This window comes from Aquarana catesbeiana, linkage group LG01 (assembly GCF_042186555.1).
Source record: "Aquarana catesbeiana isolate 2022-GZ linkage group LG01, ASM4218655v1, whole genome shotgun sequence".
Lineage (NCBI taxonomy): Eukaryota > Metazoa > Chordata > Amphibia > Anura > Ranidae > Aquarana > Aquarana catesbeiana.
Genome location: NC_133324.1, coordinates 296,220,757 through 296,509,114, shown reverse-complemented (window position 1 = coordinate 296,509,114; position 288,358 = coordinate 296,220,757). Strand labels below are relative to the sequence as shown.

Here is a 288,358-nt window from a genome sequence, read left to right as displayed (position 1 = left end):
CCTTCTCATGCTGGCTGTGTGTGCGGTGCTCTGAATGGCTGCACGTACAGTTGTAGTACAGAAGGGGAGAGCACACATTTCAGAGATTCTATAGGTCCTGGTGGCACAGGAAAAAAGGGAATAAAGCAGGGCGGTCAAGGGACAATTGAAAAAGAAAGCTTCAAGGAGGAAATGTAAAAAAATAAAATGCATGTGAGATATGTTATTTTTATCTGATTAGGGAAAATAAAATTGACTTTATACCACTTTAAGAAATACACAAAAAAAACATTTACAGCTGACAACACCACTGATGATGTCAGTCGGGCACTCAGAGGACAGGAAGAAAAAGGGAAATGTAAAAGGTTATATTTGGAACCATGCTAAAGTTGTCTGGATGTAGCAGAACAGCAAAGTTGTTTTAGAAATGTGTACTGACTGTTCTATATACAGTGCCTTGAAAAAGAGACATAGTATCTACTGTAATAAGAAAACCTTCCTGCTTACAATTTTTTAGTTTCAGACCACAGTTTCGCTTTAAAGCCCAAGCGTAGCTACAATTAAAAAAAAAACGAAAAATCAGCACAAAGGAGATAAGTTACAGTCAGTATGATGTGTCCTTGTGCTGATTTCACTTCTGTTAGTAGAAATCCTCCTCCATGCATGACCCACCTACACCACTATAACTTTCCAGTGCAGCGAGGTTTAATATAACTAAGGTGCTGCCACACCCCCAACTATGTCCACCTTTTCCACCTAGTTGCTCCAGTCATGGAAGTTTTACTACAATGAATGGAGGACATGGGGATGATTGAAAGGTCCGTCTCTCCTTTATAGACAGAGGCTGCTCTCTAACTAGGCAAATTAGGAAGTTGCTTAAGGCCTCGTGCTCCCAGGGGCCTTGCGGCCGCCTAATTTGCCTACTGTGTGTGTGTGGAAGTGGGTTGCGAATGTCCCTCGGTCAGTGTCCCCAGGGTCATGTTTATGCCCGCAAATAGTTTTCTCCAGCCAGGGGGTGGACTGACCACTTAACCACTTGCCGACCTGCTCCTGTACATATACGTCGGCACTTTAAAGATGGATTTCTCTGTAACGGCAGCAGCTGCTGCCACAACCGAGGTATCCATCTCTTCAGGAGCCGGTCGTGTTTACGATAATGGTGGTCTCTGCGGTGGATTAGCCGCGAGATCACCTTTATCGGCGGCAGGAGAGGTGCCACCCGCCACTCTCCTGCTCCCTCCGCCGCTTATCGGACCCAAATTTTTCTTTTTTTAAAACTGTGAAAAAATAAATAAAATCAAGTAAAATAAATAAGAAAAATTTTTTTTTTAAAGCGCCCCGTCCCGACAAGCTCGCACGCAGAAGCGAACACATACGTGAGTAGCGCCCGCATATGAAAATGGTGGTCAAACCACACATGTGAGATATCGCTGCAATCGTTAGAGCGAGAGCAATAATTCTAGCCCTAAACCTCCTCTGTAACTCAAAACATGCAACCTGTAGAATTTTTTAAACGTCGCCTATGGAGATTTTTAAGGGTAAAAGTTTGACGCCATTCCACTAGCGGGTGCAATTTGACATGTTGGGTATCAATTTACTTGGCGTAACATTATCTTTCACAATATAAAAAAAATAGGGCTAACTTTACTGTTGTCTTATTTTTTATTCAAAAAAGTGAATTTTTTCCAAAAAAAGTGCGCTTGTAAGACGGACGGTCTGAACCTGCCAAAGCTGGTGTCTAGCGATCATCTGGGAGCCTGTCTGCTGCTAAAGGCACAGCATGACAGACAGTCCTGCCCGACGCAGACACATCCCGTGATGTCACTCCCCTGACCAAGGGCGCCCTGAAAATCACTGCTGCCAGCCACCCCACACACACAGCCATGATATGTATATCATCCGGTATATGATGCCACCTACTGACCACCAGTCATTCATCCCACCTACCAGACAGCCACCCTCTGCCAGCTTCCTACCATTCCCCCTGTCATCTTCATCCCACCTGTACTCCTCTGCCAGCTTCCTACCATCCCGCCTGTCATCCTCATCCCACCTGTACCCCTCTGCCAGCTTCCTACCATCCCGCCTGTCATCTTCATCCCACCTGTACCCCTCTGTCAGCTTCCTACCACCCCCTGTCATCTTCATCCCACCTGTACCCCACTGCCAGCTTCCTACCACCCCTCTGTCATCTTAATCCCACCTGTACCCCTCTGCCAGCTTCCTACCACCCCATCCTGGTCAACTTCATCCCACCTGTACCCCTCTGCCAGCTTCCTACCACCCCCCAGTCTTCTTTATCCCACGTTTACCCCTCTGCCAGCTTCCTACCACCCCCCGTCATCTTCATTCCACCTTTACCCCTTTGCCAGCTTTCTACCACCCCATCCCAGTCATCTTCATCCCACCTGTACCCCTCCACCAGCTTCCTACCACTCCCCCCTGTTATCTTCATCCCACCTTTACCCCTCTGCCAGCTTCCTACCACCCCCTGTCATCTTCATCCCACCTGTACCCCTCTGCCAGCTTCCTACCACTGCCCCGTCATCTTCATCCCACCTTAACCCCTCTGCCGGCTTTCTACCACCCCCCCTGTCATCTTCATCCCACCTTTACCCCTCTGCCAGCTTTCTACCACCCCACCCCGTCATCATCATCCCACCTGTACCCATCTGCCAGCTTCCTACTACCCCCCCTGTCATCTTCATCCCACCTTTACCTCTCTGCCAGCTTTCTACCACCCCACCTCATCATCATCCCACCTGTACCCCTCTGCCAGCTTCCTACCACACCACCGCCTGGGTAATGAGCAATAACCCATAGCAACCAATCAGTGAGCAGTAATAACCTGTACATCAAATTTCCCCTTGCACTGTAGGGGGTTCTTCTGCAGACTCTGATGTAAGGGGGAAGTAAGTTATATTAACCTGACCTTGATGTTAAATGAAGAAATATGGTTTTTGACACTTTTGCTATAACTTAAACACATTGCTAATATACCCTATGTTTAATGATATTTGATTGAAGAATAATTGGTTAGAGAAAATTCTAGAAACTGTGAATACATAGTTCATATGATTTAAGGCTCTTAATATATGCAATTGATGCAGTTCATTTCTATCGCTTTAATTTTTTTTCCCATTATGGGCATGAGTGGGGCCTCATGTCTAAGATTTGCCTAAGGCCTCACAAAGCCTAGAGCAGCCTCTGCTCATAGATCATTCTGCAGTACAATATGGCACTCTGGATGATAGCCTGTGACAGCCCCTTAGATGTATTAATCTCTGATACCCCCATAAGATTATGGCGAGGGCATAGATGGGGGAGTTGGGGTTGCATGGACTTGTTTTCAGATGGGGAATCTGCACAAAGGGCACATTCTACTCACTGTAATGCCCCGTACACACGGTCGGATTTTCCGATGGAAAATGTCCGATCGGAGCGTGTTGTCGGAAATTCCGACCGTGTGTGGGCGCCATCGGACATTTTCCATCGGATTTTCCGACACACAAAGTTGGACAGCAGGAGATAAAATTTTCCGACAACAAAATCCGATCGCGTCAATTCCGACCGTGTGTGGCCTGTTCCGACGCACAAAGTGCCACGCATGCTCAGAAGAAATTCCGACACGGGACAGCTCATTCTGGTAAACTTAGCGTTCGCAATGGATACAGCACTTTCGTCACGCTGCAATGTTCAAAATGGTTTAATACAGCGCACTCTCTTCTTCTTTATAATGTGACAAGAATTAAGTAGTTTTGCTGCTCATATTCACACACACTTCTCACAAACTTTTATTTGTGTTTTATTTAGTGGGATTCCCTGAATATATTGTTATTAGTTGTCACATCTGACAGTTTTATATTATTATTTATTTATTTTTTTGGATTTTCAGCCTTTTTTTTTTCTTTAATGTTTGGATTTTTTCCAAGGCTGATCTTTGTTCAATGTTATTTTTATTTTTACTCCAGAATATTTTTGGGTGTGTTTTGTGTGTCAAGTTACCCCAACACCATTGATATCTTTTATTATTTAATCTCAAGGAGATTGTTTGGTGTTGGTGTCCCTTGTTCATTTCACATTGTATATTTGAAATGTACCTGAATCCTCACAAACCAACTGTCATTTTTGAAGTAAAACACATAGGAGAGTATAATTCCAAACAAAAATCCTTTATTAAAGGCTCAGAACCAAACAAAGAGGGAGGCAACACTGGATCAACATGAGAAATTTGCGAAGCCTGGGACCCCCACGGCAGACATCAATTCTTCAACATCAAAATTGGTGGCCTGAGGAGTCCATATCTAAGGGAGGGCAGTCCGGTCCAGATTTCGCAGAGACCTGGAAAGCAGCAGATGACATCTATGTTCCCGGGCTGTGGTACCACAAGAGGCTGCATTTTTTGGCCGACCAGACTGGATCCAGGGCAATCACTGTCTGGTCTTCCTTCCACGCTTCATTCCGGGCTGTGGCTGTGCAGTTGGAGATGTGGCAGGAGGGGGAGTAGGACCTGGAGGAGGAGGAGGACTGGGGGGACCTAGAGGAGGACTGGGGGGACCTGGAGGAGAGGGAGGAGGAGGAGGAGGAACTGCAGGAGGAGGAGGAGGACCAACGCGAAGGTGTGTCTGAGGTGTAATTTGGCCCCTCATACCTTTCTCCAGAGCCTCCGATATGAGGGCCTCACACATGACTTTTTGGCCCTTCTCCATCCTCTGCATTTTATATGCAATGAAGGCAGCAATGTTCTCCTCCATGGTGTGGGGTGCTCCCAGGACCTCTGTAGCCCTCCAAAAGAATCCTATAGCAGCCTCCTCTAGGGCACTCCTCCTACTGCCACTTTCTCTTTTCAGGGGGGGTGGAGGGACCTGCAGGTCAGCCAGCCGGCTCGGCCCGGCCACCTCCTGGCTGAGACTTCCCTGTGTATGAAAAAGGGACATGGTTTTAGTTTTTGCTTCATCAATCACAAATTACAACTCCCAACTAACATCTAGTTAACATCATTGATTGGACAAGCAGAAATATTTAGAGGAATGCTATACCTGGCTCAATCTGGGCTCCTCCACATGCGGCCTGGAAGGCCCAGGTTGGGCGTCAGAAGCCTCAGCCGGGGGGGAAGGAAGCGTGGAAGGAAGACTGGAGAGGGATGGCCTGGGTTCAGTCTGGCCTGCCAGAAAATGCAGCCTGTCGTAGTACAACATCCTGAGGACATAGATGTCATCTGCTGCTCCGGATCTCTGTGAATCCAGGACTTTCTTGCGCTCCCTCAGATATGTGCTCCTCAGGCCACCAATGAAGATCTTTAAATAGGTGATGTCTGCCGTGGGGGTCACCTGCTTCACAATTTCACACAATTGCTCCAATGCTGCCTTCCTCTTTGCTTGGTTCTTGAAATGGGGGTGTTTAATCTCCCACAGACATGGCAGCTCCCTTAACATATCTACGAATACTGACATGAAGTCATTATCTTTGAGTAGCATATCCATGTTCACTGCAAGACACAACACAAGACAAAGCCTAATGTCAGACAAAACTCTCCTAATCTTGTTACAATATAGGCCTCAATCTAGAAGCAGTATAGGCACAAGTTTGTCTCTTACCTTCGTTCTTACGATCGGCGCGTCCAATGCTCCTTCCTCCGCTCACAGATCGTACGTAATACGCACGCGTGTTACGCTTTATACACACTGCACCTGCGTATAACTCCCCCCGCCCCTGACGTTCTTTCTAGTCTATTCCCCGCCCCTTTTCGTTCGGCGCAGTGGGTGAAGAGCATGATGGTGGATTTAGAGCAGGTGTGTGCTAATTCTAGCAACGAGGAGGAGGAGGAGGAGGAAAGCCCGGATCCAGGCACGTCCCGATCCAGAAGGAGACGTTTTAAGGCCACAAATATGTCCTTTGGGGAGATGTTGGAGATGGTGGACATCATGAAGAAGTCCGACTATGACGGAAAATATGGGCCCTACCCCAACCCCAACATCCGAAAGGCCAAAATCATTGCTAAAGTGATCAAAAGCCTTCACAGGAATTTCGGGATACGAAGATCTAAAGATCAGCTCAGGAAGCGGTGGTCGGACCTGAAGTTGAGAGAGCCAGAGCAGTACCGAAAGATCCGGAGAGTGCTGCAAAAAAGTAAGTAGTTGTGCTGTGTTCCTATTCTTTCTGTCTTTATTCCGTTCGTTCTGCTCCATATGCTTTTATTAATTGGAACGTTTAAAAGGGCAACTTTAATGTTCATGGGCCCATTATTCGTTCGTATCAAACATTTTTCTTTCGGCCTCTAGAACACCATTGTTTAGGCCATATGCATTTTCACACATTTTTTGGGGCCTACTTGGATGCCAAATATTTGTTTGTGTAGATGGGTTTATTACTAGAATGAAATGCCAACTAGATTGTGTGTAAGGAGAGAGGACACTGAGCAGCTGTTTTCACATCTGGACACTGGAGCACTAGTGTGGGACCCCAGAACACCCTTTTTATTAGGGGGGCCACACAGGTGCTCCAGTGTATACTATAGGGGGGTCTTCATCTGTGAAGCTTGTACTAAACAGGTAAAGTATTGCAGCTTGACAAAGGGCAATAAAAAAAATACATCTTGGAACGCGGCTAAAATTGACAATTGTACCCCACTTCCAAGCAATGTTTCCTATTTCTACTTCTGCCATCAAATATCTGTGTGCTAATTATACCATTTTTGTTTTACATAGGGGAGAAAAGACTCGGAGGACACCCCTCATCCCAGGAGACCAGAGACCCCCCACCTATGGAAGAAGGGGAAATACCCCCAACCCAAGAAGAAGAGCAGGAGGAAGAAGAAGATGTGGTGGAGATTGGCACCACAACAGGTGAGTGTCTGCGACCACAGGCTCAGGTTACCGATATCGATGGTGGCAGATTTTTGATACCTATTTTTGTTTTCTTTATCTCTTTTTAGGTGATCGTGATGTGAGGGAGAGAGAACGCTTTACTTCTGAAAGTGCCCAGATCCTCATCGGGGAGATCATGGGGTGTAATCTCGAATTGCACAACATACAGCAACAAATCAGTGATTTTATTAAAAAAAATAATAACATCATTGATGTTTTGGGGCGAATTTAAAAGGCCACAAAATCACCTTTTTGGATTGTGGTCCAATCTTTAAAATTTTTTTGCAATGTTTTGAAAAGCCAAATTTGGAGGATGCACACAGTGTGCCAACATGTGCTATCTGCCATCACGGGAGATCAATGGACGCGTTTTGGGGGTGCAACACCTTCCTCAATTCTAAAGTAGCGGTGAGGAAGGGCTTGCTCCCCCAAAACACGATCCTTGATCCCCCCTGATGGCAGATAGCACACGTTGACATTCTGAACTTGGTGTGCATCTTCCAAATTTGGCTTTTCCAGGGGTGATTTCCCCCCATCTGAACGCTATATCAAACACAGTTCCTAAATACTCATGTCTGATATAGCCTTCAGGTTTTACCATATGTGAACTTTGTAAGTTCAATTTTTTTGGCTTTCTTGTTGGTTTTACACAGGCCTGTTTTATCAGAAAAGGACATTTCAATTTTTGATAATGCTACAGCAAAAATTGTTATACAACAAACATGTTGGTTCGTTTTAAAAACCTTTGGTAAATGCACATGTGATTGTGCAGCTATAAAAAAGTTGGTTACTCAAGAATGTGTGGATTATTGTCTCAATGCTACAACACTTTTGGGGTGATGTAATTGCTGTTTTATGCAAACATGGGGGTTTTTTCCTAAGGGCAAATACACTTTGCACTACAAGTGCAGTTTCAGTGCAGTTGCAAGTGCACTTGTAGTGAAATGTGTTTTTGCATTTAGGAAGTACCAGCCAACAGTGTTTTTTATAAGGTTACCCAATCACGACATTTTCTGCACTCAACACATTTCTGTCAGGGTCAGCTAAAACAAACACAAGCAGTAAATGTCCACAAAGAATTTCTTTTGGTTGTTTTTTATTTGAAAAAGGTTTCACAGATTGTCTGGCATATTGATAGCCCCCCTACCCGCAAAGAACTCCAGGTAGCGTAACCGGACATCACGGGCATTCAGGGAGGGCAAGCCAGGACGGCCACTTTCAAGCGCCGTCAGTGTTGATGGATTTGGGATTCCGGCCTCAGGCCCAACTGAGCCAGCATAGTTGGCTGAATGTTTTCTTAAAAAATTATGGAGAACACAGCAGGCAAGTATTATATGGTTCAGTTTATACTCCGCCATATGGATGGGTGTCAGAAATAATCGGAACCGGCTGGCCAGGATTCCAAATGTGTTCTCCACCACTCTTCGGGCTCTGGCCAGCCGGTAATTAAAACCCTCTGTTCCGGGGTGAGGGTCCTCATCGGGAATGGCCGCATCAGGTGGTCCCCCAGCGCAAACGCTTCATCAGCAATGAACACAAATGGGAGACCTTCAACATTGTCCTCTGGAGGTGGCAAGTCCAAGCTGCCATTCTGGAGATGCCTGTAGAACTCCGTCTGGGCGATGACTCCACCATCGGACATCCGGGCATTCTTCCCCACGTCCACATACAGGAACTCGTAATTAGCCGACACCACCGCCAACATCACTATACTATTAAACCCCTTGTAATTATAATAGTACGACCCCGAGTTGGGTGGTGGGACGATGTGGACTTTTTTCCCATCAATTGTCCCTCCACAGTTAGGAAAGTCCCACCGCTGGGCAAAGTGGGAGGCCACAGTCTGCCATTCCTGTGGCGTTGAAGGAAACTGTTGAGGAAAAAACAATAAACATTACTAGCAGATTAGACACAAACATTATGGGGCAACCTCCAGATAGCATTTATTAAGGGGAATTTAACAACAAACTATAAGGTACACCTATCATATTCCCCCTCCCCCCCTCTCATGGGCCATTTCTAACATTATAGGGGGGGGGAACTCTTGGACAGGTAACCCTCTTCACTTCATTGAGAGATGAATGCCTAAATAATGGGTATTACTTGGAACAGCCCCTCCTTAGTTACACTATTGGCAGACCACTGGACAGGTAAGAAGTGTCTGAATACAAAGATATAAATACACACTGTACACATTTGAGCACATTTGGAAATTCTGCTATTACCTATCAAGATAATAATAGGATACAAAAACTTTAAACAGTACCATTGGATAGTAGGCTTGAATGGAGGAGAAGATTTGGATGCCGCACACCGGATGTAGTCAAAAAACTTCACTTTATTGAAAAAATGGGATCATCAAAATAACAAGACTGTCATGCAGAAAGTACAGGTAAGCTGACGCGTTTCGCACTCAGGACTGAGTGCGAAACGCGTCAGATTACCTGTACTTTCTGCATGACAGTCTTGTTATTTTGATGATCCCATTTTTTCAATAAAGTGAAGTTTTTTGACTACATCCGGTGTGCGGCATCCAAATCTTCTCCATTCAAGCCTGCTTTGCCTAGCATTCAGCCAGCACCTGGAGCTCTTCCGCTCTGAAACTTCTACTTACACCTGGGTCAGTGTCAGCCTGAGCGGTGGAAACACTTTCTTTGCTTGTCTGCATCTAAGGATACATACCATTGGAAAGTATACAGGCAGGCCATTGCACTACATGCTTTGGGTAATCCATAAATCTGACCAGTAAAGAGGTGGGTATAGTGTGTATGGGTTTGGCAAAGTCAGCAGATAGATGATTGAGGATAGATAGAGAATTGTGATCAGCTGACTTAGCAGTTGGGGGGAGGGAGGGTTACCAAAAATTTGGGGACACCACAAAAAAAAGCCTCTGGCACTCTGTCTGAATTTAAATCAAAAATAACATTTCCAAACATTTTAGGGGGTGTTTGGGGTAAAGCACTACTATAGAGCTGATAAAATACATTGTTAAGTGACTACATGAGGTGAATATAGGGCAGGAGACACCATGCTGGAGAGGTTATTGAAGGGCAAATATGTATGAAGGACATAAAATAATAATTACATAAAAATCCAGCATGCATGAGAACAAAGGGGACATTCGCAGCATATTACAACCATGGTAATTAGGGAATGAGGAAAGAAATACAAGATATTAGCAAACATTCAATACAATAAAATATGATATTAAAGGATAAAAATCTTACCTTCATATACTCCTTCTGCAGGACCTGGATGATGGCAGAACAGGTCTCTGGGATAATGATACCCAGAGCCTGGGGGGAGATGCCTGTCGAGAACTTCAAGTCCTGCAGACTTCTCCCTGTCGCCAAATACCGCAAGGTAGCGACCAACCTCTGCTCCGGAGTGATGGCTTGCCTCATGCAGGTATCCTGCCTGCTGATATAGGGGGTCAGCGAAGCCAACAAACGGTGAAATACGGGGTCCGTCATCCGGAGAAAGTTCCTGAAATCATCAGGATTATTCTCACGGATTTCACGGAGCAAAGGCATATGACAGAACTGGTCACGCTGAAGCAACCAATTCTTGGTCCATGAACTCCTCCCCACCCTGTTCATGGACTGGACTTGTGTCAAGGTCAGGACCCCAACACCAAGCCCCCGCACAGCACGAACTCTACGAGGAGTACGCATACGAAACATGGCTAGAAAACGGTCGGCTGCTCAGAACGAAGTAACAGAACGCACTGAAGAACAGCAAGGCCTGTGAAGAGCGACCTGAAAAACAGCAACGAGCAGGCAAGATCACACAGAAAACTCTGATACGAACTGACTGCACGCACTGAAGAGCAGATACAAACCCACAAGCACAAACTGAACGGCAGAAAACGATCTGAAAGCCACGAGTCTGAAAAAGCGCGAATCGTCTCTCACCAAACTTTTACTAACACGAGATTAGCAAAAGGAGCCCAAAGGGTGCCGCGCTTGGTTCTGAACCGGCCTTTTCTAGTCTCGTCGTACGTGGTGTACGTGACAGCGTGGTTGTCGATCGGAAATTCCGACAACTTTGTGCGACCGTGTGTAGGCAAAACAAGTTTGAGCCAACATCCGTCGGAAAAAATCCTAGGATTTTGTTGTCGGAATGTCCGAACAAAGTCCGACCGTGTGTACGGGGCATAAGTTATGTCCTTTGTTCTGATTTTTAATTTTAGCTACACTTACATTTTAAGGAAAACTCATGAAAAAAACACAGGTGCTGTAATCGTGAACTTGCCTTCCAAAAATGCTAGCTGCCTGGCTGTCACACTGACCCTTCTTTGTTAATACCTTAGATACTAATCCAATATACTGTAAGTATGTATGCAAGGACATCTGAATTTTCTCTGATCTTTGTCATGTATGTTCAAGGTAAGTAATGCAGATAGTATTGAGACCAGGGAGTCAGATGTCTAGCATTTTCAGAAGAAGGTAAGCAATGGCAGCTACCACAATTCTCCTGTGAGAGTTTTACTTTAAGGCACATCACCACAAAAAGCTGCATAGTACTTTTTCATGTGGTCAGAATTTCATCATTAGTTATACTGGTTAATGAGGAGTTTAAACTCAGCTTCTGACTCATTACATTTGCATGTAATATGTTGTTGTGACAGTAATATTGTGGTAATTCTCTTTTCAGACAAATATATTTCCATGTATTGTGATGAAAGTTTTTTTGATGCTTAAAGAGAATCATTTGAATGCATAAAGCAGATTACACGATCCAGAGGCCATGCTATGTGCCCAATAGAAACTATGAATTGAAATGTCAGTGTCGAATTTGATTACTACAGTTTACTAAGACTAACATAACAATTATTACTATTGCATTTCATTCCCCATGCAAAATAATTATATGTTATTCTTACAATGCATAGCAAATTTTAACTACAGAGAACTACAGAGAAGATATGGATTGGTTGGAAGTTGTAAACTGTATAATGCTGCCATCTGCTGGTGAAATTGCAATAAAACTAGCAATGTTTTCACATACACAGTACCACACAAAAACCACACAGATTAAGATAAATACACATAAAATTGGCTGGCCTTAGTCATTGTCAGTGTGGCCAAGGATGCAAAAGTATTCTACTGAGAAGGGCAGCCAGGGAGACATCTACTTGATCTCCTAACCATAGTGGCTTCCAACTCCCATTGTGTCACCAACCTCCCAAAAATGCTTGGAGTGCCCTGGAACTACCCACAGTGCTCCCAGCCCCCCTGAATGCCCCCCTCTCAACCTTCCACAGTGCCCCCCATTCCTCCAACAGTGTCCCCCAGCCTGCTAAAGAGACTTCAGCCATCCATAGTGCCCCCAACCTTTAACCACATGCCTCCATTCCTCTCAACTTCTCATAGTGCTTTGTAGCCCCCTGCAATGCCCTTCACTCTCTTACAGTGCCTCTGCAAAGCCAAACTCTTGAAGAGACCCTAGCCCCCTTCAGAAATAATTATCTACATATCTACAGGGCTACCAAGTCCCCCCACCCCGAAGTGGTACCCATCCCCTTCCAAGACTTTCCAGTATTTCAATACATGTTTTGCATTCCCATACTTTTATTGTGTGAATATATATATATATATATATATATATATATATATATATATACACACACACATATATGTATATATATATATATATATATATATATATATATATATATATATATATATATATATACACACATACATACACACAGATACATATACATACACACACACACACTATATTACGAAAAGTGTTGGGATGCCTGCCTTTACACGCACATGAACTGTAATCGCATCCCAGTCTTAGTCCGTACGGTTCAATATTGAGTTAGACAACCCTTTGCAGCTTCAACTCTTCCAGGAAGACTGTCCTCAAGGTTTAGGAGTGTGTCTGTGGGAATGTTTGACCATTCTTTGAGGTTGCGCATTTGTGAGGTCAGGCACTGATGGGGATGAGAAGGCCTAGCTCACAGTGTCCGCTGTAATTCATCCCGAAGGTGTTATATTGGGTTGAGGTCAGAACTCTGTGCAGGCCAGTCAAGTTCCTCCACCCCAAACTTGCTTGTCCATGTCTTTATGGACCTTGCTTTGTGCACTGGTGCGCAGCCATGTTGGAACAGGAAGGGGCCATCACCAAACTGTTCTCACAAAGTTGGAAGCATGAAATTGTCCAAAATGTCTTGGTATGCTGACGCCTTAAGAGTTCCCTTCACTGGAACTAAGGGGCCAACCCCAACCCCTGAAAAACAACCCCACACCAAAATCCTCCCTCCACCAAATGATTTGGACCAGTGCACAAAGCAAGGTCCATAAAGACGTGGATGAACGAGTTTGGGGTGGAGGAACTTGACTGGCCTGCATAAAGTCCTGACCTCAAACCAATAGAACACCTTTGGGATAAATTAGGGCGGAGACTGCGAGTCAAGCCTTCTCGTCCAACATCAGTGCTTGAACCCACAAATGCGCTTCTGGAAGAATGGTCAGACATTCCCATAGACACACTCCTAAACCTTGTGGACAGCCTTCCCAGAAGAGTTGAAGCTGTTATAGCTACAAAGGGTGGGCCAACTCAATATTGAACCCTACAGACTAATAGGGCGTACACACGGTCGGACTTTGTTCGGACATTCCAACAACAAAATCCTAGGATTTTTTCAGACGGATGTTGGCTCAAACTTGTCTTGCATACACACGGTCACACAAATTTGGCGGAAAATCCGATCGTTCTAAACGCGGTGACGTAAAACATGTACGTCGGGACTATATAAACGGGGCAGTGGCCAATAGCTTTCATCTCTTTATTTATTCTGAGCATGCGTGACACTTTGTCCGTCGGATTTGTGTACACACGATCGGAATTTCCGACAACGGATTTTGTTGTCGGAAAATTTTATCTCCTGCTCTCCAACTTTGTGTGTCGGAAAATCCGATGGAAAATATCAGTTGGAGCCCACACACGGTCGGAATTTCCGACAACACGATCCGATCGGACATTTTCCATCGGAAAATCCAACCGTGTGTACGGGGCATAAGACTGGGATGCCATTAAAGCTCATGTGTGTGTAAATGTGTGTGTGTAAAGGCAAACATCCCAATTCTTTTGGCAATATAGTGTATATCACCGGTGATGGATATCAACTTATGAACTTTTCCTAAGAAGATTTCTCTGTTTATTCACGTGAACTCTTATGTTTTTGGTTGCACTATATGTATTTATTTTTTATATCAATTGAATATTTATTTATTTATTGTATTCACTTTCTGGATAGCACAGAAATTTAGGAAATGTTATCTTATGCCTAGTCCTTACTGTTAATCACTTTGTATGCTGAATTGTGTTATTATCATTTTTAATCCATTTTATGCTTGCCTAGTTACCAACCAAATTGGATGACAATGGGAGTTGAGTCACTAAAGGATTCCGCATGTGATATGATGGTCACATGACTCGTTTTTCTAAAAGATCACATAAGATAATAAGAGAGTCAATTCGAGTAAAATATTGAATGTGAGGTAAATACTGCAAAAAAAAAAAAAAAAAAAAAAAAAAATTATATATATAGAAAGATATATAGAAAGAAATCAAAGTAAATTCACTAAAGAACACACACATTCATTATTTCTCACCTGGCAGTAGGCAGTCAGTATTTTATAGCAATGTACAAAATAACAATGAAAAGTATTCAATGACGGTCATTTACTCTAGCGCCAAAAAATTATCCTTGCAGTACCAAAAAATAACTCTCAAAAAAGGCCAGAAAGACTTCAATTCTCAAAAAGTCAGGCTAATGCAAATGGAAAGCAGCGCTATTGCCGGCAATAATGCCTGTCAGATCACATATGCTGGAATAGTGGAAGTCAATGGGGCTCAAACTTGCAAAATCCAAAGTTCTCACTGAAAGCTTATATGCAAGTTCTTTGCCATAAAAAGTGTTTGGAGACCCGGGTTCTGCCCCAGGGGACATGTATCAATGCCAAAAAAATTTTTAAAAACGGAAGTTTTTTCGGGAGCAGTGATTTTAATAATGCTTAGAGTGAAACAATAAAAATGTAATATTTCTTTAAATTTCGTATCTGGGGGGTGTCTATAGTATGCCTGTAAAGGGGCGCATGTTTCCCGTGTTTAGAACAGTCTGACAGCAAAATGACATTTCAAAGGAAAAAAAGTCATTTAAAACTACTCGCGGCTATTAATGAATTGCCGGTCCGACAATACACATAAAAGTCCATTGATAAAAACGGCATGGGAATTCCCCACAGGGGAACCCCGAACCAAAATTTTTTAAAAAATGGCATGGGGGGTCCCCCTAAATTCCATACCAGGCCCTTCAGGTCTGGTATGGATATTAAGGGGAACCCCGGCCAAATTTTTTTTAAAAAAATGGCATGGGGTCCCCCTCAAAATCTATACCAGACCCTTCAGGTCTGGTATGGATTTTAAGGGGAACCCCACGCCAAAATTTTTTTAAAAATGGCGTGGGGACCCCCCAAAAATCCATACCAGACCCTTATCCGAGAACGCAACCTGGCAGGCCGCAGGAAAAGAGGGGGGATGAGAGAGCGCCCCCCCTCCTGAACTGTACCAGGCCACATGCCCTCAACATTGGGAGGGTGCTTTGGGGTAGCCCCCAAAACACCTTGTCCCCATGTTGATGGGAACAAGGGCCTCATCCCCACAACGCCATTTTTTTTTTTTAATTTTGGCGCGGGTTCCCCTTAAAATCCATACCAGACCTGAAGGGTCTGGTATAGGTTTTGAGGGGGACCCCATGACATTTTTTTTTTAATTTTGGCCGGGGTTCCCCATAATATCCAGACCTGAAGGGCCTGGTATGGAATTTAGGGGGACCACGCCATTTTAAAAAAAATTTTGGTTCGGGGTTCCCCTGTGGGGATTTCCCATGCTGTTTTTATCAATGAACTTTTATGTGTATTGTCAGACCGGAAATTCATTAATAGCCGCGAGGACTTTTAAATGACTTTTTTTCCTTTGAAATGTCATTTTGCTGTCAGACTGTTCTAAAAACGGAAAACATGCGCCCCTTTACAGGCATACTATCGACACCCCCCAGGTACAAAATTTAAAGGAATATTACACTTTTATTGTTTCATTTTAAGCATTATTAAAATCACTGCTCCCAAAAAAACAGCCATTTTTAAAACTTTTTTGCATTGATACAGGTCCCCTGGGGCAGGACCCGGGTCCCCACTTTTTATGACAATAACTTGCATATTAACCTTTAAAATTAGCACTTTTGATTATTCATGTTCGTGTCCCATAGACTTTAATGGCGTTCACACAAATTTTTTGTCTGTTCGCATGTTCTGCTGCGAACTGAACAGGGGGGGATGTTCGGCCCATCCCTAGTTATCATTGAGAATCATGGGGTACAACTTGTCAAGCAACTCGGAGGTCCAAAGTCGTCCAACTGTGAAACAAGTCATATATATTTTAATAGAAAGGAGCTCTCATTTATACTTGCATTTACATCAGCAGAACAAACGCAGGAAGTGATGTGTGCACATGGGCCAGAAGCAAATGTGTGCGGATGCCAAACAAATCAATGAACCCCACCCACAACAAATCTAACTACCACATCCACCCCCGCATTGATTAAGCACAAGTACATATCATACCCTTATCCGGAAAATGAGCAGCACCTCCTCTTTGCTAAAGAGGGACCTCGCCATGTCTACCTAGATGGAGATCCTGACCAGCACAGGAACCTCCGAGTGATTACAATTACTTATTTCTGGGTCAGAATGCGAAACCACACTCTTTTGATCGCTGCTGCAAATATTTGATCACAACCACTATTAGAATTTTATTATTTTTGGTTATTTGCAGATATGCAAATTTGTATTTCTACTTATGATATTTCAAGGCGTTCGATAAGAAATGGTGCCCCTGGGTTAGCAGCAGGTGAATGACAAAAACAAAAGGCCCAGTTTGAGCCCTGGTTCACAGTGACAGAGGGAGGAAATCATTCAGCTAAAATCACACACTTTCATTCCCGCATGTCAGTCCCAACTGCAGGGGGAACTTTAGAGACATCTGTGCAGGTTTCTGCACTGATATCAATACAAATTGCACCCCAAAGTAGCACCAATTAAAACAGTGCAATTGTCACCACTTTGACATGTCAAATCGCACCAATGTGAACTAAAGCTGACACATACAACACTGCCTATCCACCAGCTGAATTCATTACCTGCAATTCTCCACAGCTGTTATATATAAAGATTCCACCTTTATCATTAACTTGCAGGTGTGCAGAAGCCTAGGTTTACATTGGAGCGATTTGTCATGCGATTTGAGAGATCACATCGCATGACTATTGGCGCAATGGCACTGTTCCAATCGATGCAACGTTTTTTTTGTGGCGCTGCATCAATTTGCTAAAGTAGTTCCTGCACTACTTTTGCCGATTTCAGGTGCGACTTCAATAGACATTTGTGTATGAAGCCACACGGATGTCTAACAAGTCGCACCTGAAATCACGCTACTTCAAGTGAAGTAGTGCGATTTCAAAGTAGCATCAATGTGAACCAGGGCAAAGAGATTAGTTTTTTGGTGCACAAATACATATTGAAATAAAATATAAGAGATATTGCACTTTCCCAAAACCACCACCCACAAGAACTAAAGAGAAAGAAAAGTAGAATAAAAAAAAAAAACACACCACAACAAAGCTCAATAATGTACCCTACGCGTGATCCCCTGAAGAAGTCACGTGACTGTGACGTCACGCGTAGGGACGGAACAGGCACTCTATGTTTATTTTTGTATTACGAGCTCGCTGCTCGTCGGATCTCCACCCGGTATTGTTGATTTTAATGTGAGTACATATGAATTTTCAATAAAGAGTTGTATGTTTTCCATACAATATTATACCATTGTGGGATCTTCCTTTTCTGATTTATCTGGGTGACCCCGGGACACTACTTGAAGGAATATACTCCTCATAGGAGATAAACCAGGATAGGACTGCATCACCACCATCCCCCACAGCTGGTTGATTCCACGGTTTTCACAATGAAAGGTTGCCATGCCTAAAAGTGGCTAAATGCGAGTACCCCATTACCTTCAGGTAAGGGGCCACTGCCCACTAGCGTGTGCTGTGCTGCATGAAGAATTACCACTACCGTCACGTATACTTGGCACCAAGTGGATCACTTATATATATATATATATATATATATATATATATATATATATATATATACACACACTTTGTGGACTTTGAATAGCTGATTGTTTTCAAGTGGAGCACTATTATTTTGCATGTGTTTTTGCATGCATACGAATGAACTTTATACCACTCAGCCATATCAATACTGTCACTTTATGTTATGCACTATAAGCACTATTCACTTTGCATATATACACCTGGGCGTGTGTTCAGTCACACCAGGTGTATGCCAGTCCAGTCAGAGGCTGGTTACGTCTAAAGCTAGCTGCTATTTTTATATATTTTGTGTACTAGGATCTGTTTATAAGCACCAGTCACTTTTCACAAATTTTGTGTGTTTTATTGTCATATCTAGTGGATTACCTGTATGATAGGTATATAGTTATAACTATTGCTAGAAGACATATCACTATTATATTTGCATTACAGAGTCACATTGAGGTATTAGTATTCTATTGTCATATATTTATTTTTTGGAGACACCCATTATCACTGAAGTATCACACATAGAATTATTGTTCATTTAAAGGATTAGCGCAGCACCACATTTTTATTCATTCTTATTGTAGCCAGGGACAGGCTGTACCCTACGCGGTGTAGGCTGCTTTTCCTTATTTCACTTTGATTTTGGATTCTCCTCTTTTCGTTACCCCGCCTCACGATAGCGCAGGAATACCCTATGCCCCTTTTTAAAATGCCAGCATGTCCTTGGATTGTGGTGAGAAACCCACACAGGGAGAACATAGAAACTTCAGCACAAGGATTAGCATGCTGGGGAATTGAACCAACATCCCAAGTGCTGTGAGACAGAACTGCTACCCACTTAGCCACCAGGCAGCCCCACGCATGTTCTCTGCATCTCTGTGGTGTGAACCAGCCCTAAGTCCATAGCCATGCTCAGTGTCACAAGTAATATACAATATATTGGCCGAAGTATTGGGATGCCTGCCTTTAAATGCACATTAAATGTAATGGCATCCCAGTATTAGTATTGGGTTCAAAACTCATTTGGCCACCCTTTGCAGCTATAACAGCTTCAACTCTTCTTGTTCACAAGGTTTAGGAGTGTGTCTATGGGAATGCTTGACCATTCTTCCAAGTGCATTTGTGAGGTCAGGCACTGATGTTGGACGAGAAGGCCTGACCTACAGTCTCCTCTATAATTCATCCCCAAGCTGTTCTGTTGTGATGAGGTCAGGACTCTGTCCAGGCCAGTCAAGTTCCTCCACCCCAAACTCCCTCATCCATGTCTTTATGGACCTTGCTTTGTGCACTGGTCCAAATGATTTGGTCGAGGGGGGATTATGATGTGGGGTTGTTTTTCAGGGGTTGGGCTTGGCCTCTTAGTTCCAGTTAAGGGAACTCTTAAGGCATCATCATACCAAGACATTTTGGACAATTTCATGCTCCCAACTTTGTGGGAACAGTTTGGGGAAAGCCCCTTCGGGTTCCAACATGACTGCACACCAGTGCACAAAGCAAGGTCAATAAATACATGGATGAACAAGTTTGGGGTGAAGAAACTTGACTGGCCTGCACAGAGTCCTGGCCTCAACCCGATAGAACACCCTTTGACTGAATTAGAGTAGAGACTGCGAGCCAGGCCTTCTCATCCAACATCAGTGCTTGGCCTCACAAATGCACTTCTGGAAGAATGATCAAACATTCCCATAGGCACACTAAACCTTGTGGACAGCCTTCCCAGAAGCTGTTCTAGCTGCAAAGGGTGGGCCAAGTCAAATTTTAACCCTACGGACTAAGACTGGGCTGCCATTAAAGTTCATGTGTGTGTAAAGGCAGGCGTCCCAATACTTTTGGCTAAATAGTGTATCTGGAAAAGACTTACAATGGTGGTGGAACCCTCCTACACATAAATACTAAATTTAGACATAATTATAGGACCTGGGAGATGAGACAACTTCTCTACATGAAGTAACATGGTTGGGATTTGGACCCAGACCCTCAGAGATACTAAGCAGAAGTTCTAACCTCTAAGCCACGGAGCTGCCACATGTGAGACCCTCCTACACATAACTACACATAAATACACATAAATACACATAAATACTGCATTTCTATGGACATACAGGTGATGGAATTACATTACTCAAGAGTTATTCTTCTCGATTTATTCTGTGATATTTGGTGTTTTTTTGTGGGTGAGAGTAGAATATTACCCTCACATTTTTGGGAATTACATTTTGCTTTCTGATGTTGGTACACATATCACAATTTTTGGGCTCAAATTATGAATATTTGGAAATAATAAAAAGCACAAAAAGTTGTGATTCATTTTAAATTTGGATCAGCAATCGGTAAAGATTGTTGTGAGATGGAGAGTAACAAGTGAAAGTGACAGAGAAAAATATATTTTACCAAAACATCAAAACATTCCACATTCTAGTATTCTTAAAAACAAAATATTTTAAGTAGAAGCAACAATGTTGCAAAGGAAATTTTATTTCACAGAAAGATACATTTCATCTCAACATTAAAAGGTTTTTTTTTGTGAAAGTTAGAATTGTTCCATTAGAATCAATGGCTGAAACTTGATTTGGATTAAAATAGAGCAGATTTTCACTTCAAAAAAATGCTCTCTAACTAGCCCTCATTTTGGTATTTACTATAGCGCTGGCTAAAAAAAGACACTTGAGTTAAAATGAGAGTTATTTTCAGGTCTGAGCATGCTCAGTTGTGTTGGCACCTAGTTGTCCAAAACGGGGAATTTTTCACTTCTCAGACTTTTAAAGATATTTCAGTGTAGAAATCACTTTTTCACACAGTTTAAAAGCAGATTATCTTTAAATAATATACAGCATATTTCAGTACCATTTAGGCAATTATATCATGCTGTAAACATTATTTCCATGTGCACTACTCCAGGTTTTAGCAGAGTAAGGGTTTGGGTGCTATTTGGTTTCAGGGAACTATAGTAAATTCGATTTTGGGAGTATTTTCTCACCAGCGCTATAGTGAATATCATTTTAGTGCTAATTACTGTGAATTACCGCTAATTAGCGCCGCAGCTCTATAGTAAATGACCCCCAATGCATCAGTGTAGAAATGTTGTGCCGTAAACTCAGGAATGAAAATAAATTGTAACATTCTTACCAGAGAGGGATCATTTTCACAGTTTCATAATATTTCAGTGTACATTTATTTACAGATCAATCTTCCTCTGGTGCAGTATTAGCATGTAAAAAAAATTGCAAAAAGACAACGGCAAAAGATAACACTAAATTTAAGTGATAAATATTACAAAATATAAATATTTAAAGCATTCAGTAAATAATCCATATTTTTTTTTTTTTTTTTTAGTGAATTGACTACTTTTGAGATAAATACCACATTCGTTATTTTAACTCAAAAATGTATGTGGTATTTATCTTAGTGAATTGGACCCATTATATTAAGTTACCTCCGCAACATCTCCAAAATACAATCTAATCAATGAAACCACAAAGCTCCTAATTCACTCCCTGGTTATCTCTCACCTAGGCTACTGCAACTCCCTCCTCATTGGCGTACCTTTAAATAGGTTATCCCCTATTCAGTCCATCATGAATGCTGCTGTCAGACTCATCCATCTTACAAACCACTCAGCGTCTGCTTCCCTCTCTGCCAATCCCTCCATTGGCTACCACTCACCCAACTAATTACATTCAAAATACTAGCAATGACTCACAAAGCCACCCACAATTCTGCCCCCATCTACATCACTAATCTAGTCTCAAAATACCAACCAAATCGCCCTCTCCATTCTTCCCAAGACCTCCTGCTCTCTAGCTCCCTTTTTACCTTCTCCCAAGCTCGCCTCCAGGACTTCTCCTCAGTCTCTCCCATCCTTTGGAATTCCCTACCCCAATCTGTCCCACTATCTCCTACTCTGTCCACTTTTAGGCAATCCCTGAAAACTTCTCTTCTGAGAAGCCTATCCTGCTTCCACTTAACAACTGTGCTTTCATTTCCTTCATCAGCTCATCCCCCACAGTTATTACCTGTTGTATCACTTGACCCTTGCTTCTAGCCTGTAAGCTCTAACTAGCAGGGTCCTCTGATTCCTCCTATATTGAATTGTATTGTTACTGTACTGTCTGCCCTCATGTTGTAAAGCCCTGCGCAAACTGTTGGCACTATATAAATCTGTATAATAATACATTTAGGTTTAGTACCTGGTTTGGTGCCTGTTTTCTTTAACCACTTAAGGACCGCCCCATGTACATATACTGCGGTAGGGTGGCCCTTTAGTGTGAAATCAAGTACCTGTACGTGATTTTTTTCCTTTGGGGTCTGGGGCGCACATGCGCGCCGCCGGCATCCCGCTTCCGCTGTGTCCGCCGGGACCCACCGATTGTTCCCAAGGCAGACAGAACGGTGGTCTGCCTATGTAAACAAGGCAGATCGCTGTTCTGCGACAAGAGAATACAGAGATCTTGTGTTTCTGCTAAGCAAGAACACAGAACTCTGTCTTCTTACAGTACAAGCACCCCCCTTCCACAGTTAGAAAGCACCCCCTAGGGACACATTGAACCCTTTGATTGCCCCTGATCTTAACCCCTCCTCTTCCAGTGTCATTAGTACAGTGACAGTGCATATTTTTAGCACTGATCACTGTATTAGTGTCACTGGTCCCCAAAAAAGTGTCACTTAGTGTCCAATTTGTCCACGGCAATGTTGCAGTCCCGCTATAAGTTGCTGATCACTGCCATTACTAGTAGAAAAAAAAACTCAATAAAAATATCCTATAGTTTGTAGATTCTTTAACTTTTGTCAAACCAATCAATATACGCTTATTGGTATTTTTTTACAAGAAATATGTAGCAGAATACATATTGGCCTAAATTGATGAAGAAATTAGATTTTTTACTGGATATGTTTTATAGCAAAAAGTAAAAAATATTGGGTTTTTTTGTTTGTTTTTTTTAATTGTCACTCTTTTTTTGTTTATAGCACAAATAATTAAAACCGCAGAGGTGATCAATAACACCAAAAGAAATCTCTATTTGTGGGAAAAAAGGGATATCAATTTTAGTTGGATACAGCGTCGCCAGACTGCGCAATTGTCAGTTAAAGTAAGCGCCGTATCGCAAAAAGTGGCCTGGTCATGAAAGGGGTAAAACCTTCCAGGGCTAAAGTGGCTAATATAGCGGTACTACGCATTACTTTCAGTGATTTTCTGTGATATTGTATGTTTGTACACTGAACCCGGTGTGTCAGAGAGGCTGAGGTTTTTGGAAAAGGTGGAGGCAAAGAACAGAGGACCCATCCTAACCAGTGGCTCCTATGGGGATAACTCTGCAAGAATAGTGTTTATTTTTTTTGTTTTTTTATGAAAACCCGTCATAGTCTGCAAAATCCTGCTTCTGTCCGCAGATAATTAAATAGGGTTTCAATAAAGTGTTGTAATGGCTTATTTCTAATTCTCGCTAATAGCTAATATCAGAGACGATTTGAATCAGTATCAGAGTAAAGCTTGAAATTCCTGCAGCACTGGAATAGAAGATTACATTTTCTTTGACCAGCGTTGGGCATCCAGCAAGGAAGGCTTAAAAGAGATGCCTAGAAAGCCATAAATACATATTAATCTTACTGCCTTTTGGAGTCTAAATCATTTTTTCCCAGTGAGGCAAAATGTGCATTAGTTGACTAAAGGATCCTTGTTTTGATTCATGGCCTTTTGCAGCCATGTAATTTAGACCTATGTTGCAAGGAACATAGCTGGGCTAGTGGGACTGGCAATGCCCCACACAACTGATGTCCCATAAGTGCAGTCAAGAGGTTCAGCAAATAATGCAACTAAATAAAAATAGGTTATATGTAATTCTACTTGCTCAATATCATTTGAAGCATGTGTAAAAAGATGCCACATACATTTGCACTCACTCCGTTGTTTTTCAATAGTTTTTATTATAGCCTGCATCTGTGCATGTAGTTAAAATGTGAGCTTGGCATCGAAACTTATTATATGCCTAATGCTAGAAGCGATGTCCTGCTGCAGGTCCCTGGCACATGTATGGTATAGAGTGATCTGCCTACACACTCAAAGAGCTAAACTTTAGCAAAATGTGTGCATTTATTAAAGCTGAATTCTGAGATAAGTAAATACTGTCTAAATATAAGAAGAATATGAATTATTGCCTAAACCGATATGCTTTGTGTATTTCTTCCAGATCTGGGCACTAATCCAATGTGAACCTTTGCCTTTGTGTAGGAGCTTCCTGTAATAAAGACCGGTCACTGCTGTTCACTTTGCTGGTGCAAGGTGACTGGTCTTGACTCCACCCCCTCTTGTAGTTTTCTGTAGGCAGCCTGTAGTAGGTGGAGCCTGCTGGGACCCTCCGACAGCTCTGCTAAGGCTTGATGCAGCACAGTGATGATGTCACCAGTGGCGGTCACTCATACGGGGGAGCAGGGTTTTTTTTTTGTTTTGTTTTTAGAAGCACGTGATTAGAGCCTGAGGCTCTAATTGGCTTCTAAATGGGTGAGCCCACCCACTTGTATGACATTAACAAATTAATATTCACTAATGTCTTCCTGCTTCTCCTCCTGGTCAAGATCCGATTGGACGGGAGGAGAAGCGACCGGATTGGCTGGTAGGAAAGCCGCCGAAGCCACCGAGAAGGAGAAGCAGTGGGAAAGCCACGCGAGACCTGGATGGGGTAAGTAGTGTGGGACGATTGACCGTTCAGCCGATCGGGGAGGGGACGGCTGGGAGGTTTGTTTGCTGCCCCCTCCAAAAGATTAGACACCAGCCACCACTGGATGTCACTGATTCTTTTATTAGATAATATGAGTTTACAAAGGCATTTGGTGGACACAGTGGATTTATATCCTTGTGGCTGTTGAGGAATATATTAAAGAGGAGCTCCAGGCTCCTTCAGAAAAAAACTAAAAGTCAGCAGCTACAAATACTGTAGCTGCTGACTTTTAATATAAGGACACTTACCTGTCCAGGGATCCCACGAAGACTGTGTGCCAGAAGACTGCAGGAGAAGGAGGGGGCTGAACTACTGGCTCAGTTCCATGCGGCGATCTGAGTTGAAAGTGAGAGTGGGTACCTGTGAAAACCAGGTACCTGCTCCCCCCTCCCCCCAAAAAATCCAAATGTGTCAGTGGAGGGGGGGGTGCAAACAAGCAGAGCTTCCCCTTTCCCGTTTTTTTTTTTTTTTTTACGTCCTGGGTGCATGAGGCCTAGAGATTTACTCAGAAAGCCCTAAAGGAATGTCAAACACTGCTATAATTACTTGAAACCTCTCTTCTATCAATCCAAGAGTGGGTATTCCGGCAATGTAAGAAGCAGCCATAGCAAGTAAATTTTTTAAATCTATCTACATGGTTAGGAAGATGTAAAGGATGCCAGAGCACAGGGAGGTCCTCACTACTGGGGCAATAGTCATAAATGGTGCAAAAGGTACAAAAGAGGATGGAAGATATCAAAGGAAGTTTCATAGCTGCAATAGTTTCTGGTTCTACAATGCGGCAGAGGTGTATAAACTACAAGAGCACCCTAAAAGAATAAACAAAATTATTTCAGCAGGTAGTATAGCTTCCAAATACACATTTCCATTGTATAGTTTTTTTTTTATTATTAAACGGAAAAATAATAATAAAAAAAAGAACTTAAATATATGCAATTGCACAGAAAAAAAAAAAAAAAAAAAACCACAAGTGAGTCAGTCATTTTAAACAAGGTAAAGGAAGCATGAAAGAAAACTGGGAAGTAAAATTGCTAAAAACATTCCATGTACATTGGGCTTAAAAATTGCTGCTTCTACAGAAGTTTTGGGTTTTTTCTGTAAAAGCAGCTCAATGTTATCCTATGTGTCCATGTACATTAGGACATTTAGAGACATATTTTAAATTCAGTGTTTTGAGGCAGGAAAAAAACCCTTCTGGTTTGCGTTTGAGAGGAGTTTTCTGGCAGAAAAAAAATGCTAAACGCTCCTAAATGCGTGTATAAAATGCACTATATGAGCATTTTTTTCTGCCAAGGGAACTGGCATATTTTTGATGCCCAGTGTGCATAGACCCAAATAATGAAGTAAGTGCTAAGCTTTCATGGGTAGGCACTGTGAAGTCACTTATTGAGCCACCCATACATAAGTAGAAAATTGTAAGCCAGGAAATTGAAATCTATTACATTACCTACTCTGAACATTTAGCAGCAGTATCTCAAGGTATACAAAGGAATGGACTAGTTGACAAGAATAAAAACAAAGGTTATTGCACCCTAAATGCTGCCAACTTTAGGCTGACGTTAAGGGCTCATTCACGCTTTGTCTTCCTGCTGTGTTGCTTTAACTCCTGCTTGTTAACATGCATTAATGTGCTTTTCTTTAAGGCAACACTTTCAAATAATTGGGCTGCCAATGCACCAAAGCATAAATAAATACATTAAAAAAAAAAAAAAAAAACACAAACAGACATGCACCCTTATTTGAAAATGCAGCTCGCAACAACACACGACAGTGTGTTACCAATTGTTGGTGCATTGCCTTAGTGCGTTGGGGTGCTACTGAAAATGAATGACACCACAATGCACTGACATAGGCTACATAATGTTAGCCTGTATCAGGGCCATAAACCAATTGTTGCAAAGGAACAGTTGACCTAGGGACATAAAGATTTGCATGCCCAGACTGGCCACTGAACCATCCATGGAATTAAAAATTCTTCCTGCAAATATGCAAAATTGATCGGGAGATTTGCAGGCCTGTACCAGTAGAAGAGAAAGCACTGGAGACCCCGGCTTGTTACAGAGGCATCAACAGTGATTGGAAAAATCCATCCCAGTCTATCAAGGGAACATCAGTGAGGTCTGTGGAGCCACCTACAATTTATAGGGTTGCCGCCTCATCCCTTTAAACCCGAACACATATGAATTACACAGGTTCTGAGGTTAATTGAATGCAGGTAAGGCACAGAGTGAGTTTAATTACCACCTTAATCACCCACAGAACCTGTGTAGTTAATATGTGTTCGGGTTTAAAGGGATGAGGTGGCAACTCTACCTACAAACATGAGAATGTTCTCTGGTCTGACTATCAATGACTGGATCAGGCCAATTTTCTCTAAAGTCCTTAAAAACCTTTGGTGAACTAGCATAACAATTGTCACTTGACTCAACAAATCATCTTTTTTACATTGCTATTAACAGTACATCCCTGCCATAAACAATTTAGAGTGTTATACAGAATTATACCCTAAAAAGAGAATACACACATTACAGGAAAGGAGCAAGCACAGCATGTGCATAGTGGGTAAATAAATGTAATAAAGGGTCCAGCACAACCTGTGAGAAAAGTGCTTAAATAAATGTAGAAAACAGAAATAAAGCAAGAACAGCCTATGTGCATAGTGGATAAATAGAAGTGGGAAAAAGTAAAGGGGTAAGAACAACCTATGTGCATAGTGGATAAATAAATATAGAAACGATGAAAGGGTAAGAACAACCTATGTGCATAGTGAATAAATAAATATAGAAAAAATAAAAAGGGTAAGAACAACATATGTGCATAGTGGACAAATAAATGTAGAAAAAAAAAGTATAAAGGGGTAAGAACTACATATGTGCACATTGGATAAATACATGTAAAACAAAAAAAAAAGATAAAAGGAGTAAGAACAACCTATGTGCATAGTGGACAAAATAAAGGGATACGAACTATATATATATATATATATATGTGCATAGTAGATAATTAAATGTAAAAAATATAAATAAAGGGGTAAGAACAACCTATGTGCATAGTGGATAAGGAAATGTAGAAAAAGGGGGGTGGGGGTAAGAACTACATACACCTTCACGTGCACATGAACTTTAATGGCATCCCAGTCTTAGTCCGTAGGGATCAATAATGAGTTGGCCCACCCTTATAACAGCTTCAACTCTTCTAGGAAGGCTGTCCACAAGGTTTAGGAGTGTGTCTATGGGAATGTTTGCCCATTCTTACAGAAGCTCATTTGTGAGGTCAGGCACAAGATTTTGGACAAGAAGGCCTGGCTTCGCTCTAAATCAGTGGTCATCAACCCTGTCCTCAGGGCCTACTAACAGGCCAGGTTTGCAAGATAACTGAAATACATCACAGGTGATATCATTTACTGCTCAGTGATTGTAGTATTCTAGTCTGCATCTCCCCAAGGTAATACATAAAACCTGGCCTGTTAGTGGGCCCTGAGGACAGGGTTGATGACTACTGCTCTAAATCATCCTAAAGGTGTTCTTCATGTTCCTCTACCCCAAACTCGTTCATCCATGTCTTTAGGGACCTTGCTTTGTGCACTGGTACAAATCATTTGATGGTGTGGGGTTGTTTTTCAGGGGTTGGGCTTGGCCCCTTAGTTTCAGTGAAGGGAACTCTTAAGGCATCAGCATACCAAGACATTTTGGAGAATTTAATGCTCCCAACTTTGTGGGAACAGTTTGGGGATGGCCCCTTCTGTTCCCACTTTACTGAGCACCAGTGTACAAACAAGTCCTAAAAGACATGGATGAGCGAGTTTGGGGTGGAGGAACTTGACTGGCCTGCACAGAGTCCTGACCTCAACCCGACAGAATACCTTTGGGATGAACTAGAGCGGAGACTGCGAGACAGGTCTTCTCGTCCACATCAGTGCCTGACCTCACAAATGCGTTTCTGGAAGAATGGTCACACATTTCCATAGACACACTCCTAAAACTTGTGGAAAGCCTTCCCAGAATAGTTGAAGCTCTTATAGCTGCAAAGGGTGGTCCAACTCAATATTGAACACTACGGACTAAGACTGGGATGCCATTAAAGTTCATGTGCGTGTAAAGGCAGGCGTCGCAATACTTTTGGTAGTATAGTGTATGTGCATAGAGGATAAATACAGTAAATGTAAAAAAAATAGACAAGAACAACTTATGTGCATATTGGATTAATAAATGTAGAAAAAAATAAAAGGGCAAGCGGAACCTGCGTGCATAGTGTTTAATTAAAAGTAGAAAAACCAAGGGGCAAGTAAACCTGTGTGCTTAGTGACTACTTAAATGTGGAAAAAATAAAGGGGCAAGCACAATCTATATGCATAGTTGGAAAGTGCAAGAGGTGTACTTATCAAATGTCACCCCTGGACTAATGCCTAGTACACACTACAAGAAAATAGGACAAAAAATACCACTTTCAGAGCAATCGTCCAATAATCTGATTGTTAGTACACAGCTTTCGAGAGCCAATCATGGTGTTTCAAGCAAAATTATCTGAAGGGACAAGCACAAAAATATTTCTCGAATGATAACAGAACAAACGATTTTCGTGTTATCAGTACAGAATTCGTTCATAAAAAATCGAGTGACCAAGACCGTACATGTTCGGAAGCGAAAGAATACATTACAATACATTACATCATCACGGGAAGTTGTATTCTGTCTTACGAATATTTTTGTAACTTTAGTAACCTATTTGTTATCGATATGAGACCTAGCATGCGAAAAAAAAAAAATAGGTGGATCATTTGTCCTATATTCTCATCGTGTGTATAAGGCATAAGAGGCACATGTTTCAATATATAAACAATAGATCCTAGGTACCCTGCAAAGGTAAAACGTTGATTTGTTTGCATAGTGCTGAGTGTCAAACAAATTTTGTATAGTGTATGGTAGTTTTGTAACAGACGTTGCCACTAGGTTGTTAGCTACTTTTGGAGGTCATACAGACATACCTCCCAACATTTTGAGACGGGAATGAGGTACACCTACTAGCAAATGTATGTAGGCATAGGACACGCCCCCTGCCACGCCCCCTTAACCACTTCCTGACCGGCTCATGCCGATACACGTCGGCAGAAGGGCACGTACAGGCAGATTAACGTACCTGTACGTTGCCCTTTAAGAAGCAGGTTGGGGGCGCATGCGCGCCCGCCGTGACCTCAGTGAGTGTGATCGCGAGTCCCTTGGACCCGATGTCCACGGGGATACCCGCAATCTTCTCATGGAGAGGAAGAATGGGGAAATGCTGATGTAAACAAGCATTTCCCCATTCTTCCTAGTGACAGGACACTGATCACAGTTCCCTGTAATCGGGAGCGGTGATCAGTGTCGTGTCACACATAGCCCAGCCCCCCCACAGTTAGAATCACTCCCTAGGACACACTTAACCCCTTCACTGCCCCTTAGTGATTAACCCCTTCATTGCCAGTCACATTTACACAGTAATCAATGCATTTTTATTGCACCGATCGCTGTATAAATGTGAATGGTCCCAATATCACGGCAAAAGTGTCCGATCTGTCTGCCATAATGTCGCAGTCACGATAAAAATCGCTTATTGCCACCATTACTAGTAAAAAAAATATTAATAAAAATGCCATAAAACTATCCCCTATTTTGTAGACTCTATAACTTTTGCACAAACCAATCAATAAACGCTTATTGCTATTTTTTTTTACCAAAAATATGTAGAAGAATACCTATCAGCCTAAACTTAATTAAAAAAAAAATGTTTTTTAAAATATTTTTGGGGGATATTTATTATAGCAAAAAGTAAAAAATAATGTGTTTTTTTCAAAATTGTCGCTAATTTTTTGTTTATAGCGCAAAAAAACCTGCAGAAGTGATCAAATACCACCAAAAGAAATCTCTATTTGTGGGGAAAAATGGACGTCAATTTTGTTTGGCAGCCACGTCGCACGACCGCGCAATTGTCAGTTAAAGCGGAGCAGTCCCGAATCGCAAAAAGTGCTCCCCCCCCCAAAAAAAAAGTAAATCCACAACTGCTTTTTTTACCACTACTTTTCCTTTATATTGGCTTTTAAAATTGATGGAGCAATTTAGAATTTGAATGAAAGGTTTAGGACTGGGAAACATATAAGGAGGAAAGAGGGACAGAGGGACATTGCTCCAAATCAGGGACAGTCCCTCGAAATCAGGGACAGTTGGGAGCTGTGTACAGATTTAGCATTTTTATTTTTTCTCTCTCTTTTTTTTCTTAGCAAGCCCAAGATCAGAAGAGGCACTTTTGCTGATACAAAAATGTAACTCCAAATAAATATACTAGGTGCTGCAGATTGCATTGTATTTTTTTCTATATTATAAATGGGAGATGGGGTACTCTCCATTTTCTGCCGTGCTCTGTATGAAATAAATATATATATCATTTTGTTTTATTTGTGAATCAATTACTTGTTTCAGATTATTATCACTGATTATGCTGTAAGCACCACACATGGGTTTGAGGTTTTTTTTCTGGCCTTGAGCCAACTCTTGGCAGTTTAGGTGTTGCTTTAAATAGAAACTAGGTTAGCAAACAATCCAAAGTGATTGAGCTGCATTTGTCCAAAGAATCCAGTAGGCAGGAGGTGTTATGCTGATTTTGTCCCTGCAGCCCCCTCCCCCTAGGGAATGATTGCCACATGTGCATGTCCTACACAATGGAAAGTAGACCACCAGGCTTCATGCTGCATACCATGATTACAGCATTTTAAAGGATTTTTTATACAGTTCTTAGTGAGATCCACTTCAACCCTTGTCAACAAACCAAAACAACACGTGCTGTGGAATTCTGGAGACTACTACCCTACTGTGTCTCTAAGGTAGGCTTCAACTTATTATACAGTAGATTGCTAACATTTTTAAAACTTCATTGAAATCCCATATGTGTTTAATTGTTCATTTCTTTAACTTTGCAGAATACTTTTTTTTAAATATTTACCTGGTTGACATTATATATGCAGAAGCAGTGTATCATAAACACTTGCGAATATTTTATTTTCCCTTGAAAACACTGGTTTCACTTTTTTTTTTTTTTAAATCTTTGTTGCATCTTAGCCACATTCAAACCTAAACGTTCTATTGCACAATTCCTAAAGCACAACGCTCATGATGAAGAATCTCATTATTCTCAGCAGGCCGATGTTAAAATCAGTGGCGGCTGGTGTTCAACATTTTTTGGGGGGCACAAACAAACTGAAAAATTCAGAAAAAAAACCTCAATTGCAGCCTCACTGTGCTCATTAAACACAGCCACTGTGCCCATCAATTTCAGCCACTGTGCCCATCAATTTCAGCCACTGTGCCCATCAATTTCAGCCACTGTGCCCATCAATTTCAGCCACTGTGCTCATCAATCGCAGCCACTGTGCTCATCAAATAGTGGCAATGTGTCCCATCAAATGTGACCCCCCCCCCGCCCGCTCGTCTGCCTGGCACTTACCCTGCCTCGGTGGCGGGTCAGGCATGTGGGTGACGGCGGCGATCGGTGGGACCTTGCAGCGGGTCAGACAGCGGTTACTGTGTCCTCTATGCGTCTCCTCCCCTTTTCCTGATAGGCGTCAAATCAAAGTGCCTGTCCTTGCAGCCACTCGGGTGATGGGTAACAGACCCGCGCACCTGATTGGCGGAGAGGCGGTTCAGTGTTAGAATAGCAAATGAATATTCGCTTTCCTAACACACCTGGTTGAACTGCGAGTGCAATGCTCTGCGCTCCCAGTTCACCTTTTTTGAAGCCTATTAGAGCCTATGGCTCTAATTAGGTGCTTCAAAACATCCCCCGCCGCTGTAATTCAGGCGCCCGGCGTCCGAAAAGGGGCCGGGTGCCTAAATAGGGAGTGGCGGTGGCAGCCATGGATAGATTCATGCAATGCATGAATCTATCCATCAGTCCTAGAGGGGAGTGGCTGGAGAGAGGGGGCGGCGCCCGTGCACCATTAATGAACGCACCGCCACAGTTTTAAATATAATGCAAAATACTTGTAAACTTTTATTTTAAATATAATTGTAATGCCTTATATACCTCCAGTCTATCAGCCTCCAGCTTCTCTGGGTTCAGATTCAGATTTTTAACAACAAACTTGTTTGTTGTCATCTCCATTCCCAGTCGATGTTTGTTACAGGGAAACAGGTTGGTTGGAGAGAATCTTGTGACATCACCACGCATCAGCTGGCAGTCTGAAAACCTGTGGCTGTGTCTTTGTATCATATTTCTTCGCTGTGCTTAAGAAATAATTTTATGGAATAAACTACCATTGTTTACTGCACCATGAAGTTCCTTTTTCTTCTAAATCTTTTATACCTACTGGATGAGCATAGGGCAGAGTGACTGGAAGGTGAAAAATTTATTAAAACGTCTTGTTGTTCTTGACGGAGGAAAGTGGCTAGTGTTTGGAGCGGACAGCTGATTACTGTGCATATCAGGCGAGCTTGATCCCCATAACTTGGGGTCCATTGTGTCCGGTAAGAGGCCATCTGGCTTTTTAGTTTACTTCTCTGCTTGGATATAAAGTACTCACCACCTGCCATTGCAGATTTCTAGGTGCTGCACCAGAAGTTGCCTTCCTTGTTACCTCTTTTCTTTGTGTGATTTGGGACTTTTGTAACAAAATAATGAGAAGTTGCTTTCATTTGTCACATTTTTTAAAACAATCTTTTGTGTTTTTTGTGGGGGTTTTTTGGGACTTTTTAACAAATTAATAAGTAATTCACATGGATTAATTCACGCATATGCGTTTTTTCTTGATTATTTAATAATGTGTTTTGGTTTGGACAATCTTCTTTTTTCTATCTAAACTTGTCATACTTAGCCGTAAAACCGTTGTACTCTGTACAATGTTTTGCACAGAGCAGCCCTGATTCCCTTTTTCTGGGACACCCACCGGTGCTTCTGGCCCCTCCTGCCTTCAGTGTGTACCTATAAGAAGCTGCAAAATATAGTATGGAGTGCCTCTACAGCAGGGATCCTCAAACTACGGCCCTCCAGCTGTTGCAGAACTACACATCCCATGAGGCATTGTAAAACTCTGACATTCACAGACATGACTAGGCATGATGGGAATTGTAGTTCCTGAACACCTGGAGGGCCGCAGTTTGAAGACCCCTGCTCTACAGCAAGGTAAAAAAAAAACTTCTCCCTTTAGAATCACTTCCTTCTCTAGCCTAGAACTACATTGCTCCTCACACATTCACAAGTTCTCAGGCAGTTACTTACATGTATGGACGGTGTACTGAGCTGTATGTGCGCTGCACTTTATTTCCTGATATGTAATCAAATAATGCATTCTGTATGCAGGCCAACTAACCGGGGGACCAACTAATCGATTATGAATATAGTCGACCACTATTTTCATAATCGATTATGTCAATTAGTTGTTTCAGCCCGACTCAATTTCCTGGCTATGCCCATGCTCAAGCATAAATCGGGACTTAGTGCTGCTGATCTCTTCAGTCTCCATATAGCCACATACTTGCCAACAGTCCAGATTTTCCTGGGACAAGCCCGATAATTGAACCCTCGTCCCGATCTGTCAATAACAATTTGTCACCAGGCTGCAGATCATGTACCCTCACCTTCAAGTCAAAATGTCTTTTGTTTCGCTGCCCTTGGTCATCTGAGACAGCCTGAGCTTTCTCATATGCTGCTTTTTCACTCTTCCTCAAGCGGTTCACATATCCTCTGTGGGACATCATCAAAGTATGATCCAGGGATCTGCCAAATGCTAAGACAACTGGCAGTCGAGCTTTCCTTCCAGATATCGGCCTGTAAGGTGAGTAGCCTATGGCATAATTTTTGGTGCTATTGTAGGCATGTATGATGGCTGCAATATGCCTACTCCAATGCTGCTTCTGCTCTGAAGCAAGAGCCCCAAACATATCTAAGAGGGCGCGATTAACCACTTAAGGACCGAGCCTCTTTCTGAGATTTGTTGTTTACAAGTTAAAGTGGATGTAAACTCAATGTCATCCTTTCTAAACTACTGGGTTAAACTACTAGGGGTTATCTATAAGGATATACATGCCTCCTGCATGTATCTTTACCTGTCAAATGTCTCTCCTCTGTCTGTTATTAGACCCGAAAAACTGCAGATTCTGTGGGTGGGTCTGTTGTCTGGAGCTCGGTGGGTGGAGTCATGATGTCAGTAGACTCCCCACCCACCTCTACACTCCCCTTGTCAATATGCATTTTCTCCTGTGTATTTCTTACACTTAACTTCTGCTATGATCTCTAACATCCAGTGAAAAGACAGGAAAGTAACCACATGACTTCAGCATGCCAAATCATGCTGAGGTGTGGAACAGCCAATCCTTGCAGAGCTGATGAAGAAAGGAGTGAGGGAGAGAATTAAAAAATAATGCATGTCTTAGGCTAGTGCACGAGATGTAAATCACTCACAGCAAGAGGGAGGATTTGACAAGGTTTTTCTCTGTTTGTCAAGTTTTATGTCACTGAACAATAAAAGAAGATTGCTCAGAGCTGGATTAACTCTTTGTGGCAAGACTGGGCTTAAATGATAGGAAATCTTATAATCTACACTATGACATAAAAAAAAAAAAAAAAAAAAAAAAGTTTACATCCACTTTTTTTTTTTGTTTTGTTTTTTTGCTATAAAATTACTTAGAACCCCCAAACATTATACACTTTTTTTCGAACACCCTAGAGAATAAAATGGCGGTAGTTGCCATACTTTGTTACACTGTATTTGCGCAGCGGTCTTACAAGCGCACTTTTTTTGGAAAAAATATATATTTTTTTAATTAAAAAATAAGACAAAAGTAAAGTTAGCCCAATTTTATTTTTATATTGTGAAAGATAATGTTAAGCCGAGTAAATTGATACCCAACATGTCACGCTTCAAAATTGTGCCCGCTTGTGGAATGGCGACAAACCTTTGCCCTTAATCTCCATAGGTGACATTTAAAAAATTCTACAGGTTGCATGTTTTGAGTTAGAGGAGGTCTAGGGCTATGAATTATTGCTCTTGCTCTACCGATCATGGCGATACCTCGCATGTGTGATTTGAACACTGTTTTCAAATGCGGGCAATACTCACATATGTAAACATCCCTTGTAATAGAAAAAAAAGCATGACAGGACCTCTTATATATGAGATCTGGGGTCAAAAAGACCTCAAATCTCATATTTACACTAAAATGCAATAAAAAACAGTAAAAAAAAAAAAATGGCCCTTTTTAAGAGCTATGGGCGGAAGTGACATTTTGAAGTCGCTCCCGCCCTGCAATGATATAGAGACAGGTGGTGGCCATCTTCCCCTCACTCGTCTCCATGTCACACATCCGATCGCGGCGGAGGACACCAGTAAGCGGCGGGAGGCGGGGCCCTCTCCCGCTGCCGATAAAAGTAATCTTGCTGTGAATCCGCTGCAGAGACCACTTTTTGAAATGGACCGTCCCCTGAAGAAGAGGATACTGGGGTTATGGCAGCTAGCTGCTGCCATAACAACGATATACCTCCTCAAAGTACCGCCGTATAACGACGGTGGGCGGTCCGGAAGTGGTTAAACCTTTCCGGCTGATGGCCCCCTTAAGGATGGTAGGGAGCTGTTCTTGATTTCTGAACACCCAAAGGGTCTAAGAGTCTCTTGATGAGTCTACTCTCAAAGTCTCTCCCCTGGTCAGAGTGAATACGTTGAGGTAGGCCGTAATGGACAAGGAACTTCTCTACCAGAATTTTGGCCACCATAGATGCTTGCAGGTCTTTAGTTGTATACCTGAGCATACCGGTTGGAGTGGTCGGTTACAACCAGGACATTTCCCTGTCCCTGTCAGGCTCCAGAAACAGAAAGTCAATGCACACCAATTCCATTGGTCCTTGCCTTTGAAGATGGCCCATTGGGGCAGCTCTATGGGGTAAAGTCTTCCTCTGTATATACCGTATGCAGGAGTGGCAGTATCCCTCATACAGGGCCAATAGAAACAGTCTTGCACCAGTTTGAACGCTCTTTTAGCCCCTAAGTGACCGTGGTTGTTGTTTAAGGCAGTCAGTAGGGATGAGCCGAACACCCCCCGGTTCGGTTCGCACCAGAACCCGCGAACGGACCGAAAGTTCGCACGAACGTTAGAACCCCATTGACGTCTATGGGACTCGAACGTTCGAAATCAAAAGTGCTCATTTTAAAGGCTAATTTGCATGGTATTGTCCTAAAAAGGGTTTGGGGACCCGGGTCCTACCCCAGGGGACATGTATCAATGCAAAAAAAACTTTTAAAAACGGCCGTTTTTTCGGGAGCAGTGATTTTAATGATGCTTAAAGTAAAAAAAAAAAAGTGAAATATTCCTTTAAATATCGTACCTGGGGGGTGTCTATAGTATGCCTGTAAAGTGACGCGTGTTTCCCATGTTTAGAACAGTCCCTGCACCAAATGTCATTTTTAAAGGAAAAAATCTCATTTAAAACTGCTTGCGGGTTTAATGTCATGTCGGGTCATGGCAATATGGATGAAAATCAGTGAGACAAACGGCATGGGTACCCCCCAGTCCATTACCAGTCCCTTTGGGTCTTGTATGGATATTAAGGGGAACCCCGCACCCAAATTAAAATAAGGAAAGGTGTGGGGCCACCAGGCCCTATATACTCTGAACAGCAGTATACAGGCGGTGCAAACAAGACAGGGACTGTAGGTTTGTTGTTAAGTAGAATCTGTTTGTAATTTTGAACATTTTTAACGTGTTTAGCTCCAGCCAAAAAATCTTTTCTAAGCTTTTTGGAAAACATAGGGAAGGGTTATCACCCCTGTGACATTTGTTTTGCTGTCTTTCCTCCTCTTCAGAAGATTTCACCTCACTTTTTTGTCCCAATGAAAAATGTTTTTAGAAAATTTGGGTTTTTTTGTGGAACAAGGATTGGAAAGCATCAGTGGAAAGGAGAACTTGTTTTCCCATATTAACTCTTACAGGAGAGAATTTCCCTTCCTAGGGGTAGATTTCATCTCACTTCCTGTTGTCTCCTTCCGTTTGCAAGTAGGAGTCGTTTGTAAGTTAGATGTTTGAAAGTAGGGTCCTGCCCTATATACTCAGCAGAAATTTGGGCCTTAGGTGTTGCTGTGGCCACAACACTGTAAGCCCTCACAGGGCCCTGCTGTGAAATATTAGATCAAGAATTGTAATTACATGCCCCTGTTGAACAGGAGCTGAAAAATTAGGCCTTAGGCACTGGTGCTGGTGCCACAACACTGCAACCCCTCACAGACACTCTAGTTGGAACGCAGGAACGAGCCCTGCTGCAAATTATTGCTTCAAAAATTGTAATTACACGCCCCTGTTAGACAGGGGCAGAAAAATTGGGCCTTAGGCACTGGTGCTGGTGCCACAACACTGCAACCCCTCACAGACACTCTAGTTGGAACGCAGGAACGAGCCCTGCTGCAAAGTATTGCATCAAAAATTGTAATTACACGCCCCTGTTAGACAGGGGCAGAAAAATTGGGCCTTAGGCACTGGTGCTGGTGCCACAACACTGCAACCCCTCACAGACACTCTAGTTGGAACGCAGGAACGAGCCCTGCTGCAAAGTATTGCATCAAAAATTGTAATTACACGCCCCTGTTAGACAGGGGCAGAAAAATTGGGCCCTAGGCACTGGTGCTGGTGCCACAACACTGCAACCCCTCACAGACACTCTAGTTGGAATGCAGGAACGAGCCCTGCTGCAAAGTATTACATCAAAAATTGTAATTACACGCCCCTGTTAAACAGGGGCTGAAAAATTGTGCCTTAGGCACTGGTGGTGGCGCCCAGAACCAAAAATGTTCTTACAAGCTATCAGCGTGATGATTGAGGAGGAAGAGGATAATTACTCAGGGATAGTCACTCAGCATCAGCATAGGCAGTCTTTGAAGGGATCTGAGATTTCAAAAAAAATTATTCGGTTACATCAGCATCAGGTGCTTGGTAGCTGGTGGTGATCCAAGACTCATTCATTTTTATGAAGGTCAGCCGATCGAACGAGTCGGTGGACAGACGCACCCTGTGATCGGTTACCACGCCTCCAGCAGCACTGAATGTGCGTTCCGAAAGAACGCTGGATGCAGGACAGGCCAGTAGCTCAATTGCATACTGTGCAAGCTCTGGCCAGTGATCCATCCTCAAGACCCAGTAACCCAGAGGATTTTCGGTGGGAAAGGTGTCCAAGTCTGATCTTGCCCCTAGGTATTCCTGCACCATGTAAAACAGACGCTGGCGATGGTTGCTGGAACCGATCATACCTTGGGGCTGCGGACCAAAAAATTGTCTGAACGCATCGGTCAGACGGCCACCTTCTCCACCGCTCCTTCTTTGACTGACCGAAGCCTCAGCAACACGTTGTCCAGAAACAGGAGTTTGTAACCTCCCAGTCTCTGGGAACGCGTTGCACAGACCTTTCTGCAAGGCCTCCCGAAGATGTTTCATCCTCTGCTCCCTCTGCGATGGCAAGATAAGGTCCGCAACCTTACCCTTGTAACGTGGATCAAGGAGGGTTGCCAGCCAGTATTGGTCCTTCTCCTTGATACCACGAATACGAGGATCCTTACGCAGGCTTTGCAGGATCAGGGAGGCCATGCAGCGTAGGTTTGCTGAGGCATTCGGTCCGGAGTCCTCTGGGTCACTAAGAACGACATGGTCCGCAGCCACCTCCTCCCAGCCACGTACAAGTCCATGTGTTTCTTGGGACTGATCCCTTAAAGACTGCTGCTGATGCTGAGTGCCAGGCTCCACCTCCATACTGACACAATCTTCCTCCTCCTCCTCTTCCTCCTCGTCCTCTTCCTGTGTGATCGGCGGGCACGCAGGAACACTGTCTGGATAAAGGGGGCCTTGAGAGCTAAGGAAGTCCTCCTCTTCCTGCCTCTGTTCTGCCTCAAGTGCCCTGTCCATTATTCCACGCAGCGTGTGCTCCAACAGGTGGACAAGGGGGACAGTGTCACTGATGCATGCACTGTCACTGCTCACCATCCTCGTGGCCTCCTCGAATGGTGACAGGACAGTGCATGCATCCCTGATCATGGCCCACTGGCGTGGGGAAAAAAAACCAAGCTCCCCTGACCCTGTCCTGGTGCCATAGTCGCACAGGTACTCATTTATGGCCCTCTGCTGCGTGTGCAGCCGCTGCAGCATGGCCAACGTTGAGTTCCACCTGGTGGGCATGTCACAGATTAGGCGGTTCTTGGGCAGGTTAAACTCCTTTTGGAGGTCCGTCAGCCGAGCACTGGCATTATATGACCGGCGGAAATGCACACAGACTTTCCTGGCCTGCCTCAGGACATCCTGTAAGCCCGGGTACCTGCCCAAGAACCGCTGCACCACCAAGTTAAGGACGTGAGCCAAACAGGGCACATGGGTCATTTGTCCCTGTCGGAGGGCAGAGAGGAGGTTGGTGCCATTGTCGCAAACCACCATTCCTGCCTTAAGTTGGCGTGGCGTCAACCACCTCTGAACCTGCCCCTGCAGAGCTGACAGAACCTCTGCCCCAGTGTGGCTCCTGTCCCCCAAGCACACCAGCTCAAGCACCGCATGGCATCTTTTGGCCTGCGTACTTGCGTAGCCCCTTGAACGCCTACGGAGCACCGCTGGTTCCGAGGAAGAGGCCATGGAGGAAGAAGAAGAGGAGGGGGTGGAGGAGAGAGGTGTGTCACAATCAGCATTTTGGAGGCGTGGTGGCGGAACAACCTCCAACACTACTGCACCTTGTCCTGCATCCTTCCCAGCTGCCAGCAGAGTCACCCAATGCGCCGTGAAACTTAGGTAACGTCCCTGTCCATGCCTGCTGGACCATGAGTCAGCGGTAATATGCACCTTACCGCTGACCGCCCTGTCCAGCGAGGCATGGACATTGCCTTCCACATGCCGGTAGAGAGCCGGAATCGCCTTCCGTGAGAAAAAGTGGCGTTTGGGTACCTGCCACTGAGGAACCGCACATTCCACAAACTCACGGAAGGGGGCAGAGTCTACCAACTGAAAAGGCAGCAGTTGAAGTGCTAGCAATTTTGCCAAGCTAGCATTCAACCGCTGGGCATGTGGATGGCTGGGAGCAAACTTCTTTCGGCGGTGCAGCAGCTGGGGCAGGGAAATTTGCCTGGTACAATCTGACGTCGGTGTACCAAAAGCAGATTGCCCACAAGTACTTGGCTGTGACACACCTAATTCTACACCTTCATTCCTCTCACTGCAGGTCTCAGAGAGGACTGAAGGTCTAGTGGGGTTGGAAATCTCAGCTGATGAGGAGCAAGGAGAGATCCTCTTTGTTCTTTGGTGTGGGTCTTTTAGATACGCTTGCCAACGAACTGCATGGCAGGTCAACATATGTCTGGTCAAGCATGTGGTACCCAAGCGGGAGATATTTTGGCCACGCGAGATACGCTTGAGACATATGTTGCAAATAGCAGCGGTGCGATCTGATGCACTCGTCTCAAAAAAGGCCCACACCAAAGAACTTTTTGAATAACGCGCAGAGACTGCAGCGCCCTGCACATGTGGAGCTTTGGGGTGTGATGCAGTCAATGTGCTGCCCTTAGGCTGGCCCCTGGAGGGCATCCTGCCTCGTTGGTGATGTGCTGCCGCCTCCTCCTCCTCCTCCTCCTCCTCCTCCTCTCTCCTATCAGGCACCCACGTTGAGTCAGTGACCTCATCATCCCCTCCCTCCTCATCACTGGAGCAAACCTGGCAGTATGCTGCAGCAGGGGGAGCATGACTGCCAGATTGCTGTCCTTCTTGGGCACCCCCTCTGTCCGCGCTCATGTTACTGCCTTCATCGAGCTCAGTATCGTCATCAGAGCCTTCCAAACGCTGGGCATCCTCCTGGAGCATGTACCCAACACTGTGGTCAAACAGTTCGAGGGAATCCTCATGAGGACATGGTGGAGCTAGGGAAGGAGTCACTGATGACATTGAGCTGAGGGAAGAGGCCGCTGCTTTGCCAGACAAAGCACCCTGGGCATGGGTGAGAGAGGATGAGGAGGATGAGGACGGCTTGGTCATCCACTCGACCAAGTCTTCCGCATGTTGCGGCTCAACACGGCCAGCTGCCGAAAAAAAGGCCAAGCGTGTCCCATGGCCACGTGCTGATGAGGATGCACCGTCTCCACGACCAGCACTAGACACAGAGCCTGCTTGCCCTCTCTTATTGGCTTGTGACTGTCTGCCTCTCCTTCTTGGCCTTCCAGACATACTAATGGCCTGTAGCTGCACTAAGCTGGGATAGAACACCTGTAATTTTCTTCAAGTAGCTTTATATACTGTAACCAGACAAGCCTGCCTGTCAGTAGGAAGATAACAGGAACGGATCTAGCTGAACACTGTGAGCAGGACGCACTGTACTAAATGTAAATAGTCTAGCTGCCTGACCGTGGTACTAATAGGATCAAATAGAACACCTGTAATTTTCTTCAGGTAGCTTTATATACTGTAACCAGACAAGCCTGCCTGTCAGTAGGAAGATAACAGGAACGGATCTAGCTGAACACTGTGAGCAGGACGCACTGTACTAAATGTAAATAGTCTAGCTGCCTGACCGTGGTACTAATAGGATCAAATAGAACACCTGTAATTTTCTTCAGGTAGCTTTATATACTGTAACCAGACAAGCCTGCCGGTCAGTAGGAATTTAACAGGAACGGATCTAGCTGAACACTGTGAGCAGGACGCACTGCACTAAATGTAAATAGCAGGAACGGATCTAGCTGAACACTGTGAGCAGGACGCACTGCACTAAATGTAAATAGTCTAGAAGATAACAGGAACGGATCTAGCTGAACACTGTGAGCAGGACGCACTGCACTAAATGTAAATAGTCTAGAAGATAACAGGAACGGATCTAGCTGAACACTGTGAGCAGGACGCACTGCACTAAATGTAAATAGCAGGAACAGCTCTAGCTGAACACTGTGCGCAGGACGCACTGCACTAAATGTAAATAGCAGGAACGGATCTAGCTGAACACTGTGAGCAGGACGCACTGCACTAAATGTAAATAGCAGGAACGGATCTAGCTGAACACTGTGAGCAGGACGCACTGCACTAAATGTAAATAGCAGGAACGGATCTAGCTGAACACTGTGAGCAGGACGCACTGCACTAAATGTAAATAGCAGGAACGGATCTAGCTGAACACTGTGAGCAGGACGCACTGCACTAAATGTAAATTGCAGGAACGGATCTAGCTGAACACTGTGAGCAGGACGCACTGCACTAAATGTAAATAGTCTAGAAGATAACAGGAACGGATCTAGCTGAACACTGTGAGCAGGACGCACTGCACTAAATGTAAATAGCAGGAACGGATCTAGCTGAACACTGTGAGCAGGACGCACTGCACTAAATGTAAATAGCAGGAACGGATCTAGCTGAACACTGTGAGCAGGACGCACTGCACTAAATGTAAATAGCAGGAACGGATCTAGCTGAACACTGTGAGCAGGACGCACTGCACTAAATGTAAATTGCAGGAACGGATCTAGCTGAACACTGTGAGCAGGACGCACTGCACTAAATGTAAATAGTCTAGAAGATAACAGGAACGGATCTAGCTGAACACTGTGAGCAGGACGCACTGCACTAAATGTAAATAGCAGGAACGGATCTAGCTGAACACTGTGAGCAGGACGCACTGCATTAAATGTAAATAGTCTAGATAGAAGATAACAGGAACGGATCTAGCTAAACTGAATACAGTGTATATATATATATGCAACACCTGGGATGCATATATATACACAATACACTGTAAGTGCAGCTAACTGACTGACTGTTCTGCCTAATCTATCTAACTCAAATCAAATGACACTGTCTCTCTCTCTCTCTATCTCTCAGCACACCGGAACACACACTACACAGGGCCGCCGTGCAGGCGGCCTTATATAGTGTGGGGTGTGTACTAAATCCCCTGAGCCATAATTGGCCAAAGCCACCCTGGCTTTGGCCAATTACAGCTCTCTCTACTGACAGCGCTGTGATTGGCCAAGCATGCGGGTCATAGTGCATGCTTGGCCAATCATCAGCCAGCAATGCACTGCGATGCCGCAGTGAATTATGGGCCGTGACGCGCCACACGAATTTAGCGCGAACGGCCCATAACGTTCGCAATTCGGCGAACGATCGAACAGCCGATGTTCGAGTCGAACATGGGTTCGACTCGAACACGAAGCTCATCCCTAGCAGTCAGTACAGTCTCTCTATGCTTTCTCAGCAGGATCAACTGCCACTTGTCTTCAGGATCATCCGAGGAGCCCCTTCGGTAGACCACCCCATTGTGTAACTGCAGTCGATCCCATTCCTTGTGTGCTAGTCATGCTTTTTTTGGAGAGTCTGTTAGCAGTAGATCTGGGCGTGGGCCCTCCAGGGCCTTCAGTGTTAAACTACAGAGGGGATCTTCCATCTGGTCTTTTCTTAAGTCCCTGTCTGAAAGCTTAGGTAGGCCATCGTCCCTGACTTGGGACAGATCACAGTAGTATTTGGGGACATCTGCCACTGAGACTCCGATGGCTTTGTCCCCAGTTGTTCCTCTGGCCTGATGTTCTGTTCCCTGACACAAGGCTTGTATGCCTTCTGGTGTCAGTTGAGTCCACTCTTCAGAGGAAGCCCCTGCGTCATAGGGTCTCCTCGATAAAGCATCAGCATCCTGGTTTTCTGACCCCTGGATGGTACTTTAAGCTGAAACAAAATTCTGATAGGGCGGCCAACTATCTGTGCCCAGTGGCATCCAGCTTGGCGGTGGTAAGAATATATTTGAGCGTGTTGTTATCAGTCTTGACTATGAGGTCTGCAACATACAAGTAATCTTTCAACTTGTTCACCACTGCCCACTTCAGAGCCAAGAATTCCAACTTGTGAGTAGGGTAGCTCTTCTCAGCAGGTGCAGGACTTCGGATCACATAAGCAACAGACCACAGGTGTCCATGTTCCTAGCCTGTTTAGACTGGCATCAACATGCAGTTCATACGGCTTGGTCGGATCAGCAAAGGACGGAAGAGGAGCAGTCATTAGACTCCACTTCAGCTGCCAAAAGGCTTGCTCACACTGGTTAGCCCACTTGTCTTGGATTGACTCCCAAGGCTTCCTGGGCCCTCTGGGTTATCTAACCAGCCTTGTTGGGTTTGGATCCTCGTTATCATCCTCATTCTTCAATAATTCATTAAGGGGCCAAGCTATTTTAGCAAATCCCTTGAGGAACCTTCTATAGTATGAGCTAAACCCCAAGAATGACTTAAGCTCTGTTACATTGGTCTTGGGCAAGAGGTGACGGCTTCCAGCATCTGAGGGTCAGTAGCTATTCCTTCAGCGGAAACAACATGGTCAAGGTAAATAACTCAAGGCTCGTAAAACTGACATTTTTCCAGGGACAGCTTCAACCCCTCATTATGGAGTCTCTTCAGGACTTTCTTCAGACGCTCTTCATACTCTTTGAGGGTTTTGCCAAAGACAATGATATTGTCAAGGTATACCAGCACTTTGATCAGGTTTATGTCTCCTACTGTCTTCTTCCATCAGTCTCTAAAATATTGCTGGAGCGCCAGACAGACCCTGAGGCATCCTATCAAACTAGAAGAACCCTACTGGGGTGATAAACGCTGTCTTCTCCTTATCTTCAGGGTGCAAGGGAATTTGATAGTACCCACTCTTCAGATCCAGCACACTGAACCACTTTGCCCCGACAGGCTCTGCAGGGCATCTTCTATCCTTGGAGTGGTGTACTTATCAGGGATGGTCCTCCTGTTGAACATCCGATAAACGATGCACCGCTTTAGGGACCCATTCTTACCTGGCTGTTCCTAATTGAGCTTGACTGAGAAATGCCACCTCTCCAGGTTGTAGTATCTTCTCACTTCTGTCTAATTGCCAAATCATTCCCACTCCTTCAGCTGGGACTCTCTGTTCTTGAACTAGGTGCTGATACACTTGTCTCAGCATAGGGTGTATGTGCTTGGTTGGGGTGTCAGACTTCTATACAAGAGGAGTGAGCAGCCTTCTGACGAGGTCAGTGTTAGTCTCTATTATCAGAGAACTCTTGTTGGCTCCTGATGAAGGCATACAACGGCTAGGGTATGAGATGTTTCTGTTTGTCCGAACTTTTCCTGCAACATGGCCAGGTAGTCATAGGCTGTACAGTGCGTTCGACTAAACTTAAGTTTTGTGATAGCTTCTGCAGCAGCTCCTATAAAGCTCTCACTGATGCGCTGTTCCTTTTGGGCTTCTGGCACATCCCATTCTTCCAGGGCCTGCATGGCTTGCTCCATCCAGGTTTCATACTCCTCTCCCCCAGTGGGCATTGGCTGTTTTCCCAAAAATGTTCTCAGCTTCCCAATGTATGTTGGGATGTCCTTCTGGCATTTCATCATGAAATCTCCCAAGGCTGAAATAATCTCCGGCCCAATCATGGCTACCAGTGTCGATAAGGTGGCTTCCTCTGCCGGGGCTGCTTGGCTTGAGCTTTCTGGACTCTTTGGAAACAAGTGGTGATGCCTTCCCTTAGGGCATAAGTGTGGGAGTTCTCTTGATCAGGCTTGATGTCTATAGCCCACACCTTCTGATCTGGGACCAGTGTCTTCACAGCTTGCCTAAACATTTCCTCGGTCCAGGCCACCCTAGGAATATTGATTACAACACTTAACTCCTGTTGGCCATTTTCCTCTTCACACCACTGGGTTGCAGCAGCAGGGTCCATCTTGACACTCTCTGGGGCGTTTTCTTGGAGGTTTGTTAGTAGAAAAGAGTATTCCGGGCGAGTTCCCCCACTTGTAGCAAAAAAACAGATATAAAATACCTATGTGGTAGCGCTGCTAGATAAATAAACATAAATCCATAAATTGATTATATATACAATCAAACTTCATAAAAAGGTGCATATGCCACTGTGTAAAATAGCAAAAAATAAATAAATATGCAAGGTGATGAAAAAATATGATACAAGAAGTCCACAATATAAGTGCATGTGCCACTGTGCAAAATGGTAGACAATATATATGTAAAGTGATAAAAAAAAATATGATGGGGAAAAAAAGTCCACAATATTAGAAGAGAATCTTCTAATGGATGAAAGCTCTAAAACAGTCCTACTTGTGAACCGTGTTTCATGAACACACAATGTGACTCCACTCCGTGACTTGTGCCCCCTTCATCGAGTGCAATGCAGGCTCACCTCCAACCCCACGTGTAGTGCAACCCCCGAAGGAGCCGCTGGTTAAATTTTGGGTCCTCTGTCTTCGCCTCTACTCCAAGAACAAACTCAGTCCCTCAGACACACCTGGTTAAATGGAGAGACCTCTGCAACCACAGATATAGACACAATTGGAAAATACCCTGCACCTGGTTGTATGTTACTATAGTAAATGCACACATACCCATTTAGTGATAAGCAAGTTGGTATATTGAAACCACTTACAATAAAGACAGTCTAATGCCGCGTACACACGGTCGGACTTTTCGTCTACAAAAGTCTGACAGCCTGTCCGACATACTTCCGACGTACCTTCGGCGGACTTGCGGCAGACTTTCTTACGAACGGACTTACACACACACGACCACACAAAAGTACGACAGCCTAGTACGCGGTGACGTACACCAAGTCCGACGAGACTATAAAACGGAAGTTCAATAGCCCGTACGACACCCTTTGGGCTCCTTCTGCTAATCTCGTGTTTATCTCGTGTTAGTAGAAGTTTGGTGAGAGACGATTCGCGCTTGTGAGACTCGTATTTTTCAGTTCGTTTTAACTGTTGTTCAGTCTGTGCTTGTGAGGTTTGTATCTGCTTTTCAGTGCGTTTGGTCAGTTGGCATTGAGAAATCTTTGTTTTATTGGCCGCTCGTTCCTGATTTTCAGGTCGTTCTTCACAGGCCTTGCTGTTCTTCAGTGCGTTCTGTTTAGTGCGTTCTGACCAGCCGACCGTTTTGAAGCCATGTTACCTGTACGTACTCGTCGTAGAGCTCGTGCATTGTATGTGCTTGGTGCTGTAGTTTATTCTTCAGCCCAAGACCAGTCCATGAACAGGGCGAGGAGGAGTTCATGGACCAAGAATTGGTTGCTTCAGCGTGACCAGTTCTGTCACATGCCTTTGCTCCGTGAGATCCGTGAGAATAATCCTGAGGATTTCAGGAACTTTCTCCGGATGACGGACCCCGTTTTTGACCGTTTGTTGGCTTTGCTGACCCCCTATATCAGCAGGCAGGATACCTGCATGAGGCAAGCCATCACTCCGGAGCAGAGGCTGGTCGCTACCTTGCGGTATTTGGTCACAGGGAGAAGCCTGCAGGACCTTAAGTTCTCGACAGGCATCTCCCCCCAGGCTCTGGGGATCATTATCCCAGAGACCTGTTCTGCCATCATACAGGTCCTGCAGAAGGACTATATTAAGGTAAGATATTTTTCTTTTATTAGCATCACATGTTCTTTTATGTAATCTTTGATAATGTGATGTATTTCTTGCTTCAAACACTACTTACCATCATTGCAATATAGTGTGAATGTCCCCTTTTTATCCTCACACATGCTGGAATTTTTTCCTGTTATTTTTTGTCATGCATGTATATTTTCCTTCAATAACCTTCCCAGCATGAAGTGATGGGAACATATCCACCTAGTCTACTCATTTGGAATGTATTTTGTTGGTGTGTATTTAGTGTGCTGCTAATGAGCAATTATCTAGATTTCACAACCCCCCCACCCCCCCCCCCCCCACCTAAACTCACTCCAAATAGTGTGCTGCTAATGAGCAATTATCTAGATTTCACAACCCCCCCACCCCCCCCACCTAAACTCACTCCAAATAGTGTGCTGCTAATGAGCAATTATCTAGATTTCACAACCCCCCCACCCCCCCACCCCCCCCACCTAAACTCACTCCAAATAGTGTGCTGCTAATGAGCAATTATCTAGATTTCACAACCCCCCCCCCCCCCACCTAAACTCACTCCAAATAGTGTGCTGCTAATGAGCAATTATCTAGATTTCACAACCCCCCCCACCCCCACCCTCGTTAAAATTTGCTGGAATGTTCTGTGGTGTTGATTTGTCTAAAGCAAATATATGTTGCACTTTGCAAAATGCATGTGCACTCTACAAGTGCATTTGTTCCAGTGCTTTAGTAAATGAGCAGAAGCTCTGCTGATTTCCATCATCAAATCATATGCAAGCCTCAAAGTGTTTTCATTAATTGCCCTTGCATGTGATTGTGTACTCCTTGCAACATGAATGCCTTTTTACATTACCTCATTTACTGTAAGCTGGTTAGCAACTGCACCTGCAGAGTGCGACAACTGCAGTCTTGTAGCCTTTTTAGTCCCTAAATTCCTGCGTGTCCTAAAAGTAATTTTTTTTAGGGATTTCACAACCCCCTAAAATGTAATCAATGTTCCATCAGAGGGGGTGAGCAATCTGATAAGTGTGCCTTTCCATATTAGTTATTCCAGAACAATTAAATTATTGAATGTTATACTGATGCTGGGGAATAATGTTTTTAATTGTCTAATTTTCTTGCAATGTTAGCTTCAAAATTAATTGATTTTGGTTTTCTTGTTTGATTTCCCAGTTTCCTTCAACGCCACAGGAATGGCAGACTGTGGCATCCCATTTTGCCAGCCGTTGGGACTTTCCCAATTGTGGAGGGGCTATAGATGGGAAACATGTCCACATTGTGCCACCACCCCATTCGGGGTCATATTATTTTAATTATAAGGGGTTCCACAGTATTGTTTTAATGGCGGTGGTATCGGCACACTATGATTTTTTATATGTGGACGTGGGGAAGAATGGCCGGATGTCGGATGGAGGAGTATTTGCCCAGACGGAGTTCTGCCAGCGTCTCCAGAGTGGTGGCCTGGGTTTGCCACCTGATGAGGATAACGTGGAAGGACTCCCCTTTGTCTTCATTGCCAATGAAGCCTTCGCTCTCAGCAAGCACCTCATGAGGCCATTCCCCCAAAGAACCCTCACCCCGGAGAGGAGGGTTTTTAATTACCGGCTGGCCAGAGCTAGAAGAGTGGTTGAGAATGCGTTTGGAATTCTGGCCAGCCGGTTCCGCCTGTTTCAAACAGCCATTAATTTGGCGGAATACAAACTTAATTTTATCATTTTATCGTGCTGCATTCTGCACAACTTTTTAAATAAGCATTCTCCAAATTATATAGGCACAGTTGGGCCTGAGGCCGGACAAATAGAAGCCAACCTTACAGGCCTGGATACTGTCCGTACTGGCTTGGCCCCCCAAAGTGCCCGTCAAGTTAGACAGCAATATGTTAATTATTTTATGGGTAGGGGGGCCATTGCAATGGGCCAGGATATATCATTTTTGACAATAAAAAAATTATTGATGAAATCTTGCATTATATTTATTGCTTGCCTTTCTTTTGGGCTGTCTCCTAGGTTATGGTCGAGCAGTTGTAGTGCCAACTGTATTGTAATTTTAAATGTCTAAATAAGCTCCATTGCCACTGTAAACAACTTTTTTACAATTATAACTAAAATGATACTGAGCCTTGAAATAACAAACCACACATTTATTTAATTCCTATAAGGAGATGTTTTTATTAATGGTTGTTATGCATTCAGTTCTGCATTTAGTATAAAATGTTCATAGACAAAAATAGAATGATATCTTAATAATGTAGCAAAATATAATTATATCTAAATATTTATACCTAATCCACAAAAAAATATTTTTGGCTTTTTGATTTTCACAAACAGGCTTATTTTTTTGTTTTGGGAAAATCAAGTTTTGTTTTGTTTTTTTTTTTTTAAAGCAATTTTTTTGTTTATGTTTTTTTTTTTATCAAGTTATTTTTGTTTTTATTATTTTTTTTTAATAAAGTTTGTATATTATTTTTTTGGGTTTTTTAAAATCAAGTTTTTTAATTTTTTTGGTTTTTTAAAATCCAGTTTTTTAATTTTTTTGGTTTTTTAAAATCAAGTTTTTTAATTTTTTTGGTTTTTTAAAATCAAGTTTTTTAATTTTTTTGGTTTTTTAAAATCAAGTTTTTTAATTTTTTTGGTTTTTTAAAATCAAGTTTTTTAATTTTTTTTGTTTTTTAAAATCAAGTTTTTTAATTTTTTTGGTTTTTTAAAATCAAGTTTTTTAATTTTTTTGGTTTTTTAAAATCAAGTTTTTTTTTTTTTTTTTTGTGTTTTTTTGAAAATCAAGTTTTATTTTTTTGTGGATTTTTGAGGTATTTACGAGAAACAGCCCTCCTTTTTTACATTAGGTTAAACAGCCATTTATGTTCTGCCAAAAAAAAAAAAGAGAAGGCCCAGAATGGGGTCAGCAAAACAGGAAATGAAGGACATGATTGATGTTTTGGGGTTTAAAAAAGGGCATTTAGATTCGACCCAAAACATCAATCATGTCCTTCATTTCCTGCTGCATACGATCCAGCCGATTCCGCATTTCATCCATGTCCTTATTCCAGGCCATTATTTGACCAATTAGCCGTTGGGCACTTTCAGAGGTGAAATAGTCACTTCTTGTTGTTGTACCTAAAGTGGAATGAAACCAAAAAATGTCTTTAGAAATATGCACACATACATAGTTTTTACCTTACCATAATAAAGCTGTTGTCTCAGACACTGACCTGGTGGGGTGCCCATGTAGCCTAATTCCTCCACATCCTCGGGGGTGGCACTATTGCTTGAATCAAGCACAACCAGATCCCCTAAAATAGAGTAGAAAAATTACATAAAATAAAAGGCAGCCATGCATAGATTAACGTAAGCTGGTGTGTCAGACACTCACCTGGTGGGGTGCCCATGTCGCCCACCTCTCCTTCCTCCACATCCTCAATGGGACTTGGGCTTATTTCCCAATCATGTTTTGCTTGGGGTGGACTGTCTTCTGGTTGTTGGCTGAGTGATTTTTCCCCTATGTGAAACAAAAAATTATTAATCTAATTAGCACACAGATATTTTAGTACATAGTAATTTTCCAACATTTGTAATGAAGTGGTTTGTGTAGAGTTCCTATTTTACCTCAATATTTAAAATTAGAAAGACATATCGGATAGATAGATATCAATATCTCAAAATATAGTTAATAATCTTTTGATCTCTCTCTATATCTGGAACAAAATCTCTAAATATCTAACTAAATGTAAAGCCAAAAAATTAAGATAACTTCAAATATTCAAAAAGAATGTTTTACATTTCTATATCTATCTATCTACCTATCTCTATATTTCTCTCTCTATATATATTTCTCTCTCTCTCTCTCTCTCTCTATATCTCTATATCTATATCTATATCTATATATATCTCTCAATATATATATATATCTCTCTCTCTCTCTCTATAGTTATATATATATATATAGTTATATATATATATAGTTATATATATAGTTATATATATATATATATATATATATATATATATATATATATATATATATATATATATATATATATATATATATATATATATATATATGTATATATATATGTATGTATATATATGTGTATATATATATATATATATATATATATATATATATATATATATGTATATGTATATATGTGTATATAGATATATAGATATATAGATATATAGATATATATAGATATATATCTATAGATATGTAACGAGGTTTATTAAAAGATCGTTTAAAACGATGAACAAAAAATCGGATAGGAAGGAAAAGCACATGGAGCAGTATACAAGGTAATAAACACAAGAGAAAAACACGACAAGTACTTACTTTTTTTAAGAACTTTCCGGATACGTCGGTATTGATCCGGCTCCCTGAGTTTCAGGTCAGACCATCTTTTTCGCAGTTGATCTTTGGAGCGCTGGACCCCAAAAGATGCCTGCAAAGTCTCCACGACCTTCGCCATTATTTTGGCCTTGCGCAAATTTGGCCGTGCGTACGGCCCATAATTGCCATCATAGTCGTCTTTGTGAAGAATGGCCACCATCTCCACCATCTCTTTAAAACTCATATTAGAGGCCTTAAATCTAGGCCTCATAGATTTCGCTGACGTTCCAGCCTCCGGGCTGTCTCCACTACCTGAGGTCGTCAACATTTCAGGTGTCTCCGCCATTCTTTAACTCCACTACGCGCCGTAACAAAAAATGGGCGGAGAACATGAGTTAAAATCGAACGTCAGGGGCGGGCGACGCAGGCGGAGTTTCACACATGCGTAGTGTATAAAGAGGGGCCTTGCGCACGTGTCGTACGTACGTTCTGTGCGTCGAATTAGGGGGCGGAGAATATGAGTTAATTTCGAACGTCAGGGGCGGGCGACGCAGGCGGAGTTTCACACATGCGTAGTGTATAAAGAGGGCCCTTCCGCACGTGTCGTACGTACGTTCTGTGCGTCGAATTAGGGGGCGGAGAATATGAGTTAATTTCGAACGTCAGGGGCGGGCAACGCAGGCGGAGTTTCACACATGCGTAGTGTATAAAGAGGGCCCTTCCGCACGTGTCGTACGTACGTTCTGTGCGTCGAATTAGGGGGCGGAGAACATGAGTTAATTTCGAACGTCAGGGGCGGGCGACGCAGGCGGAGTTTCACACATGCGTAGTGTATAAAGAGGGCCCTTCCGCACGTGTCGTACGTACGTTCTGTGGTAGGTGATAGTGGACCTGGACGTTACAAAACGAAGGTAATTTTAGATATTTTTTTTTTTTTTTGGTTTTTATGGTCATGACTTTGTAGCAAGCGGCCTATATGGCTTGATAGATTGATGAGGCCTACATAGGGAGAAGATGATGAGGGGTTAGCCGAAACCTATAATAAAAGTGTTTTTTGTCTTGTGACTTCATCTTTTCCAGATATAATGAATCCCCTATTTAAGGATCCAGAGTTCCTTACATCTTTTATTTCCAAATATCGAGAGATGAGGAATTTGTGGGAGGTGAAACACCCTCAGTATTATGCTAAGCATGTGAGGAAGTCAACGCTGGAGAGACTTCTGGCCTTTGTCCAGGCGACCATCCCGGAAGCAACAATGGAGACATTGCTCAAGAAAATTGGGGTCTTGAGGAACATGTATAAGAGGGAGCATAAGAAGATCCAGGAATCAAGGAGATCAGGAGCATCAGCAGATGATGTTTATGTACCCAGGCTGTGGTACTACAATCAACTCCGTTTTCTGGATGACCAGAATGAAGCCAGGCCATCACTTTCAACCCTTCCCTCCACCCTTCCCTCCACCCCAGCAGAGGCTGATGAGGAGCAAGCTGGGTCTTCCATCCTGGATGAACCAGATATGACCATCTGGAGTCAGGTAAATTATTTTAACAAATATTTACTGTACTAATATTAATGATGTTAACTGGATGTTATAATTGTCTAAAATAATTTGGCACTCAAAATTGTGTATACATATCAATTGACAGTAGTGGCTAAATATGTTTGGCACCTGCTTGAAATAATTAGGGTGTCTGATTAGACTCTTTTATTAAAGAGAAGTATTCACATTGAATTTGCTATTCATGAGAAGCAAACTGTGTGTCATTGATGAACCCAAAAAAATATACTCAAACTATTGTCCTTTTTTTATACACAGGATGAGTCCATCCAGGAGGAATGTGGGGAAAGTGGCAGGCAGGAGGAGACCAGGCCCATGGACAGCCTGGAGGAGGCCGGATTCACCATCATCCTGGAGGAGGCTGGGCCCAGTGTCAGGCAGGAGGTGGCTGCTCCCAGTGAGGTGGCTGCTCCCAGTGAGGTGGCTGGGCCAAGTGAGGTGGCTGGGCCAAGTGAGGTGGCTGGGCCAAGTGAGGTGGCTGGGCCCAGTAGGAGCCTGACCGAATCCCAAGTGCCTCCCCTCCACCTTCCCAAAAAAAGGGCCAGGAAGGGGATGGTCACACAGGACGCATCCCTGCGCCTCATGCAAGAGGCCACCCGTTTTTTTAAGGAGCCCCCCCGAAGCGGAAGAATCCTATGGCTGCTACTTAGCCAGCAGGCTTCTTCAGATGAATAGGGAGCAGCGCCTCATTTGTGAGCGCCTATTTGGGGAAACAATCCATAAGGGGCTGCAGGGCACGCTAACACAAAACACCCAACTACATGAGGCAGCCCCCCTCCTCCTCCTCCTCCTCCTCCTCCTCCTCCTCCTCCTCCTGCCACAACTGAAACACCAGAGCCACAGCCTCAAAAGAAGGCTACAGGGAAGGCTGCAGGGCAGCGTGGAGGAAAGGCTGCAGGGAAGAGAAGAAAATGATGACCTGGGTTCAGTCTGGTCTGACAGAAGACGCAGGCTGTTGTAGGACCACAGTCTGGGGACATCTAGATCATCTGCTGGTGCTGTTGATCTCTGGGATTCTTGGACCAGATTGTGCTCCCTCTTATATGGACTCCGCAAGATCCCAATTTTCTGGTACACCGACTTTTTCCAGCGTTGACTTCCTCTTTATTTTATTTTGACCATGAATAAATGGATCATTTTTTGAGTTTAGCAAAAGACTTTATGTTTTTTCTTTGAAATCATTGATTTTACACACAATGTTAAATTAACAAGGGACAACAATCTCATTGAGTTTGAAAAAAAACACACCAAAAATACATTACTAATGTTAATAATGTTCAAGTGGTAAGTCTTGAAAATCAAAAAATTTACGTAACCAAAAACGGTGCTTTGGGTTAACTTTATCTAAAAACTAAAAAATAATCACTATAAAAAAAAAAAACAGAATAATGGGTTCTTTGTGGTAACTTTACAAACCTAAAAAAAAAAAAGGGGAAAAAGTATTATTAGTATGGAAACATTGTTTTTAAAATGCATACTATATCATTCATGAGATCAAAGAGAAAAAGAATACAGAAATCAGTTTGGGAGAACTCTGATTATGAACAGCAAAACACCTTCGTTCTTTATAGAGCCTTCGTAAAGAAGAAATAAAATGCGCTGCATTCAACGATCACAGATTTTGCAGCGTGATGAATGTGCTACCTACAATACGAACACTAGTTTTACTAGACCGAGTGCTTCCGTTTAGTTTTTGCTTATGAGCATGCATCGTTTTTTTGTCCGTCGGACTAGCATACAGACGAGCGGACTTCGGGGTCCGTCGTAGTTACGACGTAAAGATTTGAAGCATGCTTCAAATCTAAAGTCCGTCGGATTTGAGGCTAAAAAAGTCCGTTGAAAGTCCGGAGAAGCCCACACACGATCGGATTACCAGCCAGCTTTAGTCCGTCAGCGTCCGTTGGACTTTTGTAGACGAAAAGTCCGACCGTGTGTACGCGGCATTACATAACATAGGCTCATCCAAGTAAATTAAACATAGTCAGCTAAACAGAATTTCACTGTTCCCAAGTAAAGAGTAATCCGTTCTTTGACTTTAAATAGAGTCAATGAGTGAAATGGCAATAAGTAACGTGAATAACTCTTCTGAACAGTACAACATATAAATAACTACACTTTCTTAGCATTGACTCTATAAGAAAAAAAATGAGGGGGGGGGGACTGAAAGTGTGGTACTTCTTTATAACAAAGTAAATGGGCAAAGGGTTAGGGACATTCCTTGGTCCTGACTCTTCGGCCGGCTAAGACATTGGAGCTCTTTGAGGCAGTCTCTAAGGTGTTGGAGATAATATTTGACTGACTGTGTCGATCCTAGCAGCTCCGTCTCTGACAGCAGCAAATAGAGACAGTCACAGATAATGGCCGCAACAACGGTTCCTCCGAACAGATGTCCTCTCACTCTCTGCCCATGGCGACACCCAAAACTGGCATTGCAGGGGTATCTACGCAGCCGCTCTATCTCTTGTCTCACAAGGGGGCTCCGAACTCACTATTGCACAAAGTGGGGCTCCGATCTCACTATTGCAGTAATGGCTCCTCTCTCTTTCTCTGGCTAGAGATGCTGGTCACAATAGCTTTCTCCTCACTCTCAATCCTGTCCCTCAGCACTGTCCTCTCGCTTCTCTCTGGCTGGTTCAACTCCAGGGTAGAGTTGCCACCTCATTCCTTTAAACCCGTACACCTTTGAATTACACAGGTTCTAAGGCTAATTAAATGCAGATAAGGCACCAAGTGAGTTTAATTACCACCTTAATAAGCCACAGAACCTGTGTAATTAATGTGTTCGGGCTTAAAGGGATGAGGTGGCAACCATATTCCAGGGGCTGTTGTGCTTGGTCTCTCTCTCCCCCTTCCAAAAACACCCCAGCCTCCTCAGCACTTCCTGCAACTCCTTTTTTCCCCAATGTCCTTTGTGTCTCCTCATGTTCAGGAAGGAAAGGTCAGCCTCTCCCTATCTCCATCTTGTGGCCAAAAGGAGAAATTGCAGGATAATTAGTCTTACATTATGATTAATGAATGTCCTTTATGGCTCAATGACAATACGCTTGCTACATTAAATTGAACAAGCTGAAGTTAGAAACTGGTTACGATGCACAGCTAAACCAGAATCCTGAGTGCTCCAGTTTTACTAAATCTTCCCCTATGTTTATCCATACATACATGCCTCCTCTTTCTTTCCTTCTTTTTCTATAATTAACATGTAATTACTCAGGCAGCAATTGCCCACGTATGATCAGTCCTGGAAGCAGGGCTGAGTCTCCCACGAGTAATTGCAAATAGCCCAATTCGCAAGTGTGAATGGGGCCTTCTGTGGCTACAGTTGAAAGACAGAAAGGTATGCCAACCTTTTTTTTTTTTTTCTAGGATTTCTTCCTGAAGAAAAACAGAAGATTTGTCATTGTATAACTGAAGTTAGTGTTACAGTTGTGCTCAAAAGTTTGCAAACCCTGGCAGAAATTGTGAAATTTTGGCATCTATATTGAAAATATGACTAATCATGCCAAAAACTGTCTTTTATACAAGGATAGTGATCACACGAAGCCATTTATTATCACACAGTTTTTTGTCTCCTTTTAAAATCATAATGATTTACCCCTGAATGGCCTTGATGAAAAGTTTACATACCATGGAATGTTTGGCCTTGGTACAGACTCAGAAGGTGGCACACACAGGTTAAAATGGCAATTAAAGGTTAACTTCCCACATTTGTGGCTTTTTAAATCACAATTGGTGTCTGTGTATAAATAGTCAATGAGTTTGTTAGCTCTCACATGGATGCACTAAGCAGGTTAGATACTAAGCCATGGGGAACAGAAAAGAACAGTCAAAAGATCTGCATAACAAGGTAATGAAACTTTACAAAGATGGAAAAGGATATAAAAAGATATCCAAAGCCTTGAATATGCCAGTCAGTACTGTTCAATCATTTAATAAGAAGTGGAAAAATTGGGGATCCCGTGAAAGTTTTTTGGCATGATCAGTCATATTTTCAATATTAATGCCAAAATTTCACAATTTCTGCCAGGGTATGTAAACTTTTGAGCACAACTGTAAATGTTGCAAGTTATATTGAAGTGATGACATAATGATATGCTCTTGGGACAAATTGTCATAGTTATGCTTTTTGACATGCAAATGCTATATGGTTATAAATCTTTTATAAATAACTTTGAAGTAGAACTAAACCCCAAAACTGTTATATTCAAGGCATGTCATGAATGATAGCTGTTATAGTTGCTTGTGCTCTTATAACCGAATTGTCAAGCCCTCAATTTGCTGGTGTCATCACATGTGCAGCACCACGGCATGACAACTTCAGATCAAACAGAGGCTCAGATGGCAGCTTCCTTGGCTGTAAAAGATAGGAGGGTATGGATCCACTCTAATAAACAGACAGAAATATAAAAGGATGAATCTATAAGGCTGTTCAACACATCCAGTGAAGCTGCTGAATGTTCTAATTTGTTTTTGCTGCAACTCAGACCTGAAAAAAAAGACTACAAACTTCCTAGTATTTACATTGGCCATAAACATATTTTCCTAGCAAATTCTCCTTCATATTAATGTTTATGGTAATAAGATCATCTAAACCTCTCTTGTTAACGGCTAGACAAATGGTGGGCATATACTATTCAATCTGATCGTACACCCTCCTTTAGATTTACCAAAACTATATAATAGACCCCCCCCCCCCCCCTAATTTATCCAATCAATCTGTATCCAATCTGGAAGGCCCTTGCACTACACTACAGTTGATAGTGGATCTAAAGGAGATTGTTCAATCAGATTGTATAGTGTATGGTGAGCTTCAGGGAGTGTCACAAAGCTATGAATCTACAAAACATATCAGTAGCCAAAGGCTCTATGGAAGAGGCGTCAACTGCTGGGAGGAATCAGTTGGCTGGGATGTTGGGGGAGGTGGATATCTAACAAATGATGGACAAGGAGACCTTTGCATGACCTTGAAAATGTCACACATATTTAATAAACTTTGCTAAACATTTACACTACAGCTATAAAGCACATTTGCTGCCCATGCACTTGCCAGATTAGGTCACCTTTACTGCCATTTACCACATATCTGAATTTTCTAGGTTTTGGTAACATTTGCCCTGCTTATACAAAAAAAGTTGCAGCTGATGGGCCTAATTCTCTGATGTTTTCAGTGATTTGGCCATTCATACCAATAGAGGGCAAGAAACAAAAGTGCATTTTTAAAAACTAGTTATATTTTTATTAAGTCAGTAAAATATAAAAAATAGCTGTTTTATTATGTTAGTATTTTGTATTCTCTTATTCAACCAGCAGATGGAGCTCTGTGAATCCTTTTTATGTTTTCTGGGTTCTCCTAAATCCTTTGCTGAAAGAAAAGCCTTTTGTATACGAATAGCGTAAGCTTATATTTACACACATACAAAACAATAAATAAGGGTCAGTTCACACCAGAACGTGGTGATGGAAACCCATGTTCCATGTGCGTTTCCCGCACCACGTTTAAAAGGCACTGCACTTGCGATCTGCAGCGGGTGTCAGTGTTAGACACCACAGACATAGGTTGCAAATGCAGTGCATTTGCCTGCACCAAATCACATGGTACAGTTCCATGCAATCCTGTTGCTGTGTGATTTTTTTTTTTTTTTAAGTGGTCCATGCACTCCTTTTGGTGCAGTCCGCCACGATTTCAGCCCCTTCAAATGAAGGGGCTGAAATTACACTGCACCTGGAACGCATTGCATGAACCAGGCCTGAGAGCAGCAACTTACCTTTCTCTCCCTCCCTATAAGATAGCACTGTCCAATATATATATATATATATATATATATATATATATATATACTGCTCCCTGGCGGAGATACGTGGGGAGGTGCTGCAGCAGTAACCACTGAGTCCAGTTGCAGAGAAAAAAACTTGTATTAATATCATAGTTCAATAATCCACAACAAGCCTGAGAAGGCTCCCAACTGAGAACACTCACAAAAATGTAACAGCACTTTGTAGCAGAGCAGGTTTTAAATGTGCTGACAGCACCTGTTTTGAGGGGTCGAATGAGGCCTGGCCAGTCCGTACCCAAATGGGGAGGTCTCCAGGAAGGATGGCATGTCCCTATGTTTTCCCTACTTGTCTAGGACCTCTACCTACCACTATTTACTGTCCCTGCTAGATGGGTGACCCCACACTACTCGCACGCAAAATGTGCACCAAGCCTGGGAGCCAGGACCTTAAATAGGCTCTGCCTAACCCAAGATGGCTGCCAGTCACATGGGATGGCAGCATCCAATCGGATAGATTTTCTATTGACCCAGAAAACCATAGAAACAATGTTCCTCTTGACTTTCTGCAGTCGAGCACTCCCCACAGTAGAGAAAAGAAACTGCACCTGCCTACACACACAAAGAAAGCAACTTCCTGTAAAGTGTGTGTGTGTGTGTGTGTGTGTGTGTGTGTGTGTGTGTGTATCTGCTTCATGCATGGGAAGTGAACAGCTGCTGAGATAGGATTAAATTGTCACTTTATCTAAAATCACCCCTTTGCAGGAACCCAGTCAAGTTTGTAAAGAACTTTGTTGTTAAGTAACTTCAGACCAGGCCAAGTTATATAATGATACAAGTTAAAAAGGGTATCACAGAACATGGTTTAGACCAGAGGACAAGACAAATCAAAAGAAGATGTAGTACAGATGTCTAATGCCCTGTACACACGGTCGGACATTGATCGGACATTCCAACAACAAAATCCATGGATTTTTTCCGACGGATGTTGGCTCAAACTTGTCTTGCATACACACGGTCACACAAAGTTGTCGGAAAATCCGATCATTCTGAACGTGGTGACGTAAAACACGTACGTCGGGACTATAAATGGGGCAGTAGCCAATAGCTTTCGTCTCTTAATTTATTCTGAGCATGCGTGGCACTTTGTCCGTCGGATTTGTGTACACACGATCAGAATTTCCAAAATTTTATAGCAATTTCTCAAACTTTGTGTGTCGGAAATTCAGATGGAAAATGTGTGATGGAGCCTACACACGGTCGGAATCTCCGACAACAAGGTCCTATCACACATTTTCCGTCGGAAAATCCGACCGTGTGTACGGGGCATTACGTGTAATGAAGCTAATTGGAGAGGGCTATATTGCTATAGCCAATGACTACAGTACTAGATTCTAGGTGAATAGGCATCCAGCCTATCGGGAAGAGGAGGTGACTTGGCATAGGTGATGGAAGGCCCTAGTAGTTTGTGTGCTCAGGCTCCTTCCCAAGCAACCAGTACTCCAATATGGGACCGGCTTGCGACCTACAGCATCCTAGGTGTCGTCCAAACGTGTATTTTATTGCATGATCGTAACACAAGGAGAGTGCAACGTTTCGGAGTCATGCAGGACCCCTTCGTCAGGCATGTGATGATCATGTGATGAACGTTGCACTCTCCTTGTGTTGTGATCATGCAATAAATTACACGTTTGGACGCTATCTACGTCGTTCCATGGTGTGCTGGCAAATATTTTCATTTTGATGTGAACCAGTATCCAGCTGGTTGTTGCTGCAGCACCCATATTCGCGAGCTCATCCAGGAAAGTGTGCGATGGGAATATGAAGTACTACAGCATCCTAGGGACCCAGCCTGCAAGTCACAGAAGATGGATTGACACCCTAAAGTGAATAAGCACCAGCTCAAAAATGCTACACAGAGAAGTATGGCGGGAACTGTTATCCAGAATGTACAAAGTATAAATAGTTCAACTGTGTAATGGATTACAAGAAGTTAATTAATGTCTGTGTGGAGAAGTGCCACTTTTAAGGAGAGCGTTGCCTTAATATCAGTTCTGTGTTTCGGCATATGCCTCTGTTAGCCATTTGGGGCATAAGCATGCGCTCTCTCCCCGTCCCCACATGGACACAGCCCAAATACACACATGCATATGTAGCACCCTCTCGTTAGTGTGCCTGAGAGAGAGAGAGCAATTTTTGCTAGTGTAGGTAAATTGTCAGGCTTGACTGGCAGCCAAGACTGTGTGTTTTACTTCTGGGTCAGAGTTGAGTGATTCAAGCAGAGATGGTGACTTTACAGGCAGCATCACCAAGACCTCCCACATCTTTTCAGAATATTCTAGCATCTTCTGGAAAGGAAGGAGGAGAGGAAAGGTGGAGCTGCCTGGGGTATTCTGAGGAGCCCTGACCAATCCCCAACTTGGGCTGGCAGGGGGCAGGCCTCCTTAAATACCCAGGGTTAGCCCAGCTGGGGAGGAGTTGTTCGGGGTGGAAGCTGGAGATGGAGTGCTAGGCTGTCGTGCCTTTGGAGGGAGCTCTCCAGTCTAGGGGGGTGACCTTGGGCCTGGGCTCGGATGCAGACGGGACCCTCTGAGAACAAATGGAGGGGTCCTGGACAGGAGGCACGGGAGCAAGGAGAGGACTGCCAGGCAAGTCTCCAGGAGGAACTAAAATTTGCAGCTAGAAGGGCTAGTGAGTGTCATACAGTCAGGAGGTCTGGGAGGCACGCCTGAGAGGACTGGGAGCAAGCAGTCTGGGATGGGTGCAGAGCCAATGGAGTGGACTGTGATGGCATGGGCAGTGGAGAGAGAGGAAGCTGGAGCCAGGAGGGCTGGGAGGGCCCGAAGATGTGGTACTGGGCTCAGTAGCCACGTGGACAGCTAGCACTGGGGCTACCTACTTTTTGCCACAACCTAGGGGCCCACATTCCCTGCCTGCGAAGGGCGATTGCTTTGGGCCTATCTAAGTAAGTGTCAGGCCTGCACATGAGTGCTAGCTGATCCTGGAGAGGCAGTTCTGTAGAAGTGCTGGAGAGTGAGATCAAGAGTTGTGCTAGAGCTAGAAGTAAAGAAGTTGTGTATATCGGAGGTGTATATAGTTGGTCCCATATACCTTTTCTGCAATCATTTGGGCATCTCATGCATATCCCATCCCTATCCAAGTTAAATCACCTCAATAAAATACAAAAACAAAGTTCAAGGACTGGTTTTCTACCTGAGGGCAAATGAGAACTGTGTTCCTGGCTGGGCAGGGTGACGGACGAACCACAATACTCATCAGCTCCTACGGGGGTACCGCTACGCATATACTGTACATACTTTAATAGTTTGGGACAAATTTTAAATTTACATGTTTTTATCTCATTTATTGTAGGTACAACTAACCACTACAAGGCAGTCCAACAGTGATTCCTTCCCCATCCACGCTATTATCCTTAACTTGAGGTAAGAGTCTAGTTCAGCCTTTCTCAACCACGGTGTCCTGGAACCCTGAGTTTCTTCCTGAGGTTGCTAGGGTTTCCTTAAGCAGTAAGCAATTATGAATTGATCTCTTGCAAACAATGACCACCAATGCAAAAGGGTACTTTGACATTAACCATTAATGGTAGGGAACACAACAATCTGCTTTATTTTATTATTATTCATTTAATTTTAAGATTATTCCTAAAGTTGTACAGAGCAGGACGGTGCAGAAAATTATCTGCTCCGGGTGTCATATGCTAGGTATGCCATATTATTTATTCTTATACAGTTTCTCACAAAAGTGAGTACACCCCTCACATTTTTGTAAATATTTTATTATATCTTTTTTTTATGTGACAACACTGAAGAAATGACACTTTGCTACAATGTAAAGAAGTGAGTGTACAGCTTGTATAACAGTTTAAATTTGCTGTCCCCTCAAACTAACTCAACACACAGCCATTCAGGTCTAAACCGCTGGCAACAAATGTGAGTACACAAAAGTGAGTGTCCAAATTGGGCCCAAAGTGTCAATATTTTGTATGGCCACCATTATTTTCTAACACTTCCTTAACCCTCTTGGGCATGGAGTTCACCAGAGCTTCACAGGTTGCCACTGGAGTCCTCTTCCACTTCTCCATGACGACATCACAGAGCTGGTGGATGTTAGATACCTTGCGCTCCTCCACCTTCTGTTTGAGGATGTCCCACAGATGCTCAATAGGGTTTAGGTCTGGGGACATGCTTGACCAGTCCATCACCTTTACCCTCAGCTTCTTTAGCAAGGCAGTGGTCATCTTGGAGGTGTGTTTGGGGTCGTTGGAATACTGCCCTGCGGCCCAGTCTCCGAAGGGAGGGGATCATGCTCTGCTTCAGTATGTCACAGTACATGTTGCCATTCCTGGTTCCCTCAATGAACTGTAGCTCCTCAGTGCCAGCAGCACTCATGCAGCCCCAGACCATGACACTCCCACCACTATGCTTGACTGTAGGCAAGACACACTTGTCTTTGTACTCCTCACCTGGTTGCCACCACACGTGCTTGACACCATCTGAACCAAATACGTTTATTTTCGTCTCATCAGACCACATGACATGTTTCCAGTAATCCATGTCCTTAGTCTGCTTGTCTTCAGCAAACTGTTTGCGGGCTTTCTTGTGCATGATCTTTAGAAGAGACTTCCTTCTGGGACGACAGCCATGCAGACCAATTTGATGCAGTGTGCGGCATATGGTCTGAGTACTGACAGGCTGAACCCCCACCCCTTCAACCTCTGCAGCAATGCTGGCAGCACTCATACGTCTATTTCCCAAAGACAACCTTTGGATATGATGCTGAGCATGTGCACTCAACTTTTTTGGTTAACCATGGCGAGGCCTGTTCTGAGTGGAACCTGTCCTGTTAAACCGCTGTATGGCCTTGGCCACCGTGATGCAGCTCAGTTTCAGGGTCTTCTTATAGCCTAGACCAGCTGTATGTAGAGCAACAATTTTTTTTTTTTTTTTAGATCCTCAGAGAGTTCTTTGCCATGGGGTGCCCAGTAAGAGAGTGAGAGCGATAACACCAAATTTAACACACCTGCTCCCCATTCACACCTGAGACCTTGTAACACTAACGAGTCACATGACACCAGGGAGGGAAAATGGCTAATTGGGCCCAATTTGGACGATTTCACTTAAGTGTGTACTCACTTTTGTTGCCAGTGGTTTAGACAGTAATGGCTGTGTGATGATTTTTTTTTTAAGGGAACAGCAAATTTACACTGTTATACAAGCTGTAAACTCACTACTTTACATTGTAGTAAAGTGTAATTTCTTCAGTGTTATTACATGAAAAGATATAATAACATATTTACAAAAATGTAAGGGGTGTACTCACTTTTGTGAGATACTGTGTGTGTATATATAGCATTCTATAAATTAATGATTGTGCTAATGTACCACAAACTGTCGATACAATTATTTATAGCCGGGGTTCCCCAAGATCTGAAATATATTTCAAGGGTTCCTTTAGGGTAAAAAGATTGAGAAAGACTGATCTAGTTGTTAAAAAAAAGACAAGTGCATTTACAACAAGCAATAGGTTATTTTAATATATCTGGGTAAATCAATCAAATTTGCAAGTACTGTATAACTTTGCCAGTGTAACTGGGTAACTTATCCGGCTGCCCCAGGAAGTTTAATTTGGATCATGAAAATTCTGTTAGTACAGATTTTCTGGCTGATAAAGCCACCTGCAATACAAACACTGTTTAATTATAATAGGGAAAGCTATCTAGGTGTCACTACTGCTTGTCTCCTCCCTTGTAGATTTTCTTTTGTTTAATTGCACAGTTTCTAGAATTTCTAGTCCTTGCTGCTTCAGTGTAAATTAAGACTATAAAAATCATTATGTTAACGTTGTAGCCACTTCAAATAGTCCAAATTGATATGTATTTTGCTTGGAAACTCTGCCAATCATCTGAACTGAACAACACTGTGGTTCATCAATAATACTTACAGTATCTTCAGCAAAAGCTTTCTTGTTTTAATTTTGGATAGAATTTGAATTGTTAGATTTCCATAGCTGTGCCCCCTTTTGGAGAATTTCTCATCAATTCCTGTACCGGTGACAACCATCATCCTGGTAGTGAGGGGGTTTGCAAGCTTAACCTCCTCCCTAGTAAATGGTTCCCCCACAAACTTCGAAACCAATATCATGGCACGGGGTATCTATGCATCAAGCCTGTAGGTCACGGGAAAGAAGAAGATGATCCTTGGGAGGTCAGAAGCTCTGAAAGATGTATGGAGTTTATCCCTAAGTGTCAGTGAGAAATCTCGGATTGTCACTGGGAGAGAAGTTACATGGTGTGCTCTGCTGGTGGAGATGGATACAGGCTCTGAAATATCCCCTTGGAAATGCTGCAACTACTGGAAGAGGTTAGAGTACAGGTGAGGTGGGAATTACTGAGGGGTGCATCGTACACGAAGAGTTAACTGTGCAAACAAGAACATGCTTGCTTCTAACTCAGAGTGCCGCCTTAATTCTGATTAAACATGGCCTCCGCCTGTGAGTACAGGCATTAGCGATCATTGTTAGTGTGTCCCCGATCGCACAGGTTAAGCCATGTCCACAACTTGGCGTAGTCAGAATACGCCCCCTGAATGCACCAAAAAACCTGTTAGCAAGGAAACCATGCCTTATAGAGAAGGACTTGCCCGACCATGAAGAAGTGTGATCAGCTCTTGATTGCAGCCATCAGAGTGCATGCTGCTTCTGTGATTGGTTGCTGCAACATTGGGGGGCAGATAAATAAAGCTAGGCTACCGTGTCGCTGCAGGTGAAATTGCTGCCAGAAATGCTGCCAGCACAAAGCCCTATATGTTGCCCTGGAAGAAGTGGGTTGTCCGGACCAGAGTGGAGCATCCTACCTTGGACATCGGCCGTTGGTTTAAACCCTGCTTGGGACTGACTCATTGTCACTGTCTGAGAAATTGCAGCTATCAGATCCAATGGCCTACCCAAGCCTTTGATGTTGGATTCTTGCCACCAGACCAAGCAAAGAGAAGACAAGCACACCACTCCCCATGGCCCCAACCAAAACAAGTTGGCGAAGCCGACTTTGGATTCCCCTGAGTCTGCTCATGAGGATTGCTTGTGGAGGGCTTTAAATACAAGGGGAGGCAACCTAGCTGGATCCTTGGGGTCTTAATTGGGAAAGTACAAGCAGGACTGCAGCCACACGTAACTGGACTCTACTCTATGGTGGGTACCCAATCAGGGTACCGAAGCCGGATCATGGACTTTATTAAATAAATAAAGCTGGGTACACACACAGTTTTTTTTTTTTTTTTTTTTTTTTTTTCAACCAAGTGGGCTGAACTAAAAAGAACTGACCGATCGTCGTACTAACAAAAGAATGCTAGTGCTGTGATCTCCCCTACTGTGCTATTGTGTTATAAAAGAATGTACTCCTTCCCCCACTAGAACACACTGATCGGCTGCTGGTCGGATGCTGGCTTTCCAGCATGCCCATTCGACAGAAGCCAGTCATGAGACCGGCGTCTGTCGGACAGGCAGCTGTACAAACATCCCAAATGTTGGCCTGCTGAATCGGCCAACATTTTGATTGTGTATATACCCAGCTTTAGGCTGCAGGTTGCGACTTACCTCTTGATGTAGTACACCACTTTCCTTTTGCTTAGCCTCATAGAGATTGAGCAGCCTAAAGAGCAAAAGGCTGGCCAGAAGTCCATAATGATCGAGTCAACTCCCTGAACAGGGAAAGGTCTATTGACTTTTTGCCGCTGTTTGGCAGCTAATAAGATTTTCTACTAAGTCCACCACCAAAGGCTTGTTATTAATGTCTGTGAGATATGAATAGTTTGGTGCATGTCTATTGTTGCAGAAAACCCCATTCTGGAAAGGGTGTCTCCTCCAATGAGCATACTGTAATATAGGGACAGAGAGTGTCCATAGTCCAAGACCATGGTCCTGGTTGGTATCAGGCATTCAGACACTGACAGGTGAACAAAGGAAAGCCAGGACAATCCAGCACCTTACAACTGGTATATTCTCTAGCAGCAGAAATAACTTTAGGTAAATGAAGTAAGCTTTAACCCTCCTAGCGGTATTCCCGAACGTGGCTCGGGGTGAATTTTCAGTACCAAAAGCGGTAATCCCGAGCCACACTCGGGATTGCATTGCAGGATCCAGGCAAAATTACTTACTTTGTCCTCAAGATCCTGCAATATCTCCCCGCTGTGTGTGTGAGCCGTGTCTCCACTCGATTCATCACAGTGAAAGGCTTCATTCCCTGCGAGCGTTGCGACGCACGGGGACGGAGCACAGCGCCAAATTCAAAAAGTTAAAAACACATTACACATACACACTGTAATCTTACAGATTACATTACTGTATCACATTATTTCACATCCTTTTTGTCCCTAGTGGTTTGTCCAGTGCCCTCCAGTTTTATATTTATATATACTGTTCTTTCTGCCTGAAAACTGGAGATTGTCCATAGCAACCAAAAAGTGGCCCTTTACATCAAAAGTGGTTTTAGACCAGCTAGAAAACAGCGATAATAAATTAGAATCACTTGCAGAATTGAGCGATAGTGATTTGTGGGGAAGTTCGTCATCAAACACTCAAAGTAATGACAGCGACAATTCTGCAACTGAGCAAATTTCAGTGTTTTTGCTTTGATTACATTATTGAATCATTTTTATTATTATTTGTTATTATTTATAGTTATTTATTATATTATAATTTATGATTTCGTGTTTCAAACTTTATCATACCTGGGATGTCTACTAGACTCTGGTTTGGACAGATTTAAGTGAGTTATTCCTAAGAATTACAGGCCTACAATATAAAACTCCAAATTTCCATGCAAAACATTGTACCGCTTTCAGCATCAAAAATCTGACATCATCACACTGCCAGGGAGGTTAAGAAAATTTACAGAGCTTCCAGTAATTAGCTTTATGTTCAACTCCTGAAAGGGTCAGAGCTGAATGAAAAATATTTCATAACTTAGTTTAGAACATACAATCTTTCACACCATCTCTCAATTTGTGTCTGAATAGCAATTAAACTTTGCAAAAGATAATTTACATCTTAAGTTAATTTTTCTATAAGGCTCCATTCACGTTTGGCCTTTTGGGATCCCGGTAAGAATCGTTGCAATTCTGCCCGCCATCTCAAATCAAGCTGCAATCTCAAAATGCAGGTTCACATACCATTCATTTCCAATCGCACCTAAAATGCTCTGCGGTTTTGCCACGATTATTGCGCATAAATCGCATGGCATTCGCACGGAGCCTGTCGCCCAAAATAAGCTCCTGCTCTTGGACGACAAGCTTTGTGTGCTGCGGTTTGCCACGATAACCCAAAACGCCAAATGTGACTGGAGCCTAAAGATAAAACATTTCTAGGACTTTTATGCATTTTCTATTTTATACATTGCATTGATTACTAAAACTGGAGAAAAGAAAAAACAAACATGAAAAAAGAAAAGGTGAAAAAACAAAAGTGGAGCAGTTGTCTACATCAACCAGTAAAAATTCTCAGTTGATAACATAACCGATTTTATTCTTAAACTTTTGTGTTTTTTATTTTCTTTTCTCAGGTTTTAATGAATTTGGAAGTTATTCAAAAACTTTGAAAGGTATTTAAAGTTGGGATGTTTCTGCTGTGCATCTTCCAATCATTCACAGTCTGACTTCTAAAATTATAAACACAGTTCTAAAAAAAAAAAAAGTTGGCTCACTTACTCTCCTCCCTACACATGAACTTTGAAACTGAAGATGTTTAAAAAAAAAAAGAGCCCTAAGATAAATCCTGTGCAGTGACTATCACATGAAAATTTCACGTGTGCTGTTAAGGTCAGAATTTTGACATCTAATCCCCAAGTAAGATGGGAATAATCAAGGTATGATATAATTATTTTTTTGGAACTAATTAACCATGTATCCTTACAGACTCAAATGACTTAAAAAAATAACATGCTTTGGTTGTTGTTGTCAAAGCATCTTGTGTTAAATTATGTTTGCATGATCCATTTTAACATGCATGGTTTATTCCACTAGTATAATGCTGGATATTGTTTTCACTGGGTGAAATCTTTCTAAAAGAGGGAGAAGGGCACAGACATTTCTACAGTTAGATAAAGGAGTAGCACTGAAGCGACACTGGCCCCAGCAATGGAATATCAGCCTTTGATACACAAGAGAAGTGGAAGCCGGGTAAGTGGCGGATTATACTGTATGAGAGATGAGAATGAATGAGCGATGGTTGATCACAAGGAACTATTTACAGCTATAGCTGGAAGTCAAGTTGTGCTCATGATAGACACTTGTTTATCTCGTACACATGGATTGCTGAATGTCTGATCTTTAATACATTAGAGGAAAGGAAGCCGGGTAAGTGGTGGATATATATACTGTATAAGAAATATGGATGAATGAATAATGGTTTATCACAAGAAACCATTTATAGCTATAGCTGGAAGTCAGATTGTATGTATTCTATACCCTTGTTTATGCTGCAACGTGGATTTCTGTCTTGTTCCTATCTTGTGTCTGGAATACATATCCAAAACACAGTCATCAGAGTTGTTTTATAGGAAATTGGGGCAATATAGTTAAGGACTGTATGTAACACCTTTTTTTTCAGTAGTGCTTTGAACAAAGAGAATGGGGTAAACCTCCAAAAGCTTGTCACAAAAAATTTACTGATTTGGCTAACTACAAGCTACTACCCATGAAAGTTTTGGAATATCTGCACTGCGTGGCTACAATCACCTTACCTATGAAAGTTTTGGAATGTCTGCACTGCCCTTAAGACTCAGATTCAAGCTGTCATTCTCAATCTCAGGATAGAAAATGATAGCTGATGCTGGATTTGTAGCTATAGGGAACACGGACACTATGGGGGGAGATTTACTAAAACTGGTGCAGCAGTGCATAGTAACCAATCAGCTTCTAGGTTTTATTGTCAAATCGTTATTGAACAAGCTGAAGTAAGAAACTGGTTACTATGCACAGCTGCACCAGATTCTGTGTGCACCAATTTTAGTAAATCTCCCCCAATTATACATATTTTATTATGAACAATTTATATAGAACCACCATCTACTATGAAATCCTGCAAATCTGTGTAGCAAAAACAAACAAAAAAAAAACTGGGATACATTGGAAAATCTGGTCTGTTTTATTTATTGTAACTTTTTTGTTAAAGCCCATGCATTACATGCTATATGCTGTATATTTTAATAATTTTATCCATAGCTATCAGACTTTTATTTTGTGAAGGAATCATGTCAGCATTTTTTGTGCATATATAAATGAAATCACTTGAAATGTAATACATTCAAAGATGATCTTCTATTGCATATACTGCCTAGGTGTTAATTGTGTTTACAAGTGCTCATTGTATAGAGATGTATATAATTCTAACTGAGCAACTGACCTTTACAAAAAAGAGAGTTAATCAGCTGTTGCTTGGAGACTGGTTCACAGTTAAAATTAATTTCCTAGAAACTTAAGGTGATCTATGTGTTGGACATAAATGGTTACATCAGGGAACCAGTACCATGAGTGATCCATTGGTTTGAAAACATTTCTATTTGAACTCTGCTGATATGCAGGGACAAGTCCATATTGTGCTCTACAGCTCTGTAGGCATCAATGGAGACCTAAGTAGGCATGGACTGAATTATACATTGGCATGTAGGGTGTACAAGGCATAGTTTGAGGGTCTGTGAATCCTTTCATATACTTTACAGCCAGCTTTATCTGTGTGATCTTTTAGTATACTACTGGCAAGGGAAAACAAGATATAACAGTATAGTTCTCTTGACTCTTTTTCCTGATTGAAATATTGATAGTTGTTGTCATAGGATGTTGACACACCATTAATATAATGTGTATAATTTTACATAGCCTTACTAAGAGCTCATGCACACAGGGCTTAAAAAACACCCATTTTATTGTATTTTATTTTCTGCTTGTAAATGCATCTCTGTTAGCCTATGTGTCCACACACACATAGGCATTTACAGGAATATTAGACAAGGCATTTACAGACAGGAAAAAAAAAAAAAAAAACATCAACAGCACATTTAGGAGAGGAGCTTTTGGGCAGACAAAATGCTTGATGTGTCCAAAATGCTAGACACGCTTAGTGCTTGAGCATTCATTCATTCCAATGACAAGAATAATTGAATATTCTGGCCAATGGAATCCATAAATGCTCAAATGCTTAACGCACCTAAACATGTGTGCAATGTGCCGCTTTAGGCGTGTTTAAGCTGCTTTTTCCTGCCAGGAGTAAAAGGCATTCAGAGGAGAAATTGAAATGTCCTGTTGCATGAGCCCTAATTGTTAAACCTCAAAGATTATCAGAAAAACAAATTAAGCATCCTTGATCATTTATTTCTTTAATAAAGGTTGCTGAAAAGGTGCAGTGCTTATAATGCTGGCCCCTCTGCGTATAATAAGGTTGTGGCTGTTGTGTAAAGCCCTGTACACGGGCCGAATGCCAGGCAGCATCGGCCGGTTCAATAAAAAAAGGTCAACATTCGGCCTGTGTATAAGGCAGCCAGTCCGAAGAAGCCAGCTTCTGTCGGACGAGTATGCTAGAGAGTCAGCAGCCGACCGGCTCCCAATTTATTTACTTATTTCAGGTACTTATATAGTGCTGTCAATTTAAGCAGCTCTTTACATATATATATTGTACATTTACATCAGTCCCTACCCTCAAGGAGCTTACAATCTAAGGTCCCTAACTCACATTCATACATACTAGGGACAATTTAGACAGGATCCAATTAACCTACCAGCATGTCTTTTGAGTAAACCGGAGGAAACCCACGCAGGCACAGGGAGAACATGCAAACTCCAGGCAGGTGGTGTCGTGGTTGGGATTCAAACCAGCGACCCTTCTTACTACTAGGCGAAAGTGCTACCCACTACACCACTTTGCCGCCCACCAATCAGTGCTTTCAGTCAATGGTTGAGAGCGAGGAATGGAGTGGCAGGGGGGCTGTGCCCCAGTCAGAACACAAGAGCTCAGCGGGGGGGGGGGGGGAGATCACTGTACTAACATTGGATCGTTAGTACAGCGTCTCCGATCGGAGCTGACAGCTCACAGTGTACCAGGCTTTAATCTCCAATATATGGGGATAAAACTAAAACTGGTGCACACAAAATCTAGTGCAGCTGTGCATAGTAATCGACCAGCTTCTAGGTTTTATTGTCAAAGATTAATGGAACAAGCTGAAGAGTTAAAAGGTGATTGCTTACTATGTGCAACTGCACCAGATTCTGAGTTCTCCATTTTTTAGTTGTTCAACCCATATGTGACAACCATGGCTCTGTTAATAGGTACTATGGAAACACGAGTGTAGACATGAAGGGAAAGAGTGTGGTATTTTTAGGTTAAAATAACCAGTTTTAGTAAATCCCCCAATAGTGCTAAAATTCTGCATCCCAAACTCCCATATAGGGTAAAGATATCATCTGAACAATACAAGCTGAACAACAAAATCAGCAGTCACATATGTTGTAATAAGACATTATTCCTACTACTTACCTCCTTTTAGCATGTTAGTCATAATGTAATGCTAGCAATATATGAAGTCATACTGTATATCTGTCACATACAGTACTGTGGTAAATTGCAGAGTCCTAGCTTACTCTAACTTTAGCTTAAACACATGGCACTGCATGCCCCTGCTTGTGAAATGCATAACAATAGTATAACAGTGGGTATGACTCCTGGCCACATATCGACATCAGGGTAATAAGGCCAATTACAGTGAATTTGTATATATTTACCTCCTGTTCAAGTTCTTGTGTCCCCACAAACTTCCCTTATCGATATACAGCCCAAAAAGGCAGCACAGTATTCTGGGGACAAGCGCCAAGGTCCTGTTATTATGTTTTTTCGTTTTAATAATATTTAAAATGGAATTAATGGCCAGTATATAACTTGTGCTCCCAGTATGCCTTCTACTTTACTTTTCATTATAAATGAGAAAAAAAAATAAATTTATATATATATATATATATATATATATATATATATATATATATATATATATATATATATAATATTTTCTTTAAAATAATATTCCTGATTTAATAGGGATAGCCAATGTAAAACAACCAGCGTAAGATAATAACTTCTTTATTCTTCTTTTTAACTGCACACATTAGTGAGTTAGTTTCTCTATTTGTTTTTTTTTTTACCTGTGCATGAAATGGCCAACAACCAAGAACCTATACGTATTAATTAGTGTTCGGGAAAGTGTGTGTATGATGGCTCCCTGATAGCTGGTCATTGCCAAGTCAATGTCTACCAGTTGCTTGCCTGATGCTTGCTTGCAGGATAATCGGTTATCTGAAAGTTGCCCTGGTCTCTGGGCTGCTAATTGGTCATTTGCTGGTTGGTTGCCTGCTTCTTGGCAGGACTTTTGACATCCTGATCAGGGTCTTCTTCCAAGCCATTCTCACCTTCCAGACCTAGATGGTATTTATACTCTTCAGTGTTCTACTCATGCCACTATGCCCCACTCCATTTACTCATTTAGAGGGCAACCAGATGACAGAAAATAGTTGTCTATTGTAGAGTTCAGTCTTGTCTCTAGGGGTGACATTTCTACTTTGCCATTCCTGCCTAACTTTACTTCCAAGAGAACTGTCCCTGTTTCTTTTTTGCTATGATTCAGACTTCCAAAGTGATTCTAATATCAAAAATGGTAGCTATTTTTCTCAAGCCAAATTTCTCAATAAAGATAGCAGCCAGCAAAGTGTTTGTTTTACTGAGTTTTTGTTGCCATTGCCAAAATCATCAGTGCACCATTGCTTACAATTTAAAAGGAAACTATAATGGTTTGGGATTCATTTTATTTAATCTTCCTTTTTTTTTTAAACATTTTAAAAACTTTTTTGTTTTATGAATAAACATTGAAACTATCCCATATGGAATAGATTAAAAGAGATAGCATAGCAAAAGCAACTCGTTTTGTAGGAATGATCAATCTTATTGAAACTTTGGACTGAACTGTCCAGTGAGAGATGAGTCCCTCCCTTCACTCATTCACTTGTTTTTGCAAATTTCAGCTTGAGCCAGTGCTGTGCTTTTTGTATTTTACACATGTGGCATATTATTTAACATCCCCCCTTCACTATATATTGGTGCAGCCCAAATTATCTGCACACCAAGAGGGGGGGTTGGCACATGAGAAGGAAAACATGTGAAAGGGAGCCGAGAGCTCCATGCATTGGCTTGCAAAAAAAGATAACATAATATTCACATACAATATATAAAGTCCTGACCATAATATTCAAATATGCACAAAATACATTCTTTTGAAGCCCAACTCCAGGGATAATGAAAATGCTCTCTTGCAGTGGGGCTACTTTTGGGCTGCAGGGGATAAATGCTTGTTTGCGTCTAGGGGGACAGGGAAACCATTTTACTTACCTGAGTATTTGCTCCCCTGGAAATCGGCACTCCCCTATGTTCCAACGGTGGACGGTTCTTGGCACCCTCACGTCCAATGCAGGGTCAAAGGACCTGTTACCACTGGAGCATAGGAGAGAAAAGATTGTGTGGACTGGTCTTGTAGCATGGAGGAAGTCTGCAGGAGGGAAGGATCTGGTTAGAAAATCTGCTTTTCTTGTTCCTCTAGACCTAAATGAGCATTTAAATCTAGGAGAGAAGGGGCAGGGAGCATTTTTACTTCCCCTGGAGTGAAGTAAGTCCACTATAACAGACACTAGTCATTTTGTTTTCCAAGTATGCACGGTAGCTCTGCAATGAAAGCAGGAATTGTATTATAATATTCACAATGGCCTTTCCCCTTCTGCACATGCAAGGGAAATGTTTCATTTTCACAGCAATTTAACTAATGTTATCTAACAAATAAAGTTCCCCGGTGAACGTTTAGCTAATCTGCTATAACACAGCCAGTAATTTCCTTGGAAAAAAAATTTAAATTACTAATATTTCACTGAAGTGATAGATTATTAAACGGTGTAAAATCTTTTTCTGTACCTCTACTTGCTGGTTTATATAACTGCAGTGAGTAATCCGTCAGGAATGTAGACATTACTTTTCATTTCTGAAATTAGACCAAGATCCTAGGATTAATTGCTTGAAACTATCACACGAGCGACTAGCCAGATGGAAAATGAATTGACCCTGAAGAAATACTGCTTTCTGTGTGTGTGCTTGAGGGATTGAGCTCTTTTGATAACCTCCATTTGAAATATAGAATGGGCTCATTAATAAGGGACCTGTCTGGGTTAATGAATGCCAGTGTTTGTTGTTCAGTCCTTCAGAAGGAGGGATCCTGGCTTTCATTCAGATAACAGAAACATTCCTTGATACTCCCAATTCTACATCTAACTGACATATGATGGTCACATTACTGTTATTGCCAGCTGCCTGGCAGTCACCTAACACTTACAAAATACCTCTAGTATGATGAAGCAGTCTTAAACTGCCTGTAAAATGCAAATCCAGAAGATTTACCCACTGCTGAATCTTTACCTACCACTGAACATAGTGTCTATCATGCCGTGTGCCCAGATGTTCTGGGCACATGTAGCCAGATTCCATAAAACAGTGCTGCATATTGCATCCCGGGTGGTGACTCGCTGTTAGTCAAGTTGAACACTTTGAGCCGAGAGGAGTCCAAATAGATGCATTGAGGATGATTTACCAAAGGCAAATAGATTGTTTACTTCAAGGGAACCTTTCCTTAATTTAGTCAATGTGGTGAAAATTCACTTTCCAAAGAATATATAAAAATGTACAGGAGGGAAAAACAAATTTCTGCTTGCACATGCTTCGGTGATGGAAGTCAGCAGAGTTTCAACTCGTTCACTAAGCTAAGGGATAATTTGCTTGCAAAGAGAGAATTTCCATGCAAAGAGAACAGGCTATTTGCCTTTAGTAAATCAACCAAAAAGTATTTCATCAAGCATACCGAAAGCTTGCAATGCCACATGTTAAAAAGCCTTGTATTAAAGGGTCAGTCCACTTGCTCCACCTTTTGAACCATGTTACATGTTACACCTGTATTTAGGATGCAACATGGTGCAAACGGTAGCCCCCCATCCCTCCATGACAGCATGTAGGGGTTCTTCTCCCCTTCAGTAGCTGTCACTTTTAAAATTTGCAGAGATCAGTGACTGAATACATAGATCTATGAATGAATGAACTACAACTCCTGTCTTCCCCCACAGCCGACACATTGTTGTAGTTCTCATTGGAACAAGAATGTGGTGTTCCTCCTTCATCCAGCTCTCTAGTTAAAAGCCTGTGCATTTTGCAAAAAAAAAAAATAATACATTCACATTTTTTGGCAGCAAATATATGTGCCCTTTTTATTGTGTATTGTAAAAAATAGACCTAGCCTTTGATAAAAAAGAAAAAAAGGTGGGACTTTATATGAAGCACACATCCCTGGAGAAAACATGATATAAATGAAGATGGAAGATACTTGGTATATTAGAACTATGAACATTACATGACAGCATTGTACATCAACAATTGTCAGTCACTGATCTATTGTTATATATATAAAATATGGCAATAATATGATAAAATAATGGCATAGTAAGTTCATAATGTAAACAATATAAAGAACCAAGTTCATTGGGATATATAAAATATGACAATGATAATAACATAATAGTAGCAAAATTAGTTCATAATGTACACATTGTAAAGAACCAATTTCATTAAAGCGTGTTTTCATGGTAGATAGCTGTGTCTCTAATTCATTGGTACAATCCAATTGGTAAATATAGTAATTGGCAGTAATACAAAATGACGTGTTTCGTGGCGACTACCACTCTTCTGGAGAAACTATGGGATAGGTGTCTATAAGTATTGAAACACATAATTAATTGATAGAAAAATAAAGTGATAGGTCTTTGTATAGGAAGAGGAGGGGGGAGAAAACCCTATTTACCAGGGCTACTTACAGATATGCCAATGAGACTGGGTACAGGCGTGAAGGGAACCAGAAACAACATCAGTCCCATGGACCTGACTGTGGATGAAAAACCAGGGGGAGACAATACTCCCCAGGGATTGCCCCCACAGCAAGTCAGAGCCCATCTCATTTCCTGTCAGAAGGACATTCAGCATAATTTAGCTCTTTCCTCCTTGGCCTGCCCCTTTAATGAATTGGATTTCAGTTCTTTCAATCATGGAAGCTCAGCATTACATGTGGGTGTTACAACAGCTTCCTTTTTTTATAAAGCTATGCACAGCATTCCGTGCCCCTTTCCACCAGCAATTTGCCTGCATTGATAGACAAGCATAGGGACCTAGTGAGGATATCACAATGTCTAACATTAGGTATGTCATATGTTTAATAATGTCATTAGCAGGGGCATACATACAGAGGGAGCAATTGCGCCTCTGTGTGGTCCCCTGTACACCTGGATAGGAGGGGAGGCGGGGGCAGCATATAGAGGAACCGATCTCTTCCATTTTCCTTCTACAGCCTTTCAGTGGCTGAAAACGGAGGGGGTCGTTTCCTCTACATGCAACCCTGCCCCACCTATCCAACTCCTACTGTGATCCTATGTACTCCCCTGGCCTTCCCTCATCTCCCGCAGCACTGTCGGGTTCACCTCTCCCGCTGGTTGCTGTGAGGGATGTCGCAATTCATTCGTACCGATCACTGACTCTGTTCATTCATAAGGTCAGGGGGCCCTTTATGGTTTCCTGCACTGGGGCCCTGTAGGTTCTAGTTACGCCTCTGGTCATTAGCATGTTGATGACGGGGGAAGAAGGAACCAGGGAAAGCTTAAACTTCAGCTTTAAACTACCTAATGGTATTTTCCATTTATACTATTATAGTTTAAATCTTTTCCATTTCCAGTAAAGGATGGCAGAGATTGATGCAACCAAAAGTGAGCAGTTCTGAGCACTCAAGTAGCCTTAGGTGATTTTCTAGACACATACAACTTGGTATGCAATTACCAAATACAATTTATTCTATAAAATGTGGATGTTCAGACTGTAATATGACAACTGTATTTACTGGATCACTGCATTTGATGTCATTTTAATACACTTACATACAAGAACACATGTGACCATGCAAGATTAGAAGTATAAAACCAAAAAAGTAAAGGGCAGCCTTTGGGTTGGTATAGCTGTGTTACTAAGAACCTGAATAACATCTACCCAATCTGAGGATTTTACTTCATTTCTTTATGCATGCATTAGTGTTCATTCAATAATAAGAACACAATAGCAGACATTTTATATTAAAGTGTATTTAAAGCCAAAACGTTTCTTGCAGTTTTGGATAGAGTAATAGAAGGAAGGTTAGACCCTCCAGCACATTGTGCATCTACTATGATTTGCAGTATGTCAAGCTTTGCATGCATTGGGAGCAGCACTATTCAAGAAAGAAATGCCCATGTACAAAATTTAGGACAAATCTCCTTATGATGCCTAGGGCAGCTTTAAACCCAATCACCGTAAAGGGGGGGGGATTCTCCGTTGCAGAGGGGCTGCCCCATACTGCAAGGGTTAGATGTTGGCTTATGTCTTGGGACCAGAAAAAGCTATTTTTCTTACCCAACCCTCTGCTTCCATGGCAGCCTTTCTTACAGTCAGGCAGTAGACTGTCTCTTGACGTCTTTACTCCATAAATCCAATGCAGGGCTTGGGCTCTGTTTTAGTGTTGGTGTTGTCAGAGGGCATCCAACCACTCGAATGTAGCGGAGAAAAGGCTGGAGAGGATTGGGTAAATAAAAGTCCTTTTTACGGTCTCCTAGACCTAAATAAGCATTTCCTTGCAGCGTGAGGGCAAAGAGGCATTTTTGTTTTCCCTGGAGTTCAGCTTTAACTCATCATAATGGTTTGCACTGATGGATATATGGATCTGTGGTTTTCATTATTACACTGTGCCTCAGGCTTTTTGGGAAAAGACCAATTCCACTGCATGACTCTATTTAAACACCAGTCTGTCAGCAAATAAATTAGTCATTTAGATTAATTTTTGACATTTACACATGTCCAGGCTACTGGTTATACTATGTATTCATCATCAGAGATATCAGGTTCTCTGCCATCTGTATACCTCCCTGTACTTCTCTGTGGTGACATGTCATTCTTCTCTTCATAAAAAACATTGTGCTTTGTATCCCCACCCTTAATAACATGAAATCTCATGTATTAGTAAGCATTTTATGTCCAGAATCAGCTGTTCTAAATTACTTCAAGAAAGAAAATCTAGTGAAAATTGAAGAATTTCATTTCATCATTCTGGGAAAACAGAAATGTGTGCATGTTGTTGTCCCCCTGTCACATTCGACAGGCAGTAATGCAGCCAAATGTGACCATTTCGAGCAAATAGGGCTGCATCATTGCTGCCCCACAACCATGTGCAGTGCACGTGTTTGCTGCATTCTGGTGTGGCATTTGCAGGGTTAAAGCAAGCGATGAGGTGGTGACATATTGCCTCCTGACCAACTGTGGATCACTTTTCAGGATGTGGCCGTGACAGCCACATGTGTAAACAGTGCCTTACAGTCATATGAAAACGTAGGTACACCCATGGAAATTGTTGACTTTTTCTACCTATTTGAACAAACAAGAATTAGATCTTCATTTAACCACTTCAATATCGGACACTTTCACCCCCTTCCTGCCCAGGCCAATTTTCCGCTTTCAGCGCTGTCGCACTTTGAATGACAATTGCGCGGTCATGTAACACTGAATCAATATGGAATTTTTATCATTTTTTTCACACATAGAGCTTTCTTTCATATATCATATCATAGGCGACTGCTGGTGACGTCACACACCATCCCAGCAGTGATCTGGAATCCGGAGTATATCGAGCAGTTGGGTGAGACGCTGATATATCGGCCCACTGGTATACACAGAGACAAGGAGTGTTGCATGTTCTTAAGATGTGTCATGCCCATGTTTTAAGTTTTGTTTGCAAGTAGTTTTTTATGATCAGTAAATTTTAATCACTTATTACGGTAACACACTATAAGAGCTTTTTCTGATATTTGAGGAATTTACTATCGGTCCTGTCAGGGGAGAGGAGACCGATCATGTGTTCCCAGTACAAAGGAACACCGATCAGTCTCTTCCCCTTACAAATAAGGCAGTATTTGTAAATGTTCTCCCAGAGTTCAGTCCTGAAAGACAGAATGCTGTTGAGCATTCAATGACCTAGTCCAATTAGCTGCAGTCTGACAAACAGAAATTGCAGCAATAGCTGGTTGCAGGGCTGGACCTTTAAAGCAGGTGATGAAATTCTTCACTTCAGTGTCATTCTACAGTTAGAATCACTCCCTAGGTAACACATTTAACCCCTTGATTGCCCCCTAGTGTTAACTCCTTCCCTGCCAGTGACATTTATCCATTAATCATTTTTATAGCACTGATTGATGTAAAAATGTGGTCCCAAAATAGTGTCAAAAGTGTCCGATATGTCACTCGCAATAAAAATTACAGATTGCCGCCATTACTAGTAAAAAAAAAATAAAATAAACATGCCATAAATTTATCCCCTATTTTGTAGACGCTATAACTTTTGCGCAAACCAATCAATGTACGCTTATTGCGGTTTGTTTTGTTTTTTTTTTACCAAAAATATGTAGAAGAATACATATCGGCCTAAACTGAGGAATTTTTTTTTTTTAAATTGAGATATTTATTATAGCAAAAAGTAAAAGATATTGGGGGTTATTTACGAAAGGCAAATCCACTTTGAACTACAAGTTCACTGCAAGTGTAAATCTGAGGGGTAGATCTGAAATGAGGGGAAGCTCTGCTGATTTTATCATCCAATTATGTGCAAGGTAATATGCTGTTTTTTATTTTCCTTGCATGTCCCCCTTGAATTTATAGCGACTGCACTTTCAAGTGCACTTGCAGTGAACTTGTAGTGCAAAGTGGATTTACCTTTCGTAAATAACCCCCATTGTGTTTTTTTCAAACTTGTCACTCTTCTTTTGTTTATAGCGCAAGAAATAAAAACCGCAGGGGTGAACAAATACCACCAAAAGAAAGCTCTATTTGTGGGGAAAAAAATTATAATTTGATTTGGGTACAGTGTTGCATGACCGCGCAATTGTCATGCAAAGTACGACCGCGCTGAAAATGGAAAATTGACCTGGGCGGGAAGGGGGTGAAAATGCCCTGTATTGAAGTGGTTAAAAGAAAATGTTTTTCAATTTTTTTTAAATTTTTTTTATTATTATTATTTTTTAGATTTGTTTTAATACATACAGTGAAAAAAGCAATACAGTGTTATAGTAACACTGTACTAATCTGGGGAGGTGATCAGGATTTATTTATTTTTTTTACACACTATGATTTCTTATAATTGTGAATTTTATAGTTATAAGCAACCATTTTTTTCTGAATGAATGCTATTCATTCAGTGTTTACTACTGTGATTAGGTGTGATTGGCCACAGCTAATCGCATGTTACAGATGGGCTGTGATTTGCCTCGTCTGTGCCATGTGACCAATCACAGAGATCATTACAATAGTACACAATGAAAGGCACGAATCAAAGCCTTAAAATGTGTACAACTGTCATGTAATCTGCTGCAATTACATGGCACTGGCAGCAGGCTGGTACAGTGATTTGTCAGCGGCTGCGCCAGTGGACACAGTGGGTGACAGATCACGCCGAAGCATGGCGTGATCCTGGGAGGACATACTATAATGTCCTCCCAGGATAACAGGGCTCCTTCCTGGTCGTCATATTACAATAGGCCAGACGGGAAGGGGTTAAATACTATATAACAGATAATTGTGATATACTTCAATACAACAATTAGAAGGAAATTTTTCCTGATGAATGATGTATTCAACAAAATATCAATAGATGTAATTGTGTACTGTGGAAAAAGAAAGTACATCCTTGGCCTTTAAAAGCTGGTATTGCCTTTAGGCAGAAAATACTACATGTAGGCATTCTGCATATTTAGTCACCAATCTCTGACACTGACATTAACTGCTTACCACCCACCCACAGTACATTTACTGAGGACTGTCTGCAGCTGCAGGTAACATAACTGTACGCCACCATCAAACTTACAGGTTTGCGGTGCGCATGCATGCGCCCCCTGCAGACCTATGCTGTGATTGGACACAGCATGAGTTTGTCAGCAGGTTACAGCCAGTGATTATGGCTGTACACCTGCTGATCGGCTGTGGCTAATCACAGCACAGAGTTCTGTGTTTACACGCATCAGAGAGGATGCAAACTGTGTGGTACCATGCAGCATACAACAAAGTGCATATTCAATTCCAGATAGAGTTAGATAACAGCTATTCACAATCAAAATTAAGGTAAAAAACAGAAGGTGCTTCTAAGTGCAGTATTAAGGAATATTTTTTTCAATAAAACCTGTTAAAAACACTTACAATATAGTAGATCAAACGAGCGTTTTGGAGCATGAGCAATTTGCTCCTTCATCAGACCTCTGGTGAAGGTCTGATAAAGGAGCGAATTGCTCATGCTCCAAAACGCATTACCGCCCCCTTGACATCAGCCCCGGCCTATACGTTCCAGCGTGGTTCCGGAAGTGGTTTCGGCTATCTTGCTATCTTGCTTCCTCGCTCCTCCCTCTCCTGTCACAGCTGTGGACCAGCTCTTCCTCCCCCTAGAGGCGAAGGACTCTACAGGATGCCTATTATGCTGACTGAGATGCTCATTTGATCTACTAAGTGTTTTTGCATTTCGCATTTATAAATAAGTACGCCTTAATACTGCACTTAGAAGCGCCTTCTGTTTTTTACTTTAGTTTCCTCCAGAATTGCTTCCTCTACCTTGCAATTGCTCCCCCAGTCTTTCCTCCTCCCCTTAATCTTAATGTTGAAGCTGATGTGACAATAATCTATAATCTAGTACAGTTCACTGGAGGGCATTTCCTGACAGAAGCGCCCTATTCCATTTCCTTTTATTCACAATCGAAATGACTATGGGACTGACTGATTTTGCTTATATGTTCAAAGGAAAACTCTTGCTACTATGTTACTCTATGCTGTACTTTGAAATCTACACCACTTCTAGATTATTTTCCCTAGAGTAAAAGTATCAATTTTAAATCATTTGGCGGTCTTTTTAAATCCCTTGCCAGACCCATAGCCATCCACAACCTTCTTTTTGAAGACCTTGGAGAGTTCTTTTGATATTGGCATGAGGATGCCACACAAATGAATAGCAAAAAAAACACCCTGGATATCTGAGGTTTTATGGTTAGTTTAGGAGAACACCAATGTCAAGTCTTAGCTTCATTTCTTCAAATATAATTAACTTTATTTGTAGGCTCTGTTCGAATAAAGATCTGTTTGCCTGTTCAAAAAGAAATGACTAAAAAGTAATTACTTCTACACATGACTGTATATATGCATAACAATATGGCAAAATGTCCTTTTATCACTGCTTTTTTCAGTGTAAGGATGGGCATACTCGGCTCTAATTTTGTCTTATTTCTGTTGAATTGGCTGAATGGCCCTTGTGGCACTGCCCATCTTGACAAAATTGGACTGGAAAATCAAGGGAGATAGGTGGAAAATGAATCTGTCGGAGGTCAGCATTGAGGTCAGGGTGTCCATACTGGGCACTTCTTCCTTAGTGCATTCACTCCCCCCATCACTGTGCCCCTCACACAGACAGGTGCATGGCCAAGGAGTTTTGTAGTGGAGTGGGTGGAGCCTGAAGGGAACTGAGACCCTAGTTCCCCCTATTAGATTGTAAGCTCTCATGAGCAGGCCCCCCTCTAACCATCTTGTATTGAATTGTATTGTAACTGTACCATCTCCATTTATATTGTAAGTGCTGCACAAACTGCTGGCCCTATACACATTCTGTACAATAATAAAAATAATCAGATCTGCCATGCTTTTGATTGACAGTACATGACAGCAGACAAAACCATCGCTACTATTCAGTCCAATAGCAACTTTCAATTACACCTACTGCCATCAATCAAAAACAAGGTGGACCTGATGAAGAACTACTCTCTATCCCAGCAGGCACCACCCACCCAATAGGCACTGCTGCTGTAGGGATTAGTTTCCCACCACAATTCAAACACAACCCAGGCCCTTACTCAGCACGAAGAGAGAACCACAATCAGTGGGGGCCCACAACCGATGGCAGTGACGGCTCAGCTCTTGTAAACAGCTGGCAGGGGAACTCTTCCATTTCTCACTTCCTCTGCCATGGTCTGCATTACATATTGCTATTAGTCAGAGCAGCAGAGGACATGAGCAGTAGAAGTGTTCCTCTGCTGGCTGTTTAAAAGTGACAGCAGCGATTGGCTGAGGTATTATGGCATCATTACAGGTCCTACTGTGATGGAGGATTGAATACATCTCATCCCTGGGGCCCCAAAGGCCCCTACCCCCAGATCTGAGCCCTTAAGCAGCTGTGTGGGTAGTTCCACCAGTGATACTTGCACTTATCTGTACCGCTAACAGGGTACCAGTATCAAGTTTAGAGCAAAATAGAATATAAGTTATGTTTTGCTGCAGATCTTCTAAATGCCTCACAGTACTCTATGGAGGCCAAAATAGGCCAGTCCTGTGACATTATAAATAATGATTAAAATGTATGTAAGACAAAATATTTTTTTCATTGTCAATAGTACATTCCCCAATGAGGACTTTTATTAAATATCCATTGCTCTGTTCATCTTCCATCCCCAACTTCATACCTAGTAATTCTGCCCTTTTTGCAGTATTTAAAAAACGGACATTTTTGTAAAAGCGGTTCTTAATTTGCAGCAATGTTCACCTTCTCCACATAGCTCCTCTTCATAGGTTAGCTGGGCCACATAGTGATACCAACATTTCATGTCTCCCACAGGCCTCAAATCAGAGCTAGCTCTAGCTGGCACTGCCTATAAACTACATTATAGTCCTTATAGAAAGCTTCAAATCTCAAAAAGAAAATGAAAATGTAAACACATACAGCATTTTGAATTTTGGGTTGCTATCTAAACACAGATAGAAATGTTGTGTGCTGTGTTTTAATTTAAATTGACTGTTTTCTCTGTCAGAGAAGTTTGTCTCCATCAGAGCTAAGAGTAAAGTTTTATATAGACATTTTAAAAGGCTTTTATTCACTCTTAAGAAGGGTATCAGGACTTCTTATCTGTAAATCAAGGGTTAGCTTCTTAATAACCCGCCTGAGCCCTGATCACTGTAAATCCTTGAATTTTACAACAGTCAATATCACTCATGCATGTCCTGGAGATAACAATTCTATCTATGTGTATAACAATGTAATTCACGGATCCACCTCTAACCAAGGAACCTAATTTGATCTAAAGTCTCATTTTTACTCCATTGAGCAAGTAAATAGTAAGCCTCGAACTCCTACTATTCGGCTTTCGTCAGTCGACTGCCGAATTATGTCATCATAATATTTGCAGATTCACAATCTTTATATAAAATATGTAGCACCCTCTACCTTAGGTAGGTAGGTTTCTAGAGTAGTGGTTTTTGTGTGTACTGCCAGTGCAGGTAAATTTAGGCAGGCTTAGCTGTGAGCTAGGCCTGTTTGTTTTTGAACAGGGGGCAGGGGAGTGGTTTAGTGTAGCAGCAGGTGACTGACATGTACTTTATCTCTCTGGTGCCTCCTTTATTTCCAGAGAGCTCTGGGAAATAGGCAGGGCAGAGAGTGAGAGTGACATGGAGTGTATCTGGGAGCCCTGACCCATCCCCAACTAGGATTGGCAGTGGGCAGGCCTCTTATATATACTCATGGTCAGCCTGCTGGGGGAGGAGTTATCGGGTGGAAGAACTGAATTATGGCGTGTTAGTCTGTGGTGGACCTTGAGGGACCCCCTTTCTGGGGGGGTGGGGATGACCTCAGACCTGGAGCTCAGGAGCTGGGAGGGAGCTTCTCTTTACACAGTCATTGAGAGGTGTCCTGGAACAGGAGCAGAAGAGGACAGTCATTCAGGAGGGATTCATGTCAGGTTCGGTGAGTGAGAAGCAGAGTGAGAAGCTCTGAGAGAGACATGCCAGGATTGGATGTGGAGCCAGAGGGAGAGACTGTGGTGTTGTTGAAGTCAAGTCGCTGCAGCCAGGATTTGCACCAGACTTTCTGGGAGCAGTAGTCTACCAAGTATCAGTTAGCACAACTATTCTTTTCATCTAAAATGGTTGCTACAACTAAGGGGACTGCAGGCCCCCGCCTGCAAATGGATAATAGGAAAATGTTAGGACTTATTTAGAGTGAGGCCTAGCCATGTGCTAATGGTGACAGGGATCTAGAATTGGATTTGGGGTTTTCATGAGCTGTAAGCCATAATCATCATCACAATTATGACAAATCACGGCTTGAACTATCTTGCTTTGCATCTAATGAGTCTATCTCGTATATTAGTTTCACCTTTTAAGTTGCATTAGTGAAATAAATGAACTTTTGCACGATATTCTAATTTTTCGAGTATCACCTGTATATTTTACAATACATCTTTGTATATTTCAAGCATTATTCCTTGAAGAGTTTTAGATTTCTGTCCAGCATGTGACAATCATAAGATAAATGAGCAGTGCCTCTCGTCTCTGCATGGCAATTTGAAAACTGAGGCATTTAATTGGAACACTTAGTTGTCTGCCGTTCACTAGCCCTAGGAATCCTCTCTTTAATTTTTCTGTTCATCGTCCATAAAATTGTAAAGAAACAAACTATAACAGCAGACAGTGGGAAGCAGCTTCAATTGTATAATTCTTTCCTAAGTGCAGCCAGTATTGTCCATGTTAGGCAAGGCTTTCCCAGCACACGCAGAGCTGCCACAAAATAGAAAAAGCAATAACTGCTGAAACACACAGAAGGCAGCCGCTTGGTGAAAAATGAACTTTGTGCATGGATGTTGTATTCCTATGAAAGTTGTTCATGGGAATAAAATTGAAAGGTCCTTTTTTTCTATACAGGAACTTTAATCCATCATTCCCTAGCAGCACATTTTTTTCATGTTTACATTGCTTCACCCTGCTCTGTGCCACTGCCATGTAAGCAGCCAATTGCTTGAACCTACCTTTTTAATTTGGGATACATTTGCCTTAGTCTGTCATCCTTTTCCCCCTCGCCCATATCATTTCCAGTTATGGGGGACAGTTAACCCAGCCTGTCAATGTTCCTATGGCTTGCAAGTCCCCTATTGCTGATGTCATCTTCTTTTGGATCCTGAGAGGGCCCCGCTGCTGAGCAGACAATTGGCAGTGTCCATGTCTTTAAGGCAGTGACATGGACAGCCACAGAAGGAACCTAATGTAAAACAAAATAATAAGTCGTAGTGCTAGCCTGTGTACTGGTGGGATGTAGATGTAGATAAAAGTCCTAAAACCTGTGGACTCAATAGGAGTTAGAATAGTCCAATAAGATGGAGATGAGGAGGAGGGATGATGACGCTGGAAGCTGGGATCAGCCGTACATTGGGCGCAGCATCTACACAGACATCTGGGCAAACCAGCCTTAGAACAAGGAAAAACAAATAGGGCGATGTCAGCAAATTCATCTAAATTTTATTAGTAATAAAACAGCATCCACGTCCAGCGGACTGAATGAAAAAAAAAACCTGGAGAGCTCGGGCTATCTAGGCCGCTATCTAGGCTGCTGAGCTATTGTTTTCTGGGCGGGTGACCGCCCCCTTCCAGAGCAGACTGGTCATTGGCTGAGAGCAGTGATCGGATTCGGATCACAAGACCTTTTTTGGTCATGTCCCTTTGACACCGGACGTATCGGCTGCCATACACACAGGCCAAATATTGGCTGGTTTCTATTGAACCGGCCGATACCGCCCAACTAAAACAGCTACCATATCTAATGATTGGTAAACTGAAATATATTACATTTTTGTTTTGATTTAATACTACTTTAAAGATTTGGTTTGTGGGTTAAGTTTAGTGATCGGTTTAGCTAGGGACTATACTGAGGTCAAAGGTGTAACATTAGGCACACAGAAATGTGGTGATTTTACACATAGCTGTGAATATCTGTTCAATTCTATATTGTATAGAACTGAGCTCCATTATTTTTAATGCCAGTAATCAATAGTAGTCCGATATTTCCAAATTTGAATCTAAAAGCAAAGAGAAGGCTTGTAGACCAGAAGTGACACCTAGATGCCAATGACCTTCTCACATCCTTGTAGCTATAGCTAAGGATGAATTAACTGTCACCTCACTGAGCCTCTAGTTATTTTATCTATGGGCCTAGCAAGGGAAGAGGCTTGTATACATAGACTCCAAACTATCTACCAAAAATAGAGGAATCTATTTTTACGTTGCATTAGAAGAATATATTTTATCTTTCATAAAATCTTAGATATTAAATATTAAGGAGAACCAACTGAGATTATGCGTATGTGTCATTCCACCTTGAGGCATACCACGCGGTATATATCTGGACCTTGAGGGAATTTCGAATTTTATGTTTTTTTTTCTTTTGTGTGTATTTTAAAAGTATCCCTTACACATATTTGCTGATGAAGCCAGGATAGCGAAACATGTAGAAGACTATGTGTGAAGGGTCTTTTTTCAACAAAAAAATTCTGTATACAGGATATTGCCAGAATCCTGACATCAATGTTTTAATGTAATTTTGCAAATAAATATTATATCATTTTAACAGTTATAGAATTGTTGATGACTTTGCACCTAAAAAAATCCAATCCATATAATCTCATTTGGTTATAACTTCATTAAAATTTAACTAAATGATTTTGCTGTAATTCTTTTAAGTTAGATCGTGTTTTCAAATGTCTTACCAGCTGTTGTTCTCCTACAACTGATTCAAGGATTCATGGGGTGTCTGCCTGCCATAATTACATGATCTGTGTTGTACTAAGAATAACAGCAGGGAAAAGCATAGAGCCAATCACATGAAATGCAACCTTTTTCTATTGTAGCCAATATTTTTTATTGTTTTTTATACACATGAGAAATTAAAGAATTTACTCATTAAGTTTAATACAAAAGCTGTTTTTCCAATTCCTTCTTTAAATATTCATGTTTGTAAACTTTTTTTTTTTATATACAGTAGGTAACAGTTAACTATTGTTCACTTATTCCTAATTAGGGCTGAGTGAATCTGTCTGGACCCATTTTGCAGATCTTGCTCGAAGTTTGTGAACTTTGCAGTGAACCCCTTTAATGATTATGGGGAGTCAATCTTATTACATTCTAGCCATTTATAGGGCCAATAACAAGCTATAGTCAAACAAAAGGCTTAGGGAGCTAGGCTGTAGCGGAAAACCTAAACCTCATCCCTACTATTAATTGATCATTGATGAGTAACATAAGTGCTTTCATAGTAACCTACATTCTGCAGATAATCTATTTTGCATAACCATGTTCATTCAAGCAAATAACCTTGTATAAAGATAATGTCTAGAGAATGAGCAGTCAAGCACCACTTTGCCAGGAAGGGTAATGGAACATGTATGTTCTTGTGGAAATTGCTGGATGCAAGATTTTTGCCACCAAAACTTTTGACAATGCAGTCATCATAACAAATGGAAACCTTCCCCTGATTTTCCTCTGTTTCAATAACTTTATAGATCCATGTACAATTCACCACCAACCAGGATCCAGCTCATTTTGTGCTTAAATTTTAATCAGAGATCACCTCTTCATGTCCAATAATCAGAGTAAATGGCAATTGTGGTAAAATTAAAATATTTGCTAAATATTTTTAAAATATATTTTCTATTCATTTTTATCTACTGGTCCTTTATGTAGCCTCTTCAGGCTGTTTATTTTTGGTGTCAATGACAGCCATGTATGGTGCTTTTTAGCTTGGATTTGAATGTCTATGTAATAATAAAGACATTGATTTTAATTATGTATGTATGAATCATTTATGATTATCATCATGTATGAATATAGGCAAAACTTTTTTTTTTTTTTCCATTTTGGATAGCGTAAGGAAGGATTATAACCCCCCGATAAGGTTTATTTTTGCCATCTTTGTCCTATTGGGGAGATTTCCCTTTACTTCCTGTCACATAGCCAAACAGGAAGTGGGAGGAAATACCTGTAAATTAAGGGGATACCTTGGGGACCCCCAGGCCACCAGAACTAGTGTCCCCATTGGAAGATTTCCCTTCTATTACTTTTCTGGGGACAATGCAAAATTTTGGATTTTCTTTCACTTTCAATGATAATGGTAAACAGAACAAATTTCTTCAATGGGGCACAGACAATAAAAACTGACAGTAGTTATAATCCCCCTCTACTCTATCCAAAAAAAATGCCTTTAGTTATACTTTGAATGTCCTGTTCTCTACTCTTTATCTTTTTTTCCAAGTTTATATTGGGACATGGTCAGACATAGTGCCCTTTCCAAAAAAAATCCCTATTCTTTGACTATGAGGGATTAGAACATATTACATTTTTTTCATTGCCGTTTGTGCCCATATTAGGGAGATTCACCCTCTCTATTTGTCATGTTTACCATTATCACCATGATTCCAAGTGCAAGAAAATCCCAATTTTTGGGTTGTCCTTTAGAACAGTAAGAGAAGAGAAATCTTCCAGTGAGGAAACTAGTTCTGCTGACAACAAGGAATTCCCTCACTTTGGAGGGATTTCCTCCTTATTTCCTGCTTTGGCTATGTGAATGTGAGAGGAAATGAAGAGAAATCTCCCCAATGGGGTGTTGATGGGTTATAACCCCCCCCCCCCCTACTCTATTACAAAAAAACGCACTTTTTTTTTTTTTTTTTCTTTTCAAATGCTGCAGCACATATTTTGTAATGGGAGACCATATTTCTACTTTAACGTAATTACTGATTTTACTGTACTTGACGCAAGCTGCCAACTTAGCCTCTGTTTGAGCTGCAGTTGCTTTGGTGCTGCACATGTAATTAGTTATGACACTAGCCACTTGCAGGCTAGACAGTTTGGTTGACAACACAAGAAATTGTGACAGTTAACATTCGCAGCATGTCTTAAAGTGGAACTTAACTCCTAACAACTTGATAAAAAAAATGTTCTTAATCAAGAAAACTACATTCCACATTAATCATTTTTATACCAAAATTTGTGTGTGCTGTAAACTGCCTCCAGCATTGTTCCTGTTTCTTCTTGCTAGAAGCTGCCATTTTGTTGAAGCCCAGAGTCCCCGAACAGCAGTTAATCTTGAGGCTGTCAGCAGATCGGCCTCTAAATTTTCAGCACAGTGCCTAAAAATATAGAGCAACTGAGCATGTGCAGAGCAGGGTGAGACACTGTATTACAGCATAGGCACTTATTTTTAATGTTTTACATAGCTATACCTGCAAAAGGGGTCAGGACTTACTTTTCTGACTAAAGTTCCACTTTGAATGCAACTTCTTTTGGGAAACCATTCAACTGAAGCGTTTAGTTTCATTTTAACAGTTGTTGAAATATATGAGCCATCGTCTAGATTGTAAGCTTTAACGAGCAGGGCCCCCTGATCCCTCCTGTATTGATTTGTATTAAAACTGTACTGCCTGCCCTCATGTTGTAAAGCGCTGCGCAAACTGTTGGCACTATATAAATCCTGTATTATAATAATAATAATAATTTATTTTCAGTGTGTCTAGTAACACATATGGTGAGAAGAATCAGTAAAACACAGCTATTGTGTAGCTCTGCGAAGCTTTTGTACATGGCGAGCAAACATGGTTTACCCCATGTACATTAATAATTACAAATTATTCAAATAAATGTTTTATTAAAACAAAACCCATGTAAAATGTAGATCAATCAGATCTCATTAACATGTATATCTAAACGTTTAAAACATTTTCACAGTTTAAAATTGTCCCTCTATTTAGGGGCCATTGTTCATATACAGTACATAGGTGAGAGACCTTGCTCACTGTCTAAAGCTGGGTATACACTAGTAGATCTGATTTTTGAATGAAAACTCCTTTAAAATTGCTCAGTACATTCAACGACTTAACAAATATTGTTTGAAAGTACTTAAACATTTTGTTTGCTTTTAGCATTCGATTTTGGAGTGAATGGACTTCACTGCATGAAAACAAACATTCTGTTAGAAGTTTGCCTTTGTGAGCAGTTGCACTATGTAGCAGCGCCACCCAGTGGTAACTTTTTATACCATGTTTAAACTGTACAGGTCTAGGAAACCAATGTTATATGGACTTTACTTATGAAAGTTACAGTGTGTTATAATGACAAACTTTCTTGAGATGTCACACAGTTGCAAAGCAGTGGATTGCCTTGCACTGCGCTGGAAAAAGTGCAGCATGCACTACTTTTTTCAGAGCACACCATCTGCATATGTGATGATTTAAAGCTCATATTTTGGTTGATTCGGGCAAAATTCAAGCTGTGTGTGTGGCCTGGTCTGCACCACCTTGCTCATTAAAAGTTGATTTAAAGTGGTTGTAATCCTCAGACATGAAATATGAACAAACCATATCCCTCTATAGTGTGTACTTGTCTCAATTAAGAGCACTAAGGGTAATTTATGTCTGCTGCTTCGTTCCTCTGCTATCAGCATGAATCACTCCTGACACCAAGAGGTAAAAAGGTGACAGAGCTGATTGACAGCCCCAGCTCTGTTTCTGTGTGCTGTGTGAAGGGGGAGGTGTCCCCTTTCCTTCCAATCAGCTCTCATAGCTCTCCTCACTGAGCTATGCAGAATGTAATTTTAGCTCTCCGCCCCCTGCTTTCTGACAGCTCAGACAAACTTTATCAATTCTGCACTTTAAATTGTTGTAGAGAAGAGAAGACTGCAGATAAACAAGTAAAACGTATCTAGGAGGATTTGTTTAATCTCTGTGTATCACCTGAGGCCAGTCACTTCACTGGGTATATTTAATTATATTTAAAAATCAACTGAGCTCTTCAGTAACTAGTTGTTTGGTTAGTTGTTGTGCGAGGAAGCACTTAAGCCTAGCACAAAAAAAGCGGATGTGTACCTCTGTGCTACCTCTGTGCTAGTGTGGTGATCCAAGTCAATGTGTAATGGTGACAATAACGTATCAAATAAATCCGCAGTAGACATACAAAGTCAAAACAAGTTGCTGCAGCCTCCCACTGTGTTCCCACTAGTAAGATAATGCAATAATAATGAAAAATGAAGTTGCAAACTCTATTTGCGCAACTTCATTTTTCATTATTATTACTTAAGCCTAGTACACACAGGCCGAATGTCGGGCGACATCAGCGGTTCAATAAAAAAATGGCCAACATGCAGCCCGCATGTATGGCAGCCAGTCCGATAGAAGCCGGCCATTAGGCCAGCTTCTGTTGGACATGCTTGCTGGGAAACTAACAGCCGTCCGGCTCCCGATCAGCGCTCTCAGCCAATGGCAGAGAGCACTGACTGGTGTGTTCTGGCGGGGGGGATCCCCCTGTCAGAACCCAATAGGCTCTTTGTGGGGGTAGGCCCTCCACATTCCTTATTATATTAAAACTCAAAGAACACAAACCTACTCAGAGTGACAACACATCAATAATGAGAATAGTTATAAACAAACTCACATTTGATAAGGTATTTGATTTTTGTGCAGTGCACTCCGTTGTTTTAAGGCATCACATTGTTTACCTTTTTTTTTTTTTTCTCACAATGTCATCAAATGCCATTTCATTCAACTCTATGAGGTGCATTTTGCTGTCTTTTTTACACCAAAGCGCATGTATTATGCAATCAATGCAACTTAATGTACATGGTGTGAACAAGCCCTTAAAAAAATCACCCTCAAAGTCTCTTTTAGTGCAGGTTAGTAGATAACATTTAATTAATTTCTATTTTTTTTTCATATTTATAGATTCTTTGTCTTTATTGCATATATATTTACTAATCAATGAAAGATGCAATGTTAAGATTTCTGCATTACAGCAGAAGTTCCTGTTTGGAAAGATACTAAGCGAGGAAATATCTCAAACACATTGGGGTTGATTTACTAAAACTGGAGAATGCAAAATCTGGTGCAGCTGTGCATGGAAGCCAATCAGCTTCTAACTTCAGCTTGTTCAGTTAAGCCTTGACAAAAAAAAATGGAAGGTGATTGGTTTCTATGCAGAGCAGCTGTACTAGATTTTGCACTCTCCAGTTTTAGGCTGGGTTCACACTGGTCCGACAAACGCTCCGACATTGGGAGCTCATGTCGCATGACGTGTGAAATTTAATGTTTCCCTATGGGAGCCGTCCTAACTGGTCCGACACAAGTCGTTCCGACTTTAGAAATGCTCCCTGTGCTACTTTGGTCCGACTTTGATCCTACTTCAGCCTATTGATTATCACTGAAGTCGGATCAAAGTCGGATTGCCGTCTTGCATGATCCGACTTCGGCACGCGACTTGTGCTCAGATGTTCTTGAGGGGGAACTCCGCGCCAAATTTTAAATAAAAAACCGGCATGGGTTCCCCCTCCAGGAGCATACCAGGCCCTTGGGTCTGGTATGGACCTTGAGGGGAACCCCCTACGCCGAAAAAACGGCGTGGGGGGTCGCCCCCAATCCATACCAGACCCTTATCCGAGCACGCAGCCCGGCCGGACAGGAATGGGGTGGGGACGAGCGAGCGCCCCCCCCCCCCCCCCTCCTGAACCGTACCAGGCCGCATGCCCTCAACATGGGGGGGGTTGGTGCCTTGGGGGAGGGGGCGCGCCAAGGGCCTGGTATGCTCCTGGAGGGGGAACCCATGCCGGTTTTTTATTTAAAATTTGGCGCGGAGTTCCCCCTAAAGATTCATACCAAACACAGTGCCGGGCATTGGCGGGGATCCAAGTCAGATCCCCGTTCATTGAAAGTCGGACACATGCCGGCTTCATGTCGCAGGGCAAAGTCGGATCCAAAGTAGGACGGCTGTCGTGTCGCACCAGTGTGAACCCAGCCTTAGCAAATAAACCCCCATACATAGCAAGTAAAATCTGACAGAGGTTCTAATAACAAGAATTGTAGATTTTGTACTTCTACCTTCTTTGTTTCCTAAAATAATTTCTAACATTTATGCTTACTTTGTGTCTCCATAGCTTCCAAGCAGCAAACTTTTTGGGGCCATATGCGCAGTAGGTATAGGAGGAACTTTCCAGTATGGATATAATCTATCAATTATCAATGCACCTACAACAGTAAGTGAAACAAACACAACTGCAGGTGTGTTAAATGTTTATACATTAAAGTGGAACTTTAATTAACAAAAAAAATGTTCATGAAGTTTTTGTAATGCAGAAGAGACATACAGTCTCTCTTCTACACTTTTTTTTTTTTTTGATCTGCCTGTCCACACAGTACACTGAGCTGTACACATGCAGCTCAATTTAAAATGTTGGCATCTGATGTGATGAATGCACTCCTCTCAGCTCGGCCAATGAAATGACCAAAGATGTCAGCTGGTGAGGGAGCTCAGGGGTCACACTGGGTCGCTGGAGTGGAGGGAATTATTGTTCTGCTTTAAGAGAATAAATACCTGCCATGTGGATGGGCAGCAGATGTTTGTGAGCTAAAATGTTAAACTTAAGCCTGGGTTCACACTGATGCGAATTTACAGCGGGTTTGATGCGTTTAGGAACATACAGATTTGCAGGTCATGTAGAAAACATAGTATTCTATGGCTTTGGTTCACATCTATGCGTTGCGAATTTGGTGCGAGAAAAAAAAAAGGGTCCTGTGTGCGTTGACTGCGGGTGCGATGCAAATTCCTATGGTGCAGTGCAAATTTTATCTTCATAGGCTTCAATTGAACTTGCAGTAAACTCGCAGCACACACTTCACATCTCTGCAAATTGTTCACAGTCTGCCTACTGAAATTTGTGGTAAAATCGCGGTAAATTCGCACCGGTCTACCTCAAACCGCAAGGCGAATTCACAACTCACACAGGACAAAAAAAAACAGGTCAAAATTTGCAGTACATCGTATCGCAGTAGTGTGAACCTAGGCTAAATGTAATGCTACCGCTGGATCCTGTTAAAGCTGAACTCCAGGCACATTTTTAAAAACTCAATTGAATGGTATTATATTTTTATTAAAACAATTTTACATGCATTTGAAATGTATCTTTTGCTCCAGGGCTGTGGTTAGTGACGAGACAAAATCAATATTTGGTAGTCCTGCCCGCGCCTCGTGGGATTTTGGTCAAGAGTCTTCAGACTCCTGTTCACTCTCTTCCACATATCTATCCGCAAGGATGCTAAACTAGCAGTACTCCATTTTCCGATCCCGGGCGTCTTCTCCTATCTGCACAAACCGGCCAATTATCTATTTATTGCAGCTAAGTGTGCAATAGCTAGAGCCTGGAAAAGGCCAGCTGTTTCATTTGCAGAGGTGAAGAGCATCCTGACGACCCTTTTGATCAATGAAAAGATGACCAATATCCTCCACGACACTCATGCTAAGTTTCTCAAGGTGTGGGCCCTGTGGTGGTCTTGGTCTTTTCCAACCTTGCACCCGATCAGCCTAGGTCTCTCTAATTAACCTTCTTCACCTCCCAGCCTAGGGGAACTTTCCTTTCTTTCCTACTTTACTCACTTTTCTTCTCTTACTATCCTTCCTCTCTTCCCTCATTCCTTCTCTCATCACCCTGCCCCTCCTCCCTTTTTCTCACTCTCCTTTAATTAATTTCTCTCCCACCCTTTTTTTTTTTTTCCCTTTTATTTGTGTGTTTGGTTTAGGTTTTGTTCGCCCCAATTTTGAGTGGACAGGTCCACTCCCCCTCACCCACCTCAGCCCTAGGGCTCAGGCAATCTGTGTTGACTCCTGACCCCCGGGCAGAGGGTCATTGTTGGTTAATAGTCTACACTCTATGGCACATTTTTTCAGCGTTTTTTTTTTTTTTTAATGACTGGATTTGACTGGATTTCAGCCACTTGCAATCCCCTGCTTCGTATATGTTCTAGGGTTCTTCAACCTCCCTTTTCAACTTGAGACTCCCCACTGTTTCCAATCCTTGGTAACCCGGCGTTCACCCCTGGCCTTGGAACACGTGATTTTTCGACCCTTCAAGCTTCGCATTTTGCGGGCATGGACGGCTGACCCTCCATCACATCACTGAGTCACTCGGGACAGTTCAAACTTCCCTTCTGGAAGGCGTTACAGTTACACCACTTCTTACACTCTCTTCTGAATCCTCAGAGATTCAACCGCAGCTTAATGACTTTTGAGGATTACTGTTTAGATGAAGGGACGCTACTGCTGGGACTGTCTAAGGCTTACTCTTTACTAGCCACCCCTCTGGAACAATTGAATCTTCCGTTCTTGCAAAAATGGGAGACTGACCTGCACCGATCGTTCTCGGACATTCAAAAACAACTTATTCTTCGATTTTCGTTAAAGTCATCAATCTGTACAAAAATACAGGAGACCAATTATAAAATTCTAACAAGGTGGTATCATACACTGCACCTTTTGAATAAGTTCTATCCAAACACTACAGATTGCTGCTGGAGATGCCAGACAGACAGAGGAATGCTCCTACATATATTTTGGTCTTGCCCCAAGTTGAAACATTTCTTGACAGTAGTCCGGAGGGTCTTTCAAAAACTCACGGAACATGAGATCCCTGTCGATCCGGCCTTTTTAGTATTTCATGTTTCTACCTTTTCTGCAAAACATTACCAAAAATCGGTTGTGCGTCACCTGCTGAATGCTGCCAAATCCTGCATTCCTCCACTATGGAAGCAACAGGCACCACCAACTATTGTGGGCTGGTTGTGCAAGGTGGAGTAAATAAGAAAGATGGAAGATCTGATTTCCATGGCACAGAATAGACAGGAAAAACATTCCAAGCAATGGAGACTATGGAATGTGTTCATAGTATCCGATGAGGGGTTAACCTTATAAAACGCCCACTACTGTCCGCTGTGTTCGCCCAGCCTTGCGAGTAGAGCCCCCCCCCCCCTTTTTTCCCACTCCTTCCACCCCCTTCTTTTTCCATTCCCCTCCTCGTCTCTTCTATTTTTTCATTTTTTATGTATATTTCATTTTTTTCCTTCTATTTTTAAATATATAAAAATAGCTGTGGGATTGGGCAGCCTACTGTATGATTTTGATATTATCATATCTGGTTTTCAGTTTCATGTTCTGGCAGATAAGTAGACTAGACACACCAGTTATTTTCTTCTGCGTGAATTCATTACGCCTTTTTTTTTTTTTTAGATATTTCACATATTGGAGATATGGAATTGTTCACGACTGTATGATGTCAATGTTATTTTGGGCTTTGCCCTCCCTGAGCTTTAATAAAAATGTATATTTGAAAAAAAAAAATTAATAATGTGGCCTTATTTGCACAGAGGTGGTAGGTATCCTTCTATCTTTCCTGCTCTAGTCTGCAGCTTGCCTGGGTTTCCACAAAAGTGACACTAAGTTTGCCTTGGCAACAGAGTATAAAAATATTAAATTTGATTACTCTACTTCATTTGTCACAATGCTGGAAGTTTCAGACCAGTAAGACTGGGTAGGTTTTTACACGCCTGAATGATAATTAAAAAAATACATATTTATTGCATAACCGTTAAGCTTACTATTGCCTATCAATAGCTTCAGAGTAAAGACTAAAAGTTTTTATAAAAAGTTGTTTAATCTTTTTACAGCATATACACAAGTTTATCAATGATACCTGGTATGCACGGTACCAGTCTCAATTGGATGAAAGTCTGTTGACGCTTATTTGGTCAATTATTGCTTCAGTGTTTACACTTGGGGGCCTTGTTGGAACACTTGTAGGTGGACACGCAGCAGCAAAGTTTGGTAGGTGAGTAAAGCTCTTGTGTAACTGTCAATTATTAGTTATAGTACACACAGAAGCAATTGTAGCAAATAAAGAGGCCAAATCCTCTACAAATGTAGCACTGACTCCCTAGAGGAGCTGCTGCTGATTGTTGGGTCCCCCTGACGATCCCAGTGGTCACTTGCCCTAACTGAACCTTTGAACTCCGAGACACCAGTAGTGAAAAAAATATTTTTTTATTAGGCCTGGGCCAAGACCAGCATCAAAAACCAATAACACAGGTCTTATCACATAGTGACCCCCAACCCATCCAGAGCCCTCCATTTCAATACATATTTTTTTATTTTTTGTAATTCCTTTATTTAACCAAAAGTTGCACTATGCAAACCAAGGTAGGGGTAAAGCAAGATACATTGAGGCAAGTATGCTGGTAACAAACAGTAAATATCAACACTAGGACTACAAAGGCAGCTCAACAAATCGGAGCATACATAATGTAACAAATTCCAAGTTGGGCAGATATACACGTACCGTATATACTCGAGTATAAGCCGAGTTTTTCAGCACATTTTTTTTTGTGCTGAAAGTGCCCCCCTCGGCTTATACTCGAGTCAAGCACTTTTCTGCAGCAAAAAATGTAATTTTCCGAATCGACTTTGGGGCCCCATATCTAGGAACCCCAAATTTGGTGTGCAAACCCAGTGGAACTAGTTCCACAACATATCCAAATCTGGGGTTCCTAGCACCAAGTGGCCCCGACATACAGGGTCCCAAAGTTGGTTCGGAAAATGTCATTCTCTGCTGCAGAAAAGTGCTTGACATTTTCTGAACTGATTTTTGGGGCCCTGTATCTCAGGGCCACTTGGTGCTAGGAACCCCAGCTTTGGATATATTGTGATGCTAGTTCCACTGGGTTTGCACACCAGATTTGGGGTGCCTAGCACTAAGTGGCCCCGAGATACGGGGCCCCAAATTCAGTCAATGAGCAATGTCATTTCGGGACCCTTTGGGTCCAGAGACCCCAAATTGTGGCTGCAGCTAGGGGGCATCTAGGAACCCTTAACTACCGAGTTTGAAGTTTGGGGGACGTATGGCTGCAAATGGGCACAGTGAGGCATGCAATTGGGCGCAGCGGGGCTGCAAATGGGTATTCCCAGTTCTCCCAGTTTTTTGTGGTAAAATTGGGTGCCTTGGCTTACGTTCGGGTCGACTTATACTCGAGTATATACGGTAACTGAGAGGGCGTAATGGTAAATATCTCCAAAGTTTACAGCCTATATAGAAAAGCCCTAACTTAGTAATGCAACCCTGTGGGATATAGAGTGAAGAATACCGGAGTCAGGAGAGATCACCCAGAGGCCAATTAACGCAATAGGGGAGCGAGGGCTGCTAAACAGGATTATGTACATAAGAGCAGCAAAGAAACTGCAAGGGAGAGGTTTCCAAGCTAAATGTGTAAATACGGAAAGGGAGAGCAACAGAAGAAAAGGGAAGTTCAATAAATTTGTTTCCCAATACTTTTACTCTGTAAGTATAAACTGTTTTACTGTTTGGGCATTGGTTTTGAAAGAAACCACTAGCCTAGTCAAAGCATAGGGGGTTATTTACGAAAGGCAAATCCACTTTGCACTACAAGTGCACTTGGAAGTGCAGTCACTGTAAATTCGAGGGGGATATGTAATGAAAATAAAAACAGCATTTTAGCTTGCACATGATTGGATGATAAAATCAGCAGAGCTTCCCCTCATTTCATATCTACTCCTCAGATTTACAGCGACTACACTTCCAAGTGCCCTTGTAGTGCAAAGTGGATTTGCCTTTCGTAAATAACCCCCATAGTGTGTAATTTGTATGTAATCGATCGTAATGTTATATGTTATCACAAATTAACACAGGGAGGGGTCCAGCAATAACACCACTTAGTGAGTACTGCTTGAATAGTCATAAGGCGCATACATTGTTCAGCATTTGTCAGCCTGCACTCTAGTTATATCCTTAGATGCAGACAAGCAAAGAAAGTGTTTCCACCGCTCAGGCTGACACTGACCCAGGTGTAAGTAGAAGTTTCAGAGCAGAAGAGCTCCAGGTGCTGGCTGAATGCTAGGCAAAGCAGGCTTGAATGGAGGAGAAGATTTGGATGCCGCACACTGGATGTAGTCAAAAAACTTCACTTTATTGAAAAAATGGGATCATCAAAACAACAAGACTGACATGCAGAAAGTACAGGTAAGCTGACGCGTTTCGCACTCAGGACTGAGTGCTTACTCATAGCTATGAGTAAGCACTCAGTCCTGAGTGCGAAACGCGTCAGCTTACCTGTACTTTCTGCATGACAGTCTTGTTGTTTTGATGATCCCATTTTTTCAATAAAGTGAAGTTTTTTGACTACATCCAGTGTGCGGCATCCAAATCTTCTACTCCATTCAAGCCTGCACTCTAGTTAGCCAGGGTGATGATCACAATCTAAGTGTAACTCATGTACTGTAGTTTGTATTTATCGATTTTAGTTTAAAAAAAAAACAAAAAGCAGTGATTTAATCATTGATAGGTAATCAAGATCATTTAACTTACTGGTGCAAAGTGGGACAGGAGGCCCATCATATTTAATAAAGGTAATTTTTTCTAAACCTTAAATAGCGATTTAGAAATTTCTAAGACAGTCAGGGGTTTGACTATTCCAAGACATTTTAGCAAGGCTCAGCACCACATGTCATAATAAAGCAACTGTAACTATAAAACTAAAAAGACAAGAAGCATATAAAAAATATATTAGAATTTCCCATACAACAGAGAACTTGAAAACAGTAATTAGATGTTTGTACATATATTCTTGTGCAGGATTTTTAATTCCTTGCTTAAACTGTGTGTTCTCATTTATTGCAGGAAGCAGACTTTATTGGTGAATAATGTTGTAGCAATTCTAGCTGCTCTTTTCATGGGAATTGCAAAACCAGCCAGATTATACGAGCTTCTGATAGTTGGGAGATTCCTCATAGGATTTAATGCAGGTAAATCGCATATGCATGCATGCTGAACTGGAAGTGAAGATATTTCATACACAGTAAATTAACTGTGTTTTGTTCATAACTATCATGTTTCAATTATATGTATAATGTATTACAGCTGTAGGGTAGTATGACTACAATAATACCGCTAATATGAGTGGGTGAGTCTCAGAACAAAATTGAAAAACACGTTGAAAGAAACACGTGTTGTAGGAGAGGGCCACAGACGGGCACCACTGCCCAGCGAAATGGAGGAATCGTGCTGTATGTGCGCACTTCACGGGTAGGGCAGCCCACTCATTTCAATGGGTTGCCCTTTTCACAAGAAACACTGCAAAGAAGTGCTTGACCATTTAAAAAAAAAGAAATCATGCTGCACAGAGCTGCACGGTGCTGCGGCACCACGCAGTCTGCCTTCCATCTCTCAGCGACTCCACCATGAAGATAAACCCATTGGAATTCCCATTCCTGCCTAATTGACACGACAATTGAAGAGCAATTATGGTGTCGAACTCCTCCATTAGGTCTGTGTATCAAGAACTAGGGGACGCTTTGTCAGCTCTTGCCTCCAAAAGATATGAACAGCTGGTGATTTATCCCTTAAGTACCTACTGAAAACCTAAATATGTCTTGGGTTGAGCAGACATATAATATAGGAATATTTATGTGGAATTTGATCTTTCAGGTAGACTAGAGTTGGGCTTTTCTAATATGCCTTGAATTCAAGCTGCTTATTTACAAAACTGAGAAAATGTTATGCTGGATTCACCATAAGGGCCCTTTCCCCTTCCTAAACTTACTGCTTAGTTCCCCTTGTTTACCATTAATAAAACAGGCAGTTTAATAAACCTGTCACTGGCCTGATAGCTTTAACATTTCACAGGCAGATATCCATTTTCAACAAAATCGTGCAGGTAATAGCTGTTCATTTCCAGGTTAATACTCCGTTCCTTTTCATTGCCTGTTATGAAATCAGGGATTTTATTAGCTTTGTAATATTCAGTAAAGAAGACCTCTTCAATCTAGTTCACTGCATTTGTTTATGAAAGTATTTGAAAGCAAAATAACATGTCCAGGTACCTCTGTGTTGTGTGCGCAGTCTTAAGCCTCGTACTCACGATCTGATTTTCCGATGGGAAATGTGTGATGACAGGCTGTTGGAGGAAAATCCGACCGTTTGTACGCTCCATTGGACAATTGTTGACGGATTTTCCACGGACAAATGTTGGATGGCAGGTTTTAAAATTTTCCACGGACAAATGTCTTTTGTCAGATTTTCCAAGCGTGTGTACACAAGTCCGTCGGAAAAAAGTCCAAAGTACAAACACGCATGCTCAGAAGCAAGGATGAGCCAGAAGCGCTCGGTCTTGTAAACTAGCGTTCGTAATGGAGAATTAACATTTGTGACGCGGCAAATTATGAAATCTTGAAATGCAGCGCACAATTCTCTTCTTCTTTAATGGGATAATAATGAAGCTGCTTTTCTGGTGATACTGATGGAGTTATTGCAAACAAATTTTCAAAGGCTTTTTTTTTTCTAGTGATATCAAGAATAATATTATTACGTTTTTTTTAAACACCATTATCCTGTAGTTTTTAAGATCAAAGATGCAACTATGTTGGTGTCCCTTGTCAATTTTACATTGTATTTTTTAAATGTAACTGCCTACTCCCAAACTGTAATTTGAAATAAAACACATAGCCAAGTATTATTCTACACATTTTTTTTTTTTTATTGTCCATTAAAAAAAGAAAACAAAATTAGACATGCTATCTGCCAATAGAACTTAACCAAAAAGTGCATTCTATGCATCCAAAAATATAGAAAATATACCAAATCAAATCATTATTCAACCAAAAAAATAATGTCAAAGCAATAAATTCAAGGCCAATAATAAATAACACGTTATCTCCTCCGATTCCGCAACATGTCTGGTTGACAAATAGCCGTTCAGAAACGAACTGAAAAGCGTGAAATGAAAAGCACGAAATTATAAGAGCGAATCAACACTCACCAAACTTCTACTAACACAAAATTAGCAGAAGGAGCCCAAAGGGTGGCGCTAAAGAGCTGAAAAACCACATAGTACGTCTAGTACGTCACTACGCTCGTAATTGTTGGCCAACAATTGTGTGTCGTGTGTATGCAAGACAAGTTTGGGCCAACGCCCTTTGGACAAAATTCCACGGTTTTGTTGGCCAACAATCCTATTGGGTACGAGGCTTTAATCTGTGGTGTGTGTGTGTGTGTGTGTGTGCCAGTCCTAATGTCTAAAATAGCCAGCGTGAGACTTATAAAGCATTAAATAAATTGACATTTGGCTTGTCTGGGGCTACCCCATTTTTACTCTGTGATAAATATACTGTCTAGAATTAAAGCAGCAAACAAACAAGGTAAGACTGTTGCTTGATTGAATTGCAATAGAAGCAATATTCTCACCTGCACCGAAAAAAGACACCTAGGATTTGAAAAGGCCTTTTCCTTTTTATATCAGTTCCTTATTATAATACTTTTTTTTTACTTCTTTAGGTGTTGGTATCTGTGTCCAGCCATTGTATCTTGGAGAAATAGCTCCCAAGAGAGTCAGAGGCCTTGTTACAGTGGGCATTAATATTTTCTTAACTGGTGGAATCCTGACAGGACAAGTTATTGGTTTACGGTATGTAGAGTAGCATATTTCAAATGTTACATTTATGTAAGAGTATTGCACTTCCTTTAAAGCTGTTTTAATTGATAAAACTTTTTTTTTATATAAAATAAACATGTTATACTTACCTGCTCTGTGCAACTTTACCTGCTCTGTGCAACTGTATTGCACAGAGCGGCCCCGAACCTCCTTTTCTGGGGTCCCCCGTGGGGGCTTTCGGCTTTTCCTCTTCTCTGTGCACCCCCATAGGATGCTTTCTATGGTGGTGCATGTGCCTGTAAGCTTGTCAATGGATGTGTAACAGCGCCAAGAACACAAGTCCTTGTCCCACTTTTTCTCCCACCAGAACAACAATCCTCCTGCTAGAGCTTTTAACCCTCTGCCATCTTGTGCCCATCTCCATGACAGAGGCCTTCTTTTGACATTTCCAGCCATTAACTTTTATATCCCAAGGAAAGAATGACCACACAAAAAGTTAGGATTGCTGCACTTTACTGATGTTACTTTAAGATGGGGTTACAGTCACATCACATAGACATACTATCCAGGGTCATTTGATAGCATTTTGTCAATCGCATATAGTGGACAAACCGTAGCAGTCACATGTGAAAGCAGCACACAGTGCATTTTAGTAAGCCAACTTCCTTACTCAGTTTGTCACCTCCTGGGGTCATCAGTATCACTCAGAGTGTCCTGGTTTACCTTAGGCCAGGGGTGTCCGAACTTTTTTCAAAGAGGGTCAGATTTGATGAAGTGAACATGCGTGAGGGCCGACCATTTTGCCTGACATTCTTTGAACCATTAAAATTAACTGCAAATTACCCAATACACTGCCCAACGAGAATTACCTTGCCTTTGTGGCTGTGTGTGGTGAAGAGTCTAAGGAGGAGCTCGGGCATGGTATTTGGATATACTGTATTTAACTGTGTATAACACGCACAGGCGTATAACACGCACCTTCACTTTAAAGGAAGTTTCAGGGAAAAACTACAATTTTAAATAAAGAACTGTGAAGCAAAATAAGGGTCAGTGCCCCATCAATGCAGCCTAATCAGTGCCCATCTGCAGCCTCAGAATTTCCATGAATGCAGTCTCACCAGTGTCATGAATGCAGCCACTGAATGCAGCCTCACCTTTGCCATCAGTGCAGCCTGATCCATGCCCATCTGCAGCCTTGGAGGGGACAGGGAGTGGGCGGGACGAGCGCCAACAGATTACATACAGGAAAATCTCCTGTTTACTCAATGGCCTCTTTATCCACTTCAGCCCCGGAAGAATCTACCCCCTTCCTGACCAGAGCACTTTTTGCGAAACGGCACTGCTTTGCTTTAACTGACAATTGCATGGTCGTGCGATGTTGCACCCAAACAAAATTGACATCCTTTTTTTCCCACAAATAGAGCTTTCTTTTGGTGGTATTTGATCACCTCTGCCAGTTTTATTTTTTGCGCTATAAACAAAAAAGAGCTACAATTTTGAAAAAAAAAGCAATATTTTGTCAATTTATTTATTTTATAATTTTTGCTATAATAAATATCCCCAAAAAATATATAAAAAAACTATTTTTTTCCTCAGTATAGGCCGATATGTATTCTTCTACATATTTTTGGTAAAAACAAATCACAATAAGCGTATATTGATTGGTTTGCGCAATTTATAGCATCTACAAAATAGGGGATATATTTATGGCATTTTTTTTTTTTTATTAGTAATGGCAGCAATCTGCGATTTTTATCATGACTGCGACATTACAGCGGACACATCGGACACTTTTGACACTATTTTGGGACCATTGTCATTTATACAGCGATCAGTGTTATAAAAATGCACTGATTGCTGTGTAAATGACACTGGCAGGGAAGGGGTTTAACACTAGGGGGCAATCAGGGGGTTAAGTGTGTCCTAGGGAGTGATTCTAACTGTGGGGGAATGGGCTACCTAGGACATGACAGCGATCACTGCTCCCAATGACAGGGAGCAGTAGATCTTTGTCCTGTCACTAGGCAGAACGAGGAAATGCCTTGTTTACATCTCTTGTTTGCATTTGCCCGTTCTGCCGCTCCTTGACACGACCGTGGGACACCGGCAGAAATCGAGTTTGCGGGTCCCGCGGGCACGGTCGTTGAGAATGCGCGTGCCCCCTATGATAGACAGAACAGTCGTCCAATGCCAGCCCAGGAGACGGGACTTCCTATTACAGAGGCCGCTGAGTAAACAGGAGATTCTCCTGTATGTAATCTGATGGCACTCGTCCTGCCCCCTCCCTGTTCCCTCAGAGGAACGATAAATACGGCATATATCTTTTGTGGCCCCTCCAACGGCGTTTAGGGATTTGTTGGGGGCCATAAAAGATATATATATCCAAATTACCAGTGGGGCCATTCGAAACTGGAACACGGGCCACAATAGGCCCATGGGCCGGACTGTGGACATGCCTGCCTTTGGCTGTCTGTATCCAGCTCACTGCTCCTTACAGGTTGCCTTCCTCAGACAGGATCACTGCAGTCACCTCTGACTTGGGCTTGGGTACACTTCCCCTAGGTCCAGGGGTATAGCCTCACTCCAGGGAACAGTTGGCCTAGACTAAAAGGCCTTTTGCAACCTGATCTAGCCTCCACCACCATAAGAGTCAGGATGTCCACAGCTTGCTAATCTGGGTGCAAGTCTATTTCTCCCTGTCCTCCAGCCCTGTCTAGGGCCTCCACATGCTGACTACATCTGCCTGATGGTGGGGTCTCTGACTCCCAGGCCCCAACTGCACAAGGGCTCCTCACAACCTGGCTTATATGGGGGCACTGACTCACCCATTCTATCACTACAGGAGGGCTCTAGCTAAAAGGTACCCAGCACCTGATGACACTATTCTCTGTAGCCAGACATTATACTGGAACAAAGCCACCTAGTGGCAGACTTGCTAACTGCATTGGCTTACATGTGGGTTTGCTCCAAATCTGGGCTGTGTAAGTCCATAGACAAACACAGCTACGCTCCTAAACCCCCACCCCCACTCCCTCATCACTGGATTTGATTGACAGCAGTAAAAGTCAATGGCTCCCGCTGCTTCCTCCATGTCCAGTGAGGGGATCAGCGCTGCAGATGGTCACAGCACTGGTTCGAAATAGGACTTAAGTATTTAGGGGGGGTTAGGGGGGCGATACAAATGCTGGGACATTTTTTACCCTAATACAGGGAATGCAGTAAGATAAAATATGTATTGCATTTACAACCACTTTAAATTATATTTTTATGAATGCTAAAATGTGCTGGTTTATAGCATGAACACAATCTGGCACCAATCAATCTGGTAAACCAACCCATGCCCAATGTTACTGAAAGAGCCTTTCACTCTGGTTGGAACCCCAGCAAGTTTTAGACGTTTGGTTATGTAGCGCTGGTAGATTTTCAATCTACCGCTTATAGGTAAATTTAGTGGGTTACCTGTTTCATACATAGTCAGATTTAGCCTCTGTTCCAGTTTGGCTGTGTTGCATGTAGTTTCACACTGTGCCTGTGGGTGTCGTTGTCACCATGGGTCGGTGTTGGAAAGGCAACACGTTAAAGCGTATGAGTGCTCTTCTGTCCAGGAGATAACTCCGTGGAGGTGGTCCTCCGAGTTGCATTCTGGGCGAGGGTATTTATGGGACAGACACCATGTTTTAGGTTTCTTTTCGTTCCACTTGCTGGCCCTCCTGGCCGACAGGTATGTACTAGGAGTACTACCTCGTGGTCCTCCAACCGGGAGGACCACATTGCTGCAGCGTGTGGGTGGGCCCAGAAGCCTGTCTGGGGCCTACCACAGTGGCGAGGGAATGGTCCTGTGCTGTCTGTCCTATGGGAAGAAGCTGGACAACTGAGAAGATCCCAGGGGAGGACCTGTCATGGAAGGATCATGCAGAGTGCTGGTTTGGAGAGGGGCCTGGTGACTCAGTTGGAGGACGCATCCTAAAGTTAACCTACCGCATAGTACTGCCGGGTCAGGTTAAAGGTTCTAGTGTTGTGTTTGCTATCCATCGTAAACCATTACATCCTGTGGCAGAGGATCGTACGGGTTTCTATTCCATTCAAGTCTGTGGCAGAGACTTTTGTTTGTGCTGCGTACCGGCTGCTAGGTTAGTGAGAGAAACCTATCCGGGCGGGCAAAGATTCAACTCTAAAAGGAGAGTACATTCATCAACAAGTTCCAAATTCCTAATGCTACACCAAGAAAAGGTATTTGAACTTCCCTGCAACTCTTCTTCTACCTCTTTCCTGCTACTTCCTTCAGTTACTCTTTATTAAAGCATTGAAAAAGATGCTCAAGTGTCCGGTGCCTACATTGTCTGGTATTAAGCTCAATGGGACCCTAGACCTGGTTCTGGTGAAATTGAGGTAACGAAGGTGACGGTAACAGCCCGCTTTAAACCAGCAGCTCTACCGTGAGTTATTGCTACAGTTACTTAAGAAGAGTTTTACAAGGTTGGTTTGACTTTTTTCATAAAACCAAGAGGGTCTTGTTTTAGTTAAGAATTCACCCAGGTATGTCTTTCTGTCCATGTATGGGTCTGTTCATCCAGCTATAAAACCTATCCAGCTCTTACTAGTGCAGCGGGCTGGGGAGGAGGTGGGTGTGGCTAGTTTCGCCTGTTGTATTTCTGAGCTTGGTGCGGCTATACCCCATCAGTTGATGGAGGGTAATAGACTGCTACCATCTAACGCTGGATCACAACAGAACAAAAGTATATGTACTCCTGTGACTTTTAAGAAGTACATTGGCAATATTTCTCTTAAAAGGTGTTTTTCTGGAGGGTATATGCAGAGGGGCAAAAGCAAAAACACATCTGCCTGTCTGGAGAACCTTGGAAGTCTGCTATGCTGTAGAGTGTAATGGGAGAAGCTGCTGCCAGAGGACATTGCATGGAGATCTCACTGTTTAACGTAATAAAGCAATATTAAAACCAAAAATGTAATGTAATATATTACAGCATACCAATCATTAGATGTGGTGGCTGCATTATTTTTCTTTTTAACCACTTGCCGACTGTATAACTTAGATATACTGCGCAAAGTGGCACGCCTACGACGAATTGCGTACACAGTACGTGATCCAACACTTTCGGATCTGGGGCGTGCATGTGCACTGCTGGCGGCCCGCTCCTGCTGTGATTTTACACAGCGGAGCTGATCGTCAGGTACCGTGGACTCAGTGTCCGCTGGCACCCGCTGATCCTTCGTTACAGAGGGAGAATGGCGGTCTGCCTATGTAAACAAGGCAGATCTCCGTTCTGTCAGTACAGAAGGCATGGATCCTTTGTTCCTGCAAAGCAGGGACATGGATCCATGCCTTCCCTTAGTAAAAGCACCTCCCCCACAGTAAGAAAACACCAGCCAGGCACACAGTTAACCCTTTGATCGCCCCTGATGTTAACTCCTTTCCAGCCAGTGTCAGTACAGTGAACGTGCATATTTTTTAGCACTGATCACTGTATTTGTGTCACTGGTCTCCAAAAAGTGTCCAATTTGTCTGCCGCAATATCACAGTCCTGCTATAAGACACGCTGATAGCCACCATTACTAGTAAAAAAAATATCCCATAATTTGTAGACACTATAACTTTTGTGCAAGCCAATCAATATACGCTTATTGGGAATTTTTTTTTACCAAAAATATATAGCAGAATACAGATTGGCCTAAATTTAAAAAGAAATTAGATTTTTAAATTTTTCAGTGCGTGTGTACATTCTATGTGCCTTGTTCATTATCAAGTAAGCTTTATCATTTTGCAAAAGAAAACCATTTTAAAAAATTGCAAAGGGGTGAAGTAAATCCACCTTTTTATCCTACATCTATCCTATAAAGAAACTAGTACTGATTACTTTATTCATGACTCAAGATTAGTAACCATTTATCTCCTACGTGTATTCATCAGGGAAGTACTGGGCCGTGAGAACACCTGGTCTTTATTGCTGGCTTCAACTGCATTACCGGCTCTTCTACAACTAATTGTCTTGCCATTCTTCCCGGAGAGTCCCAGATACCTTCTCATTGACAGACATGATGACTTTCAGTGTCAAAAAGGTAAACTGAAAAACATGAAGTTTAGGAAGCCATTGGAATTTTATTGATTATTTATATATATATATAATATCCCACGGTATGGTACTCCCTGAAGGTCCACATATCTTTGTATTTCCTAGCACTGAAATTCTTATATGGTTCAAACCATTATGAGATGGAGATGGATGATATGCAAAAAGAATCGCAAGCTTTAAATAGTGAGAAACCAAAAAAGATGCTTGAGTTGTTCTTCGATCAGACGATAAAGTGGCAGCTTATATCTGTTATCATCCTCAACATGGGACAGCAGCTTTGTGGGATCAATGCGGTAAGTATGTAAAAGGGATTTAAGCCAAAATCTAATTGGCAACATATAAGATCAACTTTCTAAGGACCTATGGTATGTGTGTGATGGAAAAATCTGGACAGCCGCACTCCGGATTAGAAAAGTGAAAAATAAAATCCTCTTTATTGAAAAAGTAATAACATGATTAAAATCCGTACATGGCTTTGTTGGGATAATGCAGCTTAACCGCTAACGCGTTTCACGCTCCCATAGAGCGCTTACTCATAGCTGGTTTGTACGAAAGTGATCACCACTTATATACACATAATTTATCTACCACATGACTACATATTGATTATCTGATTTGAAACAGCTGATCGTTAGTCTGTGTGGGATCTTTTTGGCATAGATGTGATTGGATGTGCGTCCTATAGTGGATTCACTAATGAAGACATGAATATATAAATGAAATGTATTCATATTGGCAAATGTCAACATATATAAATAATAAAAAATTCTATTCAAGGTTTTTGAAAAACATGTTTGTTATTTTTCAAAACCACAATAATGAGATGGGTGCTGGAATTTGACGTTCAAACGTATAAATTGTCATACGGATAGGCGCAAGTATGGGCAAACTATGTGAGCTGGTGGCTGCGGTATAATGTAAACGGTGTATTAGATGAGAATTGGAATTAGGTCTATATGCATGTGATAAAAAGATGTGCATCCAACACCACTATCAGTGTCTACAAGAAAAGACTAAATATGTGTGTATGGTGCATAAATATATGCAAAAAATTTTTTTTTTTTTTTAACGACATAAAGATAAAAATAATGATGAAAAGCAATTCTTTATATGTGTGTGTATGTGTATATGCATGATGATTTCAACTTTCAAAAAACGTGGTGACATATGTGAATTGGAAGCTGGGCAGGAACTGGCGTCCTGTCGCAATAATGCGACCAAAAGTATCCTGATTTACAGGAGTCTATGTGTGAATAAATGCTTTTGCTTCAATTCCTACATGTGTGAATATTATTCTTTGCAACATATAAAGGATTGTGAAACTTATCACTCTCTGATAACCCCGCCACTCCAGCTTCACAAAAGTGCTCATTTAAAACCTTGCATCACTCCGTATGGGATGCATTAATCCCAATCAGGTAACAACATTAACGTTGCTGAACGTCTTTCTTTGAAGCAATCACATCTCTCGATGAGTTGTCTTCAAGTGTATGGGCAGAACTATATGAGGTAGATAAAAATGGGACAAAGTGCAGTGTTTATGCACCTGTCTCTATTCTTTCTATACATAGTATAATATTGGCAGTGACCATATGACAGGTTCTTCCAATATATGTGTTTATATCAATAGATAAGTAACAATCTCACTAAACCAATTACTATGTGAAATAAACAACTAATCTACCTCTTTGAAGACCACAGCTCTTAAATCAACTCAAAACACATGGGAACCTTGCAAAAAAGGTATTGAACCATGTACACATGTGGTAAAAAACATTTGTGCAAAGTTAGGCTAGCCATACACCATACAATTCTCCCGTGCAACTCTGGTCTAGATTCACCAAAACCATACAATAGGAGGCCAAAACCCAAACACCCTCAACTTGTATGCAATCAGGCAGGCCCTTCTACCACACAGCTGAAGGCAAATCCAAAGAAAATTGGACAAGAAGATTGCACGGTGTATGGCCAGCATTAGTGTTATAGTCTACCTGCAGCTACCATCAAACAATAATGTCTAATTAGAAACGAGATTCAAGTGACAGTGAATGCAAAAGATATAGTAAATTGTTTCTTTTAAATGAAAACATATATGCATATCACTAGTCATTTGCTCGTATGGATTGGAGTGTGTGTAGCCCAATAAAATGTATCGGTTACTGGGGATATGTGTAAAAAAGGGAACTGATATATTGATATGTGTCCCTATATGTTTTTGGATGTGTAATCAAGGAAAAAGTTGGGAGGAAAGGGTTACAGATGTATTGCTCGGGGATATAGCTTCAATGTTGTTTTATTCATAGAAATGTGAAACGTCCCACTCAAAATTTAACCCCCGTGGGATCCTAGTGTCTAACGAGAATATCCAAAGGACTTCTCGTTTGCACAGTAACTGGAATCTGTCACCTCCTCTCACTGGTGTGATGATTTTCTCAATGCCCTGAATAGCTAAACTGGAAGTGTCTTTGTGGTGTGTGTAAACCCAGTGCTTTGATACATTGGTTAAGATCTCCTTCTCAATATTGTACAGGTGATCATGTAACCTGTCTCTGAGACGCCGTGTTGTGCGTCCAACGTATTGTACCTGGCAACTGGTGCATGTAATAACATATACCACAAATTTGGTGTTACAATTAATGAACACGGGGATCGATCTAAAAAAATCTAATTGGCAACATATAAGATCAACTTTCTAAGGACCTATGTGATTAGGCTTTTACTTGTTTTAGTTGGGGTTTATGGGAATGCAAAACATGCTTGAAACAGGTCGGATGTAGGTTAAATGGAGGTCAAATACACCTGTTCTGTTCTGAATGATGTGTCCCAAACTGATATCATTGACATAAGCTCAAAGCCCATTGGCACAAGTCCTAAGGTTTACTGCACAGATTTATGTGGGATTCTGTAAATGTTATAATGATAGAGAACTTTCAGTTCCCAGGGAGCACAGGAAAGGATGTAAGCTGAATAAAGTAGTTGGAAAAAAAGAGAAATGATCACGATTACTGTCAGTAGTGATCAGGACTTGGACAAGTCGGGGGGGGGGGGGGGGGGGGGCAGGGGTGTCATGTGAGGTGGGGGGGCGCCACTTGTAGAGTTCCTGCCGCTACAAGCTGACAGGGGTAGTAACAGCAGAATCACTACTCCTGTCAGATTAGCGGAGGAAGTCACAAGCAGCTTAGCCTGGGATGTTACAAACAGTTTAGCTCGGGATCTCACAAACAGCGCTGTCACAAGCCGAATCTGGAGAGCAGAAGAGATCCGGTAGGAGGCACGGGCTGTGCTTTCTCTGCCCTCCAGCTCCTCCTCTGGCTGCTGATCGCTCCTGCATCGGGTTTGTAAACGTATAAAGTCTCGATCTGACAGTCAGTGGTGTCCCCAGCCACGATAGAAGGGGGATTTGTGCTTTTGGGAAGATCTGTGCTCACCGGTAAATTTGGGGGGGGGGTTGTGCTAGGAGGAGGGATTTGTGCTGAGGGGGGGGTTGTGCTAGGAGGAGGGATTTGTGCTGTGAGGGGGGGGGGTTGTGCTAGGAGGAGGGATTTAAGGGGAAAGTGCTTTGTGCTAGAAAGGGAATTTTTTTGGCAGGGATTTCTAGAGGCCAGTAGAAGGAGCTGTGAGCTCTGAGCGCATAGCCTGTTTCTCTGACAGCCCTTGGTTCCAACCTCCGGCCTGCTCCAGTGACGTCAGTTCCGCATTCACGTTCCATGCTGGTTAGCGTGGAGTTCCCTGCCATCCCATCCCTAGATTGACATCAAGTTGTCCACCGGGCGCACATCCCCACCAGCTCTCAAGTGGGGGGGTTGGGGGTTCGTGTTAGGAGGAGAAATTTGGAGAGAGATAGGATTGGATCTGGGAGGGGAGGATGAGGGTCAAAGATTTGTGCTGGGATGGAGGATTTCAGGGGTTGCACTGGGAGGAGGGGGAATATTTGTTTGGGGAGGGTTTTGGCTTGCCAAGGAAATATATGCTTAGGGGATTAATTAGTGCAAAACAGTACTTGAGGGGTATTTTGCTGACACATAGGGGTTGATTTACTAAGGGCAAATAGACTGTGCACTTTGCAAAGTGCAGTTGCACTCTGCAGGAGCAGTTGCTCCAGAGCTTCGTAAATGAGCAGAAGCTCTGTTGACTTCAATCATCCAATCTCGTGCAAGCCAAAATGCAGTTTTTTATTTTCCTTCCACGTGAATGGGTATTCTTTGCAAAATGAAGGTTTACCTCATTTACTAAGCTCTGGAGTAACTGCACTTTGTGTGCAGTGTACAGTATAAAGTGTACAGTATATTTGCCTTTAGTAAATCAACCCCATAAGGCTCATATGGGGGCACAATTTGGTATCTTAGCCCTGGGTGTTAGATGACCTTGTCCCATCACTGATATGGATATTCATCGTTCTCCAGGGGGAGTTTTTATGCTTTAATCTAAGCTGCTCACAAGAACAAGTCCTCCAAGAAAGAGGGTTTTCATGACTGCAAAAGTGACAAAATCTGAATTGACAGATGTCAAACACAAGATCAGTGAAAAGGTAAACCTTTTTCTTTTCCTTTTTATTTGCTCAGAATCTAGATTGTATGTCTAGTCAGCTCTTTCTCCGAAGAAGGTGGCTTTTTAAAACCCCAAATATGTAGTATATGTTTTATCTTGAAGAATTTGAGCAAGTAAAAAGGAAAAGAAAAGATTTCAATATTTGACTTCTGATCTGTTGTCCTCACCACTCCCTCACTTCACTTTTCCAGAGAACAACTAGAAATGTAAAGTTATACTTCCTATTATTTTCAGAATTGCATTAATTTAAGAGAACAACCCCCCCCCCCCATGCTTGGTGTATTATTAGTTTGTTTACCTAATTACTTTCTTAATCTAATCAAAATACATACCACAAATCGGAAAATTCGAAATGATCTATATTGTGTTACTCAATAAATCTGAAAGAGGTCACACTAAAACATTATATTTTGAACATGGTTTGTGTTCCTCCACATGGCCTATTTTTCATGATCTGTGCACGTCTGCCTACTGTTACCTATCATTATGTATGGCACATTCTCAAAGACATTACAATCCAAGGTGTCTATAGCTCACTCATGGAGCGAAAAGCAAATTCAAGTATTTCCCAGCGGCGAATAAATGATGAATATGTCAAGAATATTGGAATACAATTCTTTATACTATTACTAAAAAATGTGCAACTTTTATTATCCGGTTTGTTTTTACAGATCTATTTTTATGCAGAATACGTATTTAAAAAATCTGGGATACCCGAACAAAACATTCCTTATGTTACACTGGGAACTGGAGTCTGTGAATGTATCACAGCTTTAACGTGTGTAAGTCACTTGTTTTATTATACTGAATTATTCTTGAACTTTAAACATATTCAAGGGCAATTCCATCCTAAATTTATATTTAAACTACAGGTCGAGTCTGTTGGGATGAGTTACCTACTACTTTCCTACATCTCACAAGGACTCTAGTAAGGAACTCAGGTCACCATAACTCTTGTTCCTTTTTGCTTTCCTTGGACTTATGTTCCTTTCTACCCTTGGGTGTTCTCACTTCTCCTCATGCTGCATTTTTATCAAATAAAATAAATTACCAACCCAGCAGAAAGAGGAGAACATCTTTTACTGGCCAAGGCAGGTTTGTGGTTTTAGGAATTCAAGTACAGAAACCTTGACCCGGGAGTATAGAAGATCTGTAAGTTAATGTTAGCTAGTTTACCTCTACAGTAACTACAAAAATCTGAACTTTGTGATGTTCTTTACTCTCTAGCAAGACAAACCTTTTGACCATAAGTGTGCGCACAGGGTCAAAAGGTGCAACACGCACAGCGGCAATTGGGTGGCCGGCGCTGGAACTCTGTGTTCCAGCAGCCGGCACAGAAAGAAAATGCAAGCAGAGTGGCAGCGGGAGCTGGGCGCTGGAACCCTCTCCGTGTACCAGCACCCGGCACAGGAAGGAGTACACTGTTGAACCTCCAGCGCTGGCCTCTAGTGTCTGCACACACAAATCCCCCCCCCCCCCTGCTCTCTCTATACAGAGGAGAGGGTGGGGCAGAGTATCCACTTGGCTGCTCTAGGCTCACACCCACAGCATCAAGAAAAGCCCACTGCAGCAGCCTGACCAGCCACAGTAAGTTTAAGTCTCTGTTCTGTGGGGGAGAGGAGAGCTGCTGTGGGTATGGGACAGGGAAGGTTGAAGAGCTGTCTCTTGGGGAGAAAGTGTAGGGGAGAGCTCTGTACTGGGTGAAGGGTCTGTAAACTGGCGTAGCATCCCTTGAACTTTGTACAATAGCACACATCTGAACTCTGCACCCTGTGCACAGGGAATTCCTGATCTCTGCACTCTACATAGCGCACTTCTGAACTCTGCACCCAGCTCACGCCTGAACTCTGTACATAGCACACACATGATTTCCGCACCCTGTACCTAGCTCACTCCTGAACTCTGCACTCTACATAGCGCATTTCTGAACACCTGCACCTTGCGCGTCTGAACTTGTATGTGGATTTTAAACCATGCTCCCCATGTACAAGAGCATTGGGTCTCAACTCTCCCCGGCCTGGATCATCCAAAGAAACACACAAAACAGAGCGCTATATGGAAAATGACCACAAAATGGTGCTAAAATGTCTCGATATAACAGTTCTCTGTGGTAAAATTCTGCCAAATAAATCATATGTTCAAATAATCCAAAATAAAACATTTATTCCAATTCAAAAAGGCATCATAAGCCTTGTAGGATAAAATAATTAAGACAGTAAGCTAGCATAAGCCTGTATGGTGGGGCAAATGCATAAGATGTTGCATACTAGCCCATGGAGGTGGAGGAAACCCAGGAGAAAAGTTGGTGTATGATCCAAACAGTGATATGTCCAGGGGGGCTCTCACGGATGGATAAAGATCGCAGTGGCCAAACACAGACCTGCGAACTAGAAGTGATGACAAAGCAGGCAGGAAGTGACCAGACAGGAACTGGGAGCTGGGAGGAAGCCACAACCACTGGATCAAAGGGAGGCTTGGACAGCAAGCTACTAACTTAACATGGCAATGCGTTTTGCGGTCCTGCTGTAAGACATTTTAGCACCATTTTGTGGTCATTTTCCATATAGTGTTCCTATTTGTGTGTTTCTTTGGACTGTCATTCTACAACTCCCAGTGGAATAGTCTGAGCAGCTGGGTTAATTACCTTAATTACTCCTTTCTTCAGTTACATTCCCTCAATTACAAGCCGGTAGTGCCTGAATGTTGGTAGTTTTTGTTCCAGGTAGTGTTTTGTTCCATGCCTATGGATGGCCCACCTTGCCTTTGTACTTTCCTAAAATGAGCCTATACCTGTATACGTTTTTTAGCATTTCTCCAATGGTGAGAATGGGTTCGTAAAATTAGGGCCTTGACCTTGCTGCTTATCCTTACAGCTGCTTGGGATCCTAAATAGTTAGTGTTCTAATAGTCTAGTGTTAATATTTAGTGCACTTTTTATAATGTGACATATGGAGCTAGTGGAGGGTGAAATCCCAAACACCTTTTATGAGAAAGAGACTTTGTCATGTACAGCCAGCTCGAGTCAATGCAGCTATATACACTGTTATGAGTAATGTACATGGCAGAGTGGATAATACTGCATGTACATGGCAACCTCTGTTTATCTTTGTGAATAGAGATTTTTTTATTTATTTTTTTTTAAGTTGCATACACATTGCCACACAAAGCAACTGCTGATGTGTGCATTCTTTTTGTATCTATATATTACCCTCAGAAATATAATTTCGTGTTTGTATAACTGGTAGAAGTTAGCACAGAGCTTTTAGCAAAATTAGAAGCATTCCATTCAAAAGGCACAGCATTTTTAGCAAAGATACTTTCTAAGCTGCTTCCTTGTTAAAAGCATGCATATGATACTTTATTTTGAATACCACTCTGAGACTTATCAGGTAGGGGTAATGAAAGCCATCCTAGTTAGCAGTCAGTTTAAGAAGAGAGCTTACATGATTTTTTTAAAATTTATTTTATGGCCAGAAATTTAATTTTGAAATAATGTTTTTTCATTTTTGTATAGTTCACATGGTTTGATTTTGAATATAGCTGTCTTGTTTTCTGCAGTTCACTTGGAAGATTCTTTTTTCAACACAAATGAATCACAGAGCATTTATTGCTTGGGCATAGCAGCAGTTATAGGGGTAGGTTAGCAATCTTCGTACCTGCTGACACACCTCACAGATCCTAATAATAGGATAACTCAAAGGTGTGTACTTACTGCCTGTATGTAAGAAACGCTTTACAGCGTGGCGGGTGATGCCAGTGAAATGCACATATAGTGTATTATTGCTCCATGACGCATGTTTTCAGGTTGAGGTGACAATGCTACAGTATTTCGGAATGTGTTGGCAATAAAGAAGTGGGTTCTGTATGTATAATTTATACTCCTGTTCCCCACTTTTAGGGGCTACTCATAGATAGAGCTGGAAGGAGATTCCTTATCATTGGAGGATACACTATGATGGCATTTTGGTGTATTTTAATGACTGTAACCCTGACATTTCAGGTATGAGGTTTTCCAATAATACGAAATGATTATTGTTCTTTTTCTTATTATGTTTTAATAACTTTGGTATTCAGGTTGTAATAACTGTATTGGCTATTGCAACGGAACACACGATCATCGTCCCCCACTACTTCTTTGTCCTTACTTGTCCCTCCAAAGGGCTAGCAGTTGGTAGGTATGTGTAAGGTATTCAAATACTAATATTTAGTACTAGCATTTTGTCTTAATTTTACAGAGTTAACAAACCCATTTTTCTGTGTGAACAGAGAATGTGATTGTTGAGCTGTTCTTGTTTACTTCATGCCCATTGCAGTTTGCCATCACATCTATATCTCATGAGCAGCTTCTGATGGGAAGTTCTTATTCTACCTCAGGAGATTTCTATAACTTGAAGTAAAGAGAAAAAGATTGATTGTGTCTTTCTCAAGAGCGTATCACAGGACTGAATGCACGCGGTATATGAAAGGATAATGCAAATGCGTAATAATGCCTGATACAATAATCCTAGTGTGTCTTTCCTAATAATTCCTACTTATGAATGTACTAATAAGAGAAAACATTAATGGGGCTCCTTAAATTAGTGCACTGTGATAACACCTTCAGGGTGAATAGGGATTCACATGCTTGCAAATCACAGGAGGAGCACGTGATTCTAAAATTATCCTAGTTTTGTGTTGTGCTTAATAATTCCTAGTTATAAATGTACTAGTAAACCTTTATGGGACTCCTTACAATAGTGCACTGTGATAAGCCATGGGTGGATGGGGCTCCAATTCACATGCTTGCAACTCACAGGAGGAGCACTTGATTCAAAAAGGAGAATAGCATAATGGTGCTCTGAGCCACATCTTCTGGTTCTGCACACCACTACAAACCTTCTGTAAAAAAAATCCATTCATTGATTAGGCAAGTAACAGGCCTGAACCTCCCTTACTCCCCAGAAATTTTTCTACTACATGTGGAAACAGATGGTTTCAATCTCCCAGCCAAATATTAGACCAGACACTTGATAACACAGCATGAGCTCTGTTCCCCAGACTTTGGAGATCTCCCACGGTTCCTTCTCTGAAGCAGTGGGTAGGACATGTAGATCACATTTATGATATAAAATCCATTATGCACTACAAACTAGACAGACTAACTCACTTTAATAACACATGGGAGGCATGGAAAGGCTTCCAATCCTCCAAAACCTATAAAGCCATCAAATAACTGAATTAAACTTGGGTTAATAAATTACCCTTGATTAATTTTGAAAGAAATGCAATGACTATGTGGCTCCTATTTTCTGGACATCTTGATATCCAATTTCCTCTCTCATTCCCCATCAGTTACCTACCCTTTCCCCTCTCTTGCCAGTTCTCTTCCCTTCCATTCTCTCTGGGTAACCCCTATGGATTGGAATACCAAATAATTATCTCTTCTACCTGATACACAAGACATTGAAAGCGGAGAGTGTACCTGTATTCTCTGGACAATATTGCGAGACACAAAGATGGGCGTTTTGGAGGTGATGCGTTTTTTTTTTCCCCTTTCTCTCATTATCCTCTCCCACTCACGCCCCCCCCCCCCTTTTTATTTTCTTTTTTTTTTTTTCCTTCTTGTACACTTAAACGCAACCAGACAGCCTTTGAAGAATTTTGTCTCTGTACCATTACAGGATTTGCAGAATCTAGTACATTGAAACTTTCATCCCTACATGTAACACTCTTTTCTGCTTCATGTCAAATATTTAATTATCTCTAATATTATTGTTACCCTAGCTTTCACTATTCATGTGTACAAGATCTGTCTCAATTGTACTTTCCCAAAACGTCTTTTAGGACAGCACCCAAGAGATCATGGCTCCTCCCACAACAGGAAACACCTCATCATCCAAAGCTTTAATAGGACCACCCAGCTTGCCTTCAGTTTTTTGTGCTTCCTCCAGTCGGTAGGAACACCTCCGGTGGGAGCCATGATCTCTCAGGTCTGTCCTGGGAGACGATAGGTTCTCACCTGAAAATCATTTTTCTTTTTTCTGCCAGGAGTCTGTGATCCTCCCACTTACTTCTAGCTGGATGGTTTCCGTGGGCTCTCTCTACCCCTTCCGTGCTCAAGGAGAGCCTGTACTGACTGGGAGTGCTGCCCTGTATTTTTGGCAGATGGGCGGTGTGCAGAGGCCCCCGCTTGCCTCCCGCAGCGTGGGGCAGCGGCGGTAAAGGCTGAAGTGGCCACCATTATTCTGGTGGCCTAGGTGAGCACTCGGCCACATCCTGTGCACTGCACAGGAAGGGGCGGCACTTCCGGGTCAGGCGCTCAGCGTTATTTATGGCTGCAATGCACAGGGGGAGATAACAAGGTCACCTGGTGCCTTTAAATTTCCGGTTCTGGGTCATAGCATTGGCCTTTTTGAATCCAGGAACTGGCCATTCGATCAGCCATGCAACCGCAGTGCTCTCTGCAATGGAGGATGCAGCAGATAAGGGAGCAAGCCAAGGTACCAAGGCCAAGGTAAGGGACTGTGTCCTATTTACTAAGGGCCGTTCTCCTATGGGTTATCACCCCCCACCCTTAGAGGAAGCTCTCCCTGTTGGTAGCACAGTGTCTAGATGGTTAGCACTTCTACCTAGCCGCAGGGGGCTCCGCTAGGATTGGTTGTGGTGGTGGGGCTTGCTTTGACACAGGGAAGACAGAGGTCCTTTCCTAGTGGACCTGGGTGTTTTTAGATGTGCAATACTTCAGCATGGTTCTATTATTGTTTTCTTCTGTTTGTCCAGGCTAAAAGCGCTGTTCAACCAGTAAAGAGGTGTCCTGTGTGCAAAGGAAAGTTAAGCGAATCCTGGACAAGGAGCCTTTGTGCGGATTGTATGACGGATTTAGTCAAGGAGGAGTCTCCATCCATTTGGGGTGATCTGGTTACAACCATTAAGGATGAGCTCCGCGCCACTTTGCAGGTTTTCAGGTCAAACTTGAGAGAAGAGCCTGGGCCCTCAGGGAAAGCTAGGACCCTGCAGTGGACCCCAGAGTCTCAGGGGGTTTCTCTGGTTCAGCATGAAGGCCCCACTTCCCAGGATACTTCTCCCTGCACGACCATATATAAGCAGGTCTAGGGGACTCCAATAGCCGCATTTTTCCCGTTCATTCAATAGTCACAGACATGATTAAGAAAGAATGTCTGGAACCGGAGAAGAAACCATTCCTTTCTCGGGCCCAAAAAAGAAGACTCCTTTTTAAGGAAGACCCTGACTCCATCTGAAACAAAGTTCCAAAACTGGATTCTGCCTTCTCATAGATTTCAAAGTCAACTGACCTCGCTTTTGAAGATATGGGCACACTAAAGGTGCCAATGGATAAGAGGATAGACATACTTCTTAAAAAAGCCTGGCAATCAATCATGAACAATCTGAAGCCGTAATGGCAACAACATGCGTTGCTAGGAATCTAGAGCACTGGGTTAATCAGATGAAATCCCATAATATTCTGGGCAGATTCCCAGAAACAATAAATGGATGATAGAAAAAATGTAGCGCATAATATGCAAACCAAATGATAAAATATTACTAAATTATATTTCAGTCCAAATAAAAAATAATGGTGAATCCTTTGACCAAATAACCATATAATAAACACAAAGTCAATAGGCTAATAAGCAAATGGGTGAGGGGTGTAATGTCCCGCTGCATAAGAACATGGATGTAATCCCCGAAGAAGATGGAAGATGGTGGAAGATGATAAGTATAGACTCTTACCAGATCCTATGGACTCCCTTGTCAGCGACAGGGAGTCTGGAAAGCAGTGTGCCACCCAGGGCATAAGGAAGGATATCCCGGCAGTCGAACCCTCAAGATTGGACTCTGCGTAGATTCCAGGGATCACCAGGTGGGTCTTCACAGTAGATAGCCAAGATATGGATCCGGAGGATGGAATATCCCTCATGGAGCTGGAGTAAACACTCACTTTCTTGGTGGATTCTTCATTGACTTATATCTCTAGTCAGGAGTGAGAGAGGGTCCCAGAGTTTCAGCTTACGTCAGCACGCAATGGGATAACACCTCCTCTGGACCCGACAAGATTCCCAGAAACAAGAGATTCTGGATTCCTTTCCGATCTGCAGCAGTGGCATACATTGCGGATGCTTCAGCAGAGTCCATATGTATGTCAGCTTGGTCTGCATCATTAACAAACCCTGCTAGGAGGGCCTTATGGCTAAAAACCTGACCCGGAGACACAGCATCAAAGAACAGGCTGTGTGGCATCCCCTTTGCAGGGGGTTTTCTATTTGGGTCGGAACTAGAATCCATTCTTGACCACACAGCCAATTAAAAAGAAAATGTTTCCGGTCAAGAAAAAGAAGGTGCAGACAAGCAGGCGTTTTTTTTTTTTTTTTTTTTGTTCCCAGAAAGGGCAGCAGGAAGATAAAACGCAGGGGAAAAGGAAGCCATGGTCCTTCCAAAAACCCAAAGGTAGGAGTGGAGGGCTCTTCAATCCTCCTGCGAAAAATCGCAGTAACGCCTTCTTCCCAGTTGGGGGAAGCCTCCAGGAGTTTTCTTCTGCAGCAGAGAAGTATTACTCAAAACCAGTTTATTTTGAACTTGCTCTCCCAGGGTTATACGAAAAGGTTTTTGGTGACGAACACTCTAGGGGATTCAATCGGGGCTCTCGCCATGAAGTACCTAATTTAGGAACTGAGATCAGAGAGTCATTGTTTCGATCCCTACAGGAGAGTTTTTCCAGGGCTTCTACTCACAGGCATTCCTTGTTCAGAAACCCTCAGGAAAGTGCCGTCTCATCCTAAATCTCAAAATGCTAAATCGTTCAGTAGGGTACAGAAGATTTCAGATGGATTCCACTTTCGCAGCCAAAAACCTTCTAAAAACAATTTGGTTTTCATTCCTTCTCCAGATACAGCTCAAACCGTATTGGCACCTTCTGTTGAGACAGGACCTGTTGATACAGGGCCCTCTATTCCACCAGGAGGTAGCTTCTGAAGAGCAGCTTTTGAGGAAGAAGGGATTTTCAGATTAGTTGCTACCCTTCTATCCAGTAGAAGGAGTGTTACCAGAGCAATTTATTCCTAGGTCTGGAAAGTTTTCAACTCCTGGTGCACTATGTTCGGCCGGCTCTTAGAGAATATTGCTTCTGTTTGGAATTCCTGCAGGATGGAGCGGATAAAGGTTTGGCAGTCAGTACCCATAAAATCCAGGTTGCCATGCTGGGGGTGTTTTTGGAAAAACCCATTTCATCAGAACCCTTAGTGATTTGATTCTTAAAAGCCCTCACCCGGTCCAGACTGGTAGTGATCAGAAGCTGCCCAAAGTGGGACTTATCTGTTGTTCTACAGGATCTGACCAGGGAACCCTTTGAGCCTATTTATTTAGCCTCCCTGAGACTAATTACATTAAAAACTTCAAGCCTTGTCAATCATCGAGCCATTTTTCCTATTTTTTTCTGACAGAATTGTTATGAAAACAGACCCTCATTTTTTACCGAAGGTCGCTTCGGTCCAAAATCGAGTTCAGGAGATTATACTTCCTACATTTTGCTCTAATCCATCGGGAAGGAAGGAAGAATAATTTCATTCTTTGAATGTTAGGAGAGCAGTCTTAATTTAACTCTAAGGCGTTCAGACACATTATTTATTTTATATGCTGGTAGTAAGAAAGGAAGACAAGCCACCAGGGGAACCATTGTCAGATGGTTGAAAATGGCTATCACAGAAGCCTATTCCTTTTCAGGTCAAGAGAGTCCAGTTAGTATTCGGGCTCATTCTACAAGAGCTCCGGCGGTGAATTGGGCAGAAAAGGCTGGTGCCACTCCCGAACAGATCTGCAAAGCAGCTACAAGGACCAGTCTGACGACCTTTGCCCATCATTATAGGTAAACCTCCTGACGGCAGGTGACCAGGCTTTCGGAAGGAAAGTCTTACAGGCTGCTGTCCCACCCTAATGGGGTAAGTCTCAATTATCCTCACGGGTGCCGTCCTGAAAGACGTTTTGGGATAATTCAAGTTAGATCTACCGGTAACTTGTTTTCCATTAGTCTTTCAGGACAGCAATATCCCGCCCTTTGTTTTGCTGCATACTATGACATAACTGTTATTTATATGCTTTAGCCGGGGCCAGTGCTGTTTCTTGGCCTAGGTCGACAAGGCCCATGCTGGCACTTTGCAGGGGGTGGCAAAAAGCCTGCCCAGAGCTGTCTTCCTGAATCCCAGCTCACGCGTATGCTCCGCCTACACTTCTCCATGCGGCATTCTACACTGTATGTGCCTCCACGCAGTCATACATTACCTCCACCCCTCCACGAAGTCATACATTACCCCCCTCCATGCAGTCATACAGTACCTTCCCCCTCCATGCAGTCATACAGTACCTTCCCCCCTCCATGCAGTCATACAGTACCTTCCCCCCTCCATGCAGTCATACATTACCTTCCCCCTCCATGTAGTCATACATTACCTCCCCCCTATATATTTGAAGCTCTCCCATACACTACCTCCCCCCTATATATTTGAGGCTCCCCCCTCCATGCAGTCATACATTGCCCCCCATACACTCGAGACTTCTTTTTCACTGGATCTCTGGGAATGTTTGATCTGAGAAAACGAGGAGACGGGAACTCTCGGAACTCTAGTTTGTAACCTAGAGAAACTGAGGAAGCCACCCATCTGTCCTGACATTGTTCCTGCCAGACCCTTAAAAACTGTAGAAGCCTTCCCCCCACACGAAAGAGCGGGGACACCTCTTCATAAGGAGGCTTTAATATTCTGTTTTGTGGGTTTCCTCCTCCAGGTTTACCTCTTGAACCTGACGGTGGAGGCCGTCGTGACTGCCTGGAGGTTGATGCCCCCGCCACTGGAGAAGAAGCCACTGGACTATTGTTAGTACAATTCCTTCTTCAGGGATTTTGTGAGGATATACTGTATGGTTAGTTCAAAGACAATAGAAGTGTCCTAGAGAGATGGTAATTTAATGGGTTAGATGACGCTCCAAATTCTGGTCTCCATAGTATCAATCAATAATACACTTTTAGGAAAGTAGAACAGTACATAAGCCCATGTATTGGGGGCTGAAAACTGGGAGGTATGTAGAGCTTCCTCAGTGTGTCTGGTAAAACATAGCATCGAAGTGGGGACCAGCCGGGCGCGTCGGGCCAAGGAGTCCACAAGGAACAGCAAAAAGAAGGGTGCAGGCCCTTAATAGCTGGGACCGCAATAAAGAGGCCTTGTTTCCTAAGTGTGGAGTCTAGGTGTACAAGGGAAAAGGGAATTTAACCAGTAAAAGGGAACTTTTCCCATTAGAAATTCTTTGGATATACTTATCCAGATCGTCTCCAAATAACCGTTCACCATAAAAAGGGAAACTAGCCAAGAGCTTTTTGCATGGCGCTTCGGCTGACCAATTTTACAACCATAGGATTCTACGCACATGTACCAGCCCTAGCATGAGCTTTGAGGCCTGGAGAATAGAATCTTTCATAGCGTCTACTGTAAAACATAACGCTTCTGATATCCCGGGCAAATCCTGGGCCTGCTGATCAGGAATAACTTTGAGTACCTCTATAAACTGGTCCTATAAGGACTGAGATACTCCGATCGCTGCCAGCACTGACTGAACCTGCGAGCGAAATATATATATATATATATATATATATATATATATATATATATATATATATATATATATATATATATATATATATATATATATATATATATATATATATATATATATATATATATATATATATAAAATTTTTTTTTTTTTTTTTTTTTAAAAGGAACTCCAACTTCTTATCTGTTGGATTCTTTAGCATATGAGCATTGTCTACTGGACAAGTCTTGATTTTGTTTACAGAGGATATAGCAGGTCAATTGCCGGAATTCCCCATTATAAAACTCTTCCTCCATAGGATAAAGTATTGAAAACGTTTTTGGAGGAAAAAACGGTTTATCTGGGTGCTCCCACTCAGAATACATTAGCTTCCTTAGCCAAGAATGGATAGGAAAAACATAAATCAGATTGGGGAGGCTTTAGTGAACCCAACCAGAAGTGGACTTATCCGCTGACTGTGTTACTGGCAGTAAAAATGTGGAGCGGACCAATTCAGTGAGTGACTGTACCAACAAAGTTTCCTGCAAACCTGACACTTCCTCATCAGGTTCTTCGGATAAGGAGACATCAGCCTCTTCCTGGTCCTGTGAAAGAAATTCGTCATCTTTTGCTCCATGTTCCTCAGTAAGAGGGTCCTGAGCAATGGACAGGGACCTGCTATGCTTAGTCCCACTCTGGGATGCGATTAAGCATCAATCTTTTGCTTCAAATTTAAAATGGTTAAAGAAAAAACCTCCTTAGTAATATGCACAGGGGCTGCAGTGTTTAAGAGCAGCTGCAACACTTGCCCCTCCTGATGGCTCACTCTGACCAGCCATATTCCTTTCAGGGGAGGATGCCATCTTTACTGGGATGGATCTAGGATTCTGTGTGACTTGTAAAAGTCTTTCTAGAGCCCTTTCTGAGGTGTTTTTTACCCCCCCCCCTTCTGAGCATAGCCCGATGCACAAAGCAGAGGTACTATCAGAAGGAATGCATCCGCTGCTTGAGCAATAGTCCAGCTCTGTCACTGCTATTAATGCTCAGCCTGATGCAGTAGTAAATATGTCAAAGGAATGCCTGTGTCACCAACTCTTATATGCAAACAAAACATCTGTTTTACCTTTGCCCTTGTGTCCCTCCGCAGCTTGCTACAACACACATGGTGCCTTTTAAAAACATACCGTCCTGCACTGGGCATTGGAGGATGCCAACACCGCGCTAAGCTCCGCCCCCTGCATTGCCTATGGCCCTTCCCCTCTACTTTAAAATAGCTTTTTCCCCGCGCGAGCTCCTGATCCTATGGGATCAAGGGAGGGAAGCAGAAATGGCGCGTGCGGTTGCGCGTTTTTTTTTTTTCAAATCTTGTAGCGCTCTTTCCCCACTGAAGACGGGAAGAAAACCAGCACAGGGGGGCGTCTTGTGGGGAGATGGAACCGGAGGTCTGCTGTTTGGCCAGAGGAAGAAGCATCTGCAGCTTTCAAGACACAGCGTGGGCTCTCTGAGAAGCATGAGACGGTGAGTGCTCAATACAGCCCCCCAGTGGCGACACATAGGCATGACAGCATTTACTAAATTAAAGGAGACATTCATAAGAAAATTTAAAAAATTTCTTAGAAAACTCCACTTACCTTTACCGCCGCAGGGTTTTCTGTGGTAAACCAACAGACCCAATCTTCACCGTTCACGGTGGGTTCCGTTAAATCTTCAGGAGCTGGGGATCCTCGAGGAAACCCACAATCCTGGACCTGAAATAGCACCACCACCAGTAAAAACTTTATGGCCTTAATACCAAAAAGTACTGGATCCCGGGGTCCAGCCCTCTAAAGAGAAGCGTTACAGGCAAGACCTCGTTTCTTCAGATACGAGGCCCGGGTACCATTCAATTTGGCCAAAAAAGACACTTTGAATGGATCCAGCTGCATGGCTAGCCCCAGCAAGGATTGCTCCAGTGGAGCTCAGCACAGCACATCTTTACTCGTGACCAACACCTTAGACACTGGCAAAAAAACTGAGGTACTCCCACCAGTGGGAGGGGTTATATAGGGAGTGCACTTTTTAATTTAGGGCTTGCCAGTGTCCATCACCTGAAGGTGGCCTTTAACCCACATAGTAACTTCTATGGCTCTGTGTCCCGTGATGTACGATAAGAAAATTAAAAGTCAGCAGCTACAAATACTGTAGCTGATGACTTTTAATATTAGGACACTTGCGTATCCAGGGATCCAGCGATGTAGGCACCCCAGTCGATTTTTGGATCAGCTCTCCGGTGCTGCCGCCACTATTCGTTTTAAGGGAGACCGGCAGTGAAGCTTCACAGCCGGTTCCCTACTGCACATGTGCAAAGCAAGCTGTGCTTTCTGAATGGTCTGGCAGCGGAAGAAGGAGGAGGAGGATCAAACTTCCAAGGGACGGCACTGTCTCCTGGAAGTGGGGAAGGGTACTTGTCAAAAACAGGTACCTGGTCCCCCTTCCCCCCTGAAAGGTGCTAAATGTGGCACCGGAGGAAGCAGATAAGCAGAGCTTCCATGTTTGGGTGGAACTTCGCTTTAAACAGTCCACATTCAATGAAAATTCATGTACTGCAAAGTGCTCCGTGCGAAAATCAATACATAATTCATATACACTAATAAGCTGTGATATTATGAAACTGATGAGGCTGCACTATTAAGTCAGCACTGAAAGGCTGCACTGATGGCCACTGATAAGCCGCACCATTGGGCTGGGCACTGATGAGGTGGTGCTGCACTGATTATAGGACTGCACTGATGAGGTGGCACTCTTAAGCTTCACTAATAAGGCAGCACTGATATAAAGCAAGGGTGGTTTACAGATGACAGGGTGGGTCTTAAACAGGAAGGCATGTGGCCTTGACAGGAAGGGGTGGGTCATATTTAAATTAAGGGGTGCACGCATTTAGTCAGGCCTAGGGCAGCACAAAACCTAAATATACCACTGGCTGGGGCTGAATGTTCTCTTCAAACAATTGAAGGCAAGCTGGGTGGAGACCTCCTATTAAAGCTATGGATGATGAGGTGTTTCCTGTTGTGGGAGGTGCCATGATCTCTCGGGTGCTGTCCTAAAAGACTATTGGAAAACAAGTTACCGGTAGGTCTAACTTGAATTTTCTGTGATGTTTCTTCCATGTATATAAGCAGTATTATTTTCAGTTATATTTCACTGTAAACACAATTTTTGAATTTTTTTTTTAATAAAGAATGTTTAAAGGGGGATAACTGATAATACCAATAGGAAATTAAAGTTAACCTGTACTACATTTTAATCTTTTAAAAGTAAAGAGCAAGTCCAAAGAGCATAGACAGCACCACAATCTTTATTAGAGAGAAATGTTCCTTTTAGATTTACTTTCACTTTATACTGGGATTTGACTATTCCTGATTATATAGCAAAACTCCACCATCTGTCATCCTCCTGTTCATCAAGACTATTCTTATTAGCCACCGAGGGAGTCCTATTGGACAGTGGCATGGCAGCCAGAAGGGATCATCCATGAAGTCAGGGAAAGTGAGTGTCAGAAACCATGAATCAGACTGAGACAGAAGTACAGTTAAATCTCACTAGTTTAATAATAATTAAAAAAAAAGGTAAACAGAGTAAACGTAGTCAAAACATAGCCAGAGTTCAGGAACTGGAACGGATAGACAAGCCAAAACATCAGGGAGCCAGAGAGCAGCGTAGTAGAACAGCAAGCAGGATCTGGAGCCAGAAGGAATGTCAGCCAAGCAAGTCTTTAACAGGAACACAGGAGAGCGTCTCTAGAGATGTTACCAAGGCTAGGCAGAGATCATCTGGACTGGACAGCTTAAGTAGGCAGGACCAGCGAGCAGGATCATCAACAGGTGAGTCACTGTGGAGAGATAGGAGCTGGCAATTAGCCGACAGCTAAGCGGCCAGTTCAGAGAAGGAAGAGCTGGGCACAGCTCTGACAGAGAGGCCCTAGTAAGAAGGGGGAACTTAATCAGGGGACCAGAAGAGGCTTTTCTGACTAATAAATATATCAGGCATCATGGTGTCTGTTCTTAGACAAGATTTTTACCTGCTGTGCTGAGAGAACCTATTTGCTTGCATCATTAGGACAGCCATGATTTTGAATGGCTTGTTCCTATCAGATCAAAAATCCTCTTCACCACAGGCCATGCCTGCACAATGAACCCTTGCAGGCTTGTAAAGAGCCATCTTCTGAACATCTTCACTCCAGATGAGCAGGTCATTGCGGTTAAAGGAGTTAAAGAAAAACTCCAGTCAAAGTCTTTGTTTATTAAAAAAAAAAAAAAAAAAAAAAAGCGGGTAAGGGTTAGAATCTTTATGGCCGTTTCAGTAGCCATTTAGATTTTCCATCACTTTATATGGTCACTGAAACAGGAAGCATGCAAATGCTAGGTATTTTCACTTCTACTGACCGCAGTCCAGCCTCCCTAAAGTTTCAAAAGCAGAGAACTGGCCCTTTTTTAAAGTTTGAGGATCCCCTGCCACAAGGGATCAGGAAAGATTTTTTCCCTACTGGAGCAAATTTGAAGTGTGGTCCAAAGGGCATCTTGTATTCCTCTGAATTGACTGAAGGTTTAGGGTTTTGAGAATGCAGGTATTACATTTTTTTTGTCTTTTGGTTTAATTCCATGGATGAGTCATTTTTTTAACCTAACCTTGTAACTATGTAACACACAGTAATTAACTTTTTCTAAAGTAGAATGAGGAAGGGGGGAATGAGGATTCTTTGCTATATATGTCCCCATTAAGGAAATTTAGAAAAGAACACGTACCACTAGAAACAGCTCCAGACCAAATATTCAAGAGTCCAACTTGATTCATTGATTTGCGCTAAAAAGCAGCCAGTGTGTTTCCGGAGCCAGTAATACTCCCTTTTCATCAGGGCTTCAGTTAGGCCTCATGCATACTAGATGTTTTTCTTCCTGGAAGGGGCATTTTGGCCGAAAAAACAGCTTGACGCTTGTAAAAGCGTGCAGCGTGTTTAGGCGCGTCATGCGTTTGGGCATGAATTAATTTAATTGGCCAGAATAACTTACGCTTGCGTAATCGGTCAGGTTAAAAAAAATGTGCACGGAGTTTAAGATATTTTATGCAGTACTGTATTACTGTAAAGTGATACAGAATATTTTGCTGCACCAAATAATAATACTTTTTTTACATTCCTATAGGATGCCTATCCATGGGTGCCGTATTTAAGCATGTCTGCTGTGCTTGCATTTATATTGAGCTTCGGTCTAGGGCCAGGTAAGATAAGCTACACTTCTTTGTGGTCTCTCTACTAGGATGCAGCATGAGGAACAGATACAGCTTGGTTTTGTGTTCATTAGAGTGGACCATTATATTACATCATCAAGATATTTTTCGCCTTAATTTCACAGGTGGCGTTACAAATACCTTAACTGCAGAATTATTTACACAATCGGCACGAGCTGGAGCATTCATGATCGGAGGATCTGTAAACTGGATCAGCTTTTTTGCTATAGGAATGGTCTTCCCTTTCATAGTAGTAAGTATCATTTGTATATGGTTCTCCTACAGTTACTACAGCTACTTCATTTAAGTGCACATGGCATCTGGATTTTAGGTTGGTTTGACAGCTCTTGACTCTAGGGCAGGATCCATATGAAAGTAGTCTTGTCAGTTACATTTTTAGGAATATTTGCAGGCTTTGTTCCAGTGCATATCTATCAGCATGAATGGTATGTAAGTTGATCTGCTGTTATATGATCGGCCCCACTGTTGTATTAGGAAACTCCCAGCATCTCCTAAAGCCTAGTATACACAATGAGATTATCGGACAAACGATCATCCGTTTTTTATTTTTGCATGCTAGTTTCCATATCGAAAAGGAATAGGTTACTAAAGTATGAAAATTCTCGTACGACAGGATAAAAATTCGGAAGAGATGCATTGTATTTTCATACGAAAACTGCACTGATTAAACGAAAATCGTATGATCTGGTATCGTACGAGTATTTTTTTTGCGTTTGTCCAGTATTTTTTGCATGATATTCTGATTGTGTGTACAGGGCTTTAGTTATGCAAATATCTGATAAAAGAATATTTCCTGGTAAACGAAAGAATTGAGACAGCTTTCTATCCCACTTACACCACTGTTGCCAGATTCCAACAAGACTGCTTGCATTGTGACCTCTGACTTATTACAGGCCTTTTATGAGAGGCAGTGGTGAACTAGGAGCAGTGAAAGGCATAAAACAGACTATAGCTTGATTCCCAAATACATTGTATTACCAAAAGTATTGGGACACCTGCCTTTATACACACATGAACTTTAATGACATCCCAGTCTTAGTCTGTAGGGTTCAATATTGAGTTGGCCCACCCTTTGCAGCTATAACAGTTGCAACTCTTCTGGGAAGGCTGTCCACAAGGTTTAGGAGTGTGTCTATGGGAATGTTTGACTATTCTTCTATAAGCACATTTGTGAGGTCAGGCACCGATGCTGGTCGAGAAGGCCTGGCTTGCAGTCTCCACTCTAATTCATCCCAAAGGTGTTCTATCGGGTTGAGGTCAGGACTCTGTGTAGGCCAGTCAAGTTCCTCCACCTTAAACTTGCTCATCTATGTCTTTATGGACCTTGCTTGTGCACTGGTGCACAGTCATGTTAGAACAGGAAGGGGCCATCCCCAAACTGTTCCCACAAAGTATGGAGCATGAAATTGTCCAAAATGTCTTGGTATGCTGATGCCTTAAAAGTTCCTTTCACTGGAACTAAGGGGCCATCCCAACCCCTGAAAAAACAACACTACAACATAACCCCCTCCACCAAATTATTTGGACCAGTGCACAAAGCAAGATCCATAAAGACATTTGATGAGTGAGTTTGGGGTGGAGGAAATTGACTGGCCTGCACAGAGTCCTGACCTCAACCCAATAGAATACCTTTGGGATGAATTACAGCAGAGACTGTGAGCCAGGCCTTCTCCGCCAACATCAGTGCCTGACCTCACAAATGTACTTCTGGAAGAATGGTCAAACATTCCCATAGACACACTCCTAAACCTTGTAGACAGCCTTCCCAGATGAGTAAAAGCTGTTATAGCTGCAAAGGGTGGGCAAACTCAATATTAAACCCTATGGACTAAGACCGGGATGCCACTAAAGTTCTGGTGCATGTAAGGGCAGGTGTCCCAATACTTTTGGTAATATAGTGTATGTTAATAGAAACATTTTTTGGTAAAAAATGATATAGTATGATGAAGTGTATAACTGCCACTTAAGAAATGTAAACGAATGTCATATATGACGAATGTCATATAATCGCTTCAAATTTCTTCCAAACTGAAAAAATAAGTATAAATCTGCAAAAACATTTACGGAAATAATTGCAATTCAACTTGTTTCCCCAGAGAGGATTGGTTTTTATTCAACAAAAATGATGTTGCACTTAAACATCCAGCACTTTATAGCTATAAGGATGCATACAGTATGCCCTATCTTGATTATGGAAATAGGTGTTTAACATACATACATATATATATATATATATATATGTGTGTGTATATATATATATATATATATATATATATATATGTATATGTGTGTATATATATATATATATGTGTGTGTATGTATGTATGTGTGTGTGTGTATATATGTATGTATATATGTGTGTGTGTGTATATAATATATATATATATTTTATTTTTTTTTTTTAATTAATGAGTGTAAAGTATATTCAACAGCAGCTAATCATAACTGTTGTACTATAACTGCATTTTACTATACTGTTTTTTTTTTTTTTCATTTTCTTTCCAGAATGGGTTAAATCAGTTTTGCTTCCTGTTTTTCCTAGCGGTGTGCATCTTGATAGCCACTTTTATTTACTTCATTGTACCAGAAACAAAGAACAAATCATTCCTTGATATCAAAGATGACTTTCAGAAACTGAACTTTGGTCAGGGGCACGAGAATTCCCAAGAGATAGCAGATGCCATGATGTGACATTTGTTCTTAGATATATTAAGAAACACTCACTGTACAGATCACTACGGGGTACATAGAACAACAGCTGGAAATGTGTAAGTTTAAAGGGAACCTGTAGTCAGGCTTTGGACATATTCTTATCAAGCAGTACATGGCCTTTTGAATACAAACCCTCAATGACCTCTGTAGTTGCAGTCACCAGGGAGAAATTCATCTTTAAAGTTTACAGAAGAACTGAAGTCATTCCTCTCCTCAGCAGCTCGACTCACCCGGCTACCCCTCCCAGAGATCCTGTTCTGCGTTTAGATTAGAAGCATGGAAATCTACTAAGTTGGACCATCTAATTCTTTTACATGACACATTTTATATAATATTCAAATTAGGTTGTCACCTACAAAACTTGCGGCCAACAGCCAGTAAAAACAATCCTGTGTATTGCAAAATGATTTAGAGAGTGAAGTTATGTCTATCTTTTTTGCCTGTGCGTTTTCATTGGTGATAATTGAGTATTTAGTTTGCCCACTCTGATTCCTTACACCTAAAACCAAATTGCTAGCAGGGTGGGGTGATATTCTTCCACTGGCTATTACTCTGGCTCACAGGGGTCTCCAAACTTTCTAAACAAAGGGCCAGTTTAATGTCCTTCAGACTATAGGGGGGCTGGACTGTAGCCATTGGGAGTAGAAAAGGTCCTGACAGCAGTTAGAAAAAACAATGCCCCGTCTATGGTGTCAGTGGGAGAAATTGTACCCCATCATTGGTGTCATTGGGAGAAATTGTGCCCCATTATTGGAATCAGAGAGGGTAATTATGCTCCATTGTTAGTAGCGGTGGATGAAATGGTGCCAAGGGCCAGATAAAAGCAAGCAAAGGGCTGCAGTTTGGAGATCACTGTGCTAAATGAAAATGGGCTATTTACTATATATAGAGATTCCCATTAGCTTAGTGAATAAGGTGAAGCTAACTTTCATCATTCAATCAAAAATACTATTTTCCTTGCAGATATTGGATCTTCTTTGCAAAGTACGTTTTCTAAGCGAAGGTGGTGAAAATTCAAAGAGGGAGATAAATCTCACTCTGAGGAGTAATTGGGACTTTGAAGGGAGATGATGTGTCTGTTAAATATAAGCAGTACCACAATCATTAATATAAAAATATACAAATTTTATTGAAAATATATAAAATATACAATAAAAAAAAGTTACAGTCCAGCAAGATTTAACGACCGTACAGAGATACTGAAATCACTTGTAGTCAGCCAACATGTTTCGCATATCTTTGCTTCATCAGGGCATTACAAGCATCACAGATTTCATCTAAATTATGTACAAAAATATACATCATTAATATGGTCGTAATTATTGAATGCATTTAACAAGATAATATTTTATGGTAAGAGTACAAAATAGATACATACAAAAAATAATAATTAAGCTCACCTGGTCTGTAATAGTCATGAAGACTGCTGAATACACACCATAACCAACCAAAACGCTTCCCTATGAGTCACCCGGTACCTAAAGACCCATGGATGCCAGGTCCAAATGGGCCATGCCAGTGGGGGAACCAGACCGTGTTCAAGGGGGTGGTAATCTAAAACAAGGGAGTTTATAATAATAATCATATTGATCATTTATAATAATGAGGTATAGAGTCAAATATATATCTAAGGGCAATTCCTAATAACGTAATTCCTCTATTGTTTAAACATAATGGTATGTTTAATGTTGACCTGGATAGGTCAACCTTAATTGCCTGTGATAACAATAGTTAATAGATAAATAGACTAAATAATAGCACATAGGAATATGATAGGTACAGGACATTAATCCAAGGAAGGCCATAAAATAGGAACTCATATACGTGACTTGAAATAGTGTAGGCTGGGAATATTATTAGTATCATTTTACATGCCAAATATATTAGTAGATCATAGTTTTAGGCAGTATGTATTTAAACGCAAGAGGATAAATGCAGTCCCACAGCAAAATAAAGTACAGACACTGCCATATTGTGGGTAATTCAACCCACAAACACATGTAATGAGGTGGCAACATATCAGAACTTACCTTGTGACACCATACGAGTCTGGCCAAATCCTGCAAAAAGTGTGGCAGCAGTGCGGGAGCTCTGGCCCCGCTGTGCAGTGCGGGGTGCGTCTGTCAGAGACCAAACCAGCACTGCCATCTTATAATGATACGGTCCTACAGGAAGTGAAAGGTCGGATACGACCTCTGGCGTCACTACCGGTCCGGATGTCCCTGCTAGGATGCGCGCGCACTGCGAGAGGATCGTGCGCATGCATTCACCATTTCCCGCTCCAATATATTTGGCACGTAAAATGATACTAATAATATTCTCAGCCTACACTATTTCAAGTCATGTATATGAGTTCCTATTTTATGGCCTTCCTTGGATTAATGTCCTGTACCTATCATATTCCTATGTGCTATTATTTAGTCTATTTATCTATTAACTATTGTTATCACAGGCAATTAAGGTTGACCTATTCAGGTCAACATTAAACATACCATTATGTTTAAACAATAGAGGAGTTCCGTTATTAGGAATTGCCCTTAGATATATATTTGACTCTATACCTCATTATTATAAATGATCAATATGATGATTATTATTATAAGCTCTATTGTTTTAGATTACCACCCCCTTCAGCACGGCCCATTTGGACCTGGCATCCATGGGTCTTTAGGTACCGGGTGACTCATAGGGAAGCGTTTTGGTTGTTTATGGTGTGTATTCAGCAGTCTTCATGACTATTACAGACCAGGTGAGCTCAATTATTATTATTTTTTTGTATGCATCTATTTTGTACTCTTACCATAAAATATTATCTTGTTAAATGCATTCGATAATTACGACCATATTAATGATGTATATTTTTGTACATAATTTAGATGAAATCTGTGATGCTTGTAATGCCCTGATGAAGCAAAGATATGCGAAACATGTTGGCTGACTACAAGTGATTTCAATATCTCTGTACGGTCGTTAAATCTTGCTGGATTGTAACTTTTTATTGTATATTTTATATATTTTCAATAAAATGTGTATGTTTTTATATTAATGATTGTGATACTGCTTATATTTAACAGACACATCATTTCCCTTCAAAGTCCCAATTACTCCTCAGAGTGAGATTTATCTCCCTCTTTACATTTTCCTATGCATTCAGGGATTGGGAGTCCTGTCTCGGTTTTCTGGTTTCAGTCCAGTCACTTCTATATATATTGCACCACCTTCACTAAGATAAAAACATTTTCCTCGATAAGTACACAGCCTAGTTGCTTTTAGTAAATTAACCCCAATGGTTTCAGTACTTTGAGTCACATACCCATAGCAAGAATTAATTTAGCTTAAACTGGAGTTTGGTTACATTAGGTTTCGCATGGGCATTTAGCCATGGTGCGAATCCCAGCAGCAGGAATCTACCAATTTTTGTTGCTGGGATTGACCGCTGCACGCAGATAGTAGCAGCCACCAAGCTTGTATATTGTATTTACAGGCTGTTCGCAAAGCTAGCAGTCACCAATGAGATTTGCACCATGGCTACATACCCGTGCAAATGTAGCCTGAAGGCAAAAGTCATCTACCTACTTGTTCCAGGTTAGTGACTCTGGGTATTGAGGAAACAACATATGCATGACAGCCAGTTTATCCACAGTTGCAGATTGAGAATTTAGCAATAGTTTTAATTTATGTGAAAGAGTTCAATAATGATCCAAGTACACAGAAGGTACACTTCTCTGCTTTATCTCCCCACCCATCTTTATTTCTTGCATTAACAATAGGAGATTGTTACAGTGAGTAGTAACCAGACATGAACCCCGTTTACTATCACCGCTATATGACATTAGATCAGTGGTTCTCAACTCCTGTTCTCAGGACCCACTAACAGGCCAGATTTTAAGTATTACTTGGGGAGATGCAGACTAGAATGCTGCAATCAATGGGCAGCTAATTATATCACCTGTGATGTATTTCAGTTATCTTGCAAACATGGCCTGTTAGTGGGTCCTGAGGATATGAGTTGAGAACCACTGCCCTAGATGATTGGCCCTTTTCAGGTGTAAAATGTCTTCAGCACTCTAGATCAGTGGTTCTCAACCTCAATCCTCAAGTACCCCCAATGGGCCATTTTTTCAGGTTTTCCTTTACACAACTGCTTTAAATCAATATTAATAACATGGTGTTGAGAAGAGCTATTTTATCTAAGGGAAGTTCCCAAAACATGGCCCGTTGGGGGTACTTGAAGACTGAGGTTGAGAACCACTGCTCTAGATGGCATGTTGACAACTGGTTAATTTAGCTAAATGAAATACAACTGTAAAGAAGACATCAGAATATCTGTACAAGGTGCAACTTTATTGCCAACATTTATAAAAAAAAAAAACATTTCAATGGGAGCCACCAAACAGAAAAATACATTTATTCTTTAAGCAGTTTATAGAAATATACAAAAGCTTCAGGAACATTTTAAACCAAATATGTATCAAATGGAACCTGCCACAAGAAACATACTGGTGAATCATTTCCCCATTTCTTTACACACTACTACATGTTAGGAATGACCAAGTGCTTCAAATTATGCCCCTTGCTGGACAGTCCTACAGTCCAATTCATTCCTAGAATTAGAATTTTGGCCTCCTGCTCAAAATGCCATTGGCCTGGCTTTAATACTTTTGAGTCACAGGCATAGAATAAGGATGTTATTAATTTTCGGGAATGTGTCAGAATGACTTATGCTTGCCCAGAATCAGTGGCTCAAAGTATTGAAACCATTAGATCAGTAGGATCGGGCATCTAAAATTCTTAAAAGCAAGATTGGCTATGACAGGTGTACAATAATATAGGGTGTAAGCAAAATTCAGTGTTACTCTGTGATGTTACATATGGACACACTCTCCTCCAGTCCACACATGCAAGGATTTGAGTACTTCCCTTTACCCCAGTGACCTAGAGCCAGAAGGTTTTGTTCTGAGTGGTGATCTTTATAAGTTGCATATAACTTTCAGTGTTTACCAAGATTCTTTAAGAGACCAAACAATTACAAAACAACATAAAACATCTGTCCATAAAAAGAACCTTTACGCTATTAAAGTGCATACTTGGCAAAGCAGCCAATAACTTGTGCTATCTGACATGAAGGCAGATCCATTAATTTGAAATCGCTGTCCTGGTGTGACAAGAACAATCTGCATGTTTCAAGCATAACCGAATGCAATGGAAGAATTATTTTACATCATTAAAGCTATTTTTGTCAATGTCTTTCTGACAAGAAAAAGATGTCTGAGAGAGAAGTCACATAATAGAAACATAGTGATAGATGTCATATTACATTATATATGTCTAGGGAGTTATTTGCTTACATTACAGAAAGTGTCTGCGGGGGTGTAAGTGTTCTGATGTTTGAGATCGCTAATGATCCTTAAAGGCTTTGTCATGCCTCCACAAAAGCAATCTTACTAGCATATGGGATACAGTAAATTGCTTTTATTTTGACAGTTATCCACAAATTCCATGAACTCAAGCATATACAGCCTCGTGAACACAGGCAAAAACTGCTTTTGGGTCTCATTTAGACCCCTTTCACACTGAAGGCGTTTTTCAGGCACTTTAGCGCTAACAATAGCACCTGAAAGAAGCCTCATCTGCAATCCCAGTGTGAAAGCCCGATTGCTTTCACACTGGAGCGGTGCGCTGGTAGGACGTCAAAATAAGTCCTGCAAGACGCTTCTTTGAGTCGCTTTAGGAGCGGTGTATACACTGCTCCTAATGCACCCCTGCCCCTTGAAATCGCTTTGCGGGCGCTTTTAACCCTTTATTCGGCTGCTAGCGGGGGTTAAAAGCACTCAGGGGGGGGGGGGGGTTTAAAAATACATGACTGAGCAGCATTTTTATTGCCCCCTCCCTTTAAGCTGCAAAGGCAGAAGACAGGAGTGTACACAGCCCGTGATGCTTTGCATCACAGCAAAATATATCCCAACTGTGACACTCGGCAGGCAGAATCACTCACTGAATGTGACCCGTTTAAAAGGATGGGGCTGCAATGCAACTGTGTGCAATGCATGTGGTTATGGTGCAGGTTTTTAGGAGTTATAACAGGAGGTGAAAAGATGACATAATGCCTCCTCACCACCTTTCAAATTATGTCTGAAAATAAATCCACCACAGATTGCTCTTTAGGGGACAACACAAGTGTAAACAAACCCTTAGAGGCATTTGTGATTTTTTTTTTTGTATGTCTCTGAGCATAGCTCTATTTAAACCAAAAGTGTCTATGCACATTGTCTCCCAAACCTGCCCTTGGAGCTTTACTGACATAAACTGGGTGTAAACATGCATAACTGCATTCTGGTGGCTAGAATAAATTAATATTCTAGCCAATCAAATGAGTTTACACACAAACTTTTAAAATGCCATACACCTGTAGACGTGCATATTGCACCAAAACGAGCATGCCAGGACCTGGCAGAAAAATCCAGTATAAGAATATGTTAATGCATAAGGCCTAAAAGGTAACTTGTAAACCATAAAAAGCGTTTTGTTGGAGAACTCTAAAGGATTTCAGACTGATATATTAATCCTGACTTTTTCTTCTCCCACGCTGTCTCCCTATGGCCCACTAACAACGTGAGCACTTCCGGTCTAACGTATAACCACAAGTGCCTTTTTATGTTATCATTCAATATACTGGAGGCACTATAACATCTACTATGAGTTTAATTTGTATTGTCAGGGAGTAAACTTCTACACTCCAGATCTTAGGGCCTACATTATTTAATTACACAAAACAACAAAATCTAAAAATTTCACAGCTTACCAGGTTTAGGTATGTCAAACCAATGAAAGATAAGGCTTGCTGTGAGGCAATATGCCATCATCTAACAACAGAGCTCTTCAGATCTGTCCTGAATCTTAAATTTAACATACAATCTGATTGTATAATCTCTTTTAGATCTACCATGAACTATGCAACAGCCTGCTTGATTAGATGCAAATTGAATAGATTGTTTAGGTTTCTCCTCAAATTATATAGTTTTGGTAAATATAGAGTAGATGTATGGCCAACTTAAATATAGGCAAAACTTTTTTTTTTTTTTCATTTTGGATAGAGCAAGGGAGGGTTATAACTCCTGTCAGACTTTTTTTTTTCCGCCATCTATCTCCCATTGTGGAGATTTCCCTTCACTTAGTGTTCCATAGCCAAACAGGAAGTGAGAGGAAATCCCTGAAAATTAGGGGAATTCCTTGGGGATCCCCAGGTCACCAGAATTAGTGTCACCATTGAAAGATTTCCCCTCATTACTTTTCTGGGGACAACCCAAAATTTGGAATTTTCTTTTACTTTATGATTTAATAATTTAAAAAGGATAACAAGGAAAGCAACAGTAGAAAGAAGACCGCTGCTCAAAGGTGAGTCAAACAGACCATAATTCTCAAAGCACGCTGCAAAAGGTTGGGGTGCAGCAGAAAACACATTAAACAAAAATACAATTGGCTTCACTCCCACACAATGCAATGTTGGCTTTATTGGGTCAAAAATTGTAAAAACAAGCCGTTACAGGCAGGGGAGAAAAAAAAAAAAAAGGTTGACATGTTTCACATGAGATTCATGCTTTGTCAAAACCACAAAGCACAAATCACGTGTGAAACGCGCCAACCTTTTTTTCTCCCCTGCCTGTACGGCTTGTTTTTACGATTTTTGACACAAAGCCGACATTGCATGGTGTGGGAGTGCAGCCAATTGTCTTTTTGTTTCAAGGAAAGCACCAGGTCTGCCCATGCAGCGGCTACAACTGACAACATAGGTAAATCCAAGGCTTATATGGTGCCAAAGAAAGTGGACAACAATGACCAAATGTAAGAGGTAGAATTCACATAACTGGCAGTTGCAAACCTGGGCCAAGGGGAATAGCAGCTCTGGGTCATCAGGTCATAGACATCTCACACTAGTTGGAGAGAGAGTAGAGAAGGCATACACCAACCAAGGTTCCCAAATTTTAAGAAACACTTTCAATGATAATGGTAAATAGGACAAATAGAGAGGGCGAATCTCCTTAAAGTGAGAGTAAATTCTCTTTGTTGATTTAACCTATAGGTAAGCCTATAATAAGGCTTACCTATAGGGTACAGTAAATATCTCCTAAATGTGCACTGTTCAGGACATATTTACTTTAGAAGCAGCCAGTGACCTCATCAGTGCATGTGGGCTTTGAATGGACAGTGCTGTACGGCAGAAAAAAGACCGGGTAAAGATGGAAGTGCCTACAGCGGTGACAACACACCGCTGGAGGGCTTAGTTTTCAGGTAAGTCTGTCATAATGTGCCAGTATGTGATGCATAGTATAATACTATGACTTAAACTGCCTGGGGACATTTTTTTTTAATTTCTGCGGTTATCTCCACTCTGTCCAAAACGAAAAACAGTTTTGCCTTTAGTTATACTTGAAGTTGCAAATAACCTGATCCACTTTACAGGGCAGCCAGAGGAACTTGTTATCTGTATTCATGGTTGCATTGCTAAAGTGATGACTGCCATGCTCAGGTAGCAGTTATGTCACTTTAGGCTCAATTCACAAAGCTAACATACCAGGATATGTATACTTCGTTTCAAAAAAGTTTTCAGCTGACAGCAAGCTGTTTGGAAAATTATAGTCACATGGCTAAATTGGAATGTATTTTCCTTGTTTTCAAGCTTTGAGGATTAAGCCTAATGCTCCTTACTCCCTTTTAAAAGACAGCTGTTCTATGGAGCTGTATTTTTATGGACTGACTGGGAAGCGATTTAGGAAGCAAGTTTGCATTTCTTCTGGAAGGTATGTACTGTGTTTTGCAGTAGTACTGCATACACCAAAATATGGAATACAAGATCTTTAAAGCGGAACTAAAATCTTTTTTTTTTTTTAATTGCAAGCAGGCAGGCTGTTTATTGCAGAAGAGAATTGCAATGTCTCTTCTGCAATAAAACAAACCTTTCTTAAGCAGGCCATAGATTATGCAATTTTCTTTCCTGCGACCATGAGTTGCAGCAAAGAAGATTCCCCGATTCCCCCATAAACACAGTCAGTGTTGATGGGACAATCCCTCCCGCGGAGCTATTGTGTTCCCTTTGTGGGGGGTGCGGGGAGCCATCCCTCACTAGTGTTGGACCACACTAGTGTTGGACCACTGGAAGCCAAGGTATGTATCTTGGACTATAGTTCCGCTTTAAGATTAATATTTATCTGTTGGTTGTTGAACTTCCTATTCAGACAAATAAGTAGTCAATGGACAGAAAAAAACTAAGACACTGCTCTGGTGACTATACAATGATGTTTATGATAATACACCAGAGAGGCTCCAAATAATTTATTGTGGGACACAACAAAAATGTGTTTTTTTTTTTACCAGTTTCTGAACTCAAAACAACATTGTATAACTAATTTACAGACTAGAAGTAGGAAGTGTTTCAATTTAGTCAGGACAATGAACCTGTGTGGAGATATATATATACATACATACCACTGAAGTTATCAATCTACTGTAGCTGAAGTCACATGCACTGTGAACAACAATCTCTGGGGAATGCAAGTGTAGTGTGTAAAGAAGGGGTCAGAAACGCACAGCACACCAAGTACTGTATGTCACAATGCATGTATATATTGTGAGTTCCTGTACATGAGTGCCTGTATGAGGTGAGCATGCACTTTTTTATTGTTTCCCGAACAGTCTGGAGGTTTTACACTAGAGCCAAATGACTTAATTAGGGAGGACTGGCAATATGTGTGCATGATGTATTTTGCGCCTAAGTGCAAGTCAGGGCCAGTGTCCCAACTGCTACATGTATGGCTAGCTTTATTCTGAAAACATTAACTATTTGCAGTCAGTGAAAGACTAAATGTACACATCTTATTTACACAATTATTCAGGAAGGTAATACAAAGGGTAAAGGCTATGTGCAAACTGTAGTAGCCCACAGAAATCAGATTAAAATGGTCAAATCAATGAAAGATTTTGGATTGAGGGCACTGAGTTATAGCACTTTGTGCTACTTTACTTGGCCTCTCTGAATAAGCCAAGTGGTCTGTAAAAATGAATGCCTAGAACCACATTCTACACCCTGTTGGGGTATATTTGAAAAGATTATAAAATGGACATATATAAAAAAAATGTATGCAAATTATATTTTCTAATTTATGAAGGCTGAAAAAATGTCTGGCTGAAGTTTAACAATAGATTTCTGGTAAAAAGAGAATATGTAGGATGAGAACAGTAAGGCAACTACAGTGGCTGTATTTTGATAGAGACAATGCCACTAATTTGGCCTAGTAGAAATAATCAGTTCCAACAGTGAGAGCCTTGATATAAAATGGATATAGTCAAGTCAAATGAAGAACAGATTAATGACCACTAGCCCTAATTCTGGATGGAATTACAATTTACACATACAGGTCTTTTAATACTATGGAATGTTAAATTACTGTTTTCCTATATCCTGTGTTATATAACTTAAAGTGGTTCTAAAAGCCTTAAAGGGGTTGTAAAGGTAAAAGTTTTTTCACCTTAATGCATTCTATGCATTAAGGTGAAAAAACTTCTGACAGAACCGCCGCCCCCAGCCCCCCGTTTTACTTACCTGACGCCTCGAAAGTCAGCTTCGCGTTCCCGACATCTGTTCCTCCGCTCACCCTGGCCGCTGATTGGCTGCAGTGGATGGATTGAAAGCAGCGCAGCCATTGGCTCGCGCTGCTGTCAATCACATCCGATGACGCGGCGCGCCGGGGGGCGGGGCCGAGTGATACAGCGAGCGGCTATAGCCGCCGGCTGTATCACGGGAGCGCGCCCGCAAGCACTCACCACCGTGCGAGAGAGCTCGCATGAAGGTGGTAAATGCTTGCGGGGAGGAGCTGAGACAGCCGCCGAGGGACCCCAGAAGACCAGGTTCGGGGCCACTCTGTGCAGAACGAGCTGCACAGTGAAGGTAAGTATGACATGTTTGTTATTTTTAAAAAAAAAAAAAAACACCTTTACAACCCCTTTAAGGCTTTTCACTTTAATGCATTCTCTGCATTAAGGGAAAAAAAACATCTGAGTGCAGCTCTCCCCCCTTATACTTACCTGAGCCCAATCTTGACTCAGCGAAGAGCAGCAGGAGCCATTGGGGCCAGTGAGGTAAAGGGGTTGGGGCTGAGCCACGCTTTGTGTCTATGGACCAAACACAGCCGGCTCGGGGAACATACCCGCACAAGTGCCCAAATAGCAAGCAGCTTGCTATGGTGGGCAATCGGCAGGGAGGAGGAACCAGGAACGCGGGTCCCGAAAAGAGGAGGATCGGGGCTACTCTGTGCAAAACCATTGCACAGAACAGGTAAGCATAACAGGTTTGTTATAAAAAAGGTTTACAATCACTTTAAATGTGGCAAAATTGGTACACTTAATGGTTAATGTTTAAAGCAGAACTAAACCCATTGATTTAACCATTTCCCAAACCAGTTATATTCAAAGCATGCTGTAAATGATAACGGTCACTGCAGGTTCTGCTTTCAAACAAACTGTCAAGCCATCAAATTGTTGGTGTCAAAACTGATCACATTTGAAGCACCATGGAAATAGCAGATTAAGCAGAGGCTAAGATGACAGCTTCTTGGGCTGTAAAGGATATGAGGGATAAGTTACGCTACTCTAGTCCACTAGCCATATCTTTTCAGCCCTAACCTTTTCTAAACCAACCCCCACCTCCTTATCTCTCTGTAAGATCAGTGGTCTTCTATACTGTTTATACACTTAAGCCCTTAATCCTCTTTATTGCTGGACACTCCTGTAAAAAAACACCCCAAAAACTTCTATGGGTCCATACCTGCAGCATCCCTAGTTTTGGCATATGGCCAATTCAAGTCTAGGGGAGGTAGTGAGCAGGTGTGGCTGATGTCTAAGATTGCAGGCCTGAGAAGGGGATTCTAGGTTAGATTAGAAGTTCAAGGAATATAGGTCAGTGGGTTTTGGTTTAAATATAAGCTTGTACTTTGAAGCATATCTCCATCTTTCTAGGAAATTTGGTTTTATAAGGCATACTATTAATAATAAGTACTTCTAAATCATAGTATTACCTAATTTGTTTCCTCAAGCAAGCAGAAGCCTTTTAGGCAGCTACTGCACCTAAAGGCTAAAGTTAAAATGTTGCTCATGGGCAATTAGGAAATGTAGAACCAACTGCACAAGAAATACTCTCCAATGATTCTCGGCTGTGCCTGCCGATACTTGTGACAAACCCAAAAGGGTCAAACCACCTAATTTTAGTGATAGGTAGACACTGGTGGGCCAAGTCAGCCCCAAAAATAAAATGCATAAAAAAAAAAAAATCCAACAAATCTGGGAACTCAGTGACAGATCTCACAACCAGAGTCCCCAGGATATTAAGAAACCATTTGGTATTTTAAATCTTCAACATCTACCAAAAAACAAATGCAGTTAACTGAAATGTGTATTTATAACAAAAACATGTTGATGTTCCTGGCTTGGACAGTGAACTACAGTAAGTGCCACTAAGCTACCTGAATGTTCACAACATCTAAGCAGCATTTTTACATAACCATTCTTGGGTTTTCCCATTTTACAAGACTGTACAGTGTATCCCAGGTATTACACAACACATGCCCAGTTCTAAAAATACACAATCCTTTTTATCAAAAAATATTGTATGTAGCTATAGTAACAGCTAGAAAAATAGAGCTGCACCAAGCAGTAATGCATAAAAAACATAGTTTAACTGCTATATATATATATAAACAAACCTAAAAAAAAAAAAAGGTCACAGTGTTCAAAAAAAAAAAAAAAAAAAAGTCTTATTTTTTTGCCCTCTTTTCACGCTGGGTTGTTGTCTCTGTTGAGAATGATGAAGTACTGGCTTCTGAGTCTGCTTCATGTACACGTTTACGACTAACAAGACTCTATAGGATAAACACAATGAAGAGAATTATTATTAGACTTCAGGAAAATGTGTACATCTCAATATTATATCAATGGTGGGAAAGGTAAGCTGCAATATACCCCAGCATATATTCAAACTAGTAATAACCAGCAGTCACAGGCAGAAACTCTTGTGTAGTCTATGGATCCATGGAAAAGGCAGGCTCCAAAGTTGAACTTTTGATTAAACAATATTTTGAAATTTACCATGGATGGGTAGGTAATGTAGAAGGGAATACTTCACAAGCTTTTTAATATTTCTACTATCTACCTTAGAACAAAACACAGAAAAATAGGATTTATAATACAAATCATTTTCTTAGAGTACATTGGACAAAGGATGAATTATTCAGGTACATTGGGTTATGACACTAAGGACAGCTCAGTGTAACAACTTCCACTCTCAGCCTGCCTCAGTTTTTTAGCAAGCAGCAGCATTACTGGCTCATAACGGGGGAGGAACCCATGAACATTAATGTAATCCAATAAAAGCATTTTACAGCAAGTAAAAAAACAAAAACAAAACTATTTTCTTATTGGTATGTTAAGAGACACAGGATGAAGTATTTAAGTACATTGGGATGTCCAAAAGCAGTCCAATTGAGAGTTGGGCGACAGCATCAAAATGCTAACAAACCCACAATAACCAACAGGTTAACAGAGTTGGCTAAATAGAGCCTATAGAGCAGTGATGGCGAACCTTAGCACCCCAGATGTTTTGGAACTACATTTCCCATGATGCTCATGCACTCTGCAGTGTAGTTGAGCATCATGGGAAATGTAGTTCCAAAACATCTGGGGTGCCAAGGTTCGCCATCACTGCTATAGAGCCTCCTATATAACCTCACGACTGAAGCTCGAGACAGCTGAGGCCTGAACATTCACCTGGTAAAACCTAAACATAAACATAAGTGTGAACAGAAATCCAGGTGGTAGCCTTGCATTTCTAAGAAACAGATGCCTGATGCTGAAAGCCCCACAAAGTACTAACTGATCTGCTGTACTTTGACAGGGAAAGGTGTAACCTCGCCCTTCAGGTCATAGGCTTGAATGATGAGCTGTCAAATCCAACTGGTGATAGTGGAACTTGAAGTAGGTTGTCCTCTATGGGGACCTTCAGGAATGACGAACAAGGAATCAGACTATTGAAAGGAAACAGTAGATGAAGGATAAACCCCAACAGTGCATACCACATGAGGACAATAGAAATAAACCCCCTTAGGATGTTTAGGAGCAGGGCATAAGGAAGGCAGAACAATGTCCTGGTTAAAGCAGGAGTCCGGCGACCAATCTTTTTTTTTTTTTTTTTTGTAGGTCATTGAGACACTTTGCTAATCCCAAAATAATACTCACAGTTTGGGTGTAATATTTCCGCCTCTGTCTGTTTTCGTACTGAAGAATAACTTAAAAAATGTGATGCTGGCTGTTTCCATCTTGCTTGTGGGCATGTGAAGCCCACAAGCATTGATTTCCTGGATGCGGTGAATGCTGTTCATTCACAGCTTGTTCACAAGCATGATCATTGTTCCCGCACTGAATCTTGGGAAGCCTGACACTAAGCTCCCAGGAGACAGTGCGGCGCCGGGGAAAGGCAATAAACACGCCTACTCCCATGGGAGGAGAGACAGGAAGTGCCACAATAAAGTACAATATAAGGGTAATTACAGCGATAAAAAAAATTTTTGTGCGGCATTTGAACATCTATGCAATTAACTGAAGGGGGCAAGATTAAGTTAAAAATTTGAGTGGAACCCCGCTTTAAGGTGAAAGGAAAAAAACACGAGGCCTTGAGCCTCAAAACAATCTTATCTTTGTGTAACAAAGAAAGGGGTCTTTACAAGTTAAGGCTGCCAACTCAGTGGCTCATCTCACTAAAGTGATGGCAACAACAAAGGAAACCTTGTGAGGGTCGACGGAAGAATATTCCTAAGGCCCCTTTCACACGGACGGATAGAATGGTGCTTTTAGCTGCAAATTTTCTAGTTTTCTATCGCAGCTAAAAGCACACAATGCTTTCCTATGGCCCCATTCACACACTGCATTTAGCTGCGATTTAGTTACATGCGGTTCTGTGTGGATAGAAAAAAATAGAATTGACTGCGTCCTGGAGCGATTTAGAGCAGCTATCTGCACATAACTGCAGGTAATCGCAGTGTACTATTTCTCCTGCGGATAGCAGCGGCAAGAAGGAAAGAAAAGCAACAGGAAGCACATCAGAAATGTCAAGAATGTTCCAAACGCAGCCGCACATAAACGCAGCTAAACGCAGGTAATCTAACTGTACTAATGTAGCTGATCGCAGTGCCTGGAGTCTTGAATTTCACAGAACATATTATATGCTTTTACCTGCGGCAGAACAGCCGTCCGTGTGAAAGGCGCCTAATAGGTGCAAAATGTGGTTTCTGTCCTGGCGACACTTAGTAGGAAGGCTATCACTAAGAAGTGAGATGCAAGTGTTCTGAAAAAGAACCGTTAAGGCCAAGATTTGTGGTGTCTGTGCACCCTCCTTAAGATGTCAAAGTTAAGGTGTGGTATGGATGTCTTTCCAGAGTAGAGAAAGGACAGGATGAGTCTCATGAAGAACTTCCTTTAATAGAATTCACTTGACCAGCACCAAGAGAAATATGCCTTACAGGTGTGATTATTGGAGTCACATTCCTAGCTTTTAAGAGCATAAGGATAACCAAATCTGACAGGCCTGGGAGGGCTCATAGAGAGTTGGGTCCCCTGGTCCGCTGCTCTTGCACTTCCACTATACTGGGTGCAGAGTAATGGATTGCTCACATGTGTACTCACAATGCTAAAGCAGGAAGGGTTAAAGTAGAGCTATAGGCAAAAATTTTTATTTTTATTTTGGATAGAGCAAGGGAGGGTTAAAATCCATCAGACTTTTTTTTTTCCACCATCTGTGTCCCATTGGGGAGATTTACCGTCACTTTCTGTCCCATACCTAAACAGGCTGTAAGAGTAAATCCCTGCAAATTAAGAGATTCCCTTGAGGCCCCCAGGTCACCAGAACTAGTGTCCCCATTGGAAGATTCCCCCTCAATTACTTTTCTGGGAAGAACCCAAAATTTGGAATTTTCTTTTATGTTCACTATTAATAAAAATGGTAAACAAAACAGTTAGAGAGGGTGGATCTCCTTAACAGGGGCACTGACAGTAATAAAAATGGACAGGGTTCTAATCCCCCTCTTTCTATCCAAAATTTAAAAAAAAAAAAGTTTTATTTTTAGCTATACTTTGAAGGCTGTTTGACCATGTAACTGTTGCCCTTGAGATTTAACAGCTGAACGCTTTAATTGCATTGTGTTTTCTAAAGTATGTTAAGTTACACAGAAATTTATCAAAAAGAAAAATATGGTCAGTAATATGTGGCTGCTTCTGTACTGTAAACAAGCAGTTCATAAAGAAATCATTTGCATGTTTTCATTTTAAAGCATAAACTTATTTTTGATAGGATGCGAGACATTTAAATATCCGTTTTCTTGTTCAATTCTTTTTTTATTATTATAAGAAGAAAAAACAAGAATACCCACGCAGCAGCCATAACTTCTGAGGAAATGCGTGAACATTAACAAGAAATGAGCAAGCATATAAAACAATCATTTTTCAGTCTTCTAGATTAATGTCTTTCAGAATTATACAAAACAAAGAGTAAATAAGCAGTCCAAATCAAGAAAGGAGCCAGTGGGTTCGGGGAGGTTACATAGTAGGTGAGGTTGAAAAAAGACATAAGTCCAACCTATGTGTGTGATTATATGTCAGTATTACATTGTATATCCCTGTGTGTTGTGGTCGTTCAGGTGCTTATCTAATAGTTTTTCGAATCTATCGATGCCCCCCGCTGAGACCACCACCAGAGGAAGTGGTAAAGAACCCTCTACGTAGTTTATGGTTAAACCTCTTTTCTTCTAATTTTAATGAGTGGCCACACGTCTTGTTAAACTCCCTTCTGCAAAAAAAGTTTTATCCCTATTTTGGGGTCACCAGTACGGTATTTGTAAATTGAAATCATATCCCCTCTCAAACGTCTCTTTCTCCAGAGAGAACAAGTTCAGTTCTCGCAACCTTTCTTCATAACTTATATCCTCCAGACCCTTTATTAGCTTTGTTGCCCTTCTTTGTACTTGCTCCATTTCCAGTACATCCTTCCTGAGGACTGGTGCCCAGAGCTGGACAGCATACTCTAGGTGCGGCTGGACCAGAGTCTTGAAGAGCGGGAGAATTATCGCTTTTTTCCTTTTTTTAATGCAAACCAATATTCTGTTTGCTTTGTTAGCAGCAGCTTGGCAGTGCATGCCATTTCTGAGCCTATAATCTACTAGGACCCCCAGGTCCTTTTCCATCATAGATTGCCCCAGAGGTTCTCCCCCCAGTATATAGATTGCCTTTATGTTTTTGCCACCCAAATGCATTATTTTACATTTTTCTACATTAAATCTCTTTTGCCATGTAGTTGCCCACCTCATTAATTTGTTCAGATCTTCTTGCAAGGTTTCCACATCCTGCGGAGAAGTTATTGCCCTGATTAGCTTAGTATCATCCGCAAATACAGAGATTGAAATGTTTACCCCATCCTCCAGGTCGTTTATGAATAAATTAAATAGGATTGGTCCCAGCACAGAACCCTGGGGGACCCCACTACCCACCCCTGACCATTCTGAGTAATCCCCATTTAACACCACCCTCTGAACTCGCCCTTGTAGCCAGTTTTAAATCCATGTGCTCCCCCTATGGTCCATGCCAACGGACCTTATTTTGTACAGTAAACGTTTATGGGGAACTGTGTCAAATGCTTTTGCAAAATCCAGATACACCTACAACTATGGGCCTTCCTTTATCTAGATGGCAACTCACTTCCTCATAGAATGTTAATAGATTGGTTTGGCAAGAACGATTCTTCATGAATCCATGCTGATTACTGCTAATGATACCGTTTTGATTACTAAAATCTTGTAAATAGCCCCTCATCATCCCCTCCAAGAGCTTGCATACTATTGATGTTAGGCCAACTGGTCTGTATTTCCCAGGGATGTATTTTGGGCCATTTTTAAATAAATACTGGTGCTACATTGGCTTTTCTCTAATCCGCTGGCACCATTCCAGTCAGTAGACCTGTCAGTAAAAATTAGGAACAATGGTCTGGCAATTACTAGACTGAGTTCCCCAAGTACCCTCGGGTGCAAGCCATCCGATCCCGGTGATTTATTAATGCTAATTTTCCCAGGTCTAGTTCTAATTCTGTCCTCTGTTAGCCATGAGGGTGCATCCTGTGATATGTCATGAGGATAAGCACTGCAGTTTTGGTTACTAAAGCCCCCCCGATTCCCTTGTGAAGACTGAGGAGAAGAATAAATTCAATACCAATATGGTCTGTCCTCCTTTTTTACTGTTTACATACTTAACCACTTCAGCCCCGAAAGGATTTACCCCCTTCCTGACCTGAGCACTTTTTGCGATACGGCACTGCGTCGCTTTAACTGACAATTGCGCAGTCGTGCGACGTTGCACCCAAACAAAATTGACGTCCTTTTTTTCCCACAAATAGAGCTTTCTTTTGGTAGTATTTGATCACCTCTGCGGTTTTTATTTTTTGCGCTCTAAACTAAAAATTTTTTTTTTAAAAAAGCATTTTTTTAACTTTTTTGCTATAATAAATATCCCCAAAATATATATAAAAAAAACAAATTTCTTTCTCAGTTTAGGCCGATATTGATTCTTCGCAATAAGCGTATATTGATTGGTTTGCGCAAAAGTTATAGCGTCTACTGAATAGGTGATAGATTTATGGCATTTATATTATTATTTATTTTTTTATTAGTAATGGCGGCGATCTGCGATTTTTATCGTGACTGAGACATTATGGCGGACACATCGGACACTTTTGACACTATTTTGGGACCATTGTCATTTATACAGCGATCAGTGCTAAAAAATGCAGTTATTACTGTGTAAATGACACTGGCAGGGAAGGGGTTAAACACTATGGAGCGATCAAGGGGTTAAGTGTGTCCTAGGGAGTGATTCTAACTGTAGGGGGGATTGTCTCACTAGAACATGACAGAGATCACTGGACCCGATGACAGGGAGCAGTAGATCTCTGTCATGTTGCTAGGCAGAACAGGGAAATGCCTTGTTTACATAGGCATCTCCCCGTTCTGCCGCTCCGTGACACGATCGCGGGCCCCAGGCGGACATCGAGTATGCGGCGCCCCCCCCCCACTATGCTGCGATTTAAAGGGGCATGTACCTGTACGCCCATTTGTCCAGCCATGCCATTGTGCCGATGTATATCGTCGTGCGCTGGTCAGCAAGGGCTTAAAGAATTTCTTGGGAGTTTTTTGTTGCTCTCCTCCTCTATGTCTTTCATGTTCTATCTTAGCCACCCTAATTGCACCATTACATTTCTGGTTGCATTCTTTATAAAGTCTGAATGCTGATGATGATCCCTCAACCATGTATTTTTTGAAGGCCTTCTCCTTTGCTTTTATATGCATTTTTACATTGGAGTTAAGCCATCCAGGACTTTTGTTCTCTCTTTTAAATTTATTACCCAGTGGGATGCACTGGCTAATGCCCTTATTTAATATGCTCTTAAAGTGAACCCATCTCTGCTCTTTGTTCCTAAGATTGTATCCCAATTTATATCTTCTAGCAAGGTTGGTAGTTTAGGGAAGTTGACTTTTTTGAAATTCAGTGTCTTTCGATTCCCCTTATATTTCCTATTTGTGTGATTTATACTGAAGCCAATTGACCTGTGATTGCAGTTTCCTAAATTGCCCCGTATTTCCACATCCGTCATCAGGTCTGTATTGTTGGTAATCAGTAGATCTAGCAACGCTTTATTTCTAGTTGGTGCGTCTACCATCTGACCCATGAAATTGTCCTGCAAGACATTTAGGAACTGGCGAGTCTTAGACGAATGCATGGTTCCCTCCGCCCGGTCTATGTCTGGATAATTAAAAACCCCCATTATGATAACACTTCCCATCCTTGCCGCTAATCCAAATTGTGATAGGAGGTTCACCTCCTCCCTCAGGTTAGGGGGCCTATAGCATACTCCTAGTATTATTTTCCCCTTAGCTTCATCCCTTTGGAGCTCTACCCATAAAGATTCCACCTCCTCCCTAGCTTCCTTAGTGATGTCATCTCTTATATAGTTACATAGTAGGTGAGGTTGAAAAAAGACACAAGTTGGGGCGTGGTCTGGAGCCGCATGGAATAGGACGTGCAGAGTGAGAGCTCCGCTCGAGCTATATCCTACTACCCGATCCTGGGGGCTATTTTCCCCGCTTACAGCCGCTAGAACACCACAGACTGCCTGCCTGACCCACCAGCAATATGTCCCCACCGAAAAAAGCGAGTGCCATCGCTAAACTCGGCAAATACCGCAATGAAGAACGGGAGCCTGGAGACGGAGATGGCGCCCCTCCGCTCCAGGGGGAGGAGGAGCAGGCCTCCGGAGACACTGCTAGGGTGTTAGAAGCCATCGCCGTGTGCCAATCCACCCTCACCTCCAGGATCGAGGAGGTGAAGGTGGACATCTCCCTGATCAGACAGGACATTCACAAGCTCCGGGAGCGTGTATCTGAGACCGAGCGCCGTGTCAGCCACGTGGAGGATGGCATCCACCCCCTCCAAGTTACCACAGAACAACTCCAATACTAACTCAACGCGGTTCTCTCCAAGCAGGATGACATGGAGAACCGCCTCCGCAGATGTAACTTGCGCTTCGTGGGGCTCCCTGAAAGATCCGAGGGTACAGACCCCCCAACATACTTTGAGAACCTGCTCATCAATACGTTAGGCAGAGAGGCATTCTCCACAACATTCGTGGTGGAGCACGCTCACCGCCTGTCAGCGGAGCCCCCTCCTAATGGCGCCCCACCGCGCACTTTCATTGCCACGTTCTTGAATTATCGAGACCGGGACACCATTCTCCGACTCACTCGGGAGCGCGGCAACATCCCCCTCGGCAACGTAACAGTGGCGGTCTACCCGGACTTCTCAGCTGAAGTTCAAAAGAAGAGAGCGAGATTCACCGAGGCCAAACGGCAGCTACGGATTCAACGCTTACCCTATGCGATGCTCTTCCCTGCAAGGCTTCGGGTGGTGAGCGACAGCAAAGCACAGTTCTTTGAGGATCCGCAGACCATTATCTCCTGGCTGGAGCAGCGTGGCGCGGCTGGCCCGGCCTGCTCATAGGCTCCCATCTACTACACGCTGCCATCGCACCCCGCGTGTCTCTGGAAGGCCTTCGGGTATACTCTCTCCTCACACCCCTCTGTAACCGTGAGTTGACAGTTTCTCGCTTGTAATATCCTCTCCATGTCTCTCCTTCCCCTCATCTCCTTGGGCCTACGCTCATGCTCCCATCCTCTCTTAGCCTATGGAGCATACAGCAAACCCCCCGCTACCTTGTTTTAACTGTAAGTCTCGAGCGGCTCACCTGCACGCTCACTCCCCTATACTAGATGTATATTTGCACCGTTGTGCGCTTTCCAGTTTGTTCGCCCCACGGACCCCACTGGTCACCCCAGGAACTTGGCGTATATGCCACCCCTGCACACAAAAACTCCAATGCTGTTTCCCTGGCCAGCCCCTGCCCCTACCATGGTAGTAGGCAGGTGTGTGTTCATTCTGCCCTGCTGGTCCAGAGTGTTTGCAGAACGTTTACTTTTTGTTGTTTTTTGCAATTTTACTTTTTTTTTATTTTTGACATTGCCTTGACGTACTTCATGGACTCCTGTTTTTTTCTTTTATTTTTCCAATTTGTACCACGGTCTACATATGCCTTTTTCTTCATGCAATGTTTTACTTACGTGCTGATGTTTTATGTTACAGGGCGCTCCCTGGGGACCCGACTGCTCACCTCCACTTTTCCTCTCACCTCATGGCCTCCCTTAAGATTGTAGCCTGGAATGTCCGGGGACTTGGCGACAAAGCTAAGCGGGTGGCAATCCTATCGCACCTTAAGTCTCACAAGGCAGATACCCATCTTGCGGGTCAAAAACAAATGAGCCTTAAAAAACCATGGGTGGGCTGGTTGTATCAAGCCCCTCATACTACCAACTCTCGAGGGGTTGCGATCCTCATACAAATCGACCCAGTTTCAGCTCCATTCATTGCAGTCGGATCCTCAGGGCCGCACCTTATTTTTACACGCTACTGTGTATGGTATGGAGATCCTTCCCCTAGCCTTCTACATACCTCCCCCATTTCAATTTACCCTGCTGCAGCGGTGGGATAGCCTTCATGGCCCAACAACCTTCTGTGCCTGCCATATGGGCCGGAGACTTTAACATGGTTATAGACCCGAGTCTAGACAGACTGTCTCTGTTGCACTCACTACTCCTCCCCCTGGCATCACCAGATTTGGGAAGTTCCTCATGGAATTTGCCCTCACCGACACATGGCGACACAAATACCCGTTGACTCCACGTTATTCCTGCTTCACCCCCTCCCGCCTCGCCATGTCTCGAATTGACCTTATTCTCCTTACCCCTCCCCTCCTGCCACATCTCCTCGACGCGGGCTTTGACACCAGCGTGTTCTCCGACCATTCTCCATACTGGATCACCCTATGCTTCCCCTCCCCCTATCAGAACATATATGGAGGCGTAACCCATTCTGGCTATCCATCTTATCCAACCTAGATATTATCCAATCTGAATGGGAGCACTTTTTCCGCACCGACGACGGCTCAGCTTCGGCTGGAAACGTCTGGGACGCATTTAAACTACATGCTCGCATGATACTCTCCACACACATTAATAGACATAAGGCCACCTCCAAAGTACTGCTCCGCCAGTCAGAGGACCATCTACACACGCTTGAGCAAACCTTTCAAAGTGACCCAACAGCCGCCAATGCCACCCTTGTGCGTGCGCAATCCAGGCTAACTGAGCAACTACACGTTGAGAAAGCCAAACAAGGCATTTTCTTCAATAAGCAACGTATTTTTGAGCATGGTGAGCGAGCAGGCAAGCTTCTCGCATACATGGCACACCTAGAACATAAGCCCCCAGTAATAGTCTCCCTCCAATCAGCCTCTGGGACCAGGATAACAGACCCGGGTCTGGTGGCTGAGGAGTTCAGGTCCTTCTACTCCAACCTGTACTGCTCCACGGCTAGGTACTCCCAACAGGAGCTATTGGCTTTTCTGCAGGGCATTGACTTCCCCACGCTTACCCCGTCACAAGTTGCTCAATTAGATGCCCCTATCACTACGGACTGTATAGCGGAGGCCCTGGCTCAACTTCCTGCGTCCAAGGCGTCCGGTTCTGACGGACTCCCCCTAGAATTCTATAACCAATTCGGAGAAATCCTTGTCCCTAAATTATGTAAGTTGTACTCCCATATATTTGACACGGACACACTCCCAGCTTCTATGGGCGAGGCACTCATCGTCCTGATACCCAAACCTGGTAAGGACCCCCATCTCCCCGAATCGTATCGGCCAATCTCTCTCCTCCAGCTGGACGTCAAAATACTCGCCAAAATTCTAGCCCAAAGTTATTCTCAATCTCATCCACCCCGACCAAACTGGGTTTATGCCCAACAAAAACACGGCCTTCAATCTCAGGAGACTCCACATGGATCTTCAATCCCATCATGACAACGCAGGCTCCAGAGTAGTGGTTAGCCTCGACGCCGCTAAGGTGTTTGATTCTGTGGAGTGGAGGTACCTATGGGAGTGCCTTCACAAATTTGGATTTGGCCCAAAATTTATTAAATGGCTCCAGCTTCTATATCAGGCCCCTACTGCACGTATTCTTGTAAACGGTAGAATCTCCCCTTCCTTTCCACTTTCCCGCGGTACAGGTCAGGGCTGCCCCATCTCACCACTACTATATGCCTTGGCTGTAGAACCTCTAGCCATTGCTCTCAGAAAGCACCCCAACATTAATGGTTTCAGATGCTGATGTCTGACAGAGATAGTTAGCTTATACACAGATGACATGCTCCTATACTTTGCAGATGCTGGCCCATCCCTTCAGACGGCTTTACAGCTAATTACAGATTTTGGAGCATTTTCCAGCTTGCAAATTAACTGGGCTAAATCTCAAATCCTCCCCCTAGACTTTGATGTCCCCACCGCTGACGAAGCTTTGCTCCCACTAGTTAGAACAAGTAACATTAAATACCTAAGTGTCCAGGTCTCCTGCTCCCTACAAGACTATATCGCCCTTAACATTGAACCCTTATACTCAACCCTCAAAACCAAAACACAAACATGGTCCCGTCTTCCACTTGGGGTTATGGGTCGAATAAACCTAGTCAAGATGATCATACTCCCCAAATTACTCTACATCTTTTGGCAAGCCCCGCTCTACATCCCTCAACGAATATTTAAATCCATGGAATCAATCCTAAATACTTTCATTTGGGGCCCCTCCCGGCGCAAATTGCCGTGGTGGGTTCTCAAATGCCCGGTTGACCTTGGTGGCGCGGCAGTACCAGGCCTCTTTACATACTATATAGCATCCCAACTCTCCCATTTCTTTTACATAAACCACGTAGATAAGGAGAGATACTCCACCCTAATATGCTCCCAGATCCCCGGCTCAATAGCCCATCCTTTTCAGACTCTGTTCTGCGGCCCCCCCCCTTTGCTCCGCACCATTAACAGGCATCACATGCTTTTCCACCACTGTAAAATATGGCAACTTGCCATGCGTCTCAGCGGGGCACCCGACCCTCACTCACACACACCCTTATGGAACAACCCACAAATGCCAGAGTTGACTGACATCCATCCCTGACCATGGTCTGTGGATTGACAAGGGAATTATTTATCTATCGCAAGTAATAGCCAATGGGACGGTCAAATCCTTTCAAGCCCTGAAAGAGAACTTTGCTCTACCTAACCACATGTTTTTTAGATATCTTCAACTTAGCCATGCACTTAACACTCAATTTAGGGACTCCACCCCAATCCTTGAAATTATGCTACTGGTGGACATAATTTCCGGGACAGACTCCAAAAAACTCCCAGATCTATAATTACCTTACGCTACCCGTGGCACAAACCACTGCCTCCCTACTTAAAACCCACTGGGAACCCGACCTGGGCACAATATCTAACAAAGACTGGGAGGAGGCACTTGCTATCTCCAGGACCGTATCTCCTAAATTGTCAGACCGCCTTACCCACCTCTACATCCTACATAGGTCCTACCTAACACCCCATCGCATCTCCAAATATAACCCCGGACACAATCCCAAATGCCCCAGATGCAATCATCCCACCAGCTCCTTCTACCACCTGCTCTGGACCTGTCCCGCTATACAGGACTACTGGGCTCAGGTGGTCCAATTCCTTCATGACCGCATGGGCTCCCCACTGACCGTGTGCCCCAGACAGTGTGTGTTGGGACTCCTCTCACTACCTGAAAGCGAAAAATATTTAAACATATTCTTGCAAGAAACTTTATTCCTGGCTAGGCTACAGATTGCCAAATTATGGCTGAGGGAATCCCCCCCACGCTGCAGCAATGGATTTGAGCTGTCAATAGCACCCTTCCTTATAAAAAAGTATTGTATACCCACAGGGGCTGTCCAAACAAGTACCACAAAATATGGGACAGATGGCTTACAGACTCCTCCACCTGCAATGCCACAGATTAAGGATGCATCTCCTTGCTCAACCCCCTAGTCTCATACACAAATAATATGTCTTACTCACTTAGCCTTCATAAATATGGTATTCATCAGCTTTTGCATGCTCGACATCCCTTGTAACCCATCATGAAGCAATGTATGTCAAAGTGATCATTCTATATGTAGTGCCTGTTGCACTTACTTTCTTGTTGTTAAAAGAAAATATTCTCTATCATTTTTTCTTATGCTTTTTCTAACCCGTATGTTATTATGTTTAAAATGCTCAATAAACGGTATTTTTTTGATTAAGAAAAAAGACACAAGTCCAAGCTATGTGTGTGATTATATGTCAGTATTACATTGTATATCCCTGTATGTTGCGGTGGTTCACATTCAACTGTACATTATTCTTGATATATAGGCATACCCCTCCCGCCTTTTTACCCTCTCTATCCCTGCGATAAAGGTAATACCCTTGAATGGTTGCCAGCCAATCATGAGAGCTGTTGAACCAGGTCTCTGAAATTCCCACAAAATCCAAATCCTCCTTGTACAACATTATCTCTAGTTCACCCATCTTGTCCGCCAGGCTCCTAGCATTGGTGAACATGCCACGTAGTTTAGACCGGTCGCATACTATCTTCTTATTGGGTGTTCCAAGATTGCAACTAGGACTTGTTACTATACTTACCTTGGATTTAGGTGTCTTCTGTTTTAAAGCAAGTTCTATTCTACTAAAAATAATACCTCTGTGGGTGAAGGATATATCAGGTTAAGTTATGATCAGGCTTTGCCTAACCCTTCACTGCTGGGCAGATTTTTTTCCCCCCCACACATGCTAAAGATTACTTTTATCCCCCCAAACATAATATTTTCTAAAAGCGAACTTGTGCAATAGAAACATGAGAGTTTAAGTGATAGTTAAAAGACCTCTACAACACTTATTTCTCTCAGTCTGGCATGTGTGCCCATACCGAACAGGTGTTGTGCAATCTGCTTTAACCACTTAAGGACCAGCCCCGTTTTGGATTTCTAGCAAAAAAACCTGTTTTAAACATGTAAATTACTTAGAACCCCCAAACATTATATATTGTTTTTTTTCTAACACCCTAGAGAATAAAATGGCGGTCATTGCCATACTTTTTTTCACACCGTATTTGCGCAGCGGTCTTACAAGCGCACTTTTTTTGGAAAAAATTAACTTTTTTGAAAAAAAAAAATAAGACAATAGTAAAGTTAGCCCAATTTTTTTTATATTGTGAAAGATAATGTTACGTCGAGTAAATTGATACCCAACATGTCACGCTTCAAAATTGCGCCCGCTGGTGGAATGGCGTCAAACTTTAACCCTCAAAAATCTCCATAGGCGACGTTTAAAAAATTCTACAGGTTGCATGTTTTGCGTTACAGAGGAGGTCTAGGGCTAGAATTATTGCTCTCACTCTAATGATTGCGGCGAAACCTCACATGTGAGGTTTGACCACCGTTTTCATATGAGGGCGCTAGTCACGTATGCGTTTGCTTCTGCGCGCGAGCTCGTCTGGACGGGGGTTTTTTATATTTTTTATTTTTATTATTTATTTCACAGGATTTTATTTATTTTTACACTGTTTTAAAAAAAAAAAATTGTCACTTTTATTCCTATTACAAGGAATGTAAACATCCCTTGTAATAGAAAAAAGCATGACAGGACCTCTTAAATATGAGATCTGGGGTCAAAAAGACCTCAGATCTCATATTTACACTAAAATGCAATAAAAAAAAAAAAAGTAATTTAAAAAAATGACATTGAAAAAAATGTGCCTTTAAGACGTATGGGCGATAGTAATGTTTTGACGTCGCTTCCACCCAGCAGTGTCATGGAGACGAGTGGGCGCCATCTTAGCCTCACTCATCTCCAGGCACAGCAGGGAGACAGACGCGATCGCCTCCGCCGCTACGACTGCTCCGGTAAGCGAAAGCCGACCGCTGCACGAAGACGGGGATACTGGGGTTATGGCAGCTAGCTGCTGCCATAACAACGATATCCACTGCCAAACGTTGGACGTACATCGGTGTGCGGCGGAAGGCAAGTGGTTAAAGCGGAGTTCAACCCAGAAATGGAACTTTCACGGATTGGATTCCTCCCCACCTCCAGTACCACATTTGGCACCTTTCAGGGGAGAGGGGGGAGCAGATACCTGTCAAATCCAGGTATCTGCTCCCACTTCCGGGGAAAGATTGCCGCAATCTTGTTCGGCGATCTAAGCAATGTCCAACCCTCCTCGCCCCCAGAATTATTTACATTAAAAAGGATGACAATCATTCATCTATCTATACACAAAGACACAGGTTTCGCTTCAAGCAGAAATAACTATCAAGAATTATTATCTCCCATGGCTATCACCATGTAATCTAACTGGTAATAAAAAATGATTTACCTGTGAGGGAGGAGGCATTGGGTGAGCATCATCATACATTAACCTTTCGGCAGTCCTTTTCAGGTCGTCATCCTGAGGAAAAATTAACATTGCAACATCAAATAATAATTCTGCACTGAAAACACGCTAAATGTAAAGGGAAAGTTCCAATAGCTAAAAAGCTCGAAGAAAATATTCATATTAGACTGAAGCACAAGATCACAACAGTGTTTTGCACAAGCTGGTTTAAAGGGAATCTCTAAAAACATTTTACATAATAAACGAGTGACTAACCAATACTTTAAAGCGGTTGTAAAGGCTTTTGTTTTTCTTTCTAAAATAATATTGTTATACTTACCTGCTCTGTGCAATGGTATTGCACAAAGCTAACCCAGCCCTCCTCTTCTGGGGTCCCCCGAAGGAACTTTAGGCTCCTCCTCTTCTCAGTGCACCACCATAGAATGCTGATTCCTATAGGGGCGCACCTGTGGGTTCACTCCTGAGCCAAGCTGTGTGCACCTATAAACACACAGAGCAGCTTGGCTCCGCTCCCTCCTCACTTGCTGTGATTGACAACAGCGGGTGCGGCAGATAATGCACACGAGCATGGTGCTAGATCCAGAGAGGGTGGTACAACAGGGAATGCATTAAGGTAAAAAATGTTGTGCCTTTAGAACCACTTTAAGGCCAATTGTATTTTTCTTTTTTTTTTGGAACCTGCAACTTAAAATCAAGGTGTATCAAAAAAGTCATACACCCATCAGAAGGCTGCATCCAAGGACTACTGCTCAGTGTGAGAGGAACAGTCTCTCTACAGCAGGCTGACACTCCCACTGCTTAGACACAACTACAGCACTGCAATTAGCAGAGAGCGCAAGCACTGGTGATTGCAGGACTGTAGTCAACACATTGCACTGCCCCGTTTCCATAACTTTGACTACAAGACATAAGGGGAAGTGTTCAGTAACCCAGTGTAATCCAGCAGGAGCGTAACCCAGGCAGGTCTGATAACACTGCTAGGGATTTTAGTGCAGCAGGGGCAGTGTTTTCAGCTCAAACAGGAGCACACTGGATTTCTGGTAAAATCATCATCAGGTATTTTTCTATACTTACAGCTTTTTTAGAGATAAACCATGAGGAAATGTGTTTGTATTGAAAAGATGTAGTGCATTTTTTTTCCAGATATACAGTTTACATTTCTGCAATGCAGTTTTCACCTTTTTTTGTACCTCTGTGCAGATGATCTCCTCCAACCTTTGTTGCTTTCTGTCTACATGCACTCAGTCTAGGGTTAGCTACACATTATTTCTCTGAACTGGTTTAGTGACAACAATAAACCATGCCTGCATAGAGTGTTAGCATGCAGTCTTCACCAGGAAGACATGCGACAGGAAGAATTTAGAAGATGTTACATTTTAATAAAAGGTCAGCTTTACCATGTTAAAACATCTGAGATTTTATTGATTGGATTTAGATTTACCTTACATGATTTTTAGGAAGTCTAAAACCTTCCCAGGGTAGCTACACGTGTGAAAGAGATTGATGTAAATATAAAATACTGCATAGTAATATTTTGTATTCATCCTTTGAGTCAGTGGGTAAAGTTTTAAGCTCCCTTTCATGGTTTTCACTGCTTCTTTGATATAAACCTTGTTTACAGAGATCAGTAGCTCAAGCTCAATTTTACACACACACACACACACACACACGAATGAAAGCAATAACTATTGTTAAGAATGAGACTTCAACTAGACAAACAGAACCCAAAAGCACATAAGCATCTGCTGTGTCCTTATCCATATTGCCTTGAAATTCCTGTGTTATATATTAATATGCTGATTTGTAAAATATTATATAGCTAACAAAAGAATCTAAAACAAGTTGTCAAATGTTGTCATATGCCCACTGTGCACATATATTAGATATGGTGGGCCTGGCTGATGTCAAATGCCAACATTTTCCTCTGCTATACGTAGCCACCTACTCCAGAAGAAAGTATTCCTTTGCATGTAGCTGATGAAACGTGCTGACAAATGAAATCACTCTAGTCTGCATGTTAACAATTTTCAAAATGCATATTTTCCAAATATGTAAATTGAAATAACTAATTTCATAGTAGCTCTTCGAGTACAGTTAACACTTCCCCTCCCATCACTTTTCAGTGTAAATTATGGTTTAGTATTGGTATTCACCAAACATTATTCAGGATAGCTGGCCTCCTTGTTTATTTTAATCTACAGTGCCACCATTTTGGCTTACTAAAAATGTGTGTTCTTACCTGTAGCCAAGGGTGTTCCAAAGCTTCCCTTGTTGTCAGTCTCTTCTCTGGATCAACAACCAACAGTTTCTTCACAAGATCTAGAGCTTTAAAAATATATTGTCTGTAAGGGGTTTGAGTTATATCATGGATTAAATCAATGCGAAATTAAGAAACCAGTGAATCAAATTTACAAACCAGTAGGCATGTTTGAAATGACCCTGAGATGGCCCACATTATTTTTCTAAGGAAACACTGTAGAGGCTGGGGTATCCATGTTCATCCTCAAATCAACCTGCTATGCTTCCCTGTCATTTAACTATCAACTGAATTGGTCTCGACTGCACACTGAAGTTATGGTGTTTGAAAGTTCGATGATATAGGTGGTACATACAGTGCCAGGAAGAAGTGGGTTTTAATCTAGACCCGGGCCAGAAATCTAATTTTCATGTAAATTATGGACCTAGAATTAGGGAGGTGCCAGAGGAAACAAACAATCTGAAGACTAAGACACAGGTACTTGCAGGTAGAGTTTTCTGCCCCTAAGAATTTTTTTACCTGAGAAAAAGTTTAGGCCAAGTTAGGCTTAAAGTAAGTCTCAAACATTAAATATGAACAAAGCATGTCCCTCTATAGTGTGTACTTGTCTCAATTAAGAGCATTAAGTGTCATTTCTGTCTGCTGATTCATTCCTCTGCTATCAGCATGAGTCACTTCTAACAAGTTCTCCTGACACCAAGAGAAAAATGATGACAGGATAGGGAGCTCCAGCAAATTGGCAGCCTCAGCTCTGTTCCTGTGAGCTGTGTGAAGGTGGTGTTTTTCTTGACTCCAATCAGCTCTCAGAGCTCTCCTCACTGAGCTCTGCAGAGTCTAATTTCAGTTCTCCACCCACTTTTTTTCTGAACTCTCAGCCAAGCTTTAAAATGCAGCACTCTGAATGGATGCAAGAAAGAGAGGACAGATAAACAGATACAACTTATGTATGAGGATTTGTTTCATATCTGTGTATCACCTGAGGGCCTTCACTTCACTGGGGATATCTAAGGGGTTACAACCACTTTAAAGGAGACAGGGAATATAATGCTTCCTTTATCTCAGCAGATAAGGTTCAAAATAGTTAGGTACCAGCTGTAACTTTGCGGCACAGTTTTGTGACCAAACTGAGATTTTAGGTCCTGACACTTGACTGTGCATGTTAGATACTAAGAGCTAGTATATTGGCACAGTCATTCATTTCCATACCTGTTTGTGATACATTCTTCCAAGCATCAGATATAAATGTGTAATGTCCTCCTGTGATCTGATCTTTAAGTGGCATTTTATTATGGTTCTCAGAAAATGGTGGGTATCCACTAAGGCTACAATACAAAAATATAACGGAGAACATACATCACAGCTGTCAACTGGTATTAGTCATTACTATGTAACAATAGAAAAATTAAAAAAAAAAAAAGGATTTAATATAACATCTCATTTGTTTCTACATCCAAATAATAAATAAGCCTCAACATACTTACCATACAAAAAGAATGACTCCCAAACTCCAGAAATCCACTGCACTACTGTATCCAGCTGTGCCAGCTGTGTTTAGCACTTCAGGAGCTAAATAGGTAGGGGTTCCACATAGTGTCTTCATTAATAAGGTTTCTCCAAGAATTTTGGACTGGCCAAAGTCTGTGATCTGTAGAATAGCAGTAATATATACTGAAACAGGACATTAAAGACAATCATTTCAACCTTAAAGTGGATGTAAACCCAATGTCATCCTTTCTAAACTACTGCCATAGTGGTTATCTATAAGGATATACATGCCTCCTGCATGTATCTTTACCTGTCAAATGTCTCCCCCTGTCTGTTATGAGACCCGAAAAACTGCAGATTTTCTGTGGGCGGGTCTGTTGTCTGGAGCTCGGTGGGTGGAGTCGTGATGTCATTAGACTCCCCGCCCACCTCTACACTCCCCTTGTCAATATGCATCTTCTTCTGTGTATTTCTTACACTGAACTTCTGCTATGATCTCTAACATCCAGTGAAAAGACAGGAAAGTAACCACATGACTTCAGCATGCCAGATCATGCTGAGGTGTGCAACAGCCAATCCTTGCAGAGCTGCTGAAGAAAGGAGTGGGGGTGGGAATTAAAAAATAATGCATGTCTTAGGCTAGTGCACGAGATATGCAAATCACCTGTCACTCACAGCAAGGGGGAGGATTTGACAACATTTTTCTCTGTTTGTCAAGTTTTCTCTCACTGAACAATAAGAGAGGATTGCTCAGAGCTGGATTAACTCTTTGTGGCAAGACTGGGCTCAAATGATAGGAAATCTTATACTCTACATTATGACATAAAAAAAAAAAAAAAAAGAAAAGAAAATATTTTGAGTTTACATCCATCAGTGCAGCTCTGTAATCGTTAATACATCATTACATTTTTTTTACTTTTATTTTTTTAAATGTAAGCAGTGTAAGTACCTCAAATATGACCTAGTATCAGTCTCTTACAATCCCTGTACAGCAGTTCTGGAGTATGAAAGAAAGACGCAGTAAAAGCAGCAAATCATTTCTTCTACAGAAAAGAATCATGGTGATTGAAAATGTGTTGCTTCTCAATTGTCCAATCACAGGCTAGGGTGGGTACTGGGCAACCTGGTCTCAGAGAGAGTGGGTTAAATTCTGCTGGCCATCAGAGGACAATGGGGGGGAGCTGGTTTTGCTTCTTTTAACCACTTGGCTAGTTCTGGGAGGGCATCATATGACGTAATCCATCCCGCTGTGCGTCCGCCATGCTCTGTGATTATCCCACCAGTGCTGCCAATCAGTGCCCCACCTGTGCTGCCGGTGTCTCCTCATCAGTGCCCCCCCCCCCCCCCCCACATCACTGCCGACTATCAGTGCAGCCTCATCAGTGCCACCTCATCAATGCAGACCATCAGTGACCATCAATGCAGCCTATCAGTGTGTTTTATCAGCGCACATCAGTGAAGGAGAAAAATTATCTGTTTGCAAAATTGTATAACAAAATTATGAAAAAGTTTTGCTTTTTTTCAAAATTTTCTGTCTTTATTTAGCAAAAAATAAAAAACCCAGTGGTGATTAAATACCACTAAAAGAAAGCTCAATTTGTGTGAAAAAAATTTGATATGGGTACAGTGTTGCATGGCCACGCAACTCTCATTCAAAATGCGACAGTACTGAAAGCTGAAAATTGGCCTGGGCAGAAAAGGGGTAAACGTGCCCAGTAGGTAGGTAGTTAATGGGCTATTCATTTTCTGTTCTGGCTGGAGATCTGCTTTAAATATGACCTTTAATGATCACATTAAAAACACTAATAATATATCACATCCTATGTTAGCTTTGGACCAGAATTATTAGTGCCACCTTCTGGTCCAGAGTGTAATTGAATTTTTCTGAGTAGCACTGCTTCTCTGGAGCAGCTATATTTGTGTAGACTCAGTCAAAAAAAAATGTATTTCCTAATACCCCAGTCCTACAGGGTTCAAAATCTCCAAGGAGCTCAGGTACAAGCAGACACCATTATCTGTGAAGTAACACGATTGCTTGCAGGATGCAGTCACATAACCAGCACACCAGGTAGTGGATTGTACCAGGCTATCCATGCAACAATAGGCTTTTGTATTCACAAAATATTCCTATTCTTGGAGTCCATTAAGGCACAAGGAAGTCTTAAAACCTTTGATTTATACAGCCACCTAAAGGAAGATTAGACAAATACAAAAACAAATGTGAACAGGCTCAATTGTTCTGTCATCATCGGAAGGCCTGTCGGCTCTTCCGGTTTCAGCAGGTGCGCCTCCCGATGATGCGCCGATAGGCCCCTCTCCTCTTTTCCTGAATGAAAGGCTATGCCTCCTGGGATAAAAGGAAAGCAAAAGGAGGAGAGAGAAGCGCCAAGCCAATCCTTTAAAGAACTTAGGAATTTATTCAGTATACAAGTATAAAACAACACTAAAAACTTCAGTGAAAAAAGTTGGAGCTTCCACGTGCAGTGTCACAAGAGGACCACCGGAAAGTCTCTATTGAGGGATCCACGAACGCCGTGTGTTAGCCGCAGCTGGAGCCTCGATAAGCCTCATGGAGACATCGGCTGTGTGTCTCTGGGTGAGAGTGGTCCAGGGCTGTCAAAATAGGGAGCCGCCCACACGCTGTCTGGACAATCAGATCGCGTTTTGAAGGCACGGCCTCGCCTTCTTCATCAGCTGATCCTCTAACAGTCACATCACATTTATATAGAGGATACAATTAGCCCACTCTGAGCCGTAATTAGCAGTGTCAGCTGGGAAGGTAACGATTTAAAAAGCTATATGCTGTAATTGTTAAAATGCAAGTGTACGACTTAGGGACATAATTTAAAATGTGTAATATAAGTGTGAAAAAAAATATGGAAAATATGTGAAAATCATATATATATATATATATATATATATATATATATATAAAAAATGTATTTAATATATATTTATATATATATATATATATAAAAAGATGAAAATGAGAAATAACGTTACCGGTCGGTTTGGATAAAAGGAACATTTGATAGAATAGGTCTTAGGTGGGTAAATGCCTGAATGTGTACCTTGTTGTAAAAAGGATGCATAAAATGAACGAGATGCAACAGTGATACATGTGTATACATATAAATATCTGTACAGGTGTCACCAACATCTGTACAGGTGTCACAGTTAAAAAACTATACCGATAGGTAGAAGGTTACAGCAATGTGTATACATGAGTTGTGACTGTAATTCAAACAAAGGTTGTCTTGTTATTCGAATGGGAAGATAACAGTTTTGGAGAATTCATAAGGGTCTATAAGGTATATTGAAAATACAAAAAAAATAAAAAATTTGCCTTCTGGGATATGTGGCGTGCATAGCTTACAAGGCACAGCGGGCATATCATTAGCCTAGGAGAATAACATGCATGGGGGGGCGGGGCTTGACAGTTTTCTAAAAAAAAAAAAAAAATAATAATAAGAATAATAATAATAAACCACGGCGCTCTACATGTACAGGATGGGAGGAGTGGAGACTTATATAACCACTTCAATACCAGGCACTTTTGCCCCTTCCTGCCCAGGACAATTTACAGCTTTCAGTGCTGTCGCACTTTGAATAGTATTTGATCACCACTGGGGTTTTTATTTATTGCTAAACAAACTAAAAAAGACCGAAAGTTTTTCTTCGTTTCAGTTATAAAATTTTGTTTTCTCCTTAACTGACGGGCACTGATGAGGCAGCACTGACGGGCACTGATATGCAGCACTGATGGGCACTGACAGGTGGCACTGAGGAGGGAATGACGAGGTAATGATGATCCTGAGGGGGCATTGACTGGCAACTGATGGGCACCTTTTTGGCAGCTGTGGTGGCACATCTGATGAGGCTGTGCTGATAATTAATGTGCTGATTATCAGCACAGACCCCCCTAACAATGAGACAGGGAGAGCCGCCGATCGTTTCTCTCACCGTCAGCGCGAACCGAGGAATACCATTTACCGGCATTTTACCAGCACTTCCTGGTTCACGTAATGATTGGTCACAGCTGATCACGTGGTAAGAAGCCTCTGTTAGAGGCTTCTTACCACGATCGGAGATGCGGCGTGTCAGACTGACGCATTGCACTCGCGATCGCTGCTCGCCAGCATGTTATCCTGCTGGACATCATATGACGCCCAGTCAGGATAACAGAACCACTTCCCGGCCGTCATTCTGCTATAGGCCGGGCGGGAAGTGGTTAAACAATGTGCAGTTATTTTTTTTTATACTGGAACCTGTAAAGCATTGCACCCGCAATCATCAGATCACGGGTGCAATGCAGGAAATCATGTAGATTGTCAGTACACTGTCTACCCAAACCTCCGATATGGGCAGGCAGTTCCTGAACTGCAGGAAGAAATCAATGAACGACGAGGATGCTCACCAGCACCCTCGCACTTCATTGAGAACTACAAAAAAGGGGGAAAGGGTACAGCGCTGCTCCAATGGTGTTTAAAAGATGGTTACACACTAAGCGGCTAACACATCTCTAAGACATAGATAGAAGTAAAATAAATCGGAAAACATACAGTGTAGCGCTATGTGTATAAATAATACAAAATATAAAACAAGAAATTAGGCTCGAGCCATCTCTCAATGGCCAGCATATAAACAAGGAAAACTCCAAAATTAGATAAAGAGTGATTCAGTACAGTAAGTGCACTATATATTACAAAATAACAAGTAAAATAATTGCAATACACCAGTGAAGTGTGAAGACAAGACCAAATAATGGATAAAAAATCAACCAAAAAAGTCCATTAATGTTTAATTAATGTGTTCCTGATGAAAATCAAAAACCACCACCAACAGTCTCTGTGGGTTAACTGGTGAAGACACAAAATTTGGAAGGCTTCTGGTGAGTGAAGGGGTAAAGCATCAATTGAAATGAGACGTCTGAGTGTATAGCAGGACCGTCACCAAAGCATCTGAGGAGGCTTACCGGAAGCAGGGGACCTGAAAAGACATACGTCTTACAAGTCTCAAAACGCTTGTTTAGCCGCCAGGGCTGGCAGGATGGAACATCGGGTATCCACAGCTTCAAATAGAGGGGAAGGGAAGATAGGTTAAATTAGATGAGTTCAATATGTGGTGAAAATCGCCAGTCCTGGGGTCTCATAAAGGTCCTATTTGGCGTCCTATTTTCCCTTTGCAGCCTGGGGCACTGGTGTGATCTTACAGGGATCCAGAGGAGGCTGGGAACCAGGAAGCAGGAAACGAAAAGCAGCTGGTCGTGACTTCACAGGAACAGGAAATGTGATTATTCATTGAGAACTACAAAGCTTTGGCCAAGAAGGACGACAGTAGTTGTTCTTCATTCATTCACAGAACCCTGTCAATGAATGATACAGCCATGTGGGCAGAGCCCCACAGGGCCATGTTACTTTTAAATTGTGACAGCGGATGTGGGGAGAGGAACTCCCCACCAGCTGTCACAGGGAAGGGGGATCGGCGGGAGAGAATGCAGAAGCTGGAACATGTTACATGTTCCAAAAGGTAAACTTAGTCTTTAATTTTAGTGCACACAAATATATTACCCAATTTTTGGTCAAAATATAAAAGATGAGCTTGCGCTGACAAAAAGATTTCAAGCCTTAAAAATTGTGTGCACCCATGGAAACAGAGAATCTACCCAAAAGAGATGATGTTTTAAAAGGCTTTAGAGCTCAATATAAGGTTATCTGTGAATGATGGTCTTAGAATTATTGCTCTCACGCCAGCATCAGTGCAAAACTGAATATATGTGGCACAGTTGCACCCAACGTGCGGTTTTAAGTTTGTATGTGTCTGTACATGCAGGTCTTACTCATTTTTCTTTTTAGTGATTTTATTAAATTTACTTTCTTAAAACCCTTTTTTACTTAAAGAGGAACTTTGGTCCTTTATACAAAAATGAAAAGTCCAGTAAAGGAGCTTCTGACTTTTAAGAAAAAGAAAAGATTCTCATTAGCATGACGGTATACATTTATTAAAAGAAAAAAATAGCACACTTATACTGAATTTCAAGAATTTTAGCTGTGAGTGGTAGGAATCTCCAAGATGGATACAAAGCAAGGCTGTGAGCAGGAACAGCAGGCTCCATATCCCCATCATTCCACTACACAGTGTTGATGTTGCCATTTTATTCTATCAGAAAATTTCCTGATAGCATAGATCTGGCCAGGGAAGGGTGGGGGATCTCCTAGCCTGTGCTGCATTGGCAGAGAGGAAACATGCGGGAAGGGAAGAGAAGAGAAGGGAAGGGAAGGGAAGGGAAAAGAGAAGAGAGCATTCACCAAAACTGAGGCCACCAACCTGGCTTATTCTGTCTGGTATACAAAATTACAAATTTGCAGGCAAAACTATTATATAAGTAGAGGATAGATTAATTATTGGACACGTCACCATTTTTCTAGATAAATATATTTCTAAACGTGACATGAAATTTTCACCAAATGTTGGTAACAACCCATGCAAACCATACATACAAAGAAACCAAAACAAGGAAGTTCAGAAATTAAGTTATGTGTAATAAAAATGGAATGACACAGGGAAAAAGTATAGAATACGCTAACTGAAATTTATTTAATACTTCGTACAAAATCTTTTGTTGGTAATGACAGCTTCAAGATGCCTTCTGTATGGAGAAATTAGTCGCATGCATTGCTCAGGTGTGATTTTGGCCCATTCTTCCATACCAGTCTTCGAATCTTGAAGGTTCTATGGCCTCTTCTATTAACTCTGAGCTTTAGTTCTTTCCATAGGATTCAAGCCAGGTGATTTGGCTGGGCCATTCTAGCAGCTTTATTTGCATTCTTTGAAACCAATTGAGAGTTTCCTTGGTTTTGTGTTTGGGATCATTGTCTTGCTGAAATGTCCACCCTTCATCTTCATCCTCCTGGTAGATGGCAGCAGATTTTTATCAAGAATGTCTTGGTACATTTTTCCATTCATCCTTCCTTCAAAAATATGAAGTTTGCCAATATCGTATGCTGAAAAACAGCCCCACACAATGATTTTCCCGCCTCCAAACTTCACTGTTGGTATGGTGTTTTTGGGGTGATGTACAGTGTTGACCTCCAAACATGGTGTATATTATGGCATCCAAAGAGTTCAATTTTGGTCTCATCTGACCAGACTATATTCTCCAAGTTTTTCACAGACTTGACTAAATGTTGTTTAGCAAACTTTAAACGAGCTTCAACATGCTTTTTCTTCAGCAATGGAGTCTTGTATGATGAGCATGCACACAGACCATGGGGGATGAGTGCATTACTTATTATTTTCTTTGAAACAATTGTACCTGCTAATTCCAGTCTTTCTGAAACTCTCCACAAGTGGTCCTTGGCTGTTGGACAACTCTTCTGATAATTATTTTCACTCCTCTGCAGAAATCTTGCGAAGAGCACCTGGTCGTGGCCTGTTTATGGTGAAATTATGTTTTTTCCACTTCCTGATTATGGCTCCAACAGTGCTCACTGGAACATTCAGAAGTTTAGAAATCCTTCTCTAACCAGTGCCATCAGTATTTTTGCAACAATAAGGTTGCTAAGGTCTTGAGAGTGCTCTTTGCTTTACCCATCATGAGATGTTTCCTGTGTGACACCTTGGTAACCAGACATCTTTTTATAGGCCATCAGTTGAGACTGAACCAGCTGATATTAATTTGCACTGACAAGGGGGAGAATTGCTTTCTAATTACTAATAGATTTCAGCTGGTGTTTTGGCTTTCCATGCCTTTTTGCAACTCCCTTTCTTCATATGTTCAATGTTTTTTCTGTGTCATTCCATTGTATTACACATAAAGTTTCTGAAGGTATTTGTTTTTGGTTTCTTTGTATGTATGGATTGCATGGGTTGTTTTTGACATGTGGTGAAAATTTCATGTCAATAGCACCTTTAGAAATATATTTACCTAGAAAAATGGTGACGTGTGCATTTTACTTGATGTGTGTGTGTGTGTGTGTGTGTGTGTGTGTGTGTGTGTGTGTGTGTATAGATAGATAGATATATCTATCTATACACACACACACACACACACACACACAGTGCTCAGCATAAATGAGTACACCCCTTTTGAAAAGTAAGATTTTAATCATTATCGCAAATGAACACAAGAACAATTTCCAAAATGTTGCCAAAACTTAGTTAGAACATTTGTTTAGCTCATTACATGAAAGTAAGGTTAATAATATAACTTAGATTACAAAATCTTCAGTCTTACTCAAATTAGTTGATGTAAAAATGAATACACCCCACAACAAAAACTACTACATCTAGTATTTTGTATGACCTCCATGATTTGTAAGGACAGTACCAAGTCTTCTAGGCATGGAATGAACAAGTTGGTGACATATTGCAACATTTATCTTTTTCCATTCTTCAAAAACAACCTCTTTTAGAGCCTGTATGCTGGATGAGGAGTGATGCTCAACTTGTCTCTTCAGAACTCCCCATAGGTGTTTGATTGGGTTTAGATCAGGAGACATACTTGGCCACCAAATCACTTTCACCGTATTCTTCTTCAGAAATGCAACAGTGGCCTTAGATGTGTGTTTTGGATCATTGTCATGTTGGAAAAGTGCATGACGACCAAGAGTACGGCGTGATGGTAGCATCTTCTCTTTCAATATATAGCAGTACAGCTGTGAATTCATGATACCATCAATGAAATGTAGCTCCCTGACACCAGCAGCACTCATGCAGCCCCACAGAAAGACACTGCCACCACCATGTTTAACTGTAGGCACCATGCATTTTTCTTTGTACTCTTCACCTTTGTGACGCCATACAGTTTTGAAGCCATCAGTTCCAAAAGCCTTTATCTTGGTCACGCCAGAGTAGAGAGTCTCAGTAGACTTCTTTTTCAGCATGGGCCTTGGCAAATTCTACGCGGGATTTTTTGTGCATGGGCTTTAGGAGAGGATTCTTCGTGGACGACACCCATGCATTCCTCTGCAGTGCACGCCATATTGTGTCATGGGAAACAATGACCCCAGTTTGGCTTTCTACTTCTTTAGCCAACGGCAGTGAACTTGCATGGCGATTTTCTTCAACCCTTCTCATCAGAAAACGCTCTTGTCAAGGTGTTAACTTCCGTGGATGGCCTGGACGTCTCGGTGAGATGATTGCAGTTTCATCTTTGTTAAATATTTGTATCACTTTTGCTACAATATTCTGACATACATTCTGACAAGTAAAGCTTTGCTGATCTTCTTGTAGCCTTCATCTTTCTTGTGTAAAGAAATTATTTTCTTTCTCAGGTCTTGTGACATTTCTTTTCCATGTGGTGCCATTGCTGACAGCATGAAATGGGAAGGGTTTTTCTCTGTTAAGTAATGCCCTTTAATAATCAACTGTCTACTGGAACCTGTTTAATGATTAATTTGACTCACCTGTAGTTGAATTCTTGTTAATTAGCATTTTGTCTAACATTTAGCTTTGCTCCTAAGACTTTCATTGGGTTGTAATCAATTTTGCAACATGTTCTTGAATAAATTTGTTAGGCTACTTTCACACTGGGGCGGGCGAGCGTCGGCGGTAAAGCAGTGCTATTGTTAGCGCTGCTTTACCGTCGTTTTAGCGGCGCTATGCGGCCGCTAGCGGGGCGGTGTTAACCCCCGCTCACGGCCGAAAAAGTGTTAAATCCGCCCGCAAAGCGCTGTCCCATTGTTTTCAATGGGCAAGGGCACTTTAGGAGCGGTGTATACATCGCTCCTACAGCGCTACAAAGATGCAGCTTGCAGGACTTTTTTTTTACCATCCTGCAAGCGCACCGCTCCAGTGTAAAAAGCCCTCGAGCTTTCACACTGGAGAGACAGGAGAGGCACTATGCAGGCGCTATTTTTAACGCTGTAGCGCCTGTAAAGCGCCTCAGTGTGAAAGTAGCCTAAGGAAAAATACTTTGTGTGTGCAAATTAACAAATCTTGGTTGCAATCAATGGCCCGCATTTGTGGGAGTATTTTGTAGTATAGTGTCCCGTAGAAAATGTTGATTCTGAAAGGAAAGTAAAGGTTTTCTGACAAATCTGTTGGGGTGTACTGCTTTATTCTGAGCACTGTAAATACACACACACACACACACACACACACACACACACACACAGTACTGTGCAAAAGTTTTGGGCAGGTGTCAAATGCTATAAATTAGGAATGCTTTCAGAAACAGAAGTGTTAAAAGTTTATTTACATCAATTAACAAAATGGAGACTAAATGAACAGAAGAGAAATCCAAGTCAAATCATTATTTAGTGTGACCACCCTTTGCATCAATTCTTCAAGGTACACTTTCAGACAGTTTTTGAAGGAACTCGGCAGGTAGGTTGTACCAAACATCTACAGGCATCCACTTATGCATCATTCCATACAATCAAGGAGGTGCATGATTGGCCCCAAATGTATTCTGCAGCAGGACGACCCCAAACATACAGCCAATGTCATAAAGAACTATCCTCAGTGTAAAGAACAAGGAGTCCTGGAAGTGATGGTTTGGTCACCACAGAGCCCTGATCTCAACACCATGAAGTTTGTCTGGGATTACATGAGAGACAGAAGGATCTGAGGCAACACAAAAAAACAAAAAAATACTGCACTACCTATAGAAACTATCCCCCCAAAAAGCAGCAGTTAAACAGTGAGCTGTGCACTAAAATAACTAATAAAAAAGAAATAACCGCGCTAAATATAAGTGAAACACGTGAAGCAATCTCAAAGACTTCCGTGAGGAAGTACATATATAAATACAAAAATGTTGAAAAATATTAAAAATTAAATTATGAAAAGTACATGGGTCAACACATGTATGTATGAATCAAACATGAGTGTCCATATGTAATATTTGCGAATAAAAATAAGTGTCTATATATAGTAACAGAAAATAAAAATGTGAAGTAATGATCTGAAATCAGTCCAAGAAAGACCCCTTGGGTGAATCCAACCAATCGCAAATATTACATATGGACACTCATGTTTGATTCATACATACATGTGTTGACCCATGTACTTTTCATAATTTAATTTTTAATATTTTTCAACATTTTTGTATTTATATATGTAATTCCTCACGGGAGTCTTTGAGATTGCTTCACGTGTTTCACTTATATTTAGCGCGGTTATTTCTTTTTTATAAGGATTTGAGGCAGCCTACATCCACAGAAGATCTGTGGTAGTTCAAGATGTTCACGTGTGTCACGTGTTCACGTGATTGCTTCACTTATATTTAGCACGGTTATTTCTTTTTTATAAGGATCTGAGGCAGCCTACATCCACAGAAGATCTGTGGTTAGTTCAAGATGTTTAGAACCTACCTTACGAGTTCCTTCAAAATCTGTGTGCAGGTGTACCTAGAAAATGATGCAGTTTTAAAGGCAAAGGGTTGTCACAATAAATATTGAGTAAGGAGGGGCTGGAAATACTGGAGGGAATGGAAATAACCCCCCCCCCCCAAAAAAAAACACGTGTCGGGGGAGTGCGAACAAACAGAGCTTCCCCTTTTGCTAGAGCTCTGCTATAACTTACAGCATTGTTTCACAGGAGCAAATTCCGGCAGCCGTGGAACTCATAGTGGTTACGACGTTCGCAGCTTGTTTTTATTGAATTGTCCTAGAAGTACAATTTTATTTGGCGCAATAAATTACTGGTCATACAGTACTTCACTATTGTCCCCTTTCTTTTATTCTGAGTCTGGTGAACATCCTGGATTTTATCTGAGAACCAAGTCGAGGAGTTTCATTGATGGATACTTACAACCCATTATTCCCTATCAAGCGTGTTTGACCTCCAGACTGAAAAGCTAGGGATCCATGAGGGGTATGTGTTACATGACGGCATGAGTTCTTTTGGAGCATGTCAGCACTTTTTAGAAGATTGGAGCACAAGAACACTTTAACCACTTCAGCCCCGGAAGGACTTGCCCCCTTCCTGACCAGGTCATTTTTCGCGAAACGGCACTGCGTCGCTTTAACTATTGCGCGGTCGTGCGAGGTGGTACCCAAACAAAATTGACGTCCTTTTTTCCCCACAAATAGAGCTTTCTTTTGGTGGTATTCGATTACCTCTGCGTTTTTTATTTTTTGCGCTATAAACAAAAAAAAGAGCGACAATTTTGAAAAAAAAAAAAAAAATAGTTTTTAGTTTTTGCTATAATAAATATCCCCCAATTTAAAAAAAAAAAAACAAATTTTTTTTATTAGTTTAGGCAGATATGTATTCTTGTACATATTTTTGGTAAAAAAAAAAAAAAAATGGCAATCAGCTTATATTAATTGGTTTGTGCAAAAGTTATAGCGTCTACAAAATAGGGGATAGATTTATGGCATTTTAATTATTATATTTTATTTTTTTACTAGTAATGGCGGCGATCAGCAATTTTTATAGGGACTGCGACATTGCGGCGGACAGATAGGACGCTTTTTTGGGACCATTGACATTTATACAGCGATCAGAGCTAAACATAGCCACTGATTACTGTATAGATATCACTGGCAGGGAAGGGTTAACACTAGGGGGTGATCAAGGGGTTAAATGTGTTTCCTCAGTGTGTGTTCTAGCTGTGGGGGAATGGGAGTGACTAGAGGAGGAGACCGATCACTGTTCCTTATTACTAGGAATAGATGATCTGTCTCTCCTCTCCTGACAGAACCAGGATTTGTGTGTTTACACACACACACATTCCCGTTCTGTCTCTCATGCCCGCGGTCATGGGTGGCCGGCGGTCATCGCGACCGCCGGCCACATGCATTGGGTCCCCCGCCACACAGCGGGCATGCCTGCTAAGGCTCTTAAAGGAACCAACGTATATATACGGCAGTTTGCGCAGGAGAGCCAACCTACCGCAGTATAAGAACGTGAGCTGGTTGGGAAGTGTTTAATATATGGACGTTTTGTTATTTGATTATTATTTTATTTGCACAGTTTATGTACAGTTGTAAGCACTGTATTTATCCACAATATTTGTTTGCAAGTGATTAGCACTTTGTGTACAGCAGCTACAATCTTTTCATATATTATATGTATATATATATATATATATATATATATATATATATATATATATATATATATATATATATATATATATATATATATATATTCTTTTTTTTTTCCAACAGCGCAAGTTTATCTATTGTTTCACACCTGCCTAAAACGTATGCACAGTACTGTTTGATGGCTTATGTATCCGTTCAAACACATGGAATTACAAGTAACAGAATAGCCTTGCATGTTTGCAAAACCTAAAGTATCAAATCAGCTGCAGAGCTGATGCTTCTTCCCTGTTGTACAGAAATTGCTACTGTATGCTTGTCACAGTGTGAATTAGATGCTGCAGCAAGTCAGAGCCTGCCTCATAACCTGGCTGGAGAATGCCCAGCATTGTCTAGCTCTTTCATTTCTAGCGTGACTGTCCCTGGCCTGCCCCTTTCATTCACTGGATTTCAGTGAGAAGCTCGATATTACATTTGGGTGTTATTGAGGGAAGTCATCTTGCAAATTTAGTCTGCCTGGGAATACCCAATTCTACAGGCTGACATCCAGCCATTTTAATATTTGCATAACTCCTCCCAAAAGCCAGCCCATTGTTTGTATCAGGGCTGAGGGCTCTAGAAAGTAGGATCGAGGAAGGGTTAAGTTATGCTTTCAGGAACGTAGAGTACCCTGCTGGCATCTCCCACCAGGCATGATCTGCCTGCATTGCACATTGACCCAGTGATAATGTTGAGTCTAAAATAAGGTATGTAATAAAAAAACAAAGGTTTAAACTATTAGCATATAGATGAGGGGGAAAGGAGAAACTAGGTAGTGCAAATTATAAGCAAATTAAACTCCAGCTTTAAAAGCTTTGATTGGCACTGAAGAATGCATGAAAAATGCATTTCTTTGTACACCGTGGCCTGAATATAGAAAACTGGTGTATGCCAGATTTTATGTATCACTGTGTCTCTGTGGGAGAGGACTGAAATCCAACTGACTGGTTGCCATGAGCAATAACTTTATTTTACTTCTACCTTCTAATTTATCACAAGAAATATATTTAAGAATGCTCACCTTTATACAGCATTCTTCATTCGTGGAGGATAGCAGCACATTTTCAAGCTTTAGATCCCTATGTATGACTCCGTTGTCATGAAGGTACTAAAAAATAAGACGTTAAACTTTCTACTATGCAAAAATGTTTCTGTATATGTATACTTATAATAAGAAGTTATTATTGACTTTCACAACATAATGCACATGTTTATTTTTTTACTATTATATATTTAATGATAAATTTAATCTAATTATAATAATTTACTAAAATATTTACTATTATTCAATAACAAAATAAAACATTTAACTCTACCACCATACCATGGTGCCCCTTACCGATTCCTACATATGCAAAAAGCAAGAGATGGCATACATTCTGCCACCCACACTGTCCAGATATAACAGGAAATTTTCGTGCACAGCACTCTGGTTGAAGCAGACTGTGGTATAACATTGTAGAACCTGAACAATCAAAGCATCTCATCTCTGGCGATAAACCTATGCAGTCATAAGGTGGCATGACTCAATTGATTTGCAAGGTTTTTATAGCATGCTATTTGACCTATATGAAACAGCACCCCTTGCTGCTGACCTGCTTCACTTCAAATATAATTATTTATTTCACATTCATTTTAAACTATATCTAAAACCTAGATGCAAAAAATATTACCATATAATTTTATTGATTGCACTTTCCAAATTACTATCCCCCTTGAAGCTTGCCTTGGACATAAATTAATCAGCAAAAATCTTCTCCTAGCACTTCAATAAGAGTGTGACATTGTTGCCTTTCCATGGTTAACATGCAGAAGCAGTGTTGTCACCCTTAGTGTATAATCCTTTCAATGTGAAGTGTGTGTTTAGATTTCTTTTTTATGTATAAATTTGTAATTATAACGTGACTGGACTAACTATACTATTCTTCACAAATCTGTCTAAATCTGTGTTAGTGAGCACTTCTCCTTTGCCAAGATAATCCATCCACCTCACAGGTGTGGCATATCAAGATTCTGATTAGACAGCATGATTATTGTACAGGTGTACCTTAGGCTAGCCAAAATAAAAGGCCACTCTAAAATGTGCAGTTTATCACACGGCACAATGCCACAGATGTCGCAAGTTTTGTGGGAGCATGCAATTGGCATGCTGATTGCAGGAATGTCCACCAGAGCTGTTGCCCTTGAATTGAATGTTCATTTCTCTACCATAAACCGTCTCCAAAGGCATTTCAGAGAATTTGGCAGTACATCCAACCGGCCTCACAACCGCAGACCACGTGTAACCACACCAGCCCAAGACCTCCACATCCAGAATCTTCACCTCCAAGATCGCCTGAGACCAGCCACCCGGACAGCTGCTACAACAATCAGTTTGCATAACCAAAGAATTTCTGCACAAACTGTCAGAAACCATCTCAGGGAAGCTCATCTGCATGCTCGTCATCCTCATCGGGGTCTTGACCTGACTGCAGTTCGTCGTCGTAACCGACTTAAGTGGGCAAATGCTCACATTCTATGGCATCTGGAGAGGTGTTGTTCTTCATGGATGAATCCCGGTTTTCACTGTACAGAGCAGATGACAGACAGCGTGCATAGCGCCGTGTGGGTGAGCGATTTGCTGATGTCAACGTTGTGGATCGAGTGGCCCATGGTGGCGGTTATGGTATGGGCAGGCGCATGCTATGGACAACGAATACAGGTGCATTTTTTTTAATGGCATTTTGAATGCACAGAGATATCGTGACGAGATCCTGAGGCCCAATGTTGTGTAATTCAGCCACAATTTAATGTTGCAGCATGATAATACACGGCCCCATGTTGCAAGGATCTGTACACAATTCCTGGAAGCCGAAAACATCCCAGTTCTTGCATGGCCAGAAAACTTACCGGACAAGTCACCCATTGAGTATACGACAGCGTGTTCCAGTTCCTGCCAAATATCCAGCAACTTCCCACAACCATTGAAGAGGAACGGACCAACATTCCACAGGCCACAATCAACAACCTGATCAACTCTATGCAAAGGAAATGTGCTGCACTGCGTGAGGCAATTGGTGGTCACACCAAACAATGACAATGACAAAATAATTGTGGTGGCCAGTAACAGTTAGATTTATAGAACAAGCACAGGGAATAAATTATGGAATCACTCAACTCTGAGGAAAAAATTATGGAATCATGAAAAACAAACAAACAAAATAACACTCCAACACATCACTAATACTCTGTTGCACCACCTCTGGCTTTTATAACTGCTTGCAGTCTCTGAGGCATTGACTTAATGAGTGATAAACAGTACTCTTCATCAATCTGGCTCCAGCCTTCTCTGGTTGCTGTTGCCAAATCATCTTTGCAGGTTGGAGCCTTGTCATGGACCATTTTCTTTAACTTCCACCACAGATTTTCAATTGGATTGAGATCCGGACTGTTTGCAGGCCATGACATTGACCTTATGTGTCTTTCTTCAAGGAATTTTTTCACACTTTTTGCTCTATGGCAAGATGCATTATCATCTTGATAAATGATTTCATCATCCCCAAACATCCTTTCAATAGATGGGATAAGAAGTGTCCAAAATTTCAATGTAAACCTGTGCATTTATTGAAGATTTAATGACAGCCATCTCCCCAGTGCCTTTACCTGACATGCAGCCCCATATCATAATTGACTGTGGAAATTTGCATGTTTTCTTCAGACAGTCGTCTGCATAAATCTCATTGGAACGGCACCAAACAAAAGTTCCAGCATCATCACCTTGCCCAATGCAGATTCGAGATTCATCTCTGAATTTGACTTTCATCCAAACATCCACAGTACACGATTGCCTTTCCTTAGCTCATTGTAAACTTGTTTTTTTGTGTTTAGGTGTTAGAGATGGCTTTCTTTTAGCTTTTCTGTATGTAAATCCCATTTCCTTTAGGCGGTTTCTTACAGTTCGGTCACAGATGTGGACTCCAGTTTTCTCCCATTTGTTCCTCGTTTGTTTTGTTGTACATTTTCTGTTTTTAAGGCATATTGCTTTAAGTTTTCTGTCTTGATGCTTTGATGTCTTTCTTGGTCTACCAGTATGCTTGCCTTTAACCACCTTCCCATGTTGTTTGTATTTGGTCCATGTTTTAGACACAGCCGACTGTGAACAACCAACATCTTGTGCAACACTGCGTGATGATTTACCCTCTTTAAAGCGGGGTTCCACTCAAATTTTTAACTTAAATCTTACCCCCTTCAGTTAATTGCATAGATGTTCAAATGCCGCACGAAAAAATTATTTATTGCTGTAATTAGCTTTATATTGTACTTTATTGTGCTTCCTGTCTCTCCTCCCATGTGAGTAGGCGTGTTTATTGCTTTACTCCGGCGCCGCACTGTCTCCTGGGAGCTTAGTGTCAGGCTTTCCAAGATTCAGTGCGGGAACACTGATCATGCTTGTGAACAAGCTGTGAATGAACAGCATTCACCGCATCCAGGAAATCAATGCTTGTGGGCTTCACATGCCCACAAGCAAGATGGAAACAGCCAGCATCACATTTTTAAAGTTATTCTTCAGTACGAAAACAGACAGAGGCGGAAATATTACACCCAAACTGTGAGTATTATTTTGGGATTAGCAAAGTGTCTCAATGACCTAAAAAAAAAAAAAAAAGATTGGTCGCCGGACTCCCACTTTAAAGGAGTTTGATAATCCTCTCCTTTTTTTCAATTGACATCTCTGGTATTGGAGCCATGCTTCATGTCAGTCCACTTGTTGCAACAGCTCTCCAAGGTGTGATCACTCCTTTTTACCTACATACTAACAAGCAGATTTAATCTGATGCAGGTGTTAGTGTTTGTAATGAAAATTTACAGTGTGATTCCATAATTTTTTCCTCAGAATTGAGTGATTCCATAATTTATTCCCTGTGCTTGTTCTATAAATCTAATTGTTACTGGCCACCACAATTATTTTTCTTGAATTCTTTTAGTGTTTCTTAAAGCCAGAAAGTTGCCATTTGATTCCATAATTTTTGCCAGGGGTTGTACTTGTTGAATCTGGTAAATGTATGGACTGAAGATCAAGTTGCGGCCTTGCAGATTTAAGCCATGGAGGCTTAAATCACTGCCCAAGAAGCACTAACAGCCCTGGTGAAGTGAGCTTTAATATTAAAACCATAAGTTTGAACAATCACTTGACGAATCCATTTAGAGATAGATTTCAATACTGCCTGTCCTCTTTTAGAACCATCTGGCAGCACAAACAAAACATTTGTTTATGAATCTGAGCGGTCAATTTCAATAGACCTTGACCGCTCTCACCACATCAAGAAAATGTAGTGACCCTTCTTCCACAGAAACAAAGTTCTGGAAAAAAATGAAGGCAGAACAATATCCTGGTTTAAATGAAAACCCAATACTACCTTCGATAAGAATTCAGGATGAGGCCACAATACAGCCTCATCCTTATGAACAACCAATACGGCTCCTTACAAGAAAGAGCAGCCAACACTGATACTCTTCTTGCAGAAGATATGGCAAAAAAAAAAAAAAAAAGGCTGCTTCTATAAGCCGACAGGACTAAAATTAAGTCCCAAGGGTTCAGGGGTGACCAAAATGGAGGATTAATCCGCGTTACCCCCTAAATAAAGTTACGAACCTGAGAGAGAGAAGCAAGTGGTTGATATAAAGAAAGACCGATCTGGCCATCGATAGGATTAGAATTGAAGCTGGCCTTGAGTACTATCTGTAGGAATTCAATAATCCTACCTATGACATATTTCCAGGAGTGATAACCCCTGGATTTATACCAGGAGACATATACCTTCCAGATTCTTGACTCTGGAGGCCGGCTTCCTAGCATTTACCAAAGTAGAACTACTGAGGCTAACCGCCCATGATCTTTCAGAATGTGGGTCTCAATCAATCTCTAAATTTAGCGTTTGTAAGGTAGGATGGAATACCGGACCTCACAAGAGAAGGTCTGGCCATAGTGGTAGGGTCCAAGGGTCCCCCACCGCCATCTTTACGATCTCGGCAAACCAAGATCTCCTGGGCCACAAGAATCACCTCCTTTCCTTCTTACTTGATCCTGCGAAGAAAGCGCGGAAGCAGAACAGGAGGGAATGCATAGATCAGAAAAAAACTGATCCCACAGAAAAAAATCAAGGCATCTGTTTTGTATGCCATCGGATCCCTTGTCCTTGACACAAAGCTCTGGAACTCACTATCTTCTGGTATATCAACAGAAACCTTGTCGGGGTGAAAGGACCATTCTCCCAGGAACAATTGTTGGTAACTCAAGTAGTCCGCCTGTCAATTCCTATTTCTGGAATGTTGTTTTCTGCCAAGATAGAATATGATTCACCTCTTCCTGGGTCGCACGACTTCTCGTGCCCCCTTGGCATGATAAAAGCCACAGCTGTGGCACTGTCGGATTGGATCCTGATAGGACAATTCTGTAGTTTGAGCGTCCAGGCCTCGAGGACCAGGCGCACTGCCCGAATCTCTAGAATATTGATGGACAAGGTCATCACTGATTTGGACCATTTCCTTAGGACAGATGCTTCCAGGACTGCTACTCAGCCCAGAAGGCTGGTGTCTGTTGTTACCACCTTCTAGGTAACTGGTAAAAAGGATTCCTCTTTTTGAAGATTCTTGGACATCAACCAACAATTGGGGCTTAGAGGCACATTGGGGGATAAACGCATTAGGAAGCCCAAAGCGTGGGCCTTCTTGTTCCCCGTTGACAGGATACTGTTTTGCAGAAGTCTTAAATGAAACCGCACATAAGGAACGACCTCAATGTTGTTTGGGTTCAACGTCGCATGACCGTGCAATTGTCAGTTAAAGCGACGCAGTGCAGAATCGCAAAAAGTGCTCTAGTCAGAAAGGGGGTAGAATCTTCCGAGATTAAATAGATTTTCACTGCTCTCACCACATCTTCCCTGGAACATGGTTTTGGAAAAAAACGATGGCAGGACAATATCTTGGTTCAGGTGAAAACCTGAAACCACTTTTGGCAAAGAGTCTAGATGAAGGCGTAACACCACCCTGTCCTTATGAATAAGCAAATATGGCTCTTTACAAGAAAGAGCAGCCAATTCCGAAACCCTCCTTGCTGAGGACATAGCAACCAAAAATACAAACTTCCTTTTCAGATAGACTAAGGGAATATGTTGTATTGGTTCAAATGGCTGTTTTTGTAACACAGACAAAACTAAGTTCAAGTCCCAAGGGTTCAAGGGAGGTTTGACTGGCGGATTAAGCCGCATCACCCCTTGCATAAAACCCCGGACTAAAGAATGTGTAGCAAGCGATCTTTGAAATAAGACCGATAAAGCTGAGACTTGGCCTTTAATAGTACTCAAGGCCAATTTCATTTCTACCCCTAAATGTAGAAAGGCAAAAATTCTGCCTATGATATATCTCTGAGGGTGCCAACCCTTGGATTTACACCAGGAAACATAAGCCCCCCAGACCCTATAATATATAGTTCTGGAAGCTGGCTTCCTTGCATTAATCAGGGTAGAGATAACTGACCCGGAAAGCCCACGTTTCTTCAGAACGTGGGTTTCAATAGCCAAGCCGTTAAATTTAGAGGCCGTAAGGTAGGATGGAATATCGGTCCCTGTGAGAGCAGATCTGGCCATAGTGGGAGGGATCATGGACCCTCCACTGCCATCTTTACGATTTCTGCATACTATGACCTTCTGGGCCATGCTGGTGCTACCAGAATTACCGGCTTTCTTTCAAGCTTGATCCTGCAAAGAAGTCGTGGCAGCAACTGAATAGGGGGGAATGTATAGATCAGTGAGAACTGATCCCACGGGGTCACCAACGCATCCGTTCCACATGTGAGTGGATCTCTTGTTCTGGCCACAAAGTTGACTAACTTCATGTTGATCCAGGATGCTAGATCTTTGTCCGGAGTGCCCCATCTTTGGCAAACAGCCCAAAATATGTCGGGGTGAAGAGACCATTCCCCTGGGAATAACTGCTGGCGACTCAAGTAGTCTGCCAATTCTCTACTCCCGGAATCAAGACTGCCGATAGGCATGGAACATTCCTTTCTGCCCAAGTTAGAATATGGTTCACCTCTCTCTGCGCTGAGAGACTCTTGGTGCCCCCTTGGTGATTGATATAGGCCACAGCTGTGGCATTGTCGGATTGGATCCTGACAGGACAATCCCGTAACCTGGGTGTTCAGCCCTTCAGAGCCAGACGCACTGCCCGAATCTCTAGGATATTGATGGGCAAGGTTCTTTCGGCTCTTGACCACTGTCCCTGGACAGTTGTCTTTTCTAGTACTGCTCCCCACCAGCCTGAAAGGCTGGCATCTGTCGTTACCACTTTCCAGATAACTGGTCTGAAGGATTTCTCTTTCAGCAGATTCTGGGTTAGTAACCAACTGAGGCTTTGGGACACTCTTGGGGACAGCCGCATTGGCAAGTCTAAAGCTTGAAATGTTTTGTTCCAAGTAGACGGGATACTGTTTTGCAACAGTCTTGAATGGAACGGGGCATAGGGAACTGCTCTGAATGAAGCCACCATGTTTCCTAGCAACCTCATGCAAAAGCGAATGGAGGGATCGCCTTTTGACCTGACTATCCGCACCAGCTCTCTTATGGAGTTGATCTTTGCCTGAGGCAAGAACAACTTTTCCTGGGCTGTGTCTATGATCAGACCCAAGTACTCCAGCCTTTTTAGTGGTATTAAGGAAGATTTCTCCAGGTTGAGAATCCAACCCAAACTTCCCAGGTAACTGGTTGTAATGCGTAGGGTTTGCTCCAAACGAGCCACCAACTGGTCTATTAGCAATAGATCGTCTAGGTACACCACGACTGTTATGCCCTTAATCTGGCTAGAGGTGGGGCCAGGACTTTTGTAAACACCCAGGGGGCTGTAGCTAGCCCGAAGGGCAGGGCTACAAACTGGAAATGCTGCTGTTCTAACTCGAACTGCAGAAACCTTTAGTGAGCTGGAAATATAGGAACAACTGCATCCCTGATGTCGATAGATGCCAGAAGTTCTCCTCCTAGAAGGATAGAAACTGCTGACCTAATCGTCTCCATGCGAAAGGAGTCGATCTTCAGGAACAGATTTAGATTTTTTTAGATCTAGAATGGGTCTGACATCTCCATTTGGTTTTGGTACCATAAAAAGATTTGAATAAAACCCCAAACCTTGCTCTTTTGCGGGGATCTGTATGATCACCCCCTGAGATATTAATCGGTCTAGTGCCTGAAACAGAGATTGTATTTTCTCTAGATCTTTGGGAACGCTTGACCTTTAGGAAACGAGACGGTGGAAAGTCCCGAAATTCCAACTTGTACCCCAGCGTTACCGTGGAGATGACCTAACTGTCCTGAATTTCCTCTTGCCAGATTTCTGAAAACTGCAGAAGCCGCCCCCCCCCCCCCCCCACCTTGGTGAGGGGGGTTGCCTCTTCATGATGAGGCTTTAGGATTCTGCTTTGCAGGTTTCTGGCCCCAGGACTTTTTTTGAGCCTGGGTCTGACCAAGGTTTTCCTCTAGAGTCTGATGGCGGAGGCCATCGCCACTGCCTAGAGGCGGGAGCCCCTGGCGCAGGGGAAAGAGCCGTTTAAATGAAGGGCGTTTATACTTTCTTTTGACTGGCAAAAGTGTAGTTTTCCCACTAGAAATAGTTTGGATATATTTATCCAAATCTTCCCCAAATAGCCGCTCACCATGAAAAGGGAACCCAGTTAGGAGGTTTTTACATGGTGTTTCAGTTGATCAATTTTTTAACCACAGGATTCTACGCATATGTACTAGCATAAGCGTATGGCAGGACGCCTGGTGAATAGAATCTTTAATGGCATCTATGGCAAAGCATAATGCTTTTGGTAGTTCAGCCAATTCCCGGGCTTGTTGTGCAGGAACCTCTTTAAGGGCCTGTCTAAATTGGTCCTTTAGTGATTGACAGACGCCTATTGCAGCGACTGCAGGCTGAGTAACGGCACCTGCCAAGGAAAAAGTAGATTTTAACAGGAATTCCAACCTTTCATCTGTTGGATCCTTAAGCATTTGTGCATTGTCTACTGGACAAGTTAGGTTTTTATTCACGCTGGAAACCGCAGCGTCAACTGCTGGTACTTTCCATTTTTTGGTGAATTTCTCCTCCATGGGATAGAGAACTGAAAATCTCTTTGGAGGGAGAAAATGCTTATCTGGGTGATCCCATTCACAAAAAAAAAAAAAGCTGTTCTAGCAATGCATGGACACGCATGCAAAGGCTGTGAAGGTTTTAAACGAACCCAAGAAAGAAACCAAGCTTTTAGGAGACTCCGTTAGGGATAGTATGAAAGTAGAACGAACCATCTCTGTAAGAGATTGTATTAGCAATTTCTCAGATTGTGAGGCTGAAAAAGGTTCATCTACTGTTGTTTCCTCCGCAGAGGAATCAACGGTTTGTCTTTCCTCCTGATCGCCTGAGGGTAATACCTCATCATGTGCCCACTGTTCCCCTTGCAAAGGGTCTGAAGTGGGGGAGGGGGTTTTAGTACGCTTCCTATCCATTTGAATAGAGGATGCAATTAAAGCCGCTAGTCTTCCTTCCAGGCCCTGTAGGGTAGAGGAAAGGACATCTTCAGTCACGTATACAGCCCTCTTAGGTAAGCTGGGTTCCACAGGCCCCCCGCCCAAAGTGACTCCCATCACAGATCTCCCTTTTCTGCAGGAGACTAACACAGAAGGAGACCCCAGACGGGTTGACTTCGAAGTTATTCTGTAGTTTTAGTCCCCCAATACCCGTCCCACAACGTACCCCAAACAAATTGTCCCAAACAGAGCATTACTCACTCAGCCAACCTCTGCCTCTCTCGTAGAACATACCAGTCGCTGGGGAGAAGTACAGACTGGCCCTTCTCCCTGGTGTCCTTTCAGCCACTGGAGAGAAGACAGGGTGACTGGGCTCACTCTGTCATGCTGTTAGGGACTGCCCACCATCCCAGGGGTATACAAGTGGAGACTGCAGTCCCATCCAGTTTTGCTAGATGAAAAACCCCCGGTGTTGTGAGAACAAGGCTGATATCCTCCTGTCCCAATGCCAGACATTTTTCTGGGGTTGTGTCAGGGGAGACCGCAGTCCCATCAACAGATATCAGTTGAAGCTGCAGTTGTGAGGTGCCGATTGCATTCTCTTCCTGGAGCTCCTGCGGAATTGACTGTTGTGGGCAGAGGTCAACAGCGCCATGCTCTAAAGCTACCTCTTCTGCTGGAGGCTCACCGAGTTGTTCCCCCTCAGCAGAAAAGTCTATTAAATCCCCAGTCTCCGGAACTGGTGTCTGGGGATAGAGGTTCACCATCTCTTGTACGTGGAACCCAGAAGATGTTATCAGCGCTGGGAAGAGGCTAGCAGAGCTCTGTCCTGTTGTCAGTACTTCAGCTTTGGGGACGGCAATCTCCGGAGTTTCCGCTGCTAATTTTGGGGCATGCTGCTGAACGTGTTCAAGCAGCTCTCTGTATGCCCTTTCCAGGTGCTGTTCTTTCCTTAACAAGTATTCCAGATCAGGTTTAAGCTCTGGGACCCCTGCAAGACCGAGCATAGCCTCTCTGTATTCTCACAAGTCCTCAAGGGTAGGTTCTCCTTCATCGCCAAACACAAAACCATCTGTAAGGCTCTCCTCCCATAGCAATCCAGGGCTGGCAAAGTCATATCCCTCCGGAGAGCATTCTGTTGTCTCCCCTAAATATTCCTGCTCTGCATGCCATTGCAGGGACTGATATCGATTGTCCAGTTTTATCGCCTCCTGGACCAGTCTGTCCAACTCAGTCACCCATTGCTCTTGGGGCAGCTCTCCCAGGAATGGCATCCGCAACTCCCATTGGTCACTGGCCCGTTCCCCTGGGGTTGGATAGCACTTGCCCTTGAACATACCAGCAACCTGGATTGGGCTCCAATCCAGAGCTCCAGGTATTGATCCGTAGACACAGTCCCAGGGGTATACTGAAAGAGCGATCCGCAGGACCCCCTCGAACTCTGATGCCAGGTCCATATCTTGGCTGGGGCGACCGAAGTCTGCTATTCCAATCTTGGATCCCAGTGGTATTTTGGACGTGTTCACAGCAAGGAAGCACAATCCCACCACTGCCACCAATGTGACGAACCCCGTACTCCTGGGGAGTATGTCCACCGTACGACCTTCTCTTGCCTGGTACCAGCATGACCTAAGATCCCTCAGCTCACCCAGTCACTTGTCGAGACAGCAGTGTAGGGTGAACAAAAGCATAAGGCTTTATTGAAGAACAAACACAAGTACAGTAATACCTTGGATTACGAGCATAATTCGTTCCAGAAGCATGCTTGTAATCCAAAGCACTCGTATATCAAAGCAAGTTTCCCCATAGGAAATAATGGAAACTTAGATAATCCGTTCCACAGCCACTGCTGGTCTATATAGTGCTGTATGTGGCCAGAGGGGCGGGGGCGCCGGGGTACGCAGTACCGCAAGTGGCCAGAGGAGCCGGTGACGCTCGGAGACACTCGGAAACTGAGTGTTTCTGAGTTTCTGAATTCTCCACGAAGTCCTGGGAGCCACCAGAGCCCCTGGACCTCTGGCCAAATACAGAAATGCACACACCAATGGCTTGAATCCTGCTCGTCTTGCGAGACAACACTCGCAAATCGAGTCAGGATTTCAAAAAAAGATAGCTCATATAAACGCTCATAAACCGTGTTACTCGCAATCTGAGGTTCCACTGTATATACCTCTGGAGACAATCCCCCCCTTCCTTGTTGGCACAGAGACACAGGGACACAGGGTGGGATAAACTTTACATCCAATAACATTAGGCACAGGTGCATTCAAACTTATCGACACATCTATAAACAAAATCTGGGCATGCAGCCAACAACTAGCCCCCCCCCCCCAAACTGTGACTCACAGTGTGCAACTGTTCACTGCTAAATTCCCATTATTTGCTTGTGCATACATGGTTTTTGCAGCAGTTACAACTGATGTCAGAATACACTTAGATACAGACACTAGGATATTATATTTGGTTATGATTTGACCAAAGCATTTTGATTACTTAAATTGCACCTGCAATAGCTATAAAAAATTGATTTTTAAAACCGCTTACCTGTAAAATCCTTTTCTTGGAGTACATCACGGGACACAGAGCACCATAGTAATGACTATCTGGGTTTATATGCTACCTTTAGGTGATTGGACACTGGCAACCAATAGTAAGAAGGTTCCTCCCATATAGGAAGTACCTTAGTTTTTTAGCAAGCAATGAAGATCCCAAAAAAAGAGGAGAGGGACCTCTGTGTCCTGTGATGTACTGCAAGAAAAGGATTTTACAGGTAAGCTGTTTTAAAAATCCATTTTTCTTTATCGTACATCACGGGACACAGAGCACCATAGTAATGACTATCTGGGATGTCCTAAAGCAATGCCTTTGAGGGGAGGGAACATACCTAAATCCCCTTTATTTTTGGCTCCAAATTATAAAGCTGCTTGCAGCACGCTCTGGCCAAAAACAGTCTCCTTTTGAGATCTAACATCCAGTCGGTAAAACCTGGTGAATGTATGAACCGAAGACCAAGCGGCCGCTTTGCAAACTGAGCCATCGACACTTGTTGGCGCACTGCCCAGGACATACTAATTCCTCTGGTAGAGTGAGCCTTAAGATATCAAGGTGGAACCTTGTGTTTCAACTCATAGGCCTGGATAATGACCTGACAAATCCACCTAGAGATTGTAGAACTAACTGCTGCCTGTCCTTTCTTAGGACCCTCAGGCAGAACAAAAAAAAAAAAAGAGTCAGACTTCCGAAAAGGGGCTGACATATCCAAGTAAACCTTAATAGCTCTCACCACATCCCGTGAATGGAGCAATCTTTCCTCCTTAGATTTAGGGTTAGGAAAGAAGGAAAGTAAAACGATATCCTGATTTAAGTGAAAACTGGAAACCACTTTGGGTAAAAACTCCGGCCGCATTACCACCTTGTCCTGATGAACAAACAGAAAGGGTTTCTCACAAGAAAGGGCGGCCAACTCCGAGACCCTTCTTGCTGAGGTTATATCCACCAAAAAAAACAATTTCCTAGTCAATAGGATCAAAGGAATATGCTTAATAGGCTCAAAGGGTTGACTCTGTAGAGCTGAAAGCACTAAGTTCAAGTCCCATGGGCACAAGGGTGGTCTAATTGGTGGCTGTAAATGTAGTACTCCTTTGATAAAGGTTCGTACCAATGAATGAGACGCAATTGGCCTCTGGAAAAAAAACGATAAGGCCGAAATCTGTCCTTTAATGGTTCCTAAGGACAAGTTTAAGTCAATTCCTGTTTGCAGGAAGGCAAGAACCCTCCCAATTGTATACTTGCGAGGGTGCCATCTTCTCTTCTCACACCATGAGATGTATGACTTCCAGACTCTATGGTAAATTTTCCTAGACACTGGCTTTCTAGCATTTATCAAAGTAGCCAGAACAGAACCACTGATACCAGGGTTTTAGTACTCTGGTCTCAATAGCCATGCCATCAAATTCAGCGACCGTAAAGAAGGATGGTATATTGGACCTTGGGACAGTAGGTCTGGGCGGAATGGAAGACACAATGGGTCCCCTACTACCATCCTCACAATCTGTGAATACCAAGACCTCCTTGGCCACCGTGGGGCCACCAGAATTACTGTTTTCTGCTCCATCTGTATCCTGCGTAACAGGTGCGGCAGCATCTGGATCGGAGGAAACACGTAAATTAGAGAATACCGATCCCAGGGAACCACCAATGCATCTGTCCCCACGGCAAGTGGATCCCTGGTTCTGGACACAAAGCTGTTCACCTTGGCATTGAACCTGGATGCTAGGAGATCCACCTCTGGCATCCCCCAACGGTGGCATATTTGAAGGAAAACTTCGGGGTGGAAGGACCATTCCCCTGGCAACTGCTGACGACTTAGGTAGTCTGCCTGCCAATTGTCCACCCCCGGAATATAGACTGCCGACAGATATGGCACGTGTCTCTCTGCCCAAGTCAGTATATGATTTATTTAATTTTGGGCTGCCCGACTCCGGGTACCCACTTGGTGGCTGATGTATGCCACCACTGTGGAATTGTCGGACTGGACTCTGACCGGAGACCCCCGCAGCCTGGCCGTCCAGAATATGAGGGCCAAGCGAGCTGCTCGGATTTCCAACAGATTGATCAGTAAGGTTTTTTCTACCTGGGACCATTTTCCCTGTACGGAGGCCTCCTCCAATACTGCTCCCCAGCCGAGACGACTGGCGTCTGAAGTTACCACCTTCCAAGTTACTGGTGGAAAGGACTTTTTTTTAAGTTGCTGGTCTTTGAACACCAAGAGAGGTCCTGTTTTACCTTTGGGGATAGAGATATTGGATGATCCAAGGCTAGGACAGACTTGTCCCAAGCCTTCAGGATCGTTCTCTGGAACAACCTGGAGTGAAACTGCGCATAAGGAACTGCGCTGAAAGATGACACCATCTTCCCCAGCAGTCTCATGCATAATCGAATTCAGGGTCTTTCTACCCTTTTGACTTTCCTGACCAGCTCCACTATTGAGCTGACCTTCAAGGGGGGTAAAAACACCCTTTCCTGCGTCGTATCCAGGATCAAGCCTAGATATGTCAAGATTTGAACTGGATGAAGAGCTGATTTGTCCATATTCAGAATCCAACCTAGGCATCTCAGAACATGAACCGTAGTTGAAATGTGGAATAGGACTGGTCCTTCAACAGAAGGTCGTTCAGATATCCTATCACCGATATCTTCTGAGACCTTAGAGAGGCCAATATCGGAGCCAACACCTTTGTGAAGACTCGAGGGGCCGTAGCCAGACCGAACGGTAGTGCTACAAACTGGAAATGACACTCTTCCACTGAGAAGCGTAGAAACCTTTGATGTTGTCTGAAAATCGGTACATGCAGGTATGCATCCTTGATGTCTATAGATGCTAAATGGTCCCCTTTTCTTAGAGATGCTATTACTGAACGAACTGATTCCATCCGGAAGGTTCGGACTTTTTAGAAAGGAATTGAGGGATTTGAGGTCCAGAATGGGCCTTACTTCCCCATTTGGCTTTGGTACTGTGAATAGGTTTGAATAAAACTTTGAACTTTTCTTTGTGCGGAACCTTGATAATCACCCCTTGCCTTTTTAGCTGTTCTAAGGCTAGGAATAGGTTTTTCTTCTTTTCTAGATCCGAAGCAACTCTTGAGCTCAGAAATCGATTTGGGGGAAAATCGCGGAACTCTATTTTGTAGCCCTGCGTTATAGTGGAGATAACCCACTTGTCATGCACCCACCCTGCCCAAGCATCTGCGAACCGCCACAGTCTGCCCCCCACTTGGGGGCACCCCTTCACAAGGAGGAATTGGCATTGGCCTTATTCGGCTTCTGAGTCCAAGTTCTTTTCTGACCCTGAGGTCTTTTAAAGGCAGGTGGTTGAGGCCGTCGATACTTCTTGGGAGAAGATGCGCCTGGCCCAGGAGCGTTCGGAATCTTAAAGGAAGGCTGCTTATTCCTTCTTTTCACAGGAAGCAAGGAGCTCTTTCCTCCTGAGATCTTTTGGATATATTTATCCAGATCTTCTCCAAACAAACGTTCCCCATGAAAGGGAAAAGCCGCAAGTAGCCTCTTGCATGGCATCTCGGCTGATCAGTTCTTTAACCACAAAACTCTGCGCATATGCACTGAGAGTAGCGCAAAGCGAGACATCTGCTGGATTAAGTCTTTTAACCACTTCCCGCCCGCCCTATGGCGGATTGACGTCCGGGAAGTGGTTCTGGTATCCTGACTGGATGTCATATGACGTCCAGGATAACATGCCGCAGCGCACCCCCGGGGGTGCGCATCGCGGCGATCGGTGGAGCGGTGTGTCAGTCTGACACACCGCTCCACCGATCTTGGTAAAGAGCCTCCGGCGGAGGCTCTTTACCACGTGATCCGCCGTGTCCAATCACGGCTGATCACGCTGTCAATAGGAAGAGCCATTGATCGGCTCTTCCTTACTCGTGTCTGACAGACGCAAGTAGAGGAGAGCCGATCGGCGGCTCTCCTGGCAGGGGGGGTCTGCGCTGATTGTTTATCAGCGCAGCCCCCCCGCAGCTCACCACACTGGACCACCAGGGATCGCCACTAGGACCACCAGGGAAGGGGCAACATGTGGATGGCCAGGTATGTACCCCATGGCCATCCACATGTGCCCAGTGTGCCAAATCTGTGCCAATCAGTGCCCACAAATGGGCACTGATTGGCACCATCATGTTGCAGTGATGCCCAGCAATGCCACCCTTAGGGGCATCACTGCAAACAAGCAGTGCCATCAGTGCCACCCATCAGTGTCCATTCATGCCACCTGTCAGTGCCCATCCGTGCCCATATCAGTGCCCATCCCATAAGTAACCATCAATGCCACCTACGAGTGCCCATCAATGCCACCTATAAGTGCCCATCCGTGCCACCTATGAGTGCCCATCAGTGCCGCATATCAGTGCCACCTATCAGTGCCCATCATCAGTGCCACCTCATCGGTGCCCATCAGTGCCGCCGTATCAGTGCCCGTCAGTGCAGCCATATCAGTGCCCATCATTGAAGAAGAAAACGTACTTATTTACAAAAAGTTTTAACAGAAACAAAGAAAAACTTGTTTTTTTTCAAAATTTTCGGTCTTTTTTTATTTGTTGCGCAAAAAATAAAAACTGCAGAGGTGATCAAATACCACCAAAAGAAAGCTCTATTTGTGGGAACAAAATGATAAAAAAATTGTTTGGGTACAGTGTAGCATGACCGCGCAATTGTCATTCAAATTGCGACAGCACTGAAAGGTGAAAATTGGGCTGGGCGGGAAGGTGTCTAAGTGCCTGGTATTGAAGTGGTTAATGCGTCTACCACAAAACATAAAGCGCGAGGAAGTTCTTTTAATTCATCAGAATATTCCTCCTGAACAGGTAGGTTCCTGACCAGTCTTTTAAAACGGTCCTTCAGGGATTGACAGATCCCAATAGCCGCAACAGCTGGTTGTACCGCTGATTCGGCCACCGCAAAGGAGGCCTTTAGCAATGATTCCAGCTTTTTATCTGCTGGGTCTTTAAACCCTTGGGCATTATCCACTGGACAGGTTAAGCTTTTATTTACTGAAGAAATAGCAGCATCTACTAAAGTTGTATCCCACCTTTTTTTGAACTTTTCCTCCATCGGGTACAAAAAAGAAAACCCTTTAGGAGGTAAATATATTCTGTCCGGATGTTCCCAATCAGCGTAAATCAATTGCTCCAATAATGGATGCACAGGAAACGCCTGAGAACCTTGCAGAGGTACCAAGGATCCCAATGTAGAACAGGAAATTTCTGGCCCTTGTACAGGGGGCAACTTGAAACCCGCTCTTACCATTTCGGTTAAAGACTGGATAAACAGCTTTTGGGATTGCGAAGCCGTCAACGGTTCCTCCTAACCTGAGTCCCCTGCAGAGGACTCCTCTTCCTCTTCTTCGGCATCTTTATCCCCTATGGCCACCTCTTCAAAATCCTCTCCCTATTCAGGATCCAAATCACAAGGACCCAATTGGCTAAGGGAGTCCTGGTGCTCAAGTGACTCAGCACTGGGACCAGGCTCAGGAGAGGGAGATCTATTTCGTTTCTTCCCTCCCTGCGTTACTGAGGCAATCATACCCGCTATTTTGCCTTCAAGACCAGCGAGAGCTGACGTTAAGTCATCCTTAGTAACATAAGCCGAAGCAGGGATATTGGTGGTGGCCACAACGCCTGACAAATGCAATGGCTCAGCCAGGCCAAATGCCACAGGTCTTTTAGGGGAGACAGGTGCTGCAATAGCCTGAGGTTGATCTCCTGTTTTTGAAGGAGTCACTTTAACCCCTGGATTAATCCTGCTCCCTGCACCTCGTTTTCTGGAAGACATGCTTACAAGTTTTGAGGAAACTTACTGTGCTATATGGCTGTATACAAAGCCTACTATAGCCTCCTTACAGAGTTTGCAAATGCCCGACTCACGTGCCCCGCTCTGTGTCCCACTGCGACCGGCTCCTCTGAGCCAAAACGAACAGCACTGACACACGCAGGCACCTGACTTCCCCATGTATGCGTGCGTCGTCACGTGATGTACGCACGCCCGGGCCTTACTGCGCATGCCCGCGGGAAACACGCGGCCGCGATCCCGCGCGCAGGAGGGAGCGGGTTGCGCATGCACTCGCTGTCTGCACGTGCGTGCTACCCGCATGCACACGCCCGCGACCCTACGCGCAGTCCCCAACAGGGAACCTAGTCTGTGCAACTGCTCTCCGGAACCACACAGTGGACACAAAAGGCACTACAATCTGGCATGCAATCTGACATAACATTACTTATATAAATAATGTAATAAAATGGGGCCTCCAAAGGAAGCACTCACCGATCCTCGCAGCAGAGCCTGAGATAGGCCCAATCTTCCCCCATCACCGCGGGTAACGCCACTGAGGACCTTCAAAGACCGGGTCCCCTTTTGTTTTAGGGTTCACACCCCTGGACCTGTAAAGCACCCTTTAGGTTTCCTTGGGCAAATAAAAGACCAAGAATACCATATCACAAGGGTCCAGCTCCATAAGGAAACATTACAGGCAAGACCCTGTTCTTGAACCAGGGCTCAGGTACCACTTTAGCATGATATGCCATCCGAATGGATCCGATTATAACATCCTCACTGGGACATTATCTGAAGCAAGAGCATTCACAGCCGTGACCATCACCTTCAAGACACTGACAAAAAACGAAGGTACTTCCTGTATGGGAGGGGTTATATGGGAGGAACCTTCTTACTATTGGTTGCCAGAGTCCAATCACCTAAAGGTAGCAGATAAACCCAGATAGTCATTACTATGGTGCTCTGTGTCTCGTGATGTACGATAAAGAAATTACAGCATTAATCAGAAGGGTTGGAGATAAAATAGTGTCCTATCATTGTGCATATACGCACAGTGGATATAAAAAGTCTACACACCCCTGTTAAAATGTCAGGTTTTACTAATGTAAAAAAATTAGACAAAGATAAATAATTTCAGAACTTTTTCCACCTTTAATTTGACCTATAAACTGTACACATCAATTGAAAAACAATCTGAAATCTTTTTTTTTTTTTTTTTTTGGGGGGGGGGGGGGGGGGAGAGTAAAAATAAACTAAAATAATGTGGTTGCATAAGTGTTCACACCCTCTTATAACTGGGGATGTAGCCGTATTCAGAATTAAGCAATCACATTCAAACTCATGTTAAATAGGAGTCAGTACACACCTGCCATCATTTAAAGTGCCTCCGATTAACCACGAATAAAGTTTCGCTGTTCTAGTAGGTCTTTCCTGACATTTTCTTAGTCGCATTGTACAACAAAAGCCATGGTCCGCAGAGAGCTTCCAAAGCATCAGAGGGATCTCATTGTTAAAAGGTATCAGTCAGGAGAAAGGTACAAAATAATTTCTAAGGCATCAGATATGGCATCAGATATACCATGGAACACAGTGAAGGCAATCATCAAGTGGAGAAAAAAAAAAAGGCACAACAGTGACATTACGAAGAATTGGACGTCCCTCCAAAATTGATGAAAAAACGAGAAGAAAACTGGTCAGGGAGGCAGCCAAAAGGCCTACAGCAGCATTAAAGGAGCTGCAGGAATATCTGGCAAGTACTGGCTGTGTGGTACATGTGACAACAATCACCCATATTCTTCATATGTCTGGGTTATGAGGTAGAATGGCAAGATGGAAGATTTTTCTTATGAAGAAAAACATGCAAGCCCAGCTAAATTTTGCAAAAACATATCTGAAGTCTACCAAAGGCATGTGGGAAAAAGTGCTATGGTCTGATGAAACCAAGGTTGAACTTTGTGGCCATAATTCCAAAAGTAATGTTTGGCGCAAAAACAACACTGCACATCACCAAAACAACACCATAACGGCAGTGAAGCATGGTGTTGGCAGCATCATGCTTTGGGGCTGTTTTTCTTCAGCTGGAACCAGGGTCTTAGTCAAGGTAGAGAGAATTATGAACAGTTCCAAATACCAGTCATAATTAGCACAAAACCTTCAGGCTACTGCTAGAAAGCTGAACATGAAAAGGAACTTCATCTTGCAGCATGACAACGACCCAAAGCATACATCAAAAAACAACAAAAGAATGGCTTTACCAGAAGAAGAAATAACGTTTTGGAATGGCCTAGCCAGAGCCCAGACCTGAATCCGATTGAAAATCTGTGGGGTGATCTGAAGAGGGCTGTGCACGTGAGATGCCCTCGCAATCTGACAGATCTGATGTGTTTTTGCAAAGAAGAATGAGCAAATATTGCCAAATCAAGATGTGCAATGCTGATAGACTCATACCCAGAAAGACTGAGTGCTGTAATAAAATCAAAAGGTGCTTCAACAAAAAGTATTAGTTTAGGGTGTGCACACTTATGCAACCATATTTATTTTAGTTTTTAAGTTTTACTTCTCTCCACCTAAAAGATTTCAGTTTGTTGTTCAACTGAGTGGAAATCGTTATGAAAGGATTTATCTTTGTCTCATTTTTACATCACAGAAACCTGACATTTTAAACAGGGGTGTGTAGACTTTTTATATCCACTGTATACATAACCCAAACTCCTGCACTTGGGGGCCTAGTGTATAGATAAGTGGTGCAGCCAACCCTCTGGATAAAAAATGGAATGCCTGTGGTCTTGCTGCCCTCCTCAGAACAATGGGTGTCCTTAGAACTGAAACAACGAGGAAAGGAGGGCGCACCGACCTTGTGCATTGCCAAAGATAAAATTTATTAAAAAAACTAACAGCAGTAGTCATACTCACAAATAAACGTGTTTAAAAGAGCTTGTCAGTACACCAGCAAATGGAACTGTGTCTATAGACACCTGCAACCCGGACTGGGTGTTGAAAGGGACCCGATGACATCGCAAACAGCTAACGCATTTCGAGTGAGGAACCTCTTCCTCAGAGCCAAAGCGATGAATGACTGGCCTCCTCTGAATACCTCTATAAATATCCACATACTTACGTCCAGGCCGACACCTACCAGAACCCACCGTGCCCATCAGAGTGGACATCACCCACTACATGAATCAATCAAAAACAGAAACTAATTTCCAACAACCCATATCCATCACCTAAACAGCTTGGGGGTTTTCCTAGTTTTCCACGGGGGCCCGCCATGTATAGAGACCTAATTCGATGAAATGCATATATATTTGTGTGCACCTTTGTATATTGATATATATGTGTTTCTCCATTAACCCCTTCCCGCCGACCGTGCGCAGATACGCGTACTCGGCTTTCCGGGGTTATACCGGGATGATGCCCGCAGCTGCAGGCATCATCCCGGTACCGTTGTTTACAGCGGACGATTGGCTACCCGTGTATAACAACCGATGCGGCTAAAAGCCGCTCGGTTGTTATACCGGAGGAGCGGGAGGGGACATCCCCCCCCTCCCGCCGCTGTTACCGGGCCTCCCATGCGATCGGGAGGCCCGGTGTCCAATCGGGTACCTTCGGCGGCTGGGGGCGGGCTGGAACGAAGCTGTGAGCGGCTTCGTTCCAGCCTTCTTGTTGTAAACGCGGAAGCGACGTCATGACGTCACTTCCCGTTTACTCGGCTGCCAATGGCGCCGAATTTAAAAAAGTACACAGTATTCAGAATCGCTGTTTTCGGCGATCTGAATACTTTGACGTGTAAAGGAGGGATCGGGGGTCTTTTAGACCCCCGATCCCTCCATAAAGAGTACCTGTCACCACCTATTACTGTCACAAGGGATGTTTACATTCCTTGTGGCAGCAATAAAAGTAAAAAAAAAAAAAAAAATTTTTAAAAACACAATTTATAAAGTAAAAAAATAAATAATTAAAAAAAAATATATATATATTTTTAAAGTGCCCCTGTCCCCGCGAGCTCGCGCAGCGAAGAAAACGCATATGGAAGTCGCACCCGCATATGTAAACGGTGTTCATACCACACATGTGAGGTATCGCAGCGATCGTCAGAGCGAGAGCAATAATTCTAGCCCTAGACCTCATCTAACTCAAACCTGGTAACCGTAAAAATTTTTTAAAGCGTCGCCTATGGAAATTCATAGGTACCGTAGTTTGTCGCCATTCCACGAGTGCGTGCAATTATAAAGGGTGACATGTTTGGTATCTATTTATTCGACGTAACATCATCTTTCACATTATACAAAAAAATTGGGGTAACTTTACTGTTTGGATTTTTTAAAATTCATGAAAGTGTCCCTTTTCCAAAAATTTGCGTTTAAAACACCGCTGCACAAATACTGTGTGATAAAAAATATTGCAACAATCGCCATTTTATTCTCTAGATTCTCTGCTAAAAAAATATATATAATGTTTGGGAACTCTTAAGTAATTTTCTAGCAAAAAATACGGATTTTAACTTGTAAACACCAAATTTCAAAAATAGGCTTAGTCATGAAAGGGTTTTTAAACTATTAATTAATTTATGTTCCCCCCGGGGGGGGGGGGGCACAGACGCCTTTAGGGGCTATGCCCCCATGGTGGAATGTGGGTGGAAGCCTGGGAGACGTGAGGTAGCCACTAGGTTGGGTGTTGGATTGGCCCCTGTACCTTGGAAGCCGCTATCTCATTCTCCCTAGCTATAGGATGAGGCAGGAGGTGCGTGTGAGGGTTTGGACTGGCCCACCTGCACTTGCCTGCCAAGCCACTAGGGGGAGAAGAGTCAAATTTGCTAGCCAGCGAGTGTGTGTATGTACATGCAACTGCCGTGCCAGAAATGACCTTTGACCGGCAGTGGTGGGTGGAACGCAAATCCACTCGCATTTTCTGGTTGCATTGCGTCGTGCATGCCACACAACTAATGTGGCGGCAGTGCCAAGCAGCACCGATCACAGACAGCCTCTTCTGAGAGTCTCAATTTCTCCCTTCCCCCGCCATTTTTAAAATACAAACTTTCAGGAAAATAGACACTTTGACGAATTTTAGTGCACACAAACACAATACAAGACATGCCTATGGAATGCCAACAAAATACACTACCTAAAAACCTCTATAGGTAATGCTTTAAACACTTCAGCCCAGGAAGGATTTACCCCCTTAAAGACCAGGCCATTTTTTGCGATACGGCACTGCGTCATTTTAACAGACAATTGCGCGGTCGTGCGGCGCTGTACCCAAACAAATAGAGCTTTCTTTTGATGTTATTTGATCACCTCTGCGGTTTTTATTTTTTGCACTATAAACAAAAAAGAGTGACAATTTTGAAAAAAAAATATATATATTTTTATATTTATATATATATTTTTTACTTTTAACTTTATAATACATATCCAAAAAAATTTAAAAAAAAACTAATTTCTTCATCAATTCAGGCCAACATGTATTCTTCTACATATTTTTGGTTATATAGTTACATAGTTACATAGTAGGTGAGGTTGAAAAAAGACACAAGTCCATCAAGTCCAACCCATGTGTGTGATTATGTGTCAGTATTACATTACATATCCCTGTATATTGCGGTCATTCAGGTGATTATCTAATAGTTTCTTGAAGCTATCAATGCTCCCCGCTGAGACCACCGCCTGTGGAAGGGAATTTCACATCCTTGCCGCTCTTACAGTAAAGAACCCTCTACGTAGTTTAAGGTTAAACCTCTTTTCTTCTAATTGTAATGAGTGGCCACGAGTCTTATTAAACTCTCTTCTGCGAAAAAGTTTTATCCCTATTGTGGGGTCACCAGTACAGTATTTGTAAATTGAAATCATATCCCCTCTCAAGCGTCTCTTCTCCAGAGAGAATAAGTTCAGTGCTCGCAACCTTTCCTCATAACTAAGATCCTCCAGACCCTTTATTAGCTTTGTTGCCCTTCTTTGTACTCGCTCCATTTCCAGTACGTCCCTCCTGAGGACTGGTGCCCAGAACTGGACAGCATACTCCGGGTGCGGCCGGACCAGAGTCTTGTAGAGCGGGAGAATTATCGTTTTATCTCTGCAGTTGATCCCCCTTTTAATGCATGCCAATATTCTGTTTGCTTTATTAGCAGCAGCTTGGCATTGCATGCCATTGCTGAGCCTATCATCCACTAGGACCCCCAGGTTAATAAATAAATAAATCGCAATAATATATTGATTGGTTTGCACAAAAGTTATAGCGTCTACAAAATAGGGGATAGATTTATGGACTTTTATTTTTTTTAATTGTTTTTACTGGAAATGGCGGCGATCTGCAATTTTTAGCCCGACCATGATATTGCGGAGGACAAATCGCACCCCAAGTGACACTTTTTGGGGACCAGTGACATTATAACAATGATCAGTGCTAAAAAGTCTTTTCAGGTTACCAATTTAGAGTTTCACTGGACATCTGACGCTAGAATTATTGCTCTTGTTCTGTCTGATGTTCAGGCCGATACCTCACATGTGTGGGGCGTTCATCATTTACATACGCGTGTGGGACCTATGTATGCGTTCGAATATGCGTGTGAGCACATGGGGCCGGGGGATTTAAAATTCTTTCCTCCCCTCCCAGTGCTTCACCGATCTGAGCAGCCAAAGTAACGGGCTCCCAGATTGCTCAGCAGTGGCCCCCTTCTGCGACCTGCAGAAGTGATCGGGCGGTTGTAGAGCTGCTTAGATCACTTGTACAGAAAAGCCCATCCCTTGCTGATAATTTTGGTACCGGGAGATGGCTGCAGCCATTACAACCTGAGGATGTACGGATACATCCTAAAGGGTTGAAGTGGTTAAACATACATTTATATTTCTATTATATCAAGCTGATCTAATTTACATGCATATTCAAAATGATTAAAAAGTATATACATTCCTTTTAAATACACTGAAGGTTAAGACACTAAGAAATTAGGAAAAATAAAGTAACCATCACTTTTTAAAGGTTACTAAAAGCATTTCATAAATAAATGCAGGTACATACAGCTGCCCACTGTATCACTGAAAATCTTAATGAGGGCCTCAGGAGCCCCTAAACACAGGGTCCTCTGAAATAAATTCTGCTTAACTACTGGCATTTTTTTTTTCTTAGATAATCAGTTTAGTAGTTTTAAGCATAAAACAAGTTTACTGTAATAATTGTAACACTTTTGCATAACTTTTAATTAAAGGAGTACAGCCAAATCTCGTTTGGCTGTACTTCTCCTGTGGATCACAACAGTGCAGTTCGTTCTGCACTCCTGTGACCCGTTTTTAGCAGACAGCGGGCTGAAGCATCACAGAGCCAGTGCAGGCTTGGGCAAGATCGCAACAAAGAGCTTGGGATCCGCCCACATGCCTGGCTCTCTTAGCGAGCTGCTGAGAGCCGGAGTTGGCCGCTCCTGCCCCCTCCACAGCCCAGCGCTAAAGGGTACAGAGCAGAGAGCCAGTGGCTGACTCTCTGCTCAGGGAGCTGCGAGAACTGAGCGGTCGGTGGTGTACGATCGCTCAGTTCTCAGTGTTAGAGGCGCTGGGGGACATTTTTAAGAATCATGCATCTACCACCATACATCTCTTTTAAATTTGATGTTACCTGAACAGCTAGCAGCATCTGATAAAAATAAAGTTTTGCAGTTGATTCTTTAAGTCCGGATGTTGCTAATACCCTGTCAAATAATTCTCCTCCTTCCATCCTGTAAAAAAAAAAAAAAGTGGATCACCTGATTACTACATTACCCATTTAAAGTAAAGAAGTACAAAGAGAACATTAAATTGTATGTTACTCCAACATTTCATCTTCCTGATATGTGACTGTTACCATGTACTTGTGCTAAAATGTTATCTTTGCATTGCTTCCTATGTGTGAAATTCCCGGTTACCCTACCAGTCCCCCTTGCTTTTCTACTTCAAATTGACCATGGTGGGCATGGAAGCTTCTAGCTTTGCTCTATCCTTATCACACCAAAGGGCACTATGTTTCAAAATGTTTACCAGCTAATATATTCAGATTTTGCCAAAATAATAGAAACGGGATTGGTGCACAATTTGACCAGAGAGGCAAGACAGGTGGTCAAAACATTCAAGGAAAATCAAGATCTCATAATCTACACAGGCAGATAAGCGTGGGGGTTTAGTTATAGACAATAGAGAAGAAAAAAAAAAACATCCCATGATCCTACAGTTGACTATAAAGAAGAAATTAGAAATATTCTACAAAGGGCCCTTATTAATGGAATCCCTTCAAAAACAGTATGTTTTGTGTTTAAAACAGCATCCAGTCACCCCTCACTTTTACCATATATTGAAGACACAAAAACCCAATTAACTCCTAACGTATCCAGGTCAATTTTAGCTGAGATAGATAGCCCGACCTGTAATTTAGCTAGTTACATAGATTTTTTTCCTCCAGCTGTTCGTTGCAGAGATTTTGAGAGAGATAGATAGATAGATAGATAGATAGATAGATAGATAGATAGATAGATAGATAGATAGATAGATAGATAGATAGATAGATAGATATGACTCAGGGCACATGTCAGAGATGTCATCCCAATATAAAAAGGGAAGACTGAGTAAAGATGGGCGGTAACCTGGAGGTACTCCCTGTATGTCCTAAACTCTTTCCAAATATTCCAGATTGCAAGGTCCAAAGATAGCCAGTTATGTTGCATTAATTCCTCCATGAATATTGTTTGGGCTATCATATTCTACCATGAGGAAATAGGTGGAGCCTTCTGTGACTTCCAATATAAAGCTAAATTACATTTTGCAGTGTTTAACAGTGAGGGAACAGACTGTTCCAGTAGTTCATATATGGTAGAGTAGAACAATGGAAAAGATAGACCCAGTGTATTTCCATATGGAGACTGGAGGAGCGCTGGGTATGGGTATGGCCAAATGGAGGGCCGTTGTATAATCAGCACAGAGGGGGAATCAGGTATAAAAATGCTTTGATGAAATGAGATGGGGCTGCAGAAATGCGTTGGCCATTTTCAACATTAGCTGTTGACACCTTGTATGGGACGCTGGTGGTGGTTCTGTGGGCATTATACCCTTTCTATGCCTGTTCATCTATTTAGATTATTATGAGACATGTGAGATATCTATGAATTAGTTTCACTGGATCGTGCCAGATGTGGTGTGGGATTAAAACTGATGTACAAATATTTAACATAGCCAGTAACATATAGGCTTCAGTAAAAATGGCATTAAAATGGCATTGCAAATCTGGTGCAGCCACAATGTTCCATCATCATACTTCAGGTTTCCAAAGCCCCATAAATATAACCCTTACAGCGGTGTACAACACAACGTATCTTTCTGTAGCCTTCTGCATGTGATTATTGAAATATATAACATGTGCGAACAGTGGCCATATTTACCAGCAATAAACTACACCTTAGTTTTATTGTATACAATATATGTGAGGATTTAAAGCTGCAATGTTATCAGAAGGTTCACTTGAGTAGCACAGCGCATTTTACTGTAAGATATCAAGCCGGCACACTTCTCATACTGTACTCATTTGTATGTGAAGCTGCCCATTGTTTGCCTGCCAAGGTAGCATAGCATTTTCTGTAGTCTCTGTGCCATGTACACACTATGTTGAGTATATTCTGTTCTATAAAATAAGCCCACTCCTTTCACATTCTGGAAGTGAAATCACTCCAGTGTCAACGGACTACAGTGGGGCTCATCTAGTTTTTGAATTGTAAAATAACTTCGCTCTCTGCTTTAACCACTTCAAGTCTGGGCACTTTCTCCCCCTTCCAGTCCAGGATGATTCTCAGCTTTCAGCGCTATCACACTTTGAGTGACAATTACTCAGTCATGCGACACTGTAACCATATTACATTTTTATAATTTTTTTGAGACAGATAGAGCTTTTTGGTGGTATTTGATCACAACTGGGTTTTTTTGCTATATAAATCAAAAAATACAGCAAATTTTGAAAAAAAAACAAAAAACGTTTGCAATTAAATAAATCTTCATAAATTTAGGCCAAAATGTATTCCGCTACATTTTTGGGGAGAAAATAACCCAAAACAGTGTATATAATTTAGTGTGCGTGAAAATTATAGTCTACAAACTATGGGCTATATATTTAAAAATTGTTCAGATGAGACCCTAAAATGCCGGACACTGGTATAACGTATGGTAGTGATCAGGGCGCTGGTATGGGGTATGACAGTGATCCTTATGTTGTAAAGCGCTGCCTAAACTGTCAGCGCTATATAAATCCTGTATAACAATAATAATAATCAGGGTGCTGGTATAAGGTATGGCGATGATCAGGATGCTGGTAAGGTATATGGGGTGATCATTGTGAGCACTGGGACAGGTGGCAGGTGCTGGCTGCATTGTTTATTAAGACTACACTGGGGCAGTGATCAGGAACACTGGGGCAGGCTGGCACTGCAGTCTGAGAGTTTACATGCAGCCTAACAGGAGCCACCAATGTGGGGTGATGTTAACCTGCATCAGTGCTGCTTCCCGTCTGCAGTTTTTAGGCAATGGGCGGGTGGGAAGTGGTTAAACAAACGATAGTGAATTTTCAGTGAGCAAATATTTGGAACTATGCTTTTTTTTTTCTTTTTCTATTTTATAACTCTTACATGTAATATCACATTTTAATATTACACATTAAAAGTGGGGTTCCACCCAAAAAAAAGAAAAACTACATGAAAAATCCTAAAAAAAAAATACAAAAAAAAATTTGGATATATTTTTTTTTTTTTTACTTACCTCTAAATGCCTGTTGCTAGGGGGTCCCTCGTAGTCTGCCTCTTCCAGTGCCTGGGCTGGTGACATCACTTCCCCCTCGGCACAGGAAGGTCTCGGCTCTGCTTCCTCCCTCCTGTCAATCATCTGGGACCCATTACAGGTCCCAGGTGACTGAGCGGCCAATCACGGCGCGCATGCGCAGTGGGTGCCAGGCTGTGAAGCCAATGCCGGCGCCGCTGAACGGAGGGGGAGACGAGCGGGGCTTCGATCCCCCGCATCGCTGGACCCTGGGACAGGTAAGTGTCCAATTAAAAGTCAGCAGCTGCAGTATTTGTAGCTGCTGACTTTTAATTTTTCTTTTTGTTTAAGTGTGAAACAATATGTAGATTGTATTATTTGGTAATTATAGGTTTTATATATATATACAGGCATGTGTGGCAGACAGTCATATACCCCAGTCGAAGTCCTATCGGACGAAACGCGTCGGGTTATGCCTGTCTTGCCACTATTTTGATCTAAGCGCTTTTTTATTGTTCTAAACCTGACTTTAATCTCTAAGCCAGGGTGTGTTTTACTGCTTTGTTTTTAAATAAAGCTGATTCACACTATGGGGAAGTTTTCTTTTTGATCCCTATCTCATTTGAGGACCTATACCCACTCCATGGAGCCAGCACTTTTGTGAGCAGTTCCTCACTTACATCTTGGACACCGGGTGTTGTTGAGACCAGAGAGGTTCGGTCGGTGAGTGCCGCAGTTTTCCCCATCATTTCCAGCTGCTGTGGAATCACCTCTCCTGCTCCATTACAAGCTTGTCTGACTCCCAAGCCGCTGGCTGGGGAGTCCACCATTGCCGGTAAGGGTAGTTTTGCCTATCCCTTTCACATATAAGTTGGATACCTTATCCTGTGGATGCCATTCCCGGATTCAAGGGCCCCACACTACCGTTTCCGGTTGTTGTTGATCGTCCCAGCCACATCCCTAGATGCCTACCCATTCATTCATGTTGGACTTCTAGTTATGTCAGTTACCTATGGGTTCATGTTGGACTTTCAGTTTTGACAGCAGTTCATGTTGTTAATGTGTCGTATCATTTTCACTTTATGTTTTTATCATATATTTGTGTCACCGCATCTTTTAAGATGTCCTAGTTAGTCTATTATTGTTTCACGTTTTTTTCATTTTATAACTAATCTGGGATCTGTAGTGAGTTATTCGGGATTTATAATTATCCTCTTAAATTCTCCTACCACTATCTCACAGTGATTTACTTCTGCTAGTGTCAGCTATCAGTTTATACACGGTCCTTTTTAGTGTTTTAGTATTACACTTCATTACACAGATTGCTCCCATTATCACTTTGCATTACCTATCTCTGCTAGGGCCTAGGTAATAGTTTACACACGATCAATTTTGTGTTTCATTAATACACTTTATTGCGCATATTGTCTTTCAGATGTCCATTTTGTCAGGCTTTGCCCAATAACGTACATATAGATTGTTTTAGCGCCACACTTACCCACACAATATGTAGATTCGAAGATAGTTCCCCACGTAGTTCCCTGTTTTTTTACATCAATCATTTAGCCACCCTTTTTAACATTCACAGAGATAAAATCTTGTCTTTGTAGAGCTATGAGCAGGGTTTTGCATTCAATCAGTCCCCAGACTTGCAAACGAGCATTGTGAGAGAGGGATGGGATGGAAAGGCATAACCATTTGGCAGTACTACTAAGCAAGAAGCACAACCTGCATATGTAGCAGCCCATGTGACCAAAGCCTTAATACCAGTCAAACATTCTCTGCTGTTTGGGTGGAACTGACTCAATTACCAGCTCAAGTTTAGAGAAATACCTTGTACTTATGATTATGGAAAGTAGATGATTCAATCACATTCCACTCCCAAAGCATCACTGGGTGCATGATTAACCAATCACCAGGTAGCAGCCCGATCACATGGGTGGTGTGAAGAGTCCTAAACCCTGTATAATCTTTAACCAGAGCAATTTAGCACTATCACAGGGCATCTGCTTTCCCACAGATGAAGAGAGCAGTGGGGGAGCGATGGCTAAGTCATAGAGCAATCCCACCGGTGGCTAATCTATTTAGCTTTTATTTTTATTCCCTTTTAAAAAATAAAAAAAAGCTCCCCCCCCCCCCAATTACCCTGCAGAACTTCTCTTCCGTTACTAGATATCACTAGTCTTCTAGGCTCAATGACAGCCAGCGTCACTGAATTCACTATCAGTAGGCCCAGGTTGTCACAGATCCTCCTCAGAGTCATCATGCAGCCTGGGCTCACAGTACTCCTTGACTGAGCAGTACTCACACATAAATACAAGAGGGAAGGAGGAAGGACAGCCTCCCAGCTAATGACCGGTGACATAGGATGAAAATAGGTTTTTAAAAGCAAATACATCAGACGGGCAGAACCTAAAGCTGAGGTTCAGCTATAAAAAAAAAAACCTTGTCTTAAGGGAAACTTGAAGGCTGCCATTGCTGACCTTCAGCTGCTCGATACTTTGTATTACTGTGCTGGAAAATGTATGCACTATAGGACTTCTGACTTCACTGATCTGTATACTTGTTCAGAAAAGAATTGAAGCTAGTAGCTCAGTATGACAACATAGCAATGTGCATTTTGAAAAGGTGATCAGTATTGGCCCCTCATATTTCTGTCACAATTGGTTTACTTCAGTACCATAGCAATTACATGAATGAGCAAGCTTGTAAATGATGTGAAAGTTAAAGTAAATACAAGACAAAAAAAACCTCATGGGCTCACTGAAAATTAACTATATTTTTCCTTTAAATACTTCAGGTCTGGAGCATTATGGATAACATCCTTTACATAAAATGTTAGATCGCTCTAACTAAAAATGATGAAAAAATATTTAGTACATTACTCACAACTCCAAAACAATGTAAAAATAGTCCTCTGTGTCAAAGAAGTTTTCAATCTTAATGATACAAGGCTGAAAAAGATAAAGAATTTAGTATAATGCAAACTTCATTAGCGTTTAATCAATTTTTAACTTATTTATGTCATTAGATGTTTCTTCTATATTATGGAAAACAGCATTTCCAGTCCTGGCATGTGCTATCAGCTGTTCAGGGTTTGTGGAAAGCCACATCAGGAGCTAAATAACATTACTAGGACAATAAGGAGTCCCTTTGAAGTTACAAACAACACCAGTACTACAGAGAGGACTTGAGGAAAAGGTTAGAAAACACTGGTGTGAAGAATTTAGTCTGGAATAAACACAATTAGATATTTAATGATGTTACCTAAAGATGAACTTTACCCATAACAACTTGATAAAAAAATAATGTTCTTTAGCAAGGAACATACATTCCACATTAATAATTACGCTACCAAAATTAGTGTGTGCTATAAGCTGCCTCCGGCATTGCTACGGTTTCTTCTTGGTGGAGGCTGCCATTTTGCTGAAGCCCAAAGTCCCCAAACAGCAGGAAAATAATTAAGAGGAACTAAGCCCATCAATTTAACACTTTCAATAACACAGTTACATTCCTGGAATGCTGGGATTGCCAATTGTCACATTTGCTTGTGTCCTCAACCAAACGGTCAAATCAAATGGCTGGTGTCATAACTGATCACATGTACAGCACCATGGCAGTTACAGATCAAACAGAGCTTCTTCCTTGGCTGTAAAGGATAGGAGAGTTTCATTCCACTTTAAGGCTGTTAGCAGATTGGCCTCTACAAACTTGGCACTGCCTAAAAATGGAGAGCAACTGAGCATGTGCTGAGCGAGATCGTGTATTACTGGATTTTAAACACTTATTTTTAATGTTTTACATTTGCTATACCTGCAAAAGGGGGCAGCCTGAGTTGATTTAGCAGGATTTAATTTTCTGACTAAAGTTCCACTTTAAGTGTGCATTGTATATTAACACCATTATAAAATAACAAAATGTATAAGTCAATACTTTTACTTACATGACTAATTTTTTTTAGAATTTCAATTTCTGTGCCTGCGGAAATGGTGTGGTTCTACAGAAAAGAAGAAGATTTTTAATTTTTTAAGTTCATGTCCTAAGAGACCAAGTTTCCAAGCCAACCAATTGTGCAATGCATTTGTTGGTGAGCATAGCAGATAATACACAAAAAGACAAAACCAACATAACATGCTTGATTTTAACAAACTATATTTGTTTGAGGAATTAGAAAAACAAACCATTTTCACACAACCTTTTCTATAAACTAAATGCACCAGAAAACATAGGTAAGAGTATCAAAATCCTACTTACCAAAGAAGCAGAACTCATCCGAAATGAGCGCTTACTTATCATTTTCACAGCCACTTTCTTGCATGTTAATTTTTCAAAGGCCAGTTTGACTTCACCACATGCCCCGCTGAAATAACAGAAGAACTTAAAGCTGAGGCCAGAGCGCCAGAATAATGACACACATGAAACCCCTTCATAAAAAATAAAGTGCAAAACTATAACAAAATCTTCTAGTCAGGTCATGCAATCACATTGCCCTGCTTTCCATTTCAAAGGAGAAAGGTTGCTGAAAAGGCTGTATTAACTTGCATTAAGTAACATGCACTATATTACCAAAAGTATTGGGACGCCTACCTTTACAAGCACATGAACTTTAAAGGCCTCCCAGTCTTAGTTCGAAGGGTTCAATATTGAGTTGGCCCACGCTTTGCAGCTATAACAGCTTCAACTATTCTGTGAAGGCCATCTACAAGGTTTAGGAGAGTGTCTATGGGAATGTTTAATCACTCTTCCAGAAGCGTATTTGTGAGGTCAGGCACTGATGTGGACGAGAAGGCCTGGTTCGCAGTCTACGCTCTAATTCATCCCAAAGGTGTTCTATCAGGTTGAGGTCCGGACTCTGTGCAGGCCAGTCAAATTCCTCCATCCCAAACTCGCTCATCCATGTCTTTATGGACCTTGCTGTGTGCACTGGTGCACAGTCATGTTGGAACAGAAGGGGGCCATCCCCAAACTGTTCCCACAAAGTTGGGAGCATGAAATTGTCCAAAATGTCTTGGTATGCTGACGCCTTAAGAGTTCCCTTCACTGGAACCAAGGGGCCAAGCCCAACCCCTGAAAAACAACCCCACACCATAATCCACCCTCCACCAAATGATTTGGACCACTTCATGCAAAAACACGTACTTGTACGTCATTTTGTTGAAGTAGATGTACCGGAGGTGATGCTTGCAGCCAAAGGCATCACCCCGGTACCGTTTTTTTAGAGCTGGCGGACGGTTTTCTTATGATAACAACCGATGCTGCTAATGAGCCACTCGGCCGTTATCACGAGCAGCCAAAGGGGACTTCACTCCCTCCCGCAGCTGCGCCTGGGTCTCCCTCCCACTGGAATCGGCTTTGATTGTGTCTCCGATGTAGTAACCAGGAAGTAACATCACAACATCACTTCCAGGTTATTCAGCTGCCAATGGCGCCAATTTAAAAAAAATATTTTGGCGTTTTGAATACTTTTAAGGCCTCATGCACACGAGACGCTGTTAAACGCGCGTTCAGAGGCAGTTGGACACTTTTTTCAACTGCCCCTGAACTCATTCAATGTTATCCTATGTGTCCATGTACACAGTCTCGTTTTTTTCCGTTTTTAGGCAGTTGTGTTTAACCTCGTTTTTCCAGAAGCAAAAAAATGGGTTCAGACGCAAAAGTTTTCCACGTTTCAGACGCCGGTACCGCTTTTAGCCGCGTTTGTGTTTATAAGTGTTTTTAAAAAGGAACCCTATTTTTTGGACCAGAAAACACAGAAATATGATGGTAAACTGCAGCAGAGAATGACATTTTGTGACCCGACTTTGGGGCCCCATATCTTGGGGCGACTTGGAGCTAGGAACACCATTTGGTATGCAAACACAGTGGAACTAGCACTACTACATATCCAAATTTGGGGTTCCTAGCACCAAGTGGCCCCAAGATATGGGGCCCCAAAGTTGGGTCGCAAAATGTCATTCTCTGATTTTGAGGCCCCGTATCTCGGGGTCACTTGATGCTAGGAACCCCACATTTGGTGTGCAAACACGACGGAACTAGCCCCACAACATATCCAAATTTGGGGTTCCTAGCACCAAGTGGCCCCAAGATACAGGGCCCCAAATTCGTCTCGGGGCCACTTGATGCTAGGAACCCCAGCTTTGGATATGTTGTAGTGCTAGTTTGCGTCTAGAAGCGTCTGCAGAGCAGAGAATGACATTTTGCAACCCAACTTTGGGGCACCGTATCTCGGGCCACTTGGTGCTAGGAACCCCAAATTGGATATGTTGTAGTGCTAGTTTCACTGCTTGCATACCAAATTTGGGGTTCCTAGCTCCAAGTGGCCCTGAGACATGGGGCCCCAAAGTTGGGTCGCAAAATGTCATTCTCTGCTCTGCAGACGCTTCTAGACGCAAACGCGGCTAAACGCAGCATGCAAATGCGGCAAAACGGGCTTTTCTAAACGCCGGTTTCAGCTTTTAAAAACATGTGTTCAGCAGAGTTTGCACCGGCGTCTCGTGTGCATGAAGCCTAAGTGTAAAGGAGGGATTTGGGGTCTTTGAGACCCCAGATCCCTCCATAAAGAGTACCTATGACTGTCACAGTAGTAGGGCTGGGGAAAAAAATCTATTTAAATCTTGAATCGAGTTGAGAGGTCAAATCGATTCAAAATTTAAGCAAATCGATTTTTTTAGATTTTTTTTTTTCACCGCGCTGGTCCTGAGGAGCTGCGGGCAGGAGTTTTTAGGCGAGGCCGTGGCTTTGGGCTAGTCCGTGAGGCTAGACGCTACGGTCTCACCTAAAAACTCCTGCCTGCAGCTCCCCAGGACCTTGGCTGACACCGTGCCAGTCCTGAGGAGCTGCGGCCAGGAGTTTTTAGGTGAGGCCGCAGCTTCAGCCTAGTCCGCGAGGCCGGACGCCGTGGACTAGGCCCAAGCCTTGCCTAAACTCCCGCAGCTCCTCAGGACCGGCACGGTGTCACTATTTTTTTTTTTGAGAAAATCTCTCAGCCCTACACAGTAGTGTCACTTTTTTACATCCTTTGTGACAGCAAAAACAGTGATCATTTTTTTTTAAGTGTTAAATAAGAAAAAAAAAAACCCTGTTAGACTTACCAGTAACGGTATTTCCATGAATCTTCCAGGACAGCTACTTGAGAGATGATTGGCTTCGCCCTCTACAGGACACACAAATCAGACACAATTTAAAAGGCCCCTCCCTCTCCTCTGACCCTCAGTTGTTTGAGGATCAAGTAAACCTCCACCAAAAGTGCACTCGGCAGAGGAATAGCTAAAAAACCACCACCAGGTAATCAAAAGGAGACCAGTGAATACAGAATAGGGTGGGAATATAGACGGTGTCCTGTCCTACCAAAGGATAGGTCGTGGCTGGAGAGCATCTGGACTCTATAATGCTTGATAAACGCATGAGAAGAGGACCAGACAGCAGCTTTAGAAATTTCTTCCCATGATGCTCCTGCTCTTTCTGCCCATGACGCGGCCAAAGATCTTGTTGAATGAGCTCTAACTCTGGAAGGAGGGATGTTACCCGACGCTCTGTAATGCCGCGTACACACGGTCGGACTTTTCGTCTACAAAAGTCCGACAGCCTGTCCGACATACTTCCGACGTACCTTCGGCGGACTTGCGGCAGACTTTCTTACGAACGGACTTGCCTACACACGACCACACAAAAGTCCGACGGATTCGTACGTGATGACGTACACCGGACTAAAATAAGGAAGTTCATAGCCAGTAGCCAATAGCTGCCCTAGCATGGGTTTTTGTCCGTCGGACTAGCACACAGACGAGCGGATTTCGGGGTCCGTCGTACTTACGACGTAAAGATTTGAAGCATGTTTCAAATCTAAAGTCCGTCGGATTTGAGGCTAAAAAAGTCCGTTGAAAGTCCGGAGAAGCCCACACACGATCGGATTACCAGCCAGCTTTAGTCCGTCAGTGTCCGTTGGACTTTTGTAGACGAAAAGTCCGACCGTGTGTACGCGGCATTAGCTTCACAAAATGCTTCCTAAGCCATCTGAAAATGGAACTTCTAGAGGTCTTGGTCCCCTTTTTGGGGCCACTGAACACTAATGCCCCGTACACACAATCGGATTTTCCAACGGAAAATGTGCGATAGGACCTAGTTGTCGGAAATTCTGACCGTGTGTAGGCTCCATCACACATTTTCCATCGGATTTTCTGACACACAAAGTTTGAGAGCAGGATATAAAATTTTCCAACAAAATCCGTTGTCGGGATTTCCGATCGTGTGTACACAAATCCGACGCACAAAGTGCCACGCATGCTCAGAATAAATAAAGAGATGAAAGCTATTAGCCACTGCCCCGTTTATAGTCCCGACGTACGTGTTATACGTCACCGCGTTTAGAGCGATCGGATTTTCCGACGACTTTGTGTGACCGTGTGTATGCAAGACAAGTTTGAGCCAACATCCGTCGGAAAAAATCCTAGGATTTTGTTGTCGGAATGTCCGAACAAAGTTCGACCGTGTGTACGGGGCATAAGAGTTTGGAGGGTCTACTAAACTCACTAGACATTTCTAGATAAAGCAGAAGGCAGCTTTTCACGTCCAAAAAACTAAATCTTTCCTCTTCCGCATTCTTGGGGGAGGAACAAAAACTAGGAAGAACTACCTCCTGGGACCTGTGAAAGCTGGAAGAAACTTTGGGTAAGTACAAAGGATCGGGCCTAATAACTACCCTGTCCTCTGAAATCCTCAGGAAAGGGTCCTTACAGGAAAGAGATTGTAGATCAGAAATCCTTCCCCCTGACTTTATAGCTAAAAGAAAGGTAATCTTTAAGGAAATCAATTTCAGAGAGGCCTCATGCAATGGCACAAAAGGAGCCCTAGTTAGAGCACTTAATACTAACGACAGATCCCAGGGAGGAATCTGTTCAAACAGCCCTGGGTGTACACCTAGTTCTGGCTAAAAGGTACATCTTAAGCAAAGGGTCCTCTGCCAGTCTTCTTTCTACAAACCGAGACAGGGCAGCAATCTAAACCCTAAGGCCTCATGAACACTGCTGCTTGCAAACAGATGGTTAGGAGCAGTTGGGCATTTTTTTCAACTGCTCCTGAACCCTCCTCTATGTTATCTTATCAGTACACTGGTTCGTTTATAGTCGTTTCTAGGCAGTTGTGTTTAGAGGCTTTTTTTGGAACCCAAAAAAATGCGTTCAGAAGCTGTGTTTAGAGGCATTTCAAATGCGGCTAAACGCGGCAATTTTAAAGAAAAATTTTTTTTTTTTTTTAAACGCTTCTAGACACAAACGCGGCATGTAAACGCGGCTAAACGGACGTTTTTAGACGCTGGTTTCTAGCTATCAAGTTAAATCTTTCAGGAGGGGTTGAACAACCTCCCGTGTACATGAAGCCTTAGGGTGTTGACAGAAAGTCCTTTCTCCACTCCCCTCTGCAAAAAATCTAGTATACAGGGAATAGAAAAAGAATCCATCCCTGTCTTCTTCTACCAGGAAACAAAAGTCTTCCAAACTTTCCCATAGATCTTTCTTGTGACTAACTTACGGCTGTCCAGAATAGTCTCAATAACCCTCTCTGAGCACCCCCTTAGAAGTAGGATGTGCTGCTCAGCCTCTAGGCCGTCAAATGGAAGGTCTGAGGGTTTGGATGAAGTACTGGCCCCTGACGGAGAAAATCCCTCTGCTCCGGCAGGGGCCAGGGGGGTTCTATTGAGAGAGCTCTCAGCGAGGAGAACAAACTCCTCTTGGGTCACCAAGGGGCAATCAGGATAACTTTTACGTGATCCTGAACAATCTTCCGAACTACCAGTGGTAAGAGAGGAAATGGAGGGAAGGCGTAGGCTACAGTGAAATTCCACGGGAAAGAGAGCGCATCTGTCCCTAAGGACTCCGTCTCTCTTTCCAGTGAGAAGAAAGCCTGTAGTTTTTTGTTGAGCCTGGATGAAAAAAGATCCACTCTGGGAACACCCCAGCTTAACACGATCTCCTGGAATGTGTCTTGATTCAGTTCCCAAATGCTGGCACTGATGTTTACTCTGCTCAGATAGTCCGCCAGAACATTCGCTGTCCCACTGATGTGCACCGCCCTGGCTGAAGAGACATTGTTCTATGCCCAGGACAGAATCTGCTGGCTTAACAATAGAAGAGTATCCGAGTGAGTGCCCCCCTGCTTGTTTAGGTACGCCCCGGTAGTGGCATTGTCTGAAAAAAAACAATAGGTCTTTTGAATTGACCCTCTCCTCCAGAGCAATTAAAGCCTTCCCCACTGCTAACAGTTCTCCAAAATTCGATGACTGGCATGCCTCCTCTGGCAGCCAGGCTCCCTGGGCCTGCCAGTCCCCCGAGTGAGCTCCCCAGCCCCACAGACTGACATCTGTAGTAACTTTCATTGGGGAATACTGTGCCTAGCCCTTCCCTCCCTGCAGATGTTCCCGTTGCTCCCACCAGGACAGATTGAGAAAACCCTCTCTTGGAAGCTGTATGAGCTGATTAAAAGAGCTTTTTCTGCGATCCCAATGATGCAGAAGAAATGCCTGAAGGGGCTTGGAATGCAATTGGGCCCATAGCACCCCCGGAATGGCTGCAGTCATTAAGCCCAATAACTGCATAATCTGATGAAGGGAGGCCTGTGGGAGCAACCTGAAGTTCTGCATGGAGAGAAGAATATTTAAAATCTTTTCATCTGGAAGAAAAATCTTTTGGGCAACTGTGTCTATTAGGTAACCCAAAAAGGGCAAGCTCTAGGAGGGAACCAGGCAAGACTTTTGCGGATTGACCTTCCACCCCAATTTCTGAAAGGTCCTCAAGATCAATTGCAGATCCTGAACAAGGCTCTCTTTCTCTCAGGTAAAGACCAAAAAATCGTCTAAATATGGAACGATCGATACCCTCTGTATTCGAAAATAGGCCATGACTTTCGTGAAAATCCTTGGTGCTGCCGAGAGACCAAAAGGAAGGGCTCTGAACTGCCAATGACTTGGACCGTTCTCCATGAGAACTGCAAATCTGAGGAACTCTTAATAATTCTGGCAGATTGGTACATGAAGGTAAGTGTCCTGAAGATCCAGGGTTACCATGAACACTCCTGGTAATAACAGATTCCTTAAGGAATAAATCTTTTCCATCCGAAAACATCTGTAGACTATGAATCTGTTCAGGACGCTTAAATTGATGACCATCTGAAAACCGCAGGAGGCCTTTCTTACCTGAAAGACGTGAGAATAAAATTCTCTGAATTTTTGATTTACCGGAAAGGGAGAAATAACCCCCTCTGTTTCCCACATCGCAATCAGATTCACCATGGCCTGCTGTCTCTCTTGGTCCCTCGACAGATGGGTAAGAAAAAACCTCTGGGGTGGGGTGTTTTTGAATTTCAACCTGTAACCTCTTTCTATCATTTTGAGGATAAAAGGATTACCGGTAATCTCTGCCCATGCCTTGATGAAATGGGACAACCTCCCTCCTACCCCGCTCTGGCATCATTGGGAATTTTTGTTAGGGGCTAAAGGAGCAAAGAGCGCCCCCCCCCCCTTTTTGCTTGTCTTTGTTAAATGACCACTTCTTTGCCTGTTACCTATTGGTCTTAAAATTACCTTTGTTCTGAAAGCCACGAAAAGGCCTCTTATTCTGAGGCTTATACCTTTGAGAAGGTGGAAACCGTTTACTCTTCTCAGAGGAACGAGCTAGGACTTCCTCTAAGGAAGAACCAAATAAGAGCTTGCCCTCAAAGGGTATGCCACAAAATTTATTCTTGGAGGTAAGGTCACCTTCCCAAGATTTCAGCCAGATGGCCCATCTAGCTGAATTAATGAGTGCTGATGTTTTGGCAAGAGATTTTACAGAATCTGCTGCCGCATGAGCCAAAAAAGCAACTGACTTGGCAATAAGGAGTAGTGAAGCCCTGATCTCCTCTATGGGGTTGTCGGTGGAGAGAAGGTCATCCAGAGGTTAGACTCACACGTGTAAATTCCTAACAACACAGGTGGTAGCTACAACTGGCCCTAAAGAAAAAGCAGAGGTATCCCAAGCCTTACATAATAAGGAGTAGAGGTCGGCCGATATTTGGTGTTTTTTACTTAATCGGCATTGGCCGATTGTGCTGATAAAAAAGGCCGATATAACTGCAGCGCAACTTGCAAATGACTTCTGTAATAGAAATCAATACAAGTTGCCTGAAATCTTCTGTGAAGGGACTTCTCTCCTCTCTGGGCAGCCTGCCAAATCTGATAAAAAGAACCTGAAGAGATACAATGTTTACACTTATGAATGAACTGAACTCTGTGTGTAGAAGCTCTCAGTTTAACCATTTAAAGACTAAATCTTTTCTGACATTTGTTGCTTACAAGTAAAAATCCTGTATTTTCTGCTAGAAAATCACTTAGAACCCCCAAACATTATATATTAAACATTATATATATATATATTTTTAGCAGAGACCCCAGGGAATAAAATAGCGGTTGTTGCAATATTTTATGTCACACGGTATTTGCGCAGCAGTCTTTCAAACGCAATTTTTTAAAAAAAAAATACACTAATAAATTGAAAAAAAAACTAAGCAGTAAAGTTAGCCCATTTTTTCTCGCTCAAAAGTTTTGATTACCTGTTTTTGTGTATTTAATATTTAAGATATAGTTTTTTTTTTTAATCTAAATTCTACATACAAGTGAACTGATTGGAGGTTTGTTTTGTTTAATAAATGTTTAAATGTAAAAAATTTTCTGTATCACTTAAGGGCATGCGTTGACGGTAAAACGCTGCTAGTTTTAGCGGCACTTTGCCGTCATTTTAGCTGCGCTATTCGGCTTCTAGCGGGGCGCTTATAACCCAGCTAGCAGCCGAGGAAGGGGTTAAATGCGCCCCTGAAGCGCCGCTGCTGAAACGCTTTGCAGGCGCTTCGGCAGCGGTGCGCATTCATTTCAATGGGCAGGAGTGGTGGTATACACCGCTCCAAAGATGCTGCTTGCAGGACTTTTTCTTAACATCCTGCCAGCGCATCGCCTCAGTGTGAAAGCACTCGGGCTTTCACACTGAGACTGCAGGGGAGCCGTTTTACAGGTGCTATTTTTAGCCCAAAAGCGCCTGAAAAATGCCCCAGTGTGAAAGGGGTCTAACTGTTAGATTTTATGAGATGAAGGGAAAAAAAAAAAAAAAAAAAATCGGCATCACATATCGGCCATCGGCCACCGCGATTTCTAAATATCGGCATCGGCCTGAGAAAAACCCATATCGGTCGACCTCTAATAAGGAGTCTGCCTTTCTATCCATCTGATCCTTAAGGACTCCAGAGTCCTCAAATGAAAGATCTGACTTTTTAGATACTTGTGATATAGGAGCATCTAATTTAGGACATTTGAAAAAAAAACCTCCTCAAAATCGGACTAAAAGGGCAACCTTCTCTTATGTCCTCTAGGCTGGAACAACCTTCTTTCAGGTTCTTTCCACTCAGAAAGGATCATATCCTTGAGAGAATGATGTACACTTGTAGACCTCTATATATCTTATCCTGAACAGACTGGGCTTGCTGAGGCATCTCAATCTGTTCAGAAGTATATATTGACCTTAATAGTTCGTCAATATCCTCAACTGGAAAAAGATACCTAGTTGAGCTACCAGTATCCTCATCCTCTGATGCAGACTCCTCATCAGATGTAGATACTGGATTCTCACCTTCTTCCAGGTCAGAAACATTATGTGAACTAATGGTCTTTGACACTAAGAGCGGTAGAGATCTAGCTGAGACTGAAGGCTCCTGAGTCACCTGAGGCTTAGTAGTGGAAGGACCTAGCCCAGCTACTCTGTCGTTAAAGGACTGAAAAGAAGCCACTACCTCCTTCATAGAAGTCATCAACTCCTTTACCAGAGGGGAGCGGAACCATCGGGCGCCCGATCGTTATGTCCGGGAGCAGACACGCCAGCCTCCACAAGCTGCGCCGCCTCACAGATTACTTCAGCAGAGCGGACATCCCAAGATGGCACCGGCGCCGCGCCGCACACCTCACTGCCTAAGCCCGGGAGCTCTCTGGAACACATTCCTGAGGAGATGGACAGCTCAGCCCCAGCAGAAGATTCCTCTCAGCCCTCACCCGCTGACAGAGGTAAGAGAGCTGCACAATCTCCAGCCCTCTCACCCACCAAAGCTCCCCTGCTTAAGAAGCAGCACTGGGACCCCCCAGCCACTGCAGGCCCTGAACTGCAACGCTCTGACTCACTAGCCACACTGCCTGCCACTGACCAGCCAGCATCTGAGCATACACTTAAGCTCATGCTGTTATCAATACAACATGACATCTGTAATGAATTACGATCATCGATCACCATACTACATTCTAGAATAGATCAAGTAGAAGACCGCACTGATGATATTGAAAAACAGCTCACTGAGCACACTGCGGCCTATAACGAAATGACGGATGCCCATGATCACTACGCTGAGGAGATTCAATATCTGCAAGCCAAAGTTGCGGATTTAGAAGATCGTTCAAGGAGGAATAGCATTAAATTTAGGGGGGTACCAGAGTCTGTTAAACCCCCAGAATTGATCCCCTACATACAGTAATTATTCCTCACACTTATACCTCAACTGCGCCAAGCTGACATGATTATTGACCGGGCACATCGCCTTTTCAAACCCAACCACCTCCCTGCATCTGTGCCTAGAGATGTCCTTGCACACATCCATTTATTTCAAGTGAAAGAAACGTTCATGACGGCTGCCAGATCCACCTCTCCGCTTCCTGATCCTTACTCCTCGGTGTCCCTATACGCTGACATCTCTGCTGCCACTGCTCAAAAAAGGAGAGAATTCTCACAGACCACCGCAACCCTCAGGAAAAACAACATCCCATACAAGTGGGGCTTTCCTACCAAACTGGTAGTCACGCACCAGAACCAGAGTACCACCATCTTCACTCTCAAAGATGGCATCAAGCGAATGCTCAACTGGGGCCTAATCACCGCACCGCCACCTGAAACACTGCCTCAGTGGCACCCGACATCGGCTTCAGGTCCCAGGCGCCATACTCCTACTTCCTTCCACCCTGCAGGTAAAGACTACCTATGTCTCCACTCCTTTAATCCAGCAAGTGCTCCTTGGAAGATTTTTGAGACATTGAACTTGCACTACCACACCTCAATTTTGTCCCTGATGAGCGTACCACTATGTACACTCCCTTCTCTTTCCCTCAGAGAAAGAAAAGTGCCAAGCACTTGAAAGACCCTTTGCTGCGTCTTTTTTCTCTCTTTTGTGTTATACCAAGTTCATAGTTTACCATCACAGGTTTTATCTACTGCAGTATACGTATATTTGATTGCCGTTAGATTATTGACTAAGTTTGATTACTTTGACTCTTTATTACAGGTCTACCCCCTCATACACACCCCTATACATACCCACTAACAGCATGCAAACCACATCCTCTCCCTCCACCACAGGCTATCCGCCTCCCGACATGTCAATCACCTTCACATCCATTAATGCAAAGGGCCTAAACCCCCCTTACAAAAGAAGTTTACTGTGGAAATAAGCTTTAACACACACCTCTGACATACTATGTGTACAGGAAACTCATTTTGCATCCAGCAAACTCCCATCCTGTTACCACAAGCAATACCCACACTGCTACTTTGCCAACGCCGCCAAGACAAAAGCAGGTGTGTTAAGCTTGCCATACGCTCCACGGTTTCATTCCAACCACTCCACGCTGACATAGACCCTGATGGCAGATTCATAATGTTGAATGCCACTATCAACAACCAAACCATCACCATTGCTAACATCTATTCCCCCAATACCAACCAACACCGCTTCTACAAATTCCTGTTGAAGAAGGTGGAACCCTTTAAACAAGGCCCCTTGATCATCTGCGGTGACTTCAACCAAATTATTGATGCTTCGCTAGACACCTCTAATCCTGCCCGCAAACACTCCACCTCTCTCGCCTCCCTGCTCCACTCGGAAGACCTTTAGGATCCCTGGAGATGCCATCATGGCGCACTCACAAACAAAAACAATACCATCTGGAGGCTTGACACCTCTATTATTGCACGCCCGCTGTACCAAAAACAGATTCTATCCGAGTTGCAACAATATTTTACGATAAATGACGGATCGTGGGCAACCCCACCGTACTATGGAATGCCCACAAGGCCTATATTAGAGGCCTCCTAATCAAGTTAGGGGCTCACGAGAAGAAACAATATAATTCCATCACAAACAAACTCCTAGATCAGATACGTACTCTCGAACAAGCTAATAAACCCCATCCCTCTCCTCAACTCTGAACTGCAAACAGCTAGACAAGCCCTCAGTGATCACCTCCACAAAAAAACTTCGACTACCACCTCAAATGCCCCCGCCTACAATCCTATTCACAACACAACAAACCTGGGGCATACCTAGCTAAACAACTCAAACGCAAAATAGCACTAAAATCCCGTTCCTTACAGACCACCATGGCATAAAACATACTAACCCTAAAAACATTGAGGACCAATTTAGTTCTTATTACTCCAAATTATACAATCTCACCAGCACTAGCTCTGCCTCACCACCCTCCTCCTCTGATATAGAGCACTCGCAGGTTTATAGACCTGATACAGTGGGTGGAGCACCATTAAACGCCTTCTCTGCTCATCTCCCTTGAGAGGCGTTTGACAGAGTGGATTGGTCCTATCTAACAGCGGTCCTACAAAAATTTGGCTTTTCTGGGACCATCCTAAAGGCAATACTCGCCCTCTACTCCTCCCCCAGCACCAGAGTAATGACTTTTGGGCTACTCTCAGACCCCTTCCGTATCTCCAATGGGACACGTCAGGGGTGCCAACTTTCACCCCTGATATTCGCCCTTGTCATGGAACCCCTAGCCCAATCAATTATAGACAACCCGCTTATCTCAGGTATAGCAATAGCACATGAAACTCACAAAATTGGCCTGTACGCGGATGATGTCATCATCTCCCTAACTGACCCAGTCACCTCACTCCCTGCACTCCACAGCACCCTGGATTTATTCAGCAAAGTCTCTCTATATAAAATCAACTTCTCTAAATACAGCATGCTAGGTATAAGACTGGACCAACAAGCCAAACATGATGTTACCAACTGCACGTCCTTCTCGTTGGCACCTAACTCCACCCTTACATACCTGGGCATACAACTGACCACACCCTCATCGCTCTATCAACCTTAGTAACCTCAGTAATCTTACAGCCAAACTACAAAAAACCGTACAAGACCTCACCGACTGCCTCCTGGGCAGGCAAAATCGCCCTTGCTAAAATGTTTCTCCTACCCCATGTTCTATATGTATTCCGAACCCTCCCCATACCCTTTCTCAAACAACAAATAATGCAATTGCAATCCATAATTACCACATTCATATGGGGCGGCAGGCGTTCTCGACTTAAAAGCACCACTCTCTGTAAACCGGTTACTACTGGTGGGATGGGAGCACCGGACTTAGCAGCCTACTATAAAGCGACAATACTTGACCAGGCCAAAACCTGGTGGAACACCACTCACCAAACCACATGGTTACAAATAGAACAAGCAGCACTCACCTCCCACCCCAAACTGATCCTGTGTGCCCTTTTCCTGCAATACCATGAGACTCACTCATTCCTTGAAACTATTAATGCTACCATCCGGATATAGAAAGACACCATACAAACGTCTAAGGGTATCCCACTGTGCCTACTCAAACATATACCACTGGAAACCCTCCACATTCTGAACCCCTGACATCAATGTCTCTGAATGGATCGTCATGGGCATCCCCAACATTGGAAACCTTTACCAGGGTTCCACTCTCAGATCATTCCACACTCTTCAAGCCATCTTTCACATAGGCCATAAAGACTTCTTCAAATATCTTAGAACACGATCGATTCTTTCTAAGATACAATGGTCTGAAAACTTGCTGCCATGGCACATATTGACATTTTTCAACCTCACTTCGCCCCACCAACGTGGAATCTCATTTTGCTAAAAACTCCTCACCGAAACCTGCCCTACATCCAAATCCCCCACGATGCTAAAATGGGAACAAATACTACAACGCTCCTACACTCCCCAGCAATGGCATCGCTCACTCCAAACACCCCTGAAAATCTCCAAATGCCTACTCCATTGGGAATAGTCCAAAAAATACACCATAACTGGTACCTCACCCCAACCAAACTTGCCCATGTATACCCAAATGCAAGCAATCTTTGCTGGAGAAATTGTGGATCCCCAGGTACCCCACTCCACATATGGTGGGACTGCCCAATCCTGACGACGCTATGGTCTATGCTTTCTAAACTCCTTCTCTCCATTCTCCTGGTTCCTGTATCCCGGTCTCCACAAATGGTACTATTAGGCCTTGACCTGGAACTTTGGCCTCAATCCTCACAAACTGTTATCTCCCATGTTCTTATTGCTACACGCTTAGCCATTGCCAAGAACTGGAAATCCCTTCAGCCCCCCTCCAGCTCGGAAATAACCACACTCCTAAATAACCACTGCCTGATGGAACTTATGCACACCAAAGCCCACCTACAAGTTCCTAGATTCCAAACAAGCAGGGACCTTTGACTTAAACACCCTAAATGCATACCTCCCATGAACGAACTCCCACACAACTGACACCCCTATCCTGCCAGCATCCGAATGATGTAACCCTGTTTACATGTTGTGCTCCTCTCCGTTAACACGATGTTTACTGTTGTTGTTACCTACTAAGGCTCACAGCAATACTACACTACCTCCCCTAACCCTATGTAGACCTTCCATTGTTATACTGAATCGACTATTACCTGCATTATTCTATGTAAATTACTGTTTGCTTGTAACCTCCTTTATATGTATACTCACAATAAACTTGAGTTTCAAAAAAAAAAAAAAAGGCTTATACAGACCCCCCTGCTGCAGAAGCTCTTTATCCACAGATAAGGGCTTACCTTGAGGGCAGTATTGGACTCGGATGACGTTGCTGGCTCAACTCGAGCGGGTGCTCCATCCTCAATCCTGTCCTCAGACTCCATAGAGGAGAACATAAGCCAGCTGGTGAGACTCCTGACCGCCGCTGCACTGCTAAAATAGTCTGCCCTTCGTTTGGCAGACTGTTTCCAAAGCAGCGAGTCCCTTGCATTGTACCTTGAGTACCCGTGCATTGAGATCCTTTAAGAAAACAGTGTGCAGGAAGTGCATCATGTCACTTTCGGTTCCGGTGCCATCTTGCCACATCACCGGAAGTCCTCCCACGCCATTTTGGTACACCCAACACGGGGAAGACAGGAGGAAGATGCCTCTCCACACAGCTAGAGGCTGGAAATGGAAGGGAGTTGCCGCTGCTAAACCACCAGGGAGGCAAGTAACCCAATACATACAGGGGGCCCTTCTTGGTCTATAAACATAGAAAAGCACTCCAGACATGGCCACAACCAGTCCTGGATATCACCAACAGAAGGGGGGTCCACCAACCACAGTTACCAGACCTATATACAAAAACAAACATTACGGTGTGCTCCTGGAGGGTCTGGAAACACAAAACAACTGAGGGTCAGAGGAGAGGGAGGGGCCCTTTAAATTGTGTCTTGTGTTTCCTGTAGAGGGCGGAGCCAATCGTCTCTCAAGTAGCTGTCCTGGAAGATGAGGTGGGAAAAAAATTGGTTTTAAAGCGCCCCCGTCCCTGCATACTCACATACCAAAGAAAACACATATGTAAGTCACGCCCGCAAATGTAAACGGTGTTCACATCACACATGTGAGGTATCGCTGCAATCGTTAGAGTGAGAGCAATAATTCTAGCAAAAGACCGCCTCTGTAACTCTAAACTGGTAACCATTTTAAACGTCACCTATGGAGATTTTTTAAGTACCGTAGTTTGTCACCATTCCACGAGTGCGTGCAATTTGAAAGCGTAACATGTTCACTATCTATTTACTCGGCGCTACAACATCTTTCACAATATGCAAAAAAATTGGGCTAAATATTTTTTCACAAAAAATTGTGTTTGAAAGACTGCTGCAGAAATACTGTGTGACATAAAATATTGCAAGGACCGCCATGTTATTCTCTAGGGGCTTTGCTAAAAAAAAAAAAAAAAAAAAAAAAATATATATATATATATATATATATATATAATGTTTGGGGGTTCTAAGTAATTTTCTAGCAAAAAATACTGATTTTTAACTTCTAAACAACAAATGTCAGAAATAGTCTTGGTCTTGAAATGGTTAAGTTCATGAGCGTGTAAAGGCAGGCGTCCCAATACTTTTGGTAATATAGTGTATGTTACGTAGCCTCCCTGGCGGTATGAATATGTCAGATTTTTGCGTCTCAAAGCGGTACAATTGTTTTGCATAGAAATTTGGTGTTTTATATGGTAGGCCTGTAATTCTTAGTAATAACACACTTAAATCTGTCCAAACAAGAATCTAGTAGATATCCCGGGTATGATAAAGTTTGAAACACAAAATCATAAATTATAAGATAAATAACTAACTATAAATAATTATAAAAAATAATATAATAATAATAAAATTAATTTCCCCACTATCGCTCAATTCTGCAAGTGTTCTAATTTACTAATCGCTGTTTTCTAGCTGGTCTAAAACCACTTTTGATGTAAAAGGGACACTTTTTGGTTGCCATGGACAATCTCAAGTTTCCAGGCAGAATGAACAGTTTATATAATATAAAACTGCATGCATGGCACTGGACAAACCACTACGGACAAAAGGGATGTGAAATGATTTCATACAGTAATGTAATCTGTAAGATTACAGTGTACTGTGTTATGAACTTCCAATTTTTTTAATTTGCCACCGGGCTCCGCCCCCTGTGCGTCACAACGCTCGCAGGGAGCGGAGCCCGGCACACAGAGTCATCGGGCGTAGGACAGAGCCACAGACATTGCAGGATCCTGGGGACAAGGTAAGCACATTGCACCAGGATCCTGCAATGCAATCCAGTGTGTGGCTCGGGGTTACCGCTAATGGTACTGAAATTTAACCCCGAGCCACACTCGGGAAAACTGCCAGGGAGGTAGAGGGAGCGGAGCCCGGCACACAGAGTCATCGGGCGTAGGACAGAGCCACAGACATTGCAGGATCCTGGGGACAAGGTAAGCACATTGCACCAGGATCCTGCAATGCAATCCAGTGTGTGGCTCGGGGTTACCGCTAATGGTACTGAAATTTAACCCCGAGCCACACTCGGAAAAACTGCCAGGGAGGTTAATGCAAGTTAATATAGCCTCTGCAGCAACTCCTTTCTCCTAGGCTGCAGCCTTTGAAATGGAAAGCAGGGCAAGATATTTTGTAATATCTTCTCATGTGACAACACTGAAGAAATGACACTTTGCTACAATGTAAAGTAGTGAGTGTACAGCTTGTATAACAGTGTAAATTTGCTGCCCCCTCAAAATAACTCAACACACAGCTATTAATGTCTAAACCACTGGCAACAAAAGTGAGTACACCCCTAAGTGAAAATGTCCAAACTGGGCCCAATCAGCCATTTTCCCTCCCCGGTGTCATGTGACTTGTTAGTGTTACAAGGTCTCTGGTGTGAATGGGAAGCAGGTGTGTTAAATTTGGTGTTATCGCTCTTACTCTCTCATACTGGTCACTGGAAGTTTAACATGGCACATCATGGCAAAGAACTCTCTGAGGATCTGAAAAAAAGAATTGTTGCTCTACATAAAGATGGCCTAGGCTATAAGAAGATTGCCAAGACCCTGAAACTGAGCTGCAGCATGGTAGCCAAGACCATACAGCAGTGAAGCCCACCCTCGGCCCGCTCCTTGATCGAGAAAATGCAGCACTGGCACTACGCGTGCTGATGCCAGTTGATGCTGCGGCTGCTTGTGACAGACTGTGTGGGTATTTTCAGCGCCGATTATGTGCCAATTTGCGGGCAGCACGCAGGTTTAAGGAGCAGCCCTGCTTAGGGCCCCAAGCAGTGACAGTGCCCTGGGCAGCTGTTCCATTTGCCCTGCGGTAAATACGGCCCTGGTTGAAGGGGTGGGGGGGTCAGCCTGTCAGTGCTCAGACCATACACCGCAGACTGCATCAAATTGGTCTGCATGGCTGTTGTCCCAGAAGAAAGCCTCTTCTAAAGAAGATGCACAAGAAAGCCCGCAAACTGTTTGCTGAAGACAAGCAGACTAAGGACATGGATTACTGGAACCATGTCCTGTGGTCTGATGAGACAAAGATAAACGTATTTGGTTCAGATAGTGTCAAGTATGTGTGGCGGCAACCAGGTGAGGAGTACAAAGACAAGTGTGTCTTGCCTACAGTCAAGCATGGTGGTGGAAGTGTCATGGTCTGGGGCTGCATGAGTGTTGCTGGCACTGGGGAGCTACAGTTCATTGAGGGAACTATGAATGCCAACATGTACTGTGACATACTGAAGCAGAGCATGTTCCCCTCCCTTCGGAGACTGGGCCGCAGGGCAGTATTCCAACATGATAACAACCCCAAAACACACCCAAAGACAACCACTGCCTTGCTAAAAAAGCTGAGGGTAAAGGTGAGGGACTGGCCAAGCATGTCTCCAGACCTAAACCCTATTGAGCATCCTCAAAACGGAAGGTGGAGGAGCTCAAGGTCTCTAACATCCACCAGCTCCGTGATGTCGTCATGGAGGAGTGGAAGAGGACTCCAGTGGCAACCTGTGAAGCTCTGGTGAACTCCATGCCCAAGTGGGTTAAGGCAGTGCTGGAAAATAATGGTGGCCACACAAAATATTGACACTTTGGGCCCAATTTGGACATTTTCACTTAGGGGTGTACTCACTTTTGTTGCCAGCGGTTTAGACATTAATGGCTGTGTGTGGAGTTTTTTTGTGAGGGGACAGCAAATTCACACTGTTATACACTCACTACTTTACATTGTAGCAAAGTGTCATTTCTTCAGTGTTGTCACATAAAAGATAAATATTTTTGTACATATTTACCTCATGATTCCCATTTGCTCTGACATGCATTGTGAGCTGTAAGGTCTTATATAAGACAGTGGCTTTCCTAATCAAGTCCAATCAGTATAATCAAACACAGCTGGACTCGAAGGTGTAGAACCATCTCAAGGATGATCAGAAGAAATGGACAGCACCTGAATTAAATATATGAGTGTCACAGCAAAGGGTCTGAATACTTAGGACCATGTGATATTTCAGTTTTTCTTTTTTTAATAAATCTGCAAAAATGTCAAACAATTCTGTGTTTTTCTGTCAATATGGGGTGCTGTGTGTACATTAATGAGGAAAAAGATGAACTTAAATGATTTTAGCGAATGGCTGCAATATAACAAAGAGTGAAAAATTTAAGGGGGTCTGAATACTTTTCGTCCCCACTGTGTATAGATGAGATAGAGGCAGAGATAGAGGCAGAGATAGAGGCAGAGATAGAATTTAATTCCCCGAATGCCCGCAGCATAGAACTATGGTGGCGAGTCACACAGCTATTCGCGCACTCGAGCATGTTCTGACAATATAATTGTGCTTGCAGACCAGTTGGTTCAGTCTTTATATATTAGTAGAAGAAGCAACATATGTGTGTGCTGCGCTGTTAGCGGAAAATGAGTGACAGCAATCTGGAGAAGCAGATTAACATCAATTTGTGCGTGAAAATTGGCAAAAATGCAGGTGAAAACTTTAGCTGTTACAACACACTTATGGTGAACACTCCGTGAAGAAATCAAGTGTTTTTAAATGGCATAGAGGGTTTAAAGGAGGGGCAGGAAGATGTCAAAGAACTGGCAGCCAAAAACACAAAGGACGGATGCAAATGTGGACAGAGTGTGAACCCTCGTACGCTCAGATTGAATGAGTGAATGATGACAGAAGAACTGAACATGAACAGGAAAATAGTGTGGCAGATTCTAACAGAAGACATGAGAATAAGAACAGTTTCAGGAAAGACGGTGTCTCAAATCTTGACAGATAAGACTGTCGTCTTCAAATTTTATCCAATCTTTTGAAGAATGCAGAAGTGTTTGATATTTTTTTTTTTACAGTCCATTCCAGGAAAGGGCCAAAATCATGGATGCATCAGTTTTGTGTTTAGCTAAATGAGATGGAAAATTAACCCATACAAACACTGGTAGAGCTCTCTTAAAACAGTACGTATCTGCAGGTTTCACTTCCATCACAAACCCAAAAATAAGATGGTTTATTTCTCATACTTGGATAGTAGGCAGAGCCATAAAGATCATTCCTTTTTGCTTACTGGGACATCCAGAACTGCTGGTTTACATCGTAGATCAAGTCTATTATTTAAGAGCCATTTATGCCAAAACGGCATACTGCTGTTTCAAGCTTGTAAACCTGTGCCAAGTGAAATCTGCCAATACACAGATAGGAATATGCTATAAATACGCCAGTCTTCTCACTTCAATACTTTGAATCGCTAATCATAAACAAACATGCAACAAATTTAGGTCAGTTTGCAGCCAGGTTTCCTGACTTGGATGCATGCATGTTTCTGGTTAGTAATTCAAAACATCAGTTTTTCTATCTTTGGGCTCAGGTTTCCATAAAAATCCAGTTGAATACATAGACTATTTGTCTGATGTACTGCTGTAATAATAATAAAAAACTAAGGCAGACAAAATGACATTGTACCCTACCTTCCTATGGTTTTTGATATGATGTATCGGTCTCTAATTTCCTTAGGATAAACAGATTGATCATCAACCAACAGGTCAGAGAACACAAAAACTGCAATAAAAAAATAAATAAACTGTTACATGCAGAATGGCTGCAATTAACAATGCTATATATGAGCAAGAGTAAACTAAACCAAAGTCCCTTATATAACACATATCATTTACAAGCATTTTAATAAAGGGTTTATTATAACCCATATAACTCAAACATTGCCAGATCCTCTATTAGAGCCTTGCATAGCACACTTCATTAGTGTTTTAGAAAAACGAGCATTGAAAATCCCTATTTAGAGCTGTCTTCAGGCCGGTCACACGACTCCCGGCCGCTGTACAGCTCCGATGGATGGCTTCTGCAGGAGGGGCCGTGATCTCCCTCCGACATCATCCGGGGAGATCACATGGCCACTTAGCCTCTCCTGCAGTAGCCCTGGAAACCGGCCGAGAGTCACGTGACCGGCCTGAAGATCAAGCCAAATCAGTATTTACAATGCTCGTTTTTAAAAAAAACCTAATGCAGTGTGGTATGCCAGGATATAATAGAGAGACTGGTAGTGAGCATTTAACATTTTTCATTTTGCTAATAGTGGCAGGGCGCGGAGACACACAGACACCAGCTGACAGGCAAGGAGGGGGTGAGGGGGAGAGAGGTGAGCAAAGAGGACAGCTGCGTATGACGGAGGGACGGTGTTCAGGGCTCAGTAACCCTGATTTTCGTGGTCAGTACAGAGAGGGGATACAGGAAGTGGCAGGTTCAGGGAGGATTTTTACAGTTTAGAGGGGGGCAGATTACACAGCACAAGCGCTGTGCTGTTCAATCTGCTTTAAGGGACCAGGAAATCTATTTTTTTTTTTAGTTAAGAAACACTTTAATCTTTTTAGAAAATACTCTAAAAAGAGCAGTCACTAATGAAAATCGCACCTGTTCATTCATGCATTTGTGTACTTAGACAAACCCATGAACTCACTAAAGGGCGACTGATATTCAGGGATTATGAATTAAAGAACCAAAGGCAAACCTTTTTCCTTTTTTATAGTAAGGGAGGATTATAGCCTCTGTCAAGTTTTCAAGTTTTTTTTTTTAAGCCATCACTGTACCATTGGGGAGATTCCCATTCATGAAGACACGGACAGCAATAAAAAGGGAAAAAAAAAAAAAAAAAAACACACACCACCACACGTGACAGGCGTCAAATCCCTCGCCACTTAATCTAAAACTAAAAAAAAAAAAAAAAAAAAAAAAGGCTGGCCATACATTATAAAATGCTCTTGTATACTTTTCCTTTAGATTTACCAAAACTATATAATATAACATGAGGTCAAACATAAACACTTTCAATGGTTATGCAATCAGGCAGGCCCTTGCACTACATAGTTGACGGCAAATTTAAAAGAAATTGAAAAAGAAAATTGTTACGTTTTTTAACTTCAGTTCTACTTTCAGGTCAAAACACTTCAGTGAATTATTCAGAAGAAAAAGACAGGCTTTTACTGCCATCTTGTGACAGGATCATGTGTGAAATTAATCTATATTTTGGGAATATGCTATTATACCTTTGGCTCAGGAAAATCTTGTATTAATAGTATAAGTTGCAATATTAAAAGCACACCTTCCCCCTCTCCCTTTTCATGTATTTATCTCTCTCCCCCCTTCCACCCCAAACCCAACAGGGGTTATCCTTTTCCCACATACTCCCCTCACCCTCACTCCCCACTACTTTCTCTGCTGCCACCCCATCTTGCCATCCATCCCCTGACCTGTCCAAGACTAGATTATGTGCAATTGGGACATCGAATCTTTCCCATGCCACCCTCCTCCTTCACCCAAGAATAAAAACATTTGCAGTAAAATCAGTTACCAAGCAGCACTAATTACCACTTCAGTTATACAATCACAGCACCAAAGCAAGTTGTTATGGTTACAAGTACTTCATAGAAGTATGCTACATTACTGTATCTACTTGTATATATATACACACACACACACACTTACATGACTTCACCATTTTACCAGAGTGTATTTGCTCATTTCCACTGTCTGTGCAAATGTGAAGAAGAGAAATGAGGAGAAAAAAAAAAAAGTGAAGTTGTTCTTCAAAGCTTGCACCTCTCTCCCACAGTGTAACCCACATAGCAGTATTATTTGCCTTCAGTCCCACTCCAGAGATCTTAAGGCTCCAGTCACACCAATGCGTTTTATCATACTTTTTGTAGAAACGCAGGAAATTTTTTTTAACATGGGTTCCTGTGGAACATGTTCACATCAATGCATTTTCGTGCCTCTGCGTTTCCCCCAAAAAACACACACCATAAAAAAAACGCAAAACGCAAATCGTGGCAAAATAACGCAGAAAGCACAGCAAAAAGCATTGCAGAAACGCTCAAAAGCAACATGCATAGATGTGAATCGAGCCTTAGACACCATTTGAATGTGCAATTTGCCATGCTGTGAATCCGGCGGCAAGAATCTACTGATTCCTGGTCTTGGGATTGACAGCTGTATGTGGATAGCTGTGGTCCATGTGCCTGTACACTGCAGCTATTCGTGTCCATTTCTGATTATCAGTGATTATCTGCAGTGAAAAAGAAATGCACATTTTTTGCAGGTAAAAAAGTGCATCTATTATTTTTTTTCTTAGGAGCCTGCAGAGCATTGTACCAGCAATCATCAGAACGTGGGTGTAATGTCAGGCTCCTTACAGACTCTCGGTACAGCAGTCCGCCCGTACCTCCTGTACAGGCAGGCAGTTACTGAAATGCAGGAAGAATCCAACTACAAGCTCCCTCACAATTCATCGAGAACTACAAGCCGTCTGCCGCGGTGGAAGATGGGACTTGTAATTAATTCACAGAACTCTGTGAATGAATGAGGCTGTGCGGGTGGAGCCCAGCACAGTTGCGTTGTATTTTAAATTGTGGCAGCAGATGCAGGGAGAGGATCCTCCACCCGCTGTCACAGAGAGGGGGGATCAGAGCGGTACAAGGCTACTACTTTAGTAACATGTTACACCTGAATAGGTGTGTAAGATAAAATATATTTCTAACAACAGACATGTATCAGAAATATGAAATGTGTGGGTAACTTTAAAGCAGATTGGTGCTCGTTTACAAGCGTTTAGCCATGTTTAGAGTAACTACTTGGATCCTGGACAGAATTCTAAATTTTTTACTCGCAGCTAAAATGACTGCACTGAAACATGGATAACTGCACAGTGTGAATGGCACCATTGAAAAATGAATATATGCATTTAGAAATGTCCTCTAAATGCATATAAACACAGGGTTGACAATGCCAGTGTGAATGAGGCCTAAATGAAGCTGTGATGCATATGCTTAGTAGACGCAAGGCCTTGATGGTCATTTTTCTGATTAAAGGCTGTGTGGCTCTGGGCTGGGCTACAGAGTAAAGATCTCAGGTGAGGGTCAAAGATAAGTATGCAAAGATGCAAGTTGCACTTGGGGGGGAGTTGCGGAGCTTAAGGAATATTTTACTAAACATGAAGTCTTCCTCAAATTAAGGCAATGGCTCAAGAACATTGATTACGCATGAAACATGTGACAGTCAAAATATGCAGTCTGCAACCCACTGAGGAGATATTCTCTCACTTCCTGTGAAGGAAGTGAATGAGAATTTTTCCAATGTGGGCACAAACAGCAAGACAAGTACTAATCAGAACAGTAAACAAAACCAGATAGCAAAAAAATACCATCTGTGTCCCTGTTTGGTATATTTCCCCACACATTCCTGTGAAAACAACCATCTCGACAGCAATGAAAAACTGCTCAGAACTAAAGGTTCTGAACCTTCCCCATTCAACTAAAAAGAACATTTTAAGAAAAAATAAAATAAACAGTAACTGCCACAAGAATAAAATACCTCTGTTGGTTGGTAATGAAAGAGCAATTTCAGCATTGTTTGTTAAAGGCAATGTATTCCCTCGTCCAATAAGCTGCTTGTTAAGAAAAGTTCCATTGCCACTTAAATCTTCAATGTAGGCAACAACCGACAAGCCAGATACAGCTTCCTATGAAAAACACAAAAATGATTTTCTTTTTTGCATTAAAAACCCTTCAACATTGAATACTTTTCATACAGTCTACTTTACAATTCATTTGAATGAAAGAAATTAGAACAATATAATTAGCATAATTCTAGTACTCACCCTAAAAATCCGAAAGTGCTTTTTGCTGTAAGTTTTGTATCTCTCCGTTTGATTTATTATTGGTTTATCAAAAGTATAATCACAGTGCTTGTCCCTTCCAAATTCATATTGTTCATTAATACAATCTGTTCAAAAAACAAAATATTTAAAAAACGTTTGATGAAAACCTAATTGAGAGAAATTTTACCAATCAGTCATTAGTATTCTTATAAATTTTACTGAAAGCAGCACTCCAGAACTGTGCATACAGTTCAAATACCTTACAGTGTAACTCTAAATGTTATGGAAGGAAACACTTGCATAGGTACACTTGCCCCGGGATCTTCTTTCTTTCCCTTTGAATAGATTTCACTTTATTTTCTCGTGTCTCCAGGACAGAAGCCAAGGGGTAATCTTCCCAGTGTGGGAACAGACAGCAGAGGTTTTAATCTTTCTCTACTCGGTCCAAAGGGAGTGCACAATCTAGTCTTACCACTAAGGCCCCATTCACACCTACGCATTTTTAGTGCATTTTGCAGATTTGCACTACAGTCCATTTAACATGGTTTCCTATGGATCACGTTCTGTAGTGCAAATTTGCAAAATGCAAAAAGCACTAAAAATGCATAGTAAATTCACATTTGTAGTCCACCTTAATATGTCATGCATCTTTCTTTCAAGAAAGAGAGTGGCTTCGATTTAAATACATATCATTTTATTGTTTAGATATTAATTTGAAGAAAGATGGGAAAAATAGGGAAATAATTACTATTTTCAGCATTTTTCCTCAATCCTTCTAATGCCGCTTACACACGAGCACGAACGACTTTTCCACGGACTAGGTCCAGACTCCGTCGGACAATTCGATCGTGTGTGGGCTCCAGCGGACTTTATTTTCCCAAAAGTCCGACAGTCCTAGAAATAAAACATGTTTCAAATCTTTCCGATGGACTCGAGTCCGGTCGAAAAGTCCATTCGTCTGTATGCTAGTCCGACAGACAAAAACCGACGCTAGGGCAGCTATTGGCTACTGGCTATGAACTTCCTTATTTTAGTCCGGTCGTACGTCATCACGTACGAATCCGTCGGACTTTGGTTGATCGTGTGTAGGCAAGTCCGTTCATTCGAAAGTCCGTCGAAAAAAAGTCAGTCGGACCTAGTCCGTCGAAAAGTCCGCCCGTGTGTACGCGGCATTAGTTTATGTGAACAGGAATAGGATCAAAACTCGTGTGGAAATTTCATTCCAAGTAGTTCCAATACTACTTATTTCAGTTTTTTGTCATATGGTTTTTATTGAAGTTTCATAATGAAAAAAGACATGGAACCAAGAATCAGGAGTAACAGAAATACAGATAACAGTGGGTAACAATAGCATTATACATATCATCTTGCATATTTATGAGGAAGTGGAATACGAAAAAGGGAGGAAAAAGTATAATTAGTCAGTTTTGAGGTGGAGAAGTCATGCATCCCATTGATAATGACATTTCTTATGCCCTTTGTGCTGAAGAGTAAAACAAATGTTAATGCCTGAACACAGTTTTGCAACTTTGACATACATGTGTTAGTAAAACTGTATCATCACAACTACTTTGTGCATCCAGGTGGACTATACTTTGATCATCTTCCCGCATCTGCTGTCGCAATTTGAAAACAGCGTGGCTGTGTGGTTTCCTGTGAATGAAAGCACTACAAGTACTGTTTTCCATTGCAGCGTACGGCTTGTAGTTCTCAATGAACTACAAGGGCGCTGGTGAGCGATCTCATAGTTCCTGCAATTTAGTTGCTGTCTAATCATACAGAAGGTACAAGAAGACAACTGACCAAGTCTGCAGGATCCTGGCATTGCGGAAGGCTGCAATGTTTACAGGATGCAATTGTTTTTTATCTGCAAAAAGATGTGCATTTATTAATTTTTTATCAAAAGGTGTGCTTATTCTTTTAAGCAAGTTATTTGTATAGGCTAATGTAATTTAAAATTGAACCTGATTATTAACAGCCAAGGTCTACAGTTTTACTATCCCCCCCACTGCCAAACTAAATCCTAACATGCAGCTGGTGGGGACATGGTGCACATGCTGATACCGCAATCTTGCACGTTGCAGCAAATTAAACCCAGCTTGTCATGTTGACAAGCAGCACCAATTAAGTCAATGGGCCTGCGCCACGACTGTGAGCCCAATCCTTGCTGAGGCGCATTAGGCCCCTTTCACACGGGCGCGCCCACTCTCCCCTATGGGGAAATCGGGCCACCGGTTCGTTTTCACCCGATCATATGCAATCCGCCAGACAGATGGAAAATAGGACCACCATCCATCTGGATTTGGCAGACAGGATCGAATAGCAGCGGGTGTCAGCAGGCATGTCACCGTTGACATCCACTGCTCAATGAGGTCTTCCTCAGAGCCTACTGTAGGCTCTGAGGAAGAAGGTAATCCTTCGAAACGCGTCAATCAGCAGTGATTTGCACATCCTCTCTCTAGGATCTGGAGACTGCTACCAATAGACGGATTGTCATATACCAAAGACTGTTACATTCTGGTTTTCTTTCCATCCTTGTGAGTAGCTTTTAATATTTTTTCTTTTAATAAATATATCAAAGGATAATGCATTCAAAAGCCTGGTGTGCCCTCTTTTTTTCTATTCTCTTCTTTGACTGCTAGGCTACCCCTATCCTGGAGGGCAACAAGGCCTAAGATATTATCCACTCTGAGCTTTGGATTGCCTGGTCAACACATTTGTGCGCAAGAGTATTTGTTTTGCTGCTATTAAAAAGATAATTTATTAGCCTGTTTCAACTGATCCTCCTGTTAGTTAATTTTTTTAATGTTACTGCCAAACACTTCAGAGAAAATGATTATTCCAGTGACTCCACTGACAACCTTTGAACTATTATTAACACGGATAAAGAAAAGTGTTGCAATGCTTCCTGAATTGGCCATAAACTAGAATAAAAGCCCGCAGTGAATAGTAAAAACATCTCAGTCACATTTATGGAAAATATATCTGAAAGCATAGAGGAGCAAAAAACAAACAAAAAAAAACAACATACCATGGTTCAAGAAACCTTTTCCTAAGGCCCACAGACGACCCCAAGGCTGTGGAGCCTGCTCATCCATTTCCACATCTTCTGGAATAGAAGCCAGATCCTGTACTGGAACTGTGTCTAAAGAGCTCAAGGTACCAGAACCAGAAGAGGAAGACTGACTGTATGACTGAGGAGCACTGGACGATGAACTAGACGTGCCTTGAGATGTGCCTTGAGTGGTGCCTTGAGATGTGCCTTGAGATTGCTGTGAATGTTGGGATTCACCCTTCGTGTCACGGGACATAGTGAAACTAAATGAAGAGAAAAAATGGCAAGCAAATATACTTGAGATTATATATGTTGTCTATAGGCAGATACAGATGAATATTATACCTTAGCTACGTATCTTGTGCTCTGGGCTATTGCCACTGTTACATGGATGTCTAAATCAAACCAGTACAGTATTTGCAGTATATCAAAAAGGAAAAGTGGGTGTATAACTTTTTAACAAGTGTCAGTCATATCAGATAACTGGTCGCAACTTATAAGACAGGACCAGGGATCTTGTTAAAATTCATATCACCGGTCAAACAACAGAATGGTGTGAATGGAACTGAAGGTAACGGTTGTCTGATGTTCACTTTGCTACAGAACAAGTCAGAGGTCCTTTCCAGACCTGCACATACCAGCCATGGCCACCTCCCTCTCACTGAGAACACAAACAGGTAAGGCTGCACACAGCTTCCATCTTCATTTTAAAATGTTTAAAGGATAAGTTCACCTTTCATAACATGTTACACCCATATTTACAGTGGTAAAGCGCCGCTTTAGGCCTCATGTACACTGCTGCTGGTAAACGGACGTTTAGGAGCAGTTGGTCATTTTTTCAGCTGCCCCTGAACTCTCCTCTATGTTAACTTATCAGTACATGTACACAGGGTCCTTTATAGTCGTTTCTAGGCAGTTGAGTTTTTTGGAATGCATTTTTTTGGAATGCAAAAAAAATGGGTTCAGAAGGATGTTCAGAGGCATCTGAAACGCTTGTAAATGCAGTAACTTGTGTTTAGCAGCGTTTCGTTCACAGACATTTTTCATTTTAATAACAAAAAAAAAAAAAAAACGCCTCTAAATGCGGCTAAACGAACATTTTTTTCCTAGCTGTCAAGTTAAATCATTCAGCAGAGGTTAAACAACGTCCCGTGTACATGAAGCCTTAGGCTGCATTCACACCTGAGCGTTTTCAGCTCATAAAACGCTCGTAAACGCCTGAAAAACGTCCAACAAGCAAAATTCCATTCATTTCAATGGCACCTGTTCACATCTGAACATTTTGACCTGAAGCAAAACACCTGAAAAATGCCCTAAGCTCAAAAAAGAACATGAGCTTCTTTAGGGCAGATTACAGGTGTTTTTCTGCCTTTTACATTGGTGACCTCAACAAAAGCGCGGTAAAAAACGCAGTAAAAACAAACACTTTGAAACACTCAGGTGTGAATGCAACCTTACCGCTAACGCCCCCCCACCAGTGTGAAAGTAGACTAAAAGTCAGCAGCTACAGGTTTTTGTAGTGCCTGACTTTTCATAAACACAGATATGCCTGGAGCTCCTCTTTTAGGCCTCATGTACACAGCTGATGGTAAACGAACGTTTAGGAGCAGTTGCGCATTTTTTTCGGCTCCCCCTGAACTCTTCTCTATGTTATCTTATCAGCACATGTACACAGGGCCGTTTATAGTCGTTTCTAGGTAGTTGAGTTTAGAGGCATTTTTTGGAGCGCAAAAAAGTGGGTTCAGAAGCCGTGCTTAGAGGCATTTAAGCGCTTCTAAACACGTTTCGTTTACAGGCGTTTTTAATTTTTGGCTATTTAAAAAAAACATGCTTCTAGGTGCAAATGCGGCATGTAAACATGGCAAAACGGGACGTTTTAAACGTGGGTTACTATCTGTCAAGTTAAATTGTTCAGGGGAGGTTATAAAAATGTCCCATGTACATGAAGCCTAAGTTCACGACAACAAATTTGCGCTTACTCTAAATAGTCAAGAAGATATAAGCAGCTAACACCACAACTAGAATCGTTGCCACATAAACAGATAATAAACAAAAAATGTGTAGCGCTATTTAAGACAAGATATCTTAAACTGATAAAATAGCTTATAACCAAAGTATAATGTACAACAATAAAGGTAGCATATATAAATCAAATTGAAAATAGAAAATATGTTAAATGGACAATCAGTGAGTTGGGACTGGATGGGTCACTACCCAACATGTGAGGTGAGGAGCGCCTTCACCAACATACAGCAGAAAGAGTCTCAGAGATTAATGTTCTGCAGTCATTTAAAAAGTCTCATCAATAGATGGGATATTCCATATATGAATCACACTATTCACCACTGTGTCTTCAAAAACATGCAGTGTGCTTGGATGTAAAAGGTGGGAGCTTACCGGAGGGTTTGAACCCCAAGCCAGCATATGCTGTTAGGGTCAAACCAAGCTTTTATTGCACCCTGGCAATAGTGAGAGGATCTTGGCAGGAGACACTGAACCGGGCTGCTCTAGTGATGCACCCTCTCCACAGGCAATGCTGGATCTCTCCACGCAAGGTTCATAAAAGGCACAAAAAGGGACTACATAGCGTGATACCGTAGACAACGTATTTATTAAATAAAAAGAGATACACTTACATGATGAAGTAAATAAAAAGCGCTTTTATATAAAAGGGGCGGCAGTGGAGTCCTCCCGACGCGTTTCGTCTCAGTAGACTTCGTCCAGGGGTACCCTCCACTGCAGCCCAACTCCTTAATATAGGCCCTGTGTTCATTATGATGTGACTCCAGCCCGTTCAATTGCCAAAATCTGCACTTCCGGGTTACCCAAGATGGCGGACCCGCGTGCGTTCCAAGCCTCGTCTTGGTGGGTGTATTATGCGCTCCACCACCCAAAAACAAAGACCCAATGTTCCCCATATGTTAACTATTTAAGATCCATTAACGTATTAATTGAAAATGTGTGAAGAAAAACATGCATTGACAATAAGAACTTACTTTCATGTACAATTAGGTTCGTCTGCCACACTATGTGACGACGAGTCTGTGTTAATCACGTGACGTGACGCTACGGCGTCACGGCACGGAAGCGGAAATGCTCATGTGGAACTCATTGCTTGCGTTCCACTGATGGTTAGCAGCAGGTCACGACTCTAGGTTAATCTCGCGATGTGACGCCGTGACGTCACGGCGTGAACACGGACCTTCTCATATAGATCCCACCGCTTGCGTTCCACTGGTGGTTCTAAGCTTAACAACCAGTTAAATATAACCTTGATGTGAATGGCTTACATTCCGGAAGCCGGTGTATCGTCTGATGCCATATGTTCACTGGAGATAACATAATAATTTTGTGAGGGACCTGGACTAATTAGATAATATATGAAATTTTGTGTGGATTTATATGATTAAAATTAAAACATAAAGTATAAAATGCAATAATTGCATGTGTATAAACCCGTGTATAATAATCGGTGAGATGAATTCAAAGGGCTGGATTCACATGCGTCTATACATTATTTACATTTTAAGACCTCAGTAATTTGAAAACATGCAGAGGGCAATACTAAATGCTGTCATTAGGTAAATACATTTGAATATAAAATTAAACGACATAAAATTAGACCACGATGTCATGAAAATAGAAAATAGAAATAAAAAATAAAAATAAAAATGTTTTTCTCGTGCCCCTTACGATTGATCTAGAAAAGCATTAACGTCTACCTCTACATTAAGTCCTAAGGGAGCAAAAGTCTGCAGCTCATATGCCCAGTACATTTCGAGGCGGGATACTCCCCTTGTTTTGGCACCCCCTCTCCAAGGTGGTGTATATTTGTCAATAATGACAAACTGCGATCCGTCAGGATTCCCACCATGGAATTCCTTGTAATGTCTCGGGACCGTATGTTTGGGGTCCCTGCTTTTAATAAGGGCGATGTGTTCTCCCACCCTAATCGTGGTGGTGGTACGGCCTATATACTGTTTACGGCAGGGGCAAGTGATGAGATACACTACATATCTCGTGCTGCATGTGCAAAATGGTTTTATGGTATATCTTTTACCTGTCACTGTGGAGACAAACTCGGTGACTTTGCGTGTTCTAACGGCATTATGCTGGCATACCGTGCATTTCCTACATGGAAAAAAGCCTGTCCAGTCATGAAAGAAAGAGGGGCGGGTGGGGGGATTTATAATGTTAGGGGCTATCCGTCCTTTTAAGGAGGGCACCCCTCTGAAAATAACATTAGCTTCTCCTGGGATGAGTGGACCCAGAATACTATCTTGCTTTAAGACGCCCCAATGCTTCCTCATGATGTTTTTGATTTGTCTGTATTGTGTTGAAAAAGTGGTTAACATGGCCCACTTAAACTTCCCGTCCGACTCTCTTTTAGGTTTGATTTCCAGTAGGGATTTCCTATCGATGTTGATCGTTCTTTGGATCTCTTGATCTAGGCCATTCGTGTCATAACCCTTATCTACAAACCTAGATTTTAGAATTCTGGCCTGTTCAAGAAATACCTCCGTTTCGGTACAATTCCGTCGGAGTCTCAAAAACTGGCTCCGAGGGACAGCATCTAGCCATGAAACATGATGACAGCTGTCAACAGGAATAAACCCGTTGCGGTCTGTGGGCTTAAAATATGTGCTGAATCTAAATTCTTTATTGATGATCTCTATCTGTAGGTCCAAAAAGTGAATTTTAGTTTCGCTAGCTTCATAGGACAGGGATATACCTCTGTCATTGGCGTTCAAACCCACGAAAAATTCATCGAGTGTTTCCATGGTGCCATTCCATAGGAGAAGGATGTCGTCTATGTATCTAGTCCACAAAACCAGAGAACTGGTTTCATGGACATAGACGACATCCTCCTCCCACTTCGCCATAAACAAGTTCGCGAGGCTAGGCGGGAACTTCGCCCCCATGGCAACTCCCCGTTGTTGGAGATAAAAGTTATGGTTAAACCAAAAGTAATTGTGTTTTGCCGCGAACTCTAGTAACTCAACGAGGTAATCACATTGAAAAGCAGCCAGAGAGTGTTCCTGAGACAAAAAATATTTGACGGCATCAATGCCCTTATCGTGTGGTATGCACGTGTACAATGATGCCACGTCGGCCGTAGCCATGATGTAACCATCCTGTAAAGTGATGTTTTCAAGGAGTCTGATTGTAGAGCTGGTGTCTTTCAAATATGAAGGCGTTTTCTTTACTAGAGGCTGTAGGAAAAAATCTATATATTTACCTACTTTGGCAGTAATGGAATTTATGCCACTTACAATTGGTCTGCCGGGGGGGCAAACTGGATCCTTATGGACTTTCGGCAGATAATATATAGTGGGGATTCGAGGTGCTGTGGGAATCAGAAAGTCTCTCTCTCTTTTGTTCAGGATCCTTGATTCATAGCCTTTTGAAACAAGCTGATGTAATTTCTGTTTATAATTGTGTGTAGGATTATTAGGTAACAGCCGATAAGTCCCTGGTTCGTTTAGAATGCGATGCATTTCTGCTTCATATTGGCACTTGTCCAAAATCACTATGCCACCCCCTTTATCTGCTGGGCGGACCACCAAGTCTTTGCGTGCACACAGAGACTCCAAACCCCCTTTTAACAGTGGAGGATGGGGAGTGCGTTTAATTGGTAGTCTGGCTAGATCATGTAGGACGAGGTCCCTAAAGATTTTTACGGCCGGCGCTATAGGGACCGGGGGGGAGAATAGAGAAGGATTGGATAAACCTGAATGAACGGCTCCTGAAGTAGCTGCTGGATAATCAGTACGTACTGGATTAGACACCAAATACCTCTGTATATTAACCTTACGGATGTATTTATGAACATCCATGAATGTATGGAATTTATCAAGTTTTTTGGGGGGAGCGTACTTAAGACCTTTATCTAATAGGGCCAGTTCTGCTTCCGTGAGGGTTTGAGAGCTTAAGTTATAGACCCCTTGGCCTTTCATAGTCTTTGTCTTTTTTCTTCTTTGTACTCTCCTCCCCCCTCTACACCCTCTCTTTGATCTGGGCCTCGTTTTCTTGAATGTGGGGCCCCGCGAAAAAAATGATTCCCATGTGTATAGGGGTTATGTATATATGGAGATTGATCGTAGTCATCTCTTCTACGTTCAGGGCTGTAGATGTCCCTAAGGGGTGAGAACCTATTTTGGGTGCGTATAGGGGAGGAGTAATGATGGTAAGATTCATCTCTCCGTTGAAAGTCTTGACCTGATCTATATTGTCTGGGGGAAGGATGGTATGGAACATGTTGAGAGTGAGTGTCTGAATATTGCATCCTATTATGGGTAGTACCTCTGCCTCCCCTCCTTCCTCTCAAGTTATTTCTACCTCTATGGGGAGTTTGAGGGTTATAATGCTGTACCCGCGGCTGAGATACATGGGATACCCCACCACGTTTTGTTCCACTTCTCTGGGGACCATAACTCTGAGAGTGGGCACCCGTGGGCTGGGATAGTGTAGTGGTGGCGTTCAGAGTTGGAAGACTGCTTATTAGAGTCGTACCCTCGGTGGTATTGGAGGAGACCTCCATAGGTGGGTTAACCTGCAGAAGTTTTTGCCAACCGAATACTGTACGGTTCTTGTAATCTCCTACATCCCTGGAGTATTTCTTTTGTTTTTTTATCTTTTGGTCTCGTTCCTCTTTCTCTAAATGTACCAAAAGGTTAGAGGAAAGGGAATTATACTCCTGAGAATTCTTATGGATTGAAAGTTTATCCTTCAGATCCTTAATTTCTCTATCTATGGTCTGGAGTCTAATACTTTTCTTAGTTATAAGTAACTGTAGAAAGTTGATGCCTGCATCATTGAAATATTTGAACCATGAGTCCAGATCTGTTTCCCCTTGTTGGGGTTGGACTTCCCAACGGAGGCTTCTAGGGACCATTTGTTCTGTAATATATTGCTGTAAAAAGACCAAGTCCCATTGCAAATGAAGCTCGGTTGTCATAACATTTTTAAGTCTGAGGAACAGTCCTCCAATCTCCGTGTCACTACTGGTTGTTATAAATACTCCCTGAGGGTTGACCCTACGTGAGGCTCGGTAGTCAAACACGTCCATAGTGGAGTGATTCCACAGAGCAGCGGCAAAAATAGTAATTCTAAATAAGTACACCAAAATTCACGACAACAAATTTGCGCTTACTCTAAATAGTCAAGAAGATATAAGCAGCTAACACCACAACTAGAATCGTTGCCACATAAACAGATAATAAACAAAAAATGTGTAGCGCTATTTAAGACAAGATATCTTAAACTGATAAAATAGCTTATAACCAAAGTATAATGTACAACAATAAAGGTAGCATATATAAATCAAATTGAAAATAGAAAATATGTTAAATGGACAATCAGTGAGTTGGGACTGGATGGGTCACTACCCAACATGTGAGGTGAGGAGCGCCTTCACCAACATACAGCAGAAAGAGTCTCAGAGATTAATGTTCTGCAGTCATTTAAAAAGTCTCATCAATAGATGGGATATTCCATATATGAATCACACTATTCACCACTGTGTCTTCAAAAACATGCAGTGTGCTTGGATGTAAAAGGTGGGAGCTTACCGGAGGGTTTGAACCCCAAGCCAGCATATGCTGTTAGGGTCAAACCAAGCTTTTATTGCACCCTGGCAATAGTGAGAGGATCTTGGCAGGAGACACTGAACCGGGCTGCTCTAGTGATGCATCCTCTCCACAGGCAATGCTGGATCTCTCCACGCAAGGTTCATAAAAGGCACAAAAAGGGACTACATAGCGTGATACCGTAGACAACGTATTTATTAAATAAAAAGAGATACACTTACATGATGAAGTAAATAAAAAGCGCTTGTATATAAAAGGGGCGGCAGTGGAGTCCTCCCGACGCGTTTCGTCTCAGTAGACTTCGTCCAGGGGTACCCTCCACTGCAGCCCAACTCCTTAATATAGGCCCTGTGTTCATTATGATGTGACTCCAGCCCGTTCAATTGCCAAAATCTGCACTTCCGGGTTACCCAAGATGGCGGACCCGCGTGCGTTCCAAGCCTCGTCTTGGTGGGTGTATTATGCGCTCCACCACCCAAAAACAAAGACCCAATGTTCCCCATATGTTAACTATTTAAGATCCATTAACGTATTAATTGAAAATGTGTGAAGAAAAACATGCATTGACAATAAGAACTTACTTTCATGTACAATTAGGTTCGTCTGCCACACTATGTGACGACGAGTCTGTGTTAATTAGAGGTCGACCGATATATCGGCCGGCCGATATATCGGCCGATATTTGGCTTTTTTTACTTAATCGGCATCGGCCGATTGTGCTGATAAAAAAAGCCGATTATAACTTCAGCGGGACTTGCAAATGACTTCTGTAATAGAAGTCAATTGCAAGCTGTTTGAAGTTTGTTTTCTCTCCTCCTCTGGGCAGCCTGCCAAGTCTGATAAGAAGATACATTTGTAGCTCTTCGGGTTCTTTTTATCAATAGACTGAACTCCGTGGAGAAGTTCTCAGTTTAACCATTTAAAGACTAAATCTTTTTTGACATTTGTTGCTTACAAGTAAAAATCCTGTATTTTCTGCTAGAAAATCAATTGGGACCCCCAAACATTATATATATTTTTTTTAGCAGAGACCCTAGGGAATACAATAGCGTTTGTTGCAATATTTTATGTCACACGGTATTCGCGCAGCGGTCTTTCAAACGCATTTTTTAAAAAAAAATACACGAATTAAAAAAAAAAAAAAATAGTAAAGTTAGCCCATTTTTTTTTTTCGTCCAAAAGTTTTGATTACCTGTTTTTGTGTATTTAATATTTAAGATATAGTTATTTTTTTAAAATCTAAATTCTACATACAAGTGAACTGATTGGAGGTTTGTTTTGTTCAATAAATGTTTAAATGTAAAAAATTTTCTGTATCACTTATTACTTAAGATTGCTTTCACACTGGAGCAGGCATGCGTTGACGGTAAAACGCTGTTAGTTTTAGCAGCGCTTTACCGTCATTTTAGCGGCGCTATTCGGCTGCTAGCGGGGCGCTTATAACCCAGCTAGCGGCCGAGGAAGGGGTTAAATGCGCCCCTGAAGTGCTGCTGCCAAAACGCTATGCAGGTGCTTCGGCAGCGGTGCGCATTCATTTCAAAGGGCAGGAGTGGTGGTATACACCACTCCAAAGATGCCGCTTGCAGAACTTTTTTTTACATCCTGCCAGCGCATCGCCTCAGTGTGAAAGCACTCAGGGATATCACACTGAGACTGCAGGGGAGCTGTTTTACTGGCACTTTACAGGCACTATTTTTAGCCCAAAAGCGCCTAAAAAAACGCCCCAGTGTGAAAGGGGTCTAACTGTTAGATTTTATGAGATGAAGGGGGAAAAAAAAAGAAAAAAAAATCGGCCTAATATATCGGCCCAAAAAAATCGGCATCATATATCGGCCATCGGCCACCGCGATTTCTAAATATCGGCATCGGCATCGGCCAGAGAAAAACCCATATCGGTCGACCTCTAGTGTTAATCACGTGACGTGACGCTACGGCGTCACGGCACGGAAGCGGAAATGCTCATGTGGAACTCATTGCTTGCGTTCCACTGATGGTTAGCAGCAGGTCACGACTCTAGGTTAATCTCGCGATGTGACGCCGTGACGTCACGGCGTGAACACGGACCTTCTCATATAGATCCCACCGCTTGCGTTCCACTGGTGGTTCTAAGCTTAACAACCAGTTAAATATAACCTTGATGTGAATGGCTTACATTCCGGAAGCCGGTGTATCGTCTGATGCCATATGTTCACTGGAGATAACATAATAATTTTGTGAGGGACCTGGACTAATTAGATAATATATGAAATTTTGTGTGGATTTATATGATTAAAATTAAAACATAAAGTATAAAATGCAATAATTGCATGTGTATAAACCCGTGTATAATAATCGGTGAGATGAATTCAAAGGGCTGGATTCACATGCGTCTATACATTATTTACATTTTAAGACCTCAGTAATTTGAAAACATGCAGAGGGCAATACTAAATGCTGTCATTAGGTAAATACATTTGAATATAAAATTAAACGACATAAAATTAGACCACGATGTCATGAAAATAGAAAATAGAAATAAAAAATAAAAATAAAAATGTTTTTCTCGTGCCCCTTACGATTGATCTAGAAAAGCATTAACGTCTACCTCTACATTAAGTCCTAAGGGAGCAAAAGTCTGCAGCTCATATGCCCAGTACATTTCGAGGCGGGATACTCCCCTTGTTTTGGCACCCCCTCTCCAAGGTGGTGTATATTTGTCAATAATGACAAACTGCGATCCGTCAGGATTCCCACCATGGAATTCCTTGTAATGTCTCGGGACCGTATGTTTGGGGTCCCTGCTTTTAATAAGGGCGATGTGTTCTCCCACCCTAATCGAAAATGTCCTGGTGGTACGGCCTATATACTGTTTACGGCAGGGGCAAGTGATGAGATACACTACATATCTCGTGCTGCATGTGCAAAATGGTTTTATGGTATATCTTTTACCTGTCACTGTGGAGACAAACTCGGTGACTTTGCGTGTTCTAACGGCATTATGCTGGCATACCGTGCATTTCCTACATGGAAAAAAGCCTGTCCAGTCATGAAAGAAAGAGGGGCGGGTGGGGGGATTTATAATGTTAGGGGCTATCCGTCCTTTTAAGGAGGGCACCCCTCTGAAAATAACATTAGCTTCTCCTGGGATGAGTGGACCCAGAATACTATCTTGCTTTAAGACGCCCCAATGCTTCCTCATGATGTTTTTGATTTGTCTGTATTGTGTTGAAAAAGTGGTTAACATGGCCCACTTAAACTTCCCGTCCGACTCTCTTTTAGGTTTGATTTCCAGTAGGGATTTCCTATCGATGTTGATCGTTCTTTGGATCTCTTGATCTAGGCCATTCGTGTCATAACCCTTATCTACAAACCTAGATTTTAGAATTCTGGCCTGTTCAAGAAATACCTCCGTTTCGGTACAATTCCGTCGGAGTCTCAAAAACTGGCTCCGAGGGACAGCATCTAGCCATGAAACATGATGACAGCTGTCAACAGGAATAAACCCGTTGCGGTCTGTGGGCTTAAAATATGTGCTGAATCTAAATTCTTTATTGATGATCTCTATCTGTAGGTCCAAAAAGTGAATTTTAGTTTCGCTAGCTTCATAGGACAGGGATATACCTCTGTCATTGGCGTTCAAACCCACGAAAAATTCATCGAGTGTTTCCATGGTGCCATTCCATAGGAGAAGGATGTCGTCTATGTATCTAGTCCACAAAACCAGAGAACTGGTTTCATGGACATAGACGACATCCTCCTCCCACTTCGCCATAAACAAGTTCGCGAGGCTAGGCGCGAACTTCGCCCCCATGGCAACTCCCCGTTGTTGGACGAGGCTTGGAACGCACGCGGGTCCGCCATCTTGGGTAACCCGGAAGTGCAGATTTTGGCAATTGAACGGGCTGGAGTCACATCATAATGAACACAGGGCCTATATTAAGGAGTTGGGCTGCAGTGGAGGGTACCCCTGGACGAAGTCTACTGAGACGAAACGCGTCGGGAGGACTCCACTGCCGCCCCTTTTATATACAAGCGCTTTTTATTTACTTCATCATGTAAGTGTATCTCTTTTTATTTAATAAATACGTTGTCTACGGTATCACGCTATGTAGTCCCTTTTTGTGCCTTTTATGAACCTTGCGTGGAGAGATCCAGCATTGCCTGTGGAGAGGATGCATCACTAGAGCAGCCCGGTTCAGTGTCTCCTGCCAAGATCCTCTCACTATTGCCAGGGTGCAATAAAAGCTTGGTTTGACCCTAACAGCATATGCTGGCTTGGGGTTCAAACCCTCCGGTAAGCTCCCACCTTTTACATCCAAGCACACTGCATGTTTTTGAAGACACAGTGGTGAATAGTGTGATTCATATATGGAATATCCCATCTATTGATGAGACTTTTTAAATGACTGCAGAACATTAATCTCTGAGACTCTTTCTGCTGTATGTTGGTGAAGGCGCTCCTCACCTCACATGTTGGGTAGTGACCCATCCAGTCCCAACTCACTGATTGTCCATTTAACATATTTTCTATTTTCAATTTGATTTATATATGCTACCTTTATTGTTGTACATTATACTTTGGTTATAAGCTATTTTATCAGTTTAAGATATCTTGTCTTAAATAGCGCTACACATTTTTTGTTTATTACATGAAGCCTAAGGCCTCATGTACACTGCTGCTGGAAAACGGACGTTTAGGAGCAGTTGGGCATTTTTTTCAGCTGCCCCTGAACTCTCCTCTATGTTATCCTATCAGCACATGTACACAGGGTCCTTTATAGTCTTTTCTAGATCGTTGAGTTTAGAAGCATTTTTTTTTAAAGCAGAAAAATGTGTTCAGGACGGATGTTCAGAGGCATTTGAAATGCCAAATGCCTGTAACAGCTTGTAAACACGGTAACTCGCGTTTAGCCACATTTCCTTTATAGGCGTTTTTAATGGAGATACATTTCTGACCATTTACAATGTAAAAAACGCTTCTAAAGGCAAATGCTGCTAAACGCCACACCTTTTTAAACATTGGTTACTAGCTGTCAAGTTCCATCGTTCAGGAGAGGTTTTAAAACGTTTCATGTACATGAAGCCTAAGAGCTCACTGGATGTCTGGCAATTTTTGTTTTTTTTGTTTAACTTACTTGCAGCATTTTTAAAGAAACAAAACATGGAAAATGTGCATGCATTGCAGTGATGTACTGCACATGTGTTGTATTTTTGACTGTCAGTCACTGCACCCCACTCTGCTCCTCCATCGCTCTCTGGAGTGATGGGCCGGAGAGGGGGCAGATGTGGCAGGCTCAGGCTCTCAGCTGCATGCTGAAAGTTGAGCCAGCTGTTTCTGGGATCCTTTCCAAATGTGATGCGGGTCCGCCCGGTCAGCTGATAGCAGACAATAGCCCACTTTCACCTGACTCTGGTTCATAGAAGTACATATACTCTTGCGATTAAAAACAGAAGTACAGTAAAACCTTGGATTGAGAGCATAGTTTGTTCCGGAAACATGCTTGTAATCCAAAGCACTTGTATATAGCAAATTTCCCCATAAGAAATAATGGAAACTCAGATAATTTGTTCCACAACCATTTATTCATAAGTCCTTCAGTTAATAGTCCATATAAAAAGATTATAGCAATGTGATAAGTTTTGTAACCATAAGAGCCCTTTCACACTGAACCAGATTTCAATTGTTTTAGCGCTAGATATAGCGCCTGAAAACTTCCTCCCAAATGTGAAAGCTCTAATGCTCTCACACCCAGGCGGTGCGCTTGCAGGACGTTAGAAAAAGTCCTGCAAGCAGCATCTTTGGGGCAGTTTGGGAGTGATGTATACCACAATTGGAAGCCTCCACGAGGGGATTAGAAGCTAAATCTATCAGGAGCTACAGGGTATAAAAGAGAAGAGAGGCGCCTCTAATGCTGGCCATACACGGTTCGAATTTCGTAAGAATTTTCTTTCGAAAATCGTATGAAAGAATTTTCGTATGAATTTCGCACCATTAGTGGGCTGCAACAATGGCCGATTTTCGTGCAGCAATCAAATTTGAGGAATCGGACATGTTGGAAATTTTTAGAAAAACAAACGATTTTCTAATCAATGATGGGAGAATCGTGCGAGAAATGTAATAAGAAAAGAAAATTTCTGGAGAGAAAAGAAGATTCCTGCCCACGAAAATTCTTTTCTGTAGCAACATGCGGTGAAATTGAAGGCTTGGTCAGCCAAATTTCGAAAATCAATGGTGGCATCATCGGATCACAAAAAAAAGGAACATTCTGATTTTGAAAATAAAAATTTGTTCGAAATTCGACCATGTATGGCCTGCTTAAGTGTAGCAATATAGATCTCACCGCTGTCAATCTGCAATCGTGACCAGGAAAGCTACCCTGCAGTAGAGCGATCTGAAAGGGTGGCTTGAAGCGTTCATGGAGCACAGCGTTGAAGGGATGACATCGATGGTGGCATGGAGGATGGTCTATGTGGACAGCTTTACCCCGGATGCCTGTATACTTAGATGTGCCTCTTTTAATCATCAACCATGTGAGTTGCTAAATGTTGTACCTTCATTAAATGTAACCATATTGCTACACTTAGAGGCGCCTCCCTTCTCTTTTATACTCAGTTGTGACATGAGCTACTTGTATATCAAGACATCGCTTGTATATCAAGTCAAAATCATCGTCTTGCAAAACGCTCTCAAACCAAGGTTAAAAAAGGTCTGTCCACACTCCTTTTTAAATCTCAAAGCAAGATTCTAGATACACTGTTGAAACACAATGTATATATAAACACTGGGGTTGATTTACCAAAGGCAAATCACTTTGCACAACAAGTGCAGTCGCCGTAGATCAGAGGAAGCTCTGCTGATTTTATCATCCAATCATGTACAAGCAAAAATGCTGTTTTTTTGTTTTTTCCTTGCATGTCCCCCTCAGTTCTACAGCGACTGTACTTCCAAGTGCACTTGTAGTGCAAAGTGGATTTGCCTTTAGTAAATAAACCCCAATGTTACCTACTAAAGGTTTTGACAATCTGACCAACCAGTCTACAGGCTCATACAGCCTAACCAGGCTGGTCACCTGACATTTCTGTACTGCACTCAGGCAATACAATCCAGCCATCTCTCTGCCCCCACACTGTGGCTGGCCAATGAAAGAGAAGCAGCAGACTAATGAGCACATTCTTCTCTTCCTGTTAGGACATCTGATTAGCTCCTGATGATTTTCCCTTTTTCAGTCTAAATTCTACTGTACAGGGAGGGGGGTACAAGAGACTGATACCAGGTATAATCCCGCTATGTAGACAAAATTAATTAAAAATTCCATTTCATTCAACTATTTTTACATTATTTTTTATAATCTGCCTGGAGCTTTAAATGCAGTAGAGAAACATGAATCACCTGCCTGGCGGTGCTGTTTAAAGCTGGCCTATACATGTTTCAGTTGTTAATTTAGTCAGCGGCTGGAGGAAATACAAACTATGGGGCTTATTAACTAAACCTGGAGAGTGCAAAAGCTGGTGCAGCTCTGCATAGAAACCAATCAGCTTCCAGGTTTTATTGCCAAAGCTTAATTGAACAAGCTAAAGTTAGACGCTGATTGGCTACCATGCACAGCTGCACCGGATTATGAGTGCACCAGTTTTAGTAAATTTCCCCCTATGTGTGGATGGGGAAATCCTCCAGGCTGATTGGCTGCATGTGCTGATCAAATTAAAATTTTCCAACGAGACGGTTGATGAGGAGTAGATTGATTGATTGACTTCTCATATATGGAAACAGTCATACATGGATCAGAATTTGTCTGGTTTCTGATGAACCAGCTGAATTTCAAGACACATTTGGTCAGCTTAAAGCGAGAACGAAAGCTTGCAGGCTTTTATTGCAGAAGAGACATGCACTGTCTTTTCTGGAATAAAATACCCTTAACTGCCTGCAGTCTCCTCCGCCACTGTAAACTGGGTGGAGCATGCGCAGTGCAGCTTACAGTGTCAGGATGACAGCCTCTTGCACATGTGCAGGAGTGACGTTATCCCCTGCCAGCCAATGAAGAGGCCTGAAGACTGGCACTGAGAAAAAAACGCTGATGCAGCGCCGCTGGACTGGCAAGTATGGAGACTTTAGTTCTACTTAAAGAGCTCATGCACATGGACATTATTAGGATACTCATTCACTAAGCTCTGGGGGAAATTCATTTGAATGGGCTGCTGTGCCTCTTGAAAGGCAGGGGAAAGGTCCCTGCAGCAGTGCAGAAATCACAGTCCACAAAGTAACTACAAGCCCAGTGCGTGTATTAATGGCACCAGCACACCACTCCTGCGTTTTCCTGTGCTGATGGTGGCATCTGTAGGAACAGGGGTGTTCCCCCAGCAGTAATCACACAGACATGAGCCTAGAGTTAGGCCTACCATCAACTATGTAATGCCATGACCCCCTCTGGTTTCCTATAAATGGAATGGATTGCTTCGTTTTGGTAATCTTGTACAGATTATACAAGCAGATTGTAGTGTATGTACATTCTGCTGTCACAAAGCAGGCAGGCTCTTTATTGCAGAAGAGACATGTAGTGAGGGAGATTTACTACAACCTGAGCACACAGAATCTGCTTCAGCTGTGCATGGTAACCAATCAGCTTCTAGGTTCACACTGAATGTGGCTTTGAAACTGTGTGGCTTCAATTGAAATAGTACGATTTCAAAGCCGCGTGTCAGTGCGACTCAGCTGATATCTGTGCGACTTCATGCACAGATGTCTATGCAAGTCACACATGAAATTGCCAAAAGTAGTGCAAGAACTACTTTTTTAAATTGGTGCATCCTGCACTGATTTGAACAGTGCCATTGCTGACAATAAGGTGCGACCTTTCATAAGATTTGACCTGTCCGGTATGAATGGGGGGCTAATTGTCAAATCCTAATAAAACAAGCTGAAGTTAGAAGTGGATTGGTTACTATACACAGCTGCACCAGATTCTGTGTGCACCAGTTTTAGTAAATCAACCCGTGTCTTTTCTCCAATAAGACGCACCTACCTGCTCGCATGTCAGCTAAGCTTACTCTCATCCTGTGCTAGCCAATGAAGATGGCAGAAGACCAATTTAGTTCTGTTTTAACCCTTTCCCTTGAACTGGGCTAATGCCCAGGAGGTAGGAAGATCTGATTGATCATGTGACCATGGCCATTGGCTATTACAGTGGTCACACGATTGGCAGCTGATGACTCCTGATCAATATTAGAGACCTGCAACTGTCTTTGACAGCTCGGTCACTGTGCTGGGAGCGCAGGGAACTCTGCCACCCATATGGATGCATGTGTGTGTGTGTTTAAGTCCACCCTCATGGGCGGCAACAGATTAAATGAGGATTGTACAATCAGATCATATAGTGTATGGTTATCTTAAATGAGATTGTCCAATGTACGATTAGCCTAAAGACGATTGTACAATCAGATTATATAGTGTATGGCTAGATTAAATCAGATGATATAGTGTATGATTAGAATAAACCAGATTATATAGAGTACGATTAGAAGAAATCAGATGATATAGTGTATGATTAGAATAAACCAGATTATATAGAGTACGATTAGAAGAAATCAGATGATATAGTGTATGATTAGAATAAACCAGATTATATAGAGTATGATTAGAAGAAATCAGATGATATGGTGTATGATTAGAATAAACCAGATTATATAGTGTATGATTAGAATAAAGGGGATTGTACAGTGTAAAGTTAGAATAAAGGGGATTGTACAGTGTAAAGTTAGAATAAAGGGGATTGTACAATGAGCCAGCATTGGATTTGCCATCCCTTCTATAGTAGAACTATTCTCCAGGCAGGCCTGGCACTACACAGTGATTGGTAGGCCTGAAGACGATAGTAGGAGGAGGGGGGGGGTGCCACATGTGGAGAGCAGTCTATCCTCTCGGGGACATGTACTCTCTCCCCAATATATATATATATATACACACACACACACACGGCTGCCATGTAGGAGGGGGTGTAGAGGGTGAGTGCCCACCCAGGTGCCCCGCACACACACTTATCCAGTGACACGCTCTCACCTCACCGCAGCCACATAAACAGGAAGATGATCCTCGTCCCCGTTGCCGCCATTCAGTGTTAAGCCCGGCTGACCAATCACAGGTGCTGATGTCAGCAGTGGGCGGTCCGCGCTTACCTTTCACCCCCGGGAGCCATACGGCATGGGTCTGCGGGACTCGGTGCTCCCAGGATCGGCTTCCCCCTGTGGAGGAGTGAGCGGGGTCCGGGTGTGTGCCAGTCATGGAGATCGGATGCCGGGCGGTGTGGAGGCGCTGTGCCGGGCACTGGAGGACGTGTATGGCGGCTGTGCTGAGTCCAGCGAAGGTGACCCGGGGGGTGATGTGTGTCCGAGCTCCCCCCCTTCTCTCCCCGGCTCCATGGATGAGGAGGAGGCTGTGTATGAGCGCTCAGAGCCGCCTGTGCTGGAGCTGTCAGTGTGAGATCCGTACTGAAGAGCTCTTCTGTCCTTCCTGCCGGTCACTGCAACCTCCGGATCTCACCAGGGATTACTTCTACCTCCTCAACTGGTAAGACGACCTTCGCCACCACAATCGCCATTGCCATCACCATAATCGCCACCACCGTAATCGCCAACATCACCACTGTAATTGCCATTGCCATTGTTGTCACCACCACCATAATCGCCATTGTCGTCACCACCACCATAATCGCCATTGTCATCACCACCATCGTCCCCAATACCACCATAATCGCCGTCACCATAATCATCATCACCATAATTGCCATCGTCACCATAATCATCATCACCATAATTGCCATCGTCACCATAATCATCATCACCATAATTGCCATCGTCACCATAATCATCATCACCATAATTGCCATCGTCACCATAATCATCATCACCACCACCATAATTGCCATCGTCATCATCACCACCACCAATACCACCATAATTCACGACACTACCTGCTTGGAGTTTGCATGTTCTCCCTGTGTCTGCGTTGGTTTACTCCGGGTACTCCGGTTTCCTCCCACACTCTAAAGACATGCTGGTAGGTTAATTGGCTCCTGTCTAAATTGTCCCTAGTATGTATGAATGTGAGTTAGGGACCTTAGATTGTAAGCTCCTTGAGGGTAGGGACTGATGTGAATGTACAATGTATATGTAAAGAGCTGCGTAAATTGACGGCGCTATATAAGTACCTGAAATAAATAAAATAATTGCCATCGTCACCATAATCATCATCACCAATACCACCGTAATTGCCATCATCACCAATACCACCATAACTGCCATCGTCACCATCATCGTCATCACCACCACCATAACTGCCATCATCACCATCATCGTCATCACCACCACCATAACTGCCATCATCACCATCATCGTCATCACCATAATCATCATCATTACCACCATAATTGCCATCGTCGCCACCTGTTACAGCTGGCCCAGGGTTAGTCCTTGTCATTAGACATGTGCAGTTTGTTTTTCAACAAATTTGTTAATTTGGAAATATTCAAATTAACGAAAACCCATTTAACAAATTATTCGGAAATTCAAAAATCTGAAATAACTAACTAATACTAACTTAAATTTTAGGTATTGGCATTTCCTTTCAAATTTGACAGTTAGCGAACGTAACGAAAACGAATTTATCTGAGGTTGCAAATTATCCAAAATAATGAATGTTGCATCTAAACAAATGGAATGTAATGAATTTAATAGTAATAAAAACTTTATTAATAATTCATTACGTTCCATTCATTTAGATGTGGCATTCATTATTTCAGATAATTCGTAACTTCAGATAAATTCGTATTTGTTACGTTCGCTAACTGTCAAATTTGAAAGGAAATGCCAATACCTAAAATGTAATAGTTGGTATTAGTTATTTCAGATTTTCGTTCTTCCGAATTTTCAAATTCTCGAATTTATGCAAAATAACAAATCTCGATCATAACAAATGACCTGAAAAACAAAAAAAAAAAAAAAAAAAACACGAATGAAATGAAAACGAATTGTTTGGCAGTGGACATGTCTACTTGTCATTGCAGTATCCGTGCAAAATCTACACCCATCAGCCACAACGTTGTGACCACTGACTGGTAATGTGGAGACCATTGATTATCTGGTGGCACCATCATCTGAAAGTGGAGGGGGGTATATTAGACAGTAAGTGAACATGTTGTCCTTGAAGTTGTTTGAAAATAGCTAAAAATGGACAAGCGTAAGAATATGTGTCCTTGACAAGGGCCAAATTGTAATGGCTAGAAACTCCAAAACGGCAGCTAATGTGGGGATGTTCCTGGTCTGCAATGGTCAGCACCTACCAAAAGTTGTCCAAGGAAGGAAAGCCGGTGAACCAGCGGCAGGGTCCTAGTCAGCCAAGGCTCACAGATGCACATAGAGAGTGAAGGGGAGCCTGTGAAGACCGATCCAATAGAAGAGCTACTTTAGCTGAAAATGTTCATACTGGTTCCAATAGATGGCAGTTTATTGTGTGTTGAGCTGCAGACCAGTCGGAGTGCCCATGTTTTTCCATAATAGAGATGAGCCAACACCTGGTAAATCCATCAAATGAAAAACTTTTTGTCACATCACAAGTATGTTAATGCATTTTGGCTGTAGCTGCTACAGCCCAAACACGTTAAGAGTTTCTGTGATGTGACATATGTAGCCAATAAAGATTTTTCATTTGATGGATTTACCAGGTGCCGGCTCATCTTTATTATGGAACTTCTGCTGGAGTGTGTGACCACTGAGAACTGATCTTCAGCTATGAGGGACTGAGCAGGCGGTTGAGCTTGGGTATCAAACCTTTTTAGGGTGCCCATGATGACCTGTGTCCACAGCCAAAAGCACCTACAATAGGCATGTTAGTATCAGAACTGGACCATGGAGCAATGGAAGAAGGAGGTCGGGTCTGATGAATTCAAGAATGGCTTGTGGAACACAACTAGTTTGAGGTGTTAACTTGGCCTCCCCAATTCTTCAGATCTCAATCCAATCAAGTGTGGGATGAACTGGAAAAACAAGTCCAATCCACAGAGGGCCCCACCTTGAAACTTACAGAACTTAAAGGATCTGCTACTGACTGCTTGTTGGCAGATAGCATAGCACACCTTCAGAGGTCTAGTAGTGTCCATGCCTTGATGGGTGGTCATAATGTTGTGCCTGGTCGATGTAAGTCTATACCTGTGTGTTACTATAGATTAGACATAATGTTAAAGAATATTGGCCAGGAAAACCTGGAAGGAGGTTGTCACTGTTGGAGCAAATTGGACTGTTGAGTGGAGGTTTCAGGGCATGAAAGGCTTATATATAAAAAAAAAATGTTATTTGTTTTAATTTGATGGACATGTGCCTGGCTACATACCTGTTCTGGATCAGAAGTTTTACATGTCAGAGACAGCCAGGAAACAGCTGAGGTTCCATTCACACCTGAGCGCTTTGTAGATAAAATCAACCTCCAAATCCCTATGTATTACAATGGTGGGTGTTCACATATCAGCGCTCAGATGTCAGGAGCTCAGTGCCCAGCACTCCAAAACCTACATGAGCCACTTCTGAGGTAGAACAGGCCAGTTTTTGCCCCATAGACTTGAATAGGAACAAATCAAGTGTTTTGCATGTTTTTTAGGCTCTCCTCTATGTGGTTTCCATTGGCTAAAACAAAAATGAATGAAACTTGAAAACACTTCTAAAGTCTTAACAGACAAACATGTTAAAAAAATGCCTGAAGCCACATTGAAAATTGATAAAAAAATAAATAAATAAAACTCCCAGTTAGTAACCCCACATCCTGCCTTGTTGGAGTGAGCATTTAACTTTTTTTTTTTTTTTTTTTTGCTGCCCAACAACAAAAGAATGATAACTGGAAGTTTTTCTACCAGGCTTTCAAAGGTCCAAAGGGCCTACAGGTATGACAGTCCAATTATTGAATATTGTACAGAGCTGCACAGCTTTTTATTACCTACTGGGGCCCCTTGAGCTCTATTGTCTCCAAAAAAAAAAAATGCTAAAAATGTCATTTGAGTACAGTGTTGTATGACCGCGCAATTCTCATTCAAAGTGTGACAGTGCTCAAAGCTGAACATTGGCCTGAGCAGGAAGAGAGTGAAATTTCCAGTATTGAAGTGGTTAAACCATTAAAGGTTACTTTTTACAGGGGATCTTTTTTTATTCTCCGAGGAAGGGATGACACGCTATGTTCAAGAAATTATATAACAAAGTGGTATTAGTGGTGTCTCACTTCCTCCATTGTTCCAGGCATGTGATCTGGGTACAAGTCATGGCACTTAGAATAGATTTCCTCCTAGTCTCTACTTGCAGCTGTGGCCACACCTTTATACGTTTTATTACTTGGCTGGTATTTTTTTTGTAATTCCTATGTAGAATAATGTCACATCTGGTAAAACTATGATAACCATTGATATGTTTTTTTTTTTTTTTTTCTTGTCCGTTTCTTTCAGTGACAGATCGTTTGATGTTAATGTCCAGGAACTGCAGAAGAAATACAGGGATCTCCAGAGGTCACTTCATCCAGATTACTTTAGTCAGAAGCCACAGGCATGTTCCACAACTTGGCAAGAAGTACTATAAAGTCCCCCTTTTTGGTTTACATAGCAATATTTGCAGTTGGTTGAAAAAAAAACTGAAAACAGAGGCTGCCATTGCTGACTTCTCTTCTGAAAATGCTAGTTTCCTGGCTTTCATGCTGATGCAATGACGGTGACAGTCTGACAATAACGAGGAAGATAATCCTAGCTCTTAACTAATTTTAAAAATGTTTCCTCCCCCCTCCTACCCATTCTGCATACCCTTTAAAAAAAAAAAAAAAAAGATATGTGCACTTGCCTTAATCCAGTCACATGACCCTGTGGTGTTTTATTTACTAAAACTAGAGTGCAAAATCTGGTGCAGCTCTGCATAGAAACCAATCAGCTTCCAGGTTTTATTATTAAAGCTTCATTGAACAAGCTGATGTTAGAGGCCGATTGGCTACCATGCACTGCTGCACCAGATTTTGCGCACTCCAGTTTTAGTAGATCAGCTCTCTTGTGTCAGTGAGCGGCAGCTGCAGGGGAGAGTTGGGAGCGCCAACAATGGCTGGGCCATGAGATCCTATGGGTGACATGGCTTCTCGAATTTACAGTCATGGGCAAGCGCTCTTACACAGCTGCAGGATGGCCTGACGGAACCAGATTAAAAAGGTAAGTACACGGATTTGGAGTTCTACATTTCGAAAGCTGAATGCTTGTTGCAGGTTTTTCACTCAAAATGCCTTAAATCCAGGGAAGCCAGGCAACTAACATTCTCGGAAGCAAGTCTTCAGTGGAAGCCCCTATCTAAGACTCACTTAAAGTATAACTAAAAACATTTGCGTTTTGGATAGAGTGGAGAGGGATTAGAACATCTATCGGGTCTTTATTGCTGAAAATAGATTAAAAGCCAGCACTCAACCCATAGACCCTGCGATAATGATACAAAAATACACCAACATTGGACAATGCAGGCAAGTATGACATGTTTATTATTTTAAAAAGTTTGCAATCACTTGCATTTATTACTGCATGTATCTCAGAGCAGGAAAGAAATGAGGACAGGGCCTACATAGACTGTAAAGAATTGTCCTGCTATAATCTAATGGATGTAGTGGATCTAAAAAGGAGCAGGTTATATCTAATGATTTCTTTCTTCTAAAGTCCATACACACGATTAGACTTTTTGACAACACTGGTCCGACGGACCTGTTTTATCGGACAATCCGACCGCGTGTATGCTCCATCGGACAATTGTTTTCGGTTTTTCAACGGACAAATGTTCGCTGTGCATGCTATCAAACTTTCCGGCAACAAATTTCCGATGGAGGAGAATCCAATCGTGTGTGTACACAAGTCCATAGGACTAAAGTCCAAAGTACAAACACGCATGCTCAGAACCAATGCTGAAGATCAGACAACAATAGCAGAAGTTGCCCAAAGGGTGGCGGTAAAGAGCTGAAAAACCACGTGATTTGGGGAATGTTGGCTGAAAAAGTTCTGCCTTGTGTATGCAGAACAAGTTCACGGCAAACGCCCCTTCGGACAAAAATCCATGGAAAAGTCAGATGGAAGTCCGATCGTGTGTACAAGGCTTAAGACTGCAGCCTATTTAGCAGTAAATGACTATTGCACAATTGTTTGAACTGCATTAGAACAATAGTTTTGTGATGCTGAACCTGATCCCAGGTGCTCCGTTATAATGCAAAGATGTTAATGCATTTATTTTTTATTTTGGATATTTATCTTGCATGATCAAAACGCCTAACCTGTGTTTTAAATAAAGTTTATTTCTGCTTTCTATTTTAGTTTGAGCGGGATATTTCTGATCAACAATCTTCTTTAGTTAACAAGGCGTACAAAACGTTGCTGTCTCCATTAAGCAGAGGAATATACCTTGTAAGTTTATTGCAGGAGACATCAGTCTTTTCTTATTAATTCTGACAGGTTTAGAAATATTTATCAAATGTAAGAATTTGAGCTGGGTTTTTTTTTTTTTTTGTTCTAATTTTAGAAGAAAATCAGTAGATCCAGTATCTACATAAAACTGCAAAAGGCATATAGGCTTAATAGTATACAGTGGTACCTTTTGGATTATGAGCATAATTCATTCCAGAAGAATGCTTGTAATCCAAAGCACTCATATAACAAAGTGAGTTTCCCCATAGGAATCAATGGAAACTCAGATAATTTGTTCCAGTGTCACAACTAGTGTATGCAGTACCGCATGTTGCCAGAGGTGGGGGGCGCCAGAGACACTCGGGAACGGAGTGTCTCAGAGTGTTACCGGTGCCTTGCACCTCTGGCCATATGCGGTATTACACACCCCAGAGGCTTGACTCCTGCTTGTCTTGCGAGACAACGCTCGCAAACCAAGTCAGACTAAAAAAATAGCTTGTATTGCGAAACGCTCATAAACCGCAATTACTCGCAATCCGAGGTATTGCTGTATTGCAAAAGAGCAATGACCGGATGCAAAACCTGTAGCATCCTTTGAATTGACTGCTTCTTAGAGTGCCCCCTTAACATAATAGTTATATATATATATATATATATATATATATATATATATATATATATATATATATATATATATATATATATATATATATATATATATATATATATATATATATATAATATAATTTTAATTACATGTGTGCTGTCTTGCTTGGGACCATTGCTTTGTTATGGAACCTCCTATACGGGATTTTAGTTGGAGAGCTGCAGGAAGAATCAATGGACTAAGAGTATGCCACACTCCTGTTCCATTGCTAACTACAAGTCCATCTGCTGTGGCAGACAGACAGATCTCTGTGAATGAATGACGAAGCTGTGCAGGCAGAGTCCCTTTTCTTCTGCCTGCCGCTTGTCAAGACCTCTGCCTGGACCTGACTACTCCTTCTGCCTGCCAAGACCCAAGTACGCCTCTTGCTGCTGTCTTGCACTGTGGTCTCCACACCATAGCCATCCCTGATCCTGAGGGCCATGACCTTACAGTTGTAACAAAGCAACCTGGGATCACTAGGGTCTCTGGTTTATCTTCACCTTCAGGGGCTCTGGGTGAGCCTATGTCACCTGCCGGAGCGCCACTATAACAATTTACATGTGGACTATAGAGTTTCATCCCTGGGTGTGGTTACAGTAAATATTGTAAAAAGAGAAGGAAACTCGCCTGTTTAAAGGAAACCTTTTAATGAGGGAAACGTGGAAGCGGTTGTTGGCTTTTTATTCTGCTGGTTGCCTGGCTGTCATGCTGATTCTATTTCAGTCACTGACCTATCAGAGGTGCGCATCTTCACTAGGCTCATGATTCGATTTGATTGCGATTATCCTTGCATCACAATTACTGCCCATGGTTTTCATAAAAAAATTCAAGCAATCGGAAGGACTCCATTTTATTTTATCTGCTCTGAAAAAAAGACACTCCCTGCATGTAACAAAGTCTGAACACAACAGACAACAACAGTATTTATTTAGAACAGTAAATACTAAATGGCACAGCCCCCTTTACATTACACAGCCAATTTACAATATACAGCCCCCCTGCACTCTCAGGAGACCCCCTGCCTCTCCCTGGACAGCCCTACCAGCGCATTCTAAAGTTAAAAATAAAATCACTGTCGGTCCCTCTGTTTCATGTATTCCTTTCTACGGTGTGAAAGGGTTAATGTAAACCTATGCCTCTACCTTACTCCCGGATGGAGTGCACGTGACCCTGGATGAAAGATCGGTGATAATAAGGTAGAGGCATACGTTTACATTAACCCTTACACACCGTAAGAAGGAATACATGAAATAGAGGGACTGACAGTGATATGTTTTACATTTTAGAATGTGTTGGCAGGGCTGTCCAGGGGGAGGAAGGGGGTGCTGGTATGACATCATCCATGCAATTGATGATGCATCGATTCTACGATTATTTTCAACACCCCTATGAACCTATAAGAGTATCCTGACAAGAGTGTGCATACTGATAATTTTTTTTTTTTTTTTTCAGCCTGTGACCCAGATGAAGCCAGAGCTTTACCAACAGCCTGGCAATTTGCTACTTCAAAGTGACACTAAGGCCACTTTCACACTGAGGCGTTGGCGGTAAAGCAGCACTAGTTTTAGCGGCGCTTTACAGGCGCTATTTTTAGCGCTAAAACGCCTCCAGTGTGGAACTGGCCTAAACTCTTTTATAAAATAAATCTTATGTTTTTAAATATAAGTAGAATATACCAAATGCAAGTGTTTTCCGGTTATTCTCAGACATCCTGCTTTAGAGTGTCTACATTGTTCTCCATACCCCCTTTGTGTATGTGAACGTGGCCACCCTTTCCTGCTGGCCCCTAAGTTGGATTATACATCCATGTGCAGATGCATTCAGCTCTATAAGAATTGTAGTACACAGAGCGGAGCATGTGACTAGAAATTATTCACCATGCTCGCTCTACACTAATAGCAGTGTGGTGCATCGGAAGGATCTGCTGCATGCACAGGGCAAAAAAAGCCTGAAAACAGTAAAGGCTCGTACACACGATTGGACTTTTTGACAACAAACATGCAAATTAGCTGTTTTAAGGCAACATCCGACCGTGTGTACGTTCCATCGGACAAACTTTTTCGTTTTTCATCTGACTTTTGTTGGCTGTGTGAACGGACAAACTTTCCGGCAACAAAAGTCAGAAGGAGCAAAGTCTGATCGTGTGTACACAAAACCATCGGACTTTTGTACAAACTACAAACACGCATGCTCAGAACCAATGCAAAAGATCAGACAACAATACAGAAGTTGACCAAAGGGTGGTGCCGGAGAATTGAACTTCCTCTTTTTTGAAGTGTCGTCAGTACGTTGAAACGTCACTACGTTCGTGTTTGTTGACGAAAAAGTCTTGCCGTGTGTATGCTTAATTAGTTTACGGACAACGCCCTTTGTACAAAAATCCACGGGAAAGTTTGTACAAAGTCCGATCGTGTGTATGAGGCTTTAGATACTATAGAGTATATAGCATAGGCCTTCAGGCCTATGGTTCAGAGCAAATAATTATACATTATATGAAATCCTTATTGCTTGTCCCTTTTGTTTGGTACAGTTAGGTCTTCATGGCATTACTTTTACAGAAGGGACAGAGGAAGGCATAGATGCACCATTTCTGTTTGAAATCCTAGAAGTCAATGAACAGCTTAATGAAGCAACTACCGATGCTGAAATTGAAGAAATAGGAAACGATGTACAAGGTTATTTGTTTTTCTTTAATTTTTTTTAACAGTGACTTGCAATGCATATAATTTTATAGTACAGCTAAACAGTCTATAGAGGTCTGATTAATGTTAATGTTCACACAGTCGCATATTAATAAATACTGATATTTATTTTATTTTTTTGTAATCTTTGCTTGCTTAGTAAAGCATATTGATTATTCCTTACGATAAAATATATTTAAAGACCATCGCAAGCCAAGGCAGACAGTAATAGGAATCTCACATAAGTTCTAACTCTTCCAACTGTACTTTAAAGTGTGTGTGTTATCCCCACAACAGGAAGTGAGGGGAAATCTCTCCAGTGCAAACAAACCTGTAAAAGTTGTAGGCAAAGCAACCCTGGCACAGTACAAGTTCCTGTGATTACAGATAGGTGATAAGGGTGGGAAATTTGGAGGAATGGTTGCTGGTAGGACCTGATTCTCTAAAGTACATACTGTGTGGGTGAAGAAAGGAAAACCACAAGGGCAGTCAACTTTATCAGTAGGGGAGACTGAGCATAAGCCAAATGTAAATAATGCTGAACACTTACTGTATGTGTGGTAAAAGTAGAGTCATATTTAAAAAATCCCCCCCGCCCCCAGAGTTCAAGACCACAATATCACTTAAGGCACACCACACCTGCCATGGGTGCAGGCCACTAGTCATAGTGCAAGTAAAGTCCACATTCAAGTAGCTTTTGCACAATGCCAAATTCCTCAACTTAATTTACAGCATATCCCAATGCACCACAATACACATGCTGTGTGTTGTGATGCGTTAATTGATCGGGCCATAGCCATACTTTGACGGCCCATACATTATAAATAATCATCCTTAAGGCAATACACGTTAACAAATGTACTGCAACACCCAGATAAATGTTATTAAGCTTTTACAGAAGAGTTGAGGGATCCAGCAGGTTGTAAATGTCATTTTGATCAAAAAAAGGTATATTGCATGTAGAATAACATGGTGCGGCTTTACTTTACTGCAACTGAAGATACTCTATATTAGTAAAATGAAGCATGAGAAAATTGAGTACTGTCCGTGATACTTTTTTTATTATCACGGACAGTACTCAATTTTCTCTGTCACAATTGCACTAATACGGCTACAATCAAATCAAGTAAAATGAAGCATGAGAGCCGTGTGCTTCCTTTGCCAGGACTGATCACTGTTCTAACGATCAAACAAGCTTCACTAGGACGTCAGAAAGTTTAAAGTACTGCTGAAGGTTATTGAAAGCCTGCTAGCTTGTTTTAAAGTGACAGTCGGCATTCCGATATTGGGCTGTGAGTAACTTCCTCAATTGGAGCTGAAACTGCTTTAAGCTTGCTAATTGCATTGTAAAGGGCCTGTAAAAGCTTCGTTTATACATTGCTATTTATACAAGATAAAATCTGTTAGTGCAAGGGTTTAGAGTACATGATTTTATACTTGAAAACTGCCACACAGAGCTTGCTTCTCAGAAAATTTTGTTGACTAGCCGATTTACTCTAGTTTTTATAAAAAAACGACTATATATTTAGTAAAAAATAGCTACGTGTTGGCTTTATGTGATGCAAGTTAACAGTTGTTAATATTCATTTATTTTCTTTCTTAGAAAAATGTCAGATGTTGACTGAAAATGTTAAAGAAGCCTTTCAGAAAGGTAATGATGAATTTAGTGTAATTTTATCTTTAACCAATTTAAGGACTAACCTCGTTTTGAGAGTTTGGTGTTTACAAGTTTAAAACAGTTTTTTTTTTTTTGCTAGAAAATTACTTAGAACCCCCAAACATTATATATTGTGTGTGTGTGTGTGTGTGTGTGTGTGTGTGTGTGTTTTTTTTTTTTTTTTTTATCTCCCTAGAGAATAAAATGGCGGTCATTGCAATACTTTTTTTCACACCGTATTTGCGCAGCGGTCTTACAAGCACACTTTTTTTGGAAAAAATTCACTTTTTGGAATAAAAAAATAAGACAACAGTAAAGTTAGCCCAATTTTTTTTTTTTTTTTTTATATATTGTGAAAGATACGCCGAGTAAATTGATACCCAACATGTCACGCTTCAAAATTATGCCCGCTCGTGGAATGGCTTCAAACTTTTACCCTCAAAAATCTCCAATATGCGACATTTAAAACATTCTACAGGTTGCATGTTTGAGTTACAGAGGAGGTCTAGGGCTAGAATTATTGCTCTCGCTCTAATGATTGCAGCGATACCTCACATGTGGTGTTTGACCACCGTTTTCATATGCGGGCGCTACTCACGTATTCGTTCGCTTCTGCACGCAAGCTCGGCGGGACGGGGCATTTTTAAATTTTTTTTTTTTTTTTTTTCATATTTTATTTATTTTTACACTGTTTAAAAAAAAAAAAAAAAAGTGTCACTTTTATTCCTATTACAAGGAATGTAAACACCCCTTGTAATAGAAAAAAAAAGCATGACAGGTCCTCTTAAATATGAGATCTGGGGTCAAAAAGACCTCAGATCTCATATTTACACTAAAATGCAATAAAAATAAAAAATTATAAATTGGCCCTTTTAAGAGCTATGGGCGGAAGTGTTGTTTTGACGTCGCTTCCGCCCTGCAGTGTCATGGAGACGGTTGGGGGCCATCTTCCCCTCACTCGTCTCCATGCACAGCCCTAAGAAGGATGCAATCGCCTCCGCTGCTGCCGACGGCTCCGGTAAGCGGCGGGGGGCACCGGATCACGGCGGAAGGGGGGGTCCTCTCCCGCCACCGATAAAAGTAATCTCGCGGCGAGTCTGCCGCAGAGACCACTTTTATCTTGTAGCCGATCGCTGGCCGAACATGGGGATACCGGGGTTATGGCAGCTAGCTGCTACCATAACAACGATATCCGTCCCCAAAGTAGGGACGTACATCGGCGGTCGGCAAGTGGTTAAAAGATGTTTGGGATTTAAATAAAAAAAAAATAATCCATACTCGCCTAGGTGGATGCAGCCTCAGTCCAATGCTGCATCTATCCACTGTCGCCTCTAAGACCGGGAGCTGAGTGATCAAAGGCCGCTGATCACTTAGTTCTTGGTCTTCAGTGAGCAGAGAGTGGTGACTGCCAGTCTGCGGCTCTCTGCTCTGCCCTTCCAATGATCACTGGTGCGCCGAGCTGTGCGGGGGGGGGGCTGCTTCAGGCTCTCAGCGGTGCTCTGAAAGGCTGAGCCAGCTGCCAGTTCAGTCTTTTGTATTTACATGATTGCAGTACAGGGAATTATAATATGAAGCTGCTGATACCCTCCTCATTCTATATGAGAACAGTGGGCGTCAAACAGTTCAAAGTTGCACATACAACCCATGTTATCTAATTCCTCCTTTTGTGAAAAAAAAAAAAATGCATTGACATTTAATTACTCCCCTCACAGCATTTGCAAGGCAAGAGTGAGCAATTCATTTTCCCAAGGGGCCACATTAGAAGCTGGGACTCTTGCGGAGGCTAAACCAATAAAGGCTGAACTTTATTCTGCTCAATATTACATTTATCACTGGAGGGGAGAAACGCTATGCAGCTGCAGGAGATAGCTGGGTAATCTGAGCACTGCCAGGCTTAGAATATATACGACAGAGCAGATAAAGACTCAATGTTCCCCTGCCCTGGGGAGAGAAACACTACGGGGTTTATTTACTAACCCTCAACTTGCAGGTGTGTGGTTTTTAATTTTTTTTGGTTTTTTTTTGTTTTGTTTTTTTAAAGCTTAATTGAACAAGCTGAAGTTAGAAGCTGATTGGCTACCACGCACAACTGCCCCAGATTTTGCACTCTCCAGTTTTAGTAAACCAAGCCCTATGTGTAGATGTGCAATGTGAGTGCTGGCCAGGTTCAGCAGGATCGGCACAGACAGAGAAGCTGGATGTACACTGGAGATAAAACCGGCCAGTAGCAGAGCATCAAGAGCCAAGCCTCCCTGCTCTGCCAACCGGGCATCTCCCACTCTCTCTGCAGTTCTGCCTGCTCCACACAGTGTGCACAGAAACATCTGTTGGCATGCCTCTCTAAGCCCATCGGCTTCCAAGCTGAGAGGCATGCAGACACTGGAGGTACCGCAGGCCACACGAGGAGTGGCAAAGGGCTAGATGTGGCCCTCAGGCTGGTATTTGCCCAGGTCTGCTCTAAGGAGATCTACAAGTCACTCTGTTGTAGCGGCAGATAGGATTTCTAGTATTTTCATTCACAAATCCTTTGAATAAATTATGTGGCTCTGCAGAAAGAGCCACACAGAGGTACCAAATGTAAAAATTGTAGTGGGCGCTCCAGGGAGAACACCCCCTGATTCAGTAGGAGTAGAAGGGGGGCCTGTGAAGACTGTGACTATGTTTTATGTTACACCTGTATATATGGGTGTAACATGAAACATGGTCAAATGTGAACTTTGCTTTTAAAAGATACCATTCATGTATCAAACACAAAGCCCGCGGGCCAGATCTGGCTCTCCAGGCCATTTCATGTGGCCCTCGCAGCTCTCTTGTAGCTGCAGCAATCCCCTTGTTTCTGCCCCCACCTTGTCTCAGCAGCAGAAAGGAGGACAAAGCTCCTCCTCCAGGTACTGCGCTTCTCAGTGCAAGTGCGGAGAGGCTGCTCCCTTTTTAAAAGAAAATGAATCCCAGGCAGCAGCTCCACCCTGTCATAGAAGAGGCTGACTACTTACCCATTTGGCAGCAGTGCAAAACCTCTATTTGCTGTGATAGTAGGTATAATAGCTACTTTTTTTTTCTGTTTTAGGTGATCTTGAAGGTGCCAAGAAGTTCTTGACGACAATGAAATACTATACGAATATTCTTGAGCAAGTAAAGAAGAAAATACTTCCATAACTACTTTTCACCAATACCTGCAACTTAGAAAATTGAATAATATTCTTCAAGCCTTACACTGCACTTATTGAAAACAGCATTTAGACTGTTTTAGCCCCCAATCACTGCCTGTAATGTATAGTATATTTTGCTGATCTAGAAGATTATAATGGTACGTGGTAGTGGTACAGTCACTGTTCATGACAGATTTTAGTACTGTTGACTGGTTGATTAGCCACCTTTTTTGTAGTAAAATGGAACAGATCTGACTGTTGCTATGGGAGCAGGTGACCTGATATCATGGCTGTTAAATGCTTGAGGGCCTAATCTCACTTTGTTGTGGAGGTGCAGGGTTTTTTTTCTTTTAATGCATGTTGTCACACTCTGTTGCATTAAGGCAGACAACAGAATGAACAAAAAAACTAACGTGCAGCATTTTTTCCAATGTAACATGCTACATAGCACGTAAGTGTGGTACACTGCAATACACATGCATCAGAAGTCTGTTGCATTAGCATGTTGCGGTGACATCCATTTTGAATGACACCCCAATGCACTAATGCGTTTAGCACAACACAATAGAATGGAAAGGGTAAATGAGCCCTGAACTTTTAACTGTTTTAGAGAGTGCCCTATTATCATGGGCAATGTTATTGTAGAAAATTATATTCACTACAAGAAAGCTGCCTTTTTACGGTGTCTGTTTTTGTTTTTTTATATGTGGTGCAATAATATATAAGTAAATTATATATTTTAAGACAATTTAGTTTTTGTTTCTATTGGCAATCTTATGTTTCTATCTCAAACTGCATACAACATGTGGACATAAATTGAATGGGTATTTTGTGGTTCATAATACCACTGTTTTAATGGGTATCTAGGAAACTATTGATCATCCAAGACTGATATTTCAGTTTTCAGTAAATGCTAGTGATTTAAACCGTTTTTATAGTTCTTTATATCTGAGGTACTCTGTGACATCTATGCATGCGTCTCTGGGCTAGTTTACCTTAAAATCCTAAATAGTTGATGCCCCCAGCTATTTTTTATTTTTTTTTTTATTATAATTTTTAACCTTCTTAGGCTTCATGCACTCATATACACTAGGCAATTGCTCGGTTCGTCTGAACGCCCTCCTGCCAAGCCACATTTTGCAAACTCAATTAAGGGCATCAAACATTTGGATGTTCGTTCATTCCATTGGCCGGAATATTCATTTATTCTAGCCATTGAAATGAATATATGTTCAAGCACTAATTGCTTTTTTTGCACCCGTTTAGGCATGTCAAGCTTTGCTTTTTCCCTAAACGTCTTTTAGGACAGCCACCTTTTGAGAGACCTCGGCTCCTCCCTTCACAGGAAACACCGCCTTAGCTTCAAGATTTAAGCCCGTCCTGCTCCAGTGGGCCCTCAGTTTCGGTGTCTCCTTCGACGGGGAGACATCGCTGGGAACCAAGGCTGATCAACTGGGGAGGTTGAAGCCGGTTTTTGCTAGGGAGAGCTTCTCTCCACATCTCTATTTTTTTTTTTTTTCATTGGCGGAACCTTGGGCCGTAGGGAAGGTACCGTTCGTTCCGCCACTTAGCCACCCCAGCTTTTCCTGTGGGTGGGAAAGAAACTTCGGGGGCCCCGCTCTCGTTCTGTCCAGGGGGGCGTAGTCGGAAGTGCATCGTTCCTCCCCGCGTTCGGTGTGGCCAATGAGGAAGCTCAAAGCTGGATCAGAGGACGTAGTGACGTCACGTCCGGTGGAGGCATGCACTTCTGCCGGGGCCGCGGCCTTCGGTTCCAGCTGCGGTGTATGAGATGGGGGCCAGGCTCTGGCTGGTGCGAGCCTGCAAACACTGTAGATGTCAGCAAGCGGCTCAGGAAGGCAGGACCACCACGATCCTCAGCGGGAGATGTCCGGGCACTACTCCTGGTTATGCCCGCACCAGCCACTAAGGTGAGAGGAACCCTGGGGTGGGTATTCCCTTTGCCTTTTACCCAATAGCTCCACGGGTGTAGACCCCTCTGGTGGTCGAGGGGTTGGGAGGTGGTACTGGGACCTTGGTGGCGTTTGGTCCTAGGGACACTCCTGGTTACACTGTGCTTAGGAGTATGGCCTTGCATTTGGTTTTAAAGTGAGCTGCAGGACTGCAATGCCCAGCATGCCCTTTGTGCAGTAAGTCTGAGGAACTACAGTGCCCAGCATACCCTTTATGCAGTAAGCCTGAGGAACTGCAGTGTCCAGCAGGCCCTTTTGTGTGCAGTAAGTCTGATAGGCTGACTGCAAAAAAGGCACGCTGGGCATTGCAGTTTATCAGACTTACTGCAAGCAAAAGGGTCTGCTGGACACTGCAGTTCCTCAGGCTGACTGCAAAAAAGGCACGCTGGGCATTGCAGTTTGAGGAACTGCAGTGCCCAGCAGGCCCTTTTGTGTACAGTAAGACTGAGGAACTGCAATGCTCAGCATGCCCTCTGTGCAGTGAGCCTGAGGAACTGCAATCCCCGGCATGCCCCTTTTTTTTTTTTTTTTTTTTTTTTTTTTCCCCCCAGTCTGGTTCAGCCCCAGGCTGGCCCCCCACCAGCTCAGCAGACTATTGCACCTGCCCGCCGGTCTTATCCTCCGCTAATGGAGGGGCATTAAGGGGGCACTAGTGACAAGCTGAGGTGGATCCAGTTAGTGCTTCTTTAGGCTCCCAGGTGGAGTCATAGGGAGAGGGGTTGGGTGGTGAACCCTCTAGACCCTCTTGCTACAAGCTTTCCCTTCAGGGGGTGAAGAATCTCTTGGGAGACATCCATACCATCCTGGGAATCCAGGAGAAGAAGCCACTATCACTCCATGACCAGATGTATCAGGGCTTGGGGGAACAGAAGAAGTTGTTCCCGACCCAGGAAGGTCTAGTGGAAGCCATCAACGATGGGCTAGATCTGGGGAGGAAACCCTTCCTTTCAAGGGCCCTGCAGCCTAGGTTTTCTTTTCAGGGAGGGTGTCAGTCGGTAGGGTACCTAGACTGGATGCAGCCTTCTATCAGGTTTCCAGGCATACAGACCTTACCTGGGAAAGATCCCATGGACAAGAGGATGGACCCGCTCTTGAATGACACCTGGGACTCTACCTTGGGGCGCACATAGGAGCAGGGATGGAGACAATCTTGTCTTTTCCCATGCTCTTGCAGGGGGTGGCATATAGTGCGGATGCCTCGTCTGATTCACTGCATATGTCTGCCAGATCCTCAGCCCTAGTCATCGCAGTTAAAACTTGGCAGTGGGACAGTGTGTCCGCGGCTAAGCTCTGTGGGATGCTCATAGAGGGCTTGTTTTGGTTTGGCCCTGGTCTGGAAACCGTTTAGATCGGATGGCTGATGGGTGAGAGTCCTTTCCCATCTGGTGTAGTACGGGGAAGCAAGCAGGGATAAGTCTCTCCCTCAGAGGATCCAGGGTCCCAAAGACCGACGTGCCAGAGAGGTCTTGGGGTCAGAAAGGCAGGGCAAATGGGGGGGTTCATCCTCCCGAACAGTCCAAAGGAAGATTTGGGGCCTTCCTCCCATAGCGGGTAGTGGTGTCCTCTAAGGATGAGCTCCGGCGTGCTCGCAGAGCCCACCAGGAAGTCTGCACTGCGCTGTGCTAATCACAGGCAGTGAGACATTGTCCCGATGCGCGGCTGCAGAGGTTGGGAAATGTCTCGCTGTCTGTGATTTAGCGCAGTGCCGAATTCCTGGAGGGCTCTGCGAACGTGCCAGGGCTCATCCTTAGTGTCCTCCAATCTTTTCTTCTAGGGATGGTAAGGAGGGGTCACCGGCTTGATTTTTGTATGCCCGACCGCTCATCACCAGTTTACCAAACTGTACAGATAAGCGTCAGCCTTACTACCCTCCCTGGAAAATCCTAAAGGTGGTATCAACAGTGGCTTAGTGGCTGGCACTCTGGACCAGCAGCACTCAAACCATAGGTTCTGTCTCGGACAGGGTATTGCCTGCTTGGGGCTTGAATAGTAAACAGCAGAGTATCCTGAAATTAGGCAAGTTACCAGTGCCACGTCAGTATGTTTGTTTTTAAAAGGGTGTTCCCGGTCCTGGAAACTTGGGCTGAAGCCATCAAAGGATGTCAGGACTCGGTGAGGAAATCCTTCTTTTCAGGGGGAGGTAGAGAGTAGAAGCTGTTATCACTCCATGACCAGAGGGATTAAAGTGGCACAGTGGCTAATGGGTTAGCATTTTTGCCTACCAGCACTGAGTTTCTGGGTTTGCACCCCAAACATGCCACTGCATATAGAGAAGGTCGGTTCTTCCTCTGTTTAAACATAACTCCTGACCCAGGGACTTCCCTAAATTCAGGGCCTGGGGGAACAGAATAATTTACAGAAGGCTCCGTATAAGACTCAGTCCCCCCCTCCCTCTAAACTGCTTAATGGCAATCACAGACCTGAGGGACACTTATCTGCACATTACCAGGGTGGAGAGCTGTCAAAAGGTTCCCAGGCTGATGGTAGAACCAGGGAAGGTGTGCTACTCGGGCATTTCAATAATCGCCTATCTGGATGACCTGCTCCTATTTATCTTCAAACCAAGGTTATGTCTCCTATTCTCACTGCACCGCATTGGCCCAGGAGGCTGTGTTTCCCGAGCCAGTACGTTCTGGCGTGGAACCTTCCAGGATACTGCCAATCCAAGAGGACCTTCATCTCAGGGCCATGCTGCTGTCCCCAGGTGGAGCGGTGCATTCTCCCTGCATGGCTTCCGAGGAGGAATTGCTAAAGGCAAGAGCTTCTCGAATGGGGTGGTGGCCCTGCTAAGTAGCAGGAAAAGGGAAACCCAAGCCATTTTCAGCAGCTGGTACGCAGAGGGCATTCCCGATCAGGGGTCCCCTTTTCTACAAATATTTCCATACCAGGTGGTTTCTTTTTTTTAAGAGGGTAGCCTCGAAGCTTCACAGAGGCCAAGAAATTATTTTGCCAGCTTTCGGTTCAGATCCTGTTGTTGAACATAAGTTGGATGTTAAAAGGTTGTAGCACCTTTGCAAAACTCTACAGATTGGACCTGTGAATCGCTAAGGATCGGACCTTTGGGGGAAAAAAGGGGTCCTACAAGCGGTGGTCCCACCCTAGGGTTAAGTGCTCGTTTATCCTCTCAAAGGTGGCTGTCCTGAAAGACATTTAGGGAAAATCAGAGTTGCGTACCAGTAATGTCTTTTTCCAGGAGTCTTTCAGGACAGCACCGATACCCACCCGGAAAATGTGTCTGCAATAAGGAGACTGCCCACTGGCTAAGTGTGTAGCAGTTCTGTCTAGCAGCACTGGGGTTTCCTGTTCAATTCCCCAACATGCTAATGGAGTCCCAGGGGAACAGGGGAACAGTCAGGAGCATATAAAGTTATGTGTATGGCATATTCTTGTGTCTCCCCAGTGGGGCAGAAGGGGCTTAGATCTTGAAGCTAAGGCACTGTTTCCTGTGAAGGGAGGAGCCAAGGTCTCTCAAAGGTGGCTGTCTTGAAGACTCCTGGAAAAAGACGTTACCGGTATGTAACTGATTTTTTGGGATTTTTTTTTCAGCCTCTTAAAACTCCTCCTCTAATATTCCTGAAAACAGTCCCCAAGTTTGCTGATAACAGCTGCAATGCTAGAGGATGGTTTTCACAACCTAACAACAAGTCAGGATGTGGGGGTTGCCAACTAGGAGTTTTTAGCCAGGCTTATGAGGGGACCAGAATGGCGCACATGTAAAACAATAAAATTATTGATCATTTTATAAAGCAGCACAGAATTTTAATATACTATATATTATATTCTGGGGCACCTTGACTGCATAGGTGTTTTTTCTGGAAAAGGTGAGCTTGGCTTTAAAATAAAGATCAAGGTGTCAATTTACTAATGCTTACCGCATGTGATAAGGGTATCCTGTTAGTTTACTGCATGCAATCATTTATGCAAATTAGTAAATCCAATTCACAAAAAACAAACAAAAAAAGCAAAACAATTATGTGGTATTTACTGGGGGGCATAAAAAGCTTTTAAGTCCAATTCCCAATTGGACCAGAGCATTAAAAAGCATGCAATATTTACCACCAGGGTTTGGGTGGCGGTATTTGTCAAAAAACAGCCTGGGGTTGGGGGACTCCCAGGTTGTTTTATGACAGCTGGTTGCTAAGCGCCAGGCCAGGAAGCCGGCCACTGCATCCCTAAGCCGCGTACACACGAGTGGACTTGCCAACGGGCTAAACTCCGTCTGCATTTCCGACGGAAAGATTTAGAACATGTTCTATATCTGAGTCCGTCGGAAATGCCGACAGAAAAAGTCCAATGGGGCATACACACGGTCGGAATGTCCGACCTAAAGCTCCCATTGGACTTTTTCTGTCGGGAAGTCTGGCCGTGTGTACGCAGCATTAGAGTAGATGTAAACCCTAACATATACCCAGTGAAGTGAATGGCCTCAGATGATACCCAGAGATAGAACAAATCCTCCTACATAAGTTTTGCATGTATATCTGCTGTCTTCATCTTTTATATACAGCTGATTGGAGGAAAGGCACACACACCCTCCACATAGGCAGAGAATTTCAGAGCTGTCCTCTGAGTAGAGCAGCTTTCTGCTAAGCTATAGCACCCCCCCCCCCCCCCCCGACACAAAATTCTGGCTGGTTTTATCACGTGTCAGTTATCATGCTGATAACAGAAGAACAGAGCAGGAGGCCGCTACGGGACATAGTGCTTTGAAGAGAGGTAAGAAAACACTCCAGCTCAAATTTCATGAATCGGTTTTATTTCCAATTTAATCTAAGAAATGACAGACAGAGGGAGCCGACACAATGGAGGCAGCCAGCTGCAGAGGAAGACTGTTTTTTTTATACTTAGTGGGCAGTGGCTGCGGCGGACAAAGAAGAAACCATCGGTTTACCACCAGTATAGTATGCGCTCAAAACTTGGTTGGGGCTCTTTTTGCATGAATTACTGCATCAATGAGGCGTGGCATGGAGGCAATCAGCCTGTGGCACTGCCGAGGTGTTATGGAAGCCTAGGTTGCTTTGATAGCGGCCTTCAGCTTGTCTGCATTGTTGGGTCTGGTGTCACTCATTTTCCTCTTGACAATACCCCACAAATTCTCTATGAGGTTTAGGTCAGGCAAGTGTGCTGGCCAGGGCGTGGCCAAGATGGCGTGGTGAGCGGCGGCTTTGGAAAGGAGCTCCGCAGATCCGTAACTTTAATCCGGATCCATCGGCACTAACCACCCTATTTTATTATCCCTGCTGACCGAGGGGGAGCTGGGGAGGACCTGTCTGCTGTGGGGAGAGAGGAATTGGCTGCCCCTGGGCCGCGATCGGCATCCCGCTGACGCTCCGGGCCTACCTCGGAGGACTAGGCCGAAGCCGCGGCCTTTCCTGGCGGGCCGCGCCGCGGACCGGGAGCTCCTTTCGGCGCTCGGATCTGCTGGGGAGAACCATCGGCTGTTGGGGACCTTGGATGGGGCCGGGAACCCCGTGGCCTGGAGGAAGTGTCCCTGAAACGGCTGGGGACAGCTGCCTGGACAGTGGGAGAACCCCTGGACACTTCCACCCCTGACATTTTCCTTGTACAGGAGAGCGGCTAAACCAGAGACCCCCTGTCAGCCTGTGGTGCATGAATCCTGCTCTATGCAGTTTCAGGTGAGGGGGAGGGGTTGTTGCTGGGCCACACGCTGCACCATACCTCTTACCTGACTACCCCGGACCCAGCAGGGGGGCTCCCACGGCCAGTTACTGATCACTATCCAGATATAGGCCCCAGGCACCTGAATGAGACGCAGGAATTCCAGCGCAAAGCACAGCAAAGGGGGTAGGGGGTTGACCTTTCCGCCACAGTCGGACTTACCTCAGACACCCACTTGTCCCCCCCCGGAGACTCTTAATACGTGCAGTCCCCACAGAGCCTCGCGGACGAACATTATGGAGTCGGATGACTCTCGGCCCCCCTGGCTGGCTGACGTCATGGCGGCTATTGCTACTTGTCAATCTACGTTAACAACAAAGATTGAAGCCGTTCAACTGGACATGGGTCTAATCCGCCAAGATATTGACAAAATCAGGTCACGAGTCACTGAAACAGAGCAAAGGCTGAGTACCACCGAAGACTCCATTGCGGAACATGAAGCATCACTCCGTACGATTCAGACCAAGGTAAAGGCCCTTGAATATAGAGCCGAAGACGCGGAGAACAGGAATCGGCGCAATAATCTCCGCATTGTTGGTCTACCGGAGGGGGCGGAGGGGAATAATCCTACCTCCTTCATAGAGGGTCTGCTGCGTGACCTCCTACCCGATGCCCGATGGTCACCTTACTTCGCGGTTGAGAGGGCGCACCGCATCCCGCCGAGGCCGGGGCCTCCTGGATCCCCTCCCCGCACCTTCATTCTCCGTCTCCTTAACTTCAGAGACAGAGATGAAGTTCTCCGTGCCTCTAGATCTGTGGGGGACCTCAGATTCCAGAATACCAGGCTGATGATCTTCCCCGACTACTCGGTCGAGACCCAGAAGCTTAGGAAATCTTTTGACCAGGTCAAAGCGGCATTGCGATCACGTAACATCCGTTACAGTGTACTCTTCCCTGCCCGCCTGAGAGTTCAGGACGGCGAGACAACTCGCTTCTTCACTACACCGAGAGAGGCCTCTGCCTGGCTCGACACGTTGCCACAGAATCGCTAATGGTCTTTCTGGTATGTGCTCCATGACTTTTTTCATTGGTCCCTCTCCACAGCTTAGATCTGGGTCTGAGTTATCACACGAACTACTACATGGATGATTTCGTTATGTTACACAGGTTATGCCCAGTTCAATCCATGGAGTGTGCGGATCTGTGGGGGGATCACTGGTTATCCTTATCAGGGAAATGCTAAGTTAATGCCCCTGCCAAAGAACTTGGCCAGGAGACTGTTGGAAAAGAAGTTCCACTGCACCTGTTTGACTCCACGAGGAGCGTTGGAGTCTTTGTTCTGTATCTTCTACTATAAGATGGATCGAAACTACTGTGAGGTCGCATTACCGGACACTTCCTTATGTCTGACTTTCCACGTCCTCACAGCCTGCTGCATTACAAGCGGAGTTCTCACTTGTGTAGGGCCGCCTGAACTGCTGCTCCCCCCCCCCGTGTGAAGTCTCGGGGGGTGGGCTTGCCTCTTCCACGGACCCCCCGTTGCAGCCGGCGAGCTGAATAAGTTTGGGATGGATACCCGCCTCAGTTTTGGGGGGTTGGGTGGGGTGGGGGGAGGGGTGAAGAAAGTTCCCCTAACGGGGCTTGTTTCATTTACTTTGGATACTGGTATCCTTTATCTGTTTTTAGTTGGGTTTATTTGTTTTTGTTTGATGTTCATACCAAAAAAACTTAACTCATCAGCATTGCATTGTTTTCAGATGTGTCCGTTTTGGGTCCCGGGGTCCAGTCCAAGAGCCGTGATCTCCATTGATCCTAATATTATTTATATTCTTGACAGATATGTCCTCCCTTAATATTATCTCCTGGAACACCAGGGGACTAAACTCCCCGGTCAAGCGCTCCCTGGTGTTCCAATTTATTAAATCTTATAACCCGCATATATGTATACTCCAAGAAACACACTTAACAGGACGTAGGGTTATGGCTCTTAAAAAACCTTGGGTGGGCCACCACTATCATTCCACGCACTCCTCTTTCTCTAGGGGTGTTACTATTTTGGTATTGAAGTCACTCCCCTTTCGGCTCTTGGATTTGGCCCTCGACCCTGATGGCCGATATGTCATTATGCATGCCAAAATATATTCTTTAACGTGGACCATTGTGGGCTTGTATTTGCCTCCCCCGGCTTCCTTGGTGGTGCTCAACCAGATCACTAGCAAGATAGCCGATTTTGCATCTGACAATACTGTTATACTCGGTGATTTTAATCTGGTCCCTGACCCGGATTTCGACAGGCTAACTCCTGCGGGACATCATTGCTCTGGGTTGGCTGAGTGGGCAGATACCTATGGCTTGACGGATGTCTGGAGGTGGCGTCACCCCCAGACCAGGGCATACACATGTCACTCGGCCTCTCACAGAACTTTTTCCCGTATAGACTTGGTCTTTGCAGGGAGCCAGGTACTCCCACGGGTCACAGACATACAAATCCTCCCTAGGGGTATTTCCGACCACGCACCCTTGCTGTTGTCTTTGGATCTCTCCCTAGGCCCAGTGGCAAGGGTATGGAGGCTCTCCAGATTTTGGATCTCAGACACTGCAGTAGATTCCCAATTTAGGACGGAACTCCTAGACTTTTGGGCAGTAAATGTGGGCTCGGCAGACCCCACAGTAGTGTGGGACGCCTTTAAGGCCACAACGCGGGGGCAGTACCAGACCATCATTGCCAGAGTCCGACGAGAGCGTAGGGCAGATTTGATCAAGGCTGAGCGGGATGCGGGCAGTGCGGAGGCTCTTTTTGTTCGTACCCGAGACCCTGTGCACTATTCGCATCTACAACTCATGACAAAGGAGGTGGTGCGTCTTCGTACCGCTCTCACCCAGAAGAAAATGTTGGCTCAGTCTCAGCGGATTTTTGAGCAGGGAGAGAGGTCAGGCCGTCTGCTGGCCTGGCTCTCCAGGGAACAGGCTGGTGGGCCGAGTATCTCATGTGTTAAAGACCTATCGGGACAGTTGATCCATACACCGGAAGGGATAAATGGCTGTTTTGCAGAATTCTATGAATCCCTCTACAGCTCCAGGGCAGACTATAGAAGAGAAGATCTAGGAGCATACTTAGATGATATTGACATCCCAACCCTTACAGCTACGTACCGCGACAAGCTCGACGCCCCAATTACGTCTCTGGAAATACTCCGGGCACTTAAATCAATGCAGTCAGGGAAAACACCGGGTCCTGATGGCATCCCAGTGGAGTTTTACAAACAGTACGCAACAGAACTAGTTGATAAATTACAGGACCTCTTCTCTGCGGCGGGGCGTCTTAAAAAACTCCCGGACACAATGAGCGAAGCAATTATAGTGGTGATCCCTAAGCCGGGGAAGGACCCCACGTTATGCTCCTCGTATCGCCCCATATCCCTTCTAAACGTCGATGCAAAGGTGCTGGCGAAAGTGTTGGCCAACAGGCTTAATTTGGTCATTACTGCCCTCATCCACAGGGACCAAACGGGCTTCATGCCCGGAAGGGGAACTGATATTAATATCAGACGCCTTTATACCCATATAGATAGAGCGGATGAGGTGACTAAGGGAGTGGTGGCCTCACTCGACGCGGAGAAGGCCTTTGACTCTGTCGAGTGGGGTTACCTATGGGAGGTGCTCTCGCGATTCGGGTTCGGCACGGGTTTTATGAACTGGCTCCGCATGTTATATCATGGCCCCTCAGCTAGAATACGTACCAACGGATGCTTATCGGGGAAGTTTAGACTCTTTCGTGGCACGCGACAGGGGTGTCCTCTCTCCCCGGGTCTATTTGCTCTGGCGATGGAGCCCCTGGCTATATTGCTGAGGGAAGATCCGGGTGTGAAGGGTCTCCAGGTAGGTCCAATTGAGGAGAAAGTGTCATTATACGCGGACGATGCTCTGCTCTATTTAGCGGATGCGTCGTCCTCTTTACAGACTGCACTGGACCTGATTAACCAATTCGGTGGGTACTCAGGGATACGCATTAACTGGGACAAGTCGGTTCTTTTCCCGCTCCACCCCTCGACCCCTAGGGCGCCACACCCACAACTCAAATGGGTAGATGACTTCAAATATTTGGGGATCCAGGTTAGCGGCAAAGTCCAAGACTACATGGATAACAATTTGCGACCACTCATGACACAGCTTACGGCTAGATGTGCTGCTTGGCGTTCCCTTCCACTGACACCTGTTGGCAGAGTTAATCTGCTAAAAATGATCTTTCTTCCCAAGTATCTCTACTTCTTCCGTAATACACCTATACACATACCTGGGACTTTCTTTCGAAGGTTGGAGAGTCTGCTGATACATTTTGTCTGGGCCGGGAGGCCACCTAGGGTGGCCAAGCAGATTTTATATCTCCCGCTCTCGGTGGGGGGGACTGGCCCTACCGAACTTTCAAATCTACTATTGGGCAGCTGTTCTGGTCACGATTCGGTGGTGGTTTTCCCAGCCCATACAGAATCCGGCGGTCACTCTGGAGGTAGCTATTTTGGGTTCCTATGCGGCCCTGAGCAATCTCCCGTTCCGTGGACTTAGAGCCAGCCTGACCATGACAACACTGATGCGAACTACCGTGAAGGTATGGCAGGAGGCTAGGAAAATATATAGGAAGCCCAATTTCATCTCACCCCATATGCCCCTATGGGGTAACCCTATGCTTCCCCACTTTTACAGCATACCGGATCCCTCGCTTTGGGCAAAAAAGGGAATTCTCACATTAAAACATATAGTCAAAGAGGGTAGACTTATGTCTTTCCAAACCCTGAGGCAATCTTTCGCTATTCCGCTCTCCTTCCAATTTAGGTACTGGCAGCTGAAACACGCCTTTGAAGCTCAGTTCCCTGCCCCCCTCATTCTGGAACCGGACTCCATTGAACGGCTCTTGACTTCCGGCGTGATGGGGAAGCCCCTCTCAACATTATATCTTTACCTTACAGTGGAATATGATGCCAAATTAACCAAAACCTGGGAAAAGTGGAGGGTCGATGTTCCCTCTTTGAACGAGGAGGAGTGGAAGGAGTGTTTAATCTCCTACATTCCCTCCATGATAGCTGCAAAAGATAGGTTCATACAATTTAAGTTCCTACACAGAGCGTATTTCACCCCACAGAGACTGGAGCGCATTTACCATCAAAGAGATCCCAACTGTCAGAGATGTAGGCAGGAGGAGGGTACTTTCTGGCACATGGTCTGGTCCTGTCCCAAACTTCACCCCTTCTGGTCAGCAGTGGCCTCCACAATGAGCAGGGTCATAGGCTCACACTTGCCGGTTGATCCTCAGATACTACTGCTTAGTCATTTGGAGGAAGTGGAGGGAGATAGATATAGTAAATTGTGTCTAACCTTTGCACTATACTATGCCAGGCGTGAAATCTTATTGCGATGGAAACTAGTGGAGCCTCCTACTCTGGCCTCGTGGAGAAGGTCGGTGAATATGGCACTTCCTCTTTATAGACTGACATATGAAAGTAGACAATGCCCAGGAAAGTTTGATAAAATCTGGTCCTCTTGGGTTGATGCCTCCGGAGATTCTGAACCCCCATCCCCATAACCAAGAAGTGAAACATTTTAGAGGACATCCTACATCTCATGGTCATTTCTCTGATGCTCGGCCCCCCTCCCCTCATCCCCTCCCTTCCCCCTCCCTCGGTCCCCTCCCCCCCCCCCCCTTCCCCCGTCCTCCCTCCCCCCCCCCCCCCGACATCCATACTAGGTTTGACTGCATGTTGGTTGCCTACTTTATTCCACCTGAAGAGGTTATTACGCTTTAATGCCATAAGAAGTATTGCTAGGTGTAATTTCTGACTTTGCATGGCTGACATGTCTGCTAAATAGTGGCTTTTGATTGAAGGCAGATCCTGTTGTCACTTTTCTCATCGCATTGACTGTACTAATTTATTGTATTGTAATGCTGATTTGTTCAATAAAATCTTCTGTTAAAAAAAAAGTGTGCTGGCCAATCAAGCACAATGATTCCATGATCATTAAACCAGGTATTGGTACTTTGGCAGTGTGGGCAGGTGCCAGGTCCTGCTGGAAAATGAAATTGACGTCTCCATAAAGCTGGTCAGCAGAGGGAAGCATGGAGTGCTCTGGAATTTCCTAGTAGAGGGCTGCGCTGACTTCTCAAATCATCACTGATTGTGGAAACTTCACACTGGACCTCATGCAACTTGGATTCTGTGCCTCTCCACTCTTCCTCCAGACCCTGGGACCTTGATTTCCAAATAAAATGCAAAATTTTCCAGTCTATGATGATTTTGCTGAGCCATGTCATGAAGTGTGCAGAGAAATCAGAGTAACTAATTTTAGCACAGGAGAGGAGCCTGTACAATTGTGCAAGACTGAAGGTAAGGCTGGAGTTCCACTTTAAATAACTCCAGTACATCCACCATTGGTAGTGCTCCAAAAAAATGTGAGAGCTGAAGGGTTTAAAGGGACCCTGTCTCCATACCATTGGTAAACAGGAGGCAGCCCGTAAAAAAAGAGTGAGCGTACTTACCTTTTCAGTGGCCTGAGTAGTTAAAAGAATAGACATTGTTTTACTGCTACCCAGTTGTTGCAAGTATTCAGTCCTTTGGGTGGGTCAAATACCTGTTACCTCTGCCATACATAATGGTTCCTCCTGGTGTCTCATGTGGCAGGGATGGTATTAACTATTATTTTATATACAGGATTTATATAGCGCCAACAGTTTGTACAGCACTTTACAACATGAGGGCAGACAGTACAGGCGTAATACAGTTCAATACAAAAGGAATCCGAGGGCCCTGCTCATTAGAGCTTATAATCTAAAACTTCTACACATTTGGAAATGTGAGATGCATGCAGCCGCTGGGAAACATCACAGTGGAACTTTTCAACACATTGGACACTGGGAAGCTTTTTTCACAGGCTGCAGAACTGTATTCACACTTTTTTCAAGGCTACAGGGTCGCTGTTTAGCGTTTCACCTGTATACCTCTTATGGATCAGAGCAAGCCCAACTCCAGACGGGCTCCCCTTCACAGGTTTCCAGCAAGCGAACATTTTTGTTCCCCGAGAGAACCTCGCTGTCCTGCAGGCAGGGCCGGCTCTTCCGCTAAGTGAACTAGGCAGCCGCCTATGGGGCACTGCCACAACCAC

General features: G+C 42.7%; 3 protein-coding genes across 6 annotated transcripts; 2 read left to right on the top strand and 1 right to left on the bottom strand.

The window, feature by feature from the left end:
- Positions 1-68,949: 68,949 nt before the first annotated feature.
- Positions 68,950-135,671, top strand: LOC141143637 (solute carrier family 2, facilitated glucose transporter member 11-like). 2 transcript variants are annotated; one of them, XM_073629345.1, is made up of 12 exons: positions 68,950-69,638; positions 95,715-95,813; positions 99,274-99,434; positions 102,294-102,418; positions 104,946-105,075; positions 110,969-111,117; positions 111,237-111,424; positions 116,351-116,461; positions 119,578-119,679; positions 132,431-132,506; positions 132,641-132,768; positions 135,042-135,671. In XM_073629345.1, the coding sequence occupies exons 1-12, from the start codon at positions 69,624-69,626 to the stop codon at positions 135,225-135,227; spliced, it is 1,470 nt and encodes a 489-aa protein (XP_073485446.1). In that variant the 5' UTR covers positions 68,950-69,623; the 3' UTR covers positions 135,228-135,671. The 2 variants fall into 2 exon arrangements, with proteins under 2 accessions (XP_073485446.1, XP_073485445.1); XM_073629344.1 differs by lacking the exon at positions 68,950-69,638 and adding an exon at positions 69,704-69,951.
- Positions 135,672-142,936: 7,265 nt separating this feature from the next.
- Positions 142,937-259,180, bottom strand: CHEK2 (checkpoint kinase 2). The gene is made up of 15 exons (XM_073629340.1): positions 259,094-259,180; positions 241,448-241,734; positions 238,417-238,541; positions 238,131-238,278; positions 234,218-234,308; positions 213,879-213,984; positions 213,568-213,621; positions 212,514-212,578; positions 206,476-206,575; positions 181,017-181,103; positions 166,958-167,121; positions 166,683-166,798; positions 165,459-165,544; positions 163,202-163,273; positions 142,937-148,156 (listed from the first exon to the last, which is right to left on the bottom strand). The coding sequence occupies exons 2-15, from the start codon at positions 241,725-241,727 to the stop codon at positions 148,052-148,054; spliced, it is 1,599 nt and encodes a 532-aa protein (XP_073485441.1). The 5' UTR covers positions 241,728-241,734; positions 259,094-259,180; the 3' UTR covers positions 142,937-148,051.
- Positions 259,153-274,365, top strand: HSCB (HscB mitochondrial iron-sulfur cluster cochaperone). Of its 3 annotated transcripts, none has more exons than XM_073629341.1 (6): positions 259,153-259,600; positions 263,514-263,634; positions 265,392-265,481; positions 268,661-268,805; positions 270,415-270,462; positions 273,536-274,365. In XM_073629341.1, exons 1-6 carry the CDS (start codon positions 259,314-259,316, stop codon positions 273,622-273,624), a joined length of 780 nt encoding a protein of 259 aa, XP_073485442.1. In that variant the 5' UTR covers positions 259,153-259,313; the 3' UTR covers positions 273,625-274,365. The 3 variants fall into 3 exon arrangements, with proteins under 3 accessions (XP_073485442.1, XP_073485444.1, XP_073485443.1); XM_073629342.1 differs by having other exon boundaries at positions 259,163-259,600; positions 263,514-263,610; XM_073629343.1 differs by lacking the exon at positions 265,392-265,481 and having other exon boundaries at positions 259,155-259,600; positions 263,514-263,610.
- Positions 274,366-288,358: the final 13,993 nt, after the last annotated feature.

Excerpts from the sequence above, each read along its gene's own strand:
- LOC141143637 (XM_073629344.1), top strand. The coding sequence starts at position 69,910 with ATGGAATATCAGCCTTTGATACACAAGAGAAGTGGAAGCCGG. Across the intron at positions 99,435-102,293 it reads GCAGCAGCAAAGTTTGGTAG|GAAGCAGACTTTATTGGTGA; the intron begins GTGAGTAAAGCT and ends CATTTATTGCAG. Across the intron at positions 105,076-110,968 it reads GGACAAGTTATTGGTTTACG|GGAAGTACTGGGCCGTGAGA; the intron begins GTATGTAGAGTA and ends TGTATTCATCAG.
- CHEK2 (XM_073629340.1), bottom strand. The coding sequence starts at position 241,727 with ATGTCCCGTGACACGAAGGGTGAATCCCAACATTCACAGCAATCTCAA. Across the intron at positions 234,309-238,130 it reads TTCATTACCAACCAACAGAG|TTTTTGTGTTCTCTGACCTG; the intron begins GTATTTTATTCT and ends TTTTTATTGCAG. Across the intron at positions 213,985-234,217 it reads ATATCAAAAACCATAGGAAG|CGGGGCATGTGGTGAAGTCA; the intron begins GTAGGGTACAAT and ends CTGTTATTTCAG.
- HSCB (XM_073629341.1), top strand. The coding sequence starts at position 259,314 with ATGGAGATCGGATGCCGGGCGGTGTGGAGGCGCTGTGCCGGGCACTGG. Across the intron at positions 259,601-263,513 it reads TACTTCTACCTCCTCAACTG|TGACAGATCGTTTGATGTTA; the intron begins GTAAGACGACCT and ends CGTTTCTTTCAG. Across the intron at positions 265,482-268,660 it reads TAAGCAGAGGAATATACCTT|TTAGGTCTTCATGGCATTAC; the intron begins GTAAGTTTATTG and ends TGTTTGGTACAG.